The 236,356-nt window shown below is 35.7% G+C and overlaps 29 protein-coding genes across 48 annotated transcripts; 13 read left to right on the top strand and 16 right to left on the bottom strand.

Moving 5' to 3' along the window:
• The first annotated feature begins 252 nt into the window (after nt 1-252).
• LOC106636818 (nose resistant to fluoxetine protein 6) lies at nt 253-18,702 on the top strand. The gene is made up of 11 exons (XM_014349345.2): nt 253-687; nt 10,767-10,978; nt 11,361-11,578; nt 11,854-11,945; nt 12,204-12,397; nt 15,624-15,790; nt 15,959-16,127; nt 16,237-16,436; nt 16,545-16,677; nt 16,777-16,966; nt 17,801-18,702. The coding sequence occupies exons 1-11, from the start codon at nt 459-461 to the stop codon at nt 18,268-18,270; spliced, it is 2,274 nt and encodes a 757-aa protein (XP_014204831.2). The 5' UTR covers nt 253-458; the 3' UTR covers nt 18,271-18,702.
• Nucleotides 18,703-41,329: 22,627 nt separating this feature from the next.
• Hand (heart- and neural crest derivatives-expressed protein) lies at nt 41,330-44,518 on the top strand. The gene is made up of 3 exons (XM_014349367.2): nt 41,330-41,462; nt 41,760-42,433; nt 43,718-44,518. The coding sequence occupies exons 1-3, from the start codon at nt 41,378-41,380 to the stop codon at nt 43,850-43,852; spliced, it is 894 nt and encodes a 297-aa protein (XP_014204853.2). The 5' UTR covers nt 41,330-41,377; the 3' UTR covers nt 43,853-44,518.
• An 8,322-nt stretch (nt 44,519-52,840) lies between these two features.
• Pban (pheromone biosynthesis-activating neuropeptide) lies at nt 52,841-53,736 on the top strand. Its single transcript, XM_014349276.2, has 2 exons — nt 52,841-53,024; nt 53,405-53,736. The coding sequence occupies exons 1-2, from the start codon at nt 52,841-52,843 to the stop codon at nt 53,707-53,709; spliced, it is 489 nt and encodes a 162-aa protein (XP_014204762.1). The 3' UTR covers nt 53,710-53,736.
• A 1,975-nt stretch (nt 53,737-55,711) lies between these two features.
• Nucleotides 55,712-83,044, bottom strand: larp (La related protein). 5 transcript variants are annotated; one of them, XR_001338902.3, is made up of 18 exons: nt 81,376-83,044; nt 80,012-80,821; nt 67,001-67,074; nt 66,281-66,334; nt 65,571-65,754; nt 64,997-65,110; nt 64,706-64,917; nt 64,451-64,575; nt 64,176-64,365; nt 63,411-63,932; nt 63,121-63,278; nt 62,710-62,920; nt 62,093-62,505; nt 61,683-61,843; nt 61,353-61,607; nt 61,098-61,231; nt 60,170-61,016; nt 55,712-60,065 (listed from the first exon to the last, which is right to left on the bottom strand). XR_001338902.3 is itself a non-coding variant. In XM_014349398.3 (17 exons), exons 1-17 carry the CDS (start codon nt 81,662-81,664, stop codon nt 60,711-60,713), a joined length of 4,197 nt encoding a protein of 1,398 aa, XP_014204884.2. In that variant the 5' UTR covers nt 81,665-83,044; the 3' UTR covers nt 55,712-60,710. The 5 variants fall into 5 exon arrangements, 4 of the variants coding, with proteins under 4 accessions (XP_014204884.2, XP_023247863.2, XP_014204882.2 ...); XM_014349398.3 differs by having other exon boundaries at nt 55,712-61,016; nt 64,721-64,917; XM_023392095.2 differs by having other exon boundaries at nt 55,712-61,016; nt 61,683-61,840.
• A 1,432-nt stretch (nt 83,045-84,476) lies between these two features.
• Nucleotides 84,477-89,352, bottom strand: LOC106636802 (cardiolipin-specific deacylase, mitochondrial). Of its 3 annotated transcripts, none has more exons than XM_014349316.3 (9): nt 88,568-89,352; nt 88,013-88,097; nt 87,743-87,925; nt 87,518-87,630; nt 87,310-87,448; nt 86,432-86,629; nt 86,096-86,360; nt 85,294-85,537; nt 84,477-85,186 (listed from the first exon to the last, which is right to left on the bottom strand). In XM_014349316.3, the coding sequence occupies exons 1-9, from the start codon at nt 88,657-88,659 to the stop codon at nt 85,126-85,128; spliced, it is 1,380 nt and encodes a 459-aa protein (XP_014204802.1). In that variant the 5' UTR covers nt 88,660-89,352; the 3' UTR covers nt 84,477-85,125. The 3 variants fall into 3 exon arrangements, with proteins under 3 accessions (XP_014204802.1, XP_014204801.1, XP_014204800.1); XM_014349315.2 differs by having other exon boundaries at nt 85,294-85,579; XM_014349314.2 differs by having other exon boundaries at nt 85,294-85,603.
• Nucleotides 89,353-89,731: 379 nt separating this feature from the next.
• Nucleotides 89,732-124,945, top strand: LOC149373473 (uncharacterized). Of its 2 annotated transcripts, none has more exons than XM_089596591.1 (6): nt 89,732-89,863; nt 123,820-124,006; nt 124,102-124,329; nt 124,410-124,466; nt 124,632-124,809; nt 124,892-124,945. In XM_089596591.1, the coding sequence occupies exons 2-6, from the start codon at nt 123,877-123,879 to the stop codon at nt 124,935-124,937; spliced, it is 639 nt and encodes a 212-aa protein (XP_089452717.1). In that variant the 5' UTR covers nt 89,732-89,863; nt 123,820-123,876; the 3' UTR covers nt 124,938-124,945. The 2 variants fall into 2 exon arrangements, with proteins under 2 accessions (XP_089452717.1, XP_089452718.1); XM_089596592.1 differs by lacking the exon at nt 89,732-89,863 and adding an exon at nt 122,230-122,495.
• On the bottom strand, nt 91,293-93,179 carry LOC106636870 (uncharacterized). The gene has a single exon (XM_014349415.2). It carries the CDS (start codon nt 93,064-93,066, stop codon nt 91,591-91,593), a length of 1,476 nt encoding a protein of 491 aa, XP_014204901.2. The 5' UTR covers nt 93,067-93,179; the 3' UTR covers nt 91,293-91,590.
• On the bottom strand, nt 93,232-97,780 carry LOC106636869 (uncharacterized). Its single transcript, XM_014349414.2, has 5 exons — nt 97,448-97,780; nt 95,785-96,453; nt 94,333-94,785; nt 93,973-94,236; nt 93,232-93,860 (listed from the first exon to the last, which is right to left on the bottom strand). Exons 2-5 carry the CDS (start codon nt 96,423-96,425, stop codon nt 93,641-93,643), a joined length of 1,578 nt encoding a protein of 525 aa, XP_014204900.2. The 5' UTR covers nt 96,426-96,453; nt 97,448-97,780; the 3' UTR covers nt 93,232-93,640.
• On the bottom strand, nt 100,027-109,064 carry LOC106636827 (uncharacterized). Its single transcript, XM_014349357.2, has 5 exons — nt 108,961-109,064; nt 101,896-102,538; nt 101,363-101,812; nt 101,016-101,279; nt 100,027-100,911 (listed from the first exon to the last, which is right to left on the bottom strand). The coding sequence occupies exons 2-5, from the start codon at nt 102,474-102,476 to the stop codon at nt 100,743-100,745; spliced, it is 1,464 nt and encodes a 487-aa protein (XP_014204843.2). The 5' UTR covers nt 102,477-102,538; nt 108,961-109,064; the 3' UTR covers nt 100,027-100,742.
• LOC149373474 (lymphocyte cytosolic protein 2-like) lies at nt 118,721-121,528 on the bottom strand. Its single transcript, XM_089596594.1, has 4 exons — nt 121,275-121,528; nt 120,826-121,209; nt 120,165-120,438; nt 118,721-119,688 (listed from the first exon to the last, which is right to left on the bottom strand). The coding sequence occupies exons 2-4, from the start codon at nt 120,827-120,829 to the stop codon at nt 119,478-119,480; spliced, it is 489 nt and encodes a 162-aa protein (XP_089452720.1). The 5' UTR covers nt 120,830-121,209; nt 121,275-121,528; the 3' UTR covers nt 118,721-119,477.
• Nucleotides 124,946-127,174: 2,229 nt separating the features above from the next.
• Nucleotides 127,175-142,664, top strand: LOC106636775 (uncharacterized). The gene is made up of 3 exons (XM_089596458.1): nt 127,175-127,212; nt 127,270-127,456; nt 142,185-142,664. Exons 1-3 carry the CDS (start codon nt 127,175-127,177, stop codon nt 142,662-142,664), a joined length of 705 nt encoding a protein of 234 aa, XP_089452584.1.
• A 5,260-nt stretch (nt 142,665-147,924) lies between these two features.
• Nucleotides 147,925-156,998, bottom strand: AP-2alpha (adaptor protein complex 2, subunit alpha). 2 transcript variants are annotated; one of them, XM_014349296.2, is made up of 14 exons: nt 156,263-156,998; nt 154,498-154,586; nt 153,518-153,729; nt 153,247-153,440; nt 152,918-153,149; nt 152,723-152,831; nt 152,008-152,651; nt 151,790-151,921; nt 151,523-151,720; nt 151,123-151,454; nt 150,780-151,048; nt 150,557-150,701; nt 150,266-150,473; nt 147,926-150,196 (listed from the first exon to the last, which is right to left on the bottom strand). In XM_014349296.2, the coding sequence occupies exons 2-14, from the start codon at nt 154,559-154,561 to the stop codon at nt 150,119-150,121; spliced, it is 2,817 nt and encodes a 938-aa protein (XP_014204782.1). In that variant the 5' UTR covers nt 154,562-154,586; nt 156,263-156,998; the 3' UTR covers nt 147,926-150,118. The 2 variants fall into 2 exon arrangements, with proteins under 2 accessions (XP_089452270.1, XP_014204782.1); XM_089596144.1 differs by lacking the exon at nt 156,263-156,998 and having other exon boundaries at nt 147,925-150,196; nt 154,498-154,569.
• Nucleotides 156,999-157,217: 219 nt separating this feature from the next.
• Nucleotides 157,218-158,452, bottom strand: LOC106636845 (uncharacterized). The gene is made up of 3 exons (XM_014349378.2): nt 158,219-158,452; nt 157,967-158,078; nt 157,218-157,897 (listed from the first exon to the last, which is right to left on the bottom strand). Exons 1-3 carry the CDS (start codon nt 158,340-158,342, stop codon nt 157,642-157,644), a joined length of 492 nt encoding a protein of 163 aa, XP_014204864.1. The 5' UTR covers nt 158,343-158,452; the 3' UTR covers nt 157,218-157,641.
• Nucleotides 158,453-161,474: 3,022 nt separating this feature from the next.
• On the top strand, nt 161,475-165,073 carry LOC106636789 (heparan-alpha-glucosaminide N-acetyltransferase). 4 transcript variants are annotated; one of them, XM_089597175.1, is made up of 12 exons: nt 161,475-161,794; nt 161,857-162,026; nt 162,107-162,367; nt 162,643-162,767; nt 162,839-162,945; nt 163,025-163,137; nt 163,210-163,304; nt 163,378-163,485; nt 163,569-164,119; nt 164,193-164,317; nt 164,401-164,584; nt 164,658-165,073. In XM_089597175.1, exons 3-12 carry the CDS (start codon nt 162,221-162,223, stop codon nt 164,837-164,839), a joined length of 1,737 nt encoding a protein of 578 aa, XP_089453301.1. In that variant the 5' UTR covers nt 161,475-161,794; nt 161,857-162,026; nt 162,107-162,220; the 3' UTR covers nt 164,840-165,073. The 4 variants fall into 4 exon arrangements, with proteins under 4 accessions (XP_089453301.1, XP_014204779.2, XP_014204776.2 ...); XM_014349293.3 differs by having other exon boundaries at nt 162,129-162,367; XM_014349290.2 differs by having other exon boundaries at nt 162,132-162,367.
• On the bottom strand, nt 164,993-171,885 carry LOC106636790 (DNA polymerase beta). Its single transcript, XM_014349294.3, has 6 exons — nt 171,634-171,885; nt 166,176-166,375; nt 165,951-166,111; nt 165,578-165,872; nt 165,299-165,488; nt 164,993-165,230 (listed from the first exon to the last, which is right to left on the bottom strand). Exons 1-6 carry the CDS (start codon nt 171,815-171,817, stop codon nt 165,136-165,138), a joined length of 1,125 nt encoding a protein of 374 aa, XP_014204780.2. The 5' UTR covers nt 171,818-171,885; the 3' UTR covers nt 164,993-165,135.
• On the top strand, nt 169,076-171,286 carry pasha (microprocessor complex subunit partner of drosha). The gene is made up of 2 exons (XM_014349289.2): nt 169,076-169,624; nt 169,710-171,286. Exons 1-2 carry the CDS (start codon nt 169,157-169,159, stop codon nt 171,075-171,077), a joined length of 1,836 nt encoding a protein of 611 aa, XP_014204775.2. The 5' UTR covers nt 169,076-169,156; the 3' UTR covers nt 171,078-171,286.
• Nucleotides 171,886-172,423: 538 nt separating the features above from the next.
• On the bottom strand, nt 172,424-175,383 carry Mppe (Metallophosphoesterase). The gene is made up of 6 exons (XM_014349362.2): nt 175,083-175,383; nt 174,520-174,729; nt 174,262-174,424; nt 173,874-174,140; nt 173,547-173,778; nt 172,424-173,452 (listed from the first exon to the last, which is right to left on the bottom strand). The coding sequence occupies exons 1-6, from the start codon at nt 175,097-175,099 to the stop codon at nt 173,271-173,273; spliced, it is 1,071 nt and encodes a 356-aa protein (XP_014204848.2). The 5' UTR covers nt 175,100-175,383; the 3' UTR covers nt 172,424-173,270.
• Nucleotides 175,384-176,116: 733 nt separating this feature from the next.
• On the top strand, nt 176,117-181,268 carry Rnft2 (ring finger protein, transmembrane 2). 3 transcript variants are annotated; one of them, XM_014349335.2, is made up of 8 exons: nt 176,117-176,447; nt 176,503-176,737; nt 176,879-177,249; nt 178,409-178,663; nt 178,739-179,093; nt 179,182-179,516; nt 179,600-179,815; nt 180,095-181,268. In XM_014349335.2, the coding sequence occupies exons 4-8, from the start codon at nt 178,418-178,420 to the stop codon at nt 180,326-180,328; spliced, it is 1,386 nt and encodes a 461-aa protein (XP_014204821.2). In that variant the 5' UTR covers nt 176,117-176,447; nt 176,503-176,737; nt 176,879-177,249; nt 178,409-178,417; the 3' UTR covers nt 180,329-181,268. The 3 variants fall into 3 exon arrangements, with proteins under 3 accessions (XP_014204821.2, XP_014204820.2, XP_014204825.2); XM_014349334.2 differs by having other exon boundaries at nt 176,117-176,737; XM_014349339.2 differs by lacking the exons at nt 176,117-176,447; nt 176,503-176,737; nt 176,879-177,249 and adding an exon at nt 177,790-177,901.
• LOC106636826 (uncharacterized) lies at nt 181,036-184,204 on the bottom strand. 3 transcript variants are annotated; one of them, XM_023392087.2, is made up of 4 exons: nt 183,965-184,204; nt 183,224-183,410; nt 181,962-183,143; nt 181,036-181,518 (listed from the first exon to the last, which is right to left on the bottom strand). In XM_023392087.2, the coding sequence occupies exons 2-4, from the start codon at nt 183,376-183,378 to the stop codon at nt 181,395-181,397; spliced, it is 1,461 nt and encodes a 486-aa protein (XP_023247855.2). In that variant the 5' UTR covers nt 183,379-183,410; nt 183,965-184,204; the 3' UTR covers nt 181,036-181,394. The 3 variants fall into 3 exon arrangements, with proteins under 3 accessions (XP_023247855.2, XP_014204841.2, XP_014204842.2); XM_014349355.3 differs by having other exon boundaries at nt 183,224-183,413; XM_014349356.3 differs by lacking the exon at nt 183,965-184,204 and adding an exon at nt 183,607-183,648 and having other exon boundaries at nt 183,224-183,413.
• Nucleotides 184,205-187,047: 2,843 nt separating this feature from the next.
• Ald1 (fructose-bisphosphate aldolase) lies at nt 187,048-193,695 on the top strand. Of its 2 annotated transcripts, XR_001338904.3 has the most exons (6): nt 187,048-187,152; nt 190,863-191,072; nt 191,164-191,607; nt 191,709-192,062; nt 192,665-192,820; nt 193,171-193,259. XR_001338904.3 is itself a non-coding variant. In XM_014349401.3 (5 exons), exons 2-5 carry the CDS (start codon nt 190,866-190,868, stop codon nt 193,261-193,263), a joined length of 1,098 nt encoding a protein of 365 aa, XP_014204887.2. In that variant the 5' UTR covers nt 187,048-187,152; nt 190,863-190,865; the 3' UTR covers nt 193,264-193,695. The 2 variants fall into 2 exon arrangements, 1 of the variants encoding a protein (XP_014204887.2); XM_014349401.3 differs by lacking the exon at nt 192,665-192,820 and having other exon boundaries at nt 193,171-193,695.
• Nucleotides 193,696-194,466: 771 nt separating this feature from the next.
• On the top strand, nt 194,467-196,180 carry slx1 (structure-specific endonuclease subunit SLX1). Its single transcript, XM_014349377.2, has 3 exons — nt 194,467-194,682; nt 195,266-195,317; nt 195,405-196,180. The coding sequence occupies exons 1-3, from the start codon at nt 194,501-194,503 to the stop codon at nt 196,005-196,007; spliced, it is 837 nt and encodes a 278-aa protein (XP_014204863.2). The 5' UTR covers nt 194,467-194,500; the 3' UTR covers nt 196,008-196,180.
• Nucleotides 196,181-198,923: 2,743 nt separating this feature from the next.
• On the bottom strand, nt 198,924-200,294 carry LOC149373475 (uncharacterized). The gene is made up of 2 exons (XM_089597085.1): nt 200,268-200,294; nt 198,924-199,157 (listed from the first exon to the last, which is right to left on the bottom strand). Exon 2 carries the CDS (start codon nt 199,155-199,157, stop codon nt 198,924-198,926), a length of 234 nt encoding a protein of 77 aa, XP_089453211.1. The 5' UTR covers nt 200,268-200,294.
• Nucleotides 200,295-209,393: 9,099 nt separating this feature from the next.
• Nucleotides 209,394-216,626, top strand: LOC106636830 (solute carrier family 22 member 3). Its single transcript, XM_014349360.2, has 8 exons — nt 209,394-209,954; nt 214,098-214,466; nt 214,601-214,848; nt 214,912-215,186; nt 215,258-215,477; nt 215,569-215,819; nt 215,917-216,107; nt 216,187-216,626. Exons 1-8 carry the CDS (start codon nt 209,820-209,822, stop codon nt 216,403-216,405), a joined length of 1,908 nt encoding a protein of 635 aa, XP_014204846.2. The 5' UTR covers nt 209,394-209,819; the 3' UTR covers nt 216,406-216,626.
• A 408-nt stretch (nt 216,627-217,034) lies between these two features.
• MED31 (mediator complex subunit 31) lies at nt 217,035-218,507 on the bottom strand. The gene is made up of 3 exons (XM_014349363.3): nt 218,215-218,507; nt 217,901-217,990; nt 217,035-217,667 (listed from the first exon to the last, which is right to left on the bottom strand). The coding sequence occupies exons 1-3, from the start codon at nt 218,273-218,275 to the stop codon at nt 217,363-217,365; spliced, it is 456 nt and encodes a 151-aa protein (XP_014204849.2). The 5' UTR covers nt 218,276-218,507; the 3' UTR covers nt 217,035-217,362.
• Nucleotides 218,508-218,975: 468 nt separating this feature from the next.
• LOC106636829 (transcription factor E2F7-like) lies at nt 218,976-222,193 on the top strand. The gene is made up of 5 exons (XM_014349359.3): nt 218,976-219,750; nt 219,967-220,405; nt 220,477-220,717; nt 220,792-220,944; nt 221,019-222,193. The coding sequence occupies exons 1-5, from the start codon at nt 219,455-219,457 to the stop codon at nt 221,729-221,731; spliced, it is 1,842 nt and encodes a 613-aa protein (XP_014204845.2). The 5' UTR covers nt 218,976-219,454; the 3' UTR covers nt 221,732-222,193.
• Nucleotides 222,194-222,394: 201 nt separating this feature from the next.
• On the bottom strand, nt 222,395-223,747 carry mRpL21 (mitochondrial ribosomal protein L21). The gene is made up of 4 exons (XM_014349375.2): nt 223,590-223,747; nt 223,323-223,463; nt 222,934-223,254; nt 222,395-222,803 (listed from the first exon to the last, which is right to left on the bottom strand). The coding sequence occupies exons 1-4, from the start codon at nt 223,687-223,689 to the stop codon at nt 222,703-222,705; spliced, it is 663 nt and encodes a 220-aa protein (XP_014204861.2). The 5' UTR covers nt 223,690-223,747; the 3' UTR covers nt 222,395-222,702.
• A 67-nt stretch (nt 223,748-223,814) lies between these two features.
• mRpL22 (mitochondrial ribosomal protein L22) lies at nt 223,815-225,069 on the top strand. Of its 4 annotated transcripts, none has more exons than XM_089596252.1 (5): nt 223,815-223,949; nt 224,021-224,148; nt 224,232-224,451; nt 224,517-224,730; nt 224,849-225,069. In XM_089596252.1, exons 3-5 carry the CDS (start codon nt 224,239-224,241, stop codon nt 225,067-225,069), a joined length of 648 nt encoding a protein of 215 aa, XP_089452378.1. In that variant the 5' UTR covers nt 223,815-223,949; nt 224,021-224,148; nt 224,232-224,238. The 4 variants fall into 4 exon arrangements, with proteins under 4 accessions (XP_089452378.1, XP_089452375.1, XP_089452377.1 ...); XM_089596249.1 differs by having other exon boundaries at nt 223,815-223,930; XM_089596251.1 differs by having other exon boundaries at nt 223,815-223,926.
• A 28-nt stretch (nt 225,070-225,097) lies between these two features.
• RpL39 (ribosomal protein L39) lies at nt 225,098-226,160 on the bottom strand. The gene is made up of 3 exons (XM_023392090.2): nt 226,070-226,160; nt 225,842-225,945; nt 225,098-225,258 (listed from the first exon to the last, which is right to left on the bottom strand). The coding sequence occupies exons 1-3, from the start codon at nt 226,130-226,132 to the stop codon at nt 225,210-225,212; spliced, it is 216 nt and encodes a 71-aa protein (XP_023247858.2). The 5' UTR covers nt 226,133-226,160; the 3' UTR covers nt 225,098-225,209.
• Nucleotides 226,161-229,942: 3,782 nt separating this feature from the next.
• Nucleotides 229,943-235,475, bottom strand: mtRNApol (mitochondrial RNA polymerase). Its single transcript, XM_089596781.1, has 15 exons — nt 235,139-235,475; nt 234,708-234,824; nt 234,434-234,627; nt 234,162-234,361; nt 233,716-234,098; nt 233,280-233,635; nt 232,932-233,204; nt 232,527-232,856; nt 232,271-232,441; nt 231,846-232,172; nt 231,500-231,775; nt 231,186-231,431; nt 230,676-231,118; nt 230,346-230,609; nt 229,943-230,268 (listed from the first exon to the last, which is right to left on the bottom strand). Exons 1-15 carry the CDS (start codon nt 235,236-235,238, stop codon nt 230,118-230,120), a joined length of 3,831 nt encoding a protein of 1,276 aa, XP_089452907.1. The 5' UTR covers nt 235,239-235,475; the 3' UTR covers nt 229,943-230,117.
• Between the last annotated feature and the right edge of the window lie 881 nt (nt 235,476-236,356).

The raw sequence follows: 236,356 nt of genomic DNA on the forward strand, positions 1-236,356 counted from the left end.
GCGGAGCGAATAAAAAAAAAAAAGACGGGCACCCCATGGTATCCACGGGATCGAGTCCAGAGAGGGGCGCGTCGAGAGAGCGACATGCGCGCGCGTCGATCATCGTTCGCTCCCTATAGCGATCGCGATATTATCTTAGCGGCGTCAACGTCAGTGTGTAGTAGCCGGTTGCCCCCATCGGCCACGCTCTTTTCTACTTATCCATGTATATAAAGGAACGAGATCTCGTTATCCGGCAGTTTAACCCGAGACACGCGCTCACACTTCTCTCTCTCTCTCGATTTGTCACAGCTGTGATTGCTGTTTAATTTAATATTTGGCAAAATCGAGAGGGGCTGTATAGCACTTTGTTGTTCGATTGACCCGAAATCGTCGAGGCTTCACCTCGGCGGGATCATGTGTTTTTGTTGAATACAAAAGTTGAAAAGGTTTCAGTAAAATCGGTATAGTTAGAAACTATGACGTGCCAAAGGACAGCAGTGCCGGGAATCGTTACAACCATCCTGGGGGTGGTCGTGTGCGGTATCGCGCTGATAACTGGTGTCGATGGTACGAGCCCGGAAACTACCCTCCTTCGATTGCTGGAGCGGCCCTTCGCGCCTGTCGAAGGAGCGTCGGCCGAATGCTCGAGGGACAGCAAAATTTATTTTGCCGAGCTGCGCAAGTACAAGCCTTGGGCCCTGCAAAGTGCGTTGATTCTCATTTTTTTTTTTTTTTTTTTTTCATTTTCATTTACTTTTCATAGGGTTTTATTTGTTTGTTTTCTTAATACTTTCAATACAAAGGTCCGCTGACTTGGACGTGGATACTTTTTTCAATGCGTTGTGTTGTACTTTTTTTTTTTTTTTTTCTAAAACAATTATACATTACCCTGAGAGTTATTTTTTTATCGCTTCTTACTTACAAAAGTGTATTAGCGTAATATTTACATCAGCGTAGTTTATCAGCACTTGGCGTAACATATCAGCAAGTGTCATTTGTTTTGTGAATTTATTAAACAATACAGCACATTAAAAATAGAGTTTTTCTATTGTCACACTATCTTTGTTATTTATATAATATAAAATAAACAATGAAGTTTTATGAAAATGATGAAAAATCCAAGAAGCAAAGATATTGTTTATTGTCACGAATATATTAATTCACGAGTACATTAATCTGAATCCAAAATCATTCGAATGAACAAAGAAGTACATAAACCAACAAATGATGTATTAAAAAAAAGAGAGAGAGAATACCGTTCAACAGAGAAGTTCAACTAAATAATTAGACACTTTCGACCCTTTTCTATAAAAATACCATTCGTTCGTTTTGAGCTGATATTCAAGTACAATAGCGTTGTTGAAAAACAAAGTCATTTAATGTTTACATTGATATATATATATATTTAGTTTTTATTTAAAAAAAAATAATAATAATAATAAGAAACCCATTTGTTGATCAATTTCTTCAACTTAAAACAATACTTACACAAGTAACGCAAATTATAATCCAACTGAACTTCAACTTTGAAGAGTAAAATTTTGCATGTGTCATAACAAACATTTTAAAAAATGCTTAAACTGGTTCAGCAAGAATGTTACATGTAAGCACATGATCATATGATTATATATACGTATATGGCAACCAAATAAAAAATGCAAGCAAGCAGAAAACGCGCTATAAATGAAAAATATTTATCTCTCGAAGATTAATAAGCAAAATATTATCAAGACTAAGTACAGAAACTTATGCTCTGGAAAATTATTACAAAGCAGCAATATTCATGAAGATTGTTTTTAAATTTGTCCTGACGATTTTTTTTTTTTTTTTTTTTTTTGTGGAACTAAAAACTTCAATATAGCTTAAGTAATTTTGTTTGTGTACATAAAATTGAATTCGGGTAACTGTAAATGATCTACTTATTACTGAGACATACGAATCGAAAATTAATTCTGAAAAACTTAACACGTACATTTAAGAGTATAAAAATGAACAATTTATAACGTATGGGTGAAGATCACTATTTTTTTTATAGATAGATGTCACAAAAGTTTTAGTAAATTTTTGAAAAATGAAGAAATTAGTGTTCCGTGTATTTAATTGTATAATATTAGCTCAAACAATCAGACACTAACTATCAAATGACCTATTGTAAGTACCATATTTACCACGGACAGTCATAGAGAATAGTCGTATATCATCTTAGTACCTTGCGAACTTAAAAAAGAAAGATGATACCTTTTTGAATTAGAAAAACATGAGTCTTTTTTCAAATACAAAAATTGCGATGACTCAGTTGGAAAGTTTAGATTTATATTAGATTTATTTTTTATAAGTTCTAAAACAATTCCTTGAAAGCTTAGATAACGAAATTGATACCCAGAAAACTGGCTCGTGCATCCTTGACTTTCAAATTATTCATAATATCGTTTTAACCTAATCTTGAAATTTTTATTTTCCTTGTCTTATCAGTAATGACCCACGGCTTTGTCTTTTCTAATAGTAGTTATTAATGTGTATAAATTGTTAATTCACAAGTATTTTTTACGCAATTGTGCTTTATTTACCTTGTAAATTATAAACACTTTATCACTAGATGAGTGTGTTTTTAAAGTAATCAGAATTTTAAGACACCTACAATTTTTAAATTCTGTGTATTTGCATCTAAAATTAATTTAAAAGACTGTTCTTTGTAAGACAAAAGTTTCCTAGTTATCAAGTTATAACTTTATTACCTATGCCAAACATTACAAAGACCGGAAAGTACTCGATGCAGGCTGACGCGTAACCTGTTACCACTAATACCACTGTTCAAAAACAATTTGACACTCTATTACTAGGTGACACAGTTTCGTGAAAAATTACTAAAACAACGTTAATTAATGACTAGTTCTTATCAGTGATCGATGAATCTGTCATAAATAGTTTTTTAATTTTATTTTAAAAATGCAGTCCAAAACCTTGATAATTGTGGATTTTGAAACCCATGATAGCAAAAAGTTCAAAAAATTACAACATTTGTATGAATTTAAAAAAAAAAACTTGTAACAAAATATAGTTACCAGCAAATCAGAAAGTGACAATGATTATTTAAATTGTAAGTATAAATGTATTATATCAATAGTACACGCGCTTTTCATTGGTACGTATTGTATTTCATACGAAAAATTTCAAATATGAAATAATTAAAGCAGATTGGCTTGTCAATCAAAACCTTTTTCATATCAGAACAGAAATCTGAAAATACAACTGCTAGATAACTTATTTCTTAAAGTGTTTGGAGAAGGCTTCTATCAAAATATGAGTTTTTAAAATTTAACGACGAGACTACTAGCGTCAAGTTACAAAATCAGTGCCCCTAATTTTTTATAAAAACCATTCATAAAATATGAAATCGAAAATTTTTAAATTCACATATTTCCAAACGAATTTTATTCTTTCAATAAAATATTTCATAAAGTTTTCTTAACAGTTTTGTCTAATTTTTGCGTTGACCATCAATTTTTTATTAAAAAATGCATACATTACATGAAATGATTTTTGAGAAGATCTCGTCATTTTGGTGAGTAAAGTGTTATCCCAGAAAATTAAGGATATACAGAAAGGAATTTCGTTTTATTTTTGTTGAGTCAAACTAACCGTGTTGTGACTCATTTAATGGAGTATCTTGTTTATCGGAAACGGAAGTCGAAGTATTCAAAGTCCAGTTATGGAAAAGGCCTTGAATGTGAGTTTGAAATATTACTTTTAATTCAATGGTTTTCTTGAAAAATTTGACATAAAAATCGTTTAATTAAACAAACTACACTTTTCAACAGCTTTCAAATCGTAATTTGTGAAATATTCCCACTGATAAAATATGATTTTCATTAATAAACTGTACTAGAGAAACCAAAAAATTGTACCAATGAATTATATTTCATAATTTTGATATACAGGAATATCGTTTGGAGGCTAATTTTATAACAATTGGACATTTTATTTAACGACACACACTAACTACGTGTAGGGTCATCTAAAAATCCGATTGACATTGATCAATTATTATTCGCGGCTTGCATAAATGAATTGGAAAGGTATAATTTTAATTCATGATTTTTTTTCATGTACGATAAAAATACAAAAATGAATACTTGTATAAGCTTATCATCAATTTTAAAATGAAATTTATTAATTCTGTAACTAAATATTGATATAACTAAAATCTTAATCTTAATAATTCTTATAATTCTTCTCATGTATTCGAGGATCGAATTTTATCGTACTTCCATATCCACTATGTACTGTGATTTTTTAGATTTACATCCAAAAGTCTTTTTTTAAATGTGACTTATTTTACAAAAAAAAGTTCTTTTGGAACAATTTTATAAAATTCTTTTTTGACAAGCTGTCGATATACATAGTAGGTAATAAATATTAAAAGTAAAAGCTTTAAATATATATTGTTTTTTTAATTAGCATTTCATAAAAAATATTACTAGTAACCTTTTTTGTTTACAACAAAGCAAACAATAAATTGAATAGTTTTTGACGAAAAAAACGAGCCTTTTGTATCAGCTTGTAAAAATTATTTGTAGCAATTACTTGTTCTTAAAATTGGATTCAAGTGACCAAAATACATAAGAAAAATGGTATAGTCATGGATCCATCGATTAAGAGAACCCTCTTGGCCCCGGGACTAGAATATGTTAACCCTCATACCGCCGTAATATTAAAAAGTACTATTTTCTCAAAAATGAGTTATTTAGTTGTATCGATTTGTGAGACAATTTTGATGACATTTTTAGAAATGAAATCTCCTATGTTTTTTTCAGTAATAAATTAAATAGAGGTGTAAGAGCACTTGATTCTTTTTTTAACTCGTAAAGTCAGTGAAAAAGTTCGCCGCTCCTAAATAAAAAAAAAACCCGCGACTAGTTCATTGGCACTTATCTTTCACATATCTATTGTTTCACTATCTTTATTTTTAAATTGCTGTATCTGTCAACGATACCACTTGTTCTTTTAATCAAAGAATAAACTCTTTGATGTTAGCTTTTTATATGCAAAAAAACTGAGTTAACCACAGGCTAGGCTATACTCATTATAATTTGTATAACTAAAAAATTTTAATAACGTTACAATTAATATGTAATTATCCACCAATTTTATGATTTTTATAACTTTATACCACGAAATAAAATATCCATATCCAACTATAAAAAAACAATTTTTAAAATCTAAAAAATTGGAATGAAAAAAAAAAAAAAAAAAAAAAAAGCAAGACGGTGACATCTTAATTTTTTTTCGTGGTTATAAGTTGAGGAAAAAAAATACAAACCTTGTTGGATCAAAATCGGTCAAGGAAATACCGAGATATGACTGATTACACGCATATCCACATACACACACATGGACGGATATTTTTGTTACAATATTGTACTTTGATACAAATGTTTAGAAAACATATTTACTACATGTTATCTCCATATAAGATTTTTCATTCTGTAAGGAATCAAAAGCCTTTGGGACATACACTGTTTTTTGTGGAAGTAGCGTGAGTCAGAAATAATATTCCACGGAAAAAACGGGTAAAGTGACATTCTGATCGAAATTAAGTTATTCATACCGATTGATTCATCAGAAAATTCTGGGGTAAATGGCGTTTTTCAAAATTTAATATATATTTCATTTTTCAATAAATATTTAATTTTTTAAGTATGAAATAGAAATGTATTAATAAATGATTTTTGGTGGAGAGAACAGTAACATCAACTTATGAGAAATGCAAATTTCATCAACGATATTTTAAATTAAATTCTACCATTCTACAGAAAAAAACCGGTCAAATGCATTCATTAGATGGCTATGAATGACTTATTTTTGACTAAAATGACAATTAACCCCTTTTTCCGTTGAACAGCAGATCGGACCATGAGCTATTTACAAGCAAAAAAGCCGTAAGAGCTTTTACGGTGTTTTTCTTTAGGAAAGTACCTGAAATTAAAATTCGTAAGTTTTCAAATTTTCCGTCAAAAAATTAAAAATTATAAGCTGTAAGAGCTCTTATTAAGTACCCGACGTTAAAATCCGTGAGTGTAATTTCCAAATTTTCTGTCAAGAATTTAAATTTGTTTGCAAAAATAAATAAATAAATTACGCATTGTTTACCGTATCAATTTTTTTTTTCTATGATTGATAATATTCACAATACAAATAATTTTTGTCAATTTATCAGACACTTAAACTCATTTTTTTTCCGTAGGACGTCTGAATAGCTGAATATCTAATATTGTGACAATCAAACTTTTTTTTTCGTTTGACGTGATAAAAACATGAATATCTAGAGCAAAATCAACAGTAACCGAATTTAATACCCAAAAAAAATTTTTCGTCATTTAAAAATAATTTTTGTTTGGTATATGCTATTAAAGTACCCGCGAGATAAAAGTATTTGAGAGTAGCAAGTTCAATGCACTGAGATAAATACACTCAAGGTCACTATATATCTTAGTTAAGCGAGAGGTGTGACATTGATATTATTGTGTAAGATTTTTTAACCGTTGAATGATTATCTAACAGTTGTTCAATTATGTTATGATTTTTTTTTTAATAATAAAACATTTCTTTTTCTGCGAAGGTGTGAACTCTGATATTAAGAGATCTGAAAATTTTAATACAGTAGAGCAATTTAAGTTTTGACATTATGATTAACAACCCAAAAAATAAATAGTCCAAGGTCTATTATTTTAGTGTTGTATTAAATTTGTTAAAGCTTTTTGTAACTGATAATTAATTAGCTGTGACCAGTAATGTGTTAGTAGAATGACATGTTACTGCACTACGATGTCTACAACTTTAATAAGTAGTTACAAAGATTGTATGCAGCTTTGCAATTTTTTTTTTTTTTTTTTTTTTTTATCGAATCAGAAACTTACGTGATCCAAATTAAAAATTTTATGCAGACACGAATGATTTCGATCAGCATCCGGTTGATAGGCTACATACCAGTGTAGCTATTATGAGTATTCATAGTTCAATAGCGCACATACATCGCTGGTGAAAGTTTGAGTCTAAAAAAAATTAGTAATTCAAAGTGAATTCTGATTGAAAGAATATAAAATTATGTCACTGCGAATTGCAAAAAAATGTATTAATATGCAATATAGTACATGACTAATAATGTGAACAGTAAATTTACAACAATACTATTAAAACTTTTATTAAATCTTAATTTTAATCTGTAAGTTCAATTGATTACTTTTCCATTATAAAATGAAATTAGTTATGTTTTTACGACATTTTTATGCCATCACTCTTTTTAACACGACATAAAGTTTCGTAATTATATAATTTTTTTTATTAAAGACATGCAGTTGTGACTATAAAAAAAGGTACCAAAAACGACTGCAACAGGAGTCGCAAAGAAATTCTTGATACCCTCGATCTTGGCAAACGTTTATCAAAGTCCCAGTATTTTTTGACAATTCATCATAAAAATGGCAATTGATGATTTGACTTCGTAGATACGTCTGCTCAAAAACCTTATAAAAAAAATAAAAATTTTTTGTAAGTATCATAAGTTGTCTTCACTACAACAATTGCAGATCCAAACAAAATTGGTGAAAATAAGAAGAAAACAAAAACTTAAACTTTTATCCATTTATAGATGTAATGGCATTAATTTCTAGTAAGCGAGTCTCGTGCACTTCCGTACAAAAAGACAATAACGCAACACAACATACAACAACTACGCACAAGCCATAAATCATCGATTTATTTAGTTGAGGAAAAAGAATATGATAAGCAGCGGCAGCTGTCACGTGATCTACTCTATTATAGAGTACACACTTACTTAGAAGCATTTCACTGATTGCCGATAATATGTATTCTTGCCTATAAATCTCATAGGTGGTCTCTCGATGATCTCTCCTACTATAGCTCTTTTTCACTGATAGAACAAAAGACCGATGATGATTTCACATGTCGACACCGATTCGTCGTCAGCATCTCTCTATCTCCCTTTATCCATCTAATAATGCGCACTTCACGAGTCTCTTTAGTTCTAATATCGGGATATCTCGTGTACTATACGCGATACACTGGAATAAACGCACTTTAAGTGCGTAAGAGTTCATTACACCCGCCGTTGACTTACAATCACGCAAAAATATATCTCACCAAGTGAATTTTCCTTAAACTTATAAAGATATTCTTCTTCTTCTTCTTCTTCTTCTTCTTCTTCTTCTCTAAGTTTATATTATGTCGTTGTGGATTTCGTAGTGTGGCTAAACTCTCGTCCCAATTGTATGTGAGAGTTGTTCTCAATGCAAATCTAATGATGTTCTTCCATCACGTGTCAAATTTTCTGTCAACTGCACACGTGGTATCCTATTTTTATTTCTAAAATATCCCAAGTTCAGTGACTAATCGTATAGACACACGGTAAAGCTTGTTTTATTTTAACGTATTAGGTTTTATTGATGATGTACATTTCGTATTGTAGCGATTAACAAAGTAAGATGCATTTGTTTCGAAAATTTATTACTCTTAAATAAGTAAAAGGAGTTACATTATTTTTAATATTTTCCAAATGATGTAATGATTTATACAACATATTTTATTTATTTTTATATTTATGTAGAGTCATACAACATTTTATCACAGTCATTACAAAATATCACTCTGCATTGCTTCAAATAAATTTAATTGTTACATCACCTAATGCAGTAATTAAATTTTCTTAACAGTCTTTTAACATCATTTTACAATTTTTTTTTTTTTTTTTTTTTTTTACATTTTCTCAACTTAATGATATTTTTATGAATAAATTCTAATTTTCATTTTATTCTTTCTTGTATAAATTTACATAATCAAGCTATTTAAACATTTAGTAATTTAAATACAAATAAAATCTCTTTCTTGCAACATTCTTGGTTTGCCTTACTTTTAACTTTGTTTACTTTTTGTCATCCAAACTTTTTTCTTGACCGGTAGCACATGCAAATCCTTTACAATACAAAACGTTTTCTTTGTTTCCCCTTTTAGAAATTCTCTAGCCCATAGAGTAAAGTATTCCTTTTGTCCTTTAGTTCCTATCTATCAATTACTTCGACCCATCTTTTATTGTTATTTTTTCACACGTGACTTGTCCCTTCCACTTTGGTAAATCTACATATAAATTCTGTAAAATCTTTGTTTCTCCTTTTTCCTTCATTACCGCATTGAATTCTCGACAATCGTTATTTACCTTTTCATTTATTTTTTGTATTTTTATCCTTACCGTAATTTTCTCCTTCTACTCCTTCTCTATATATTTTCGGTTTTCATCCTACACTTGGATCTGTTAATTTTCTCCCAATCTAACTATAGTTTCGCTTCAATTCTGATTACTGTATTGAATTTTAATTTTTCTCTATTTTCCCTCTCTCCCCCCATTTTTTAACTCTCGCACAGTTTTCGTGTATTATCTGCGTCATCCACTTCTTCGGAAGCTTTAATTGACACACCTGTCCGTTTAGATTCAACCCTATTTTTTATAGCTCACAGTTCTTATTTTAAAGATTTGGTAACCCGCCTGTCTCTTCTTTCTTGCAATGCTCTTTGATTTCAGTTACATATTCTCCTGCTTTTATTTTTTATTTCATAACTATTCAAGGCACTCGTTATAATTCCAATACTGAATTTAAAAATAGTCAATATAACATTTTACAGTTATTTTACATATAATATTCTGTAAAATGGTAATACACGTAATATGGAGCATATAATATTCATTTCGTTAAGAAAAGTCCAAATGATTTCATGGACTAAATATCCTCTCGGTTCGTTTTACAGTTGTCGATTACTGTTTAATCATCGTAACAAAGTATGATGGTTGGATGATCGAAAAAAAGCAACTTATTTACTCTAAATATTTTATAAGTCTCACTAATTCGTAAAGAATTGACGATATTGGCAAACGATAAGGACTTAATATCTCAATCAAAAAAGACGACAGTTCACGTTAAGAGGAATGAGCGAGCTGATGTATAATTAGCAGCTCTATTTTTGTTCAATTATAGGCTTTATCATTCTCATTAGTCGTAACTAGATATTCCTTCGTTGTTTACATCAATTAAACAATTAAACAATCCGACAAGGATAACTTGTATAAAATCACTTGCTCTAACTCAGATTAGTGAGGCATTGAAATTCACCTTTTTTTACGATTAGGTATACCGAATACTGATTAATCATTCCAAAGGTATGACAATAAAAGTTTTTAACAAATATTTTAATGCATATATGCGATTTCTCCAGGTAGGGGTATATCCTTGTTTCTTTTTATCTTATTTTTCATATTATAAACCACCAACGCCCATACTACTAAACAATGAATGTTATTAATAATTAATAATATTTTATAATGATTTATTTAATTTAAAAAATTATTAAAATTGAAAAACGTACTACACTTATTGAGTCTACCACTTAAACATTAATTTAGGCCTTACTTGGGGGTAATTTTTCTTTTTTCGCTTATAACTTACATTGAATGATTTTTGTGTGTTTTTCAACCTCTAGTAATTTTTGCAAAACTAATTGTTATTTATTAATACTAAACATTTTTCATGGATATTCGTTATTCAAAAATACAGGCATTATCGTTTATCTATGTTAGAATATTTCCAAATCGTCCTCATAATAGTTGTTTATTTTATCTGAAATTCACTGTTTTTTCAATACATTGCATTGTTTAAAATTACGTAAATACTTTTTATGCGTTATAAAACAACTGATTTGAAAAACGTTTTTTTTTGCAGTGTACGACGCGTCGGCAAAAATTTCCCCAGGAATTATAACCGGCAATATACAGCAGCTGGGAAATTATGACGAATGCCTGCGAGTCCAAACGGATCAGACGTTCAATGCCCAAGTTTGCAGTGCTTCCGTAAGGTTTGAGATTTTAAAAGGACCAAGGGTTTCTCAGGAATTGGACATGAAGGACCTGCTGCTACGAGTCGCCGAGGCTTCGGTAATTTTACTCTCATCCCTTACTACTGCATCTGCTTTTGTATATGGTAGATTATTAGTTAATAATACACGTGTGCAAATTGAGAAAATACAAATGAATAGTACGTTGGATAGTGGAATGGAATGAATAGTCCTTTAGTCCTGAGGGCCCCCCTCTTCTTATTTTCGGTGTATACATTTTTTATAATTTTTTTTTACGAAAGTCGGATAAACGTTGAGAATCGATCTGTTGGCTTTTTTAAAGTTTTGTTTATGGTTACACAAACAGTTGCGTAACTGGATGTAGTATACCAAATAAATTGCAATAGCCAAAAGGTCATGTGTACACATAAAAAATATACTTTGTATAAAAATGGTAAAAAATTCATAATTTTTGTTGGAAGAATGCCAAGAATCCCGTGGAAAAGACGGTAGATTACGAGTGGATGTGGTGCGTACCGTCGACCTGCAACCACACGGAGATCGGCGAAGCTATAGAGCTCGCCCTCGATCCCCTCAAGGTGGAGGACCGGCTGGATTTCACGGTAAACGTCAACGCCAATTCCTGCCGCTCGTCTAGTTCCGACAGATATCCCTTCGACCTCGTGGATTGGTTATACACGTTAGTTTTCGGCCAAATTTTCCTTCACTTTTGTTCACCTATACACTACTTATATAAGCACCAATAACGAGATCAACGTATGTTTGCCGCATCAAACAACTTTGAAGCTCAATGCGCGTTTGAGTGACGAATATTTTAAGAAAAAAAAATGCTCATTTTTCGCAAACATCCAGTAAACAATGATTGAGAGATGCATTGAAAAAAAAGTCACTAATACCTCTATAAATCTTTGGTATAGCGCGTAAATATAAAAAATATCCAAAAATTGTTTGCAGTGGCGTAGTGTTGGTTTTTCTGGCGATAATCGTAGCCAGCACCTGGTACGATCTTCACACAAAGCACGAGATTGAGGAACGCAAGCGCAAAGGTACGCATACTCCATTGCGGGCTCCCAATTGTTTTACGATTCGGAATCATGGACTTTCATCGTCCAAGTGAGAGTATATTTTTTTTTTCTTCCTTGTGTTGTATTATATCGCACGATTCATTCATCAATCAATTAAAAAAAAAAAAAAAAAAAAAAGAAAAAAAGAAAAAAAAAAGAAAAACAACAGACCTGATTACCTTTTATATTTGGATCGAAACAAAAGGGTTGAATCGTTCGTTTGTTAAAATTGTCATGTAGGAACCCGACACAAGCTGTTGACGGCGTTTTCCGTGTACACGAATGGAAAAAAGCTGCTGAGCACCAAAAGAAGCTCGAATTGCATCGAATGTCTGGACGGAATCAGGTTCATCAGCATCTGCTGGGTAATTTTTGGTCACACCTTCTTTCTCGAGGCCGTTGGCGTTAAAATGGACCGCAGTCAAATGTTAAAGGTACGCATAACGAAATTTTTTTGACAAACTTGACAAACATACTCGAATCATTAGCAAAACAAAGATATACTGGGATAGGAGGATACCTCTAGGTACTTCCTTACAGCACACAATGTTTTAGTAACGTTGCAAAAAAATTTTTATTTTATTTTTTTTAATGTTGCAACGAAAACAAAGGTTGAAAAATATTGTACGAACGTTTTGAAAACGTTGGATTTGTCTATATTATATTATACCAGAGTCATAATAATACTGTGATTACAAAGTTATCAACACATTTTACATACGCCAAATTAAATGGATGAACAAACTATAACTGCAGCGTTAAAACGCAGATAATCACGTTATTGATTTTATGTACAACAAGCTTAATTAAATTTTTGTTTCTGATACTATCATCTCAAAACATCTGCACAAATTGAATTCTAAAAAGTAATTGGACAACTACATATCGACATCGAGACTGGCCAGTTAAAATACATTTGAAACAGCAGCAAATATTTAAAAAATTTTAAACATCTTAAAAAAACCAATATAAAATCTACAATTGTGAATGTAAAAAATTCAAATCGATGCAGTAAAAATGTTGTAAATAAAATATATAAAATATAATAGATGCGGACACATTCAACATTTTTAAAACGTTTCGTGCTTCTATCTAGGGAGCGTGTCTTTGAGCGACCAATTACTTAAAAGTATCAGAGCAATGGCAAGGAAGAAACACGAGACGACGTTTTATTAAAATTTTCAGCAAAACGACGATCGCCTTGCGGCACAATCGGGTCAATGCTGACGGGCATTCTCGCGCGCGTTTACAACAATGTTTAGCGACGCGATTCTGTACTTGAGCTTCTACGCGTAACACGACCAAGAGTTTTGTCAAACTTTTTTTTTTCCCCCCTTCCTTTGCACCAACTTCGCTCATGTAAATCAAATGTTATAATTATTATATCGTCTGTCTAATCGGTACACAAGGCAAAATCACCGCGCAGGCCACGTCAAGGCTACGATTATCACTATCACCATCATCATCACATCGTCATTGCTAGATACGTGTATATGTGCTGCTTTGTAAGCTTTTATTGGAAAGGTCGGCGCGTAAACGTATATACTGATACACACAAAATTCACTGATGCAGTTATCGGACATTTTTTTTTTTTTTAAATTGTTATTTTAGCCTTCTCGGCTAGTTAGCCTTGATTGAGTTTCTTTTTTTGCGCATCGTATGATCGTTAAGTGCAACGGTCAAGTACTCGTCTGATGTGTGTGTGTATGTGTAAAGCATACGATTGTTTACTATTGTTTCGAAGTTAGCGGGTGATTAGGCGTTAAAAATAAATTATCGCAGATTTCAATGACAAGTTGATGTAAGCTCCGTAAAGCTAACGCGTAAGCCCAGGGTTACAAACGAGAGAGACTAATCTGTGCTTTTAATCGTGCAGTGCATAAAATAAAATTGTATTCGTAATATTAGTGCATGAAAAACGAATCAGTAGGTACATGTCCATTACATGCATACTGTGTTATGACGACAAATTATGTAAACGGAATTGAATAATTTTTTGTTTTAACTTTCGCGTAGGTGCCCAAGTTAGGAAAACTAAACAATTTTTTTACAAAAAAAAAAAAAAAAAAAAAAAAAAAAGATTTGAATGAAGCTAGTCCTCCAATCCACTGCAACTGCAATCCACCAAATTTTTTAGATTAAATTTCAATTATCAGAACAAAATTACGATCGTTATTTCCATTATCAATGAGATAAATCGTCAAAGAACTACCTACTGATATCGGAAAGCTAATATGTTTATTTACCTCAATATTCCCTTATCAGAGACAAAGCCAATGTTATTGTATTATACGTCTCGATTTTTTTTCTTGTGCAATAGCTCGAATTATGTCACTGCAAAGGAGTAAAATCTACATTTAACTGATAAATTAATGAAATTTACTGAAAGATCAGATAATTCGCATAAAAATATCAGCTAATTTTATCAGTTAGATTGGTTTTGCGATCAAATTAGTAAATTAAATTTTCACTGAATCGTTTTGAATAAGTAAAAAAATAACAATAATCAAAGAGAAATAAACATCAAACCAGAATCGAGGATTAATAATAACAAAACTAAAAGTATATGGGGTGTACAGTTAACCAAGTCGCGACAGATAAAAATGACTCCGTAGAATACTTTATTTTAATAAAAAATAAATAAATAGATAAACAAATAAAATTTTAACAAAATAAGAGAGAATATAATGTGCTCTTTTTTGTAAAAAAAAAAAAAATAGAAAAAAAATAGAAAAAACAGATGGGATTTAGATTTAATTATCTACTCACAGGTTGCAGTATGGGTATTTATAAAATCCATGTAATTGGTTGAAGTTCAAAAGATGTAGTTTAAAAAAAGTCGACAGCCATCGTAAGAATAATGTTTTTTAAATACAAAGATAATGAAAGTAATAAAATCAACAATAATGATTTAATGATAAAGGAAATTCAACAAGTGAATTCGGTTGAAACAGAAATACGTAAATTGTATATTATTAAAAGTAAAAAAAAGGTAGTAACACTCATTGCACATAATTAGCTAAAATTTATAGTTTACTTAATGTATGAAAAAGCGCGTCACTTGATAAAAAAATAAACAATTAAATAAATAAATAAATAAAGAATTTCAAACCAAACAGTCGTCATGTACAATAGATTGTAAACCCATGCACACAAATCAGCGAATGTCATCGGTTCAATCACTCTAATACTTCTATATTAGGTTTTATATAAAGCCATGCTTCTCAGGCGCGAGCGATAGGTATACGTATACACATGCCAACATGTACAGCCACACACGCGCGCGCAATTTTCAACATAAAGCATCACAGCTTTCAATAAGCCTCGTATTTTCCTCCTTTATTGATAAAGAAATTTCCAACTGCGCAATTATCATCGATCGAAATACGCTATTTAACAGCGCCAACGATGACGTATATTGTATGTACGCACCCGCGTTCACGGAGATACTTTTGCGAATCATTCTGCGATAGCAAAAAGCGATACATCACGCAAAAAAAAAAAAATAAAATAAAATATAAAAAAAAAAAAAAAAAAAATATTAACAAAAAAAATCCTGTTACGCATATACAAGCCTCGGAGATATTGCGCAACAACTTCCTGCTCAGCACGGACTTTTCGTAAATTAATTCGGGCTTTTGTTTCGATTGCTCCAACAGATGCACGTGGAGTGGAGCTCGATGCTCGTGCTCAACAGTAACATCGTCACCGATGCCTTTTTCCTTCTCAGTGGCATTCTCCTGGCCTACACGTCCTTGGCCAAGACAGGCAAAGAGTCGAAATCTTCCTTCAACGTCTTCCATCTTTATCTGGGTCGCTACATCAGGTGACGAAACTTTTCTTCGTGCTTTTTTTACTTCCACTTTTTAAGGATTTATTTTACTTTACTAAACCGTTCACAATAATAATAATAATAATAATAATCATAGTATATGCTACATGTCTCGAATGTAATAAATCATAAAATCTTAAAATACGTTGTCCTTCGGTGCAGATTGACTCCGGCTTACGCGATCGTCGTGGGATTTTATGCAACGTTGTTCGAAAAATTGGGTTCGGGTCCTCGCTGGAGCGTTTGGATCGGCACCGATAAAAACAACTGTCGAGCCAATTGGTGGACGAATCTTTTGTACGTCAATAATTACGTAAATGTCGCCAACAGTGTGAGTACAGATCAAACAATCCCCTTGTGCAACCGAGATGGACAGGAATATAATTACATCGAGAATTTTTTTCCCTTTTTTTTTTTTTTTTTTTTTTTTTTCATTTCAGTGCATGTCTCAAAGTTGGTACTTATCGGTTGATATGCAATTATTGTGGCTATCGCCGATTTTTCTCTATCCGATGCTCAAGCTCAGCAGTGGATTATTTTTCAAAATCGCGACAAGCATTGGAATCACCGTCTCGGTTCTCTTGCCGTTTTTCATCACCTACTTCATGCGTCTAACCGGGACTATGCTGTACTACAAAGAGTAAGCGCGAAATTAAAAAAACAAACAAACAAATATTTAATTTCAAAGGCATTTGTATGATATTAAAAAAAAAAAAAAAAAAAAAAAAAAAAAAACGTTTGGTTACAGCTTGAAAGACCTACAAGACGTCTATCTGCAAATATATACAAGGGTGTACACGAGAGCTGGGCCTTACATCATCGGGCTGGCTTTTGGTTACATGTTGTACAAAAACAGGGGCTACAAGATGAAAATTCACCCGGTAAGTTGGCTATTGCGTCTAGTAAATAATTACCAAAGATTTTCAGTGCAATTGATGTTGAACAAAAACATTATTCTGAAAAATTTACCATTGAAACAGTTGATTGTCGTCGTCGGGTGGTTGACAGCGATCATCAGCGGCTCGTTGGCGATAGTAGGTCCCCGTTGCATGTACTTCGACGATCACCCCTATGACAGATTAGAGGCTAGTTTTTACGCAGGTTTTCACAGGCACGTGTTTGTCGTTGCCATTTGTTGGATAATTTTCGCATCCGTCAATGGATACGCCGGTAAGATTACAGATCAATACATAGGATGGAATGTTTTGCTTGCTTTCAAAATAATGTGTCTGCTTTGCTGGCAAAATTATGTAAAACCTTTTTTTGCTTAAACAATATGTAACGCATTAAATACTGCAATAGCCTTTGATAGAAGTCTTACTTGAATAGTACTCATTTTCTCTTGAATTCATTCTTTCATTTGCTCCCTTCTTATGCTCTTTTTTAACAGTAATAATGCACTTTCTCCTCAGTTCATGGAAACGATTTTCTTATCTGAATTTCCTGTTGAAAATTAAACATTGATATTTAAATGCTTCAACTATTCTATTTTATTTTCCTTTTATAATTTTATGCAGCAGATTGGATATTAATGGCCATGATGACTATTAATATTTTCAAACTTTTTTTGGAAATTTATGAATCTCATCTGACTGCAAAATTAATAAACTGAGTCTGAACACCAGATCTTTTCCCCTATCCTTATCTTTAATCTTTTTTTCTTCTTTCTGTATAAGTTGCCTGAACATATGCTTTCAATGCCACTTCTAATGCAATGTCATTTTCCTTAAAACTTTTTTCTTCTTTACTTCGTCCTGCCCTTACTTTATACCTCCCAATTAATTTATTCAATTATCGAAAACAAAACAGCAACCCTTACTTCCACGCACCCTCCTCTTTGATCCAATGACCGTAAAACCTAATGTATTTATTCAACAATGGTACGCAAAATAAATGTCACGCGATGAAAATATCGCGTGGACGGCGATTTTTCAGGAAAATAAAGTACTTTTTATAGTTGGTCTCGGCCCCGTTGGGTGTAAATAAACAATTGTTTGTTTTTAGGAGTGATAAACAGTTTACTGTCGTGGAGGTTCTGGGTGCCACTGGCCAAGCTCACCTACAGCGCCTACCTGACCCATTACATTGTCCTCCTCTACAACATCGCAATAGTGCGCACATCGAGCGATTTCACGACCTTCGGTACAGTGCACAGCTTCTGCGGGAATCTTTTCCTCACGATGATCATGTCACTCATCCTGAGCAGCTGCTTCGAAATCCCCTTCACGACCCTCGGGGTGATACTGCTCGGCTCGTTGCGCGGGACAACGCGGGACTCGGGGAAATTCAACGGCTCCAAAAAGTCGATCGGCACGTCCAGCGAGGACATCATCAACTCTAACTCGACCAGCGTGGAGAGCGTCCTCTCCATCAGCAACTCGGGCCACTGTTGCGTCAGCGTGGAGCCGTACTCGAAAAATCACGTCAACTCCATTTTCGACCCCAAGTACGTTGTCAATCCGAGCACGTATTGAGACGCGAGTAGGCGTTTCGCGCTTTGCTCCCCCGGGTCAAAGGTGCCGAGATTTTTCGTTCGAGTTGCCGATATTCGCAACGATGGATTCAAGCGCTGCGGGGAATTTCAATAGACGATGCTTGCCTGTGCGCCTTTTACGTAAGCAACGATAGTTTGCGTTTGTGTTTTCAACAATGTCTGTTGATTAGGTCGAATCGAGCTGTGGCTTTTAGAGGTACCAACCGGCTAGTAGTCGAATTTCATGAGCATTCATTCATGTTCCGTACCATTTTTCCATTTCTTATTAAATCTTATGTTTAAAAAATCCATGTTACAATCCCAAAGTTCAATAAGATTTTTATCGGGTTCTAGCTTGATTACCTTCTATAAAATTTTGAAGTATGATATATTGTAACTCGATAAACAATCCCTCAAAATTTTATTTATTTTTTTTTTTTGTTCAGAATTGTTTCGCGCATTAACCATCTTAATGCGACGTCAAACATTTTTACGAGTCTATTCTCTCTCTCTTTTTTTTTTTTTTTGCTATTTTTGTACTGCAATGTAAGCAACTTTTAGATGTTGTTTTTTGCTCTTACGAAACGCTTTACTTTCACGAAAACATTTTTTACTTTACACTGTTTGTGATTTCTGAATAGTTGTTGGTTGTATGAAGAGAATTATGTGTTTAAGAGTTATAATATTTTGTTAAAAAAAAAAAAAAAAAAAAATATTCAGAGGTTTATTTGCATGACATATTTATAAAACTAAATGATATGTATGTTAATTTTCTTTCTACAGTAATATTTGGGTGCGTAATTTGTATATAATAGTTGTGTTATGTAAAAAAAATTATTTATTGTAAAAAAGTTATATAAATGTAATGTACACACAACAATGTGCAGTAGCAGCATTGAAAAGTATTTTTAAAAAACGTAAATATTTTTTTTTTTTCGGTTGTAGAAGACGAAGTATTAAAGTTTTAATGAGCTGTTGATTCAGATAGTACCCAACGCAGGTAACTATTATGAAAAAAGAGTAACAAATAAAAGAGATTCAAGTAGTTAGCGTGTGTACAATTGTGTAAACAATACCTTGGTACACAATCCACTTTTTCTTTAATATGGTACTTTGCATGTAAATATTTATACTTTCAATTAATATACATCAATTAAATCGACCAAATATTATTTACACAACATTCCTAAACTTATGATATTTATTGCATTATAATAGCAATCGGTACCTACTGTAATAATGTCGTTTGATTATTATACATTAGATACTCTAATACTACTTTGAAAGTTAAGGTGATAAACTATGTATAGATATTGCATATTTGTAGACTTTGGCACAATTATTTTGTTCATTTTGTAACACTTAAAAAATTTTTTTTTGAGTAAATACATTCTTTTTTGCTAACAAAATTTTTTATTCACTGCTATTCAAAACAAAAGTGGGAATACAATTTTTTCTATCAGATAAATTAAATGTTTTTGGATACAATAATTTATAATTTTTGATGTAATATAATTTATTGTAAAATATTCAAATACTCGGATGATTTTTTTCTGAATTAATTTTTTTTTTCAAATCTTAATGCATTGATTTAGCTGAAAAAAAAATTTTTTTAGCACTGGGTTATCATTAGTAACTAAAAAAAACAATACTTTACACTGTTATCAAATAATTATATTTCAAAAAAATTTTCCAACTATCTGTGCCCAAGTCTGTATATATTATGTAATCGACTCAATGTGATATTTAACAAAAATTGTTTTTTTACTTTTACGAAATAGTACTTCTAAGAAAAGTAACATAAACACGGTGAAACGGATTTTGATAATGTGACTGTTGTATAGGTTGAGATAACACACGATTCCATCTACTTTCAATGAATACGGTTTGGAACACCATAACTTTAAATTTTTGCCATCTCGCAAGATTTTACATGGGCATTTGGCAGTTGGCACTGGCGTTGTTGTTTGGAATTCAATATGCATGCAAAATGATATTGCTTATGCTTACAACTCAGTCGCAGGGAATAATAGAGTTGGGATTAGAATTTAGTTTATTTATTACAAAATATTATAAACCATCTTCTTGAGTTTTACCAAAATCCGTTAATCGACAAGCTCATAATAACCTTGTTAGTTTAAAATAAATTTTAGTAGTAAAATATTCAATTAGTATCATTAAGAAATTCAAAGATAATTAATAGAAATAAATCTAATGTACATACAATTATAGGTTGGAGTTAGAAACTGGATGTAAAAAGTAAACGAGAATGGTAAATATTTGTTTTCAATAAACGTCTTATTTTTGTTGAAAAGTTGTGTGTTTAGTACCATATTACCCGACCAATCAATGTGATGACCATTTACTCTTAAAACTATCGCACCGTTAATATCTCACAGAAAATTAAACAACATGCATCCTTTGACGTTCATTTGTACAGAAAAAAATATTCAACTCTCCCCGTGTCAAAAGCTCACCAGTAAACTCTGAAGGATTCCAAGTGACGTTTATTTCAACGTAAATCAAGCTAGCAGCATACTCGCGAAAATGGCCCTTTCTCGAGTCCCCAAAAGATCAGCGGCAAATTGGTAAATGGCACATGGTTTGAGCACCACTCGCTTGCAGATTTAGAAATAGGTATTGTCACTTGGTGGTGCTATAGCTTGATGTACGTTTCATTCATGAAAAAAAAGGCTTAAAGCTTCTTTTCATCGGTAAAGAAAAAAAAAAAACTTGGACCACAAAAGCCCCATAGAGGAGGGAGCTTCGATAAATAATAGCGTCGAGCTACTGTAATTCGACGCTTCTGACTTGGGAGCAAATTCAAATACCACAAAACGATATCCAGCGCGCGATACATTATGTAAAATAGAGCCCTGTGTAAAGAAAAGCAAAAGCGGGATATCCATCAGCACGTGTTGGGTATTTCGCTCCTCGGAAGTAATCGATATGGCCGGCACGTGTGTGTATACAGTATGACGAGCCTGTCACAAGTGACGTACCCTCGTATTATGTGGCATCGAACCCATCGTCGGCTTTTAGGCGAAGACGGGAAAAAAAAAAAAAAAAAAAAAAAACCCAAGCAGAGGTTGAAATGCGGGTTACGAACAACGGGTCGCGTGTATTTGTCTGACAGGTTCTTCTGTGTATAAATGTCAAGCTGGTACGATGTGTCTCGAGAGAGTGCAGGGCATAACATTATACGCAAGAGGTGGTGCAATCGTTTATGGGGCGTAAAGCGTAAGGGGGGGTTGCGCGAGAAGTTGGCGATGTGCAGATACAAAGGTCACGTGTCCTATTATGGGGAATTATTTCTGTCTTGGGAAGGCGCGATCATCATATGAAGAGGATAAGTAATTATCTTAACCCACTTTGATAATTACGATTATTCTGGATGGCAGTAATATTGATGCCCTACCTATGACCATTTTTTTTTTTTCTTTTTTTTTTTTTTATGACGCAAGGACACTTTTGGTTAATTCCATATTATTTCTCATTATTTGCGTTTTAGATTTTATTATTGCATGATTTTGTTCATAGTTTATCCATATACTAATATTTGAAACATACGAAAATTTGACTATAGGTGATTGTATGAGGACCTACGAAGGGCATACGATGGGACAAACAAAATTTACACTCTCTACCTTCCTTGCCCGTATGTAGAACATTTTTGGCTATACATGATTTTAGTTTGATTGTTCTGATATTAATTATTTCGTACATATTTGTATGTATACTACATTATATTATTGTTTTACGAAATAATACGAAAAAAAATTTGAAAATCGATGAAAAGTTGATAACAGCATGGTTAAAACAACGATAGCGTTGATAAAAATCAAATGATTAAAAACGAGTTAGCTTAACGCGTTTTACCCTTTATCGTACTGTGAAATCAGTTGTACTATTATTTATGGACCCAACGATAAAAGGGCCTTCACATGCATTGCCCATTAAATCGTCATTGCGCATCTCTGACGCGAGGGAGGCGCCCTTGAATAGAAAATAAAGATATTACGTTGCAAATAGAATTATTATTTCAGAGTCCCGGGAAAGGGGGAGGCTAACCACTCGAAAGGTTATTATCGACTACTATATGTACGTGCTAGTCTCACAGCAGTAACAGCCAGCACCGCCCATCTAGATTACGCAAACAGTGGGAATACAAAAGGGGAGAGATATGATTGTGCGTATAATGGCCGATGATCCCTCGCTTTTTGGCTTCAAGGATAATCAGCTAATGGCACGCGTATTCAGATTCGTCACGGGTTGTGCACTCGTGTACCTAAATACGAGAAAATCCGCAAAAATTGCGGGAAAAAGTCAAAAAATCATTAAAAAAACTTTCTTACTTCTCGTATGAATTTTTTTTTTTTTCATCGAAAATTTTGACGTCACGTGAATAGAGCCCAACAAAATAATTTAACATAACCGATACATAATTAAATTAACTCTGCCTCGAAGTTGTACTTTGTTTAGATTTTTCGTGGAATTGCCCGTTTACATACACCACCACGTATCCTCGGTGTCGAGTGAATTCTCCAGCCGTGGCTGTACATGGGCGTGCGGAGACAATAAAAGAGGGCCAATAAAAATGACTTTCGGCGTGTCTCTCCCCATCCATAAAACGCATCTCATTAACCACTGCTACCGTGATCTATTGGATTATGGGTTTTCCATCGTGTCCACGGAGTCTGCAGAGCTGCATTCTGTGGCCGTCTGTCGAGCGTATGTGGTTTCGGTTTTCACAGTTTACGATTCCGTACGACCAGTGCACACACGACGCTCATGCCTATTTCCACACTCTGTTGATTCGTCATCCATAAACATTATCTCCGCTTTGATTGCTCTTTTTTCTCTTGAGGTTATAGGTACTTACTCGGCACTCGATCGTTATTTTTCATTTCGATCGGAGAATGTATATTTGAATGCAATATCACATGTAATTTTATTTATTAATACTATTTTAAGTGGAAAAAAAGTGTAGTCTGAGTTGGCCCTGTGATATACGTTACATGATATTATATGCATGACAACATGTATTGAAATGTAATGTAATTTATTTATTTATTAAAAAAACAAAATCGACATTGTTAAATATTCATTGGGTTTTGATGTATTTTTTTTTTTTGTCAATCATATTTCTCTTTTAAAAATAATTATTCAAAACAAAAAGTACTGTTGGCATGGTAAAAAAAAAAAAAGTTTTAATAAAGCAAAAAATATTCATTTAAATTTAATTCCTGATCTAGTTTGGGTCAAGAATTATTTATTAGTAATGACGATAATTAAGTGCGTTTAAATCAAAATCATTTTAAATACACGAACTAATAGCAAAAAAATAAATAAATTGTTAAATCGTAAGAAAAAAAATAATAAAAATTTTTTTTTTAAAAAGAAAATTTGAAGAAAAATCCGATAAAATAGTTATAATAAAATACTGGGAGTCAATAATATACTTTGGGTAATTTAAACGCTTTTTATACTTCAAGTATTATATTTTTTATTTCTATTAATTTAAAAGTACAATCTTATCATGAAATTAAGTGATTTATAATAAGTAGAAGTTACTGTATACTACGTGCGTAAACATTTACCTTTAATATTTTAAAAACATACTGAAATATTGTGCTATTCAAATTAAAACAAAATATTTTATCTTCAGTTTAATGGTTTCATAAGTAATTACGTCACTAGTAAAGACTTGATAATCATTAGTCACATATTACTATGAGTCCGGATGGAATTGGTAATATATTACGAAATATGATATAACTGTACTTATCATCTGAAAAATGTAATAAATTGAAATTTATAACTTTTCTTACACGAATAAATTTATCTTTACACTTTATAAGTAATTTTCAGGCACGATTATCATACGAAACATCGTATTTTCTTACAATTCGACAAAAAGGGTTTCCCGAGGTATATTACTAATCAAGTTAAAAAAAATTGTATTAAAAACTCGTCTCATAGTGCCAAAATAATATATAAGATTTAGAAGGCCAACTATATATACATGGATACACCATTATTGCTAATATTCGGTTGAGTAACTATGAAATGCATGTTAAGGTTAATGACAGAATTATATTATTTTCATAAATTTTAACAAAAATAAAGCAACTTTTTAAGCCCTCCAGAAGTTATCATCATTATTTTAATAATCATTAATTTTTCAAACATAAATGTAACATTTTTTATTTTTTTTATTTTTCTCGTATCGCAACGATCGTACCTTATATGCAAACGTATACGATAGCCCTTTGCATCGATAATATTTCTGGTTAATGTACTGGATAGATCGCTAAAAAATTTCAATAAAAATTACTCACCTTTACGAGTAGTGACTCCTTCAGCACAAAAGCATTTATAGCTGCAAATCTTAGATCCGTGCTCATACATTGATTCGCAAACAATACAAGCTAAAAACAGATGTCATTCTCATTAAATCATTTATCAATTAAAATTACTTGTTACCCATACTTGCCTGATACAATGCATGCTTATCTTTCACGTTGTCGTTATACATCAAGCAGTCAATCAGTGTCAAGTCAACCTTCTTGCTCTGCACAATTTACATGATTTTGGTGAAATTTCAATATTTTAGATAAAAATTAAGCTTTTCCAGCATATTACCTCTGTGATTGTTGATCTAGCTGACTTTGTCAATAATATCAACATAAAGACAATGTCGAAGAAGAATATCAAAGGCACGACTAAATCTACGATGGCATTCTTTTTTTCCCTTACATTATCGTCTATGAAAACTTGACATTGTTTTAGAAATGATATAGTGTACACGGCGATGGATAAAAATATTGGCAACGAGTACAAATCACACAACTCTTGCGACACTTCAATCAAAAATGTATGTGCTTCTCGTAACTTTAAAAAGATCGACGGTTTTTCTGGTATGTCCGGATTGAGAAGCTCAATGACTTCGATGTTGGATAAATTTGTGTACATTTTTCTCGAATGGTAACATATCATTTTGAACGATAATTTTACAAATACAGTTATCATAACATAATGGGTTATTATGGCGTCTACTATAATATTGTAAACAATTTGTATTAACAAAAATATCAGTTTATCGAAATTTTTGGGATCGAAGCAGTTATAGAATTGTGATGTTATTGAAAGCACGTGAAAAATATAAGTAAAGAAAAGAAACGTACAGCTTTTTATTTCTTGTGATATGTATTCATCGTCGTTACTACTGTTCCTCAATCCCCTTATAATGTCTTTTACGGAATTTATTTTGCTGAAAATTGAAATGGCAGCTTTTTGTTGGAAAATATTTTGAATCAAAAAAACACTGGCAGCCGCAAAAACTAGTGTTTCGTTAATGAATTCGTAAATGTAGAAGTACGTGTTTTTAAACGTTGCAAAAACATGAAGTAGATGGTAGTACTTTACAATGGTAAATATTGTAAGTAAAAGAATATTGTATGCAACCCCGGTATATGAGGAACTGAACGACCAAGTTTTTAAAGAACTATTTTCAACATTCAATTCGTTTAATTTCAATGTAAAGCATCCAAGTATTCGATTCAAAAAGTAAAATATCTTAATGAATGGAAAGTTGGAGGATTTCGATTTTTTTCTTCGTGTCAATCCAGCTACATCTATGCGAATGTCGAGCTGAAAAAAAAATTCAAGTAATTTATCGAAAGAAAAATTATTGGTGTTTTTGTGTACTTACATCTGCTGCCATTCTTAGTAAAAACAGTTGATGAAATCCAATACCACAAAATTAAATAAATCGTACGATTATAACTTCAACTATTCAACTATATAATTTTTTTCGACAACCATCTGATCTTCTTCGAGTGTTGAGGCTCACTAAACGTAGAATGATATTCCGAGAGAAGGGCGAAAAATCATGAATTTTTTATTAACTTTTTTCAATCAGCAAATTAAATTTATTTTTTGATATTTCGAGGCAATACTTTAACAAGGCCTTCATATGCTGCAGTGACAAGTTATATTTACAGTGCGCTCGAATTCAGTAAGTCGTAACCAAAACATGTGAGTGACACGTTGGAAATGACAGTCTTACAATGAATAGTCACTCTAATCAATTTGTATTTTGACCTGAAAAATTTTATTTCATGTTATCATGGGATATTGAAAGTCTAAAATTGTAAAAATATACCTTTTTTTCAATTCAAATGTACCTACTGTTGTGTTAAGCGCTTTATGCGTTGCTCATATTATTCGTTGCTATTTCAAGCAATAATCGTAATTATCATTACTATTTTCATTACTATTGTTATTATTTGTTATTATTAATTTATCATTTTTCTTAATAATATCATCCTTATTATTTAGATATATTAACTTATTATTATTGTTAGTATTATTACTATTATTATTATTATTATTACTATTACTATTATTCAAAATTATTATATTCATTTCGTTGCATAAATACCATTCCAGTCATTTAATTTTTTTAGAATATATTTTATTTTGTTTTACAACAGTCAATGTAAAGCCCTAGAAACGAAAAGAAAAAATAATTACCGAAAGTCCTTCGTATCAATTAAAGAGGATTCAAATGAACATGTCGAATAAATGCACATATTAATTTTTATAATAATTATTGTTTCAATGAAAATCAAAGTAGTTTTATGAGCAAAATTTGAAATTCCTCGCCAAAGTTTAGCCGATTTTTGTTTATCACCTCAATCAATTACCTGCTTCTCTCGGACTTTATCAACAAAGCAAGAAAATATGCTCACACGCGCCCTCTTCTCTTTTGAAAAAAAAAAAAAAAAAAAAAAAGTTTTACGACGTGTCCCCCTTATACATATACATGGGGCTGAAAAATGTAATCAAATTAACCGCAATTTCAATAAATTACGTCCCACTTGGAGCAAAGTCGCCCCTTCGTTCACTGGGACATTATACACCTATACATCACACCATGACCCGCGTACCCCACTCGTCCCATATAATATATATTATATACATACCGTCCCCTTGCCCACCGTACTATAAATATACAACTTCATATACGTAATCGGCTAAATGAGCGGGAGCAGCAAAACCTTTGGAGTATATATATATATGTATGTTTTCACCCCCTAGAGCGCGATCGCCGACTAGTAGGTATCCTTACCAGCGCTCGTATCTCTCTATGGCCTATATGAGTTTCCCTTTTCCGCAACAATGCACGCCTTTGTAACTACATGTCGTATAGGTATACATCAGAATATACGCAGCCTCCGTGTGTGCAGCAGCGCACATGTAGTGCAGCGATGTCCCTTTTCCGAAAAGCCAATGTGCTTGCCATTGCACAGGGTGTATATGGTATAACAGTTGCGCAACCGCTGACTGAATGGTTCAGTTGTTTTTGTTATTGGCGTTCAGGTTGTACCAATTCTAAAGGTTTGTAGGGCAAGTACGGTTAGTTATTTGGGATTTCAAGTTTTTTTTTTTTTTTTTTTTTTTTTTTCAATCGATTGACAGTTCATTGATAGAATTCTACTGATTCTAACGAAAATAAAATTATGGGCCGCACGAAAGACAGCAAGATCTCGTAGAGATGTTGAATAAACTTTTGGGGCATCTTATGAAAAAGTAATTTTTTTTTTTTCTGATCTCTTGATGAGAGATTTTTCACCCACGCTTATTGTTCTGCTCACAAAGAGACACTCGTATTCGTAGTGCAGTGACAAGAAAGCTGTGCAAGTATTAAAAAAGGAGAAAAAAAACGCAGCAAAGAAAAATAAAAAAAAAGGCAAAATCGGCGTATTTTACGAGCGCCGACGGACTAGACAGCCGCTTCGTATTTCCAAACAACGCGCCCGAGAAGCGAGTAGGTGTCGTCTTGCGTCTGGTGCGCCCCGTTTGCTCCCATGCCCGTGTACCGAGCAAAGGAAAGGATCGATCAGCCCCGTCGTTTTTAAAAATTTTAATGCATTTCCTGTAAAAAAAAAAAAAAAAAATCGGTAGGGCGCGCTTTGGCGCCGTGGCCGGCGATTTATTGCGACATCGTCTAGTCGCCGGTTTGTCGATCTAGGGGCGGATCGTGTTGGGCAAGCACGTGTAACGCGGCAGTCCGAGGGATGACCACTGCTGCCTTGGGTGCCCGTGTAGGTACACGCGCGTGTATGATGTGTGGGACCAACTTACCGACCACGTGTTTCGCATTTTTTTTTTTTTTTTTTTTTTTTTTTTCGTGTGCACTCGAAACAATGGTAATGGACGCGGCTTTCGCTATATATGTAAGGTTCGTGCTAGGGAAAAGGAGGCGAGAGGGAGGATTTCCTTCGACTTGAGGCTATTACGTGTTAAGGAATAACAAGTACATTTGTATATAAGTAAGTTTGTGTTCTAAATCTAAAATCACTTTAGGTGGATTCTACGTGAAATTGCGATGGAAAAATATGTTTACGAACGAGTATAGGTATACTTCAGTAAGCTAATAATCGGAAAATATCCAAAAATACTGAATTACCATTATTATTGTTTTTTTTTATCTGAACAGATTATAATTTCTGAAATTCATAAGTTCATAAAAATAGTATTGAAACGTGAAAAAACTTTGTATCGAAAATCAAGTAAGTAGAAGTATTTTGAGTAAGCCTGCAGGTGGAGCATTTAAGAGCGCATTATTTTTTACCCGATGGTACTACAGAGTTGTTTTTGGATAAAGGCAAAAAGGCATACACCTATCGTTAATAATAAATAGCTCTTTTCTTGCAAACTCATCGGTAGAACGATACATTTTTTCTGTTTCCTCGGGTGGATGACTCTTCAGTAAAATTTCGAGGTCGAATATTAATGCAATCGATTTTTCTCAAATCAATTACTGGATCGATGAAAGTTTTGATCTTTGTTTCTTTTCTTGCTCCAAACTTGTTCAATTTTTCATGCTTGATACATGTAGGTCAATGTAAAATTTATCATATTTTAACATTTTGCAACATTTTTTTAAAATAAATAAAACGTACCCATACCTAACACTAAACTCGGCCAAACAAGAGTCAATTGCAATTTTACCGTGAAATTCCTTTTTTATTTTGATACTAAGTTGTATCCATACGTATAAGGTCTGAACCACATCTGTCAATAGTACGGAAGAGCTCTTGAATGCAATCACTTTAAATATCAGTTTCAAAGCCTCGTGGAGCTTATACCCTCGTACGTAAGTGGTTTAAATAATTTTTAATTTTTCAAACTTTTTTACGATTTCCGAATGATTTTAAAATGATTTCTCTGACCACCTCGTGAAAATGTATTTCCTTAGCAAGTGTATTTTTTTGTTTTCATCCGTTAATAATTCTGTATTGCTTTCGAAATAATCTGGAATAAAAAATTGAGATACAATACCTTCCAACGGTGTATTTTAAATATTAATTGATTTAATTACAAGATTCTCGTTGACATTTCAAATGCTAAATAGCCAACTTATGTGCATTTATTCCAATTAACTTCGTTAGAAGGAGTCTTAATGATAATATCTCATGTACCGTTTGTGCAAAAAAAAGAAAAAAAAAAAAAAAATTGGGATCGTAACAATATGCTACAAGTGTTGACAATAAAAATATGTGAGGTATCGATGTACAGGGGATGCGCGCCCAGCTCGGTCCGACGCTCAAGTGCTTGCACATGAGAGGAGGAGGAGGAGAGTCCCCTCGAAGAAGAGAATGAGTATCCCCGAGCTACCTAAACGTCATACACGTCGTGTGGTATTGCTGAGAGTGTGTATGTATGTATAAACCTACTCTTCATTCATCCACATATATACATATGCGCGAGCTGCGCGTGAGAAAACGAGCTAATAAGTAGTCGTCACAGCTACAGGGGACAGCGTCTCGTAAATCGTTGCGTCGAAGGTACTCGGGACTGGCGCCATCGGGATGGGGCAGCCCTTCTCTCTTTGTAATATTCATATGCACGTTAAGCCGGTGCATCGCAACTACACTCAAATGGCACACTTGACTTTTCGTGCCGATGATGGACAAAATGATCGTCGTTTGATTAGAGAGAAATTTTGTGTGTCTGATCGAAAAAGTGGGTAAGAAGAAAGAAATTGTTATTATTATTATTTTTTTAAATCTTCTTGATGCGCTTGCGGGATGTGAAATCATTGGATGATCTTGCGTGGGACTGTATGGGTTACTCAGCACAGGAGGAGTGTCTTTTTTTTCCATTGCAATCATAAATGTCGTAAAAGGGGGCTTGGAAAAATTTTAATTTTTTTTTTTTTGTATCCCAATCATAAATGTCAAAAGAGAAAGTGTTTTGATTTACACACGATTTTCAGGAGGACACCCTGTTCTGCTTTCACTGTGAGAGAGGTTTTTTTGGTTTTTTTTTACGTGTACCTATATTTACAGAGAGTAAATAATAATGTAAATCTTGTAATTTTTTAATCATTCGACTAACGTACCTAAACAATATTCACGCAAGTTAAAAATAATAACAATGTCAATAGACGTCAAATAAATACTAGATGTTTTTTTAATTTTGCCTGAGTCGTATTTTTTAAAACTCTTGCTTAAGATACTTGAACATTAGGATGCGTCGCTTAAAATTCGTGTACTTTTAGGACACAATTTTTTTTGTAAAATATTATTCAGACGATACATGTTACGAGTAGTTTGAAGTGTAACATTCAAGTTACAAGTAGAACTGATTTCCAGCAGTGACGTACGAAAATGGCCAAAAGTTGTTGATCACCCTCACTCGCACGTACAAAACGTAAGGCAACTCAAGCAGTGCGCAAATGCGGTAAAAAAATAAATACGCGAAATCCTTTAGCGTAAAAGATCGACGGATGTTGATACATCGATATTTAATGACGCCTCCCTGTAGGCGCTTTCTGTCGCTGGTACACTATGCGTGTCTCGGCCCGTGCGCGTGTGTAACTGCAAAAGGAAACTAGTTTGGATTTCTACGAGGCGAAAAAAAAAAATGTACGTTTATTATGGCAGCAGTAAAATCTGTCGGGAGCTCAAGTCCGCTGTACCTAACGGCAGAACGAGAAAGTCCATAAAAATTCATCCTTTCAAGCTAAATTTGCCTCCCGCGCGTGTACGGAGACCTTTTGAAACGAGTCGCGCTGCTTGCTCGTCGCTCTCGAAATTCCGAGGGATGTGGAAAACTTGATTCGCACTTTGGGAAAGAAAATTAACAAAAGTTGACCATCATGGACCACTTGAAAGTTTAAGTGGGGAGGGAGGCTTACAATGCCACGGTCAAATTTACTGCACCATGTGACGCCAAGCGAATGTCAAATGTGCTCTGTCTCTGTTATTTTTTGTTTATTAAAAAAATAAGTGTCCACTGTTTTCTGATAATCCATACCTGTTTGACCCAATAGGTTTTTTCATACCAAATCTCAATTGCATAATCATTGGTTGGTTTTGAGGTGTAGATATGGTATCACATGATTAAAGGGTTACCAAAAAAAAAAAACGACATCGCTTTGTCACGTGAAACTAAATTATTATAGGCCAATTATGAGGTATATCTGTAGGTTGTAGATTTATTAAAATGGTTTTTAGTTTTTCGTCCAACCAAGTAGCTACAAGTTCACCTGTTTGGTTTATCGACATATCAATAATAATAAAAAGTATAAAATGTATGCTTCTCTCTTAATGTATTAATTTAAACGGACGCGAGGATAAATAACAAGTACACGAAGATAAGTACGAGTAGAAGGAGGACCGTAAACTCGAATAGAGCCATATAGGGGGGAAGGGAAAAAGATAAAAAACGGCACATATACGAAGCACAAAGCACCTGACGCCCACCATAATACTAACTACTTCCTTCCGCTACTCGTGCACTCAGTAGCTACATCATCATCCCTCGAGGATGTAAGCCCTTGATTAATCACGCGTACTATATTTGACTCGGCCATAACTTCATCTACGGGACTTACATGCGTTATAATGTCAAGAGCACCACTGCTTGAAAAATCATCCCTTTGGGTACTTCCCTGCTCATTTGTTTTTTTCTAATTTCACTGTTTGGGTTTAAAAGTGGCTTCTGCTTCCTCGAGCGATTAGGTGGATTGATTGTTCGTAATGATCTCGTTGGTTGGTTATTCATTTTCTTACACTTTTTTCCCACTGAATTTAAAGTCATAAGAAATTTCAAAGATAAAAATAAAAATTGGTTAAAGTGATCGATTTCATTCGAAAAATGCTGTTTTGTTACATTGATTTTTTTAGTCGTGACTATCTAAACAAGAAGCAACACACGCTTCGTACATTTTTGTATTTTTTATTTCCATCCTTGTCACAAAATTGTCACTTTAACGTAATAACAAGTATTTTATAATTATTTTTATTATCAAAAGTAATCCTCATCACGGTTTAATTTTTTTTTAATTTTGTAAATTCGCATACATTGAAATTTACTTGATACAATAATTCTTGTGAACCCAATTTTTTCCTTCCTTTACAGTACTCATGATAAAACAATTTGTGACATTTATATTTCTTACTGTTTAAATTATCTTTCATTTAAACTAAATACCTGAGAAACAAGCTTCACTTGTATTTGATCTTGTTAATTTTTTTTATTATAAATTCAGTGAATAAATACAGACAAAAAATTTTGCCTCTATTAAAAAATATTGGTTGGTGCTATATATATTTCCGCGTACTCAAAAATTAGTTTGAGAGTTTGCCTAGTGTGAGTGAATGAAAAGAAAATAAAAATAATAATAATAATTAATCAACTCACTAACCGAATGGAAAAAAATTTTTCAATAAATAGTTTTTGTATTTACTAATTAAAATACAGTATCCTGATAAACCAGCAAATTAAAAACGTGTAGCAAAATATTATTGAAATGGAATCATCGTTGGACTAAAGAAAAACAGTACTTAAAATTGTTTCACAATGCTATTTTGTTTCGGTAAGTACATGCGATGTACGATCCAGCAGAGGATGAAAATTCCCGATTATCTATACGCAATAAAGTCACAAGCTGCGTGAAGCGCGAATAATATCGGCAAGGCGTTGGTAAGGGGCGAGAGGGGCTTGACTTACGAATTTTCTAGCCGAGTTTGACGCTTCCACCCTGCGGAGCCCCATTAATACTCGGTAACGCAATAAACTATATTTAGGTGGCGGCAACGGCGGCGCGCTACGTACGATTTGATATCTCGTAAAAGCCACATGGCCCTTTCCGACCGGTGTGGTATAGGTACGCGCGTTGGATCGCGCGCGCACTAGCTATCTTCTTCCTTTTCTTTTTTTTTCTTTTCTTTCTCCCTCCTTTTTTTATTCTCTTTACGGAATCAAAGTGAAAAAAAAAATTTTATTCCTTGCTCTATTTGGGTATCATCGCTTTTTATATATATGCGTGGGACATGTGGGTGTGAAATTTATTACACTATAGCGTTTAAGTTCGATAAAGGACAAAACAAAGAGTGTCATTTATTAATTTACATGATATTACCTTCAGGGGGAGATAATAGTCGTAAAACTGTTTTTCCCCCTTTTTTGATAACTTATGACTTTTTCCCATACATGTTGCCCTGATGTTAATCAATAATCAGATGCCAAATATTACACACGAGCAACTTTTTCTACATTTTATGAGATGATCTATTGATTGCTACTCTTTCGTTGATTATTTGGTATCGTATTATTTAAAAACCAATGACTGAAATTAGTTTAACCAAATTTACGTTACCGTTACATTAATATAAGTTACACGATTACCAATACTGTTGTGTAGTAGTCAACTCAACCAACGGAATCGCTAAAAGTATTCCTACGACAGTATATTGTTGAATTAACCAGTTTATCAGCGAAGCTAAGAAAACGAGATAACTTCTTTGAACTACTGTTGGCTTATGCATTTTTCAAACTACTCACTTGAAGCAACTCTTCGAGGTTGGCTGAAAAATGACCAATCTTTTTTCATCATCTATAGTTGATTTGGTGCAAAAGCGACTTTGTAGAAGGTACTGTGATACTGAAACAGCTGTAACGCGAAAGGTAATCAAATAAATAACTGAAGGTCTTACCAAAATAAGGGTTTGGGCTTCGGTGCATAGTTGTCGTTTTTTCGGCTACAAAACCAATCGAGTGAAGAAGAAATATCAAGAAACAAACAGTGCAAAAATATATAATTGTTATTTCCACGTGTGTACGTACACGCCTCCGGTGACAGCTCGGGAGTAATAGGTCCAAGGAACTAGTCGTTTTTCCTCGTCCAAGCGGAGCGCGTAAACAGAGAGGGTCGCCGAAACGAATTCCAAAACGAAGAAACGAGTCTGCGGCACGTCGTCGAACAGCTACCGGGTTTTTTGTTTGTTTGGAAATGCAAAGCGCGTATGCTCGTCCGTATACTTACTACACGATGTCGTACGAGTATGTAAGTTGCGACATGTGCTCGGATGGATGGGAGAAAAGTTTTTATTTCCGGTCGATTTTCGATGAGGAAGAGACATATATTTGTTGAAACTTTTTTCGTTTTCACTCGTAAAAGGGAAGATAATTTTGGGAAAAAGCTATGATTGAAATTGGAAGGGGACGAGGGAGACGTTGATCGTTTGCTTGCTTCCTGATTGAGGATGTGGGCACATGATACGTGGGTTTTGAGTTAATGTTACACACTATCCTGTAAGATTTTATAGAAAAGTTGATTGTACTTAAGAATTATAACAAATGGTGTAAAACAAAAATTTACTGCCGTAAACTTAGTTTTTAATTTAAATTAGTACATTATATTTAATGAACGCATGGAAATAATACTTACAAAGTTTTTTTTTTTTAATTTCGTAACTTAAATTAGAATAATACATATAAATTTCTTACATAATATTAAACTTCATTAAATATATTTAAATTCTCAAAAATCAGTATATTAAATTTATTTATTTATGTGTGATGATACATTCATAAATAAAATACAACGAGAAATTTTTGAAATTAAAATAATAAGTAAACAATATGATAAAACAAAAATTATTTTGAAGTTTATAAAACTCACTAAAAATGTAGATAAAATTTTACAAGTCGGTACAAAGAATTTGCAAATAGAAGTATAACGAACTCTTATGTAGTTGTTTTTAAATTTTTAACTTAATACTCAATTTAGGACTCGAGCTTATTAATGTTACTAAAAAAGTATATTGTATCTGTGCAACTTAAAAAAAAGCAAAAAATTGTTTTTGAAAATGTTTTAAGATTGAAAAAAATAAAGAATTTTGTACATTAACATTTTTTTTACTAAGTTAAGATATTTATCTAATAAAAACATTTAAATTGTTTGTTTTTTTCCTACTGCAAGAATAGTGATTAAAAATTATATTAAAAATACACGATTTTCAAGCGCGTAAAATTGCATAGATGTATGTATTAAATGATATCATCACTCTATGGTATGTTATAATTTATGTAATTCAGTGATTAAGTATTCGACATTTTTTCAGCATTGAGTAGAACTGCCTGACTTAAGTCTGCTAAGGTTCCCGTACCTTACCTCACAAAATATGGATAATTGCTATTTTCAAATAATTTTTTTCAAGATGTTTTTTTTCTTCATTATACTTGTGTTGAAAAAATCTTCCTTTGACGTTTGTTTGATTACAAGATTTGTCATCTGTCAACTCTGAATTAATACATTAAACCATTCAGATAACTAATAAAAAAAAACAAAAAAAACGATCAACGTCCATTCATAAACGAATCAAAAAAATTTTATCAGTCTTTCTACATCACCCCACCGTCATACCCTATTTTTCCGCCCCTCCTCACGCATATCGTGTTATATTTTTAATCAACAACAATTTCAATTCAATAAGCACGTATATACACAATCTACAACGAACACACAGCCGCGACCTTCGAAAAAACCGTAACACGAACTTTATCAATCGCAAACGAAAATATTTCACAGATAGACGAGCTATCATCTATTTATGCTTCTCCCTCGCGAGCGTATACTTTGGCGCGCGATAACGTGCAATTCGTCGATAAAGAGCGGCTTAATAAAATCGGGAGAGAAAAACCAGACGCTACGTATACCATTACGCCGAGGGACTTGAATACGTTATGTGCCTGTGTATATTCATACGTACCACATACGCGTAAAACGGTAGTGTGTGATCTTCGATAAAAAGAGGAGCTTCGTGTAATGGAAAAAAAAAAAAAAAAAAAAAGAAAAGAAAAAAAATAAGTTGACTTTTTTCCCTTCTCCCAAGCGCAGGAGATCAAGACACGAATGTTTTTTTCAAAGATTCGTCATCAAGAGGTCCACTCGAGTGCACACGGTACAAAGTAAAAGTACATCACTACTGCACATGATGTACCAGCGGTATACGCATTTCCCAAAAGAGGAAAGCTCGACTGCCTATATGGCAGAGCTCGTACGTACATATAGATACGACACAGAGACAGTGAAAGGGGAAAAGGTAGTCTGTTGTGTGTCTAATAATGTGAATAAGGATGCAGAAGCGCGTCGTGCCCTTTGACACGCGCATATCTTGGCGGGCGCCTTTGATAAAGTGGCGCCTCTTTTCGGAGGGCGGGCCGAGACACGGACTCGAATCGAGGGTGTACTAATATACGGACATGTTGCTCTGTGACGTGTATATATTGTATATAATACGAAAATAATAATGGTAACGGAGTAAGTTATCTTTGCATTGGGAAAATCGGCGAGAAATCGGTAAAAGATCGTTATGCCTCTCCGACCTAGATCGCTTGTGTTTTTCGTGCAAAATTCTGCTGGTCCAAGCCTTATATGACGAAATCAGAAACCTTCCAATAAGGACGAGATGTCAAGTCGAGAGCTTTCTCCGAAAGGGGCGGAAGGGGGTCCAAGCTAGCTTCGCGATCGCAAGGGCCCTCGAGTGGCCACAGGAGAGAGAAAGCAGCCGTCACACACGGCAGGGGTTGCCAGGGGGATGGAGAGTGGAAACAGTTTATCTCGCGGTAATCGTGCTAATAATGCTGAGAAACGTCTGTGACACGGGGCGGACCTGCGGCGCCTGTACGCGGTTCGGCTCAAAGAAGCGGATGGGTTTTTTTTTTTTTTTTTTTTTTTTTTCAAGGGCAGAAAGAGAGGCCTTTGGTGTCTCTTTTTCGGTCTTTTTCCATCCGATCGGTGCGATGATGACGGAGGGGTTTTCAAGGGCGCCCTACACTCGGGATGATTATTTGGGAAAAAATCGGAAAAGCCGCAGCGTGCGTGGGCTCTTGAGCTTGAATTTCGTTGGTTGTGGTTTCTCGAGTGTAGCCAAGTCGTATAAGTGTTGTCGAAGCTTTTGGGTACTTAATATTTTTTTTTTTTTTTTTTTTTTTTCAATATTATGATCACACAACGTGGATTTAATCATAATCACGACTAATGGTCTCGATAGCCGATTGCAATGAATCGGGGCTTGATATTTTTATCGTTTAATGTTCATCATTAGGATCTACAACACAAACCATCGTATAGAATTATTAATAAAAATTTTGAAACAAAGGAAGAGAAATTTATTTTTAAGATATAAGTTAATAATAACTGTTGATAAAAAGTTAATTCACGCAGTTAGAATAACTTTATCAATAGCTCCTTCTTTAGTATGACAGTCTATTTTTTAGATATCAAAAATAATTTCTTAATTTGTACGATGGCATTTTTTATGTAGATATATAAGAGATGAAGTATTAAAACGTTGATCACGTTATATTTTCCTAGCTTCAATCGATTTTTGTTGTTTACTTTACCTAAGCAGCAACTAAATGAAAATATATAACAAAAAATTGAGCAATTGAATAAATCCGATCCCTATATGCAGTTTTTAATAAAACAGTGCTTGGCGGTTTTTCGTTGACAATTATGTGAGTATGAGAATTCATTAGAATTTATAAGGTTGTATAGCTTTTATTCACTAATAAAAATAAAATTTACTTTATATTCCTTACACTTTCACAAAAATGTCGAAGACTTCAGTTACATTCGGGCTATAGTATAGCCTACTTTTCAATTGCTATCAACGATAAACGCCAAAGTCTACCCACACTAAAACTTTTTTTTTGTACTTTAAAAAAAAAATTATTTTCAATTAACTAAATGATTTTCAGCTTCTTTATCGTTTGATGTCTTGTTTGTAAATATTCCTAGGTCATGAGAATTTTTATAAAAAGTATCTGAGTTGAAAGTACTTACTCGTGGAAGGCTGACCAATAAATTTATCAAATTTTTTTTTTTTAAATAATAATTTTAGTTTGACGATTCATTCAGTCCTACACAATACAATTTCTACTTAAACTCAAAATTCGCAATTAAAGCAGAGTTTGGTGTTTGTTGTTAAGACCTTATATATTACAAAAAATTGCGTATTCGTATAAAATAGAGAATCATTGACCTCTCAGCGATTGTGATTATTCCTCATTTTAAAAATAACTACAGTTTCATACTGACAAATAGTTGGAGAAATAGTCATCATTGGCATAGCTCAGAACTATTTTTAACGCAAAATCATTAAATAACTAGAGTATATTGTTATCAGGATTCGGTTTTACTTGGCTATATAAATTCAATGCTCGCAGTATACTCAAGTCGCACGGGCATTACAATACCGTATTAGTTAACTTTTGATTGTTCGAGATTTTTTTTTCTTTTCCAATGAATTCGCTCTTCATAATCTTAATCTTGTGGATTACGTTTACTTTTTCAGTAAGTAAATTTATTATAAATGACTTAACGAATATTTCAGACAAATTTAGTATTTACCGATCAATGGGTAAAAAGGTTGGTAAAACTTTCCTTCCCAGGAGATAAAACTCAGCTCTCCGAGGAAATATATATATTAAATAGACATTTTTTTCACTAAGTACGTGTACTTTACAAGTGCATAAATCGAAGCTGTTACCTTATTTTGTAAAGAGTTAAATTTATGCTGTATCATGTGTGCGTTGTGCTAAAATTGGGAAAAAAAATTTTCGTAGAAGAAAGGTGTGTAGTATTTTTTTCAAGTACATAGTTTTATGAAGTCTGCAAGTAAGTAGATACAAGTAAAAATGCAAAGTCTTTAATCACATACGTTGAAGGTACGTACGTGCAAACGCAAATGCACTATTTTAAATTCATACACATTTTGAACTTTTGTGCAATAAAAACACATTTTTTTTTTTTCATGAGTTTCAAAAAAACTTTTTTTCCTATACAAACATTTTTTTCATGACAAGGAGCAAAAACATCTTATATAAAAATATATCTTAGTAAGAAGGCAAAATATTGCAATTGACGTTACTAGATTACTTATTAATTATAAACACAACCCAACAATTGCCAAAAATATCCTTATCTAAAAATGATATATTATGTTGACTTTCATAGCAGTAATACACATGTGCTGTGCAAAAAATAAAAAATAAATAAATAACTACAGCCTTAGGGATCACTCACCAATCAATTTTTTATTTGCAGGAACCAATCGTATTTCTAAGCGTTTTAGGATCCAACACAAGAGAGGAAATAAATAATCGACAATCCATGTGCTTTGATTTCGGTAGGAACTTTTCAAACTTTTCTACCATGAAAATAAATGTGGATAATAATTCAAAAAACTTTACATGAAATATTTAATTCGTAGTACATATTGTATTTATTTTTCAGCTATGAAGGAAAATACAAATAATTTGTATACCTTCACCGAGTGTTATGCGGGATGCATGTATACACAGGAAAAATTTGTAGGTGGAACTATTGTTTTTTTGTTTTATAAAAAAAAAAAATAAAAAAATAAAATAATGAATATAATCATTTTTATAATGCAGCCAAATAATCCTGGTGACAGAATTTTGAACGAATATTTTCTAAACATCCATGCTATTGCATCTAATTACCCTTCGAATGTTCCAAAGGCCATCGCTACTTGCAAAAATAAAGGTCATAACTGCTTCAATTGTTATTTTAATCGTAATAGAGCTTGTGACGAAAACATTATTGTAATTTTTTTTTTTTTTTTTCCTAATTGTTTGGTATAACTTTTCAGTTTCAAACAATGTATGCAAAAGTGGAAAGGAAATCATATCTTGTTTCAGTCAGATTTGATTCAGTTCTCCAACTACCATAAAACTTTGATCTTCAACTATTTCTTGGCATTCATTCAAAACATGGCATTTAAATGACATATTATGTAAACATTGAAATAATAAACGATGATTATTAAAAAAAAATACTCTTCTACAATTATTATGTAAACTTTATACTAGACTGGTTGATCTTATTGTACAAAGAATTTTGCTTCCTCAAAAAAAAAAAAATAATAATAATAATAATAATCCTCACACTGTGTAAGCTACGTATCATGTCTTCTCAAATGTTCGTTGTTTCTCCATCGATAACAATTAAAAAAATAACACTCTCACCCTACAATTAACTCGATTAATCGAAGTTCCCCTCGTAAAACCGTAACCCCGATTTTTCTCGTATAAAATTCAGTGGCATTATATCTAGCACGGGTCAGCGCTACATGCGCTCCGCGCACTCCACTCTCTTCCTCTCACCACCGTTTATTAAACAAAGGAAGAAAGTATCAGCTCCACGTGAGTGTATACATATATATGTGTATGTGTTAAATAGCAATGGAGAAAACGAGGGCATGTATTTATATATAGATACGTACCCACAAAATATGATACATGCCCACCCCCTCCGGCCCCGTCCAATTTGCTAATCGAATAGTCGGCGGTCGGTACGTGATGCGATAAAAGTAAGGCGTGCGACTCGTCGAGAGCCAACTCGAGGGCAAGCCACGCCCAGCGTGTGGTGGCCAACCGTGTTACCAGAGGGGAGGGTAGAGCCAGGTCGCTCCACCCACGCCGAGGGAGCACACTGCAGCGGGGCCCGTGTATATGTGTACCAACTTTGCTTTCCTACGTACCCCCGATCGACGGGACTGACATTCGGGTTTCGACGCTTCTGGCGAGTGCACCGAGTGCCAAGGGTGTGTTTTTTTTTTCACTTGTCCGTGGGTGCCGATCAGTACGTGATTGCCGATTTTTTTTTTTTTTTTCTTTTTTTTTTTTGTGGACATTTGGTGGCTCCCGTTGGGCATTTGTACCACAAGTAGACGATAGATTTTCGTCCGAACGGGGTATCACGGGAATTCGTCAGGATGCTCGGTGGAAGCTACGAGACCCAGGCCGAGTACTATCCCCAATGGCACCAGCCGTACAACTACGTCACCCAGCTGCCTTACGGTTCGTCTGAACTTTTTTCCATTTTTTTTTCACCATTGGATGGTTTTTTCTCTTTCTGGGAAAAGAATTGCGAGTTATTGGGTTTTTTTTTTTTTATATATAATGGTGGGACTATTGAATAAATAAAAAAAATGATTTGCCGATCTTGAGTACGAAATATGCAAGCGTCGAATTGGGAATTGGTTCGAAAGAGTGAAAAAAAAAAAAACATAATATTCTGGCAATCGACACAAAATCTGCACGATCGGCACTTGAGAAAAGAAAAGAAGAATTAAATCGATCGGCCGTTCATTGCAGGCCAGTACCCGGACGCGGAGAGCCACTCGGGGCCCTACTGGAGCACCGACTCGGGCATGTCGAGCAGCAGCACGGGCTCGGGCAGTCCGCCCGCCTCGTCGCCACCGCTGATCGAGGAAATCGGCATCCAGGAGCCCAGCTACCCGTCCCCCCAGTCCTGCGACTACTCGCCTCCCCAACAACAGTACTCCCAGCACCAACAACAGCTCAGCCCCAGCAACAACCAACAGCAGCACTACTTTGCCGATCAGCCCTCGGTTTACCAACAGCAACAACTTATGCCAACGCTCGTCCACCAGCAACCCGATCCCCAACCGCACCCGTTCGCCGTCCAACAAACGAGTGCAGTGTCGATGTTGTTGCAACAACAGCAGTGCTGTGCGAGCGACGGCCTGGGAATGGCGCCGGTCAAGCCGAAACGGCGCAACACGGCCAACAAAAAGGAGAGGCGTCGCACCCAGAGCATCAACAACGCGTTCGCCGATCTCAGGGACTGCATACCCAACGTGCCCGCTGACACCAAACTGTCCAAGATCAAGACCCTGAGGCTGGCCGCGAGTTACATCGGCTACCTCATGACGGTGCTGGACAGCGACGAGGGCGAGGAGCCGCAGACCTTCCGGGCCGAGATACTCGCCAGCGGCAGGAGGAGCAAGCCACAGCCGGGCCTGCTGGTGAGTTTTTGCTTCTTTTTCTTCAAGGGGGATCACAATCGCCGATGGTTCGACCTTTGGGGCCTTTTTTTTTTTTTTTTTTTTTTTTTTCTTCGCGACTCCAGCGTGAAACACGTGAAAACATCTCGAGTCTTTTTGTAAGGGAGGACAATTGTTAACATACCATGGAAACAATTGTTCGGAAACCGCAATCATTTGAATGCTTAAAATGTCAAAACTTTTTATTCGTGTTATTTTTATATCAAGAAAATACATACTTCCAGCTGAATGTATTATTATTCTGGTAATTCTCTTGTACAACCCTCGCCACCTCAAATCAAATTTAAAAATGAGATTTATTGAATTTTCGACGACGCCGAATAAATAAACAAATATATAAATTAGTGTGTATAAATACGTTTAAAACAATTTTTTTTCTCGAGCAATTTTCATGGGAACTGTAAGCTCTTACAATTATATAAAATAATTATCTATTAATAGTTTCTTTAAAAACTTTATGAGTATTTGCTGTGACTGAAAAAAAAAAAAAAAAAAAAATTCGTTTATTATTACAGCGACAACCACTTGACATTCGAGTTTAACGTTTGACACTAGGGTACAATTATTTTATAGATTTTTCAACACTGAATACCGAAATTGTTCTAAATACCTAACACACCGTTTTTTCTGGAGAGATTTTTTTCCCATTTGTAACAATGGACTTGACAAAAAAACTTTTTTTCCCCTTAAAATTTAATGCACCATTTTTACCGAGTAAGTACTGAACTATATAATTTTAGCTGTAAAAATAAAATGATCTATAGAACAAGTGACGCGTTGTATTTCGATAATTAGACAAATTTGGATGCGAAGTATTTAAAAAAGCACGCCCAAATATAACTTCCGGTTTTACTAGTGATAAACCTATACGCCGTATATTTTACTCAGTGAAATCGATGAGGACTAAGGCCCCATATAAATTTAAACTATATTGGTATCCTAAGGGATGTCAAAACTCGTGTATAGATACAGAGATATATTTTATCTCTCGATGATATACGAGGCTGTTCGAAAGATCGTTACGGGACGGTTCGTCGCTCGTGTTTACACCACAGCCTGACAAACAACTCTTTCCAACTTAATGAATCGCTCCCCCTCACCATAATGTATATATATATTTAGTTTTCAACTCATCGTGTCATAATATTATTATGTTTCGATCACGCGCAACATCTTGTATAAAAAAAAAAAAAAAAAAAAAAAAAAAAAAAAAAAAAAAAAATTCGTTTTGCCTATATGTTGCAGAACGACGTGGCCATGCACATGATGGGGATGCAAGAGGAGACGATAAAAGCCAAGGGCCGAACCGGATGGCCGCAACACATGTGGGCCCTCGAGCTGAAACAGGAGCAACAAGCTAACAACAATCCTTTGCATTAGGCGTCGTTGCAGCACCACACACTTGCATAATCATTTGTAGAAATCACGACTTGGATCGTCGTCGTTTGTCATTTATCGCGAAAAGGTGTGCGCCCTATATACCAATGGGGATACACACTTAACTCCAATAGCACGCGAAGTTTTTTCTTCTTCGGACTTTAAAACGTTTCGCATAATGGCCGCGTGGCAACCGTTTTGTCAACATCGGAAATGTTCTCTGATTTTTTTTTTCCTTCTTTTCTTTGTCACTAAGAATCACTTCAAGAATGACACTTTTAAACTATGAAAACGTGGTTTCTCACTATTATAGCGTCATTGTGAGCTCGATACCATTGGTAGCATTGAGAGCAAGTGACGTTTTTCAAATGTTGTTTCTGCGCTATCAGGGCCATTTTTGTTCGTGAGATAATTGTAAATAATTTGATTAATCGTCCCGCTGATACGTGGAGCCCGAATTTGAAAATGGGGGCCATCTCTCCGTTGTACATACATGATACCAAACGCCGGAATGATTTTCGTTTTTATTCTTTACGCGCAATGCAACATTAACGAATTCATCCAATGACGCGTGAAACCAAAGAGGAAGGTGGAAAAGAGCCGTACTTAATGATTTTGTCGATGTTCGTTATGTCTTTTTTTCTCCCAACATCCCGCATGACAGAACAATCGTCGAACATTACATATCTGTAAAAAATATTGTACAAAGTGTATAGTCGTAACTTATATAGTTGGTAAAAAAAGTAACGAGTTGATGGCGATAAAGATTCATCCAATAAACCAACACTTGATATTAAATCGTACCTTCTTTCTTTCTTCTCTCAGACCTTCAAAACGATTCCTTGGGGGGAAAAAATAAGACATAAAGGCCCTCTGTTGGATTTTCATTCGTTGCCACGGCTGCAGCTTAGCGTATCAATTTCAATCCAGGCACGTGCGTGATGTGTAAAAAGAAATACCATCCCTGGGATATCAAGGGAAAAAAATAGGAAATCCTTAAGCTCAAAATCATTGAGGTAACTTCCATAACGATCAAGAGTTGAAGAAGAAAAAAATAAAATAAAAATAAAAAGACAAGTTGCACGACAAAACAAAGGAACCAATAAAAAAAAAGGGGGTAGGAGGGAACATCTCAGCACTCAATTCCATCGCCACGAGTGAGCCCGAGATTGTTTAAAGGGGTGTCGCTGCCCGGCGAAATTATTTTCCTAGCAGCTCATTCGGCGGCCCCCCAGGCCCTCTCGCTCTCCGCTCGTATTAAAATCCAAATATTTATCGTACCGCGTGGCTCGTTCGTTGATCTCCGGGCGCGTCTTTTTTTCCCTCCTCGCTCAGCCGATGATGACGCCTGTGTTACACACACACTCGGAGGAGAAGCTACTTTCACGAGGGTTTACAGGAGTAAACACGCCCCCCTGTTTACGATGCGCAATCGATTTACAGCGGAAAGGGCGTACATATATATATATATTGAAGATCGCAGCGGGATAAAAAAAAAACAAGAAAATAAATAAACAAACCAGAGAAAACTGCATCCGAGTGGTGGGTGGAAAGTTACAATATAGGCGTGGATGCCGGCGGAGTAAGTAATTGCCGAGCCGGCGCCAGAGTCCTCTCGGATTTCCGAGGGGTCCCCGTTTGGAGGAGAGGGCGGAAAACGCGACGCCCTTTTTTTTGCTCTCCATGGATCCTCGAGGCTCGTCGTCGTGGGTGTATCTTTGTATATACTCGATACGTGCTTCAAAAAATCGCGAGTTGGAGTGTATCTTCGTTGTCTTCGAGGGGATTACTGGTACCGAAGACGCCAAATTTTGCTGCGGTAAGTAATTAGTTCAAGTTTCAAGCCAATAGAATAATGAACCGCTCATCCGTCCTTCAAAAAATAAAAAAATGAAAATAAACTCCTAGTAAATTGTGGAATGAAGCTTCATGTAGTTATGTTTAGAAATATATATATACATCAAGTATTTGAGAAAATTGAATAATTTACAACATTCTTCGTTACGATTACATTTCAGCCCTATTTTTTTATTTTACGCAAAGCATCGAAATAATTGAAAAAAATATTTTTTACAACTTATTAATCGTACCCTTAAAATATTATTCAATGAAAATTATATTTAATTTCTTTTTGAATAGAAAATGTGACTATATCAAAGTCTTTTAACGCTCATGTCGAAGAGACACGTGAACATATACTGCAATTTAATATAGAACATTGAATAAAAATAACTAAATAATGGATGACGTATCAAGCAAAGCATGAAAAAATTTTCAACAAAGCCAACGCCTTCTAAACAATTTTCCATAGGAAACATAAATATGGAGGTGCTCGAGAAAAGGGTGGGCCAAAGTAAACTATCTCCAAAGTAAGATACAATACATTATATAATTATACTGTGTAAAGTGAAGAAGTGGTGCAATGGCCGCCGGAAGCCCTGACGAATCGCGTGGCGAGCGTAAGCGCGAAGAAGAGGCGGAGGTGAAAAGAGGGAGGGAAAGAGTAGGGGGCTAAAAGGGGAGCGGTTTTAGCGATGTGTAAATATAGCGATGAAAATTGAATAAAAATCGGTGGGCGGAGTTAATTAAGTATATGATAATAATGTTACCATTTTTTCTGTACGCACAAGGGGAGCGGTTTTAGCGATGTGTAAATATAGCGATGAAAATTGAATAAAAATCGGTGGGCGGAGTTAATTAAGTATATGATAATAATGTTACCATTTTTTCTGTACGCACAAGGGGAGCGGTTTTAGCGATGTGTAAATATAGCGATGAAAATTGAATAAAAATCGGTGGGCGGAGTTTATTAAGTATATGATAATAATGTTACCATTTTTTCTGTACGCACACGCAACGTGTCGCTTTATCTCTATCTCGTTAATAATTTCTCACGATTTTTTTCTGCAAGTCCGTACTATACAAGGCGAGGAATAAACATGTGTCAGCTTTTGAGTTAAAAGTATGTATAATATTTTTATTTTAGAATTTTAGAATTTTATAAATAATTTTAATGCATGAATGGTGAATTATTAACATGTTTTTTTTTTTCAACTGCTGTATTGCTTCCTATTCTATTGTAAAATCTTTGAAATGGAGATGTTGATTAATTTTTTTTTTTTTTTTTTTTATTAGTATATACAGCACTGGTAATTAAAAGTATACTTAATAGCCTAAATACGTAGAGTAAAAGAGGCGAAAGAGGTGCAGTGATAAAGAGCTCGTAAAAAATAAACATAACGTATAAGTTCCTCACAGTAAATTGACTTGTCTTGAAAGTGTGTAAATAATGCAATGACGAGTAATTGAACAAATCACAATATTGATGTACTTTTACAAGGAAACGGTGTGAAAATGATCAATAATTATTAGGTATGGAGTGCGAGTCAAGTATACGAAAAGATTGAACATGTTTGACACCCTAAATCAGTAATCAATAAGTAATGCTTCACACAACTATGTCTAATTTTCTCTTTGCAGTATCGACACAAGAAAATACATACAAGTGCACGCAATCATAAAAACAAACAAGGGGCAACACGTATGTATATATATATTTATGTATGTATTATGGTACATGAGTGTGGGATTCCATCGCGCAAAGTGCACGTACAGCCGAGAAAATGACATAAAGTCGAGAGTATAGGTATCGTCGCACCGTGCGTTGATCTCTGCCACCGTAAACTCTCCCGTCGCTCGATACTAACCAGACGCGCCTCCCTTTGCAATACTCACCCACGCATCCATGTAACTTTGTTTCCCTTGTTGCACTCGACTTTTGGCCGCAAACGCATATGCACACATACGGTCGGTGATCACGTTCTCAGACCCGCGGTTTGTTTTCGGTGGGGAACCGCACTTTCTTTCGGTCTTGGAGATTTTTTTTTTTTTTTTTTTTTTCTTAAAGTGATGAATCAAAACAAAAAAGCACAAACTTTACAAGTATCCGACGAGAGTGGTTTTTCACAATCAAAGTGAGTTGTTATGAAAAAAAAATACGGATAAGCCGAGGAGGAAAAAAAAACTTTGCGAGCGAGACGAATCTTTATTTGCGTAGGTCGAGGGTTATCGGTATTTCGCAGGGATCTTAATCGTATGTGGTCTTCGCTGTGGACGATAAAAAAAAGGCACTTGTGCACGTGCATCGCAGACTGTTTGGCATGTACGGTTTTTATGTGTGATTCTCACGCGATCGGGAACACTTTGTTTGACGTTTTTTTTTTTTTTTTTTTTTTTTTTTTTCAAGTGATCCTTTCAACCGATTAAGACGTTGATCGGTATAAGTGATTGAGGGTTTTTACATATACGAATGATTTGTTAATTTCGGTATCTTTGGTACAATCTGTTTGAGAGTGAGAGATGTAAATTCTATTTGATTTTTTACATTTTAAAATCTAATCTGTATTGATAAACATTTGATGAACCACCATACCGATTTATTTGACTGGCTTCCACAAGTCGAACAAATTGGAATGAAAATAATTATGGCACAGAGACTACTAAAGGGTGTGAAACGCTTGCAAGTGTCGATTTTTAGATAACAAAAAAAAAAAAAAAAAAATTGATAGCGAAATTCATAAATTATTGATTTGAATTTTTATAACATATGTGTTACCTTGACACCCTTGGATTTTCAATTCGCTTTTAGCCGATAAACTGACTAACGAACCCTTAGTTATTGTTTTTACTCGCTGTGAGAACTGTTGACGAAGTAAAGACAATTCAGATAAACAAGAAATATACTTCCAAAACTACAAGAGTACGATTTTAATGGCCAGAAAATTTTTACAGCAATTTCCACGTTACCATTTTTTAAATATCTTCAATACACAAAAAATTGCCAGGTCGAAAAAAAAACTCCCTGGTCGCTGACGCAACGTTTGCTATAGCTTATAATTAAAGAAGGACGAATTTCCTTTGTTTGACTGAATCGACACACGTGACGCAATTAGTAATCACGATGCTCGTTTTTACATGCATGTATATAATCTTGTACGAAAGTAAGTAGTAGTTGATCAATATAGTTACGTCTCCAAAGCGGCACGTCCAACGTACATGAGCTTACCAAGCAAGCATATTATGTTGTACAACCCACTACCGTGATTATATCCAACCCACCCATCATCAGAAGCTCGGATGTACTTACATTGTGTAAGCCACGAGATCTTACGAATATACGTACAGCATATAATGGGTACTGAGGCTCTAGCCAATGCAGCCCCTCACGAGGTACCATAGATCGCCAACAAGTCGTTCATTCGCCCTGGTCTCCGCTCCGATATAGAGGTGGTAAAACGGACCGACCACCAGCGTGCTCCTGCTCGCCTGGTACGAAAGCCGACGAGAAGCACAAGTGTGCCGAGACTGACGTCTGAAAAGTTACCGTATGGCACACGTTGCATATGCCCAGAGGCGCGTGAGTAAAACCGCGCGACACCTCATGAGCCGAGGGTTGCGAGGTAAAAAGCTGAGCTTGCACTAGTGGGTTGTTTTTCCCGATGTAGGTATCGGGCTGTATGCACAAGCTTGCACGGCTAGAGGGGCTGCTCGGCTACAGGATAATTGTGGGGTGTGGTACCTGCACGTAGTTTCAGATACGCATGCGCTGCTGCGGTGACTGGATATACGGGGTTGTTCGGGGGGCAGTGGTTTATCATCAAGCATGGACGGCTACCGCGTAGGCGGAGTACGACGCGCCGTGGTACTCGGGTAGCAGGCAAACGAGGAGTTGGCATTCTATGGGTGGAATATTTTTTCCTTCTTTTCGGGCATGCTCTAGGTGGTGAGCTACAAGGATACAATCGTCGAATTTTTTTTTTTTTTTTTGAAGTTATTTTATTTATGGACATTTAAAAATCCCTGGATTATTTTTGTCGCTAGTTTTTTTTCCCTGTTGCTCGATCCTTGCGTTGGGAGGCAAACTTGGGCGTTTTCAAGAAGACGCTCTGCATTTTACTCTAGGGTTTAATGCAGATGCTTTTAAGTAAAAAAAAAAAAAATAAAATAAAACATATTTATTTCCGTACAATTTTATACTCGTGCTTTAAAAACAAGTATTCTTTTAATGTGTTGGAAAACTACATTACTTAATGCTAACACCTGATGTGTTTGCTTTATCAAAGTGTTTAGCATAACAATTATGGATCTGATGAGAATGTGACTTTTATGCTCTACCTTTTTAAAGATAAATTAAGGTCAATGTACCAAAAAATTACCATTAACATAATTTGTTTTTATTTATACTAATGTCCGCGTGTTTACAGAAAATTTTGAAAAAAAATTTCAACTAGAGGCAAATAGATCATTTTACAAAAACGGTGATATTTTTAGGGGTAAAAAATTTAGGGAAACACAAGTTCATTTAAAATCATACATTTTTCAGCGTTTTATCGTAATTTTTTTATATTTTATCATAAAAAAAATCAAAGACATTTTCTTTCAAAATACGTAATAAGATAATATTGAAAAAAATTCGATATGTGGGTGTGTATGGGCGTAAGTAAATTTATGTTTACAATCAGTCATATTTATGGATATCGTCGATAGACTTTGAAAATTTGGTTTTTTTTTCTTTAGATACTCTTGAAAAATAAATTTAGTCATTGTTTATTTTTTTTGCGCGTGAAAATCATATTATTATTTAATAAAATTAAGATCCCCAACCATTACCTAATATTCCAAGATTGTGAGCACAAATTTTTGTACAAAACAATGGTAAAATTGAACTTAAAAGAAAAACAAAAAAAAAAGAAAATTCCTTTCTCCACCCCATGACGAACTTTCCTGGCCAAAAGTATCTTGGCCGTTCTCGATTCACAATAAAATTTAAGATGACCTCGTAATTTACTCGTGTACACGAGCAAAATGAGGATCTAAAAATATCTCCATCCCTCTCTCTCACTTACACACTCGCACACGTATCGGCAAGCATTTGCGTCTTTCTTTCTATTATTAGCCGGATTTCCAAATCGACTTCCAATGTGATTGAAGGCGGGATCGTCGCACTCCACGGGGCGCTTTGAGATTTCTCTCTCTTTATCTCCGAATGCTCCATCCCTCATTTGTCACGCTTTTGTCGCTGTCTGCTTCCGCTGTTTCAGCGTTTTTCCCTAATTTTATGTTCAGGTATGTAGTAAAATATAAAACCAAATCTTTGATAAACATAATGAGCAATACAACAAACAAATGTACTTGAAAATACGATGTAGTGCAATACACCGCTTGAGATAAAATAATACTTTACGATGAATCGAGAAAATCATCCTCACCGCTGGTACTTCATCTGGCACATGGGATTTAACAACATTGTTTTATTTTTAAATGTTGCTGGCTATATTTTCATGCTCTTTTATGAAATTGAATAAAAGTTATGAAATCAAATGTTAGAATTATAATACTATTTTGTGTGCACGTAAATTATCTGATTGACAATACTGATATATACTTTTTAGTATTCGAAGATAAAACTTTTTATTCTATTTGTACAAACTTCCAAACATTTATTCACACATATTATTATTATTATTTAAATTAAATTTCTAAAAGATTTCATGATTTCACAATATTTTTTTGATGCCAATTTATTTTTGTTTATAAATGTAGTTACAAAATGATTCCAGTTTATTTTGTGATCAAACACATAGTGGAATATTTATTAATCAACAAATTATCTTTTTTCATAGTTTAAACTTAAACATTTTAAACAATTGATACAAAGAGGTTGTTAAACATCAAACATTTTCCGTCACGTAATGTGTAACATACTTGTAAGCTGCTCCAGGGGTGTGTTTCCTATTTTTCTTATAGTTTCATAGTGTTTATTTTTCTTGTTTTCGTGAATGTAAAATTGGTCAGATCTCGCAATAATTAAATCTTCGTTTGAAAGCCTTGGAAAGTAACCAAAAATTTATAGCTGTTCCCCTGTGCACGCATACGTTACCTCGGCCTCAACAGCTGGTAAATTGGTATAATTTTTCCATCATTTACTAAGCCGTGTACTTCGTCGAAAAAAGTTCCATAAAAGGTTAAAAAAAAAAAAAAAAAAAAAAAAAAGAAAAAAACCTTGAGGCGCGAATAACCAACATAATCGTGTAATCGTATACTCCGATATCCACGCACGACACGGTCTAGCGCCCAAACCGATGCACAATTTTGTCTTTGGACACCAGGTAGATCGTACAAACGCAAAATCTCGTATGTACCAGGCAAATTTTTTCCCTTCCCATCGCCAGGGAGCGTCGAACAAGAGTATCCCAGAAAAACCTACAGAGTTACACGCCGAACGACCCACGCGCCGGTCAATCGATCCTCATCACGCATGCACCACGACTCGCGTAGCACCGGCAGCGTCGTCCTAATTGATAAAAATCGTGGCTACATCCGCAGGAGGCTGGGAGTATGTACGTACAGTCGCCTGGGGGAGAATAAAGAAAAAAAGGGACACGCAAAAAGACGCACCACCCCGGGGTCCAGGGTATAAAAGCCTCGGGAACCACCGATCGTGGCACAGTCCTTTGCCGGAGACGCAGTCGAGAGGTAGGTACCAGGGCCAAGACCTACGACACACACATAAATATACATAAATATACGCTCTGGTTGCTGTGCAAGTGCGCGGATTGAATATTTTGTTGCAAGATCACAATTATATTTATACGTGCATATATATACTTACCTTGGCCGAAAGGAAGATGAGATCGGCTTGCAGACCGGAGACGATCGTCTGTGCACTCGCTGTTCTGCTGGTTCACCAAGTTGTCGGTCAGTACAATTATACACATTCTCATTATTAAACGCGAGCCCTTCAAAGTTTACCCAGCACGTGCATCTATATGATTTTGATATGTCACCTGCACTCGCGAGTCAAATACATAGTCTTTCGCGTAAAAAGTATAAGAAGGGGAAAGGGTCCTCCGTATATCCGGATGGTTTTCAGGCGACAGGCACAGCTCGCAGGTGGTCGAGAGCCCGCGGGTCGAGAGGAGCGGCCTGGAAATGGCGCAGGACTGCGAGGGCAGCTGGTGCAAGTCCCAGCACGAGAGTCCCCTGAGGACGAAGCTGTGGTTCGGCCCGAGGCTGGGCCGCAAGCGCCGGTCCTTCGGCCCACTGTTCCCGGCGACGAGGGCAAGCGCCGAGGCTTACGACGCGCTCCTCGCCGATCTCTACAGTGTGCCCGGTGGTGAGACTTCAATTTCACGGGGAATAATAATAATTTTAAAAGACACGTGTCACCGAAGCTCACTCCAACGATCGGTGAATTTTTTTTTGATTCAACGAAAAACAATAATTGCTAGTCGAAATAAGACAATAACAAGTAGAGTTGATATTACAGTTATTATGAAAATTATACAAAGTAATGATTGCATTGCTTGAATACTTTGTTTTTTTTTTTAATTTCATTTATAAAATTAACGGCACCATTTTCAACAGAAAATAAGTTTATTTAAGAGGTACTTGGTTATAAAAACAAGTTTCTGTAATAAATAAAAAAAAAAAATAATAATAATAATAAATAAAAATCTGTAAAATAATCTAAATGTGTATATTGTTACCCAACAGCGTTGAAACTCCAGAAACTGACCGCTTCGCCGCAGGGTGTGATCGGCGCCAAGGAGAAGCGGCAGGAGACGACCTTCACCCCGAGACTGGGGCGCGACCTCGGCAACGTGTACCCGATCTACGACCTCGCGCGTCTCCTCTACGAGCAAGTCCGCGAGTTGGAGGACAGCGAGCAGGAGCAACAGACGCCACCACCGAACTTTCCCCCCAGGCTGGGTCGCAATCTCCTGCTCACCGAGTCGTCGACTACGGGGCTCGCTCGCGAGCAGATGCTCCGCTATATTTTGCAGCAGCTCGACTTGTAAGAGTATATAGCAAGGCACTCGCGGTGTTGTTCGTCTCTTTTGATTTTTTTTTTTTTTTATTTTAATTTTTTTTTTTTTAATTGTACAAATGGCGATCATCACGAGACCGGCAACAGAATAATTATGTATTTTTACGAGTGGTTCTTCGAGAGATCAGGGAAAATCCCAAGCAGTGGCTTTTTTAAGATTATTATGGTTCCTTTATCGGAGTGCAAGACGGCCGTTTATGTCTTGGATGCTTGAGATATTACGTATCAGTATTTGTTTCTTTCGTTACAAATCAATTGTTTTTATTATTAATATTATTACTATTATTATTATTATTATTATTATTATTATTATTATCATCATCATTATCATAAAGAAAATAAGTTTTTTCAAAAGAAAAAAAAGTGTAATTTTTTTTTTTATCAATAAAGTGCGGAAAAGTTAAATCACAAAAAAAAAAAAAAAAAAAAAAAACTATGACAAATATTTCATTGATCAGTCGCCATCGATACTGTATACATCTATACCATTTGTAATACGTTGAATGAATTTATGATATGATTTAAAAAAAAAAGTGTACTACGTACTTAATGACGTTACCAAGAATCTGATGATTGACTCAAACACACACCGATGTATTACACATAATATATAACTGTTACGAATATTTATATATAGGAAATAAAATGTTATTTACGATAAAGAAGAATTTAATTTTATTTGTTGTACCTCGAAATATATGGTAAATTTTTTAAAGGTTCTTTTTAGTCTCTAAAAATTTATTTATTCACAATGGATATCGAGTTTACAAAAAATGCAAATCGTACAACTGCAAAAAAGTAAACAGCTACTGTTACAATTAATTAAAAATCAAGTTTAAAACGAACAAAAAAGTTAAATTTTTTTTTTTTTAATTCATATATTTGCGTTAAAAATTGTGTTAACCAATAAAATTAGTGTACCTTGAATTTGATCAGTTTAAGAGTTCTTTTAATTATTGTATCATTAGAGTAACGTAATATTTTCAGTATAAAGATATTATATTGAAAAAAAATTCATTTCCAACTTGTTTTATATCAATTCAAGAACATATATCTAGATAATAACCCACTTTATTTATGGCTATGGAAGATAATACATAATTTGTATCGTCCAAAAGTCATTTGTAAAATCTCGAATGAAATAAAACATTTGTACTAAAATTCAATCTATAAATTTCACCCACGCGTCCAAAGCGCTTCCGATGAAAAAAAAGTCCTTCGAGAGCTACGATTTTTCTTCGTTTGGCGGTTGAATTGACGCAGTTTTAACATACTCGCGTCTATTAACTCAGCACTGCTGTCGAACGCGTCACGCGGAGACAACAGGATCAACGGCTTTCCCGTGATGTATCTCCCGCAGCTCCGTTCCTTTGAATTTGCACCGCTGTTTCTGCTGAGCTTTCACATCCCGTTCAGTCAGATTAAGTAATTGGTACAAAGTGTTTTCCACCTCCGACAGTAAGAACAATTCATTTGGTTGATATTTTTTTTCCTTTTTTTTCTCAAACCGACTTTTTTTCATGTCTGCTTTTCGTAACCATCCATTATTTAAATTACGTATAGAAGCAAAGTGTAACTTCTCCTGAAAAAGGAAAATTTCCAAAGGTGATGTGGGAAAGTTAATTGGAGACATACATTGAAGTCTTTCTCTGAAAGTCTATTAAAGTTTAAGTCTTTCAAAGACTTTGTAAATTTTTCGGAGCTAAGTACAAGTGTCACACTTGACGCAAATTACAAGAACAAACCCGAGTGGAAATGAAGGGAAAAAAATAATGAGCACCAACAGACAGGGAGGATTTCGGTTTTTTTGTTCTTTTTTATTATTTTATTTTCACAAACGTTACAATTCTCAAGTACACATACACCAGATTCATAATCATCATAATCATCAAACACATGGTAAAATTATTTTCATCCTTCTCACAATTATTGTGTAAATTATAGCGTCTGTTTCAATTATCATCATCATCATCATCATCATCATCATCATCACCGTTATTTTCGTCATACTACCATATTCTTCTTCATCCACTTTACCATCATAATCAATCGGCTAATGAACTTCATAAATTTATATAGCATTATCACAACTGCACTGTTATTCGCTAGGTGCATCGCCACGAAACTTAAATCGACATATTTTTTGGATTTTATTCATTTATACGCGCTTGCTACTATTTTAATCCTTACAATCTATTTTACTTACTTAGTTTCAATCAAACTATCGATAATATTTACAAGGCTCTGTTAATTGCGAAGTGCCGCGGCTGGTTCGGCGTTCCAATTTTTTTTTTTTTTTTTTTTGCTTTAACTTTTTTCGTTTCGTACCCGGACAAAGTTTTCGATATTGTCGATGGAAAATAACCTTTCGGCCGAACACAATCATTTTCTCTTGATACTTTTTTTCTCTTCTTCTTTTCATACACTTTTCGGGGGAATAACATCATTTTATGATACAGATTTAAAAAGGTTTCAGGTACTAAATGATAATAATAATATTTTTTCTTCAGGCAAAAAGGAGCACAAGAATCTTTTGGTTTACCAACACATGACTGGATTTTTTTTCCGTCGCTTGATTATCATCAGGATGGACAGCATAGAAAAAAAATGTTGCCCTTAATGTATGAACTTTTTGGAAAAACAATCGTCAAGTATATCGCCTGCCTTTTCGCGCAAATCCCAAAAAATTTCCAATCCCAATTTTGCTGATACGGTCGTCCGAGAAAGAAGAAGAAAAAAAAACCGATATGTTTGACCGCTTATTTTTTTTAAATATCGTTGACATTTTTGTTTGTACAAAGAGGAGGAAATAAGTGTAAAAATCGTAAAAAAGACAATTCACGTAATCGATCGGCAATAAGTATATTTTTATCGTTTTCCTCATTGAAGGCACTATATAGCGAAAGAAAGCAAGGATTCTTATTTAACGGAGGGGCTCGCTCATGTGATCAAATTATCTTGAGCTTTATTGTTAGTCTACAGGGGGTTAAATTTTTTTCTTTTTTTTTTTTCTTTGCAACTTTAATCATTGAACTGATTTGGGTTTGCTTTCGAAATTTCGCGGATTTTCTAAAATCTTTACTAGATACAAAATTACTACTCGCAATCGTTATTCTTTTATAAAAAGTCTTTAAAGAAAAGAGTCTGCGTTTTTTTACAGTAGTTCTCTTCGATACTTAGTTATTTTTCTGCTAAATGACACACATCATTTTCATTGAAAAATCATCAAAGGGCCGTGTACACAATTTTTAAATTTTATTTATTTTTGTTGTTAGCATTGTTTACGTTTTTTAAAATTTTTTAATTTTTTTTTTCCGTTATTTAGTACATTTTCAATAGTACGATACGCGGATTCAGTTGACTCACATCTTGCTACATCTATTTCTATATTAATAAATATGTATATTTATTTAATATATATGTAACATTTTTATACATTTTTCGTGTTTTTCAAATTAATAACCCCACCCGACTAAATTGTATAGCATAAGCCTTAAAAATAAGATTATTCATCTATCAATCGTTAAATTACGAATATAGTTTTTTAATCATGTATATAAGTAACAATACATTGTTATGCATCTTTAATCTTAAGGATATATTTATGTATATTTACATTACAGGGCTAAGATCTCTGATCTCGCTGTGTACTTTTAATTTCAATGTTTTTTCTTGTGTCATCAATTTTCTCTTCGTCGTGTCATTAAGTATACACGGCTTGAAAAAAAGAAAAGAAAAATTTTTGAAAAAAAAATGAAAAAAAAATTTTTCTCACCAACCGACTACTTACGTAGGTAAGACAATAAACATATACCTCGCGTTCTATTTGGATAAATTTGAAAAAAAAGAAAAAAACACGCATCAGCAGTTAAAACTGCACGTAAAAAATAGTCAAAGAAAAAACACGTACATCTTTATTTTTAAGTTTTTTCGTTTTTACGAACTTTAGCGATAATAGATGTCCTACTATGTATTTTTTTCCACTTTTTTTTATTATTATTTTTTTTTTTTTCATTAATGCTCTCTCACAATTAATGTAACCACTAAAGTTAACTCGCCCATTACGATTCAACGCGTGTTTAACTGTTTGATTTTAACCAAAGATCAGATCAATTTTTTCTGTGAATTACTATCAATTAGCATGAATATTTGATCATAATGTATTTTTACGAATATAATATAATTCACTTTTTTATTTCTTCAATCTACAGATTACAAAAGTTATTATTCAAGAAAAAGTAGATGAGATCTTCAGCATTCAAAGGGAGATCACGCTTATCTCTTCTAAGTAACCGATGCCCGTTTAAAATTTACATCCTTCTCCGATCAAACTTTCGTTTACTGTCACACTAAACGTATACATTTTATTAATGTATAAGAAAAAAAAAAAAAAAAATTCACTCCATTAAAGTATAACAAAAAACTTTAATAGTAGTAGGATCACTTTTTTACTTGATTTATTTTTTTGTTCCACAACACACTTTTAGGAAAAAAAAAACAAAACAAAGTACAAAAAAAAGTATCTGGCAAATAACGAGAGGCAAAATTTTACATTTATGTCTAATCACGGGTGATGCTGTTACATGCACGCGTACGCGTCTTTCTACGTATAAATCTATCCATTTTATCATTCGCGCGTTGAGATCTTGTGCGAGCATATATTAGCTATAATATATGTATGTGTGTGTGAGTATCGGTATATGTGTGCGCTGCTCTATTTTAATTTTACTTTTCGCTCGTTGACTTAGGGCGAGGCGTAGCGCGTGTTTTCTTTTTGTCACTGGGAACCTTCGGCTTATTCGCACGAATAATATAGGCATGCGCGTGAATATTTATTCAAAAGATAATTAATGCAAATATTTTTCATCCGCTATCAATGTTATCATTGTTAGTGTTGTAAAACACATATACTTGCTCGAAAAAAAGTACAGTTCAAAAACATAATTAGATTTTTTTCAAATGTACAAGAAAAACATTTTATACAAATGCATATGTAAATAAGACAATATAAATTTGTGTTTTTGTGGAATATTATTGAAATAAATATTCACCTACATTGATTTTTTTTCCGTATTAATAATACGCTTTAAAAACCATTTTTACGATTTTGCTATGATACAATTGCACTATGATTAATAATGTACGATTCGTAATCCAAGTGTAAATGTTCCAACACTGCGAGTCTATGTGATATCTAATGTACAAAACGTGTGACTCAATTGATCATTAAAAGAGTACGAATTGTCTAGAAATATATTTTTTTTCTCGACACTTATCGTCAATAAATTCAAAAATATTTTCTCTATTAGTTTTTACTATGCTGAATATTAAAGAAAAAAAATTTTTTTTTGCTACACACATATTTAAATTATTATACTGTACACTATATATTATGCTACAGTTTTAAACGAAAACTATCATTTTACAATTTTTTTTACAAACAGAAAAGTACCTTTTTTCTATGCATTATTCACTTTAAGTTGATTATGCTTAAAAAATATAGTAATCAGTGTACATATTTACAGAACTTTACAGTGATTAAAGATAGATATACGGGAATACCTAATTTTTCTGTGGTTTAAGCAGCAATTTTGTTCGCAATCTAATTCAAGTATCAACAGCAAGATGCAACAACTTGGTTAATCAATTGATTTTACGCCGTGAATGAGTTTTTTTTATTAATGTATATATTATATGTACACTTTGTCAAATTTTGTCGAATCTTGTTTTCTTACAACAAACAAGCGATTTTCGCGTCTTTGTAAAACTTTGTCTATGATTCAAGATGGTGAAGAAATACGCAAAGGCGATTCTCAAAGCACAATCCGTGCCTTAAGTAAATCGAGTTAAGGGATCAAACGTTTCAGACTTAGCAATCTTCTCTCTCTTATAAAAGATGAAAAACAGGGAAAGTGTACTTTTTTTCTTATAATTACATACACTATTTACGCATATGGCAGTGCAACACAAGATTTGTGAGGGATTTTAAATTTCTTTCAAGTAATGTATAACGTGCTACGTCTTTTTTTTCACCCAAACAAAGCAAATATATGTGTGCTATCACTGTATGACAATAAGTGTAAGTATGTACGTATTTGAACGTCAATAGAATCAAACAGTTAAAAAAAAAAAGGAAACAAAAAACGTAACACTATAAATTTGTCTGATACTACAAGTGTTAACTTATATAAAAATGTTGAAGCTAGCTCTAAAGCAAAGTCAAAGAGCAATTATCAAAAATTAGGCTCATACGGATCCAGTTGCATTGGGTAGCATGTTACGCGCAATTCTTTATTGCTTAAACATGTGTATCTTGTCAATCTAAATCTAAGATTAGAATAATATCGTAATTAGAGGTATTAGAAACTTTTTCTGCAATAGTATTACAGTAGCCATTAGTAGAGTATAGATTTAAACACTAGGTCGCTTACCAAATGTAGGCATAAATTGGTAATATTAATTTTCAATCGTTCACATCTAATTAATAATAGTGCTCGATCCGAACGTCAAGTCCAAAATTTTCATCGTTCATCTTCCAACAATGTACAATTTTCTCATCCGATAAATTATGCTCGGAATTCCATTTCTCATTCATCTGTCAGACAAAAAATCGATAAAATGACAGACAGTGCAATAAAAGGTAATTGATATCATTCAGATATGGTTCAGAAGACTATAATTTTTGTTTTTGTTGAAAACAATCAAGTAAGATTTCTTTACCCCTGAATATGAATAGTCTTCAATCAATTACATTGCTTGAGCTGTCGAGATTTACTGTGTCATGAAGCAGACACTTTATCTCAAGCATTATTATTCCAAAAGATTTTTCAACGTCTTCCAGTATCAATGAAGAAAACGAGTATAGCCTCAGCTCGTAGCATCGTGGTACTCGCACACGCGGTTGTTAATGAATGCTCAGAATTTTTTAAAAGCAATTTTCTGAGTCTAAATTAGTCTTACCACCAGCCACTTTCACTTTTGTTCACCATTTCTAATAGCACCTTCCTCCGGAGTAGTCCCAACAAAATCGGTGGTGCGTCTTCGATAATTGCCTAGTCTACCCGATCCAAAGGAATCAGTTCTATAGCGTCCATACTGAGAAAGATTGACGCTCTGCTTTTGTTGTGTCTGCGATTGTGGGAGTGTCACTTGGCTAGAGCCACCAGATAATCGCCGAATGCGGTTACCAGCGGAGAAATCGACTCCGCTCGCACTTTCCGACACGCTTCTGATGCGACGATTGGCAAACTGTGATCTCTTAAGCTCACTGATTTTTGGCTGAAATTCGAAATCGGATTTACATCAGTTGAAGCTTTTTTAGTGAAATCATAAACATACGTGTGATGTTCAAACAATTACCTCCAATACTCTGAAATCGTCGATGGTCTTGAACTTTTCGAGGAATCCCTGTAATTTGGGATCGACGGGGAGGTCACTAGCATGTTTATAATACTTAAGGAAGGCCCAAAATTTCTCTAATCCGTAGAGTTGACCTGAAATATTGTGTAAAATTTATTGGTAAACCTTCACATAAAAGTCGACAAATAGTTTCATATTTTTTTTACATTTTTTAAAACAAAAATAAACAAAAATAAGCAGTCATACAATCCTCACCATTTTCATAATCATTCATTGTTTCAACTTGGAAGTCCTTGTAAACTTGAGGTCTGAATTTCTTTTCCAAGCCGTAGCTGTAGAAGCGGAACAAGCATTCGAGCCCATAACGATAACCCTCACTAGCGTCCTCGAGAGCGACTCTTCTGAATTCCTCATACATGGTACGATTGAAATTTTCTCTTAAGAAGAATGACCAAAAGCGGAAAATGGTGTTCATTTCTTGTGACTGACCAATGCCCAATCTTTTGCGTTCTTAAAGAAAAATTTTAAAAATTGAGTATCATTACAGCAATAGTTTGTAAAGCAAGTGTATCTCATAAAATGTACCTTTCAGACAACGCGAATGATACTTGTGGTATACTTGTTGAGTAAAACCGTTTTCTTTCAACAAAGCATGACTAGGATGTTGGAAAGTGGGCAATGATTGAGGAGCACTTCCGTAGCTGCTTGACAAAAAGCCTTCATTCGGACTCGAACCTGTACTGCTACTAGAAACGAGAGAAATTATATATTAGTACAAAAATAAACTAATGACGATTCACATGTATGACTTATAAATGTCAACTGTAGCAAGTTTTCATTTAGTGCTTAAGCAATGCAGTAAAGCGCTAAATTAAAAACGTGCATTTTATTTCGCACACTTGAATCCTTTCCGAGTAAAGTTTATTAATTAAACGGAATCACTTATATGTGCCTTTTAAATTCAAGCCCTTTGCTACGAATTCTGACTTACGTACCCTGTAGAGTATGTTCTAGGTCTGTGCTCCTTAACATCCATAATCCAACCGACGTGATGCTCGACTGGTGGATTATTGCTGTGACGGGTTTTGCGTTTACGCGGAGTAATACAATCGACAGCCGGCTCATCTTTGACTACGCCAAAGAATCTCGGAACGGCTCTGTGATTTTTGAGGGTGCGGTCGTTACGACGCCTCTTCTCCGGCCTCTCGGATGCCACGTCGATTGTAACGTGAGCCGAAGAGCTCTTTGGCTCGGTTGGTAGTTTGTCTTCACCATCCAGTTGAGCTGGGGGAGGAGGAGGTACTTCGGGATTTGCCTTGCGTGGTGCTTTTGGAGCCAACTTGTCAAAATCCTCTTTGCTGATAACGCTGATGGTTTTGTACTTTGTGCCGGATGACGATAAACTATACTGCAATGTTAAAATTAACAAGAGGCATTTATAAAAAATAATTTTTTTTACCGGTAAGGTTATTACTGTACTATAGATTCATTTCAGATAGGGTATTAATCAACATGGCTTACTCTGCCGGGAAAAGAAGACAAAATGTAATAATTTTCATCACGTGAGAAATGTTCTAAGCAAAACTTTAGAAAAAATCATCGTGGAACTCACTCGTTGATCATCTCCCCACAGATCTTCTTCGTAATAATACAAGCCGTCGTTGATAGCTTGCACAAGATCCTGCGTCATTTTTGTTCGACTGGTCCAGTCACCAGTACGGTCATGTCCATCGTGCTTTGGAATTCTCGTCGACGTTGTTTGCGTAACAATCAATAGCTTGTTAATGTCCTTATCGGCAAATTCGTTATCGTCATCTTCATCCCTAAAAATTTGAGTATTTTTAGAAAAAAATTATAGCCTAACGTGAGTGATACATTAATTTTCCTTTTTCTTATAGTTCAGAAGTAATTTTATCAGCATTTTTCATCAGACGGGAAAAGAAGACAAAATAAATATTTTCATCATTGAATAAAGTCCAAGTTAAGTGTACAAACTTCCTTGTTTATTGAAAAAGTATCTTACCACTCGGAAAATGTGTTATGGCGTCCAGTAGGTGGAGCATCCAATTCCTCATCAAATTGGAAGTCTAACTCTTCTTTTTCGTGACCAACATGATTTGATATTTTATTGCCATTCATGATTTTTTCTTTCTCTTTTGAAGCTGACTTCTTCTTCTTAACCTAGTTTGAATGGACATTTATTTTTAATTATAACACTTAAAAAAAAATAAAAAGAAGAAGATTAAACAAACAAGTTATTAATTTTCTGACTCAGAAACACTACTTGAATTGGATTCTCTGTGAATTATTTACCTCGTGCCATTCGTTCACTACTTTAGCATCCTCGTGTTTTTTTTTGTTCTCCATCTCAATGTCACCCGATGCTTTATTTTCAATGCTGTTTAACTTTTTCTCTTCTACATCCTTATCACTAATTTCCGCTTTTTCATTTATAGTTTCTTCGTATTTCTTTTCGGTATTTTGGATACTGTTAACTGTCGTATCTTGTACTTGTTTATTGGCAGTGAGTACGACTGGAATGAACTCTGGCACTTCTGGATTGAGAGTGTCGGCGATCGATGACGTGATGCTCTCGGATTCGCTGAGACGCAGCTCGTCGCCGTTTACAGGGGGAACGGGGTGTAGCAGAGTCGGCACGGGCGGTGCAGGAATAGCCGTCAGAGGCTTGGCAGCTGGCTGGAACTCGGGCGGTTGCGTGAAATGGGGATACGATATTTCGTTGGGCGAGGTGGACGAGACATCGGAGGAGCCGGAGTTGATTGGGTTACCATTATCGAGGATGGGCCATATTAACGGGTCGAATCTTGTGCGCACCTACGAATGGAAATTAACATAATTAGAAAGGTAAAAATACATTCACAAGTATGAATTACAAGTAAACATGTGGTTTAACTGTCGCAAGGTAATAATTAAACTCCAATCATCGGACGTATCCTATTGGCGTTTGCGAAAGCCCTACATTAATCTAGCACGTATAGGTATAGTTTTGGCAAATTGGAAGTATTACCAAATAAATAATCCATTGTGCTTGCATGACAAAACACACGTAAAAATTACCTTAAAACCATCAACTATTTCTAGTTTATCTGACTCGGTAATAGCCTCTATGACTAGAGAAACATTCGTGCTCAAAGCTTGCACGCGATGGAAGGAAGCAATCAGAGTTATCGGCAGGAAACCATCTGCGTCCATTTTTCGTCTCAGGAAAAAGTCTCGCATCAAATTTTCTTCACTAAAGTAATATTCACTGAAAAAATACAATAATCATTGTTGAAAATGTAAGTCTATTCTGTTTCAATTTTTCATGACGTTGAAGAATCGTAGTAACTTACATTTGCTTCCTTATATACTCCTTAACTGTCGTATTATCTAAATTCAAGAAATTCGAATTGTTATAGTAAAACGTCCCCATGAAAGGCATCATGTACGAAGGATCTGCTGGACTAAACTTGTTCGACTGAAAAACGTACAGAAAAGCAACAACGTAAGTTACGGGTCGTAAAAGGATCGATTAAAAATTTTTAAAAATGTCAAACCCATAAGAAAAAAATAAAATAAAATAAGATACAATGCATGGGGATCTTCACCTGAGTTATAATCACCTGAGTCGGAAAGTCAGTAGAATATGCCGGGTAATCGTGATTTCTCTGACGAATATAGTTGCTGGTGCGCGACACGCTTCCGCGACCTCCACGGCCTCTGCTCCGGTAACTTGCACCACCTCTGCTACCGCGACTGCTGCGATAGTTACTGTTGTAATTCGATCTATCGTACTCGCGATCTCTCCAATTTTCATCCTCTGTTGAAGAGCAAACGGCTACATGTAATCAACTCGTTGGATTGCGGTTTTGAATAAAATTGTTTTATATTCTGCTTACCATTGCGCCGGCTGTCATTTTTGTCCCTTTGAGAACTATGTTTAGGAGAGCGGTCCCTTTTTCCGCGATTTTTGGTCATATCGATTTCGAGAGGAACCCACTTTTGCTTGTTAGCTATGGAGAAAAGTTAAATTGTCAATTCCAGATAAATGCATTGCTTTTACTAAAAATTAATGACATTGGATGACAAGTTGACGTAAAAGAAAACAAAATGTTTACCACCGCAGATAAAGATATTTTTAAAATACACCGTTTCAACATGATAGTGTCAAAGTGATATAATCTAAAAACCACAGAACTTCCCTCACGATTGTTTGTACTGTTAATAAAACGAGGTAGAAAAAAAAATTCACACAACTCGTCACAGTCGAGTTCAACGTTAACCCAATTTATAAAAAAAAGTACCAACTGTCAACTACTTTACGAGATCACTGGACATTTTTTATTAAATTACTCATTTTCTATGTAATGAAACAACAAAATCATTTCAATTTATGCAAGATTTTCAAATTTTTAAAATCATTAACGAGTAGCAGAAATCTAAGGTAAAAATGAGAAAAGAGAGGCAACTAACTTTGACTTTTTCTCCTCTTATCGGCGTTTTCGTCACTCTCCTCGTGACAGTGGTTGTTTTGCTCCTTGTTCTCTTTGCCTTTAACTTCAGGAGCGACTGGAACGAGGCTCTCTTTAGCTTCACTCGGATTCTCAACGACGCCATTCTGCTTTGGGGCGGAATTCGCTATCGCCTTCTTTGGTTGCTGAAAAAACCAAGAGACACGCGGCGTCAGTGATAAGAAGCACTCGATTTTTAGGAATTTAGCGATAAAAAGCGAATGGCGAACTTTTTGTGAGATATGCAGGTTGGACTCATAATACAGTATGGCCTGTAATGAATTACTGGGACTTTAGCTGTTTACAAAAGATTGAAACATAATCAAGTGTTTGAACGAAAGTAATTTATGCAATTTTTATCAACCACTTGTTAAAAACACTGAAAACATTCAAGTCAAGTATCGCGAAGCATAAATAGCGAGAAGAAAAAAAACGGATTTCAAGTTTGTCATCAGCTAGTCAATGGGTACAATCAAACGACTAACTATTCAATAGAACAGTAAAGCAGTGTTGAACGTTCGAATGATGCAGTTGGTCGAGAGCTTATTTGCATTGTATATTTAAACCGTACTGATGGATGTTTGGTGTGTAGGTCTGTAGCGCGAGAAAAGCATCTAGACGCGAATCACAGGAAGAGGAAGAATATTTAGTATCATGAGAGGAGACCCTTACCTCGCCTTGAGCACCCAAAGTCGGCCAGTCGCCGATGTCCGAGAAGTCGCTCGCCTGGAATGCGAAAAATAACAAAAATTTAATTAAGGATTATTTGTATCAACCTCCCTTCCCTTCTACAACTCGCAGCTTCGGCTCATGTACATCTCCAGAGCTGCGAATGATGAGTCGATTTTACCACAATGCGTGCCTTATTTTACAAGTAACGTATTTTTTTTTTTTTTTTTTTTTTTTTTTTTTTCACCATGGCTTAAATTTTAATGTCAAACGATGGAATCGCGTGTGCTGAACAACGGTACGGCATATTGTTAAGTATCATTTTTCAAAACAGCTTGCAGCAAGGTAGAGAAAAACATTGTTTCACGACAGTGTGCGTGATAAAAAAAAAAAAAAAAAACATAAAATGGTAAAAATGTCAGAGGGTTTGCGAGTCAACCCCAATCACTGGACAGTATCCTAATGGTGTTAGCGATCCCTCTCTTTTGGTCTAGCACTGGTGCTAAAGCCGGTCGAACCAGGAGTCATTCGCCAGCAGAGAAATCGCACAGTGCTGTTGTTTGTAGTACCGTACGCGGTAGAGGAAGCGCGAAAATAGACGAAATAAGTAAAATTGTGTTACTGAACGCATTTCCTCCTCCGCTTGAGGGTTTACTGGAGGTCTTTTACTCGTTTCGGTTTTTTTGAGACAAAACGATTTGTGGGTTTTGTCTGTGTGCTTACCTTTTGGTTGTACTTTCGTCGGTCTTTGGGAGCTCTCACGATCGTCGGCTGCGCGTTGTTGCTTATTCCATTTTCTGAAAAAAAAGAAAAAAAAAAAATTGATTACATTATGCATTTTTGAAAATGATTTTACACACTTCATCCACAAATTTTGTCTGCAAGTTGTGAATGAATCTCAGATATCAGATAAGCACACAGCATTAGTGAAATTTTATTATTGGTACAACAATGGATACAATTTTTGTAATTATTTATGAACATACACATGAAACTTTATTGCGCTCTATCTGATTTATTATTACCAACAAAGCTGTTGGATAAGGAAAATGCTAAAATGTCGATATAGAAACAGAAATTAAAAATACTATCAATCATAGGAAAAAAAATTCACAGATTTTATAAGCACCCTCATTAGAGATCGTGAAATAAAAATTAGAATGTAAATAAATAAATCAACAAACGAGTATTTCACAAGATACGTTCAATTCATAATAAATGTTATTGTAACTTAATAATAAAATAATTATTTTTAGTAAAAATTATTAGCATCATGATGTCAATATAATGAATTTGAAACATATAAAAAAAGGTAAGCTTGTTTGTCCTGTGAAAGACTATGTTATTCTTACATCACCTTTTTCTGCAAAACATATGGTGATTCATAAATGTTTCAGAGCGTTTTTTCCATACTATTAATGATGTTATCATTTATTAAATATCATTTATTATACAATTTGAAAAAAATAATCTAAGTCTTTGTTGACTAAATGAGTTCTACTATTTTTTAATTAAATAGATCTTTGTTGTTTTAAATAGATATCAATTTTTTTTCAATTGAAAAGATAAAGTAAGTAATTAATCAAGTTATTCTGATAGATCAGTCTACCAGTTAAGGGTTATTAGACTTAAATAAAAATATAGTCATATTATTTACAGCAAAAGAAATAAAAAAAGAATTAATATTGAAAAAATATAATTACAGTATGTTATTTTGATAAGATATGCCAGCTAAAGGTAACAATAATTGTGTTTAGAGAAAAAACAATAATAAGTAATTTATTTATATTAAGAAAAAATAGTATGATAAATAAACACAACATATGATTTATTCCTTCAAGTATTTCATTAGTAAAAAAATCATTATTTGTATGTTTTTTTTTTACATATAAAAACCGAAAACATTCACGTAAAATGCAATATAGCCATAAATACAAATTCTATTTTATGACGATTACAAGAAATATCACGACTCGGAATTAAATTATTTTCCTCAATAAAATGAGTATCAAATCAAAATTTTATTCGTCAATAAATTCAATGTTGACGATATGTTATACGACACGATGGGATAAAAATAATGCGGCTCACGTGTGCACTTGTTCATTTTAATTTACAACTGTATCGGTACATGAATTTTACACAAAATTGCGTGTACAAGTTAGTACGAGACGCGTTTATATCTCGAAAATTCCGTGTGTGCGTCAAACGCTCATACTTTTCCTGGACGGCTTATCTTATGAATACGCGCACGTGCACTTTATACACACACTTACATGTGCCAACCTAGCAAGTGCATTCAAACGTGAGGCAACTAATACCCACAGGAATGCAGTACTTTAGTTTAGCATTGCTCTTGTTTTGGCAATTGTCTAACACATCGTCTATTACCAATCATTGCGGAGGCTGTGCACAACAGAAGCTAGTCGTAAATAAGCGGCATTTGTCTTGTAGGGATTATTGATTGTCGGAGGCGTTGTTGTTTTGTTGGCCGTTGTATTTAAATAGTGTAATGGCGTGACAATTGTTTTTTAGATTGGTTTATTGTCACCTATGTTTATAAAAGCACAAGTGAGCTATTTCATAAAGTCATATAGAAATTGATGGTTGACACTCAAGTAAGAAATTTGGTTGTATCAGTTTTATACACGGCCGTAATTTTGAGACAGCTATTTTCATTATACATGTATTAAAACCTATTGTAATCAAAATTAATAATTGAATCAATTTTCAGAATGTTAAGCGACGTTTTAGAGGATGGAAGCTTAAAATAAAATTTAATTAAAGAAATGAAAAATACTATATTTGAGAGTGTATTACTTGATAAAATGTTACTTGAAATTTGAATTTATAATTGTAAAACCAATAAAAATATTCGTAATTTAACGTAATTTTACCCAATTTATCTAATGGGTATGAGAGTGTTTTTTATATTTTGTGGAAAAATATAATTCAATTACAACACAGAAGTAACAGGTATTTTAGAAACTATAGTTGTAACGTTATTTAAATAAATACCAACAAAAATTTTTTTTAACTAGACTATAGATATTAATTTATAAAATGAATGGACTGTCAATTATTTAATGAATTTTAATATACGGTCGAGTGAATTCAAATGTTTTAAATTAAACTTTTAATAGTTAGCGAATGTGCGAAGTAAAAGAGTAAAATGAAACGGTGACAACAAAATTACTTATACAATTACTTTTAAACGCGCAAAACTTAAGAGAAGAATCTAGTAAACAATTAATTGTGTTTTTTTACGTATTTCTAATACAACACATGATTAATCTTGAACTCACACCAATTGAGGCGTGTTTCAAAGATAGTTATCAAATAAGAATTTATAAAAAATGGATTATAAACAACATAGTATACAAATATACTGGGAAGTAATATTATACTAAAAATTTTTTGGCAACACGTCAATCCAAAAGGTCGATGCTTCTACTTCTCGACTGCACAACAACCAACTAACTGTAACTTCTTGCCGAGTTTTTTGTTTAAGCGTTAAGTGTTTCAAGTAAAATAATTTTGCGATTTCCAGCTCTGTTATGGTTTTACGTATTATTTGCATCCTTACACTGCATTTACAGGTTGGTTTAAAATTTTTTGTATCATGTTTTGTATTTGTTATAGTAATTTTCTTCCTGTCCATTTTGGGTGTTCAAAATAACCGACAAAAGTAGGTGAAGCAAAAGCCAGTAAAAAAACGCACGTGGCCAGGATTTGGAGTCAAGATAATTGTACTGTAACTGTGCAGCAGAGAACGGATAGTAAAAAAAAAAAAGGCATTTCAAATCCATTGATTGCGTCAAAATATCTTGCTTTTGTTCTAATACTTTCTGTCATTCTGTATTTTTAAGAATTTTTCATGGAATGGTGACAATTATGCAATATGGAAGTGGTATCGAGTCTAAAAAATATTTTTAGGCTCACTGTTGCAACGACTTTTTTTTTAATTATTATTTTTTTTTTTTATTAAAAATTGGACCCCAACAGGATTACCTAATTTTCGTGTATTTTAGTTGAATAAAATAAAGATAAAATCATCGTTTCCAATGAATAAAAAATAAAAAATTGTACATAAACTCCTCGAGGCCAAAAATACTCCGATTCCTATTTCATAAGAGACACGTACTTCGTAGCATGCCGTATTATTTAACACATAAAATAAAATTAACAAGGCACGTCTAAAAATAGTTCGAATCGCACGTTCGAATGGCACCGTCGATGTAAGGAATCGCTCTCGTTCTTTACGCAAATTCTGAATAATTAACAAGTTTCGAGTGACAATGACGATTTTGGCCGATGTGCATCATTGGCTGATGATATCATCATACTATTATGTAAGTCATGCGCTTGTATGGGTATAATTCGCGAGACATGCATTGTTGCATTCAACGACAACAAAAACACGTGAATTCTTCTCGCGTACGTACTCGGATGTTATGCGTATGCCAGCTGTAGAATTAAAAAAAAAAAAAAAAGTTCACAAGAGCACACACGAGATAATCTAAAGCATTTTTTTGCGTTGACTACTGTTTGTTTATTTACATGCCTAAGGCAAAAAATCGAGCAAAAAATTATTGAAATAACGATGATTACACGTTAATTTTTTTTCATGTAAATATCAGTTGTGTATTTTTTTCCCAGCGTGAATTTCCGAACATTCATTAAAAAGTTGAGTACTTCCTTAACATCGCAGAATTAATAGCCATTTTATTTTCTCTATATTATGTCCCAGCAAAACCGAAAAGTCAGCTGTTTATTTGGTTTAAAATTTTGTCACCCATCAAAAATATGCTCACTTTTAATGCAGCTTTCCTCGATCCCATCTAGCTTCATGATGACGATGCGGGCGCACACACCGAACGACCGGGTTTTTAAACCGATTTTTTCCCCCTCAGTTATGAATTGTACGGTTAATCAACAATACGTCAATCAAAGGAAAGAACAAAAAATTTTAAAAAATTATCAACTAGCAATACATTTTTTTGTCTATGTTTCAACACTGGGTGTTTCACTGCAAAAACCGCCACTTTGCGAAAAATGGAGCTAGCAAAAATAAACCCTGCCAAGAAGAAAACTCTCTCTGGGAGATGGAGGCATCAAACAAGAGAAGTTTGTCTGGCACTTTTTTTTTTTTTTTTTTTTTTGGTCAACAACAACACATCAGTATAAAGTTCTAGAGCACAAAACGAGCGCAAAAACAATATGCGCACGCGCTCGCACGAAAATAGACGACGACGGCACCCACGAGCTCTGCCAAACGACTTGGAAGAGAGAAGATGTCGCGAAGAAGAGAAGAAGAAATCGAGAGTCGTCGTCTCAAGAGAGCGAGAACCGCGTAGCCAGTAGCCACGGCGTACTAAAGAGTCGAAAAGAACGAGCGAGCGGGTCAGGTATGTGCACGGCGAGAAAAAGCTCGAACGAGAGGGAGAGCGTTATTAGGTATGTCGACTACTCGGCGAGGGCCGACTCGCTCTCTCTGGGTTTTTGCATGCCACCGGTGTGGTGGGAGCGCGCGCGATTGCTGCAGCGAGACTATGTACTACTTATTCGTTCCTTCTCGCCGTTTCTCATTCTTTATTTACGCCTCTCTATTATCGGCAACCTCCGCTCTACCGAAATATTTTTTTTCTCTGGCCTGTACTATTTTACTATTTTTACGATTCTTGGGGATAAAAAATGCGATTCTGATTTTTTCAAGCTGGATTCCTTTGAGTAAATCAAAACAGTTTTTTAAAGATTTTTAGTGAGTTTAACAGCCTATTTTCGACAGTGCAAATTAATTTGTACGTATTTTTAGCAATTTTTGAAATAATTCATTTTTCGACAATTTTCAATCGGTAGCATTATGATTTTTTTAGGGGCGACGCTTCATGGCTACAAAAATTGTTTAATGAGCGATTTTTGGAAAAATATTACGTGGAATTTCCCAAAATTAGAAAGAAAAAAAATACTTATGTAGGTATTCCTACGGATGAAGATTTTTATTTCGTACCGGTAATAAAGTAGATGTGACGTACTCTTTACTTACACCTTTTTTGTTTCTCTACTTTTTATTTAATTTTTTGGCGATACTAGTTTTTGAAGAAAAACAAAAATTTGACATTAAAAAAATAATTTGCTAAAATCTGTGTAAAGAAAAGTAAAAAAAAAAAAAAAAAAAAAAAAAAAATATAAAGACATGAAAAAATTTTTGTCGGAATTGCGTGAGATGGCTTGACACGAAAATTTTTTCAATTTTAAAAACTTTAAAATGGAAATTTTTTGTTAATTTAGCTTGTACGCACATGCACAAGTTTGTAAAGACACAAAAGCGCACGTGTCTAGTAGTCAACACGTGCCAGAGTTTTACGGTTATAAAAATTATTATAGGCACATAATAGATACGTTAAGTTTCAATATTTGCGCGAGCTTGCGTCAAACTTGGGGAAGAAAAAAAAAATTGTACCTTACATTGTTCTCCGCAAATATTTTAACACTTGGAATCATTGTTATTATATTGTTCAGCTTAAACTCATGGATCGAATTTCCATTGCGTACAGCAAATTAGGTGAAAGGAAAAAAAAACTTTCCAGTGATCACGTAACATGAAGCATCTTTTGAAAATATATAGATAAGCGAAGTTGCTTTCTCGAAGATGAGCTTACCCTCTTAGTCTCCGATATTTTATTTTCCCTCTCTCCCTTTTTTCTCTTTCTTTCCCTTGAGGTCACACTGCTTCCTGACGGCATGCTCCCTTTTTTTGTTGACTGTGTTTTTCGACAGGATAAAAACAAATTATGTATAAGTAAGGGCAGAGTTATAGAATAGAGGACGAGTCAAACAACAGAAGAGCTGGTGATTATTCAATTATTGATCTGATTTGGCATCTATTGTATATGTATGTAAGAGACACAGACCTAATTTTTTTTTTTTTTTTTTTTCCAAAACATCAGTAGGAAGTAAAATCAAATTTTTTGATACTAGTTTTCATTGCAAAAAAGAATAATCGTTTTGACATGACATGGTAACGTGGCAATGTGAGTTTGATTACATCAAAAGTTATTGTTTCATTTTATGATACCGTGGTAAATCATCACAACGAAAACACGTAAGTGTGTAATGGTTTTAACAATAAAATATTAATAATATTCTAAAAGTTCCAAAACTAAGTGTGTGTGTTGTTATACTACTTGTAACAACAAATACCCGGAAATAAGTATCTTTAGGCAAAAAAGAAATATAATACAATACAATGTGAAAATTTGAATCAATTTTTCCTTCAATTCAGGGGATAATATAGCAAGTAACAACATATTATGTTCAATGGTGTATTTGAATTCCCCATGAATTCAGTAAAAAACGCGTACATGATTAAGTGAAAGCTGTCGTAACAAAGAAAAATCGAGCGAGAATGGAAAATTTCGAGGAAAATTATAAGTAATACCGGTAGGTATATTCAAAAAAGATTTAGAAACATTAATATCATTTATTTCCAACATTTATTGAAAAAAAGTAAAGACTTGATTATGATAGATGTATATGTTTTTGTTAGTTCATAAACTTGTTTAAAAAAATAAACAATGTCATACATATGTTACTCATTCATACAAAAAAACATTCAAGAGTTTGAATTGATGAAAAATTACAAGTACTTTATACAGTTTAATGCTTTTATTTTGTAATTATTGATTTGAAATAAAGTATTGAACTTACACATGTAATAAAATATAAACTTTCAATATGGTACATCGTATCCAATTAAATTATACAGATAATACTCGTATCAAAATTTCTTCAATTTTCAGTATATTGCATCGGAAACATTTAATATTTATTCAATGACTTGGCGTTTAGGATACAATAAGCAATTTTCAAATTAAATCTGAATGTGCAAGAGGTATTCAGAACGTAAGAAGGAAAAAAAAAAAATTAATTATAAGGTACATAAAAGAGAGCCTATTTGCATACCAATGCTGAAGATTAGCATGAATTAATAAGGCCAACGATGAAGTAAGACACGTGTACAGAAGTCAAGGAAGAAAAAAAAATCCCATCTTATCATTTCGTCGTCGTAATAGTGTAGCAGCTTATTTTTTTCCTTAACAAGACAGTGGCTAATAATCATCGACACAATCAAATCAAAATGATTTGGAGTGACGAAGAGGCAAAAAATAGAGATCAGAATGATGACCGATTACGGGTATAATCTGCGAAACTCTCTTTACGTCTATATTTTTTACGTAACTTTGCCTATTTTTGCCAGTTAAATAAGTTTCATGTACTATAACTTTCTTTTTTTTATTTGCTTGTTTTTAGATTACCCATGAGTGAGTTGTCAACATACAAAGATTATCAATCTGAATTTATTTACTGATACTCAAAGTCATAAAATTTGAGAAGTGATGTTGATTTCATTTTAATTCATGAAAAAATTATAATGTTACAGTGCAAGCTCAATTATTCACTTTAATTTAATATATCCGTCTAAAATACAGTTGGATCTTTAAAATGTTTATAATACAAATTTATTGCATCAGCCACGTAAATAAATATTTACTATATCGTTAATAATTATTATAGACTTTCGGTCATCAATATTTGTATCAAACCCAAGATCGGTATGATATCGGGTACAGGAATTTTGCCAAGTATTATAAATAAGCTGCCATCGTAAACAATTGTTGTTTATTCAGTTAAAAATAATCACAACACAAATATTTGTGGTTAAATCGAGTTACCAGTACATATTGTTTACGTAGTGCATGTCTCCCGTCATAATTGATTTGTTTTCTTTGCTGTATTCGTTGTTATTATCCAAAATTTAATTAAAACGTATTTCTTGGGGCTATATTTTTATTTATCGCTGTATGCATGTTAGATATAAAAAATTTAATTAAAAATTAATCATTACATGTTTTTGTGTGAAGCCAAGTAAAAATTTTAGAAGAACAAATATAAGATCAGTTTACAATCACATTAATTTTAAATTAATTTACAAAAAAGGCAACTTTGAAAATGTGCAAACTCCTTCAACGCTTTTAAATGGTATTACATCAGTTTATAGGTATTACGGCTATAAAAATTTGGAAAACATTAATTATCTTGTTTTGCTGTTACACTTTTGATGAAAGGAAAGTTTTTAATTCCAACTGTCGTTATCTACAGACGTATTTTTATAGCTCGATAATTACGTTTACAGTCTGTTAAAGGAAACATCTTAAAAACCGACTACTCCCGGGAATTTCAATACTTTAATGGTTCAATACCTACAATGGTTCACGCAAACAACAAAACGCCCATGTTTGAGATAAAATTTTGCCCAATCATGTTGCTTCTTGTACATAAATAATTTAACATTATCGAACAACAATTAAAAAACAATTATACTATCTACAAAGCACGATTGAGCCTTGTTTGTTAACGAAAGAAAAGTCATAATTTGGATCGAAAAGACATCAATAAATTTTTCAGTACAGCACCTTTTTGACTCGACACGTATAGTACGAAAAACTGAATCCTATAGGAGTATATACTAGTATATAGGAGTATATACTAGTAAGCACTTCGATCACTGCGCTAACAACGATAACACCAACGGCAACAAGGAAAAAAACGCAAATTCCATAGTATACGTTCATATCTACACCTCGTGTGTATCCAACACGTAATTGTAGCCTATAGGAATTCGTTCAACAGGTGAAAAGAGAGAGAGAGAGAGAGAGAGAGCACGAGAGAATGGATTTATGGCTTTCATTATACGTCCATTTATGCCTGAATATTTTTCTCTCGCGAACGCCACCCAGTGTCGCAATACAAATATAATATGCATGCAACATATACATGCAGTAGGTATATAGCGGTGTTACGAGGTTTTCTGGTATAGCGCGGCATATTTGTTTAGCCTTTTGCGTACTTCCAAAGCTGTACAATCGTCGCTCTTATCGAGGGGCTTTCGAGTAATTGACGATACACAAGTGACCAAAAATTTTATCTCTGTAAATTCGTGTGTATATATTAGCGTCGGCCACGAGGCCTCCAGCGATGATAAAAATAAATACGAAAACGCGTTTGGAACATCACGTTTTGGTTTATGTTGAAGTGATAGGGGGGGGGAAATCAGTGATAAATTTTACATTAGTGCGCTACAACTCTCGAATGGTTTACGAGAGCTCGTACACACATACACACGCATTTTCTGATAGTGTGTACGTCACGCGAGGAATTTTCCGAAGCACTGTATCTTTCCATCGGTTATACTTACTGGGTTGTACGTATACTTCGAGTTACCAACGTGATGATTACATTTTTCATTGATCTCCAAAAGAAAACGTACCCGTTGGATGCTACTACCCCAAGTATATTGATATGTTACAAAGCTTTCACTGTGTGTATAGGCTTATGTGGTGCACGTGTACACATATGTATATTACGTGCGCTTTGAATCGTCGGCGCTGCCTCTCACTCTCGTTCAGTTCAAGGAAAACATGCGATCATTGAAAACTGCTGTTATTTATACAGTCGCCACGAGCATGTATAACATATTGTAGTGTGCGTGTGATGATTGTACTAATTAAGCAGGTGAGAAAGCGTCGGCTCGTTTTAAACGTGGAATCTTGAAAATATACTTAGTATTGCAGTTGGCGCCACTTTGATTGCTGCAGGAATGCTCCATCTATATTTAGTACGGGAGCAATCAAGTAGCGTATTTTAAGTGTTCAGATATAACGGTGTTGAGGCGTCAAGTGGGGTTATTAATTGCTTAATTAACAATTGATTTTTAATTACTTCATTAATTTTTTTTTTTTTTTTTTTTTTTTTTTTTTTTTTTTTTTAATGTAATTTTGTAATGACTAAGACATAAATTATCACCCCAATTTCAGGTATGTGTCATTTAACACGGCAATCGAGTACAATATCCCAAAAGGTAACGATAATATAAAGCGATACTTGTATGCAGCTTACAAGAGCTTAGCGTAAATTGTGCCATTGTAATGTATCTTACAATCGAAAATTTATTTAATCACACGTAACTTTGGGTAAGTATTTTTACTCTCCTTAAAAACATAATGTATAATTTATAAATTTTACAGTACAATTCAGTTACTGCAATTTCATATTAATATTTTTAGCTACAATATTTATAAAAATAACAAGTGATTTGTAACTTTCTATTAGTTTATTAGTAATAATCTACTAGCCTTTCCTGCGTGGACATTACTACGCGAGGTAAAGGACTGTTGGGGAACATTTTAAATATAACGACAACTGTTTAACTGCAAGAGTGTGCAAAAAGTACATATGACGTTACAGGTGAAAAGCAGTAATCATCTAAAGTTTGTGTGAATGTTCAAAGCCTGTACCAAGCTTAAAATATTATTTCTTTCTTGTCACACTACAAGCTACGTTATTAACATTGTTTTTGACATTTCATTTGTAATTCTATAGAATGTGGAGACGAAGTTTTTTATACTGATGTAAAAATATTATGTTTTTGTTAAACAGCTGCAATATTTGTACATATCAAATATCGACATGATTATATGTTCATTTTTTTCTTTTGAGTAAAATAAGGATTTATTTGTTCTTTTTTTCGCAAAAATTAGCGTGCTGCGAGAAATGTGTTACGTAAGAAGACGGGGACACCACTGGCTTTTTCATACATTTTTCTTATCTACTCAGCAACCAATCGACAACCATGTTAATAAATACAACTTGAGATTTATACAAAAATCTGCTAAGATTATAAAATTAATGCTTGTTGATGTATATTTTAAGATAATTTCAAGTTTCTCGATGTAAAATGAAGTTATTTTATATTTTTACGTAGATTGCAATTTATTTATTTTTGGGTCGAAAATTGTGCCCCATTTAAAAACGTAACAACATAGTGAACTGAATAAATTACTAATAAAAAACCTTGTATTTGAAAAATTTTATCAATTTCTGTTGACGAAGTACTCACAGTTTTTTTATCTCTACAATTAAAAACTAATATTTACTAATATGCCTAATTAATACAAAAAAAAATATTTCTGTGATTAACTAATATTATTGGGTATCTGTACTAGGAAATAATTATAATATTTATTTCATTTTGTACGATAGTAATTTATCACACTGTACGAAAACTAATTGATATAAACAATTTGCTACTGCAAGATATTATCTCGGTACCAACTATTTTTGGATCGATTTTATACGGCATGGCCAACACGTGCTTTCCAAACATAACCTCACACTCTCGTTACATTTTTGTGATAGTCATTACACAAACATATTTCTTACATCCATTATACGTCATTGGTTTTTTTTTATTAGTATTTTCGTCGTCTCCGTAAATGAAGTCATGTACAAACGTGCATACAGAAATAATGATGAGTTGAAGTAGTACTATTTACTTAAGTTTGTAGATAAGAGCAAATAACATTTTAATTTCAAATTTTCATATTGTTTCAAAATAGTCTACCCATCATTATTTTTCTCATTACAGACAACTTTTATCAAGATCGTCATTTTGAAATTTATCTATCGATTTTTTTTCTCTATATAATATTAAACGAATATGATAAAATTTAATTTAATCATATTTTTGGCTGTAAGATATTTCAGAAAAAAAAAAAAAAACATGAATAGGATAGAGAAAAAATTACGGAATTTCACGTGGATCACGAATTACTCTTGCCACAGACACATGGTACCTATTCTAATCGAACGTTTATGCTGGGAAAGAAAAAAAAGTGAAGTTGCAGAGCAGCTATATTTGATGGAACGAGACTCGTTTTTTCTCTTCTTCTTTACCTAATCGAATAAACCGCAGATAAATTTCGACGCGTGGCTTTTTTTTTATAAGTAACAAGCGCAACTGGATTACGAAACACATGTGCGAGTTTTTTTTTCTTCTTTAATTATCAACGTAATTTACTCAGTACAAGTAAAAAAAAATTTGTTTGTGGGTCAATCAAATTCGAGAGTTACAAAATATGTAAATGCTTTGTTTGATGGAAAAATGGATGGTTCAGATGCATATGGGACAAATTTCATCATTTCTAGCAACTACGTCAATGATAAAAAAATTCAGATACATTACTTTGTTAATCGTACAGCCGTCGAATATGAATTGGCAAGAAAAAACATTTTGGATACAAAATACTTTTAAATAAATTGGTAATGTAGGATTTTGAACCAAATATTAATTATAATTCGAGTAAAATGATCGATTTTTTTTATGGGCGTCCGTTAATGTTCATACTAAAATGTTTGCACGCACGTAATATTATTGGTATTTTAAGGATTTTAAATGTTATAAGCCGATTCGTATCTCAGCAATTATTTACTTTTATTTTGCTACATTAATCTGTATACCAACAACATCTACTACATAAAAATTAAAAAAAATTTTCAACGTGTATTGTTTGTAAGATTAGCATTTTTCATGCATCATTAATTTAAATTAATGTTTTTATCAACAGTATGAAATAAATTTTTAATGTAAATTAAGACTAAAAAACCAATGACGGGTATACTTATTTCATAAATTTAGACTGTCAAATAACACAACAATTCGTTGATTAATAATTGTCACTTATCACTTTAATTATTTTTTATGAAATTGAGAAACTTTTCGTTTATTTTCTTTGACATGATGTGTGCTTATCAGACAAGGTAACATTGATGTTTGATTTAAAACTGATAGATCAAATATTTAATTATTTATACTTGCAAAAATAAAGTACTTACCAATTTTATTCTTTTGCTGTTGCTGTTGAGGCTGTAACACTCTTTTTTCTTTTTCGACCGATTTTTCTGAAACTACCGGGGCTACTTTCGGTGTCAACAGAACTGGAGCTGCTACTGGCACAGAAGGAGTTGGAGGGATAACTCGAGATTGAGGTGCACTAACTTTGCTCTTGTTCCAAGGATTAACAGCAGGCAGAGGAGCTTCAATATATTTTATTGGTTGAGCTTCAACTTCCTCGTTGTTGGCTTCGGAAACCTTATCCTTATCCCTGTCTTTGTCCTTTTCTTTTTCTTTAGGACCATCTTTGATGTGTTCCTTTTCTTTAAGCAATCGTTCATTGCTTTCGACTCGTTTGCCATGTACTCTCTCGTTACTTTCTATTCTCCTACCTCGTGGTCTTTCGTTACTTTCTACTCTGCGGAGATGCAGTTTTTGTCTGTCCCTGAAACGAAAGTGTTGAGACTCAGCATGCTCTCGGAGTTCCTTCAACTTTTCCTTTCTTCTGGCACTTTTGGGAGCAACAGTTTGAAATTCGTCATCAGTACCGTTTAAGTTCCCGTTTTGGACAATCTCTTCAGTTGCCTCTTTCGCAGTTTCAACGGAATGATCTGTATGTACAACTTTAGCTTCCACAGGAGCTGAGTGATTGTGTCTTACGTAATTACCGTACAGTCTTCGCTCTGTAGGTATATATCTGTGAGTTTCGAATCTGTGACTTGATTTTTTGAAGGGCTTGCCTCTAAGTTCTGAAGCGTTATGTGCAGAAACTTGTCCACCAATATTTTCTTTATTATTTTCCTTTGCACAACCTGCAACAAATTTAAAAATGGTAATTTAAATATTTTGAGCATGTATACTTGATCAAACATAATGTAATAAAATTTTTTTAGTTTTATTTTGTTGAACCAATACTGTTAAGAGTAAGAAAACGAGTTTCTATTTATTGATAATTTATCCAAAAGTCGATGGTTACTCTAAAACAGCTGAATGATACTATGTAGAATCAACTGATCAGTTACTATAAAATTGTATTTTCAAAGCTATTTCAGAGAAAGAGTTTTGTAAATTCATCTTATACATTTAATTAAACTAGACACAATACAATTAGACGTCTTCATTAAAGCTGAATTCATTAATAAGTCATAGAAAGGTACCTTTAAACAAAAGTGTTAATATTAATTTACAAAGCATTTTTAATTGACATGACAACTACAATTCAAATACAAATGTAACTGAGAAATTGTTCAACGAGATAAACTCCAATTGAAAACTTTTCCAGTTACTGTTGATTTATAATTTAGCATAGCCCACCACTATGTGAATAATTAGTCGTCCAAAAAGCAACGTATAAGCAACAACTCACCGGAATTTTGCGAGGTTGATGACGAAGGTATTGTTGTAGACGTAGACAACGTCGTCGTCGTCGTGTTGCCGTTGTTGCTTGTCATCGGTGCAGCAGCAACGGACGCCTCGCTGGCAGCCTTAGGATTGAGTACACGGGCATACGACAAGCCGGCTACCGTTGTAACTGTTAATGATGCCGGCTTTTCCTCCTTCGCAACAACGACACTCGGATGTTGCTGCTGCTTTGTGGATGCCGGCTGTTGCTGCACGCTATTGGCAGCAGCACTGCTCGCCACCTTGGCCGCCATCTTCGCCGAGGAGAAAAATGTTACGCGATAACGCGCACTGGGATGTGAGGAGGAGAGGAGAACGAGGAGTTGATGATAGAGAGCACTAGCACACTGGCCCTCGATCTCTGGCCCACCCTCCTGTGCTCTACGTGCTCAGCACCTGAGGAATGACATGAATGCGGCCTTGCACTGCACTCTGGTGCTTTCTTCCTATGTGGCACTATGCACTTTGTTCCAGTCGACGAGTTTTCTTTTCTCTCTCTCTTTTTCTTCTGTGTACGCCTTTTCTGCAGACCTCGTGAGGGGAAGGGGGGTGAAAGCGAGACAAGCGTATGTCCGAGAGTGAGGTTATGTCAGCTCAGCGCGTGCGACCTCGTGGTGCATACACATGCGAGCCCGCATTTGTACGTAATTATGCGATCAAAGACACTTCCTGCACTTTAAATCTTTCACGAGCCTCGATATCTTGTTACGGATAATTTTTTTCCCTAACCTACTTAATTTTATGGTAGTTGTCTTTACAAAAAATCACCGCTACCTCGAGAATTTCCTCAGTACGCGGCCGTGCAGCACCGCACTACGGTTACATCCAGTTTCTTCCTACTCACTCTTCCCTTCTTTTCCTCGTCTTCCTCTCCTCCTCTTGGATGTTCCTCCACTACTTCTCTCACGCTCCGCTTGTCTGCTTGGATTGCTTGTGTGCGACTGTGATGTGATTGTGATATAAACGAAAAAGTATATGTATACTTATGTGTAGCTGTCTTTTTTTTTTGGAGCAGATTGTCCGACTGTCGCCGTCTCTTTTCTTATCACACGAAATATCGACTAATTTTTAAATAACAATTATCATAGCTTAGGGCTCAAGAACGCACATGCACTTGGTTTCATTACCAGTTCATTACTAATTAGTATGACACGTAATTAAAGATACAAGAATCGAGAGCAGAAAAGAATATATGATATTTGAAATGCGGGGGTGCACGGGGAACGTTTGATTTAATTTACTTAACTTGTCACTAGTTACAAAACGAGCAATTCTCAACTGTAGGTTAATTTGAAGGGAAATCACTCACCACATGAACTAAAAATTTACACACGCGAAAGTCGAAGGGGGTTAGGTCATCCTAGTGCATCAGGTAAAGTACGTGCTAATTTCCGTCCCCCGGTGGTATGACAACTGGGATCACTCGGAAATTTAATTCACGACGATAACATTGATGACTGTGTGCTCGTGCAGACCTGGATGTGCGTATTATATTTAATGTTTGTTTGACGATGCAGAGTAATTGTCATGCCCGTACTATACGAAAGTACGGAACTGCCTGAACTGAACGCCTAAAGACTTAATTAAGTACTATACCTTGTCGTCAGTGTCGGACTCGACGACATGAGTGCCGGCCCACAATGCCGAAACTTGAACTATGAAAATGAACTAAACAAATGTATACTTATATAGATATACACACCCTGTTTTCACAGCTTAAAATTTTACCCACCAGAGTATAGACGTACGGGGATGCGGGTGCGGGCAAATAACGCCGGGAAGTCTCTCTCTTTTATACACACACAACGTGCTTTCCGAAAGGCGGAGATTTACCATTACAACTTGAATGCAAACGCTGTTGTCACTAGTATGTTAGCTAAGTAATATATTTGCTTTATTTTTTATTACTTAGGTATATAGAGAGAAATGAGATTTTATGTATTTTTAAATGTGATATTTTCATGTTTTTTAGTTTTTAGTTCAAAAATCCAACACTATCTAGCGGGTGATTATTGTCTCGACTGGAAATTCTCGACTTTCGACTCTCGACGCCCCTCCCCTCGATTTCCCCTTATTTAGACATTTATTTCTTCTTCGGGCGTGATCGGGCTTCTTCGGCGGCCCTCGTTCTTGTGTGTGTTTCAAACAGCGCCATCTAGCGTGTGATTTTTCTCGTCGCTCATAGACCCTCTGACGTTTTTTTGCTTCGGGCGTGATCGGGCTTCGTCGGTGGTCTTCGTTCTTGTGTGTGTTTCAAACAGCGCCATCTAGCGTGTGATTTTTCTCGTCGCTCATTGACCCTACTGACGTTTTTTTTTTGGCCGCCGAAGAAAAGCACAACTCAGATTTCGCCGTTCAAAATTACATGTAGAAATCTGAGTTGTGCTTTTTTTGTCCCGGTCAAACTGGCTATATTCGACGGCCCGGATACCCTACGGACGTTTTTTGGCTTCGGGTGTGATCTTCAAGAGCAAAGGCCGCCCCCACCGACGAAGCCCGATCACCGGATCACGTCCGAAGCAAAAAAATGTCAGTAGAGTATCCGGGCCGTCGAATATAGCCAGTTTGTCGGCGAACAAAAAAAGCACAACTCAGATTTCTCCATGTCATTTTCAACAGCAAAATCTGAGTTGTGCTTTTCTTCGGCGGCCAAAATAAAAACGTCAGTAGGGTCTATGAGCGACGAGAAAAATCACACGCTAGATGGCGCTGATTAAAATACCTGAAACTGACACTGACTGAAAACTTACTGTGAAAGTAATAAAAACAACTTAGTTGACACGAGTGACGAGACTACCCTCACTTCGAATTTGTCATTTCATCAGTGACGTAAATACATACTTTTTTATGAAACAAAGATATCTGATTTTGTTTTATTTTAGTGTATTTACCTCAAAGAGGTATGTAGAATATGCAATCCCGCGGGCCCTATTTCTTACAGAGGGCCCATTGTAATTAATGCCAATAATACCAACACAGTACTGTAGTAGTGAGACTCTTGTTGATGCATAGAAATTTTCACACTGTTATCTAGGACTTTTTATATAATTAAATAAAACCATCTAATCATTAATATAATTTTCTTTTATTTTCTGTACAATTCATTTTTACAAAATTTCGCACATTGCAATCTAATGTTCAACTGAAAACAGCTGATTAACAATAAAAATTTATAAGTGGATTGGGTATAACTTTAAAATTCCATCAGAATGAATCGATCGTCCTTGTAAAAATGTATTAAAAAATATACGATTTTGATTTTCAAAATAAAATATTTATTTGTAAACGTCTTGTGTAAATACGTGAATTTCTCTATCTGGACTATATTACAACAAAAAACAAGTGCTTAAAAAACTTGACCCTGTATAATCATAGAGCATTTATAACAATAATCTTTGTACAGACAGGAGAGATCTGTCCCGAGTACTATTTAGGAACGTTATACTGTTGTATGTACTGCTCTCAAATATAATCTAAAACAGAACTCAGTTCTACTGACAGTCCATACAACAATAGACATTCAATCACAATATTATATTGTCGTTTGTAGTTGGTCTCTTTCAACCGCGACCAGCTAATTACTTTTTTCTCTTTTAATTCACTCATCACCCACAAATTATTCATTACAGGTTGAATAAAAAATCTTTGTCATCATTGGTTCAAATAAATACTCAACAGTATATCACTTTCAAGAGAATAAATTTTCACTTTTGCGTCAACTATTGTCCATTGGATATTTTTTTAAATACCTCTCAAAAGCTTCAGCAATCGTTGATCTGCAAAACATGGTACAGAAAATATTCATACATGAAAAATTAGTTTTTTCAAGAAGCAAATTAATTATTATTTAATTCAAAATGAATTTGCTGAAATTTAAGCTCACCTGAACATCTTTTGATAAAGTAGGTAGGCGCTGACATGCCCCGCATCAACGAAGCGTATTTCAGCACCAGGCCAAATTTTGTCTAGACTCACGCAGTCGTCCCTGGGCACGTAGGCGTCGTCGCGGGCGCATACTGCAATGATGAGTTCAGTGTCGACTGGCACCTCAAAGTTTTGAAGATGGGTACACTCATCCATCACACCACGCATGAACTGAAGGGCTTCGCGTTCTCGCCACTTTTTATCTGAAAATAGTGGGTGCTTCGACACAGGCAATAGGCAGATCCCTAGGAGATCCCCAAAAGAAAAAACTAATCACACAAGCATTGGATTTTCGTTTCATCGTTTTTGGTTGTATTACTTTGAAGGTAATAAAGGGTCTTTTTTTTTTTGGTTGTACTGCTGAGGCAATTATGTTGAACTAATTTTAAAAAGTATGCAGTTACTCTCATAATTTTTATCAATCCTTTATAAAGTATTTATCATTAAAAATTTCAAGGCAAATCTGAAAGTAGTAACCCTTGTTTACTCAAGTTTAAAAAATGTACACTTTAATAACTTTCAAGTTTTTATATAAAAAATTTTCAAATACTAGTTAAAGTGGCAAAAATTGGCAATGCAAATGCAGTTGTTCATTCCATACAAGTATGTTAGATTTATCGCAAATAAAACTGGTGTTTCGGTTAAAGGGTTTTTAATCAAATATGCAAGATAAAAAAAGCAAAGGAGAACAAATAATCATTTTATGCACAACACAAAATTATCCTCCAAGCCCTCTTTTGTTAAACAATTAAATTTCTTACCCTTCAATGCATCTTCTTGAGAATTTTTAAACCTATCTGAAATAAGATGTAAAGGAAATAAAGTTGCTGCGGCCTTTTCTTCTGCAAATTGTGCCTTTTGAACAGTTCCATTTCCATTATTACCATTCAATGGAGTCTGAACATCTTTTTCATACTTTAAGCTTAAATTATTTACATCATCACGCGACTCATCTTTTATTTTATTAAACCTTTTCATGCTAGCCGGAAAATGTTTTGCAAAGTGCTGTCCAGCAAGAAATGCATCCTAATAAAGAAAATTAAAATTATTTAGATTTCCAGCACAGCTAATAAAAATTTAATAATAACTATACTAACATCTTGATCAATAATTTTGACCATTTTTGCCAAATCGTTTTGGTAAACTTCATTTTCAAAATACTGCGACTCTAGTAATGCCCAATTAATGGACGCGCTCATCACTCCTTGAGTGAATACCGGGGCCGCAGTTGACCAAGAAAGACACGGAACTAACGGTATAGGTTTTGGCCAATTGGTGGCTGCTAAAGATGCCATCTGTAAGTGCAAAAATTCACTTTATTTTTCTTGCTTAGGTTTTTTAGACAATAAAATTAATTGAAAATTAATTAAGGTGGTTCTTCACGATGGTGCCGTAGCAAAGCGACACGAGACCCTGTGGTTTTCTAATTTTCGATTAGCGTATTATTTGCAACATAAAATATGTTGTACGGGCACTTGACTATAATATCATTGCATTTACATACAAATAAACAAGCTAATAAAGTCAGAGTAGGAGTTATAAAAAAATTTTTTTTTGACGCAAGGTTCTGAAAATGGCATGTACGCTCCTACTCAAGCAGACGTTGCCGCAGTTTACACGGCAGACATTTCGTTTACGATTAAATATCGTATACTATTTCCCTGATTAGCCCAAACTTTTGTTATATTATTAGAAAGCTGAAAAGTTCTTCTTTCACTACAAACTTTTTCTATTACGATCTTAAGTCTACTTTACGAGATATTACATGATATCGTAGTATGGAAAAGTAACCTACATAAGAATAAATGTTAAAAGTGCATTTTTTGACTGACTTGTTTTCAAAAATTTGCCTGATAAAGGGACTTGAAGTTTTAAAAGAAGATGCCTTATAACTTTAAAAACAATCCCTCCAAATTTCCCTGTGAGTTTAAGTAAATGGGTTAGGTGAAGAACCACTTAAATGAAAAATACATACATGTCCACCCATAGACAGTCCAGTAAGACCAAGAGGCCCAAAACCTTGCTGTTCACACCAATTGAGTATCACGATTGATTCCATAATTAGACATCCACCCATGATAAAAATGTCAGAAACATTATGTAAACAAGAACGTCTAAAAAAGGAGAACAGTTTTAGGTTATTTGTTTGAAAAACAAGTAAGTAGGTACAAAAATATGCTTACATTTGATCTTTTGGTTTTCTAAGACCATAAAATGGATTTTCTATCAAAACGGATGCTATCCCTGTTTCCTTCAATAGAGGTTTTGCAAACAGATTCCTTCTTCGCCAAAAATACTAGAATACACAAGTCATATTATGAATATAAACCTACATGGCTATTAAGTGTCAAGTTAGAAAAATATAAATAACTTAAACATGAAAAACAAAAAATATAAATAACTCTTACATGATCTCCTGTGCCAGCAAGATTCAAGCACACTGGCTTGAGTTTCTGTGACTTCCAGTTTTTAGGTAAAATCATCTGGAAATAAGCTGTCTTGGTCTCTTCAGGTATTAAACCAGGTAGATTTTTCTCCAGTGGCGTTTCGAACTGGCCCTCCAGCACGTGACAGTCTGACCATTCTTCGTCCTAAAAGAAAAAAAAGAAAAACAATATAAGTATCCACACTAATATCATTACACATCCATATGATAGATAAGTAATGTGCAAACAAACTTTTGTTATCAATATTGGATAATCCCTGGGTATGAGATTGTAACAAGCGTCTCTGTTGGATATGACTCTTCTAAATTTGAATATCCTGCAAAAAAAAGAGGTAAACATGAGGTATCTACAAACAAAACAGAAAGTTTCTAAAAAGCGTTTATATTTGTACTTGTGTACATTCATAGAGATGCAACAGCTGTACGCTGTACACCTGATGTCGTATGGCATATATACAAATATATTTTTCATTAACGCAGCAATATTAGTGCGAATCGCTTAAGAATTCTAAGCCTGGATAAGGTTGTGATTAAAATCATTGTTGCAATTGAAATTTTCCGCAAAAATATTTGCTGAACCACCGATGATTAATGTAGGACGCAATGTAAATCTTTTAGCAAGTCGTGCGCGACACATCGTTCTCTTTTGTAATCGCAACTATATATTAGAATTATGTGTATGCGTATATATATATATGTGTATATATTTACGATAGCAGACAGCCCCGCAGTTTTTCGGAGCAGAAGACGTCTTCACCAATATAAAATACTTATATATTATTTATACCTTCTCAGGTTCTCGGGACTGCCCCAGCCCTTGGTGAAGAACTTGGTGAGAAGGATGCTCCGGTAAACCGCGTCCAGTCGACTTGGCGGCATAATTACAGTACCAGCATTAGCGGAGCCCCAAAAACATTGGTTTCGCTGTGTCAAAGATTTTTTACAATAGAGGTACAGCCCTTCTATCTGACCAGATTTTTGTTACTCCTACAGCGCGTTATATTATGACCTTCATTCCTACCGTTCTTATCTTATGTCTCTACACAACACTTGTGTCTTCACTTTTAACGTTGCGCTGATAGTAGAGGACAATCACTGTTTTATCACAATGTCCCCAAAGTCGGCTTTTCGTGGTATAAGGTTAAAATTAAGGCTCAAGCTCGTTGATTTGTCAACTGTACGTAGAGATACGAGAGATACGTACGTGCAATTTAGATTTTATATATTTCTGTGGAGAAAAATCTTCACAGCGTCTTGACTAACCGTTTTTTTTATTTTTTCGGTAGCTCCAAAAAAAAAAAAAAAAGGGAGAAAAAAAACACGACACAACATAATCTATAGACACGCGAACAATAAGCTAATATCAGCTATTTGTGGGACGATTCGAGCATCCGGCCGCCATCCGCTGATCGGCTCGCTCGATCGAATTAAATATATATATGAATGATAATAGACACCCACCGCGCACACGAAACACACGCGCTGCACTGCACGAAACGAGACCAACGGTCGGCGATTGAATGACGATTTCGCACTTATTTGCACACTCTTTCGTTTAAGTAGAGCCGCGCCACCCACTCCCGCGTCCTCGAGCCTTCTATATTCAAGCGTAGATTTGTTGATTGTGTGCATACACGACGACCGACTCGTCTGCTCGATAATAATATCAATAAATCAATTTATTATAGGTATATCATCTGAAACGGCGACAACAGCAACAACAACAACAACACATGCACATGACGTTTTATTTTCGGTACATGCGCGCGTGTGCCCCTCCCTCTTCCCCTTTCTGCCCCTCTCGTGACGGACGATCGATTCAGCCAATCAGGCGCGAGCTCGGCCTCGGATGTTAAAGAGCGCGCGAAATGCGACGATGCGTCAGCTCCACTGCTTCTGCTGCATGAACTGTTGACAAACTTATATTTGTTTACGTGCACACGTTTATATATATATATAATATGTGACCGGTTGTTTTTCTAATTCGTGTGTAATTACATAGAACTGCGTACAACCACGAGTAATTAACTAATGAACCACAACGACGCACGTTTAAGTACACAAGGAAACTTCTAAAATTCAGGTAATTGCCGATCCTAACCTATCGTTTTTTTTTTCTTTTTTAATAATAAAATCTTTTTAAAGATAAGTACCTTTATCGTGCCATCCCGTTGGTAGGGATGCACGATATTGCAATAGAATCGCACGTAAAAGCACAGGTAGCGCTCGTATATTTTTTTAATGAATCCAAATAGAGGTTGGAAGGTAAAAAAACTACAATCAAAGTACTTATTTGTTTCCCACGAGTGTTTCGTAAAATTGTGACAGCGTTTTGTTTTATATAATTAATCGAGTCGGTGCCATGCGTTCAGTATACGGTTTATTTTAGAAGTTAACCTCCCCCCCCCCTACATCGCGTAATTTAGCACGTGGTGGCCGTTTGTACCCTGCACCTTTTTTATAAACAAACAACAAAAGTACCCTCTGTTGATTTCTTGATGTTTATATTTCTAAATTTATTCGTCATAACAATACTATACACCTAGGCGACAACAACATTCATTAGCATCATTTGACTTTGTATTTTGTAAAAAAGCAAATTTTCAATACTTGGGGCATGATGCGATAAACATAATATGTCATAATAGAGCATATAAATACTAAAATACAAAAATTATTAGAAATAAAAAAACAAATAAATTTCGTTGTCTGCTGGAATATTGTATCATTTTACGGACTACGGTTGTGACTAAGAACTCTTTTTTTCTAGTAATCAAACATTTGTACAAGTGTCAATAATTTCCACCTTTTTTTTTTCCTCGAATCAATCATGAGGATTATGAAAAACCAATAACCACATTTCATATAACAAAGATAAAGTTGCATGAAACGATAAGAAAATATTTTTACTGTCTATATTCTATTATAAAATATACATTAAGCATGCACATTCAAGCGTCATCGTCGATTAGTGTTGTGATACTTGATTATTTTTACTGTGTTTTAAAAGTAACTCGCTTAAGTAACGATATTATCTCGTATGCCTCAAGCATGAGTTACAGATACGAATATTACGCATTGAGTAATTCTTCGAAACCAATTTTTTTTTTTTTTTTTTCAATTTAAAAACAATTATGTGATATAAGTGTGATTATACATTTTAATGGACTTTTAATTCGACATGAGTAAGTTACTCAAGTATTTATTGATTTTTAATTGCTTTTACGTTTATTTACTTAACCTTTTTACATTTGCTTGTCTACACACAAGTATTTAATAATAGGAAATCAATTAATAGTATTAACTGATAATTTCAATTGATCGTTCAATGCCATGTTTATTTGTATTTTTACTCCGTTACACAGCACACATACAATTTTATAATAAACAAAACAAATATATCGTATACTGTTAAAACAGAGACTCATAAAAGCTACTCCACACTGTATATAATTGCGAAAAATCACAAGTTTCGGTTACGTATTAATGTTTATGTTTTGTATAAGTACATATACAGAATTGAAACTTGTTTATGGGTTATTTTTAGTTTTTCAGTATACTGAGGCCCCTATGATAAAAAGTAAAAACCAAATTGGAATTTTAATAACAGTTTTGACATTTTTATCGTCACGTATGATCGATTCGGTTGAAAGTAACGAAACAATTTATTGATTAATTTTCGTATCAACAAAGCTTGGGTGAGAATAAAATTTTTCAACGCACCATGATCGTAGTGTACCCGTACGTAAAATCTGTTGAAAAATCACTCATCCCTGAACACATGCATCTCTCGTTGTAAAAATATCCAAATCAACTCTTCAAGCAACCCTCCGCGGACTCCACCAAATCTCGGACGACCTCTTCGATCCTGCGACGATAATGCCGATCCCGTTGCATAGCCGATCTCACCAGCTCGACCCGACTCGTGTACATGTGGTACGCCCCCGTGTCCGGACTCGCGTATTTCTCAGCCATCTCCTTGCCCCACAGGGCGATCGGCAAAAACTGCACCGCCGCCACGGATCCGCAAATCCTCTTGTCCTCGAAGTCCCGCGCCACTTCGTCCAGAGAAATCGGCTCGCCGGCATACCCGTGCTCGCTGAGGGTCTCCACCAACACCCTGTGGTACAATCCGACCAACTGAGCCTCGGTTCTCCGCCTGGCCTCCACCCCCGTGTTCAAGTACACAATCTGCGCCAAATCGACGGCATACGACGCGTACGTCGTCATTTGAAAATCCACGAGCCTACACCGCGAGCCCGACTCGCTGAACATCAGGTTGTTGTACCAGAGGTCGCAATGGGCCAGGACGTTTCTACCTCGGTTTTTCTCGGGCAACACCTTCTCGATCGTCCACTCGTAGGCTGCCGGTACGCTGGACGCGTCGAGGCCAAGTTCCCGGGCCACGTCCTCGGCCACCTCCATACCGGTGACCAGCCACTTCCAGGACCAGCCACCGTCGTTGACGAACACCTTCTCCCCGAAGAATCCAGGATACGCCTGGTCCAATGGTTTGCCCAGCCTCGCCTCGAGGAGGATCGAGGTCGCGTGGAACCTCGCCAGACTGGCTATCGCGGACCTTAGCTCGATCGTACGTAGCGGCCGATTCGTCGCCTCGTACCCGCCGGCCCTCAAGTCCTCCAGGACCAGCAGCCCCCCGCCCTCCTTGACCAGGTGACACCTGGCCGCCCAGAGCTCCGATCGGTAAGCCTCGAGGAGCTTAGGTACCACGTCCTCATAGAACTTGGACTCGTCGCGGAATATCGCGTCGTCAAACTCGTTGGCACCGGCTACCTTGGACTTAACGAAGAAGGTCAGGCTCCTCGTGCTCGGCGCGTCCTTGTCTTTGTCGTGGAGCTCGCGTGCCTCTACGCGCAGCATCTCGTGGCGGCCCAGGTAGCCGAAGGTCTCGCTGGAGAACGGCTTGAGCTCGAACCCGATCACCTTTGCCTCCTCGAAGCAAGACAACTCGTTCACGACGGCAGTCGCGTCATCCATGGTGAACCGGGTGGTTTTTTCTGGCTCGCTCGACATCCTTCTGTACATATACGTGTACGGTACAACACGTGCGCGCCGATGAGACGAGAATCGAAAGATATGTGATGTTCGGCGCGCGGTGGCAGCGACCGGCACGGTTACTTGTACACTGCACGGAAAGAAGCCAACAGGCTGTCGGTCGGGAGAGAGTGGATGTGACGATATCGGACCGTTCCACGCTGGTAGGGGCACCGTGTACACGATGCATGACGTAATACGCACATTTGCACATTTATCAACTACATGCATGTAGGTATACGTGGGTTTGAATCTTGTGCTCAAACAGCTACTTTATTTTATTCTATTTTTATTATTTCGATGTGTGACATTATTGTAATGCGTCTTGCAATCGTACAACAGCGTGAAACGGATCACCGGTAATTGCACAACACATTATATACATGTATTATGGATGATTCATCGATCGCGGTATAGTACGTCAAGACGGCGTGTTTTTTTACTAATCGTGCAGAATTCGCGATATTAACGTGAGATAATACGTGAGCGCGGAGATGAGAAGAGTAGATTCAGGGACGGCTCTAGCGAGTGTTCCAGGGTGGCACGTGAGGTCTCGTCGTTTTCTCGATGCGTCGAATGGTCATCAGCAACAATTGTTTTGAAGCTGCATATACGAAAGGATCACCTGCTATACCCACAGTAAATGATGATCATTTGACTTATCATGAATCGAATGACAATCGTACCCACACACTTCTCATGTTTAGCCAAGTTTGATCTATTCCGTTCATTCTTTCACTTTTGTAAGTTTTAAGTCCTGTCCAGTTTTTCCTTCCTTTGCCATCAAATAGTCATCAAAATATACTTATATTTGCGTGATCATGTGGTCCAATTGTGGACATTTTTCCACCCCATTGTTCTGTTTCAGCTTGAGCCTGTACGCCTCCAAAGTCCTGGCGGATCTTTGCTCTAGCTCGTTGCGCTTGGCTTCGCCGTACGTCTTGGCTTTTTCGGTACTTTGCTTCAAACGGTAATTCAAGACACCCCGAAAAGCTGCAACTTTACAGCACTGCTCGAAATAAAATCTGAAACCATGTTAAATAATTCACATGAAAAAAAAAAAAAAAAAAAAAAAAAAAAAAAAAAAAAAAAAAACCACATGTAAACAAAGATCTTTTATTATTATTATTATTATACCTGGTCGCGCTGCACCTCATTCGTTCAACGTATGGCATGGCGCCCCAGTAGCGGGGCAAGTGTAGGTTCAAAAGCCGAGCGAGATCCGTGATGTAGAGCTCGTAGGTCGAGCCGGGAAAATAATATTGCAAACCCTCGACAGCGCACCTCATCATGTGCTCCCACTCGGCGTTGACGTCCCGTAAGTTCGGCTTGACCCAGTGCTCCAGCAAATTGGTCGTTCGCAGCCTTACGTCTCCCAAAGTTCCCCGGCAATAGTTGTACCTTGACAACAGAACACCATAGTCCCCTGTGACGTTATAACGGTCGAGGTACACATTTTTTCACGGTATAGGAACGATTGATAATGAATGTACCCACTCGTCATCGATTCCAAGGAGGTAACCGATTCCCCTCCAGGCGTGGCAGAAGGCCTCGATGTCGTCGTCGGTGGCGCCGTGGACCCCGAAAAACTTTGGATAAGTGACGACGAGGCCGACAAAGGCGAACTGCGTGGCAGCCATCTCGCCTTGGTTCAGGTGATTGTTGAACTTGAGCTCGGGATACTCGGTCAGTGCCTCGTAAGGACATTGGCCCGGTGCCGGTGCCGGGCACGTCGATTGGAAATCCTCTTTGAGCAGGTCGAGCGACGGGCACCAGGGATGCCGGATCCTCGACCTTTCCGCCAACTCCTCGGCTGACATGCTTTGGAGCCGCTTGCGGACGCAGGCGTGCATCTTGCGCACCGCTCTGACGTCGTTGTACGCCGCTGTGCCTGGAGTCCAGGGATCGCTGAGGTACCAGTTTCGGACGCGCTCCGCTGTCGAATAGTACCTGGTGCATACACATACACATTCCTCAACTCACTTTTGCGCGTATATTTTGCTTATCTAACCAGTTTACGATGATGAAATATGTCTCCTCAGCTCGAAATTCGATAGGTTTGAGGTTTTCTTCGTTATCCTGTTGCTCACAGCCACATATTCACCCATGTTTATCATTCGTAAACACGTTCCTGTACTTAACATTGGATTTATGTATATTTTTTTCGCTCACCCCTGACTAATATTTATCCGCCTACTAACTGGTATTCATTACCCCGCATATCTCGTCATTATAACCCACCCAGTAGAAATAATCTCATTTACTCGATTATTCATAAGAATGTCAGGTAAAACAATCAATATTAACAAAATCATAAAGTGCAAATTTGTGATTATAACAATACTTGTTAATAGTAGTTATTATCACCATTTTTTTTTTTCTTTGAGAAATTTAAATTGAAATGTGGTGTTTCATTGTGCCAAAAATCATTATCAGTTATAAGAAAATTATAGTTAATTATAATTTGTCACGGTTAAGTTATCATCAGTTTGGATTTTGTGTTTTTTGTTTTCCGAAATATGATGAAAAAAAAACAAAAAAAAAAAAAAAAAAAAACTAATGATAAAAAATGTTAAGCTTTATTGTCAGATTTTATTAACTTTTATGATCGGTTATCATCACATATCGTTGGTTATTCACTAAAAATGAATCATACGACTCGCCATTTTTCCCTCTCGAAATTTTAGGCCCTAGTTCCCGTTAAACAATGTATCACGGTGTAAAAAAAGTCCAATTTCGGATGAATTTTAAAAACAACGCAACCCCGTTCTCTCTCCAGTCGTTATAATACACCTTCCTTGTCTTCCACGTTAGTTAATTCCCTCGGATTAAGTTAACAACGAGTTTCTTCACCGAGTGTTTGATCATTGCAACTGTGACGTACTGAGACCCAGGAAAATTGTCGATTCCGTATGAAAAATCGGAAAAAAATGGCCTGTCAAGTCATACCTATTGAACGCCGCGTAAGGCGTGCTGGAGGCGCCGGTTACGACGAGCGGCTTGAGGGCATCCTGGAAGGAAAACACGACGACGAGGGATAAAAAATCGGCGTAGCATATAGAGGACAGGTACTTGACGGCGAATTTCTGGCCCCTGCGGAACTTGTCCAAGTCCAGCCAGTCTGGCCTCGCGTCCACGTCGACACCGCTATCGCCGGGAAAGAACTGACCGACCAGCAGGTCTATCAGGGACTCGGGTAGTATGTCCCTGTAAAGTGCCGTGACGACGTTCCTGGCCCATTGTCTTCGCTCCCCCTCCGGCAGCTTGTCCAGCCTGTCCTTCACGTACAGCGTGACCTTCTTCACGTTCTCGTTTGACCTTTCGACTTTCAATTGTGATCGGATCTCCAACCAGTCGTCCAACGACTCGGCCTTGTCGATTTTCTTCGTGATCGCTTCGTCCAGATCTTCGAGAGAACTTATGGGAACCGTATCCATCGGGTCCTTGGTATCGCCCTCTGGAGCATTTTCACCGAAGATTTTCTCATCGGGATCGACGACAACCACCTCGGGATTCATCTGCCCGTGCACGGTTGGACCTTCAGCGGCTGATGGTTTCACCGATTCCAAAGATATTGCTTGGTGCTTCATGATTTTTCTTCGTTACTTTTTTGTTGCTCTACAAATTAGCAAATATTTATTTTATCCGTTGCGTGTAAATAATGTACTAGTAAATTACAGACATGAAAGACCGTTGTGAAAAATATTCCGCGGTCACCAAAGAATCGGAAAAACAAGTTGGTGTGGTACTAGATTAGTCATTACCGCGAGAAAATTTACATTTTTAAGGATCGCTTGAACGGATTCAAAGAATTTATCGTGTATTTTATCAAATTTTTTATTTGATTTTGCTTGAAAAATTCGTTTACCATCCACGTGTGAAAAATATTATTTCAGTGAAATAAAAACTTTTTCTTTTTCGCGAGAATTTTAAGTATCTAACACTTACACGATGAAATAAATTTTTGCAGCTCAATGTTTGTACATTTTTCAAAGAAACGGAATTTTATTTGTACCAGTGAATTTCGATAATGTCGAAGCATACATGAGCTCCATTGATTAGCACGACAATCGAATAAAATTACCGCTGACCAGTTGTTGAGAAGGTCAATCCTTGACAATGTTCATTAGATGTAAAAATAAAGTAGTTTTCCCGGTTTTTTCTTTCTAACACGGCAATTTTATACCGAATTCAAATGCAACGAGGAAAATGCATGGATAGCAATCAGTGTCGTATAAATTATCTTTGATTGTAATAAAAAATTTTAAAGGTGATCGTATATAAATGAAGGAAAAATGTACTGCGATTGTCATTGTTTTTATTTTTTCCAACCATGAAATCGGTCAAATAACATTGTACCAGTAGTTGAATCATAAAAAGTATTTATAACTTACGTTGGACCGCAAAATAAATGACTCAGAAAGAATACGTAATGTACTGCTTTGCTATCATGATTTTACTCTCAGTACTTAGTTTTCTTGTTCTGCAGACGGAAATAATTTAGAAAAATACTTTTGACATTAAGCGTAAAAGTTTTATTCTTCTACGACTTTGAGAAGTTGAACTTTACGGGAGGCAACCTTTTTTTTTATTTAAAAAATTTTTAACTTACCTTAAAAATTTCCACTATAAAAAATCCAGATCTACTACAAAAAATGATCGTCCTTGCGCGAGGGCACGACTAGTAACTGAAATTTTTCATAAACTTGGCTTACAGTTTTGCGTGTCGATAATTGTGTAAAAAAATTCTAAAACTCTAATAGCAATGCTAAAAAAAAATCAATAGCATTTTAAAAAACTAGCAAATTTTCAACCGCCAGTACAAAAAACGATGAAAAATAAAAATCGGTATACGTTTGAGCTAAATTAATCGACCGGCAATACAAAACAAATAGCTGATGTCACCCAAAAGCGAATAAAAAAACTGATCACACGACGATGCTGCACTTTTCGAAAGCACTTGATACATTACCTCAACTTGCCACCACAGAAGCGCGCCCGCGTTTGATCTCCGCGCAACGCGAAGTCTAGTGCCACTCGGTTGGACGGTGCAGCGCAAGTTGATGGCATTGCATCTTCGAGACCATATAATATTATACACGTGCGAAAGAGCGAGGGAAATAATACAACACGCCCCTCTCTCTTTTCCCCGTACGCGCGCGTAGCTTTATGGGCACAAGTGCAATCTTAATATATTGTAAGATTGCCGTGTACAAACTCGGCCGTATATTAGTACATATATATATATACCTGCGACCTGCAACAAATAAGATTTACTACTTCTTCTGCCGTTTTGGTCGTTGGTTTTTTAAGATGAGCTACCATATAGTCGCTTATTAACCTTGAATAAAATGTAACTTATTAGACGCTTCACTAGTGTCTTTTTTTTTTGTTTTTTTTTGTTTTTTCATTAGTAATTTCTCGCGCTTTTTTGTGCTTTTCAAGTCGACGATGACATTGGTGTATCGTTGGATACGCGTGAAACTTCGATTAGAAAATACTTGCCCGCAAGTTTAATATTAATGCGGTGTAAACAAAAGATCGTGAACTGTTTTTTACAGTCAAACAATGGTTAATTGGTATTTTATAATTTTTATGAGTTGTTGTATTTTATATCTAGCGTGTCTACGCGTAAATAACAAGAGAAAAAATTTTAATTCCATAGGAAATGTCACCAGTATTATGTATTATGATTAAAAAATAAATTTCAACAGAAACCACAAAACTACCGTGAGTCTGTCTCACAAGCGAGATCTGTAATTTTTCAAGATGACTCGATGTTACGCAAAAACTCGCGTACCAGCTTTGAGGCGTTGTTAATGAGGGGTATTCGTAACCACTCGCATTTTCATTCCGTTGAAAGATTTTCGTGCTCCACGTACAGTCGGAAAATGAAATTGCATATTTAATAAAGATACACTTTTTACCCTCGTTTTGTCGAACAATGTCTTTACTTTTATTTATCATTATTATTATTATTATTATTATTATTTTATTTTATTTTTTTTTTTATAACCAGGTTTAGCATTCAATAAAAAATTTTTATTTTTATTTTATTTTAAATTTTTTTGCAGGAATGGTTTCCATGCCAGATATTAACATAGTTTTTAAAATAGAAGCAACTTTACAAAAATAATAATTGTTGAACTTTTATAAAACGCAAACTATACGTCATCACGCGCAAAGTATTTTCGGTAACTAAAAATATAACTGTTGAATAAATAATTTTTCTCCTTTTTTTCATACTCTAATGGTGTAGCACTTTATTATACTTGTTGAATTACACCTTATGCAGTAGACATAGTATTTTGTAAGAAAACTTAACTCTAAAATAAGCACACACACAAAAAATGTAAACTATTATTAAAATAAGTTAACATGTGACCCATGTAGTGACAAAGTTTTGAAAAATTTCTTAGATGAATTTTTTTTTTCAGCCGTTGTAATGCTAATTTCCTTATGTACAAAATATACGTACAAAAAATATTTTGCAACCGTACTACATAGCTATTTATCTCTACGATATTTTACAGTGTACGACCTTTACGACTACATAGTACGTTGTCAACATAAACATTTTACTGCTGTATAGTACAATTTAGAATACTATTTGGAACACCAGCAATTTTCCTATTACAAAATTAAATTCCCACCAGAGGCCATTTCTGTTATACAGCCACCCATCAAATCAGAGAATGATTTTAGCACTCAAAATGAGGTTTGTCGTAAGACGATGGCATTTCTACCATACTCCTTTGCATTTACTCCTTTTAATTTTCGTCTCCCAGAGTTAGTTAAAATTTAAACACAATCTATTGCACCTTTAAAGCGTATAGCAGATATAAATAAAGTCTAAAAATTTTTTTTTCAATTTCTTAACACATTAACCCGCAAATAGTGTAGTCGTTGGTCAATTAAATCAAATTTTTTCAGCCAAATAGTTTAGGTAATAAATACGCCTATGTATTAAAAAATTGGCGATTGTTGTAGTTGTATATAGTACAGCAAAGTATTTCGGATGTTATCATAATCAAATTGTACAAAAAAAATATTACCAATAATCTGATTTATTATTATTTTTTTTGGGGGTACAAATCAAGAATAGTAATAAGTAACTTTTTTTTTACATAATCGTAGTCATTTCGATGCTAGATAATAAAATAGTTTTTAACATCGTATATCACGCAAATTTAAAATGTAGCGTTTTTAAAACAAAAAAAGTACATTACTAGTGGTGCCACAAAAAAATTTTACATAGTTAGAAAAGTTTTTGATATTATTTTTTGTTAATTAATACAATATACATATATTAGCAGTGAGTTATATTTGAAGTAAAGATAAGTGTCAGATTGTATAAATTCGAACTTTGTAGACATAAAATGATTAAAAAAAACAAACAATAGTCAAATTAATGTAATGAGTAACATTTGTTTACTCAAAAATAATTTATCTTAATCTACATTTTTGTCATGAGTCGCCTTATGTAGGAATATTGTGTATTGTACTAAAAGGTACTAAAATTAGTCAATTTACATGCAATAGCAATGAAAAATATTGTAAGTGACAACAAAGTCACACGTAATTTGTGTAACATTTGAACTTTCGATATAGTATAATATAAATAATTTTGTTCTTTTATAAATATTATTTTAGCGCTAATGTCCTGGGTATGCACATACATAAGAGCAAACATTTGTCAACCTTACCGTATGAGTATACGAGTCTTAGATTTTTATGACTATAATAATATAGAAGTTTCACGCTCCTCTAATACAATTTTCGATACTGTTTTACAAGGCAGGAAATTTTCCGATTAAATTACTGCAAGATCATTTTTCCAACCACCTCTATCGATTCGTGGTATGTCATTTTGTGGCTCCAAATAGGCTTGATTTGTTTGTCGATGATTACTCTCGTTTGTTCGTCGCGCAAGACATTAGCGTCTCTGCCGATCTCCTTTGCAGTTCCTCGTGCTTTTTTTCGTCGAATCTCATGGCCCTTTCGATCCTCATCTCCAAGAAATTGTTAAAACGCACGCGGAATATGTCGTACCTCAGCCCGTAACTCAAGTAGAGCCTAAAATGATTTTTCAATTTCAATTTCCGCACGTGACATGGAGTAAAAACAAATATATTTATATATATTGTTCCGGACACCGGAACAGGTAATGAATCTCTCACCTCATCACGCATCGCGTGATCCACAAGGAATACGAGATACTTTGGTACAGCCCAGGCATTTTGATACCGATTATTTCGGCAAAATCCAACAAAGCAATCTCGTAAGAAGCTCCCGGGTAGTAGTACTTGACGCCTTGAAACACGCACCTCATCATGTGCTCCCACTCGGGGGTGACTGACCTTAAATTCGGCTTAACCCAGAACTCGAGGAATTCCCTGCTGCGAGTCCTCACGTCTTCCAAACTCCCTCGACAAAAGTTGTAACTGCAAAACAATTTTTGTTGTAATTTTTGTGGGAAAAAACGAAAAAAAAACGTGTAATTGTGTCGAGTAATGGTGGCACTCACTTGTCGTCCAGACCGAGTTGGTAACCTATGCTCCTCCACAGGTGCAAAAAGCCCTCGAGATCGTCGTCCGTGGCGTAATGTATGCCAAAAACCTCGGGCCTCAGTACGATCAAACCGACGAAACCAAACTGTGTGCCCACCATTTCACCTTGGCTCAAAAACCGGCCGGTCAACGTCTTGTACTTGTTGACAAAGGCAAAAGGGCACTTTCCCACTTTTGGAGCCGGACACGACGACTGTAGATCTCGCCTGGAGGTGGCCAACGCCAGACACCAGGGCTCCTTTATGCTCGACCTCTCCTCGAATTCTTTGGCCGACATGGACGCCATTCTCTTTCTCACCAATTTGTGCAGGTTGCGCACTGCCTTTATGTCCTTGTAGGCCGGGGTGCCCGGGGTCCAAGGGTCGGACTTGTACCAGTTGTGAACCCGAGCGCTCGTCGACAGAAACCTTAAAAATGTTCATTAACCATCGTTTTGACCTTCCAAAATTTTCAAGCTTGATAAAGCAACGTTCGTTTTTTCACAACATACCTTTTGAAGGACGTGTATGGGGTGCTGGACTGCCCGGTGGCAATGATGGGTTTCAGATCCTCGTAAAAGGAGTACAGGGCAAACAGCGACACCACGTCCGCGTAAGCCAGGGACGACAGGTGGTCGAGGGCGAACTTTTGTCCTCTGCGCAATTTGTCCATGTCGAGCCATTGTGGCCTCGCGTTGACGTCTATTCCCGTGTCCCCTTCGAAGAACCTCGCCGCAGTGATATCCAAGAGCGACTCTGGCAAAGTCTCGTCGAAAACCTCCTTGGTTTTTTCCAGCACCCAAGCTTTTCTTTGCTCCTTGGGCACCTCCTCCAAATTATCGGCTATAAATCTGGCCAGTCTCTCCATGTCCTTCTCCCTGCGCTGACTTAGGACTTCCTCGCTGTCGGACTCCGTATGGTCAGAGAAATCGCTCCAGTCGCTTTCGTCATCGTTGGAAAACCCGCTGTCCGCGTCACTGTCGTGTGGCTCGTCATAGTGGTCGGGGTGTTTTTTTCCCCGAAAAATTTGGTCTTGGCGATCCTTGAACTGCTTGGATGCCGTTGCTGTCACGGAGTTCGTTTTGTCCACCATTTTTTGTTTTCTTTTTTGGATTTCGGATGTGCGAAACGTTCGGTTACAGACTCATCGGGAAACTACGGGTGAAACAACCAAAACAAAATAAATCATTACATATTGTTGAAATTTATCGCAAGTCCAATATACACAATTACGATAAAACGAATGTGCACGTGATGGAAATTAATTGAAAAACGTTATGGCAATTGAAAATTTGATTTACCAATTGCTGTGGTGCTTCTCGCGGCGCTAATCACATGTGAATTGGCTCAAACGATGATGTTTGTGATTTTACGTCAGATTGTAAACTGGAAGCCCGAAAAGAGGCCAAGTAAATTTATCAACACAGCACCTTTCGAACGTGCCGACACTCCCACTCTCGGGACTTGAATGAATTATTGTGTAACGCGTATCGATTATTATACCAAAATAGGTGCCGTTCTTTTCGATTAGCTCATATCACCGTGTATCAGTCTAAAGAACAGCATTTGCGGAAATTACGAAAGTTGACGGTATTTAGCTCAGATTAGTTTTTCCGTGACACTCGAACGTCGTTTAGTACCTTTCAAATACTCTTATTAGTTAAACCAACTGAAAGAAAATCTAATTTTTTTTGTTTATCTAGCGTTAAGTGTTTTGAACTATGAGGTGTTTTTTTTTCTAGCCACTGTACTTTTCCACAATTATCAACTTAATACATGTCATATATGGCTTCGTCCTAGTCCTAAAAATCCTTTATACAAAGATTCAAACATACGTAGAGATGTCCGTAAAAACCAAGTGTTTTGTACACGAACAAAAAATCATACAGTGCAATAAAAACAAATTACGTCTTATCTTGTTGTTGCCTTCACGCACATGTGCTAGTTTGCCTTGGAAAGAATTTCAATGTTTTATTCCGTATTGATGTATGGACTTTGACTCACGGAGGCTTTAAAATGCGTACTCAAATGATTTGTAAAAACGAATAAACCAATAATGACACTGACTATTAGTTCATGATTAATCTGGGGAATTTCATTATTTTGACTCACATCGAATAACACACATAAACATATGCTTTATCTCTTACCACATAAAGATGTACGAAAACATTAAAAAAAAAAAAAAAAACATTAATTTTGATCGTACCACTTAATACATTTTTTTTTCATATCTCGTTATGTAATTGCAAAAAAGAAAATATCACTCCAGTCATTGACTGATAATAGCTTGTTCGTACAATTGTTTTTATAGGGCCCTGCGGCGTACTAGTTGTATACCTAAAAATATGTGCTTTAAATGATTTTTTAATTCCAAAAGTTTTGATTTCACACCGTCAAATTACCAATTGCGGTATATTTGATTCGGTAAGTAATATCTGCGGTTTAAAAAATGCAAATCAGCTACACGTACGTACATTTATTACGCGGCACCAAAAATTAACATCATATTATAAGGTCAATAATCTGATTGTAATAAATTTGATATGAATCATTTAATTAGAACGAAACTCACCTGATGTTTTTCGTCTTATCTGTTTAGCAAAAATCCATTCAAGTGAGAAATCGAGTGACGTTCGCAGCTTACTTTTTTTTTTTCAAACAAAACAACATGTCATAACTTCCTTAACTCGGATGTTCACGTCATTAAAAAAAAGTTTTTTATCACAAAAAGCTAGACATAATAATAAAAAATGCACGTGCTTTATTGATATTAATTTTCAAATCGTTATATAACATCCAAATCTCGTGATATCAATAAAATTTGTTCAGTATAAAGAGAATTGAATCTTTTATTATGTTCTACACAATGTTTTATTCATAATAAAAAAGCCATACAACTATAAGAACTATTTTATTGATTTACACTAGCAATATCTATCGTAAGTGTTGCTCTAAGATGTACAGGTTAAATTTAAAAAATATATAGATATATAATTATACGTTTCTTTAACACGGAATTATAATACCTATGTGTTACAGGTACGCATGTTAATAATAGCTTAAATACCGTTCATTATGTTATTGACTTACAACTTTTTTATATTTGATTGTAAGTTTGTTTGCAATGTACATATATGCTTGATTTTTTTAGAAAATTAAAAAAAATTAAAGTACTAACTGTGACACGATAATTAATCACCAAGATTTTATTCATGCATTAACAAAGATTTCTAAAATTAATATGGTGTACAATATGCATTGCCTTCATGAATACTTTTATTTTCAAAATCAATGGCAATGCTGTGTTGTACGAAAAACACTTTATTCAAAAAACAATTAAATGTATATCAACACCCATTTGTCCAGAAACCAAATATTTTCAGGGGTTATTGCGCGAGTCCACATCCTTATACAAAATAAAAATCAAAAACGAAAAAAAATCTCTTTTTTTTTAAGTACGATGACATTTAAGATCCATAATAACGTTGATTACTCTGAGGAAACGATACTTAAAAGTTTAAAAGAATTTTTTATCTCAAGTACTTGTATGTTTCTTTCGTTTTATATTTGTATCGGGGGATGGCTAATGTTTCGTAACACTTTTAAACAACCTTAAAACCAAAAAGAATTAAAAAGTCTATACATTCAGTTCGGCAAAGCTGGTAAATTAGATGGATAAACTACGTGTTTGATTGTGGGGTGAGAATTTGCAAAAATTCCAACATACCGATTTCCCCTTTTTATGATACATATCCCTTGTACCTATCGCTCAGTCGTCCACTCAATTCTTGCTCAAATCGATTCCCCAAGCCCTTACCGATCCCGACGCCAGTTATGTAAACTCCGCTACTTTCCTACAGTTCCCCGGAGCGATTTTCTCCTGCTACAGCCCGTGCAGGGCTTGTAACAAAGTCAGGACGACCCGTGGAATTGCGCAGATCGGGGTGCTCGAGACGGGGGGGTACATTCGAAAATCGGAATATTTTTTTTCCGCCCAAGTGGCAAAAAAACAGGTTTAAAGTGGTTGATGGCTTTGCGTGTATCATTCAAGGCAATGAAACTTGTCGCTCTGTTTACTTCCTTGAAATATTTTTTTTTTCTCCGATAACACACAGCACACGGTTTCGCTCTCCGTCACATGTCTTGTGTACAGATTGTATTTTTGTTTTTTGTTTTTTGTTTTTTTTTTTTTTTTTTTTTTTTTTTTTTTTTTTTTTTTTTTTCTCGTAATTGTGTTATTCAGTGCTGTCATCGAGAGAAAGTCGGTGTTATACTCTTAATAATTGATAATACGTATAGAAAGAGACGGCTTCCGTGAGTTTGTCGACAAAGCCTCGTTTATTCAAAAGATACACCGATTATTATGTATACATACGTATATCATAAACGAGTGGAAATCGAAATAAACTCTCACGAGAATGAAACGTTGACGTTTGAAGAGAATTGAAATGTTCTAATGACTCACTGGAAACGACAGCTGCCTGAGATAAAAAAAAAAAAAAAAAAAAAAAAAAAAAAATGCAACCCACAACTGTGGATTTACACCAGGATATTACACCCGCTGACGCAACTTTTTGAGCCACAGTAAAACACTACCGGTATATATACTCACGGGAACATTGCAGTATAAGAGTTAGCCCGGCATGTCATGCAACCACTATGCATGTACACCTAGCAAATGAGTATAAATCATTTTTTATTTTTTATTACATTATAGTGAGATACGTCTTTACCTTTGCGGCACTCGACACCTGGAAATGGAACAGGAAGGGATGAGGTAGGGGAAAATCGGTGTATTGCCTGAATCCTGGTCAGGTGTGTATCTGCGTGGAAACTCCGTCAGAGCCAACTCCCGTTCATTTAAGTGCAGTTGCAGTACTTGGAGAGCGAATGATTTTAGCTTGCAGTGTGCACGCGATGCACCAACAGTATAGTACAGCTTGCGTAATACCGTAATTCCAACACGAAAGTCTTCCGCCTATCTGTCTCTTTAGCGCGTGTCTTTCTACATCCTTTGCACCTGGTGTTGTGTTTATCATACCTATATAGAGTACAGTTTGTGGGTTATACAAGGACAATCATGTCTAATTTGCGGCTTGCGAAGAAAAAGGGAGCTCGATGTTTTCGGCTGATTAGATTTCAGGCAAAGCGATCTTTGTTGCATCTTTAATTCATTACTTAAGAATAAATCTAATCATATCAATATTTGAATAAAAGTTTCATGTAGTATCGATATTATCTTTTAAATGACGGTGCTTTTCTTGTACATCTCTCACACTATGATGAATTTTTTGTAGTAATTGATAAAAGATACATTTGTCGCTGTTTCGATATTTTATTTTATTATAACCCTTCTACGATATATAATTTTACTATTTTTTTATACGGTACACAAAAAGTGGAATTTCTCAAAATAAAATTCACTAATTTTCTTCCGGGACATACTTGTGTTATATCGTAATGTTCATAGTAGCGTTGAAAAAAATAATTTTTTTTATTTGGAGCTCAGTATTAAAAGTATAATAATTTATTTTTCCTTCAACTAATTTTTTTGGATCGTTAACCAGATTTGAGTTATTTAAATAATGATGGGACAAAAATCTTTATTACGACGAACATTTTTTTTTTTTTTTTTTTTTTTTTAATTAATCATTGATACATTGTTAATCGACCATGTACATACATGTATGCATGAATTACAAAAACAAATATTACGCAGTTTTTTTTCTTTAATTTTTTTAGTTTGGGAACAAAAATAACATGCCTTTATTAATTTATATTTAAATAAACTACGGAATGTAATTGCTAATTCATCGCTGTGCTTATTAATTAAATTAATTTGCTTATTGAAAGTTACTTTAATTAACGGTGAAGTTTTATTTTAAACTTAAAGAATTTTTCATCGAAAAACAATTCAAATTGTGTTATAAAATGTCAACAAATTGTTGATACCACTGATAAAAGTTGTTAAATAAAATTCTCTAACACTAAGTTTTACGTAAACTTTTTGAATCAGTGGTGAAATCTAAAATGGTTCATTATTAAATATCAAAACTATGCAACAAAAACATAAAGTCTTATTCACATATACAAAACAAATTGTGTGTTTGCAGTGTTGTTGTCAGATTACTTGCTGTTTCGGACTGCTGATTTAGTATTTTTTACTTTTTGAAATGATGACAACTGATCTTTTCTAAACTAGACTTTAAACACTACTACATAATTTTTAATGAAAAATTCTTCGAAAAGTAACTTCTTGTAAATAAAGTAACTATTTGCTTAATGAGGTAAAACAAACAAAAAATGAATACAATTACCGGAATTAGTTTCAAAGAGTATCTCTCGTTCACATAGAGATAGCATTAATACTGTTACCAAAGTAGGTGTAATGACTCACGTTCTGAGTTTGTAAATCTGATAAGTCACGAAAGGCCTCTCAAGATGTAGTGTGGGGAAGTTATTATACTTTTTGGCAATGTATCGAAATATCACATATTTTAAATTATTAAAATCGTTTGATCTTACAGGAAATAGTTTATATGCTTCACAAAACGATTTGTTGTAAAAATATTTTTACTTTGTTTTGGTTGTGTTACTAGAAAAAAAAAAAAACAAACAATGATGTACCATATTATTCAAAACATTTCTTCATAAAAATTTATTGGAAAAAAAAAGTTAAGTCAAGTTTACGACAAAGCATGTTACCAGCTGTTTTCAAACGCGCAAAAAAAAAAAAAAAAAAAAAAAAAAATTTAAATCATTTTATCCCCCAACACTTGGATTTCAAAGAAAAATTTGCATAAAGATGCAATACTCCTTTATTCGATAGTAATTTCCAAATTCGTAATTAAAAATTGCCATAAATCATGCCCCGCGTATACAATAAGTCAAGAAAAAGTACGCTCATTTATTTTGTGATCGAAAGCAAAGACGCTTTGCGACAATCAATCAACCGGGAGCCTGCGCACACGCACGATCTACATAAATTATAAGGTGACGATATTTCGCGTACATTAGTCGTCTGTAAAATCATACATGCGAACAAATTTTAAAATTCACGTGAAGCAACCTTATCGAAAATTTTACCAAGTTTTACCCAATTCGTCTGATGACGTTTGACAATTTGCAGGGGACTAGCACAAGGGATACACAGACCGGTGACGGTCTGAAACTCCCGAAGGCGGTGCAGTTGCGCGCTACGTTGAAACTTCCAAAATTAAACTTCATCCCCCCAAATTACCTTGAAACGTATCTCGTTACGTAAGACTCGTAGCGAGTACACTATACGCACTTTAATCCAATTTCGGGTCGACTGTGACGTTAACGCATGAAAAAAAAAAAACTTGCGCAAACCTCAAAACTTTGTCCATGGAGTTCAATCAGCCGGCTATCGCGATGTACCTTTCATTGAAAGTGCACAATTTTCCCGCTGATGATGAGATACCAGCGCAGATGTGTAAGCAAAGTTCAAAAAGCCCTAGTAGTTCGGAGTGGATGTATTATCACGCTTCTGGCCAACCTCAAAGCTCGCGCGCAAGCTTTCCGGGCCAAATAGCGGGACGTGTTGGACTCACCTGCGAAACCGCGACTGGAAAGTTACAAAACCCACGAAAAAATCCACCATCAATTGAACTACGTGTATGTGCATTGACTCTTCTGCGTCGCAAAAAGAGATAGGTCGTGTACATGCAGTGGTGGTGATACTGATACTGGCGCTCGGTAGTCGGTATGCGTTTAGGCTTACCTACGTGCATATTATGTATACGTCGAGTGCATTCACAGAGTGTGTGAGTAACCACCGCTATCCATGACACGTATACATAGATAATATATCCAAGTCGAGCTATAAAGTGTGCTCTATACGAGTCTTTCTCTCTTTAGTGTGCACCCGTTGCCTTTGCACATCAGCTCGGAAAGGCCTGCATCGATCGGCGCATTCACTGTACACCACACGTATAGAGCTGCAGCAGCGAGCGCGCCGCCGACTCTTGCCTTATTTATAGCGCGCTTTCCAATTGTTCCGACTTCCTGGGCCGTCCACCTGCCTTTTTGTCCTTCCTCCTTTTCCTCGCCAGGGGAAAATTTCCTCCCTTTGCTCGGCGAGCTCGGCTTTGTTACATAGTTTTGAGCTTGCAAGCTCGGCTCCTCTTCTGCCGTGGCCTTTTTCTGGACAAATATATTGCGGTAATGCTGTTTGTCGTTGGTTCTTCCTTTTTTTAATTTGATACAAGTCAGCACCTACCTGCCGTTTTTTTTTTTTTTTTTTTTTTTTTCACATACATTTGGTGTGAAGTGTACAAAAAAGTGTCCCTCTTGTAGGTTATCGAAATGTAAGTATTATTTTAGCGAAAAACTTGGTAAGCAAAAATATAATCAAAATCGGGGGCAATTGAGGATCTGAAAAACAGAAAACGGCCAAAATAAGCGTCGTGTCGAATTCGTCGCAAAATAAAGCCTGTATTCCACTTTTGGACCCCTCATGCCACCATCGTCAGTCCTCATCGTGTCAAATTTATCAACGTCAGTTATCTCAACTGCCGGATAACAAAAAACACGGAAATACACCGCAAATTCAATCGCTGACCCAGTGACACCCACAAACATTGATCCGAAAAAAAAAAAAAAAAAAAAACATGATTCCACCAGTCGAGCCTCCAAATTAAATCACTTGCATAAAAAAGTATCCATCATTGGTTCCACCTTACATTTCACGATCTCCGTTTTTACGCCCAACTAAAAATATAAACCCCCCCGACCGTTCCTCCAGCGATCGCAATAACTCTCGACTCGGGAACTGCACAGTGGTTTACAGTGCCCCGGTTGATTGCGCTTTTCTCTCGATTCCAGGACTCGTCTTCCTTCCTGTGGCACCTGTACATGTATACACATTGTAGGTGGACGACGCAGTAGCCGTTGCAGCATCAGCCGATCGAGCGCGACGGCAACAGCGGCGCATCAGTTTGTTCGTCAAACATATAGTTGCAGGAGCCGCTCGGGCGTTACACCACTGCCAGCACCGCAGACAGGGAGAGCAACTACCCCATACGTATACCTTGGAATTGCGTGCCTATCCAATCGCCCGAAATTTCTTTTTCTCTTCTTTTTTCACAATGTAAATCGCGGTATCATAGTTTAGAGATGCCTTGTTTGGGTGTATTAGCTGCACATTGGTATGGATTTGGGTGCTCCCTTGGGTGGCATATAAATCTATCTGTACGGATTTTTTTTTTTTTTTTTTTTTTTTCTCCACCCAAGTTTCTTTGGTGCTATAGATGTTAGTTGCAAAATTATTAGGTGAACCTTATTATTTTTTATGAATTTCCAATGGGCAAAAATAATAAGGAGAGCAGGCTTTTGTCCTCGGGGTCGCAAAGGGCAATTCATTTGTAAAAAACGAAAAAATCTTTTGTTAAATTCGTATATTAACTAGCGGTGGGAGAGTAAAGTTCGAGCGATCAAAAGAGTAAAACGAAAGTGGTAAGTTTTAAAGGTACCTATACTGTCGAGAGTTTCAAAGAAAGTGAGGGGAGGAACTTGTCCGACAAGTTTAAAAATTAAATTCTCTTTTTTTTTCTTTTTTTTTTCCGATGAATTGAGTTTTATCGAAACGATGCAAACCAAAATTTTCACAAAATGTTGATTGTTGTCGACAACTTTTTCATCAACAATTCCAATAAACTCTTTTCTGTACAACTTGCCGCCGTAATATTCCTTTTTAACCCAGCTGCAAAGCCACCATGAAAAGTATACGTACACTGGTGTAATTTCTTCATTCAAAAGGGTAGACGGCAGAAAGAAGAAGAAGAAAAAAAACGAACCTACGAGCGCTGCGATTCACGTAATTTGCTCTCTCTCTTCCTTGAGGAAATGGATTTTCCATTTATTCTTCCCGGGATTATTACAGCATCACACAAAAAAAAAAAAAAAAAAAAAAAAAAAACACTCAGCTTGATGCATAATACCTCCTACTTACGTAAGGAGAATCAGGAAGAAAGAAAAAAGGAAAAATACATGTTTACTCCCCTCGTTTAATTGCAGGCGTGCAACACGAGCCGTTCTCGTTTCGCGGCAAGTTCCATTCAACGTATCAACAAGGACGTATGTCAGCCAACGTTGCGACTCTTGGGCGTGCATGACCGTATACTCGAGCCTCCCATCAACGTAACCCATTTTGTTTTTTCCTTTTCACTCTGCAGAATCGTTGTACTTCTCTATTATGTTCACCCACACCGTTAATTGAATGCTCGTATACTTGTTCTGTGGCGCGCGCGAATGCGAGCTGTTGTCGCGAATTCAAATCCTTTTTAATTTACATGCCCTTTTTTCTCGTTGGGTGTCTTTTCCGCTCGCGACCTTTTTTTTCCGTGACGAGAGAACGAGGTTGCTTTCATTCGCGGAGTCAGCCGTTTTGATGTATCGCTCACTTCGAGGAGATTGGATGCTCCATCGTTGCGAAAGAACGTATGTATAGTGCGAAACGAATAAATTAATAAATAAATGGAAATGGCGTTTTGTTTTTTTTCGTGCCGGAAACCGCGTTATCTGAAATTTGTTCGTCAAGCCTCTCGGTTGGCTGATTGGCTTCTGTTTTTCTGAAGAACCATCTCGAAGGGTGCATTGTTTTATTGACGTTGCCAAGATAAGACCGTGACATCAGCGCTATTCATTTAGGTCAATGGCTGCGTTTTTTAGCGCGAAATTTTTCGCCTGAAAATAAATTAAAAGATACCTTATGTATAATACAAGGAACGAGTTGAGACGTGATAGGAGTTTCGTTGTTTTTTTATGGCGTGAGTAGCTGCTACATGCTTGAAATATATTGTTATTTAATAATATTTCTGAGGATGTAAAAATATTCTAAAATTGTTCTATTACTTTAAGCAATTGCGTACTTATCAACGTTAATATGTTCGTACATTAAATCTCAATTATTTAATCAAAAGAAAGCAAACGCGTGATTAAAATACTCACTGAACGTGATTACAAAAGAAATTTGGGTTAAGTTCAATTGTTCATCAACTGAAAAATAAAATCATGCATGCATAAAAGATTCAAAGTTTGTCTTAAATTCATAAGACTCGCTAAAAACAAAAACAAAAATGTAGTTGTAAACAGTAATATTAAAAAAGATGTTTACATTAAGTAATCAGTGCTATAAAATCATTAAAATTAATTTTTTTTTATTTATTTTTTTTTTTTTAACAGTTAGTACACTAGGGATTAAACAAATTTTTTTTTAAATATACGTGAAACAAAATTTCTTGAATTTTAAACATAAGTATATTCGGTCCAATTATAGCGTCTTTGATAACACATTGATAATGAGAAATATTAAAATTAGGATAATTAATTCTAAAACTTATTTAATTAACACATGTACATTTCAAAGTACGGATTTAATAATATTAATGTAAAAAGGAATATTTTGTGAAACGTCAAACTTGCGAAGTTAAAAAAAAACATCATGAGCAAACAAGGAACTTTTATAATTTTTAACGATCTGTTTCTTCATACCTGCAAAGACTTTTATAACAGCTCGATTGGACATGGGGTGAGCGGAAAGATAAATGCTTATGTGAAACCAACGAATTATTGCGCAAAAAGTTCACACTTTCATCAACATCTGATCAAAAGTGAAATAAAATCCCAGCACCCAAAGCTTTATAAGCTTGGAATTAAATGGTAAAACATCTGTCGAAAAGCGCAAGGGTGCACGATCAGTTTGCGTAGTTACTTGGAACTTTAATGATGTTTGATTTGTATTAATGACGACAATTGTCTGTCGGATTCGGTGTGCAGTCGACAATGATGAGACCCAGCCATTAAATGTACACGGACTCCCGTGACCTACTTTCTCTGGAATGGGTTGATGTCGTTGAGCTGGACTATAGCACTTTGTGAATTAATGAAATCGAGTTTAAGCAGTGCCATTTTGTGGTGATAAAATATATGTAAAAATTTCATATCAAACAAGACAAACAGGTACAAACTTTCACTCTGGTCTGGGGGTTGATAAAAAATAAAAGGGAAAAAGGCAAGGGGCAAAATCAAGAGACCCGTATTCACATCCTGGGGGAGTCAGAGTTTGCGAACGTAATTGGGCCGTTAATCTGTAATGCGCTGGTTGTATGCAAGGCTCCATCGACAGTGTTATACGTGCACAGATCGAGAGTTGAGACAATATGTGTATGAGAAATTCTACAAAAAATCCTCTTTACCCGTTCAATTGTGTTTATGCTATTACTTTAATCAAAAAAGTAGTGCTCAGCAGTTTTCTAGTTTTTTTTTAGTTTTTCAGTAAATTTTCTAGTTTTTAAATTATTTAATTTTCATCATGACTAACAGTTCGAGTCATGAGTCGAAATTTTAATCATTAACATGGATTTTTAGTTTACACGTGTCATTTGACAGGAACTGTGAATTCAATACTTGGACACTTTATTAGATTATGATAAATTTAGTCAAAACTCTTATGATTGTTATAAGCTCAAAACACTAGTATAACTTTTGATCTGTATTATCATTATTATTATTCAGTTCTTTCTGCATTTTTTAACTAGTGTGTTTTTAATTTCTGACCAGCCACTATCGGAAAAATCTAAAATGTAACAATGTAAATTTTTATAAATGAAATAAAAAAAGTTAATAATTTCAAAAACATCAAAAAAAAGTGTCACATCGGGTACGTAAGCATAAAAAATCTGAATTTTAATTTTTGTTTTAGAACCGTTTAACAGATCCTTTTTTACGGAATCTCTCACGTATCCTCTTTAGGCCCCTGGTAAACGTGCGGCTAAGTCGATCCCGAAAGTTTGGTTGCCTGAGGCGAGGCGCACAATTAAGTGCACTTTCTGCAGCAGGACGTGCAAAACTTTGCGGTAAACCAGCTGCGGGCTCTGCCATTTTTCATATTTTCCCCGGAAAAATAAAATAAACTCTAATTTTTTTTTTCGTGCTGGCTAACAGCTTCTGCGACAAATTTCGTGTCTTTGTTCTTTTCCCTGCACCACGAAGCGAAATAATACTTTTTCTGTGCGTTTAGGAGAAAAATTTGATAGGATACGGCAATAGTCTTACTCTCTGAAACTTTGCTCTCTTTGATGAAGGCGAATTTGCGATTATCGACGGAATAATTATTTTTTTTTTTACTTTGAATAAAAATGGTTTTTTTTTTTTTTTTATTAAACTTTGGTAACTGAGGATTTAATGATTTTGAGATTTCACTAATAAAACTACTCGTATTTTTTAAAATATTTTTTATGTCGGATAACCACTCCGATTTTAAAAGCAAACATTCTCGTTTATTTTCTTTTCCTACGTAAACTCATATAAATTTTTTTTACCATCTTGTTTTTTTTCTTTATTTGTCATTTTTTACCCAAAATAAAATATGTATTATATTCTATGTACTAAAATCTTATCGTATCAAATGACTTATAGTTCAAGGGAGAAAAAAAAAACAGTTTCTGGTTTCCGTATTCTACTGTATGTAATATTTTTACCAACTTACAACATCAATAATGGTATACATATCCATGTAATTTACGTATATTATACATGGAGACATACAAATACACGTAATTCCAATGGCATCCTACGATAATCGATACACCAAATAATAATCACCAATTAATGAAAACAACCCTCCATCCTGAATGAAATCTAGGTCGGACCCTCGATACCCTTGACAACATTGACAACAAACGACGTAGTTCCCCCATCCCCCAAGGCAGCGATACAGCTGTACCCATCCGTCGAATTAATTGATCCCCACTCGCGACAATTAAAACGCCGTCGCTCGCGCGCTTCGTTGCTTATTCAAATGCACCGAATCTCGGCGACGACCCGACGATTCTCGGGAATTAAGTATACCATCGCACCGCTGCTGCGAGTTCCGCTCGGAAGGTATGTGTAGCGATGATTGCGCTCGGATCAATTAAGGGGGTCGAAAAAAAAAAATTCAGATTTTCCCTCCCAGTGATCACAAAGGCAGCCCAAACTGCTTCGTATGCGCTGGAGAAGTTTGTCCCCGAACGATGTGGACTTTTTAGGCGGCGTATATTGTATACATAAAAGTTTCTTTCTCCAATTTGCATCTAAAAGGCTCGACTTTGGCACCATATCCTAGGAAAAGTGGAAACTGAGACACGGAAACGTACAAAATTCCCCTGCTATCATACCATGCTTCATTTAATTTTTTGAAAGATACCACGTGCATCGGAAAGAAGTTCGCGGGCGCGCTATAAAAATACATTTGCGTGAAATGCCTGATGGTGAAAAAGAAAAAAAAAAAAAAAAAGTCAATTACATCCTCAACATTGGTACTTGACATTGAGATCAACGCACGCACCAACTCGAAACAAGTATCATAAACTAAGAGGTGCGTGGCAGTGATTTTTTAGTTTTTACAAAACAAGCTTATTTTTAAAAAATAATACAGTAACAAAAAATTAGGTAGTTATAAAATAAAAGCACGCTTTATTAACATTACCTAGAGCGCAGGCCGGAAATTCGGTGTACACTACCTCGCACTCGTCCTCGAATATGTGCTGTATACTTACATACAACACGGTATAAAAATGTTGTGTGCGAAACAAAGATAAAAAATAAGTAGGTATAGCCCGCCGATTCTTCATTATTCGGCGAGGGCTGGAGGAGTTTACGGTATTTTGGCTTCTAGGGGGATCGTATCGCGCACCAACTCTTTCGCTGGGGAGGCCTGCCTTTTTTCCCGTGACGAGGCTCGTGTGAACTTTTTTGCACGGGAACGCAAAGTTTTGCTCGTTGCGAAGTAATTAACGACGCTCGCGATCCCGAGATATTTCAGGCTCTGAAAAGTGCTGTTTTGAGTTTTTTTTAACGGGGAGTGCGAGAAAGAGAACTCTACAGGAGCTCCCGTCCTTCGGTATTGCTTGCATATTATTTTGAGAAAATTACTTCGACATTGTTTCAAGCTCTGCACTCGGATTCCCTTTTTCGTATGCCCCAAATCTTCTATTATAATTATTTATACTTTCCAGGGATGTACAGTAAAGTTGAAAATGGTTTAACAATTTAAATTATAAATGTATGCCATCCTCCTGAAAAAAAATAATAATAATGATTTCAATCAAGATGGAATAAAAAATGTTTAAACAAGTATTACAATTAATTTCAATAAATACTCAAAGTATCCAAAGAGAATACTTAGTTCTACATATGTAAATTTACGAAAAAAATTTTTGTTTGATTCTGAATGAAAAAATTGCATTAAAAAATTGGGAATATATTTGTAATTGATAATTTGCTTCAAGCACATTTAAATTTGAAATTATTTAAAACAAGTATTTCTCTTGATTTAATGAATTCTCATGTACTTATTTTTGAATTATGTTGTTCTGCATTACACATATTTTTTACAAACTGATAAAGAATACACAAAATAGTGGCATCGCATTCCATATCAATATCGGAGGTAGTTTATGAGTTTTACTTACGCTTTATGAATATTATAATACATCAACCCCGAGAAAAACAAGAGTTTTCCGCGATTTCAATCTCGTTTGCTGCATTTCTGCAGCTAGAAGTTAAAAAAAAAAAAAAAATCCTCCAATACATTGTACAAAATCTGAAAATCAGAGTTCATTAAATAATCTTATATTTTTACTAGGAATTATAGTTAAATCTAAATGTACTTAGTGTTTGAGAATCAGAAGTAATTTATTGATTAATTATACTATTAGTTATATCAATTCACTTATAAGTGAAAAAATTTTAACCGTTACTTGAGACAATTTTCAGTTAAAAACCAAGCTATATTTTTTTGTATAAATAGTACCTCATATGTGTATGGTCAACGCACTATAATACAGAAAAAACATATTTTCAAAATAATCAGGATTTAAATTTAATGATTCGTAAAACTATGAAAGCTCATACAAAATTCTAATGTAATTTTATAATCATGTACATTTTTTTTCTTGTTTGTTTTTTTACATTTTCAATATCAATCGGTACATGACTTTCACCATTCAATATATTTATTATTATACTAGTGAAAAATATTTGCTAGATAAGTGTCTTTTTCTAAAATTTCTACAATTTCAGATTAAACACAATTTAGAACTCGTTAGTTAACGACTTGATAAAAAACATAATTACTATTTTCCAAGTATAATGCGTCATCAATGACTAATTCACAAAATGTCAAATTTCATAAATATCTACGTAGATATACCTAAAATATTACTGATAAATGTTTATGAAATTTGTATCATCGATGACGCATTACACTTGGAAACAAATAACTTTGTTTCTTTTATAAACTCGTTAATAGAAGAATTCTAAGTCGTGTTCAGTTCAAAGTTTAAAATTTTCGTAAAATAAAAATCCATCCACATTTTTAGCGCGTAATACGTTTAACGTTGTATACATACTATTTTGTAATTCAAATTTGTTTGCTCATTATCTACTGGTATAAATACATTTGGCTTGATATTTAACGTTGCAATAAACATGACTGTACCAACATTTGAGTAAACATTTCCTCATAATCGGCTTTTCTTTATACCCAATATAAATGTGAAAGTTACGTTTGCAATGTGCAAGTCGTCACTTCTTTGAAAATCCATCAATTAGATTTGCAAGCGGCAATTAATTTAATTAATCAAGACTTTTTGTACAACAGCCACGAAGGCACGTCTGACAATTATTAAATCACCAGTTAAAGTAAAAAATGGCCATTTTGGAGGTGAATATAGCCACACCTGGTCACCATGATGCCGCGATCGCCGGCTGTCGCGTGGCAAAAGCACGTGGACATTCATATACTTGTATAGGTTTAGGTGTGTGTGTATGTAATGGACCCCATTGTATGCACAATACACACCTCTGTATGTAGAGTACGCGCGTATGTTCAATGTTTCATTACTGTATAAAACGCATACACCTGTTCCTTCTAACTATATGCTTTACCTGTGTGAAGTATACTGTCGCTTCCAAAAGGTGTGATGGACACTGCACGCGTGCCAAGCCCTGTATGCGTTTTTTGGCAAGGGGCTCACCTCTTTTTTTTTCTTTCTTTCTTTCTTTTGGCTATTATGTGTGTATATACTTACAGCGAACGGCAGCTGTCGATGTGCCGCAGCTGATGGGTAAAATAAGAGGAGAAAGAGAGAGGATGAATAGGTCGGACGAGGGTACACGCTTCGGGTGTGCCTGCACATCGGTGATGAAGAGAACGAAAGAGATGTTTCACATTTATTGGGTATAAAGGAAATTCTTTTAAATATAGCTTTTTAAAATTAATTAATTTTCTGCACACAATGTATTACAAATTATCTTCTTTTATTCTCGACAAAGTTGTACATTCTCTTTGAAATCATATAAATAACTTTATTACCTCCACCACTAAGATTTAACAAGTATGATTTAAAAAAAAGAATAACTTTTTAAGCATATATAGAGCTTTTTAATGAAATATTAAACAAGCCAAAAGGCACTTAATTAGGTGCATGGTTGGACAGATCAAATATATACATCAAAACCTGGCAGGTTTATTCGAGCAGTGATGTTGTTCGTACTCGCCTTATAAACATTTATTTATTGTATTTATTTTTTTCAAGTGAGTAAAATGTTTGTTATTGACAACTGTTTATTCTGACAATAATAATTAAAAAAAATGTTTTAATAAAAACGCATGTGAGGTAATAAAATTTTGAAGTTAAAAATGCATTACATATAGCGTTATCTAATACTAACATTAAAAAATACAATTTTTTATCTACTGATTTTTTTCAAAAGGACAGTGAGTTGAAAACTCGTTTGATTTAAATTATTTCTAAAATTTAATGCAATTGACTTTATAAACCAAAAAATTACGTAATCATCAAATGCACATACATTAGTTACAGTAGCTCAGATAACATGTGTCATACCTATCGACACCCCAACTATAAAACAATACTTAAACTTGAAGGCCAGATAGGTAATTAATTTTAAAGGCTAATTAAAAATGTAACTACTTTTGACAAAAAAAAATTTATAAATTATGGAATATACAAAAAAATATTGGAATTGTGAATATAGCATGTATTTTATGAAACTAAATATTTTAACTAGATATTTTTAAAGTCTTATCCTTATCTACAAAGTAATGTACATTTTTTGATGGTGTTCCTGTCAATACTGTGCCATCCTCGGCAAATTCCGAGTAATTGTCATTGCTGCACAAGCCCAAAGTGTGTGATTTGTAATAAGCCACAATATTTTCGATGCTGTCGAATGTATCCTCGTTATCCTTTGGTATGCCCAGTGCGTACCTCCTATAGATAGTAAAGTATAAGTATACTGCTGTTTGTTATTATTATTATTATTAATTTTTTTTTGTCATTGTCATGGTAACTAATAGTGCACTAAAATAGACATGTTTTACAAAAACATTTATTTATCTGTTGACAAGACCGCGATGAAAATTAATATTTGTCTATCTTCAAGTAACTCAATAAAACGTCACCGTAATCAGACGGTTCTTTTTTTTTTGTATATTTCAAATCGTAGCATGAGTACTATTAAGTACTAGCATATTGGACTCTAAGTATACAAAATATTAAAAAACTAGAGTTAAATATATCAGTTAAACGTCCTATTCAAATACACAACAATACATTTTTTTCATAAATATTCGTTTAAAAAAAAAAATTGATCTGAATATTCTAGAAAATAAACGCGCACTTGTGTGTTAATGCACAGCAACAAAACGATCAAGATAACTATAAGGCGTACTAAATAAAAATCGTACTCATCGGATTTCTTGCGAATTGGAATATTGTAGACCTTGTCTTTGAACCACAGGGAGAGGATCATCGAACAAATTTGATTCTTATTGGTGGACGGTCTTATGATGAAGTAACCATCAATCTTGCGCTGCTCCAAGACAAAGGTCGCCTGCTCTCTGCTGAGGTTGTGATACCAGGGTTTTTCTAAAAAAGCGAAAATTGGATCCGTGGGCAGTGGAAAGGGCAGCCTCGTGTTTATGGGAAACGTTATGGCCTTATTTCTCGATTGGGAAACTCCTGCGAACAAACGCAATTGACGATATCCTTTTTTTTAATAACGTTTAAATTTATGATAATGCATTTGGATTAGTCAACAAAAAAAATGTTTGTATCCTTTTTTTTTTCATGTAAACGAAATTTATGAAACACGCAGCAGGTTAAACTTCTGGAGTGAAAAGTTGAATACTTGTAGGACCTATACGTCCAGGTTGTCTCTTCATTAATACCTATTTACCGAAATTGTGACGCTGCATACGCCTCACCTATTGACTTTTGACGTGTTCTCGTTTCATAAAACTTTGTTCACATGATTAATAAAAAGTTTACGTCTCTAATATTGTTCAGTAACAACTGGATAGGTTTTTTCATGCAAAATCCGAAGTAATAGGTGAGTTATAAACAAACCCATTGTGTGCACGTATCCTGTGTTAACTCCACTTGTCTGTACGTTATTTTCACCATCTATCGATCACTGTCCACTACTTCAGCTTTCTGTTAATCTGCCGCGAATCTCACGTTGGCAGACTTGAAGTACTATACGGCACACTGGTTGCATCAGCCCAACTCTGATAACTATTGAAAACTTGATAACACTGGCGTAAATCCAAACTTGATTTCGCAAGTACTTAAAATCCTTTGCTCTTAAACCATCCTGCGTCTGTTGTTCATTTTGGACAAAGTGTATTATAGGATAAACTTTGTTACCAATGTTCCCTTCCATACACCCCCTAAGACTACCAACTCAGAAGTGTAGAAGCTCAATAACGCCAAAGTCGCTTGTAAATAGAGCTACGAATAACAAAACTATTAAATGGCTATCTGTTAAATGATTTTGTGAATGAATCATCACTTACCAAACGGCGTTTACAGTTAACTTTTGAAAGTACTTATGAATTAATAACTAAAGTTCCCAGGTATTATCTGGAAGGACAGTCATTTTTAAGGATATTTCCTTACAGCTCCATTTTTTTACAGATGAGTTTTCTACTCGCTTGTGTTGATAAGTAGTCTTACATTCGAAAGTATACTTGTGACCCTCTAAATTTCCTACTCTCTCGACTTAATTGTTATCAAATGACCAGATTTCCCTCAATAGAAAGTGTAAAATGGAAAACTTGTAAACAGCGCAGCTCTACAATGCTTTTGGCTTCTGTATATGTTTACCAAGTTGGAGCTGAAGTGGTAATTAGTCTTTAAAGTACGACATTTTTAATTCAATGAGTCAATTTGAACAATTTCTTTCTTTTCTATCACATTCGATGCGTACATCAACGAATTTACGTACCGTCTCTCGTGCGTTACCTGAAGTATTATTCTCTACAGTACAGCTTCAGGGCAATTACTACTCATAAAAAATTAAACAAAAAGCGATGAAAATTCCTTAAATCGGCTTAACACGACGACGAATCTGTTTGATGCTAAAATACTTGATCCACGGTAAAAAATATATAAGTGCCAGCGAAACTCTTATCAACTTGTGCGTATTTTGATACGCACAGACGTGCACCTCTTCCGATGGGTTTTCTCGTCAGCTCACATATCACACTCGAGCGAACACGCGATGGGAAACGACTTTTCCCAGCTCACTCCAATATCCCCTCGTATCGTCCTAAAAAAAAAAAGAAAAAAAAAGTCACTCACCGGTGTATTGGATATCTTTATAGGGTGCACAGCCGTAACATGTCAACTGCAGAAACCCATCTTTTTTTTTCCGCGATAATTAGTATACGCACAATATCAGCAGCACGTGCCCGAGACCAAGTAACGTACAATGTTATCTTCATTTCGTCACACACGAACCCATTGGTGGACAACGAGCAAAGCAATTACGCGCAGTAACGTGAACCGCTTCAAGGCCGGATCACACGCATATTATCGTGTCGCGGTTCGTAGGCCAAAGTAGGTATAATCGCATCACAGTCCAGCGGCAAGTCGTAACTTTGTGGATGATCTTGTATAGCCGCGCCAAATCGGCGTGTAGCGCGAGTTAGGGGGTATGTTGGCCTTATCTAGTGCTCACGGCTCATTGGACTCGATGGTGGCAACGGCGGACTCTTAGAAAGCGCATGGGTGTAGTAAGTAACTATAAGTATATGAGGTGTGGGCTGTGCCGATAACTTTATACTGGAATTATCATGACTCACGGATTTTTTCTGGCAAATCAATGCTTCTGATCGATATTCGTTTTTAAATATATATAGGTACGTAAACTAATTAATTACCCCATCACGTACCGTGTACGTGTTTCTTTTGGGGCAAAGGGAAACCAATGGAGTACCTTTGCTTCGTGATCAGTGCATTCGTGCTCATCCGAACGGAATAACCAAATCGTTCCAACGCAAGCGTGCACGTATATATGTCAGTTCAGTTTCATCATTAAATCGATACATACTACATTAATTTGTTTACTCAAAAAAAAAAAAAAAAAAAAAAAGAAAAAGATCAATACGCAATAGGGCATTCATCTCGAAATGCTGCGTATTTGATTTCCCCCGATTATCCACTACCAGAGACGTGTGGGTGAAGCAATTTAGTTAACTCTGAAGGTACATACCTGCGCTCACCTACTGATGCCTACACACGTCCTGCTTTTCCCCTTCTAAGTAGCCCTCTCTTGAAAATAGAGTGGGTAAGAATGTAATGAAATCCGCATTTTTTTGTTTTTCTTTTTTCAATTAAAAAAAAAAAAAAAAAAAAAAAAAGGGCAGAGAAACAACAAATAAGAGAAATGGGTGAAAAGAGTGCAGGAAACAAGGATTATAAAATACATACAAGTTGTGGAGGCGCGTGCATGTGTATGATGAATTTTGCAAAAATATATTACGGAGTTGGGAATTTCAAAAAAAATCTGACAAACTTTTTTTAATGTGTGCCTTTGGGAGAACAAGTGCGTCAGTTTATGAGATACTTATACAATTATTCAACCATGACTGTGTGCAAATAAATTTGTTCTAAAATTTCGATAATTCTTCTTCTTCAATTCTTTACTATCAAAGAATTATTTCAGTTTTTTCAAACTATCAATATACCTTGTATAAAAAAAAAACTTGTATTCTTTCGAGTTCCAGAACTCTGGCATTAACGTTTGGTCTTGTAATGTTAAAAATTATATAAAAAACAGTAAAAAAAATTATAACATAAAACATTTACTTTCAAAGATTCGTAGCTACTGTTTTTGTAGTGGCCATTTTTGGTCATTTTCGTGGAACGTTGACTCTCCACAAATAAATACAGACGAAAGACATAGCAAAAAACGTATCAAGTTTTGTGTAATTTTCAGTAATATTTACGATTTAAAATGTTGCGTTAAAAGGGTAGAAAAAAAGCCCTGGAAAATTTTATTTTATTATCTTTACGATCCAAGCTAACCTCTGATTCAAGTAAATTATCTTTGCGTAGCAAACTTAGTGAAATAAGTTGTACCTACCAGTAGTAGCTGCAGTAGGAGATCTGTCAATGGAGCTAGATGCTCATGAAATGGATGCAGATGAAGTAGTGGATGATGTTCTTCGACAAATTCACAATGAAGAAATATCATTAGAAGTAGCAGAAGAATTAGAAGGCCAAAGAAGACGTTTGTCTCTGGGTTTGTAAATTTATTTTTCTTTTTTTATGTCAACCGATCGCATCCAAAACAAAATAATGTTCAAATATTTTGTTATTGTTAATGTAAAACGACAGGTCAAAGTACGGAAAATAGAGATGAAAATTCTGAAACTGTTGGTATAGAAGAAACGCTTTTTCTAAATCCAGCTGAAGCTAATGCTCCACAACTCAATGAAGTAAATATTCATCCTGCATTGCCTGAAGAAGAAATAGGAATTGTAGTTCAACTTCCTGAGGCAGCTAATAATCAACGAGATCCAGAAGTGCTTCATGATGTTGGAAATGTGGCACCAGCTGTAAATGGTTTGTACAAATAAATTTGTAATAAGTGTAAACAAGTATTCAATTTCTGAGCATATTTTCACTTCATTTTTGTTCCGCAGTCAATGATCAGCAGAATAAAAAAAAAAAAAAAATTCGTCGAGCCGGTAATAAGGCCAGTAAGTAATTGTTTTTAAAATTGATAGTTGTGAGCACTGCCACTAACAATAAATCACTTATAACAAATATTATTACAACATAACATCTACAAGCAGTCTGTAAATAATAATGATTACGAATGTTGTCTAATTCATTGGTCTAATTTATTTTTATTAAATTTATAGAATGTGTGTCTTGCTTGAGGCGCAAGAATGTGCAACTCCTGAGACCCTGCAGACATAGACTGTGCATTTTTTGCGCAAACGAGTGGTTCAAAATGAGAAGACCCACTGGTATGACATGTCCCTACTGTAGGGGACTTGTAGAGTCATGGCTACCAAGAGCAATGATGCCGGATCTCAAGTAATAAAATATTAGCAATGATTGAGAAAAAAATATCAAAAATTTATGATCGATTATTTTTAATACTAATTTTTTGTTTCAGTGCACCATTGGCTATGGAAAACGATGAAATCATTGTGATCAACTAATAAACGATAAAACTACAATTTTAGACCTTAGTGATCCATGTAGATTGTAAGATTTCGTGTTCTACACACCATGCGCAAAAGAAAATTTACACAAATTTTTTTATCACTGATATTTTTCAATAAAATATTTTAACACGTGTCTCATTCTAAATAAGTTGTAAATAAAGAGATCCCAAAATTATTAAACGAGTACATATTTTTTTCATAGTTAAAAAGTAAATAAAATGGCATTGCATTAAGTATTTGTGACGTTAATTTTTAGGAAAAGACCTGTTTCGTGCGACTCTTATGAAAAATAATTTTTGAAACGTAAACGCAATAGAAAAATAAGCTTTAATCAAATCTCATATTAACAATTTTTTTTATGTAAATCGCAGTATAAGTTTTTATAACTTGTTCTTAACTACTTATTTTTGACGCCCAAGGGTTGTTATGTAGTATTTACATAAGCAACGTTCCTTATATTTAGATAGACAGTCAACCATCAAAATTTTAAGAAAATTCAAGTATACAAGCCATGATTTCTTTTCAATTTCTGGTGACGACATTAATCAAGCAAAATAGTGGTTATAATTGAAAATTGAATGGCACAAAATAAGTGTTTCATACACATCTCCTTATTTGTTCTTCTTGACTAGCATGTGTTCTAAATATTATATGAACTGAGATTCAAGGAACATTTGTTTTTTAACTTTTAGATAGTTTTTCAACGATTAAAGTAACGAACCACATTTTTTGATATTTAAATTAAAATGTAAATTGCTAAGTGTAATAAATTACTCTTGGCATGACCATTGAGGCCTATATACAATACCCAACAGAATATCTATTTCAAATCTCACATTCACGAGTTTTTGATCATAATTTTCAAGAAGACTTTCAGATTGAGAAATTATTTTCCATTATTGCCTAAGATGTATCGACGTGCGAAAACTCTCAAAAAGTAAAGACACGGAGTTTCTGGAAGCCAAATAAACAAACTAATTAATTAAGAATATTTTGTAATAGAGGCTTATTTCCCAAGAATCACTGTATATATGTTGATATAGTGACAATTCAGAATATCAATATACTTGTATACTGTTGTCAATCGACTATTTAACATCATTACCCTTTTTAAGGAAAAAAAAAATGGAAACAATAGATGAAAATCACCGTTAGTCATTTTGTTTATAAAAGTATACAATTATTATTTATACCAAAAAGTGATGTATAAAATAAATGATAAGTGTAAGTGTCATTAGGACGTATGAAAAATAATCGATGTTTGAATAACAAAATTTATACTTTATATGAATGATAAAACGTTAATACTTTCACCTACCTGATTATGTCCCCCAAAAATTTCATTCAAGTAATTTCATTACCTTGAATGCAACAAAGTCAAGTATTGGATCCACACAATCACCTGTTATGCACATGAAAACTTAAACGCAAAGTTAGTATACGACCTTGGGAAATTGTACATGTATGTATATTTTATTTTTTGCACATATAACGATAATATGCGTCTGAAGTAACTTGTGTACAAAACGCTTTTGCATCCTGATAAAACTCTGTGTACTAAAAATGTTTTTATTACTTACCGTGTACAACATTTATCACTGAAGCGAAAAACTTATTTAATCGTGTACTAAATTTATGTATACAATTAAATCTGTGTACAAAAAAAATGTGTTCAATAAACGTGATAGCTATTATTGAATGTGTACAATATTTTGTGTACGCCTTAAGATTTATTTATTTCTCGTGTAGAAAAAAAGTTGTGTTCAATATGAACGTGTTCAAATTGGACTTTATAAATTATTATGTAAACAATTGAAATACATTGTGTATAAAAGTTTTTGCGTTAATCATTGCGTATAGCTTTTACGTGTACAATTCTAACGTGTCTAATCAATACCCTGTCTTCACGTTCCACAGACTAAATTGCCATTTCATGGACAAATAAACTCTGACGAAAAAAAAGAAAAGAAAAAAAAAAGAGATTTTGGGCACTTCTATGCACCAGTCGTGTATAAGAATTCTCCTCTTCCAAAAAACCTTAAGGAAATCGATACATGGAAAACATTTTGTTTTTTTCTTCCAATGGTGGGGTCGTGACCTCGCATTTTTAAAGACAAAAAACTATGACATGAATTATCAAAAGCTCTCGAGTATACACGAATGGTTTTTCCATGGAATCGCTCAAGCGTATGTATGTATATATACTTGTAATATTAAGGACGCATCGGATGATGGCACACGACAGGAGACAAGTGTCGCGGGTGGCCACGTGACGGCTGGAGCCGCTCCACATAAATGTACAACGACACACGGTATATAAATACAGCGGTGGCGGTGACGGTGCAGGTGGTGGTGGTGGTGGTGGCGGTATAGAGCGGAGGGCCGTTGCAGCTGCCAGCCCGCGACTTTGGCGCTCATTCGAGGCGAAACCTCCGGCGCCAGTGGTTGAACTCTCCTTCGCTCCTCCTGACTGGCACAACGCGTTATTATACAGGGACGTGGACAGATGGACGGTATTTCACGTGCGGTGTACGTGCAGGGATAGCCCGAGGAAATAATCCACACGCGGATATAATATAAAGTGCTGCGCGAGGAACGAAAGTGGCGTGCATCGGGACGTTAAAGCAATACTTAATATCGGAAGAGTGAAGTGCCGGGCACATCAGATCGAAGTGCCGTATACGAACAAGTGTTGAGTAGATAAAAATATAGTATCCATCACGTTATAAATATACTGGGCAAAGCGCGAAATAAACCGAGCTTTGAGCGCTTACGGACGTGCATCGGGGGAGGGGTGTATCGATCAAGGATCAAGGGATATGCCAGCCGATAGGATGAACGCTACTTGCGTTCTGGTGATCCTCTTGGCTGTTGCGTGCTTCGTGCAGGTATTTATAAATCTTCTCAACGAAATTTTTTTTTTTCCCCCAATTTATGCTCGCACAGGACATAACATATATATATATATTTATACGGTCATCGTAGGTTTTCTTGTCTGAAAACCTTTTGGAAATTGATGTTCTTTTGGAGAGCAAGAAAACAATAACCACATCATCCGATTTCTATGTTGCTAAGACGCGTCTTTCTCGTTGTACGTGAAATTGTCCGTCGAACACGATGTATAATTCCTCGATACATCTTGAATGATGCATCGGTTCGCCGCTTCGTCCTGCGAACCGCTATAAATACCTGACATACATCTTTTCTCGCGCATCGGAAAATAATAGCGTATTAAACTCGGGAGGGATCGGGGATTCCCCTTTATTACCCATAGATTCCGTTTTCGCGGCTATACATACCTGCAGTCGTCAAGAGACTTCGGTGTTTTAATTAAAAACGCCGAGATACGAGTACTATCGAAAGTTTTTCATTCGTCTGATGCTCGAAAGGTACTCATCTTTAATTACTCGGTATACTTTGGGAACAAAACAAAAAAAAACAAAAAAAAAAAAAAAAAAAAAAAAAAACAAAAACAAAGGTGCACTTAGTTCCCAATCAAGCGTTGATGGTATGTATAGGCAAGAAGCAAACAAACGGCAAATCGAAAAAAAAGGGGGTTTTGTTTGTCCGATTGTCGAGAAAAAAAGGCACATTTCCGCAGTCGCGCAGCGTTTTCCCAAGCGGAAAAAAGCTTGATTCTTCTTTCCCTTTTTTTTTTTTTTTTCGCCGCTCGTCACGTGCGTTTTTGCCCCAAACACACGCGTACATAGGTATACGGATACGGGCACACGTTGACGCAAGTGGTTTAACGAGGGGAAAAAAAAAAAAAAAAAAAAAAAATAGCAAACGAGGCCTAGTCAAATTTGCTTTCAATTGCAGCAACGGCTGTATGAACGGGGGCGATGATTTTCTACTTTCGGGCGGGTCGCCCGGAATTTACTGTATTTGTGCGCGTTGCACCGCGATCCGCTTACGTAGGGGGGGGGGGTCGTAATTCACGGATTGGCTTGTATGCGGTTATTGAATTTTCGTTAGAGCGATCGTCTCTCCGTATCCGCGACTACGACGATAATCTCGTGGGTGGCTTTGATTTCTGCCACTCGAAATTCCGTTTGAGACCATCGTTATTTTTGACCGATGTTCCGAAGTTGACGACCGACTGAGCCTTACTTTTAGGGAATCGGTATACATTTTATAAATAGTCGCTCCGAAATCGTTGAAAGAAGGGAAAAATCAATTCAGGACAAAGTAACGAATCACAACAAAGTGTCGCTTTTGAGTAACTGTTTCATCGACAATGTCATCGCAACGTTTTCAACGATGGGATTGACATGAATTCTATTGCGCGTTTCGTTTATTTTATTCACATTAACCTTTTCATCGAGTGCACAAGTCGATTCCCTTTCACCAAAGACTCATTCGTATTTTCCAACCATCAAAAAAGTCATACCATAAAAAGACAACCGTATCACCAAACTCATAAAAGCTACACAAAAAGAGGGCACTCGATTCTCTTCCTCATCAATGGAAAAAAAAAAAAAAAAAAAAAAAAAGATCCAACGCTGTATTCCTGCTTATTAGAGCACCAACGAAAGAGCGTACCCGCTTGAAAAATTCTCTCATCGCGATTTCCGTTTCCCCCTTCTCCCTCCCCCCTTTTGTCGTTTTGATAAAACGGAAGCGGATGAGAGAAAGGGAGTGCGTCGAAGAGCGTTGCGAAACGCAAGAGCGCGACCTTCAACGGCGAGCAGCTAGAGGGAGAAAGTCGGCAAAGTAAAGAAAGCGAGGGTAGTCCGTAACGTACCTACTTAAAAGGGTCTCTTTCGCTATCGCGTACATACACGACACACACACACACATATATATGTATGTATGAACGAGTGAGAAACGCGCGTTTGAACGACGACCCTCCTCCAACGATAATCACGGCAGTTGGCGCTTCCCATCGTCTACTTACTTGTATGCCCGCATTTATCGCCCAAGTGCTACCATTGCGTTGGAACTGACGCGCTGACTATATATAACGTACGGGCTTTTTGCTCGATTCGACGTGCCTTTGATACGCCCACTAGCCAGTCGGAGATTTTTCTCGTTAGGTAAATCATTATACTATGCGCTGGAACGGGAATAAGGGTCGCACCTGTGCGCGTGTATGCACAGCTCTTTTTTTTCCCCTTTAGGTATCCGTGTCGGGGATTGAAGTTCGTTGTATTTATAGACGGACGCTTTGCGTGACTTTGTTACGGTTGTGACGTCGTCGCTGGAACTTTTATCCGAGCTTGCGGGCTGGCGTTTACATGTGCGACAGATGCTTGACGTTATAGGTTTGCGATATGTCACTTTGATGCTTTGAAATTTTCGTGGGAGCTTTAATCAAGAAAGTAAAACTTTTTCATTTTTAGGAGCAATAATGGCAAAGGGCAAAGGCTCCCATGGTTTTATTGCGAGACTTTTTTTTTTTTTTTCTTCATTTGTTCCTACGGTATTTATCAAACAAAAAACGAGGCTCACGAATTTCATTACATTCGCAATATTTGCCCCAAATATCGTTCAAAGGCAAATAAAACTCGTGAAATGGCAAAAAGCTCAATACATATCTAGAGGTTCTTGGAATAAAAAAATCAACAAGCCGACCGTTTCAATGCTTTTTTCCCCTATGTATTCGTGAAAAATCGGCATTTGGAAGAAGAAAATGCAAAAAAACAAATAAAATAAAATAAAATAAAATAAAATTGTTTACTTTCATCGATACAAATTCGAATAACGCACGAGGCTGACCAAAAAAAAATCCCCACTACGTATATAACGCACCCAAACTTTCGAGGGGGAAAAAAAAGAATTTGAGCACTCCAAACTCACCGCTCATATACACAATGTACAGTGCAGCAGGCAACACGTATATGTATAAATAAAAAAAAAAAAAAAAAAAAAACACGACTCGGGTGCAAAGTAACGCCCGTGTATAGCGGGTCGTCCTCTCGAGGGATTTCCCTATACCAGAGACCTCACGAGGGACAGAGCTTTAGAAAAAAGGAAAATAGGCCAGGGGGTGAGGGAAGGCACGATATTATCATTAGAAGCGGCAAACTCTTCCGCGCATACATACAAGCGTGCGCTTTGCGCGCCGATGTGTATAAGCTTACATGCAAATGGGGAGGATCGGCGCTTTGAGCGCGAAAAATACCGACACGAGCTTGCGCCTTTCGCGGAAAACATGCTGAAAGAAGAGCCGGCACCTTGGGTTATATTTTTTTTTTTTTTTTTTTTAATTTCATCTCTCCTTTGCGCTGGTTAGCAAAACCGCTTGGAACTTGGGCGTGTGCATATTTTCTTTATTTTTTTTTTTCTAGGGGAAATTACGTCTAGCTCGAGGCGAGCGAAAAAATGTGTATACGCGAGACATTCAATTACCGAGGAAAACTCAACTTGAGTGCACTCAATTTTTCGAAATTTTTACCAGGTTTGTCTCGAGTATACGCGTACTTGCTGTGTTTTAAAAAAAACCTCACTATATCATGTATGCTGCAAAAGCATAGTCTCACACCGTTTTCTCGCTTGTATCGGCTTAATTTTTTATCATACCAAGCATACATCTTTATTTGACTTTACTTTTTCATTGGCCCAGTTTTACGCGTAGTAGTTTTTTTTTTTTTTTTTTCGTGAACCAAGTGACGTGAACAGGGAAAAAGACGAATTCATGAATCATTCGGTAGCTGTACCATTCGCGCGAGATCCCTCGGTAACCTTTACGGCTCTCCTAAAATTTACGTATGTATATAGACCCAACGCGTATAGGTGTGTCGATGCACGCCGGCGAGCTTTCCGTTACCTTCGCATCCTTTTCGCGTTTAAATAACTCACGGGCGTGTGTACGTATACGACGGTCGGGGCCGAAAGTTCAATTCCGGCGCCATCAAATATCCAAACGTTTACACGTGCGTTAAACCCAATCTTGGTACTCGGCCATACATCGATTCGCAAAAAAAAACTTCCCTGAGCAGCTTCTCCAAAAAAAAAAAAAAAAAAAAAAAAAAAAAAAAAAAAAAAAAAAAAAAAAAAAAAAAAAAAAAAAAAATTGCCGACAAAACGCTATACAAGTGAATACCTACTAAATAAATACCACTATGTATACCGCATCGATATGTAGACGTTTCTTCGTGTACGTATGGATAAATGGAGAAAGAACTGTAGGGACGGAAAAAAAGTCCCCCAACGGTACATTACCCGTAATATATGAATAGGTACCCCGAAACAAAAGGACCCACTGCACCGGTATGTATATATAGATATGTACGAAGCTCCCATGTACAAAAGATACCACACGTATACCTATACAGTACATTACACCCTTGCTCAGCGAAAAAGAACGACTCGGCTATTCCCTCTGCTGCGGCGCATCGCGTATTAATGGATCCGCTCCTCGTCGTCGTCGCACACACCTTTCGTCGCGCTCTCGGTCCTCCCCCTATGTACACACACCCACACCCGCACACAATACCTATATGGATGCATTATTCGACGCGTTAACGACATCCTTGCTTTGTATACCTATATACACCGTGTACCCACACCCCCTGCCCGTTCTCTTTCTTGGGTGGATATATATATATATATATACGGAGCACGCGGGTTTTTAAAGTTAATGAGAGAGACTGAACCCGATACCTACGCGGCATGTACACACTGCACAGGTCGGCTTTCGGGGAGGGTCGTTAGCGAACTCCTGTTTCCGCCAACCCCCCATCTCTTAAGTCCTGAAAGCGCAAGGGAGAGAGAGAGTAATTTCCCATCCATTTGTACTTCTTCCTCCTCCTTTTCTTTCCGCTTCTTCTCTCGGTGCTGAATCTTGGGCTTCCAGAGCGGAGCTTTAAGACACCGGCGACTGCGCCTTTCGATCGGCCGTGGGGCCAAATTCCGTTTCTGTATATTATGTATATACATGCCGGAGCGCGGCTCTCCCCGCTCTGCTCGTTAATGTTTAATGGCTGCTGGTGCTGAGCTCGTTAGGGGAGATTTATACTTTGGACGTGATTGAAACTCGCGTGTCGTTTCGGCCGGATCGGCTCGCGCTTGTGACTTGTACGTGGGTACGGGTACATGCACTCACTCGTGGGGAAGAAATCATCGATGGAGAAGGACACGGGCTTTTATGATGAAAGTGACCATTCTTTGATGACAACGCCATACACGTTAAAGCTCCATTTGGTGAGCTTTTGCCTTCGCTTGCCAATTGGCACGTTGATTTATATAAGTGATCGGGTCAAGGGCGCGATGATATCGAGTGATGGACATTTTCATTCTCTGATCGAAGGCTCCCTCACCACGACCAACGGGTTGTCCGAAAAACGAGTGTTGGAAAGGACTCCCTTTGAAGAAAAAAGCTCGACCATACACCGAGATGTCAATGGCTCGTAAGCTTTTTCGTGCACCCTTCGATAAGCTGTACAAGCTCATTGCTTTTCAATGCAAGGAAGGGAGGTATCGGCTTTTTTCCACCCCTAAATCCCCGAGATGAACCTCCTCGCGACCGTAATACAATTTAGGACAATAGTTCTTGGCCCCACCAAAAAAAAAAAAAAAAAAAACAAAGCAAAACGTGTCACCCTGCACAGCCGGGGCGAGAGTCAAAACAACGCAGGCATATCCTCCCCGTAAATCAACAGCTGCAGTTTCGGAAACTCGCACTATCCCATGTACACATGTGAATACCCTCGCCGAACATTTATTATATTTTCCACATCTCCCAGCGGCGAAAAGTAGCGAACGTAGAAAAAAAACAAAAAAAAAAAATCTAAACATTCCGCGCGCAGTACGGAAACTTTTCTGCTTATCCTATACGTATATATGTGTGGAGGAGGCGCGGTGCTAGCTTAAACCGCGCGAAAGGGCACAACGACCCCAGCCTCGGCTGCAATGACCTGTCTTGTGGAAAAAACGCGGCTTTTTGAGGATGAAAAATGAAAAAAAAAAAAAAAAAAAAAGTAGCTGCGCCCAGATAGAGATACTTTGACTCGTGCTCGTGTATATTTACAGTGTGTAGACATCTAAGTTTGGGGTAGAAGGGGGAAAAAAAAAAGAAAGAAATAAATAGAGATCTCTATCGGGTTTGGCTCTCACGTATACCTTTACACTTGTACATACACATGAGTACATATAAATATACATAGTAAAAGGGAGAAAGGGGATACACACACACATAAGCAAAGAGATATAGGGGAGGGCAAATTACGTATGCGGCCAGCTGGCGTTCTTCTGCAGGTCCGACCTGTACAATATGTATAAGCTACTGCACTCGTTTTTGACTTCCGCTTTTTCGCGTTTAACAGGTATACGTTGTATAAAAAGGAGCAGTAGGCATATACGTATAGGCGGAGAGTAAAAAAGGGAGAAACAAGAACTTAAATCGAGAGAGCAAGGGAAAAAAAAAAATAAAATAAAATAAAATAGCACGAGTGTGCACGCCGGACCTTTCGTCCCGTCAAGTATTGTCGGGTAAATGCACCCTACCCTCCTTCCGCCTCGATCCTGTACTTTTTTTTTTTTTTTTTTTTTTTTTTTTACCAGACCCAAGAGCTTCCAAGGACGACGCACGCGTAAACAGATTTGCGCACGGGGAAAAAAAAGTACTTCCTAACTCGAATGGAAGTACATATATATACATATAGATACGCACACACTCAGGGAAATTGATTCTCATTCGGCGGCGCCGGGAACGCGGGGATGTGATTTGGTGGTACATGTATACGGGCGATGCGGTGCGGTACAGTGGATCTTTCGAAGTAATGCGATTTCCCCTTACAGATACGTATTGGCGAACTGTTCGAGATGTGCTTTTATCGCGGTAGAGTTTGCTTTGCGCCGAGAAAGAGAGAGAGAGAGAGAAAAGTTTTTGGTGGGTACAGAAAAGCTCTTATTATCGTTCCATTAGCTTTTCCTCCCTCGCTCTCTTTCTTTCGGCTCGTCCATGCTTTCCAAAGTTACCGCTGGTGTAAATGTGTATATACAATATATATATATACATCCCGTCCGCGATTCTCGTCGTGCGTAAGCTCTTCTCAAAGCATTGAGCTTTCGAGTGGTTTTTTTGCGCGAGATAAGTTTTTCCTTTTCTTCTCGCGTGGCAAATGAACATGTCTTCTTGAAATATAGCAGGAAAAAATGATACTACCGCACTGGAAAATGGACAGGTGCTAGGGGGCCCTTTATACATTCGTAATATGTATAACAGCCACGAAACACGTTCACCTGAATAATGAATTCGCACCCAAGAAAAAAAAATAATACCAGCTCACCCTTTCTCCCCCCCCCCAGCGCGTACAGCTCGGCGTCTCCTGGATAATTCATCACCAGCTCGTATGTGCGCATAAACTCATACGTGTACGTACATGTAGTCGCGCGTGGAAACGTGATAATAATAATAATAATAACGATAATGATAAAATAACTACGTCAGAGTTTGCGCGCTTTTTCATCCCTCCGGTGCTTCTCTTTTCCTCGTCTGCACTTCGGAATGTGCTTGCGCGCGAAGAGCGTATAACCTTGCCCTCTCGAACTCACCTTGCCCCATACGGTATACGCGCTTTCTCTCCTCAAAAAACTCCCATCCTCCCCCACCCCCCACCCGCAACGAGGTGATGCTATTTGAGATGCTTTGCTCGAGCTTTCGTATACATACTTATACACTGAAAGGCAAGTGATGATGACTTCGTTGTTACGATGGGTTTACATACCGAAGATGAAGAAAAAAACAGAAAAGTTGTTCCACGGGGGAAATTGTATGCGATTTTGATCGAGTGCTTTTCGATGCGAACTTCCGGAACACCCTTAATCCTCGTGCAATTGGCTCGAGAGTGATTTTATTTTTCGGCGCATGACTCCTTTATTTTTATGAAAAAAGAAAAACAAAAAAAATCTTATTGCCGGCTGCTTTTTCTGCTCTCCGCTTCCTTTGATCCCAAATCACCCCCCTAATCGTCCTGATGTGCAAAAGCAGCAACACCTCGAGTGCAAAAATAATAAAAGCGTCGAGACGAGAAGAGACACCCGAGAGCTATAGCTTGCATGGTACGTGCGTACACCCTATAGCTCTTGTTACTTTGCTCGGAGGTGCTCCGATGGATTGATCCAGCGAGGAGATTTCGCGGGAATGTACGTAGACTCGAGGTTGCGAAATTTTCGAGTGGAAAATTTAACTGCTTTTGAAGTTGCTTCCCTTCACGTTTGCCTGTGGGTATCAAACATATATATAGGGTGTACGAGCTTGCGATGCTTGAAAGCGGTGTAATCGAGTGGCTGGCTGAATTGAAAAATATTATACATTATCCGGATGAAATGCTGCATTTTTTGCGAATTACATGCCTATTTCTCTCGGCTCTATGCACGAGTCGACGTGCTTTCGGGGGAATTTTATCTTTTCCCTTGCCAATTACGGTCTTCCTTGAACAAAACTACAAAATGTCAAGTTGACACTTTGCTTCAAGATTCGAGAAAAATGTCTCTTCTTCCTGTATTGCACGGCTGCTTTTTCAGATAAATTTCACACGATGAATAGGAGCCTTTCGCGTGAGATTTGTTGATGCGACAGTATAGGCGATGGACACAATATCAAATGCATTCACATTAAACCAGCAAGAGTGTAAAAATCCTTTTAGTCTGCATATTTTTCTTTTTTTCTTGTTAAAGCTGGAAAAAAGCTGTTAAAAATAATTTCTCTGTAATTTTTTTTTTTTTTTTTTTTTTCTCCAGAGTACCATACAATATACGTGCAAAAAAGATTACACCCGTTCTTTTTATTCGCGCACGTGCTGGGCAAAAAGTTTTCGAGAGGATTATTATTTTAAATCGCGGGAAAAAACGCGAGTTTTGCTGACTTTACGTCGACTCGCGGCTCTCGAAAGAGAACGAGAGCCCGAAAGCGCGAGAAAGGCGAAAAAATCCATTTAGCGGATTCGTTTGTTCATTTTCGCCTGTTCTCCGTTGGAAAAATCTAAATTTCGAAATTTGCCCGCGAGCACGTGCTTGAAATGCGTAAGTATACCGCGGCCGCGCCTCTTCAGTATAATATATCGGTAATTTTTGGGCGCCCGATCGAAGCTTTTGACAAATACACTCCTTCCACGCGATTGGATTGCAAACCGCAAACGGAAATCCATTGGAAGGCAAGATTCAGCAAATGTGAACTTTGATCCGTCCTATCTCTTACTCTCGACGTACAAAAAAAAAAAATTATACCACCCGGAAAACCCCATCAAAGTATCCATTATTACACGTCACACTCCGCTCGATTGACCGTATGTTACAATATACATGGTGGGTGTTGCAGTATCTCCGAAGAAAGGGCTAGTTTTACCTCTTGCTTACGATCATCAGGGAGTCTCGAGTTTCGCGGGGCTGATTAAAACACGACACGCGCCGTCCCTCGTAGCTCCCGCTCGCGACGCTGCAGCTGGACACCCTTTTTCGGCCCTCGAGGAAAATTAGCCCTCGCACTGGTTATTGGCAGTAATTTGTAATACCCACACATATATAAACACCCGTCTCGTCTCATCGAGTTTATCCCGCATAATTAGGGCATAATTACGCGCGAACATTGTTTTTTTTTTTTTTTTTTTTTTCCTCGTCATCAATCGAGTGTACTCTTGTACCGTATGGAGTATACAACTCTGATGAATAGGCTGTTCTCGTTGTCCATGTAAGTATTATGGTACACAGAGAGAAAAATGAAATAAAAATTACTGTGCTAGAATGGTAATCTGGTAGTGTTCGGTCGTCTAGAGACTTTTTACTATTGGAACAATAATTTTTAGTGGTCAGAAGAGTAATTTTTGTTGTAAGAATAGTGATTTTTACTGTTTGTACAATAGAAATCATAATATTATTGTCCAGAATAATGGTAAAAATTAGGCTGGCCAAAGTAAAAGACACCAGATTACCATTCCAGCACAGTAATTTTTATTATATTTTTCTTTCAGTGTATCATTCCTACTCTCATGGAAATTTCGTGAAACCCAAAGAACCATCCAAGAAAACATAAATTATCCGTTTTCTGAAAGAAAAAAAACTCGGCTGTGTACCCCGTGGTGGTATACCTACTCGCATTATTTTCGTGTCCCCGATACACTTGTGCGACCAACGACTCTCCCGAGTGGAGAGAAAAAAAAAAAAAAAAAAGAGAAAAACCTTAAAAATTGCACACCTGGGAGAGCGAAACGAGACGAGAGAGATCTACTTTCGCAGAGGCGAGACCTCCAACACCCGAGAACCGAATACGTATACACATTAGCCATCGAGCGTTCTCGCCTCTCGCGTGAAAGTTATATGAATAATTGCACAAGTGCAGGTAGCTCCCCGAGTTTTCTTCCCTGTCCAAAGTATCGCGCCGTAACGGCGGATGATTAATGCTTGCGTTACCCTTTCCTTTCATTTTTTTCCTTTTTTTTTTTCCCCCGTCCAAAAACTTATTCGATGCATCCTGAAAACCTGTACCGAGAACCGAGAGAACAAACACACTTGCTGCTGCAGTCTACAGTGCACTGTACAAAGTATCGAATAGTCTTAAAGTCCGGTATGCCGTAAATTGCGAGTGATATTGGGAGAGGGGGGGGGGGGGGTGGGCTAAAAAATAACAATATCGATGAAATCGAGTCACGCGTAAACTTAGCGGGAGAGAAGCCTCGCGCATCGAACGGAAGAAGCGAAGCGTGAGACGAGCAATAAGCCATATCACCTCGCCCTGCAGTTAAAGGTACCTATACAGGTGTTGCCTGCAATACATGCCGGCACGCGATGCCCGCACTTTGATACATAATACACTGTCGTCGTCGACGAGCATAATGTAGCCCCCCCCCCAAAAAAAAAAAAAATTTTTTTGTTTAATTGCACGCATGCATACGCGAGCCAATCAGGCAGTCACGCGTGTTGGGTATTTTAGATGACGGAGGTAAGGGATGGAAGGGTCGTTTGGGTGGCCGAGACGCGTGCCAGCTGCCTACATTTTACGTATACATTGGGTATGATTAAAAAAACACGTGTTCTATAGGGCCTATATTAACTATTGATCGATTACAATATACGCTGCCCTTGTGGTATATACTTACCTTGTTTTTTTTTTTTTTTTTTTCATCCCTTATCATTTGAATTTACTATTGAATTTCCTGATGGTTGAGAGCGTGACTGTATACCATGGAAATCCATTATACTGATTGTGCGAGTGGCGAGTAATAAAACGCGCGTACGCGAGCACGGAACTTATGTACTTTGTATCGATGCCAATAGCGAGCTCGTATATACACATCTGTATTTGGGCCACACCTTTGGGATGATCATTTTATTTTTATCTTGCACATATATACCTCTAGAAATATATATTCAATCAACATAGATAGGGTACGGATTTTCTTCTGTATACAGAAGTTGTATAAATATTTTTATCATGATTAATTTTTTTTTTTTAAAGTAGCACAAAACTCTAGAAAAACCTCAAAAATATCAATCCACGTTTACAAATTTTCCCATGAATATCTCTGGAAAAAAAAAAAAGTATAAAATTCTTTTCTCGACTCGGGGGGACTCGTATTATTGGAAATTGTTTTTTTCTTGTGCGCGTAAAGCGGCCCTTTGAAGTAAACACTTGGCTCCAAGTCCGCGCGGGTATGTACGCACTTTGTTATTTCGGACGACCGGCTAATGAGGTTACCGACCCGTACGTAAACTTAAAAATGGTTTTTTCAATTCACGTCGAGGATATTGCACCGACGATTGCAGTTGTGCTGTGCTTTTTTCGATAATTAGCTTGCACGTTTGTTCGAGGCTTTAAATTGTGATGGGTGACAAGTAAATAAGCGAAATTAAATTTCATAAACGTCAGAGAGTAGTTTGAAAAATCATTTGTAACATGTCGATATACTTGTTATCCATGGGTATACCGATTGAAACAAAAAAAAATTAATAATAATTGAATAAAGACACTTTTGCCTTGACGAAATATATGAACTCTTAATTATAATTAATAATATTGAAGGCGCATAACGGGTGCCAGTCCTTTATTTCTCCATTATAATTACCTTGTGGGTGATGGTTAAATTATTTTCTTTCAAACCCAAATGCACAATAACGTTGTCAGTAATATCACGGTTGAAATTATCGATTATCGGGTCGTGCAAAATTATGTACGAGGATTTGTATGAGCTATAAAAGCATTAGAGCAAACGTAGTGCATGCAATTCATGTGGAAACGCTTGGTAATTTGATTGGGGTGCAATGGTTACTCTATCGTGCTTAACCTGTTGTTCACAAGTATATAACTGAATGCTTGTCTCCTAGTGTACCTATGTTATATTTATATAGTCATACCGAAAAATTTGCTATTGCTAAAAAAAAGGGGAAAAAAAAACTACCCACAGTTTGGTATTTTTATCAAGAACGAACTTTAGTTTTGTAAAATTTTTAATTCGGTCGCTCCATTTCAAAACGCAGCATATTGATATCGTAGACAATAGCCGAACGGATGCCAGATGTTATTTCCACATCTGCGTAACGTACAGGGGACCGAATCGGACGTTGGATGGGTATAGGTATAAACACACATTTATACGCATACATACCAAATATTTTCGACAGCTGTTGGTATAAAAAATTTCATAACCCAAAGACTTGTAGTCATCGATTTTTTGTTCGGTATTGCGCTCAATATTGTGACTGCGCGTACAGCTCATTCGAATGGCGTTGCATATTAAAAAAAAAAAATTTCACTCTAACATAGTCTTGGTTTTTAATTTAGCAACAGAAAAAAAAACACTTACAATAGTCCCAAAAATTGCTCGCATGGCACATAAAACGTAGAAAAAAAAAAAAAACCTTAAACAAGCCAAATTTACTGAAACGTATAGCTCGCGAGCCGCAAACGTGTGTACGCAACATCGTTGCACCGGTCGACAAGCAATCACCTAATTATCAACAACCACATGATAATATGTATATTACTCTCGTGTATAATAGTATATATCTAAAGAGCCGAAAAGATATATAAAATAAGTATCCATACAAGTAGCTGGTGGGCAATATCAGAGGAACACGTGCAGCAGGAGGCACACGGGGACGGTGCAGTGCAGTACGTAGTGTGTATTTGTATACTTGTATTATGCGCACAGGAAAAAATAAAAAGAACATCTCGAGCGCAAGGTGTGTGCCTGCATAATATTATATATACCCAGTAGGGAATCGGTCAGCTGGCCCCGCGTCTCCGAGAGCACCTGTTTTTGCGTGGTATTAGCCGCTTCGCTTGACAAAGACAGCCTGTACACTCTAGTCTGTGTGCATATTGGTCGTGGGCTCATTTTTTGTGTCGTGTATGCTTGCACGTTTGAGTGCCCGCGCTAATATACGTTTGCACCCTAAATTATGGATACCTACCTGAAATCGGAATAACTGTAAGACAATTGTCCTTTTTCATTTCAGGTTTGTGATTCCCATAAGATGCTTGACGATCCGATCGATCGATTACGTTGTTTGCCACAGTAGAAACCATTTTATTTGCTCGAACGAAGCGGCAATGAAAAAAAAATAATCGGATTTTTGTTTCTTTTAATGAATATTTTTATGAGCCAATCGAATCATAGCGATTATCGAGTTGCTGCGAGCCGTTGAAAACACATCGATTTTTCAAACCGATGACTAAAAAGATTCATACCATACCACGATATAGATAGTAATTTGATTGATTTTGCCGGCCATTGCTCAATTATTTATACAAGCGAACATCATATGATATATTTCGGTTTGTGACAAATCTCGTACAGTCATAGAAGAGCTTCGTACAAATTTCACATTTATAGACACGTATAACATAAATACATTGCACCAAATTAAGGATAGCACGAATCTCTCGATCGTCCGATATACCGAAAATCAGCAGGAGTACAACAAATTGATTTGATCATTGGTACCTTTGCCATTAAATTAATTGCAACCCGAAAACGTGTCGAATTCGCAATTTAGTTGATTTGACGATATTCGTCATCGTTAACAACAATCAGGTAAATAAAATTCTGTGCGATCACAACAATTACAACGTTATCCTTTTGCGTATACAATGGGAGTAGTTGATTATATATACATTTGATGTAATAAAAAAATAATGCACACCCAAACCAGTGATCCACGTGTACCTATCCCTCTTTTCCCACGTCCCTGCTCTGCATCGATAAATCAACCCCTCCCTCGCCCCATCGCCAAAAAATATAAAAAGCAGCATCATTAACTCGTGTATCGTTTTTTTTTTTTTTTTTTGTTTCTCGTGTCCAGAGTACGGAGGGCCGAGCACACCTGCGCCACCATCGGGGCGAGTGCAGCCGTTGCGCGCCCGGCTGGGGCGTCCTCGAGCCGTGCACCCGTGGCCGGGACACCCTGTGCTCCGAGTGCCAGCCTGGAGTGAGCTACTCGCCCCACCACGGCAGCCAGCCCTGTTGGATCTGCTCGCGGTGCGGGCCGGGGCTCTACGAGGCGCGCAAGTGCTCCCCGACCCAGGACACCCTGTGCGACTCCTGCGCCAGGCGTGCCCCCGACAACGAGGACTACAGGCGCAAGTGCCCCGGCAAAGAGCCGAGGGTGTTCCTCGCGCCCGAGGACGCGGAGAGCACCGGCGAGCAGAGCGAACTCGTCAACGAGGACGAGGAGGAGGAGGAGGACGCGCAGATGGAGCGCGAGCGCGAGAGGCTGCTCTGGGAGGACGCCCAGGCGCAGATCAGGGAGGACGAGCAGGCCAACGTGGTCAGGCCCGAGTAGGCTGGCTTCGGGAGAGAAAATTGCCGAGGCGCACCTGCAGCCTTCTCCCCTTTTCTTTGGGCGCCGGGACATCTGCTCGCACCTCAGCAGCGAGTCGCTGTGTACTACCCATGTATACTTGCTTTCGGGAGAGAAATTTTGATATTTTCTTTTTTTTTTTTTTTTTTTTTCGTCGCTCCCTTCGTTTACCGGATGAACTTCTTTTTTTTTTTCCTCTCGTTTTTCGCTTGCAGGACTGATTTTTTGGCACTTTGTCGTTTTTACATGCCATACGTAAACACTATTGTTAAGAGGTGTCGTGTATTGTAGATAATATTAGACAGCTGTGTACTGTATTATGATATTGCGACGACATTATAATTGATGGTCTCGGAGCGAAACGAAGCCAAAACTACATCATCGCTCTGTATGGTAGTTTCATCGGAAAGAAAAACAATTGTTCAGTAAAAGAGATTTTAATTACATTGAAAAAACTTTGATTGCTTACAAATTTTTAATGGTCATTTTTGTGAAACAAATTTAAAAACAAAAGAAAAAATTAATCATTATTACCTAGTCAACAGAGCATAGGATATAAACACTGGTATACCAAATATACAAAATGATGTGCAGAAGCGAGGAATAATCATCATCAACAACAATGGGGCTCGTAGAAAAGGCGAATTATCAAAAAGCCGATTGGCCAATGTATATATTATCATAATGGTCCTTTTTATTGAAACGATCAATCATGAATGTACTTACACGTACGAACGAGAATGTCCATTGCACCAGCTATGAGGGGATTAAAAAAAAAATTACCTCTGTTGTGTACGCATTATTATCGCTTTGAGAGGATTATCATCAAAGCTGCGTAACTGTGGATATTGCCATTACACTGTTTTTGTTCATATTGTTATTTTACTATTTTGAATTTCTCAATTTTTTTTTTTTTTTATCAAGTGTTTACGTCCATATACGCTGGTTAATCCAAACATTGAACCCTTGTACAGATCTTCTAAGTATCTAAGTATAGATATAATAATTAAAATAATGTATGTTTCATTGGTATGTTGATCTTTATGTCTCTTGTCGATGTGATTTGTATATGTTCGTGTCGAGCCGGATTTGTGTACATATTTATAAGTATTGATTGTTTTAAAACTCTCATACACGTGTATCTATATTATTTTAATGCTAAAATATACATACACCCTTGTAATCCAAAGATCGTCATTTTTTTTCTACATGCACTATGTATACGTGTATCCGAGAAAACCGGGAATTTATAGAGATTTTTTTTTCTTTACGATATATATGTAGAAATCGGGGAAACTCCGGGGATTAATTTTTAGATCCTTGAACACTTTTGGGTGCACTCAAATACGAATAAACGAGAAGCAAGCACAGGTATAAAAGGCATAGCTTTGTTGTATATTTATAATAGGGTTTATGTATTCGTCTAAAAAAAATAGTTTTACTTTTTTTTTTTATTATTATTTATAAGTTAAAATAAAATTATTTGAACAAAATATCTGGGAAATCTTTACATTACATCTCCAAAAATCCGAGAAAAGTCCGGAAACGCTAAATTGCCAGATTTGTAGAAAGCCTAGATGTAAAAAACGTAGTAGGTGTACTACAAGAGCTTGCTGTCACCTAAATCGTTACATTTCGAGCACGGGTGGGCGCACGATCGAACGAACTGCGTATCGTCTCAAATCTGAAAAAGTTAGGATGCGTAACACGAGATTGAAAATTATACACCCGATGTACGTGAGCAAGTCTAAAAAAATCTACAAAGATTTGGAAAAAAAAATTGGCTTGACTGGAGTTACCCAATTCTTTGAGGGTAAAAAAATTAACTTCTTTACCCTCATTATGTTGAGTGTTTTCTTTTAATAAAAAAAAAGTGCCGTCTATCTAAAATAATTTTTTGATAAAATTATATGAGAAATGTGCAATTGAAAAAGAAATTATTCAATTAAATGAAATATTATTTCCAATCAAACTTATAAATTTTGTTATTTAAAAGAAAATATTTAATAAAATAAGGTAGAAAGAATTTTCGGTACATTTTGGTATATTTTTCTCACTCATCGTACAATTTTCAAAACAATAAATGATCAGTTCTAAAGGCAAACAACAAAATTGTTGATAGATCTGTTCGTGTACACGATGCGTACATAAATAATAATATATAAATGTAGCACTGTTCGTTGCGTCACAGCCTCTTCGATGAGATAATTTGGTTTAAAACCAAAAGTTTGATACACATTTCCAAATATCTCGACAAAATTAGTGGCAAAGTTGCAATTCGTTCACCCAAACACTTGTTTCAAATAAATTTTGTACATTTGTCCGATGTATAGTACGAAATTATAAACGAGCTCTGAGTTATGCTATACATACCGTCATTATTATCATCACTTCAACAGAAAAAGTACTGGTATACTTGAATATGAAATGTACTTTATGTAACGTCAAAGGCGGTCACTGCATTCACCGTCAGATTGAAACTGCGCTGCGACCCACCAAATATTCATTTGAAATTCGACGTTGCAGCTTTTGATAGTATAATGTACTACATAATATATACTTAGTCAGCGTCTCTGTACGGTGGCATCATATACTATATATAAATGATGGACGTTTGTGCGGGACTACCAAGTTTCATTTAGCTAAATGCGCGCATGTTTACGATGTTTGCGAGAGATTATCTGTGCACGAGTTGAATAGTTTTTTTTTTTTTTTTTTTTCTCATTATTCTACCAAAAAATATTAAAACTTCATCACCCATTTAAAAAGATCCCGTATGCTATGAGGATTTTTTAGATTGAAATAATATATGAAAAAGCTAGCTCAAATTTGAATCATACGATCACGTAGTGCTTATTGTAAAATGCTCTTTGTTCATTAAAACAAAGAGCTTTTTTTATTTTATAACAATTTACACAGTAATGAAGAAATTTGTTTAAAAAATGTCTCTCTTTGCTGCTTTTAATTTTATTTAACTTTTTCAAAGGTAGTTACGTTCTTTAGTAAATTTTATATTTATGAAAGAAATTCCAAATGATACGCTGAACACCCGATTGTTTTATGAAAAAAAAAAAAAATTTCTTAAACAGTAATCTTTTTTTTTTTTTTTTTTTTTTTTAATATTGACTATACTAATATAATAAACACTGACTATACTAATATAACAACAAAAATATTTTTTTTTTTTAAATTGAAACTAAATAAGTAGAAGTTAACTAATAAATACTGCAGCAGTTTGATAAACAATTTTTTTTAAATAAAAAGTCCTTGTGATACGTGTCGTTGTTAATGTAAAACATTAGCTAGCTTTTTTATCAATTTAAGAATGTTTTAAGTACGTATTAAGAGTGCTACGTTGTCATTTTTTTATGTTAGGTCACTACAGCATTTTTTTTTTGTTTATAAAATAAGTAAGAAATTTAATGATGTATATAAATTTATTCAGCATCCATACAATAGTTTTGAATGTGAATAACTTCAAATAAATTAAAAACCTATTACGTTTACACACTGGTAGTAAATCCCATTGTCATTCAAAATCCACATTTGTTTAATTGTTACGTAATTATTACGGTCCGTTAATATAATATATGGTTTCGATAAAAAGTGTAAACGTTCAATTTCCATGAAGAACTGTAGGATATTTGATAACTACACGTTTAAATTCACAATTACAAAAAAAAGCTTTTTTAAAAATAAGTGTGAAGTATCACATGGAATTAAATTTAAAACAAAATGATAAGGTCAGAACATATTATCGTGTTGTTGTTTTGATAATTAAGATTAAAGTTTAACGTTACCTATACTACTATTACAGTCAACCGATCATTTCGAAGTAATGTATCATTCCGATTCGTATGGCTATAAATAAATAAATAAATAAATATAGACTCAATACCTGTACACTATTTCCGTAACATTATAAACTTGATAAAATATTTACCGTATTGTACATTAGAGGAATAGAGAGAGAAGGAATAAAGAACGTATATGAATATTGTATAGCGGCGAGTCATGTATTTATAGTCGAACATAACTTTTTATTTTACTTACTACTCTCTGCGCCAAGTGTATTGTTATTATCGATGTTTATGTCGATGTCATTGTTTAATCAACCGAGTGAATAAGTTTAAAATACTGTGTAACGTGACATGATAATATATGTATATAAAAAAACCCGAGCGGATGTGTGGATTTCCATTTTCAGCGTTATTTATTTATTTTACCCTACTTGCAACAATAGTTTTTTTTTTTCAATACTAACATTTTTTTTTTATGTAACGTATAGGATTAAAACTAACAGTACGGATATTTACTTTTTTAAAACGTAAGGAAAGAAATAATTCACAATTTGTTTGAAATATAATTTAAATGAGCTGTTGAATGATGTTGGAAATCAATGGTGTCAAATAGTGTAAATAGTTAATATTAAAATCATTAATACAAATTTCAGCAGTGTAATAATTAATGAAATGAAAAAATACTTAATTTTACAAGTACATAAATATGAGCTCTAAAATAAAATACATATTTTTACCTTATACGCTACACTTTTAACTCATTTTATTTAAGGATTAAGAAAATTGATGAATCAAAGGTAAGTTGATATTCTTGGAGAAGAAAATAAACATTGGCGGATGCCAATTGGACGAAAAAAAAACAACGATTTTTCATGATATGATTATATTGTTTTTCTTTTTTTAATAACATAAATCAATAGCGATCTTACAAACGGATACATGCATACTTATCAATAAATCATACAAAAAACAGCAATCGATGGTAAAAAAAAAAAAAAAAAAAATACAGGAAGAAGGAGGGGCCATCGCTAGTCAGACGTGAGATGATTTTCGTTACTTAAAAATATATACTTTATGTCTACCCCCACCAACGCTACTTCTTCTTAACATGATTGACAATTTTTGTCATATTCCTCTTTTCTTTGAAAAAAAAAAAAAAACGGGAATGAAATTAATTTTTTTTTTTTTAATAAAATAATTGTTTGACTAAAAATGGACTTTGTAAAATTAAATACTATATATATATATATATATATATATATATATCTCTCTCTTTGAATGCACTATAAATACGTTAAAAATTTTTTTGTTTTGTTTAATAATAATAATAATAATTTACAAGTAGTTAAAAAAAAATGGTGAAAATTTAATTACATTTAAAATTTAGTATAGACATTGTATTTATTATTTAACAATTATATACAATATAAGCTTAATATACGATTTTATTCATAATTTTATTTCTTGTATCATACTAATGTATAATATATTAATAATGTTATTATTAATATTTAATGATAAATATCCCAATCACAAAAATATGTAACGAATAAAAATATCGGATGACGCACAACAACGACAGAAGTTATTCGCGCGAAAAACTATATACTTTTTGTAAAAATAATTCTAAACTGATATGTTGCTACACTTATAATCTATAATTTTAAAAAAACATAATAAAAATTACGTAAAATATCGATGATTAATTTTGATGTCAAATAAAGCATGTATTTGAAATCAACAAAAAGCGCTTACGTCTGACTCGAACGACGTAAAACGAGTCTTACGTTTTTTAAAAATTATTATTGTTCGTTGCTTTGCTTCAGATCGTCGTCACTGAAACAAGTCTAGCGGCGAAAAAATTTGTTTCAAATTGCTGTTTAAACTAAAATTTCATTCAATGGCATGTAAAGTGACGAAAACGACACCATAGATAGTAAACATATAATCGAAGAAAATTTTATGTTCATGTTTCTACATGAGGAAGCTGTATCAACGTTATCTACTTTAATTCAGAATAAATTCTGCAACGCATGAGTTTTCATTAATTTTTTTTTGTTCAACAATATTCATTTTCATGTATATATACTTTTTATACATATATTTTCTTATATATCTAATATTTATATGTTAGCATACATCGTTCATGTATACGCGTTTGTTTATATATTTATATGTCGGTTATACATACCTTAATTACAGCGCTCCATCCGCGCGTTTCAACCTCTTAATTCATTTATTTATTGTTTTACTTTGTACAGGCATTCTGTCTTTTTCGCACATTAACTTTCATTTATTGGTTTTTTTTTTTTTTTTTTTTTTGCAAAGATTCTTTTTTTTTGTTATTTGTCGAATAATTTATAACTTCATTTTTTCTCTCGCTATTATCGATTCTGTGCCCCGAAAAATCATACATATGTTTTTTGTTTTTCGGTGTACTCTATACCGTATACATTGAGTCCTTCAATATTTACCAAGCAACATTCGCACTTGTCTTTTTATCTTTGACTACGTTTGTATACTTATTATTGAGATTCATTTGACAAGATCAAAGTTGTTGTGAGATTGAGAAAAAAAAAAAAAAAAAATCTAGGGAATCGAAAATCGTGAGTGTCATATTGTTGTTACGCAATATCTCTGTGTTGAATAAAATTAGAGGGAAAAAACTAACGGGAGTCACCGATGGAGAAAACAATAATTGAGGAAATAGAGTATTGGCTAGACAGCAACTTACTAGGGGTATAAGACTGTAACGTTAAGGATTTAAGAAAAATATACATCTCAAAATCGACGTCACGAGACCAGCATTAATCGACCACGTTATCATCGTGTATTCAAACATACAGAGGGGATATTAAATAGCCATCGAAAAAGAAATTAAAAAAAAATATCATAAAATTAACAACGAACAAGCGCATATTTACATCTCAAACAAAACATAATTCTACAGTTTTTTGCATACTATTTTGCACATCGCTCACTCGGTTTCCTACACCTTAGTGTTTCGTATCTCATTTCTCTCGTAGTTTTTAAATATGGAAGTAAAAAAAATCGCACTTGCCAATTTGATTTCAATGACGTAACAATCCAATACAGCGTATACCTTTCATAATTTACGGCTTTTAATTAATAAAGTCTTACTATAATTTGTTCCTTAGTGATGAATCGCAAATAAAGTAGGTAAAAAAAATGAGGTAAGGCGTATTAAATAAATTAACTACTAACTGACCTCATTGGCGCTACGTCTTGCGTGCTTATAATCGGACCTAATACTGTCCACTGTCTGAGGAAGGTCGACCATACTTGCTCGTCATATTGCAAGCTAATCTCATCTTCGACACGAAGCGCTGTCTTCTTAAACTTTTTCCTACGCGGTAACAAATTTTTTTTTTTCCTTTAAAATATAATTAAATAACCTACGTACATGAGAAGGCTCTCCCTTTTTTTACGTAGTGCAACGTGGGCTGAAAGCTTGAGGGACAATATGTAATATCTTCGATTAATAAGAACCTCTCTCAGATATATACTTATAAACGCTCTGCTTTAGCTAATTAAACTTCGGCAAAGTATGCGAAGGTTGTTTTGCATTATGTAAAAAATAAGTTTGAGCTGACAGATGGCGTCTTGCTTGGTTGATTAAAATTGGTCCACCAGTAGGTCACAGACCTCTACCGAGATAGATTCCTTACTTGATCTAACTGTAAGCCGGTACATCTAAATGAAGAAAAAACGTTTAATTTCTGTTTATATTATTGACGATGTATTTGAATTACATTTATCTACCTGAGCTTGCTTGTTGGGTTCCAGGCGTAACAGACAACCGATTTGTTGTGCCCTCATGTGTACAATGCCAGCGCAAACAAAGTTATCTGGGTTAGGATCGATGCCGTCTAACAATTGCATGCCAAAGCCTTGTAATTTTGTGCGAACCTGCGCCAAGTCCATGGGTGTCGTCGCTTTAAATATTTTCTGTGATCGTTGCTGGTTGATTCTAAAATAAAGAAGTAATAATAAACATTCTTGTAACGTTTGAATGATTTTCAGCTTAACGTTTTGAATTTTTATGATACTCACCCTCCTAGATTTTTCCACCTAGCGAAGAATGACTCACCATTCATTTCCGTAGGTTCAAAGAACTTATTTATCGTTAAAGGTAACTTCATCGTTATTTTTTGTGGTAAATTATTATAGAGGAAAGAAATTATCACACTAGGAGCATCTGAAAAAGAAAATTTACCAAGATTTTAACAAAAACGTTTACTTGCAAGGGATGAAAAAAAAATCATGCAATAATTACCAGTGAAGTCATCAATACATTCCGCATTGATCAATTGTTGAATTTGAGCACCAGCCTCTAACACCGAATCCACAGGCTTGACTTGTACGGCTAATTTTATTTGATTTTCGTCCGACCACGACAACTGCGGTTGGAAATTGTGAAGGGCTTGTTGCGTCTTGTTTCCATAGAACAGCCCAATACGGCCGAGATTTTGCCTGAATTCCGACTTCACTCCGATTTGGATAAGATCATTTTCGAAGAGTACTCCATTGTTTTTGCAAACGAACCTGTAAATAAAAAAATCATTGTAGGAAATAAAATTTATGATGAGCTGTAAAAATCAAGCATCAAATTAACCGACTTTTTAGCATTGTAGGTAGCCTGAGTCCCGTTGGTTGCCGCCTTGTTCGGTTGGTTGTAATAATCTCCCAAAACGTCAAACAGCACACCCGAGTTGCTCGATGGTTGAGATGATGGTGGGGTCGAGAGACCCAGTAAGTCTGCAGACGTATTGTTGACAGAAATAGATGCAACAGACACTGTCGTCTCGCCGTGATGATTGGTGTTGGGTGCTGGACTCTTGCTTTCTCGAATTTCGTTCTCGGGCACGCGACCTGGTTTCTTTTTTTTCAATACCGCCAGAATCGAAGACTCTCGTTCCGGGAAAGCTGGCATTTCTTCAAGGACAGTTGCCTGCAATGCAAAAAGTCGTATATAACAAACTGCGTCAAGGATTGAAACCTATTTGAGAAGAAACCCACGAGAACGTCAGAGGATGCAATGATGCTCAGTTGTAGATACTCGGAGGCTCGCTGTTGAAGTTCGGCGTCGGCACTGCGTAAATTGCTGTCTTGCTTAAACACATCCTGAATTTGACCTTTGATCTCGGGGAATAGGTTGACGAATTTAATATAAGTCGACAAGAGTAATGCTCGAGTCATGGGAGAACACAAGTGATACTGCAAAAAGAATCGTGATGGAAAAAAAATTAATAAAGTTATTACAATTGATATCCTTTTCTATCTTACTTTGGAATGTAATAGTTGGAACTGCACCGAAGGCGATGAACGTTGATCACCGGCAATCAAGTTACCGAATTCTCCGAGAATATAGCCGCCAACTTTTACCATATTTTCGTGACAAGCCGGAGCTTGTAATGCCTAATGAACGGAAATATTATTTCAAGTTTTTGGTTAAAAAAAAAAAAAAATCACAAGTCGATTAGATTATAGAACAATTTAGATACCTCAAAGACCGTCTTTGCCGCGTAACCTTGTACGTCATCTCTATTAATAACGATCTGAATGACACGATACCAGACCTCCTCGGACACATAATCACCAGCTATCCTGATGAGATTCAGAATAACGTCGACGTACCAAGTGTAATCCGTGGCATATTTCTCAGCTAATATAGCGACTTTGAGCACCATCTCTTCCCTGATCGAGTAATCTGCAGTCTCGAGGTAATTCAGCATCTCCTGAACAATCTCTTCGGCGTTGCTCTTGTCACACATGGCGTACAGAAGATCGACTGCTTGCTGCCTCACTGATACATCCTTCTCCATTTTCATCGATAGAATAACGACCTCTTGGTGCTTTTTGACAGCCTCGTGGGAGAACTCGGATGTGGCTAGATGGCACATTGACTCGAGTGCTAAATAACGTAAGTTCGTTTCGCGATTCGAGAGGAATTGGCCAAGTTGGTTGCAAGCACGTACAAGCAAGTTTGGCTCGCTGTCGTTGTGGATGATCAAGCTGATAGCTTCGAAAAGAACGGCATTTTTAGCGTTGGAATGCTGGACTTTCTTTGACTTTGGTGGCTCCTGAGTTTTGTTCAGTATCGTCTCGAGACATTCATTTAGTCTTCCTCGTACGCCGGGATCTTCGGCTACATGAAAAATGACATTCAAATTATTCTGAAGTTACAATGGTATTTTTTAACAAAAGTATTTAAAGTACCTGGAGGAGTATAGTTTTGCAAGAGTCTTAACAATTTAACAGACAGCCAGGGTGCAGGGACAAAGTAATATGTGTAATCTTGAAGATCTGTATAACTTGATGTAACGATCTAAATGATAAAATAATATGCCAAGCTATTAATGCATGTTAAGATAAAAAGTATCTAAAAAAAAAAAAAAATCAGATAATTCTTACCCTACTCAGACGGGAAACAGCAAGACTCACGCACCCCTTGTATTCATCGGGATTTCTTTTTACAAGAGCATCAATTAGAGATGCTGCCGCGGTAACAACTCCCAAGTGCTGATCATTTAGTAAATGAATAATACGGGAAGTCCATTCGCCGTCTGTTATTACTTCTGGTGCGGTTCGCAAAAGTCGTAAAAGGCACAGGGCGGCACTTTGTTTTACGACGTCCATGGTATCTCTATAATAGAATAATTTTAATCAATGCATAAATTAAAGATAATTTAAAGAAAATGTTGAGTTCTTTATTTAATTCTAAATAAAAATGTATTTTTTACCCTGATACAAGAAGTTTTGGGATCTCCTTTCCAAAGGCCTCGGCCATATCTTTGCTTCCAATATTTGCAATGCATTGTAAAGCTAAATTAACATGAATTGGATTACGAGAACTAAGGTCATTTTTTATACTCTGGATGATTAACTTAATTAAATCACTATTTGTATTAACTAAGACTGATATGAAAAGATATCCCTGAAATAGAAAAATGTTTGTCTTGAAAATATTCTAGCTCTGTATTAAAGGATAAATCTAATCAAAAAAATATGTACAATCTGTTTCTCTGAATACTTGTTGGATGAAAGCAGATTCACCGCCTCCATATGTCCGAAATCAATGTCATGGCCAAGCAAAAAGATAAATAGCAGCTTGCATACGTATTTTTTCTTTTGATAGCCATCAAGGGTTTTATCTCCTTTGAATTTACTCCTGATGTTTGCTAGCTCTTTATTTATCCTTTTTATCTCTGCCTCTTTGCTTTTACCTGAAATGTAAGTAAATTTAAAAATGATATCCAGTGTAATCAAAATTCAAATAATCGTTGGTAATTAAATAAACATTAAAAATACGTTAAATACATTTGCTATGATTAAAATAGGTGGTGATATAAATCAAAACCCCCGAATGCTGAGAGATACATCAACACTTCAATGTGTATTTAGTTAATGATTTCAACACCGTGTGGCAATATGCCACTTGGCCTATCGTCCAATCAATTACATATGTTACCATAATCATAAAAAAAATTATTATTATTATATGAAATTGCAGATTACAAAGATCTTAAATATTTAAAGCAAAATAATAAAAAGGTTTCACTAATTTGGTGTTACATTACATTATGTTGGAGTTGAAAAACGTCCGTTTTATCAGAAAGATAGGCTTATATCAAAACTCCGCCCCCAATCCCTATGCTTTGCAAATGGAGACTCATCTCATAACATTTTGCCTTGAATGGCAAGTCTCAGCAATACATTTTTATTATTTTCACGCTTGCTCGGCCAACAAGAATATAACATATAGAATACAAAAATGTAGTAAATTTATCAACTAATAATTATTTAGTAATAATTTTATTACAAAATATCTATAATCTAATTTAAAATCTATGTATTTGTGTCTTTTATTTACAGTAAATTTAGTTGTTTTAAATAATTGCATAGCATGTATTTACCGTGAAAATAAAAGTCCATCAACATGATAAGCATTTGCTGTGGAAAAACTTATATTATAAACAAAACTATGTACTTACAATTCCTTATGTCTGAAATGAACACAGCAAGACCACGCATGCCATCTCCTCTAACAGCAGGCATCTTTATTTCTTTTCAACTTGACTACCTAAGAAAAGATTTTTTCTTAAGTCACAATGCTGACAATGTAATAAACCATTTTTTTGTACCAATTTAAAATAATAATAATAATATAGCAACATAATACAAAGAATAAGTGGCAAGGGATTAGAATTTAATTGATGAAATAGGAGTTAATAATAGAATACAGGCATAGACATCGTATGTCCATAAATACAATAAAAATATTCATTCAATTCAGCAAAACACGAAATCTTGTTCTCTTTCCTTCATTTCATTCTCAACACTGATTTTTTTCTCATCCTTAATTAGTTTTAACATCTAGTACTCCAACAACAGTTATTGCCTCAAATAACTTGTATGTGCATTAGTTTGGATAAAACTTTTTTCTTTCAAGAGAATAGAAAAAAAAATTTAATCACATCAGTTGCGATCACCCAGTATATTCACACTACAAAAAAAAAAAAAAAAAAAAAAATAACATAAACAAAATTAAGTATTAAAACGCATCAGAGTATCACTTGGCAATAAATCAATACACTAACAGCCAGAGAGGAGGTGAATGTGATAAAAAAAATCTCTGCTTACACGCAGAAACCTCTCTGGCTCTCTTTGCATGGAATGAATGATAAAAATCAATTAGTAAACTCGAGTACAATACAAAGTGTCTTTAAATTCCTCGTTCTCTTTAACAGACGCCTTATCACCATTTCTCCACATCACCACTCAATTCTCTGAAAGTCTGCACAGCCTGATATTCATTTGCTGAGCATTTGCTTCATTTTTTTTCAACCAGCCCCGAAAAAAAAACACATAAGTACGCGTCACCAATAAAAAAAAAAAAAAGAAAAGAAAAGAAAAAAAAACCAAAGCAAGTGTCGTATCCGAGCACGTTACTATACCTACTGTCAGAATCGCACGCAGAGTAAAATAAATTAAGTGATGCGAGACTGTGAGTTTCAATTAAAGCCAACTCCAACAAGCCTCTGGCTGACGTCTTTTTGACAGATAGCAGCAGAAGTAGGTACGAAGTAAAGCCCAGGATGAGGCACAGCAAAGAGTAGTCCCGTGTCAAGCGGGTCATCGACTGCGGTGAGGGGGTGCTGGGGGGGGCCACGAAAGAGTATAGCTAGAGCGGCCGCTCGTCGATACCGAGGAAAGAAAGAGACAGCCTGACACTAGTGTGCCACTGCTAGGGTTCAGGCAGAACACACAGGCTGTCTACTTAGTACCTTAGTACCTTAGTAGTAGGTATATGAGTGCAAGCAAGGAGAGCTTGAGAGGGTGAGAGAGGACGTGCTTGTAAGAAAAGCTGAGCAAGGGTGATGCTACTGATGCTCCGCACCCCGCACACGCTTACTGACGTGTATATGATGCACATATATGTAAAATGTACCGGTTGACTTATCTCTTTCTCTCTCGTTTTATAAGTCCCCAAGTCCCCATACTCTACTTCCCATCTCGCTTGTGCTAATGTGCTCCTGCTCCATAGGGCGTCCAAAGGCACACACACACACACACACACACACATGGGTGCACATATTGCAATAATCGACCGACTGAACTCCTCGAGAAAGACGTGAAAAGCGAACACGTAGGAACAAACGTTATCCTTAATATTTAACCCAAACAGAACAAGTCGTCATCTGTTAAACGATGTGAGGGCGGAAAAAAAGGGGTGGTTATTCCAGGCTATGTACTTACACACTACGAATAACTAGTGACGAGAAGACGTCTTCAAGGAGATTCCAACTCCTAGTACAGCTACAGGACCAGACCACGACCAGGAAGTTTATCTGGGAGTGCACACTAACACATACACACTGATCCTCTTTGACAGGGCCTAGCTGCAGGATTGGTTCGGGCGCACACGCCCACACTTTCGGAGTCCTCGACTTGTTCGGGTATAGCCCGCAATGCAGCGAAACCCTTTTATGCGAACGAAAGCCAATATGGTTTTTTTGCTGATCTACTGTTTGGATGGCGATTCACTGTGCTTATGTGTAACTACATTAACTACAAGAATTCCGCGCACTTATCGCCATTTGCACAACCGCCGACCGGACGGGGACCACGCACGCACTAACTATCTTGTCTGCTCTCTATATAATATCTATACAACAGGCTAGTGTACTATATATAGTATACACTTGCTTCAACGGTGATGCCTGATTTACTATCTCTGCTGTTAATTAAAAATCTCTATTCACGACGTAAGTGTAAGTCAGTAAATATCGCTAGCTCTGTCTAGTGATAACGACGACGACGACGACGACGACTTGACTGAACTGGACGGCCAACACATCCAAGTTACAGTTGACTTGAAGTTCAGACCCTGATAAATATAGTACCACTAGCACGTTCTTCTCTTTTGACTCCGATTATTATGCACTATATAATGTAGGTATTATATACTTTTGCGTTAAGATGGTGAATTTTGGAGTCTGCGGTATGCGATATAAGGAGAAGAAACGACAGAAGAGGAATCATTCTCCGACATCAGCGCTAGCTCCACTTGTATATTTTTATGTATCGTGGTGAAAATTTGAAGTTGTGAGAGGTGCCCTTACACCCTGTATGGTATGGGTCCTGTCCTGCGTACGCAATAATGTAAGAGTAATGCATTACCAAAATAAAACAATTTATTTTATTATGTATTAGGTACACCTTTATAATAAAAGCAAGTTTTATACAAATGGAGAAAATTATTTTTTAGCAATACAAAAATCAAAAAGCATGACGTATCGACAACGCTGAAAACTAGTGCGATATTTGCACAGTGTGATCGCGAAACGTTCAAACGATGTTGTAATTTTATGTTGAAAGTTGTTTTTTGTTTACTAGTTAAATAATTATAATTCAAATTTAAATAAGTATTAATCGCTCTAGTTTATTCTGCAAAGCTTAAAAAGTGACCTACAACTATTGAATCAAAGATCCATTGTAGCAACTCAATACCTGCCTAATTTTTGATAATTACTATCAACATTTTTTACAAACAACATCAGATGATCAATGATTAAATGTAAATTTATACATAAACACAAGAACCTTAAAAATTACAAAAACCTATCTATACCCATTTACAGTTCATTTCTCTTTAACTTTTCCACTAATCTCTCGTGCAGTACTTCCATCCTAGTGTGTAAAGCAGGTTGCCCCCATTTGGTTTTTTTAGTCATCTTTTTATTGATCTCTATCCTTTTCTTCTGATATTTCTTTATAGCTTCTTCTCGTTCTTTCATAGCTTTGATTTTATCTTCTTTTTCTAGTCGCCTCTGCTCTGCTTTATATTTCCACTGTTCATTCCAAGAGTAACCTTGCTTTTGATTCGATAAACTGTAAATTGACATACATTCAATTGCCTATTCTCAATGTACTATCACTTAAATATTAGACAATCATTACCCTTTTTTTGACTCTTGATCAGGATTAGATTGTGCACATCCTTTTTCACTTTTAGTTGATTTATAAAAACTTCGTTTGATGGCAGTGTTCCGTTTTTCTTCATATTGTTTTACTGGGGTGGAATAAATAATTGATTAATAAGTGTGAATGACATTGCACCGTATATATATACCATAGTAAAAAGTTTGAAATTGTAGAGAAAATTATTTTAATGTTTAGAACCTTAAGTAAATAACCTTCAACATTGTCTACCTTTGTATTTGAGGCTGTATTTTTGCTCCCGATATTTTTTCTTGTTAAATGGTTTTTTAACTTTGTCACCGCTCTTGTCTCCAACTTTCTTCACTCTCATGTCGTTTAAAGGATTAGTTTTCATCTTGTTTTTATGTTTAAATACACTGACACATGTGCGTTACTGGAGAAAAAAAAATATCAACAAGCAGAAGCAGACAACCGCTGGGTATGTTCGAACCCCGAACTTCGGGGTTAAGCTATAAGTATATAGTGCACAAAAGCACGCACGAGTGTGAGGGTGCCTGTACATGGGAAGTTCCCATTGGGAACCTGCAGTCTGGCATGTCAACAAACTGAACAAACTCCGAAATATCGGGTGGCAAGTGGCATGGGAGTGAATTAGTAAAAACAGCAAAAAATTTATCGAAGCTTGTTGACATGCGAAACCCACCGACTATTGTAAACTTGCCGCAAATAACACAAAAAATTTTAACTTTTTATTTTTTATCTAGGAAATTAGTTGCGGCTGGTTTATATTGTTTATAATTGATAAAGTGGTTCTACTGTTAACAGCATTAATTATTTGGATCAGCGCCATCTAGCGGTCTTTATTTTTTAGCCAAAAGTGGCCCCTAAAATTCTGAATCCGAGCAATCAGGATTAGAGCCATTTAGTCAATTATAAACCAGCCGCAACTCATGATGAAGCTATAAAATGAAAAAATAACGATACGTGTGTTTTTGGCGGCAAGTTAACAATCTATTTTCTACCAAAAAATCGACCTCCTATGTATTTATACTTTTGAAGATATATTTTCGAGCAAAAGATAATTGTTAACTTGCCGCCAAAAACACATATATCGTTATTTTTTTATTTTATAGCTTCATCATGAGTTGCGGCTGGTTTATAAGTAATTAAATGGCTCTAGGGCTAAGCTGCCTAAAGCTCTCCTTCAGAATTTCAGAAGCAATTTTTGGCCAAAAAAATCACTACCGCTAGATGGCGCTGATCCAAAATAATTATTACTTCTTATATTAGAGCCGTTTAATCAATTATAAACCAGCCGCAAATAATCTTATAAATAGACGATAAATAGTTGACATTTTTTATGCTACTTGCGGCAAGTTTACAATTTATCTTTTACCTGTAAATCGACCCTGAAAAGTATAAATATTCCACTTATCTTTTACGGCTTATAAAATCTACCATATTTACAAAATTACAATACTTTAGACCTTTTACCATTAACTCACGGAAGCACAGCCCTTTAACTTTCTAGTTTAAATAAACAGTTAACTTATATAATATGTACATACCAAGAGTTGTGTTACAGAAATCTTGAACAACGTTTAAATAGATACGTAAAATAATAAGTCCAAAAGAGACAACTAAATAAAAAAGGCTTAAAAAAGAAGTTCAGTCACACAGGAAGAGTCTCCTAAAAATAGAGCATTGGATCTCACTTAATCAGAGAAGGTTGGGTTCTTTGTTTATTTATAATACTTCAAATTTACTTCTCTGTAATAAATGTATTTTTTATTTAGTGAGATCCAATGCTCCATTTTTAGGAGACTCTTTGTGTGACTGTGCTTCTTTTTCAGTCCTTTTTTCTTCAGTTGTCTCTTTTAGACTGATTAATTCACGTATATATTCTACTGTTTTTGATGCTAGTTGAGACTTTTAACTTGTGCGTTATCAAAATTTGTTATTGTAATATTAAAACCTCACAACATGAATGTGTGATATATTGCAGAGGAACATATATCATATGTACATAAGAAAAAAAATATTACAGATTTCAGCGACTCAAAGTTTTCCAATCCAACATGGACTATTACAACATTTTTAAGGATTAATTCAAACGAATTTATTGTATAAAACAACTTGTTAACTTTTAATATTTGAAATCATTTAACAGTGTACATACAAGGTCATTTAAATTAAAAAATTAATCAAGGTAGGATGGGAAAAATCGGCTTCTGCAGACTTACAATATGATTTAAGAGCTGCTTGTATAATCATCATCAATTAATTGTTGAATGTAAAACAAATAAAGCTCTATGTTTGATTAACAAATTTTCTTTATTATCCAAACAAACACAAATCCTTAGCATAAAATTATGAATTTTCACATTCTTTATATCCGAAACAACTCTCAATAAGTGAGATCCAATGCTCCATTTTTAGGAGACTCTTCCTGTGTGACTGAACTTCTTTTTTAAGTCTTTTTTATTTAGTTGTCTCTTTTGGACTTATTACTTCACGTATCTATTTAATCATTGTTCAAGATTTCTGTAACACAAATCTTGGTTTTTACATATTGTATAAGTTAACTGTTTATTTAAACTATAAAGTTAAAGGGCTGTGCTTCCGTGAGTTAATGGTAAAAGGTCTAACGTATTGTAATTTTGTAAATATGGTAGATTTTATAAGCCGTATAAGATAAATAGAATATTTATTTACTTGTAGTGATCGATTTTTGGATAAAAGATAGAGTGTAAACTTGCCGCAAGTAGCATAAATAATGTCAACTATTTATCGTCTATCTATAAGATTATTTGCGGCTGGTTTATAGTTAATAAAGCTACTTTCCTGTAAATAGCATTAATTATTTGGATCAGCGCCATCTAGCGGCCTTTATTTTTTAGCCAAAAGTGGCCCCTAAAATTCTGAATCAGAGCAATCAGGATTAGAGCCATTTTATCAATTATAAACCAGCCGCAACTCATGATGAAGCTATAAAATAAAAAAATAACGATACGTGTGTTTTTGGCGGCAAGTTAACAATCTATTTTTTACCAAAAAATCGACCCCCTATGTATTTATACTTTTGAAGATAAATTTTTGAGTATAAGATAGACTTTTATCTTGCCGCCAAAAACACATGTATCGTTATTTTTTTGTTTTATAGCTTTATTATTACTTGCGGCTGGTTTATAATTGATTAAATGGCTCTAATCCTGATTGCTCGGATTCAGAATTTTAGGAGCCACTTTTGGCTAAAAAATAAAGACCGCTAGATGGCGCTGATCCAAATAAATAATGCTGTTTACAGTAGAACCATGTATTTAAACATAAACCAGCCGCAACTTATTTTATAAGTATAAAATAATAAGTTGCCATGTTGTAAGCTGTTTGCGGCAAGTTTATAATTTATCTTTTATCTAAAAATTGATCTCCTACATATTTATACTTTTTGCTGAATGCTGATTATCCTCTTATGCTTATATATATATTTTTCTGGTCTCGTAGCTGAAATGGTTAGCTTCTGCTATTCGCTATGTGTTGGAGAGAGGAAATAACAATAATCAGCATATCAGTAAGCTTCTAATTCTTCTAAATTCTGAATCGAGTGCAGATAATTCTCAATCTTATAAGTACTTTAGTATATTAATTAAAGTTGATGAATTCTGAAATGTTCAGAACTGACAGATCGACGCGTTTTTTTACTCTCACTCATAACGTTAGAAAGTGTGACGGAGTTTAGTTTGTACAAAAACGAGAGAAAGTCGACTAAATTTAATGCAGTGTGCAAGTATCGCATGTGTGCGTAATAAAAACAGAAAAATTATTTTGCCGTAAGTTAACATGTAGGTATGTACATATTTCGTCGTTAGTTTTGTTGTAAATTTATAAAGTTTCCGTTATCCTTATAGCATTTCGGCATCAAAGTTTTGGTAGGTATTTGCGTTGTTGCTTTACGTGATACTGCAATATGCAGGGAGGACAGCGTGGATAACAAAGAGAAGCTTCTTCATTTAATGAAAAATCCTACATAATAGTATTAGTATCGTGAACGACGTCATCAACGAATTTTTAATAAAAGGTATAGTGACGAATCGAGTTTGTAGTCAATTTAACATGACGTATGTACTTACTAATGTTGAACTGTTTTTAATGATCTAGCGTTTTGATGTTTAATTTTAAGCAGTGGTAAAAAAATAGGGTGCGAGCAGGAAGAGAAACTTAGCTGACAGCTGAGGCAACCTTTTACCTTTAAAAAAAAATACAACAGGAAGAATGCTGGAAACCATGGGTCCGGAAAATGTCAGCGGAGTTTGTCTCCAGCAAAATGCATCACTTCCCATAGATACAGCTTGCCTCAGTGTTGTTAATAAGTTGGAGCATTCTATAACTTTTTTCAGTGTCTTTGATGACTGTTTTACGGTATGTATATACATATATTTATAACTGATTCATTATTTCCTCGTACCTTTATTGTTATTTTTTTTTATCATTATGTCTGTTTCAAGTATTGTTGACTATTACTTGGTATTTTTTTTTGTCCCAAATGCAACCTATTTGAGTGTATATATAATTGACACTACTGCATCATTAATTTTAATAGTTGGAATTCTCTATCACTAGAAAAAAGGTTCATTTTTAAAAATTTACAAACAAGTCTAGAACTAAGATTTTCCAGCAGTTTATTTATTTTCTAGTGTGATGGTCAACCTGTAGTAGATATACCAGCACATGCCAATACCACTATTCAAGTATCCACCAAATATCCTTTACGTTTGTTTTACAATGATTCTGGAGCAGAGAAACCATTTATTTGGTGTGGGTAAGTAACCAAAGAGATTTTTCGTCCATTAAAATTAAACATCCCTATAATTTGTTATACTGGTTTTATAGAGAATCTTACTCGCTACAAGAACATGGCAGATATGGTTGGAATGTTACGGGAAACAATAGTTGTTCCAGTGTTGACACATTTTATGAACCATGGAGCCCATACTTACGTAAGTTTAATGTATCAATTATGATTGAATTTTGTTTATATTATAAATTTGTTTAATACTTATTAAATTTTTACAATAGCACTCCTGGCTGCCCTTATGGTATATGTACTTGTACTTGTGGTATTGTACTCTTCCAAATTCATCATCAACGTCGTAAAAATGTATTTAAGGTCCCCTACGGAGGGTCAAGGAGTCTGTATTAGTTTTTATATACGAATTTTTTATGATATGAAACTTTTTGTATATACTCTTTAAATTTTACAGGTCTTAGATGGGATTCAAGAATTAGAGTCTACTTCCCAAATACTAACAGTATCAAAGACTGGTACCAGGATGCAAGCATTAGATGCTTTTAGAGGGTAAAGTAACTTATTTATATAAGTTATGATTTTTGAATGATAAATAATAGCACCAAAATCTAATGTCTTGCAGAATCGCTGTGTTGCTGATGATATTTGTAAATAATAGTGCAGGAGAGTACGTGTTCCTGAAACATTCTGCATGGAATGGTCTTACAGTTGCAGATTTAGTCTTACCCTGGTAACTTACTTTCATATTTAACTATAATATTAATAGCTTAGAATACATATCAGATTGTAAACATAAATTTGATATTCATGCAGGTTTGCGTGGGCCATGGGATTTGCAATCGTTAATTCAATTCGTGTACAACTTCGAGTGTCAGTAACTCGCAAGAGACTCGTTGTCAAGCAACTGTCACGAGCAGCCAAATTGATTCTTCTTGGTCTGTTGATTAATTCTCAGCAACCTCGGCATACTAATTTTTATATCACTGAATTACGATTTCCGGGTGTTCTTCAACTTTTGGCCGTCTCATACTTTATTGCTGCTTCGATTGAAACTTGCTTTGCAAGCGCTCAAAGAACTTTTCAGGCTGGACGTTTCATATTTCTACAAGATATTATAGAACGTTGGGCTCAGTGGATCATTGTGTTTGCTATCGTGATGATTCACACCTGTATAACGTTTTTGCTCAAAGTTCCTGGCTGTCCGCGTGGATATATTGGACCTGGAGGCTATCACTCCCATGGTCAGTATGCAAACTGCACTGCTGGGGCAGCTGGTTACATCGACAGACTTGTTTTCGGTGACCATATGTACATGAAGAAATTGAATGCTGTTTATGGACCCACACTTCCCCACGATCCAGAAGGTAATGACAAGCAAAGTCTGTTTGACAAATAAAATTACATTCAAACGTATTTTAACCAAAATTGCTGTTATAGGTTTGATGAATACGTTATCGGCAGTAATTATTGTATTTTTGGGAGTTCAAGGAGCGCGGATTTTCGTAACCTACTACCAAGCTGAATCAAGAATAATGAGATGGGTGGCTTGGTCTGCACTAACGGTATAAATTCATTTCGTTAATTTTCATTAGGTACTACAAGCACATCTTGCATCAGAACACATGAAAACTATTATTTTTTACAGGGTCTGATTGCTGGTATTCTGTGCGGTTTTAGCAAGGAAAAAGGAATGATTCCAGTTAACAAAAACATGATGTCATTGTCTTTCGTTTTGTGTACTTCCAGTTTAGCATTCTTGCTGTTTGCAGTTCTATACTATTTGATTGATCACAAGAAACTTTGGAGTGGCAAACCTTTTATTTATGCAGGTAAATAATTTACTTTAATATTTAAAAGTTTACTCATTATTTAACCAATTATTTATATAAATTTTTATTGTAGGAGCTAATTCTATTTTGCTGTATGTGGGACATTACTTGACCATGGGTCTATTTCCATTTATGTGGAATTATCCAGTTACACCAACACACGCAAGTGTATTAGCAATGAACCTATGGACAACAATGCTATGGGCTGTAATAGCCAAGATTTTGTACAAAAAAGAAGTTTTAGTTACTGTCTAAAAAAATTGCAAACCATGAAGTAATAAGTACTAAGACAGTTCCACGGAAAAAGAGAAATTTGTGATTACACATAAAAAGAGATATGAAAACTGAATTGGTTGTGATGCGTGCCCAAAAAAATTATTCATATTAATGATTAGCACAGTATTTTCTAACATTTGTTTATTCGATTGTTTTTACAAAAATAAAAAAATAAAATATTTTTTAAATAAGTTGTATCATTAAAGTAATAAATACTTTTTACATTAGTATCAAAAATCAAACGAGTCTTACATTTTCTTTAAAAAAATATTATTTTATACATTTCGTTCCTCCGGTTTCTTGTATGGCATTCCAATAATTTTGAATATGTCCTCTTCACAACTAATATTTTCAGCATCTCCCGGTGTACCTAAATTTCGCAACATAAACAATATTACTTTTTACAATTAAAAGAATTATTTTGTTTCATTTAATTACCTTCAGGGGTCAATTTTTTAAGAGTATATTCATTCAACGTGTACTTTTTTTCCAATGCATGCATTCTCATATTCTGGTTGAACAAATCGCTTCCTGTGAAGTACAGTACAGCACAGTAATACTGGTCATGGGGAGCTAATCGAATATCTATTCTTCTAAATGGTTTATCTTCATCCAACCTACAGACACCCTAAAAAATACCTCGTTTTAAAGGAAAAACCAAAATCGGTATCATTTATTTTACTATTAATTCGATAAATCATAAAATTTTTCAAATACCATAAATTTTGAATCTCCGTGCGAGATAGTATCAGTTATCAACTTTTTATCCTCGAGTTTTTTAACAACGGATTTCAAGAGTGTGGAGTGTTTTTTTGCTTCTTTAGTTTCCGACGTGTAACTTGGATGCGTCAAAAGAACATCGATATCACCGCTCTGCTGTTTTCCACGCCTGTAACTTCCGCAAATAGTGACGATGTAATCCTTATCAATATCAGTGATGGATTTCTTTACCACGCTTTCGAGAGCTTCAATCTCTTCTCTGGGAATCTTGGTCTCGAAGTCTTCAAAATACCTATATATATATATTAACAATAATAGTATATGTACTGCATCATTCGGCGCTTTAACGCTATAAGAACTTTTTCATTACTTTAGGCCAATTTTTTGGTGGTGCGTCAGCTTATCCTGATTTTTCTTCAAATCCTCGATCGTCTTAATTCCAGCATTGACCAGCTCCTTAGCTTTGGCAGGACCGATTCCGGTGATTCTCGTCAGCAAATTGATCGCCACATTGCTCTCATCTTTCCTTATCTTAACATTGAAATTCCCACTATTTGTTTGCATGAAATTATGAATAAAAATTGATATAACTTACATCCTCTAGTTTCCTCAGTTTTCCGGTATCGAGAAATTCGTCGATCTTCTTAGCGATTTTATCGCCGATTCCCGGGAGCTTTTTCGCTTCTTTGCCGGATTTGACTCTCTCGGGTAAACCAGCCAGAGTGTTTGACGCTTTTCGGTAGGCGTTGTATTTAAAGACATTTTTGTTCACGTTGCGCTCGTAATTTGCCAGCTCTAGATTATTCAGTAATGTACAAAAAACGTTTATTTAGATTATGAGTCTACTTTCTACGGAAGCCCGGTCATATCACGACATTTGCATAAAAACGCGTTAGCTATAAGCACGCACACAAGAACAAGTTTGAGTGCACAAAATCACGTATAACTGTAAGTTGTAAGTATACTTATTGTATATATAATTATAGTTATTTGGATCAGCGCCATCTAGCGTTGCGGATTTCTGAACTAAAAAGTGGCCCTAAACTTTTGAACCAGAGCTTTAGCGCTTAGAGCCATTTAGCCAAGTATAAACCAGCCGCAACTTATTTAATAGTTATAAAATAAAAAAATAACGATACTTGTGTTTTTGGCGGCAAGTTAACAATCTATCTTTTGCCCGAAAATTTATCTTCAAAAGTATAAATACATATGGGGTCGATTTTTTGGTAGAAAATAGATTGTTAACTTGCCGCCAAAAACACACGTGTCGTTATTTTTTCATTTTATAGCTTCATCATGAGTTGCGGCTGGTTTATAATTAATGAAATAGCTCTAATCCTGATTGCTCGGATTCAGAATTTTAGGGGCCACTTTTGGCCAAAAAATAAAGGCCGCTAGATGGCGCTGATCCAAATAATTAATGCTATTTACAGTAAAGTCACTTTATTATTCATAAACCAGCCGCAAATAATTCAATAAACAGACGATAAATAGTTGACATTTTTTATGCTACTTGCGGCAAGTTTACAATCTATCTTTTATCCAAAAATCGATCACTACAAGTAAATAAATATTCTATTTATCTTATACGGCTTATAAAATCTACCATATTTACAAAATTACAATACGTTAGACCTTTTACCATTAACTCACGAAAGCACAGCCCTTTAACTTTATAGTTTAAATAAACAGTTAACTTATATAATATGTACATACCAAGACTTGTGTTACAAAAATCTTGAACAACGTTTAAATAGATACGTAAAATAATAAGTCCAAAAGAGACAACTAAATAAAAAAGGCTTAAAATAGAAGTTCAGTCACACGAAGAGTCTCTTAAAAATGGAGCATTGGATCTCACTTAATAAAAACTACATTTATTACAGAGAAGTAAATTTGAAGTATTATAAATAAACAAAGAACCCAACCTTCTCTGATTAAGTGAGATCCAATGCTCCATTTTTAGGAGACTCTTCGTGTGACTGAACTTCTTTTTTAAGTCTTTTTTATTTAGTTGTCTCTTTTGGACTTATTACTTTATGTATCTATTTAAACATTGTTCAAGATTTCTGTAACACAAATTTTGCTGTGTACATGTTACGTAAGTTAACTGTTTATTGAAACTATTAAGTTAAAGGGCTGTGCTTCCGTGAGTTAATGGTAAAAGGTCTAACGTATTGTAATTTTGTAAATATGGTAGATTTTATAAGCCGTATAAGATAAATAGAATATTTATTTACTTGTAGTGATCGATTTTTGGATAAAAGATAGATTGTAAACTTGCCGCAAGTAGCATAAAAAATGTCAACTATTTATTGTCTATTTATTGAATTATTTGCGGCTGGTTTATGAATAATAAAGTGACTTTACTGTAAATAGCATTAATTATTTGGATCAGCGCCATCTAGCGGTCTTTCTTTTTTGGCCAAAAGTGGCTCCTAAAATTCTGAATCAAAGCAATCAGGATAAGAGCCATTTAATCAATTATAAACCAGCCGCAACTCATGATGAAGCTATAAAATGAAAAAATAACAATACATGTGTTTTTGGCGGCAAGTTAACAATCTATTTTCTACCAAAATTAGACCCCCTATGTATTTATACTTTTAAAGATAAATTTTTCAGTAAAAAATAGATTTTTAACTTGCCGCCAAAAATACATATATCGTTATTTTTTTATTTTATAGCTTCATCATGAGTTGCGGCTGGTTTATAAGTAATTAAATGGCTCTTAGGGCTAAGCTGCCTAAAGCTCTCCTTCAGAATTTCAGAAGCAATTTTTGGCCAAAAAAATCACTACCGCTAGATGGCGCTGATCCAAAATAATTATTACTTCTTATATTAGAGCCGTTTAATCAATTATAAACCAGCCGCAACTAATTTTGTAGATGTAAAATAAAAATATAATGTTGTCTACACTGTTAGCGGCAAGTTTACAATTTGTTTTTTACCCGACAATCTACCTTCAAAAATACCTGTAGATATTCTTTTTATATGGTTTAATAAAATCGACCATATCATATGGTCTATATATATATATTTTACAAATCTCTTTCCCACGTAACGATGTAACAATTATAAGCTGTACTTAAATAAATGAAATAAAAAACGGTCTGTTTTCTCGTACGTCCGTACGTGTTTTTGTGAAGATGTCGTGACCGCGGTCTTCCGCGGGCTTCGGCCGGCTTCCGTAATTTTTGTATCAGCGCTAATTAAAAAAAATTGTAAAAAAAATAATACAACCAGCATTTAGCGGAACCAACTACTTGTTTCGAAAAAAAATGCAAAATCAAATTTTATTTATTGTGCATTTGTATAAGTATATAAGTATGGGATATATATTATATGGTTAGCTTTTTTTTAATACACACATTACAGAGGTATTTGTGTATGTGTACACACACACAAAAAGTTCAAAAACCCCCCCCACACATACCTAACCTAACCGACACATGGCTCTAGGTAAGGTAGATAGTAGAAAATCGCAAATGTAAACACGCGCACAGTGGCACGTATCGTTTTCAACATTTTAGCATTTATTATCATCATAAATTGTAAAGTTGAATAATAAAAACTATGGAAGAAAAAAAACAAAGTGAAAAAGAAGCAACGGAAGCGGAAGAGGAGTCAAATCGGAATGTCACTGCGACGACCGAAGCGGTCGTCGACTCCAGTAACACAAGCAATGTTATGGACACGGATGAGGTACCGGCGATCGCTGAGGATACTCCGGAACACGACCCGCCCAAAAACAGCAAAGTCCCCGAGGCGTCCGCAGACGCGATAGGCGACGAACTGAGGCATTTTGACGTACTGGACGACCTCGAGCGACATACCAACCAGGATGCCTCGGAATCGGAGAGCTGCTCCAACGACAGCTCATGCTCGGAAGTGCCTCCAGACGAAGTTGACAACATGCTCGACGAAGCTCTACCGGATGAATTTAAGGGGCCAAAAAAGAAGGTGTACGAACAAAAGGTCAAGCTCGTCCTTGAGGAATTGGGTCACAACCACTTTGACGTACTGCCTGAGGGCTGGTTACAGGTAGGAAACTGTTGTGATCATTTGACTTTGAAAGATTTGGAATTTTAATGAGGCATTCATTTTTAATCGAAACTTTGTGTTACAGGTGACTCACAACAGTGGCATGCCCCTGTATTTACACAAGCAATCTAGGGTGTGCACATTATCCAAGCCATATTTTCTAGGGCCAGGTAGCGTGAGGAAGCACGAAGTGCCTATAAGCGCCATTCCCTGTTTGCAATACAGAAGAGCCATGCAGGAGCAGGAAGAGGAGAAGCAGAAGGAAAAGGATGCAACGCAGACAGAGTCATGTACCTTTCCTAATGCTAAAATTGAGACAATACAGGAGAACAGAGCGACGCAGTCGATTGATGGCGAGGGTCTCAGGGAGTATTGTCAGAGCCTGTTTAGATTCAAATCCATCAAGGTAATGAGATTCAAGTCGTGGTCACAGAGAAGAAAATTTACGAAAAGTAAAAAACAGCGCAAGCAGTTGGAACGCCCTACGTTGCCAGATGGCACCAAACTGATTACGTTTCCTGTTACCAACAACTCGGCCAACGCTTCGACACTAGAAGAAGAGCAGTCTGCCAACAGACCGTTAAAGCACTGGATCATGAATCCATCGGGTAAGAGTTACGTATGTATTTTGCATGAGTATGTGCAGCATGCTTTAAAAAAGCAGCCCACATACAAATTTAAGGAATTGGAAAACGCTGCCACTCCGTATTCCGCTGTAGTTTATATCAATAATATGGAGTATGGCAGTGGATTTGGTAGTAGTAAGAAACAAGCCAAAGCCGATGCAGCAAAGAACACTCTGGAAATTTTAATACCACAGATGAAGGATAAAATATCTGGAGTTGTAAATGATGACGCTTCTAATTCTAGTCAAGTAGCAAAAAATTCGGAATTGAATTCAGATGGCGATCTGTCGTTCTTTGATGAGATTTCAATTTCTGATCCTAGAGTAGCTGACTTTTGTGCTAAAACAACTGAACCTTTACCTCACACTATTTTAATAACATGTTTACAAAGAAACTTTGGTCTTGGAGATATGCACATTAATTACTCAGTTAATACATTAAAGCATCAACGCAACGAGTTTACCATGAGAGTGGGTAAGCACGAGGCAACTGTCACGTGCAGAAATAAAAAGGATGGCAAGCAACGAGCTTCTCAAGCTATATTGCAGCTTTTGCACCCTCACATCCATTCTTGGGGTTCATTGCTAAGGCTTTATGGCACCAGAAGTGTTAAAACATTTAAAGAAAAGAAACAGCTAGAACAAGAGATAACTTTACTCCAGGGAAAGGCAGCGGTCAATCAACCTAATCATGCTATACTAGATAAATTACGTCAAGAGATGACAAAGTTGTCAGAGCAAAGGCTAGCAATAAGGCCAATTGGGAAATTCATTCCCCCAGATTTACCAACTAGATCATCCTCTAACTTGGACAATGTTGACTTGTAATGTGATAAAAAAAATACCTGAAGTAATTTGTTTTTTAAATAGATGAATTGCCAATGAATTTTATACAAAGTTTAAAAGCGAAAAATTTTTAATGGTTAAATTTACAATTATTTAATGGGAATCGTTCCTCTTTGCAATACAAAAGACATTATGATGTTTGGATACCATCTTAAGTATTAGGAGACTGAATCATTTTAGCTTGTACTTAAGCTATAATCACCTAATTTTTATGTAGTATTAAATACTTTTGTATTAATTATGAAATGAATCATCAATTTTACAACTGACAATTCTTGGTAAATTTTAATTGCAAGTACAAATACGAAATACATATTTGCAGGAATGTAGGAATAAAACTTTTAATAAAAATGTACCGACTTTTTGTCAAACTGCATAGTAATAAATTTTCACGTAAAACAATTAAAGTGAAAAGACTGAAAACAAAAAGTAAGTACTGTTCAAATAACAGTAATTACGGAACATATCGACGGAGTGAATAGGTTATGCTACCACGATCGTACATGCAACGTATTTTGCAAGAAAATAAATTATCTACCTGTTAAAAAATCGCACAAATCGTGGTTTAGATTGTTAGAAGTATCGGGAGCCTTTCTTTTACTCATGACGATCCCGCGGACAGTTGAAAATCGCTGTGAACCGAATGTTGTTTTGGGAGAAGATACAAATATTTCATGCAGACAACGTTGATTTAAACAGAAACGCAAAAACGAAGGAAACATCGTTGGAATGGCTGGATTGGTTGGCTTCTTTGGTCCATGTCCAATACAAAAAGTGTGTGCGTTCGCTTCGTTAGTTTTTTCTCGGCGACAAATTGTCGCATCAGTCGCATGCATTTGCACACACAGAACTATTGCTAGTAAGTAACTATAAAAATGTATCCAATCCAACGGTTTACTTATACCTAGGAATCAACCCATATTTTTAATTAAAATTTACAAAATTAGGTTGGGTGCACTGTTAATTACTAGGGTGAGCTTTTGAGCTTTTGTTAAAGTTTGTTGAATGACGTTGCTTGTAAAAATTTCAGACCCCAATACAATTATATATTTCATACATCTTTAATAATGTTAAGACAATTGCAATATATTGAATGAAGCACTCAGAAATGAGTCACATTCATTTTTTCCGCCAATAATCGGTCAAAATTGTGCTGAATAAAAAAAAGAGAGAATTATCATAATTAATTGACATGTTGACTTTTTTTCGTGTGTGGCATATAGTATGAACTGGCTTCACACTTACGTACCGACTTAGTCGCACAGGGTGAAACAAAATAAAATACGATCTTCATAATGATAAACGTTTTTACTAATCAGTATTTCAATCACATAAGTATCCAATTAAAGGTATTTCTTTTTCAACAACATTACAAAATTATGATTACATTCATTGTAAATTGAACATTTCGATAGACTTTATATCGCAACATGGTTAAACTATAAGTATACAAAAATTTTCGTAGGCCTAGACTTTTTATTGTTATTTTTATGTTGGAAGTGATTTTGATTTTGTTCATTGCTAGTATATCAAACATTTTCTCAAAAATGAAAAATCAGATATGCTGTGTGCGCGCACACGAGTATGTGCACTTATAATGCGCTCTTTACATCAGTAAAATACGTTGTCAGTATAAGTACATGGTGTTGTACAAGAGTTGCAAATAATCAAGCTTCTTACACGTTTCATTCATTGTATGTGGAAGATATGATGGATATATTATTAAAAAATGAATATCACTGTTTAAGTAAAAATTGTTTCGGTTGTAAATATTAAGTAACAAACTTTTCAAGTCTTTGATATATAAATATTAAAAAACGTTTCTTTGAATAACGATTTTTTAAATATTTAACTTTGTATTGAGGATTCATAAAGCTGGTAAATTGTAAAAGTTAACATAATCTCTAATAAATAAATAGTATCCAAGATGGACGGAGATCTACGTAAATGAATAAATAAAATAAATAAATCGAAGTAAAACAACATGGTAACTGGCTAAAAGTACTAAAACTATAAGTACCTACAAAACGCGTCCAAGTATACATATACATATTCCTTTGTTTAACAGTAAGTTGGCAAGTTTTTACACATCTACATGAGATTTTTTAAGGGGGTAGGCAGGGGGAGGGGTCAAGTCTAAACTCTCTCGAATTATTAATTGTACAACAAAAATAATCAAATGGGTACGCGACTGTATGCCACATGATGGTTGCTCGTGCACGTACTGCAGAGACAACAAATAAGAAAGAGAGTCGTGATAAGCACCACGACGCCTATAACGTAAATGTAAATCCAGAGTTGATAGAACCTATCTGGTGACCAGAGTACCGTGAAATCGAGGGTTTTCTCTTGCGTATCTGGAAATAAAACACGAATCATGCACAAACAACATATTTATACAATTAACGTAAAGAACGAAAGTATATGTATCATAATGTAATATGTAAGCACCTATGTACGCTAATCCGAAGCCCATGTTGGGAGTTCCCATTCTGTAAGAGCACGTCGGTATTTGTAATTCGTGTATATCACCCATGTCGAGCCTCAACTGGTACATTTGGGTCTTGTGGGGAGAAAGCACCCATACTTCGCTCAGCTGGTCGGTCGCCGTGTCCAAGCTTATGTGCATGGCCTTATGGTCGTGGGCAGTGAAAATAATCTGCGGAGACAGTTCCTTGAGCACCTGGGAAAACGCATTTATACACGCATTACATACGAATATATATACATATATGTGCTCGATCAAAAGACACAGTGTCACGTAAACATGTAATATACGTTTTGCACGAATGTTCCCGGAGTGAAGAGCAACGGCATGTGGCTGAGCACGACGTTCGTGGTGTTCCTTTCGGTGTAGTCGTTGAGAAACGCGTCTTTCGGTGCACTGGGAATAGTCTGCGTCAACCTATTGACCTTGAAAAACGTTGCCGAATTGTAAACCAGCGTATCCGACTGGGTGTAGGCAAAGTTGAATCTTCCGTGGATGTAGTTTGACACCAGGTCCTCTTCTCCTCCGATATCATTGTCTCCGGGTAGATAGATTTTCTAAAAAAAAAAAAAAAAAAAAAAAAAAAAAAAAAAAAAAAAAAAAAAAAACAAAGATTTGGCAACCATTGTAGCGCCGTCGATCGTAATCTCTGATTCCATCCGATAAAATATGGCTCACCATAATGTGGTCCGGTGTGTCGAAGATCCTGGCAAACCTTCTCTTGTACTTTTCAAAGTCCTCGGCAGAGGCGATGTGCCCTTCGTCCATCAGGTCCCCGAGAAACGCAATGACATCTGGTTGGGTACGAGCTACGGCTCTCGAAAAAGTCTTTTGGAGATACCTACATAGATGGAGACCAAGAAAAATTGAGCCATTATATGGTTTATCAAAATCGATAATTTTTTATTAACATATTATATCATCCTACAGATGTACCTGTCACTGTCCCACAGAGCCCAGGAGGAGCCCCTGTAGTTCTCGTTCTGATAGCCAAGAATCTGCGGATCGGCCACGAGGAGGACCGTGACGCACTGGTGGCACTTTTTCGTGGTCCATTTGAAAGCTTGAATCTCGTAGGCGAGAAACTCATTGTACACAACAGTGATGGCCAACATGAGACCGATGAACGTAGCTTTATGCCTCGTTCTGCAAGCATTTAAAACTTTTTCTTCAACTGTTAACGCATCGGATTTTTCATTCACCTGTGCAATTTTGTTTTGGATGAAACTCAATAAAAATGCATTCCAGTGATCTTTTCCCATCAATGGTAGTATTGATTTGATTTCGATCATCTATTTGCGTACACATACTTAATACGTATTAAATCGAGAGAAACTCATTGAATCACACAAAAATGTAGCGCTAATCGAGGCTGATTGCATAATGAGCCTCCTCGTCTTGAAAGGCGCACATTTTCATGCTCAACAAGTTATAGATAAAGATGATGCTGATCGCAGCTCTCTTACAAGTAGTAATACCGAGGTAATATTAACACACACCTGTTTCGCCTGATCATCTCTGCCCGCGAAGTGATTATTCCCTTGGTCCCTGCAGGAACTCGTCTTCTTTCTTCTTCTTTTCGTCGCGGCGGTCCTTTGCATAATCTCCGCGTCTTCTTCTCTATATTCTTTCACTCAACTTACGTATATGAGTATCACATTCTTTCACACCCAGATATACCTACATGTAGCTGCACACGCGAACATAAGAGGGATAATTATATTATAATTAAGTACAAGAGCGAGCAGCCACGATGGAGCTCTTGTTTCATCTCTTGGCCATCACATACACCCACGCTAAAGGATTTCGTTTGTGTGAGCTTTCGCACATAACTATATTGCTGTTTACGTCGAGAGAACAGCTGATCTAGCGGTTCTTTTTTTTTTTTTCTTCTTTTTTTTCCTTTGATTGTGTACATTTTGTTGCATCATGTACTGTATACGATTACATAATGCTGAGATTATATTCATTTGTTTTAAAAAACCTTTATTATATTATACGTTTTATCGATATTTACATTCGTGTGTCGCGGAGTTATTAATACAACATATTTTTTTGTATCTGGTAAATACACATACTTTTAGATTTGAATTTTCAAATAATTATATTTTTTGTTACTTGCTCCGATTTACGACTTAAAAAAAAAAAAAAAAAAAAAAAAAAAAAACAGAGTTCGATTTGGGGAGGGGGGCGTTGGAAGCGCTTATTTGAAATCAAAGTTTTTTTTTCTATTTCTTTTTTTTTACAAAGTAACTGCACAGCTGTATTTTTCAATCAAAAGTACCTATAATAACATTTTAGTTACAATTTTAAAAAAATGCATATTGTATTACGAAAATAAGGTTATTCAAAACGAATTAGCCAAAGGAATAATTGTTTTTGTTTGCCTCAGCTCCAAGATGACTGTTAATGCCATTAATTTTTAATAAAAGTATATTATATGGCCGCTCGATCATTTGGACGATGCTGCGGATAAGAATATATATGTATAATGTCCGAGAAGTGTATATATATATACGAAACGCGAAATATATACACTTAAAGAGCGCGCAAAAGTCGATAGTAGTTTGACGTGCGCGCTGCCCGACTCCTCTCCTGTGTATACTTTATTCCTTCGACCTCCTGATTCGCGAATTAACAGTGCCGTGTGTGTTTCGTCATCAGTCATCATCAGTGAGTCGATCAGTGTCACATAAGTCGATATGAAAGTGCGGTTGTACCACTCGTATACTGTACTGGCTGTCACATTATTTACCTCATTCTATGATTGTATCGAATTGTTACCGATTCCTCGATGATCATATCTATAATCTTGCTTAAATCTCAGACGATGATTTATAATTACATCCAAGCAATCTCCAAAGGTACGTCGTAAGCCGTAAGAGCGAGAATTCATTATTTAAATACTTATACCTACAGTGTGCAGATCTGCAGTGCATCAGCGCTAATCGTTCGTTCTGAATCAGAAATTATTTTACCGCTCCATTTTATACTTATAACAGTTAGGTACCTATCATTCAGTGGCGTCTTTTCATTTGTCATCCGTATTGTATCATCGTGATATACGTGACATTGCTGCAGCAGCACATGAGAGAGAGAGAGAGAGTATATAGGTAGACACAATAACAGGAGCAAGTCAGCAGAGAGAGAACACGTAAGTGTGTATATATTTTATTTTATGGTACGTATACTTAAGTATTTACTTATTATGATGATCATCATCATCATCGAGCTATAAGTAAAAGTGTAAAAATACGAAGAATCGAACGAATCAATAACATTGTAAATTTTACAGAGTGAATGACAGTGAGGGTATATGAACTCATGTCGCCATCACCAAGTTGTCCAGGCGCCAGTACTCGTACGTTTACTTCGTCGTCATTATCAACAACATATTATTTGCATCGATTAGCGGAATCGTCGTCGTCGTCGTTATCGAGTACAGTCTATTGTAATGCCACGACGACGTTATTAATTGTTAAATAGAAGTCCGTCGAACGTGTACGTGTTCGTCGACTTTATACAGACCGACCTAAAGAACAAGAAAATGATGACGGGAGGGTCACAAACAGTGTAAGAAAAAGACGAGGAGTACCGAATCAAACCAAGAGTTCCTTCTCATCATTGATGCATCGTCATCCGCATCAATCTTAGGATATAATCCAAGTAAGCGAGTGCGAAAATCGAACGCACACTATTGTTCTCATATATACCTACATCTTCTCTCAAGAGTAGTGTAAGAGTGTTACAGAGTATGATATATGATTGTGTGCATGGATAAACCTTTATTTTCACATTTCTGTTTCGGAGTATCAATATCAACATCTTATTCGCACATGTATGCATATATATATATATATATATATATACAATACGCATGCATACATGCTCAGCTCAGCGTCTGCTACTAGTGCTATACTCTTCTCTTTTATATGTATGTTAGCGGCTGCAGCAGCAGCCAGTTGGTAATATTTTTTTTACTTGCCATTGCAAATTGCATATACTTCTTCTCTCTTGCTTGCGCAATTATAAAGTATTGTTTTTTTCCTTTACAAAGTAGCAAATAATGGTATAGTAAAAGTACATGGACACGAGTATATGTAATGTATGTGTGTTTTTCTGTGTTGTGTTATACTTATACACATACTCAATTACTCAATACTCATTGTCGTGTTTGTCGTGTGAGTCGTGTCTGTTCTGTTTCTGTTGTCACGTTGTCAGTCGTGTATTAAGTGTGAGATTAAGGTTCGAGGAGTGTCACGGTTCCGGTTGTGGTACTCAGACTCAACATCAACGCCTGCTGCTCCGAAATGGAAAGGTGTTGCTGTGGTTTTAATTATGAAGCTTTAGGTTTTTTACAATCGTGGGGAAGAAATGAAAAAATTTGCGATCCACATAAGGATTTAACCTAAACGTTGTTGGTTTTGTTGGTAGTGATTTGTTAATCTTTCAATACGCGTGACTCATCTTACAGAATAACATACACGTCTTTCAATCCTCGTCTTAGCAGTTTTTAAATGTGGATGATACTAAAGGGAGTGTATTGTGCCTTTCTCTCGATAAAGTGTTTTAATAGTAGTGCATGATCTAATAGTAGACAAGACTTAACTATACATAAATTCAGTGCTGGATTTTATTATTATTATTTTTTTTTATTCAAATAATACATATGCGTTCTTACATGAGCTTTCTCTAAAGTTACTGAAAATGTGAAAATGTTCTCATAAGCATAAAATTTTATGTGAATTGTTAGATTTTTATGTGTGATGTACATAACAAATACTTTATGATTTATTTTATTAAAAGTGGTGTTACGTTTTTGTAGAAATCTGTTATGGCAGATACAGCTATAACTGTGGAAGAGGCAGAGCCTGAGTCGGAGCCTAGAAGGGCTAGCACAACAGAAAGTGCCCAGTCAACTGGGATACTTATGACACATTCCCATCCTCCGCCAAATTCTAATACAGCACTCGCAACATTAGGCTTTCATTTTAATCCAATGGAAGATTCAAGAAGAATTATAGCAAACAATCTTTCCAGCATAGGAGAAATCAGTCCTCTAATAAGTTTGTCTAGATCTGTAAGTTTGTTTTACAAACATCGTTAATAACGTAAATCATGTTAATTGATTAAAATAATATATAATATATTTTAGAGACCAGCCTTATCAATACAAGAATGGCTTAATCCAAATCACCAAAGACAATTGCAACCACTGAGTCCAGTAAATGAGCGAGATAGCGTAGGGATAAATATTGACAATCTCTCAAGCGCATCCAGCGAAACACATCAGTCTCCGAGTAGTGGTCATGAGCCTCGCTCGTTTGGAGAAAATTTTGTAAATAATTCCAGAGGGTCTGCAAGTAATGGAAATGCCAATGCAAACAGTAACAATAATGATGATCCCGAAGCAAATCCTTCGCAATCTCTTGCTTTGAATGCAGAAGCAAGGGCAACACAGAAAAGTTTAGAACATTACCTTCCATTTTTAACAATAATACTTACCAAATGTAAGTTTCACATTTTTATTCAAATTACATAACTTTTACCCGTTATTTCAATTTCCATCCAAATTACATTACAAATTTATTGTTGCAGTTGTATACGATAATGTATCTGAAATATTGAATTTCGTTCTATTAGTGGTCACATTTATTCAAGCTAATAACGATCTTAAAAGAGAAATTGTGAAACAACAAAATCGCAACTTCATGAGTTTATTTGGCATAATTTGCTACAGTCTTGGCTGTCTTGTTTTTATTAATTTTGTTTTCAAAGAGCCAATATTTATCTCGTATACCACTTTACCTATGACTTTATCCGAATTATTATGGATCATAGTAGTCTCAGATTACGTGCTAAAACTGACTACTGTTGCCGTAAAAGTTGTTTTAACATCCCTGCCAGCGGGGCTTCTTGCTTTGCAGAAAAGAGTACGTTTAAATATATTTTTGCCTTTACTTGCGAAAGTAAATTGTATAATTAAAAGAAAATTTCTTCATAACTGTTGTTGCAGGGAAAATTTTATTTACTGATAGAAGCTACTTCACAGCTTTATCGATGTTTTGTACCTGTAAAACCTTGGTTGCACTATCTCTACACAATCTATGATGGTCCTGACAAAGTCCTAGGAGTCATCCTATTCATAATGTATGGTATGCACAAGGGAGGTGACATTTTGTCACACATAAAATTGTTGCTGCAGGCTTTGTGGAAAGCCTTTCAAAATGTGGTATGTAATCATTTGATTGTTAATTAACCTTCGATTAGTAATTTTTTGCAATAAGCGGAAGAAAGTTAGGTGAATGTTTTTTCAGAATTTTTATTATATTTATAATTTTTTTTATTACAGTTGAAAATTCTATTGATAATTTTATTCTGTATACTATAATATAACAAGATCTAAGTAATTTTATGCAATCATTGTCTTTACAATTTCTATTATTTCTATATAACTTATTTGATAATAACAAAAGGAGTCTTGGACAAACTATGCATTTTTTAATTTCAGAGTTTAGGGGTATGCCCATCAAAGGAGCAAATCGTCGCTTCGGGCGGTGTATGTGCCATTTGTCACGAAGAGTACTCAGCCCCAGTTAAGCTTCTTTGTAAGCACATCTTCTGTGAAAGCTGTGTCACTACCTGGCTCGATCGAGAACGATCCTGTCCATTGTGTCGCGCGTCTATAACCGACGATCCTATCTACAGGGATGGTCACACAACGCATTTTATTCAATTGTATTAGATTTTCGACGATTACACATGTTTCTACTTTCAGAGTATCAAATATTTTTGTTTGGTTAAATGTAAGTAAGACCTTGATTACATTAGAAAATTGAGATTGACAATAGCATTTACATATTCTGAAAGTAGAAAAATTTAAACTCCAATGGTTTTTGTAAATAAGGCACGGGATGAAAGACTAGATAAAAATAAGGATCCAACTTTTGGTTGGATATTTTATATTACTTAATGATCATTAATCTTCCACTAATAAAGATCGTGTTTCACGAAACGTACATATATATATATATTACGGTAAGACATCAAGCTTCACCAACAAAAATATATTTGAAATGTAAGTTACAACGAGATTTGAAAACTCTGAAAACGTAGTCTTTATTTACAAAAATTATTGAAATAGTTTTGACTAAAAACTAATCATAAAGAGCATAATTTGTACAAAGTTGTCCAAGCAAAATAAAACTTTCCAAGTTTGTGAAATATACATATAAAAAAAAAAATAAATAAATAAATAAGAAAAATCTATAATATTTAAATCGATATACAATTAGATTAACTAATATGAAGAAAGTACTTATTACTTCAGCAAATAGGTTGTAAATTTTTTTGTCATCTACTTTAATTTTAAACCTCAAAAGACAAGTCGTGTATAATATTTGTACATAGTTAACATAAAACAAGAAATTTGTAAAGAGTTCTTCTTGCCGTCGTTATACACTTACATGCTAATCATTAAGTTTATTTTTGTTATCAGATTTATAATTTTTCTTATTTAAATTTTGCAAATTTTACTTTTGTTTACAATAATGTTTTGCATAATAAACGTAGTTGTTAATAAAGTGTACAAAAAGGATAGTTTTTAGACGATAAAAAATAAACGTTTATTAAAATTTTTATAAAGTATGGTATGTTTTTGAAATAAATTCATGCCTGTACAATAATATTGCTTTTTCACTATATTCCAATCATCAAAGATTCAAATTGTACCAATAAATGACAATAAAATCCTAAAAATTGAGTAAATAGTGATAGAAACTGATTCTTAAATGTATAATAGACTGACAGATTCACTTTCTTCTTAACTGTGACTGAAAATACTCCCCATCACTTCTTGTTGCTTGATTATTGATTTGTTGATGGCGTTCTCGACTCACAATTTCTTCGATAATCTCACCGTCACCTCTTATCAATCTAAAAAGAGTAAAATTTCTTCATCATACAAGTTTTTAGTTGGAAATTTCTTACTTAAAGTTATAATACAAGTTCTTCAATGTCTAAGGAGTATGAAAATAGTGAAAAAACTCTTTCAACCCAGTACAGGAAATGGAATTTTTACGATAAATTGAAAAGTATTAGGTATGAGTTATGCCTATTTTTAAAAATCAAGCCATTCGTTTGTTAGCCATTTCTGAATAAAACCGAACCCCTCATCTCTTTGTTCTCTTTCTTTTCAAAATCAATACTTATCAGGGAAAAAAATATTTTTCCGATTATAATAAACATGAACAAAAGCTACTTTACTGTAGGTTTATACAGTTTTCTTATAGTTACAAAAAAATGTTGGAATGTTCTATGTGAAATTTTTATCTAGCGTTTTAATTTGATGAATTAAATTTTATACATGATACTCTTACCTATGGCGACCAGAAGCTTCGTCGTAAATTTTTCTAATAATAGTTTGACGTTTTTCCCACTCCTTTTTAGATATAGGAGCCATTGCTTTTGCCCTCATTGACTTTTCCAACTTGATATCTTTGAGCAATCTATCCTCATCTGCTTCAATTTTAATAGAAATTTTTTTTTCTTCTGGAACAGTAGAATTTTTAAGTTTTTTTCCAAGCTTCTTTTTTAGCTTCTTTTTCTTTTTCTTCCTTTTTTTCTTTTCTTTCTTCTTTAATTTCTTAGCCAATTTCTTCTTTCTTTTCTTTTTCTTTTCTTCTTCAGAGCTTGTACTTGTGCTGGATTCATCGCTAGAATCATTGGAATCACTACTATCACTAGTTGAGCTTGAAGACGAAGAAGATGAGGAGGATGATGATGATGATTGGGATCTCTTCTTTGACTTTTTCTTTACAGTAACAGATTTTTCAACTTTACTTCCAGGTAGTTCAATTCTTTCTTGTTTGACTGGCTTTAGCACCGGTTTTGGCATCAACTTTGGTACCAGCTTTGGCGCTGGCTTTGGTACCGGCTTTGATACCAGCTTTACTGCCAACTTTGGTGCCTGCTTAGGTGCCGGCTCTGGCGATGATTCAGTAGACGATCTGTCACGCCTGGTTTTTTCGTCATAGTATCTGTCTTCTTTCGAATGTTTTACTTCTCTTGATCTTCCGGAATCTGAACTTCTTGTTTGACTACGATTTTGAGTGTAGCTTTCGCTCGAAGTACTCTGCTTCCAATACCTTTCGCCAGTGTTATATCTATTTCCAGTGTTAGCAGATCTCTCCTGAGGTTGTCTATTGTAATTTCCTTGGTTATTTCTATTGTTCCAATTTCCTTGAGACTTTTGGTTTTGAAATCTTCTGTTTTCATTGTTTTGATTCCAATTTCTGTTATTGTTGTTAGACATTCTATTTCTGTCAACAAATCCTCTTTGATTATACTGATTGTCTCTGTACTGAGGATTATTTCTGTCATTCCTATTGTCAAACCTATTATTATTCATCCTCTGATTATTAAAGTTCCTGTTTTGTTGAAATCTGTTATTCTGATTCCTTTGCTGCATCTGTCTGTTGTCATTTCCACGGTAATTGTTATCTTCATTTTGAAAAGTTCGCCTTCTGTCATAACTAGTATTTAGGCTACTTCTTCCAGCTCTAAAAATATTTAAACATCAAGATGCAACGCACTGCACAGTTTAACATGGTAACAGTCTAGTTTAACATTTGGTTACTACCTTTTATCACCCGAATGATTCCTACGCTTGGGTGACACTGAATCTTTGCTTCTACTAGACAGAGAATTTGATTCTAAGGAGGTCGCCTTTCTCTTGCGATATTTTTTTTCCGTTGAGCTGTCTGCCCTTGAAATGTGACTTCCTTTCCCACTCATTTTACAAAGTACTTTTATTCATAAAAATCTTTCTGCTGTTGGAAAAACAATGAAAAAAAAAATTTGTTGAGAAAATACATGATGGGCAGCATGAAAGATATTCATTCTCTTCAAACCATTCAAGCTCTCACAACGTTCGTTTAATTCAATTTGCAAAATACATTACACTTTATTGAAGTGGCTTAAAACTTTTCGAAATTTGATGATCAATTGATATACTGTACTTACACTTGACGAAGTACAACAACAAATAGTAACGGTGATTTCATCTTGTTAAAAGAATTTTCATTGGTACAATAAACAAGATGAAGCACAAGCTAAACAATCATAGAATAATACAACAATAATATGTTTAACACTTCTTATACCCATGAAACAAAAAATTGAAGATGTTGCGGATCAACAATAATAATAATGCGTGCTCGTACTTACAAACAAACACCGCAAAGTTACAATAAGTTTTCTTTAACGTACTAAAAAACATTGTCAGCATAATCGGAACTTATAAATGAAAATAGCGATGGACTCTCCGTATATAAGTTTGAAAGTGAAACGCAAATGTGCTTTTATTGAAAAATACACTCACCTTGCAATCAACATAACCCCAAAGTCGCGAGCTTATGTATAGGAATTTAGACCACGGGACAAGACTCTCATCTTCGGTACATAAGTATATTTACACAAATTCATCCAAATACCAAGCTTAATGGGTCGTATTACGAATTTTTTTTTTACTCAACTTTAGTTTCTTTCCCACTAACTTATACTGGGGTACTGGGACCACATATAAGTGTTTCTATGTTCTCTTTCTACTTTCTATGCAGTATGCTATGCGTATATGCGTATGCAACATATATTATACCTATACGTGCGCAGTTCTCAGTTCTCACTGAATTTCATGGTAAACTTCTGCTTTTGCCCAAGTGGTATAGATCGCGGGGAGAACGCACCAGGGAAGGAAAGATACTTAAATTATTTCTACATTGTTTATTGCTCAAAGTAAAAAAATAGTATACATTTTTGGTTACTAAGTATACATATTACGTACAGCACTAGAGCAAACGATTGAAGTATATATTTGTAATGACAGCTTTTCTTTTATGAATGAAGGTGTGTAAGTAGAGGAGAAACTGAAAAACTACCCCCTATAAAATTTTCTGATAAGACAACTTCTTTGTGTTATTATATGTCAGGTGCTAGAACTAATGCACACTTAGATGTTGGAAAATCATCACACCAGTATATTTTTCTCCTCCATCGATCCTAATCTCGTCAGCTTTTCTTTTGTTGTCAATTAAGTTGGTGTAAAGTTATACAAAGCATTATATTTATGTTATCATTGTATGTATATTTAATGATGGAATGTGTGAGTTCCAACAAGTGGGCATTAATTATAACGACTTTAAAGTCTTCCGACTTACAAAAAAAAAAAAAAAAAAATTATTTTAAAACCAATTATTCAATGCTTCTTATTTTTAAACTTTAGTTCAGTACTTGGGATTTCGTCACTTTCTTGGACCGTATATTACGAGATTTATTTTTTAACGTTATGTAATTCAAATAAATAAATATTTATAAATGAAAAAAAAAAAACATTCAATCTCTCATGCAAACTTTTAATTTAATTAATTTGAACTTTTGTACATATTTTTTTAATACTCGTACGCATAAATTTGTCATTTTCCCAGAATTTTTACGTAAACAGGCGATTTATCATACATTTTTTTTCACCGATAACGCGCTACTACACTCTTTCGGACAAGTTATCTCAAATGTCATAGCTATCACGAAAATAAAGGCAGTTGCACTCTCGTTACACCATCATATTATTTACGTCGAAGTCTTGCCGCACTCGACGAAAAATATATATTCCTGTTGGCCGAAAACTAACAAACATATTTTTGTTCTTTCTTCTGTAAGTGTGTATCATCTGTCGACTCTGACTTTAAGTATACATTTGTACACGTTGAAGCTTGGCCTACACATATCGCCGTCTACTTATCACTTAGGTTGATTTATTTTTGTACTTAAAAATGTTTTTTTCTTTTTTTTTTTTTTTAGTACAACCATACATTATTTAAAATTACGTGATCGTAACGATAAGTGTACTTTCAGGAACATTTTGTGACATTGTAATTGAATACAAAATATGATGCATACGTGCAATTAAATGTTTAATGTCTTTAAAACTTGAATAAATTATCGATGTACCACAATGGGGATTAATCATTACGTATGTGTTACGTTCATCTATTATTTTGTAAAAAAAAAAAAAAAAAAGGTTAAATAAACAAAAGGTGAGAGTTTGAAAATCCATTAATGAAATGTAATCAAGTTGCAAGTTCAAAAGCTTGGTAAAATGAAGATAATTGATACAAGATTATCACAAATATTGATTCACGCACAGTTAACATTGAGGCACTAAAATTTGGTCCAAAAAAAAAAAAAAAAAAAAATGATCTCATGGACCTAATCGATTGTTTTGGCGAAAACCCCTAGTAGAGTGTACTAGTTGTATGTTGACACTTTTATTGCACCTTGGTATATTTGTACATTAAGATGTATAACATGATCATCTAAATCTGTGTTATTAAAAAGCCATTTGTAATTGTCTGCTTTACCTTTTGAACAAGACCCAAGAGTAAAATATAAGACTTGATTATTCAATCTATTTGAAAAACGATATCAATAAATAATGTTTGGTTCAACTGACCGTTCAAACTTTTTTAAACACATTTTTAAAATACTTGTATTGGAGTGAAAGGTGAGGAAGTAATCGAAAAAGCAAAAAAATCATTGCACCGAAATTTCACACATTTTAAACTAAAATTTATGACCCAAAACAACTCGATTTCCGAAATAACGAATGCTTTAACATAAAAACCACACATCATTAGGCAGTTTTATCCCCAAGCTCTTAACAATATATATAAAACTAAAAATACCATAACATTACACGAAAAAATCGTCACCTATGGAAGAGGATAAAAATAGCGAGGGAAAACAAGCTATAGTCTACAGAGAGTAAGAATAAAAAAAGGGAAGAGGAGGAGAACGGTATATGCGATGAAAAAAAAAAGAGAGAGAGGAAGAGGTCGATAGCGCTAGATCGATGGGTGAAACGGCAGTCAAGTCTATAATTACGAGACCCTCGACTTTGACCCTGCGCCGATTGCACGCCCGCATATTCAGCGAACCGATCGCATTCATCTCTTATTCCATGAACGCCGCGGCAAGTATCCTCTAGTGAACCAAATAAACCGAGAAGAAAAAAAAAAGGTATGATCGACAACAATAATGTGGGTGATGAAAATTCAGGGGAGCGACGCACGATAGAGGAAAAGAGGAGGAAAAAGGCGGGCGCTGAAGGTGCCCTCGGCTGACCTTCAAGCTTCATACAGCCGGCACCTCAAGGCCCGTCGAGCCTCTCCATCTCCTGGACCGACTCGCCGATCGACGGGGCTCCTCTTTTCCAATCGTTTCGATTATTTTCCAGAAAATCGGCATTATCGGCAACCGATTTCAAAAATCGGCCGCAAAAAAAGCGTGTGCGCGCAAGCTCCGAAAGCTCGCGCCATTGGCGCAGTGACTCCTCCTTCTCTTCGCCCCTCTCTGCTCGCCCGGCGTGCAATCATCGGGGAGAGAGAGGCAGCTTGTATAGCAGACGGCGCTCAGTCGCTCGCTCGCCTGTCACACGACTGGATCCCACGCCGCACCTCGTTCTCTCGTACTCATCTTACCCCGTTGACGGACACCAGATAATCCAACCAACACGTAAGTCGAGCAACCGTTGCTTTATCACTCGTTGTCTCTTATCCATAGCCCCCTTCCCCTTCCCACCCCATTGTTTATTGCCGAAGGGAGCTTTTAACGATTGTCAAACTGTTTGTTACGTGCACGTTCGATTATAGGTGTATGTCACACCTCTCGGCTGGCTGACCTTGACTGACATTCGGAGCAGTATACGTGCGCGCGCTTGGCTGTACTTGGATATTGTACTCCACTTTAGAGACGCAATGCGTGATGCTTTCTTTTTTTTTTTTTATTTTTTTTTTTTTTTGAAGAAAGATAGGCACGCTCGCGTTGGATGATGTAATACTGGAGAAAAATCGACGTGGAAAGCGTACTTTCCTTTCACGATTATATTATAATACGTATAGGTACGTGATGGTGTTACGTAATAGTCTGAAAATTGTAATATGACTTTGGGCACCAATGACAATTGAGATTTTTACGTTACGGTTCGAACAAATCGTTTGTTCGTGTGCTAATATTGCGCGTGGGGATAAGGCACGTGTGAATCGTGATTACTTTTGTATTGTGGGTAAAACGTGTACAGGTGTGTGCCACCAGTGCGCAAAAGCTGGAGTTTATATCGTTTTTATTTTGCTTTTTGTTTGGGGGAGGAAACAAAAATTTGGCCGAGCCAGTTTGCAATCAAAAGTTAAAGCAATATATTAACCACACAGAAAGGTAATTTTGATCAAAAAATGATTCAACAAACTTGTTTTTACACTTACACTTTACACTTCAAAACTTGCACGGTCCATTGTATTCATCGGCCCATCGCGTTCAAAAACACACAACATTTCGATACACATCTCGTGGGAGGGGAAGGCTAATTCGCTGTGTATTATTTATTTTTGTTCGCACCTACAGAGCTTTTTACAACCAAATCGTGCGTGAAAAACAGCCCAAAACACATAAAATATGAAAAAAAAAAAAAAAAAAAAAAAAAAAATCTGTCAGTGGAAAAGAGATCGAGTCACGCCAAAAATCGCCCCTGTCTCTCTTGGGAGAACTATAGAGCTTTCTAAATTATGTACATCCTCATTTTCTGCGCGTTCGCACCCAAGTCCATCTTGTTATCTTTCTTCGCGTACACACAAAGCCTCTTGCGTCATCGATACTCTCTTTGCGCGTATGCTCTTTTTGCCTTCGATTTTCGTCTTTTTTTCTCTCTCTCTTTAGCATACCGTGGTTATATAGTTTTACAATCATCCATTTTTTATGCTAAAGTCAACTGTTTCATCTGCACATTTTACGATCTTACATCGTTATTATCTCATTACTATTTTGTCTGGCTGATATCGATTTTTTTTATACACAATAAATTTTAAACGCGTGAAATGTAAGTAACGTACATTTTTTTTTGTTTACAACTACGTTTAATGCATTGTTAAAAAACGCTTCGTATATATTATCATGTTATTTTTTGATGCATGATCTTATCATTAACTTAAATATTGACATGAATAACGTTTAATTAAGCAATATACCAATCAAACACATCCTCGAAAGACTTTGGCCCTATAGCCAAAAGAGAAAAAAAAATACCATCATGCCGTGAAATGAAAATTTGGTAAAACGCTGCAATGCGCTTCTTCTCTTTCTTGTACAAGTATATCAATATTCATGTCCCTTTTGACTCTATTCCGAGCTTTTTGACCATCGAAATAATTAACAATTTGGTAAGAGATTGTCACGTTACACGTACATATACACATATCTAAGTACACAGTAATAATAAAATTTCACTATCGGTGTATAAAAATAGGCACGTTCGCGCGGTAGGATGAGCAAATGTCATCCACGAGAGCATGGCACGAAGGATGATTTCGTCAAGTAGCGATTGATTGGCAGCTGCGGTTGTTTTTTCTTCGTGGCACACTGCAGATCATTGCTTACATGACACGTGTTAAAACTGTTCATATATATTATACTCCCTCCCTAAATTTCATGCGTTCTTTTCAATGTTCATAGGTATACCTTGTTTACCATTTTCACGGGCCATATTTCGAGTTGATTATGAATATTATTATTGTTATTGTATAATTATATCGGGGATGATGAAATTTAGATTATTTTTGCATCAAGCTGATGTTCATTCATTGAAGTTGCACTTTTAATTCATAATGATTATATCACCCAAATAGTAGGTGATGTTATATATATTATATTATTCCTTGTAAATGTCACGAGGCATCAAAGAAAAAAAATATCAAGTTTTTCTCTCTTTATAATATGAAGTCGTAAGTACTCCTGTTTGTTTTCGACGTCACAAAAAAGATTACGTAAATGAAAAGAGGTCGATAACCTGTACCTACGACCATGTAAAATAAAAAAAATAAAAAAATAAGGATGTATGTATTTCTAAGCACGATGATAAGTACTTAACAACGCGAGACGAGAGAGAAACGTAGCGCGCAAGCGTCCCATCTAATCGATCCATTTTCCGTATAGTATACTCGTATGAGTATAAGGTATAACAGCTGGGCAAGTGACGAGGGGCGAAAGTGAAATTGTTTGTGCTGGGTGACCTTGGGCGTGTACGTGGAGGACAATTCTGACTTGAAACGTGTGTGAAGATGCTGTAGCTTTGGGAATATGTATTGAACTTTCATTTCAAATGCTTATTCATTATTTTATGCGTCACAATACGGAAAAAAAAATTATCAGTATTTTCATTGTAGCGTAACAATTCAAAAAAACATAGTATTTTAGCTGTAATTTATAACATGTATATTATGCTACACTTTTTCGTTTAAATTGATACAAAGTTGATTTCGTTTCGATACATTATTTTTTATGATGTTTTTCACTCTATTCTTAAAGACAAACTAATACTTACATAAATCAATAGAGAGGGTTTTTGCCTTTCTTCGATTGAGTTTTTCATATTTTTTTTATAGTTTTTTTTTTTTTTTTTTTTTTTGTCCTAAAAACTTCATTCACATGTATTGAAACACATCTACAGCTAACATAACGAGTTTTTGAGAATCGGTTTTATACGAAAAGAAATTAAAACAATACTCATCTGCGTGTATAATGATCAGAAGATGTTATTTAGTGGAATGAAAGCATATACACAACGTAAAAAACATTCTGAGTATATTCAGTTTGTTATCTGTAACTCTTATATCGTTATTGCGTAATACGGAACGAAAAATGGGATGCCGCAAAAGCAACGAGATGAAATTTAAAAAGCCCTTTAGAAATTTTATTTTTTAAGTAAAAATCTACTAATAAATTGAAACTTTAAGCAAATTTAATTTTACCACGTGAAAGGTCATCGACTGTTGTTCATACTTTATAAATATCAAAACATCGAATACTTCAGTTAAAATATTTACCAAAAATTAAAAACACAAGTTAATAGAATAGAAAAATTTTGAAATAATTAATTTATTATTAAAAAAAAGGTCTTTTATTATACTTTTTTTTTTGCAACACTTACGTATTACTTTTAAGTTACAAATGATAAATGTTTGATTTCATAAAGATTATTCACTCGAAAACTAAAGAACAAGATTTGTATAAGCTTACATTTAGGGTGACATCCAGAGCTACCATATCTTAGTACTGCAATACCACTATAGACATTGGTGTACAAACGCAAAAAAAAAAGAAATTCAATTAAATTGTATAAACTACACTTAATAACTTATACCTAATGACCTAAACAATATACCCACTATTTCCAGAAAATGCCCTCCGAAACCTACCTGAAGGCCGACCCCGAGCTGAAGCAGGAGCTCGCCGACATCGCTCGGCGGATCGTAGCTGCCGGTAAGGGTATCCTCGCCGCCGACGAGTCAACCGCGACGATCGGCAAGCGCCTCCAGCAGATCAACACCGAGAACAACGAGGACAACCGCAAAGCATACAGGCAGCTCCTCTTCACAACGAACAAGGTACAAAAGATATAAATACATTTTCGCACCGCACAATTTTGGCTTGTACCATTGAAAAAAAAAATATATATATATATTCTTCTACTCCAAGGACGTGATAAGCCAGCACATATCCGGCGTGATCCTCTTCCACGAGACTCTCTACCAGAAGGCAGACGATGGCACGCCCTTCGTCGACCTGCTCAAGGAGCGCAACATCATCCCCGGGATCAAGGTGGACAAGGGTGTCGTCCCGCTGTTCGGCACCGACGACGAGTGCACGACCCAAGGCCTCGATGATCTCCAGGCCCGCTGCGTCCAGTACAAGAAGGACGGCTGCCACTTTGCCAAGTGGCGCTGCGTCCTCAAGATCAAAAAGGACTGTCCCTCGAAGCTCGCCATCCTCGAGAACGCCAACGTGCTCGCCCGCTACGCCTCGATCTGCCAGAGCGCGAGGATAGTGCCGATCGTCGAGCCCGAGATCCTGCCCGACGGCGACCACGACCTCGCCAGGTGCCAGCAGGTCACCGAGGAGGTGCTCGCCGCCGTTTACAAGGTATAGGCCACCCCCACCTAGCTATGATTCAAATAAGGACATCATATACATATAATATAGCTTGTATGATAAACATCCGTCCTTTTGCGGGTGTAATATAGGCACTGGCCGATCACCACGTCTACCTCGAGGGCACCCTCCTCAAGCCGAACATGGTGACCCCGGGCCAGAGCTGCCCGAACAAGGCCAAGCCCGAGGAGATCGCCTTCGCGACGGTGACCGCGCTGTCGCGCACCGTGCCCCCGGCGGTGCCCGGCATCACCTTCCTCAGCGGTGGCCAGTCCGAGGAGGAGGCTTCCATCAATCTCGATGCCATCAACAAGTGCCCGCTCAAGAAGCCCTGGGCCCTTACCTTCAGCTACGGCCGCGCCCTTCAGGCGTCCGTGTTGCAAGCTTGGGGCGGCAAGAAGGACCAGGTGGCCAAGGGGCAAGATGAGCTCATCAAGCGAGCCAAGGTATTACGGGGCGCACTCGCCCTTGTCAGTATATATAGACCTGCCGTGTTTAACTTTTATGGTTGACCTGTAACTTGAACCATTTGTAGATTCGGTTTGCTTTGTCATGATTCAGCGGGGTGCCCGTTGTTTTATGTGTATATCATCAGGAAATAACGAGCACCCCAGTAACAAGCGGTATATAGATGTTTCACGTCAATAGTTGCTAACTTTGTTTATTAACGCACGCACCTACGTTGCAAGTGCCGATTGTAGTGTTTAATATTTATTGAGCATTTTTTTTTTTTTTTATTCGTACCTTTTGGAGTTGAATATTATTAGTACGCTTCGATTCAATAGCTTTTATTGTTCCTGTACCGCTGTTTGGAGGTAAAAAAAAGCTCGTAGTAAATTATAGTTATTTTCAGTAGTTTTCAGTCTTATTTCCCAAGTTTATTACTCCCTGTCGCTTAGCACTTGAAAATTATTAACCACTCGTGTCTTTGAATCGTCAAAAAAATTTTTTAATCTCAAGTACTATGCCTCCCTGTAATATTTTTAGTAGTTTAGTTGCATGCGATTGTTTTTTTTTTTTTTTTTTTGTTTTGCTCGTCTTCACACAGGCCAACGGCGCAGCCTGCCAAGGCAAGTACGTGGCCGGCAGCATATCCAGCTTGGCGGGCAAAACCTCGCTCCACGTTAAATCACACGCATACTAAAAACACACCCAAAAATCAAATACACCTCTTGTCACAAGTCATTTTGTTTTTCTTCACAAGGTAAGCACGAGATACCTGGAAAGCAGAGATTTTGCGTTACACGAGATAATTTCATGCAGTGCGATGATAAAGCTTTTTAATAGAGCTTTTTGTATGAACTTAAAAAACATAAGATTTGGCCTAAATTTCACGAGTACATGATACGATGAAAAAATGAAAAATCTCTGCTTGACGATCCAACATCTTTTTGTATTTATATAAATATACATCTTACTTGTATTGTGCTTGATTGTAATACATTATCTGTATAACCTACTTGAGTTACTGCAATGTTTTCTTTAATTCTTCAAACACGTCTCGGTAACCATCGCGAGACTTTATTTGTAAATTGAAATTCTTGAATTTTACAGGCAAACAGCGAAGCAGCTCTTGGAAAGTACGCCGGTGGTGTTGCCGGAGCGGCCGGCGATGCTGCCCTCTTCGTCGCAAATCATGCTTATTAAATTGTTAAAAAAAATATGAAAACAAAAAGCACGCAGAATATAAGACAAATATCTACCTGAGAAAAAATAAAATAAAATATTACTATCGTTACCAAACAAGTCAAGAATAAAAAAACACGATGACAATGTCGGACATGAACTGAAATCACGCGCGCGCGACATTTATGTTTTGGGTGGCATGCGTGGAAAAGTGAAGATATTTTTTCCGTATATACACGTTCAAGCGAATGACACAGAAAACAAGGAATGTTGGTACATCAGGCCAATGCAGCATGTATAAAAATTGTTTCATGGATTTTATTGTGTTGTTCGTATCATCGAAAGTTAATTTTACCAGTGAAAACTGTTAAGTTTTCCGATTGTTGTAATTATTTATATTACTATTATATTTTTGTTTTTCTGTTACAATAAAGAAAAATCTCCCTGTAAGAATGATTATTGTTTGATTTCTTATGCTTCGATTCTGTTTTTTTTTTTTTTTTTTTTTTTTTTTTTTTTTTTTTTTTCCAAGCTCAATCATGTAAATTTGCAAACTCAAGAAATCATCGATGCCGAAAAGTGGTGCCGCCTGATGCAACATCATCGTTCCATTGTTGCATAAATCGTTTTTTAAGTTTTTTAAGTCTTACCAATGATCTATATATTTTCAATCATATGTGTAATATATCAAACGTCGATATGTGAGTCATTAATACTGTTCATATGTAATGTGTATCGAGAAATTATTTATGCTGTAAAAGTGTCTTGTTGGAGGGTCATATAAAAATGTTGTTGATTAAAAATATAACAGTAGTCAAATAATTAAATATATTAGATGATTATGTAAAATACAAAATTATATGTGACAGGTAGTTTTAAAAATAATCCGTTATTTACGAGGATACTCTGAAAATATAAAAATTGTTGCTGAATTGTATCTCTCATGTTTTATTCATTTGTAAGTACGATTATTCAATATATTGTGGAGGATGTATATTATATTCTAGTGCGTTGTAAAATCTTTTTATCTCCTACCTAAGTTCAAACTAATTAATGTTAAATTCACGTGTTACGATCAAGTCAAATAAATATTTGCATCTTAAGAAATATATACATACCTACACTTGTAAAAACTTCGCGGGTGATATTGAAAATATTTGATCAATCTGTCAAACGTCAGTTGAATCCAAGGAACCCGATGGAATCTGGAATTTGGCCGTTTTGAAAGGTTTTTGTTTTGTTTACAGTTTCCCAAGTTATGTCGTGTGAGCCGCAAGTGGTAGAACATTTCTACGGAGTTTATTTACTTTATTGTAAAAACCCAAAGTACAGAGGTAGAACGTACATCGGGTACACGGTTAATCCTAGTAGAAGAATAAAACAACACAATGCAGGAAAGGAATTTGGCGGAGCTTGGAGAACCAGCAATCGCGGACCATGGTGAACATAACCTTGTTTTTTTTTTTTTCTTTTTTTTTAATAAAAGGTTTTTTTTTTTTACTGTTTGTAAAAATATTATGAAAAATTTTCTTGATTTAAAAAAATTGTTTAAACTCAGAGTTTGTGTTATATCTTACGATTATTTATTATCTGTGTACGAGCATATTTACACGATTTTTGCTATTTTTCAACGGTGATTTGCTACTTTATTTATAATCGATTCACTACCGAAGTCTTATTTATCGTCAATACGCCCGAATTCCCTTTTCACAGTGCAAGTGTTACACGATAGTTATTTAAGTATACTTGATGATTACTTGTTTTTAAATCCACTTGTCAAATTAAGATAAAAAGAGCGTAGGTCACGTGATATCTGACACCAAAACACACTTGAAAAAAATCTCCACAACGGAACGCAGAACGGTCCAAATGAATCGAGCTTGACAGGCGCGAAATTTTAAATGACACCTGCAGATTTAATTGGAAAAAAAAAACTTATATCCACGGATACTAGAACGTAATTAAAATATTTGAAAAGGGTAGGAAAAAACGTCATTCGTAAACTTTGTCTAATGAATTTCAGGGTGATGGTACTAACAGTTCACGGGTTTCCCAACTCAACTGCAGCCTTGCGGGTAAGTCGCGAAAAGAACGCAGCCTGTAGAAAGTGAAATGTACCTTGTTGGGAAAAAAAGCCGAAAAACGTGCAACAACAATTTCAGTTCGAGTGGGCCTGGCAGCACCCGGAGCTGAGCCGTCGTTTGAAGCACGTGCCGAAGAAAAAGACTCGACAGAAAACCATCGACTACAATCTCTTCGTGCTCTCGGAGATGCTCAAAGTTGGCCCGTGGTCTCGACTACCGCTCACCTTGCGTTGGGTGGACGACGACTTTGGCCAGTCCCACTCGACCCAGGTCAGTCCGCCCTTGCACATGCCCATCGTTTACGGGAAGGTCGTGTCGAAAAAGCCCGAAGGCGCCTCAAATAAGACAGACAAGTCGGAGACAGCGAAAAACCGTGGAAAAGAAAATGAAATCGATAACGATGCGGAGGAGTCGGTCTGTTCGATTTGCTCGACGTGGGTTGATAAGGGCGATCGAATCACTTGTATAAAGTTGAGTTGCCGGCTAGTTTCGCATCTCGTTTGCTTGGCCGAGTCTTTCACAGGTGGGACCGGTATGATTTTGCCGGTCGAGGGGTCGTGTCCACTTTGCCACAGCGAGGTGCTATGGGGGGATCTGATTAGAAAAAAAATCGGATGCAATATGCACTACAACGGAGAGGAGGACGACGATGAGTCCGACTATGGTGACGATTCCGATTGAGTTGAAAACTTGTGTGTTTACTTAAAATTCATACTTTTTTACGTCTCCAAGACGGTATTTATTTATTTTTTATCAAATTGTTTTTTTGGTGCAATTTTAATGTTTATTAATAGATTTACAATTTATTTAAAAACTTATTTATGACAATGTGAGTGTATATTTTTTGTCTAAGTATCTGACATTAAAGAATTTCGTATTTTATTAGTAAATTATATTTCAACCGATTTTTATTCCACGTCAATCAATCGAATGCCTGTCTGTTCCAAATAACGCTCGTCGTTAATTTTATTCATTGGGCCAGTGTGGCTGACCTACTTATCAACGGAAAACATGAATTTAATGAAGTATTCATCTATTCATTTCATATACGTGCGTAAATAGATTGAAAAACTTGGTATACGTGATATAGAAATCAAAAAAATTACTAACAGTTTAGTGTGTGGAAGACTTCTTAAACTCTTCCAACTGATTTTTATGTATATATTTTTTTTTTTTTTTTTTTGTACTGTATCTATCATACGTACGCTTGTAGAATAAACTAATTCATGACAGTGCACTCGTTCTTTACGTTCCGAATTCATAATAAGCATTGCAAACTGCAGATTTATTCTTTGAATAATTCATAACTTAAAAATATACATAATATTATACGGTTTCAGTCAACATTTTTTTTAGAAATCAAATTGCTCTGGATAAAATAACATAACGTTAAATATATTGTAACAAACTAATAATGTTTATTTTCGTAATATCCGACAGAAATGTTTTCTAGATTGTCTTTTTAAATTCTATGAGTTGGGCACAATACAAAAATTAAAAAAAAATTGTCTTAAACAATTACGGAAATCATTTATTAAGGAAACAAAATAAACTCCCGTTTATCGAAAATTTTTTTGAAGGAGTCCTGAGATTCAACTGATTACGCACTACACACTACATTAACCACAGCAAAAGTACTACTTTCAGTCAAAAAACAAAAAAAAATGACCTATTGTACGTCATCCTAAATTGTAAAACCATATAAATGTCACTAGAATAGCAATTGATTTATTATTATTTTTTCTTTTTCATTCATCAATGAGAAATTACAAGGCTTAAATTTTTTTTTTTTTTTTTTAGTTACCAATCACTACAGTCACGTAAACACACACGGTACTTATAAATGGCGTTGAAAAAAGAGAAAAAGAAAAAAAAAATTACCAAACATTAAAAAGAAAACTCGGCTCGCCCGTGAAAAGCGCAATAACAGTTGGCATGAAAAAAAAAAAAAAAAAAATATCCTTCAGCGCACCGAGAGAGCGTCAAAGGCACTCTAATTAGCCTCGTAACGCGCGCAAGCCTCGCAAAAAGAAAAAAAGAAAGAAAAAAATAATAACAAGTCACGCGTGAAAGTGTCGTCAAACGTATTTCGCTATGCAGTAAACCTCTAAGTATATATATATCTAGTAATATGCCACAGCCTCATTGGGCGCATTGTTGTACGGCGTGTGCATATGCAATTAGCGCAAGCACGTGTGTCGCACTTTGTACCGTTACGATACACGCGCGCGCTGCTCTTTCAAAAAAGATTCCCATCCATTCATATACATATATATATATATGTAGGCACTGATGTGTACCTACATATTTTATACCTATATTCCCTTTAACCTCGGAAACGTCAATTTCACCAGCCAGGCGCATACGAATTACTTGACGCGCAAATTTATTCGACCAAAGAAACGACGCAGGGCCAATGTCAAAGTTGTAAGTGAGACTATGTCTGGCCATCGAAAAAGAATGTAACGGCACAATACTGTGTAGTGGGCCGGCCGGACTCCTTTTTTTTTCTTTTTTTTTTTTCTTCTTCGATGCCCACCGATTTAATTTTCCATCCCGCGATGAGCTTACGGGTATCGTGTGTGCACATACAGGTAGGCGTTTTTGGTGACAGACTATAATTATAATGAGCCTCCGCTGCTTCCCGCTGAGACGGTTAGGAATGTTATTCGGCAGGTCAACTGTAAATGTTGCGTGTGTGCGGGTATCAATGAGTTTGACACATATTTTTTTATTTATAACTGCTTTTATTATTACCACTAAAGTGTTATGGTATATGGTATACAAAACTAATATTTACAGGTTCTTCTTTTCTCTCTTTTCGTAGGCTTTATTTTATTATTATTATTATTTTTTTTTTCAACGACGAATGGATTACGAAATAACCACTGATTTTATTTACAAACCGATTTTCAACAAATATTTGTCACCTAAAACATTTTTTTTTTTTTTTCGTGGGGGTATTTACGAATTACATAAATTGCACGAGTGCTATTTTAGTAAATACATAAATAAATTATTAAGTGAGTAAAATTATTTAAACAGGCCATTTTTCTTTAATTTTTAATAAAATTATTCGTTAATAAATAAATAAGCTAACAAATCGATACACATTAAATTGTAAAACGTAAAAAAAACTAGGATAAATTTGTTTTAACTAAAAGTAATTGTAAAAAAAAGCTTAGTTAATGAATTATCATACCAGAACCAATACCATTGATTTTGTTGATACTCTTTTAACTTACACCTTTAAATCATCGGTTACTTTGCCAAAAGAGCGACTACTAATATTATCCTGTAGATAAACATACATTTATTTATTTTCTGCCAATCGATACAGGTTCAGTTTGAAGTACCACTAAATCATTTTTAAAATTAAAAACGTAGCCGGAACGACTATTTACATGTATTTTCCATGTACAGGCCATTAATCGCAAGTCGTGTACATCAAAGTTGGAATACGACATGGTAATATATGGTGACACACGGACATGAATCATAATGGCGGAAAAATTCCGATAAATCTCCGAGTTGCCTACAGCGAATGTATAATATTTGGTAACGATAGTTTACTCTATATGTTTTTTTCCAATCTGATTAGTAAAAGTCCGGAAGGAGGTCGTAGTCGTCCTCGTAATCCACGCCCGGCGGGACGAAAATGCCGCCCAAAAAGTTGGACAAGTTCTCCCCTAAGCCCATCGCCGAGGCTAAGCCGAATATCAGCCTCATCACGAACAGTCGGACGAAATTGATGGTCGACGTTTCGGACTGGGCCTGCAGTTGCCTCCTCGAGTCGTCCAGATTCGTTTGACCGCTCGTTAGGCACAGCATCTAATAATTCGAAAAACAAATGTGATTCTTTTTTAAGATTATGGTTTTTTCCAAAAAAAAAAAAATCATGGAATTCATAATTTATAACCGGTTAAGTATATGTTGGGAATACCATAAATAGATGGTGATTTTGTCACGAGAATTTTCTTAAAGGTTTAAATGTTAAAAATATGATAACGATAATTGGAGTGCATTGTATATTTTGGTAATATTAACAAAACTGAGTAGTCAAGTGAGGTATTTTATATATAAAATGGAAATAGAGTTAGTACAGAGGTACAGCTTTTTAAAATAGATATACTAATATTTCAGCCCTTTTGTTTTGGCGTTTTTATAGTATAATTTACACATGCGTTTGAAGTGGTGATAAACGATCATTGGAAAACTTTTATTTGACTACAGATTTACTGTGCGCGATGACCTGGTTTAAAAAAATGTTCTCATCGGAATATTAAATTCTTCTGAAAACGTATTGATGTAGATCAACGTGAGAAATTTCCAATCCATTATGTTATTAACGCTTGTAAGTACATCATAAGAAAAAGCACCGAGCACCATCATTAGTGCAATTTAGTCATTACGAAAATGTAAGACGAAGGTTTTCCTGCGATGAAGTAAACCTCTTTCCCTGTATTTTATGATAATAATTTTACGTTAAATGCATTTACCACCGCAACTATAAATTCATCTTAGCACCACAGTTTAAAATCCATACATGTATTTATATTTTTTTAACTTTCTCAAAAATTGGTGAAAAAACTTTATTTATATAATGTTAATACTTGTATTAATATTAATGGATAGTAAATTTTTTTATATTAATTTACATACAGATTAAAAAATAATTTTTTATACCTCGTGTTTCAAAATTTCCATAAAATAACAATAGATTTAAGGCAATTCTTGCATCGAAAGGATAAGAAGTGAAATACGTTTCATCAAAGTAATATGTCGAAAAATGTATGTATTAAATATCAATGGGTTAATTTTGTTTTATCAACTAATCGGTTTCATTTATAGTTTCACGCCTACTTCTTACTTTTATCGCAAAATACCTACGGCTAAAATGTGCTTGATATAAAAATGATTATGTTGAAAAAAAAAACTTACGCTCAAACAAATTGAAAGCACAAACAGCGCAACTCTTTTGCACTCCATTTTTCTTGTAATTGTCGATAATTTAATTTTTCTTTCTCAATAAAAAACTCAAAAACAACCCTGTACAACTATGCAGTCAGTATCGGCAGTCAAATCGAATTTTCAAGACTTCAAACAAAAAAAATCGGTAACAATATCACGAGAATTGCTGCACTAGATATAATACACACTCGATAGTGCGAGCTCCACGCGCCAACTGATCCGATCGACCATCATCGGCAGCAACAACAGGAGGATAAGCATACAGCATTGCACGCTCTCCGCTACAACAGGAGTATATGGTACACACTGCCTCTTCTCCTTCTCCAATTTTTTTTTTTTTTTTTTTTTTTTTTTCCCCTTTTCTTTTCTCTCGAGCGCTTGTATATTTGTACACAGCTTTTTATTCGACGAAGGGAGAAGCGAGACTACCGACAACAACAACAGGTGGAGCAGAGAAGGAGCTGATGGAGAGGAGAAATAGTTGCTTATGGATATTTCACGATTAACGGTATAGTGGCTGTTACATTGCGGCCTGTAGCCGCGGGGTGTACCCAAATGCTCGACGGCGGGTGAGTATAAAGAAAAAAAAGAGAAAAAGAATTTAAGTACGTGTACATATGTATAACTACTTGTTATCGACCGCGATCGAGAATTGATTGTTCTTACTTACCTGCTTGATTGATGTACGGTATAAATATAGGTGTTGCTACCGAATTTGTGATCGGTCCATTTAACGAAGGGGAAATTTGCTAAGAACGGGTTATTTGTTCATTGCTGTTGTTTTTTTTTTTTTTTTTTTTTTTTTCAATTTTATAGAAATAGAAAGTACTTTGGGATTAAAGTACGTATTGTAGTTGTATTATTATTCACATAGTTTTTAATAATTTTAAGAAAATTTTATTTTTATTTTCCGATGGGTAGTATCGGTATGGATTGACACTTATTTATTTAGGTACAACGATATCTCAAACTGTTTTGCTTGAAAGTGTACAAAATTGAACATAACATAAATAATGTAAATAATTTACATTCAGACTGTAATTTAGCACGTAATGTGATTTTGTTGGAGATAATAAATAAAAATTCAGCGTGAGGTGTGATTTAAACTTAAAAAAACCTTAAAGTTCTCAGCTGAGCCATGAGATGGCAGTTGCGTTTTCTTTTCGTGCCGATATTGAAAGAAAAAAAGAGTATTTAGATTAAAAGCTATGAAATCCATATAAATAACACGAATGAAGGAAAATAATCTGTTGAAGTTATAAATCACGTTACAATAATTTTACTAAATCATAGTGAACTTTATTATTGGAAAAAATTTAAATTATTTTTAAAATCATCTCTGATAAAAAAAAAGTGTTATCATTTGAAGTTTAAATTGTCCATTATAATAAATTTAATTAATAGATGGAGCAAAAAAACTTAAAGAAGTTTTTACTAAATACCAATATCAGGTTCCTAAATAATTTCAAAAATAATAATAATAAATTAGACATGCCAATTCGAGTAAATCTAATGGAAAAATAATAAAATTCGACACGATTACGAATATTGAATAAGTATAAATTTTTTAATTTTGATGAAAAATACATTATTTCCTAAGAGTAACGCAAACAATAATTACAAGACAGTCGTATAAAAAACACATTTATTTCCCGAGGAAATTTCACTGACAAAAAAAAAAAAAAAAAAAAAAAGTACCACACAAGTGAAGCAAAATCAAACGTTCGTACAACCGTCGTGATTAACCCCTTAACGTCAGCTTTTCAGACCGATATTACTCTCGTAACGGGGTTAAAAAAATTTCTCCAGGCTCGCATCCTAGATTATTTATCATTTCCTATTCTCCGTCTCCCTTACATCGTTCGATCATTCTGCTTCTCACTCACGTGTATACCGATTCTTGCATCGTCACTGGATCATCAAAAGTTCGTTCATACGTGCGACTTGATAAAAATCGATTGCCACCATTCACATCAATTACTTGGAAAGGGTACCGTGCCGGACCACATTTGTTTTTTGCAACTTTTTAAAAGCCGAAATATGTTTTCAATGGGTGGGTTATTTTAACGAGCTGCACTTGCGATCGGATAAGGGCGTGATTACTTTACGTACTTAATGATATAATTTAAAAAAATTAATAAATAAAATTAAAAAATAAGTATTTGTAGGAGATTTTTTTTTTCTTTACTATGAATGCAGTTGTTAGGAAAAAAATTTTTTTTTAGCGACAGTAAGACAAAAAAAGTTTGTGTTAAATATTATGTTTCAAACATTATTCTTGAAAAGCACATACATCGTACTATTAATATCTAGAAAATCTTTTGTTGATCAATGAGTCGTGAAAAAAAAAAAAAAAAAAAAAAAAAAAAAAATTGTTTCAAGAGTCTAAGAACGGTGGCGCAATACCTCATTGAAATCCCGTTCCGCCCCAATCTTCAGTCGTGGGCCAAAGCATGTTGGCGTTATTTTTAATGAGAAATCGATACCATATTCACAATAATCGAGTGCCACAGAGCTGTGAGTCTCTCGTTTTTCCATCGGGTAATCTGCAGCGGTTGTATATATATACACCAGCGTTGTATCAGCGTCAGGAAGTGTCGGGCGCGTGGCCCCCTTTTGCAAATGTCAAGAATGAGAGAAACTCAAGCTTCCAGAAAGAGCTCGCGCGCCTATCACCTGCTGTTTCATTTATGTACTCTTGCACACTTTTCTCGACCATAGTACACCTTCATGGTTCAGCGAGCATGTCATTAGGAACAATTAAGATACGCCGAGTCACGCTATTCGCGATGCTTTTAATTTGAATGTATAACATACATGGGTACTTTAGTGCGAGATTCAAACCTATAATTCGAGCTTTTCTCTTTTCTCACCAAGTGATATTTGATGAAGGTCCGGAAGTGTGGAAAGTTGGACGATTTTTTTTTTTTTTTTTTTACGTTTATGTAGAGCTTAAAATTGATGATGTATGAAGATAAATCGGACGATTAGTAGGTATTTTCAATACCTCACTTGGAAGTTGTGGAGCAAAATAACTATACCGTCCATTACCACAAAATTTAAGTGGGCTGGTAAAGCAAAAATGTTGATTGGCTACATTGTTTGTTGCACATTGATAAAACTTTTGTTGTATAATTCGTACGTAACTGGAATACGTAACGCGTAATAAAGCGACAAAGACGAGTGTTTGCCGAGACAAAATTAATGAATATTCAATAACGGAAAAAAATGTACGAGAATGGCACAACACGTAAAAGGTGTATTTTTTGGAACGTCGAACAAGATGTACATGACTTTACAAAAAAAAAGTACCAATCACTCGTTGGGCTTTTTTTGTGTATTTTTCTTTTTCCTTTTCTATTTTTCTTTAGTCTCGCGTAACCTTTGTCCTACATAATATGTACATTAACAAATCGAGAAAATTTCGTGCTACAAGTCCCACTATAACCGCAAAGACGTGAGCATAAAAGCAAACTATGAAATTAAAAAATCCCGAGAGAAGCAAGAACCATAAAATGCAAAAGTGTCGCGTGTCAAGTGTCACGTGGAAAATTCCTCAACGGCCGACGTTTCAATCCACGAATAACCGTTAACACGAAGAGACTCTCTGGAAATATTTTCTATTTTTAAAATTGCACATGATTTTCAAGTACGCACATGTTGGCGCAGTAAGTATTGTTAAATGCACAAACTGCCATTCGCATATACTTATGCACAAGTTCAACGAGTGGTAAAGGAATAATAGTACCATTTTTCTGGCCGTGTAAATTGTACAACTTGCATTATGCTACACGCGTACAAAATGTTTGTACTCCACTTGAAAATGCGTGACAAAATATAAAAAATGATGAACAAAAACCACTAGAGCTAAGACGTACGTGGTATATATCCATCAGATTATTCATAAACATTGTACAGGACGAACTCATGGAAAAATGGCAAAAAGTAACATTGACTCTGAATTAAAAAATCAAATGTTGCCGATTCTTTTTTTTTTTTCTCAACAAAAATTACAATATAAAATTTCGTTTCTTACTCCTTTTAAACGCATCCTTACACTTTTTACTTGAAAAAGTTTAATAAGCAATAACCGGCAGTTCCATATACCTATAGTTCTTGTTGCTCCTGGTACGTGATGAAAACCACGGATTTTTGGGGAGTGGTAATTGTAAAGCGTTGCACGTAAGCAAGTTTGTAACTAATTTACGATGAAATTGTGGGACTGTAATTGAAACAAATAATATATTTTTCACAGTTGACACGAGTTTTGGATCGTTGAATACCTATATATGCTGTCGAGCAATAACAGTTTCTCACTGAATCCAGAATTGTCGAGCACAGGTACAAATCGAAAATAACCACTCCATCCATGTTGTGGGTGCACATTGTAAGGCCCCGCAAGAGCAGAATCTTGATAACAGGAGGAGAATCCTTCTCACATCAATCAAGTTTTATCAAGCGCGCCAAGTAAATATGTATATGTATACGTGCACGCAAGACGCGCGTGTTTTCATTCAAGATTCAAGGAAGTAGCAAAAAGGCGCGCGTAACGAGCTTTCTCGCTCGTTTTGACCTGGGCGATGGGCATCATTATCCTCGTCGTCATTCGCACTTGGTGAGCAATTTTCTCTCTCGCGCCACACGATGCGTCGAAAAGAGGCACAGTAGCGCAAGTCGGCCGAGAGAGGAAATTGTTGCAGCCGCCGCGTGTGTGTGAGTTGAGACGCCAACGCGGCGAGAGAGCATTTTTTGATGATAATTATTTCTAATTGCCAGTGTGTGGCATATACCTATACTCGCGGCGCTCAGACTTTTGGCGTTTTTGCTTCGTCGAAATGCCGTGTGAAACAATTGGCGATTGTAATATTACTTTTTTTCTCCATCATCTATAATTTCCTGCACATGTAGGTGCCATTTGTTGGACATAGTCATTTGTTATATGGTTGTCAATAGTTATGTGGTTGAAATAATGATTATGGTTATAATTTATTATTATCCTTTAGGTCCTTTCGTAAAGATTAAATTGCATGGGGAGAAAAAAGCGCGTCGATTTTCCATGCTTAAATTAAAATTAAGGACATTTTTAAAAAGGAATATTAAAAATTAAAAAATAAATAAATAAAATGTTAAAGTTAAAGTAAAATGTATTTGTGATTGTGGAAAGGGATGACTATAATTTAATGATGTTCTAATCGTACAAACAAAAGTTATAAAATCAAATTCTTTATACACGCGATTCATGACCTGATTAGATGAATACATTGTATCACATACATCACATATTATATATTACCTATTACAAAAGCAAATTTTTATAAATAATGTAACTAAATAATAAAATACTGTTTGGTATAAATTTGTAAAGGTAATAATGGTAACTAAGCCTGTCAACGATTGTATACGGTATATTCTACTGTTTTACTGCGTTGGCAAAATTTATCGTCCCCCTCGTGAACAAATACACTTATTGTTGATGGAAATAGCAAACGTGCCAAAAGCGCGCGGAAAAAAAAATCCCTGATGAGAAATTAAACTCGATACGTGGTCGTAGGAACCAATTGACGTCACCATATAATAAAAGTATGTGTGCATTGGCGCATTTAAAACCCGTGCTGTACATATATACCTACCCATGAATACGAAGAAGGTCCCAGCACGCGGAGCCCGTAATTATTTTTAGGCCAACGATCGATCGATCTATACCGTGGCGAACAATCATTGATTTCCCCTCGTTGAAAATTATGTTTGCAAACCCCAACGATCACCGGACCATTGTACGATCAATAAATCGGTAAAAACAAATCAACATACAAGCGTTACAAGGACGACCCGCAAACACAGATATTAGTCGCAAGTGCCGACGGTATGTATCCTTATGTATACACGAAGCTCATTGAAGCAAAATCGGCGCGTGAAATATATGTATAGGTATGTAAGCATGGGCGCGCGCTTACGAAACGCCGATTCGCGATCCACAGACGTCAATCGGCACCTTGATTAATGTCATACGTGGCACGTGTTGCGCGAGTGCCGCGAAAAACTTGTCGAGTATACATATAGAGAGGAGGACTCGAAATGCGCGTCGCGCACCTTGGATGCGTGGTGGTGGATTTCAATGGTTGTGTACGTGTATAATATGTATACACACAGAGGGGGATGCCGTAAAAGTAATGCGCGCATAGCGCGGTGGCGGAGGGGAGGACAGGAAGGACAAAACCGGACGCAACGTCCACCGCATAGCCAAACAGTTCCAGAAACGAAGGAAATACATACCTCGCAGTCGGCTTACGCACTTCACTTATCTCTCTATACATGGCCTATCCTATATCCCCGCGCACATCTTCTCATTGACCGTCCGTATAATATATACTTACTATATACGAGCGAGAGCTATGTAGAATAAGTGTTATATACTTCGTATGGTGGCTCGGTTTTCGTTTTCGCATCGCCAACGCCCCTTGTTTCTCGTGTACCTAACATCCCTCTCTCGCCGGTGCGTCCGCGAGCGGCAATATCAATGAAGCCCCGCGCGACCGCTCTCATCTTCCGGTCTTTCCGCTCCTCTCTTCCTCCTTTTTTTTTTTTTTTTTTTTTTTTCTCTCTTCCCCCGCATCTGCGCCTACCATTTCATCCATCCAACTATAACTCCACCTCCTCCTAGTTCCTTTTCCTCTTTCTCAAACTCACGAAGAGGCACGCGGTGTTTGTGTGGGAGATGCAAAAAAACGCGCTTCAATTGGCTGTGGCTATAATGACGCAATTGGATTCGTCGCTCGCTGTTTTGTGTTTTGAGTGCGTGCGGGGGTGTAGCAAGTGAGCTATTTATTTATTTATTTTTTTTTTTTACAAATATTTTACTTACGTGGCAAAAGATTTCAGGTAAAAAAAACAATATTTCCTAAAAAGCATTGTTCATTTAGGATGAAAAAATTAATTACTAGTGTCAATATCATCACGGCATATAATGGCTTTCAAAAAATCATAAATAACATTAAGTAATGTATAACGACCCTCGTACATTCAGTGAACAATTTTTTTTTTTTTTTTTTCCATTACTGGTGGGTATTAAAATATCTCTTTACAAATTTTGCCGCGTGAAAAAAATCTCTTGTCACTCTTGTGGAATAGTCGTGCCTCAAGAGAAATAAATAACAATATATGATGATTGTGTTGGTCAATGTTGACGCTGTTTATTGGTGACTTTAACGCGTGTACAGAAGAAGCTATAAAAAGGTATGTTTGACCGCGTAAAAATACGCTACAAAAGAATGCGAATGACAGGACTAATGTATAAGTATTTATGTTTCTTATGAAAAAAAAAAAAAAATTAAAAAATAAAATTCTTGGATTGTGTCTGGCAGAATTTTCGTCATTTAGTTTTCATTTATAATAAGCTCAAATTTACTGCCGTTAAATATATTTATGTTGAATTGTAACTTTAAAAAATTCAATTTGAGAACAAAAGCCCATGTTAGTGTGCCAATCATCGATTTTATTGTTTTAGAAAAATTTTTTAATGTACAGTTTGACTTTCATTTCCTAACTAGTACTAATTTAACAATACTGCATGGATTCAATTTTTTAATTTGCATTTGCACTTGTATTTTAATGTTATTCACATTACTGCAATTAGTGGTGTAAAAATGTCAAACAAGTAAAAAGAGATAAATTGCATGTAAAATTCAATTTTTGGAAAGATGACACAACAAGTCAACAAATATATTGTTTTTGCCGAACTTAATGAAATAAAGGAGCATTAAAAAGCAAATATACATATAACAACAACCGCACAAATTTGTCGATAAAATTTAATAAAAAATTAATCCCACGGAAACCTCAAAAAAAAACAAAAAAAAAAAAACATGGTGATTCACTTTTACCGACTCGCCTAACTCTCTCCATAAAACCAAAATTAATGCATCCGCACCCACGCATCATTACCGAGCATCAGGAGAAACAACACTCGGCCGGAGAGCGGCGCAAGCTCGTCATTTCCAAAAATACACCCGAATTTTTTCGAAAAAACTACTAACGCGGTATAACATTTGGTTTTGCAGTTCATAGACCTTCGAGATGACAAATGTACGCAATTGTTGATTTATCCCTGACAAGGCTTATCCCACGTGCCATTGCTTTTTTTTGTTTTGTTTTTCGCTGATGGTTCGAGAGATCAGTCAAGAAAATATATACATGTACGGGGAAAAGAGCTTTTTCTCTCAATTTGCAACGTGTGTGTGGGTACCTAAGCCTATATAGCATTGAGAAAATGGATGGACGCGCGCGTCATTTGTTTTCTGCGAAACTTTGGATTTACGACTTCTCGCGGCTAGTTGTTATTTTTTGTATATGACGGAAGAGCTTGCGGATGGAATGAGTGTATGGTCACACGGTCTTTGGCGGAAATAGGAGTGTGACGCCGATGGCGCTCTTATATGGTCGATTTCTGGTGATTTGGATTACTTAATGTTACAGCTTCCGTTTGAGTGCGATGAGCGAGTGATCGTGTAGTCGGGGTATATTTGGACAGTGGAATCCGATGGAATTAGCAGTTGTAAAGGATGAATCGGTTAATTAACATACATCTCAATAATTGAACAAATAGATTTCTTAATTTTTTTCTTTCACGTGCAGAGACGTGAAGAACAAAAAAAAAATTCCATGAACATTTTTCTTACATGGTCAAGCCGACGCGTCGCTCGAATGAAAACCAAGCCATCCGGTGACGAAAGTCGAACAATGCCGTTTTGTTTGCCACCGCTGTAATGGCCCATTACAAAGTGTTACAACCGAGGAGGGAGGAAAAAAAAAAGGGTAACAACAACATTCATCTCCACCACGAGACGATACCCCAATGGCTGTAACGATCGGTTGTGGAGCCAGCAGGTGAGCCCACACAGTGGGGTCGTTCTTGTGCGCGTACAATAATTTATGATGATAGGCACAGTAGAGGGAAAGTGTGGGTGGAGGAGGCAAAGATATAAGAGAAAAAAAAGGGGAAGACACGCTCGCGTACATCATCACACGCCGGCGCTTCCCGACGTGTCTCCTCTCTCTCTCTCTCTTTTTTTCTTACAGGCTCGCCTGCAGCTTGCCGGACTCTGAATGCGCGCGTGGTAGCTTCTGTCCTCTCGGTTCTCAGTGCGTAGTCCAACGTCGCCGGGGTAGTACCTACACGTGAACTCTCCTCGCTCCTCTCCTGGTGTACCGAGTTTTCTCGTGCATACCGATCTTTGTTTTTTTTTTTTGTTTTTTTTTGCCTATACGAAAAAAATCGTTTATTTGCTCAAAATGTGCCGGTAAGCCGAGGATCGAAGCTGTTGTCGCTCGCACTCGTTACCGATCCGCAACAGACAGGCTGCCGATCCCCCATGCGCGGCAGTCGTATTGTTCTCCCCGCGGAGGTGGCGATTTAAAAACGCGACAGACACGTAAATACATTACAGTTTTGGACTCCTTACATACATACAACTTTACTCATACTTTGTTTGGTCATCGCGTAATTTAACGAAGATTGTATACAAGATGAAGGCCGAGGAGGTCAGAGTAGGCGGCTACCAGATCCTTACGGCGTTACTGCTGTCGGTCAACCTCATCACGGTGGCGATGAGCCACGCGTTATCGATATTTTACAAATACACACCGAAATTTTACTGCCAGGTGAGTGAAAGTTTTTTTTTTTCTCACACCATACAAACCTACTTTTGTTTTATTGCCAATAGTTTGTTTGATTAACGATTATTTTTGTTCAATGGCCACACGTGTGCACATAAGATAGCGACTGAAATGAATTGAGAAGGTTCTTCCTCACGTCTCTTTCTCTCCCTCTCTCTCTTTTTTTTTTTAATTCGCATTTGTGAATCCCATCGGTGATAATGTAACGAAAACAAGAGAACTTTATCAGTCATATATATATGCAACACGCACATTTTCCTCGCGTTTTCAACGAAAGCGTGATCAATGCGCGCAAACTCGCGCTTGTAAGCTGTAATTTTTTTTTTTTCTCCACGCGCTCACGTGCGGCGTATCTCGTGTTTATCCAAGATGTATGGATGCCGGCTGGCAAGCGTTTCCTCATCGATTATATATTGGCGCTTATCCCAAGTACGTATACTTATACACCGCAGACATGTTTGACGATAACATCAGCGTTTGTTTCAATCGGTAATTTTCAAATTCATCCAATTTCACGTAACGCGCGTCAACAAGATTGTCGCTTCATTTTTTTAGTTCTACTGTAATATAATTGAAATAACATTTTAAATTACGCGCAGCGAATGCCCGAGTAACCGCCGAGTAAATGACGAAAGAAATCCCGATCGAACGGTAATCATCTCGTTTATTCATCCGAACAATATTCACTCGCTACATTGCGCAATTTTCCAAGAAAATCGAAGAAAAAAAAAAAAAATTTCTCACGCTCATTCCGCATACGATTGTCTTCAGAGATACACACGGTAGTGTAAAATAAGGCAATCTTCATCGACTGCTGCGGTAGCGCAAAAAAAAAAAAAAAAAAATAGCTTACATGCATCTGCATTGCACGCACGTCGTGCCGATAGCACACCCATTCGCAAAATCAACCCGAGAAGGATCGGCAATTTAACTCTGATCTCACGATTAGAAATGTAAGCTCGCCAAAACGTATTCAAAAGGCATATAACAGTACATTATCAATAAAAGACAGAGGCGCGTTTATATGTCGTACAGCGCGACGATGGGCTCTGGGTGGTCCCGCGATTTTTCGATCCTCCTCCTACTCCTCCCTCGACGCATTGATCCATTTAGTGTCGACAGCGAGAAAGTGCCAATGAAAATGCCACTGTTCGTAGGCTTCGGTATTCAACATCAGTTACGATGATACATAACGATTGTATACGTAGGGGTTACCGATCGATCTGCACCGCACCTCCACCGTTCGGCGAGTCCATCGATCCCGTTACCGATCGCTGTACCTGTACACCAGCGCAAAAAGGTATACACGAGTAAAAGCTCTTCCCAAGTCCCCAAAGACCAATACGAAAGTAACCGTATAGCCAAGAAAAATCGGTAAACATACCCGACGCGATAGAAGAGCGAATGTGTCGATCGGCATTAGAAAGCGCGCGTGTATATACGCACATGCATGGACGTGAATTCCATTGTATATCACGTAAGATGTGACAGGACTGCAGATGCGAGCGTTGTGCTTCTCGCTGAAATTCCAGTGCGACGGCGATACATGTATACGTATATACTCACTCGAAGGTCTTGGATGAGCTACTGCCGATTCCTGGGTTATACACTGTCGGTGCGCGGCTCCTTTGTGTTCGGCGCGTTATTGGGTTTGGTTCTCACGTATCGTTACACCGACGTGCGTGGAGAGTCCTGATTCCGGGCTCGTTGGGATTTGTCCGATCTAACTTGTGTCTGATGTAAAAACGCGACTAGAGCCATCGAAGGAAACGGTTTGACAAAAGACGCTATGAGCTTACAAGTTTTCGGCCAATGGAACTTACGGCCGTGAAATTTTCGTGGCTCACGATCAGGTACATACATACATACACATATCGTGTTATATATGACCAAACGAGCGATCGGCTCGTTAATAATCTCGACCTTTTTCTTGTTGTATGCACGTATACATGTTACAAATAATTGTTTATTTTTTTTTCTCCCCCGTGACAAAATACGTGGAAACGAGACGCGTATGCCAAAGCTTGTCAATTGACCGCATTGAATTCGGGCTCTTTGTTTCGTTTGAATCAAGTCCAATATATACGTATATAGATCCTCATTAATCTTGCGCTCGATACCCGAGGGTGGCGAGATTAGCCGATTCACTTCGTTAGAATCAATTTTTGTTAGAGATTTTTCATGAAAATAAAAAAAAAAAAAGAAAAAAAGATGTAGAAATATCTGCATACCTTCGCAATTGGGATTATCAATGAAGAAAAACTTGCGCGCTTCTTTTGCAATTGAAATGCTTGATTTTTATTCCCACAATGGATCATTCATTTTTTTTCTTTCTTCGATTCTTCCAGAAAAGCAATAATCATTATCGCTACCACGCATAGAGCAAAAAACAACAAACGCAATGAGACCGGCATGGCCATTCCTTGGTTACAACTGAGCACACAGTTCCACTGCGTTCGGCTATCGCGGAATCAATTGTGAAATATCTCGACGATTGAAAAAAAAAAACGGAAAGCGTGTCGCTGTTTCTATATATACATTTGCCGTATCTTTTAATTACAGTTACGCATGCAAATGGTCCTATTTAGCATTAGGAATTTCAATACCACGACTAATGCGTATTCAATGCAGTGCCTGAGTCACGTTGTGCCGTGGCTTTTACCGAGATAAATACTGTACCGGTATTCCGTGCAAAAAGATTTCTTTTATATTTGACATTATATCGGACGAATAAAAGTGTCGATTCAAAGGAAAACTCGTGACTGTACAATGAACGCGATAAAATAAACTGCCTCTCTTCACTGTGAAACTTCGCGCCTGCGAGAGCAAGACGAATAAAGTCGTCAAAATCGTCGATAGTAAACGCGATGATAAAAAAAAAAAAAAAAAAAAAAAATCGTAGGGTATACACCTTTTACATTTGTGTCACAGTCCCGTCAACCCGGAGTGGCGTACGCGTAAATCTTGAATTTTTTTTTTCCGTGATAACATACTTGTTATGCGGAACGTGTTTTAAGCCCGGACTCGATGACAAATGGTCCCCCCTACCTCTTTTCACTGTATTTATTTTTGTAAGTGAACAATGGGAACTGGTACTAAATCTACCTACATTTGTTCGTCACATAATATAATAACCCATGTAATAACTACGTATGTCAGTTTTGTATCGACGAACCTCATTAAATAATCTTTACGTTTTGTAAAAAAATCACCAAATAATCGAACACTACGAGTGCTTTTAGAACAACGCCAATCAATTTTCAAGGTATCGTAAATCACATGAATTCGAAAATCCACAAGCATATAATTATATACCTATTTGCATTGATTAAAGGAAAATAACAATAATAATAATAATAATAATAAGGTAAGGCTCTCTCGCGTACAGTTTGTTGTAATTGTGATTTAGATATCTTTTTTTTCCAACCTATGGTTTTCTAGACATATAACCCCAAGAAAATCAACTGCAACGAGAATATCCAAATTTAGGCGCCTCATCTGTTTAGTAATCGAGATTCTCTTTTGTTTTTTTTTTTTTTTTTCAAAGAAAAAAGAAAAAGAATAAATCGATACTTACTCTCCGGTCTTGATTACATGCCAGAACAAACGAGCTCCCAAAATAAATTATCTTTCTCCTCGAGGACTGGTACTCGTAGGAGAGCTTCAAAAAAAGCCAAGCCTCGCGATATTACCGAGCCATAAATACATCCTCTTATCAATCGTCTATAGCTACACTGGCCAATAAATAACTCCCAATACAATCTAATGGTATATAAGTATTACACCCGCACCATATGTGTATACATATACATTTGTACAGTGTACCCCCATCGAGAACATATAACGGATCGCATGTGTATATAGGCATGAGCGGGGAAGTGTGTGTGTGTACGATGTGCATGCATGTGTCCTACCACTCCTACCGTGGAGCTTATGTATAGTATGTACCGATTAAAGGCCAATAATCTAACAGAGACGCGCGTGGACGTTGCGTTTTTCACGTAGGCCCTCCTAAGTATACATATGTATATACACCTCAGCTTGTCCGTCCTTCCGCGTTACCATAAGAAACGCACACCCCACCCACGCTACAGTACCATGTATTTTACCATGTGTAAACGATTGCAGGAGGAGAGCGGTGGCGCGAGCACGGATGTGTCGAACGTGAGCAACCGCACGTACGGGTGTTTGCCGGCCGGCGTCAGTTGTGCCGGCGGCTACCTGTTCGAGTCGCAGCAGCACTTTCTCCTGCACGGGTCGAGCTCGATGATGATGATGATGAGCCCGTCCCCGGAGCGCAGCAGCGTCGTCACCGAGTGGCAACTCGTGTGCGAACGGGCCCATCTGCTCCGGGCACTTAGCGAGCTCTACTTCGCTGGGTTGCTGCTAGGGGGCCTGGTCGCCGGTTTTTTAGCCGACAGGCTCGGTAGGCTGCCTGTACTTGCTGTGTGTCTCTACGCCCAGGGTGCTCTAGCCGTGGCCCTCAATATCGTCGAGGTGAGATTTATTGTATATGTATATGATATAATTTGTTTTACTATTATATTGAAGAGGGTGATGGATGTATACTTTTTACCTTTTGTCACAACTTAAAAGTCCATTTAAATAAAATAATGAACACGTGTAAACAGAAGTACCAGCTGTTCCTGGTGTTCCGGGGTCTGCAAGGCTTCTTCATGCAGGGCCTCGAGAGCTGCACGTTCATCCTGTGCATGGAGCTCTTCCCTGCCAAGTACAGGACCCTCGTCGCCCTGGTCGTCCTCTCGATACGATCCCTCGGTCTGATGCTCATCTCGGGCTTCAGCTACTTCATTCCCGACTGGCGGATCCTCCAGCTCATATCGTGCGTGCCCACCGCCATAACCGTCCTCTACATATGGTTCGTGGGTAACAAAGAAAAAACAATCAAGGTCAATAAACCATAACGTAGCGCCAATTGCAGGCTGATCCCGGAATCTCCACGCTGGCTGATAGCCAAGGGCAAGACGATAGACGCGCAACTGCTCCTCGAGAGGATGAGCAAGTACAACAGCTTGTTGGGCTTGAGCGACAGGAAGACTCGTAGCGATGGCAAAGAGACACCGCTCAAGCCCAAGAGGAAAGCAAAGACCACGAGGACGACGACGCGGGTGACGAGCGACGACGCCAAGTGCGCCGATCTCGAGAAATCGCTACACGAGTCCTTGAACCTACTGTCGACGGCCGAACAGGAGCGAGGTAACATTTTGTGCACATTGCGCGTACAGTTTTGTGGTCCAGGGAATAAATGGATCGACATGCTGTTTCAGCCGACGAAGAAGCGAGCAGGGCACCGACGATCGTAGTCACCGATGACAAGAGCCGTCCTCGAGGGGGTGACAAGAGCGACGAGCCAATACCACCCCTTGGGGGATACTCGCCCGTGACGAGCAGAGAGACGACTCCACAACAGGGCAGCCGGAGCGGAATGGCCGGGTTTCTCAGGAGGAGGTTCATCGGCCGTACCTGCGTGCTTCTTATGTTTGCGTGGTGGGTACTGTTGACATTTTATTCTGTGCCTCTCCTGCAAACACAGACAAGAAAAAGAAAAAAAAAGAAATGAGTGAAACAATGCTTGCAGGTTCGCGTCCTCGATAGCGTTCCACAGTCTGGTAAGCATGCCCCAGAAGTTGAGCTCCGAGCGCCACGTGTCCCTGAGCTTGGCCGCGGCAATGGAGATCGGTACTTTCGTGCTGAGCTACCTGTTGGCCACGTCGCGCTGCGGCAGGCGCTGGGGCCTCAGCATCGGGCAGATCCTCGCTGGTGCGGTCTGCGTGGCCATCGCGGTCATCTCTTTCAACGCCGACGACAGGTCGCCCCTCATGTGGCTCGGTAAGTCTTGCCGATTTTTTTTACTTTTCTTCGCATTCTGATGGGTTAAATTGATCATAAAATTAAAAATAATACTTTATATACTTATTCTCCACAGCCACGGCGAAACTAGCGGCAGTTGTGATCGGTCGAATCGTCAACATCGTCTCCTTCTTCATCCTTCGATTGGTAATGATCGAACTGTTGCCGACGACCTCGCGAGCTACCGGGGTCGGGTTGTGCATAGGCGCTGAAATGATGGGAGGCCTCCTCATGCCCTTTATCCTCAAGCTCAATAGATTCGTGCCTGTGAGTAAAACCTTTTTTTCTTTTTTTCCTTTGTTGAAAGTGTATTTTAAATTTAAAAAAATAAAATGTTCACATGTAGGAGCTTGGGCGAGTCGTGATTGGCGTCACGTGCATCTGCTCGGGTCTGTTGGTTCTGTCTCTTCCGGAGACTTTGCGCGCCGTTTTGCCGGACACCGCGGAAGAAGCCAGGGAACTCGTCGGGAGCATCGGTGATGGCAAAGACGATGACGAAAAAGCCAAACGACACACGAATAATTTTCAAGAGCATTCCACGGACCTCGACACCGAAGCTCCATAGACATAGAACGCAAGGGGGGAATGCGTCCATTTGCGTTGGGTGGGACGTTGGTCTCTTGTTTCGAAGCTCGATGACTCCTCGCGATTGTAAATATTTACATATGTACATACATTGTATGGAACATAAACGTTGTTATGTGGCTGAGTAACCAAAGTGCGTGCAACAGCAGCGTATGTGTAAAAATGTAATATACTATACTTTTTTCCAACAAGTCATTCCTATAACTGTAGTAGCTTTTAAATGTGCTGCTATAATCTTTTTTTTTTTTTTTTTTTTAGATATTTGTTGCTATTTATTTCTTTTTTTTTTACATGTAACGATTGTAACAAATGAATGTAGATGTTAGATTTAATTTTATGTACTAACACTTTTTACTTGAACTGTGAAGAAAAAATGTAACCAGTTGCGTTGATTTGATCCAACCTTGGAACAAAAGTGGATGGCACAGATTAATCACCAAGTATTATGATTACAGACTAATAGTTGACTTTTAACTCATATTCTGTTTCAATTCATTGTACAAGGATACTTAATAATTAACATATTTCTAAGGGAATGATGGAATTGAAAGAGGATGTTGAAGATAAGGTACGTGTTAATGGCTGATAAGGAATAAAAATCAACCTGAATGAATTTTAAACTTATACAAAATTTTTTTTTTTTATTACTCTAGAAGTAAGAACATTCATGATTTTATAAATTATTAGCGAATTTTTTTTTTTTTTTTTTTTTAAATTAAGTGTCCTCGGCTATTTTTTAATAAATATATAAAAACAGCTTTATTAGTGAAATATCACAGAAGAACTCAATGACCTTGTCAAGCCACACAATTCTTAAGAACAAAGTTAAAAACATAGTGCTCATGAGTTATTAAGGCTTTTCATTGTCATTTTATCCACCATACCAGAAAATAAACAATATAGCCACACTTATTAAGTCTATAATAATTTGGAGCACCTATGGTTTGGCAACTCCATTATTTTGTTGAATGTTTGGTGGTACTTGTTCGGCGGCTGTCTGCAAGAGCCTTGTGCGCTTTCTCGTGTAGTGTTGCCAGAGCAGAATTTGCTGATCATCAATGAACTTGGTACACTGTGAACTAACCACTTCTCGTCTAAAATGCTCGTATTGCAGAAGATCAAGAAAGTACAGACACATTGGGTACTTCAAGTATTTTGCATACTCTGGCTCTTTCCAGTACAATAAGTACTTTAAATAATTGATAAATGTTGAATCCTTGAAATAGCCACGCTGAGCTAAGACTGTAAGAGATACAATATTGCTCAAAACTTGTGTTATGTTTTGACTTTTCTTTTTGTACAAATAATCCTTTCAAAATAGATTTGAATTACGAGAAATGCCAAGAAATGACTACTATCAGAAAAACAAACGAAACGAAAGCAGAAGAGAATAAATTGAGTGAAATTGAATTCACTAGAATGAAAATTCATTTGAACACAGCGGTTACTTGGAAAATAAATTATTTAGTGCTTACAATTCAAGTAATTTGGATTTGCTAGACACTGAACAAACTCCAACTCAACTTGAAAACGCATCCGCTGCTGGTCATCCGTTTCTGGTACTCCTGCAAATGCAAACGTTAATATAAAAGACGTTTATAAAGAAATTTAAAAAAAAATCACTATATTTATTGGTGACACTTAGATGAGTAAGAATGTTTGTTTACACAACAAACGCAATAAGTTAAGGTTAAGGTTAGCTCAATCACAGATACGAGCAAAAAACACTGAAGGACCCGAGAAAAAGCTAAGTACAAGGAGAGATCTCTTGATATTCAAAAACACTCACCGTTCATTGCGACAAAAGGCTTTCTTCCTCTCAAAATATTTGGATCATCAAACCGGTTCATATTATGTCCAAACTAACGCGTAAACAGCCTAATTGTAGCCTAACGAGACACTAGACGCGCACACGCGACTGGCCAAATTAAATCAATTGAGTGGGGCAAAAAAAACAACGAAAAATAAAGTATTAAAATGATTACAACAAATTAATCACGCAACTCTTGTCATCGTCAGGAACACACCAACATCTCTGACTATACCTACGCAAAAAACCAAGTATATCAACCTGTATCAATAACAAAATCACTCAAAATGAAAATAGACACAAAATGTACAATATTTAGAGATGGCGCTTCAGTAAAACTTTTTTTTTTTTTTTGCTTTTTGCTCCGTCTGCTTACAAGCGCGCGCATTTTAAATCACACACCTGATGATGGGGATTCGAGATTTCGTAATGAGAAATAATTTTCTTATGATTTTAATACTTTTTAACAAAATTTTAAGTATAATCAACAACTTTATCTGCTTAAAAAAAAAATTTTTTTTTTCCTTATTCCAAACAGTTTTAGAAATAACTGCTTTCTCTGCGGCCTCTCTGTGCACTTTGAAGGTAATGTACAGTAATATAAAACTTTACTTCAGAAGAAAAATGGTGACAATGAGAAGTACTTCTTACTAGAGTGTTGGTGGTGTATATATATATATCGTGAGTACGAAATGTGGTCGATGCGAATGATGCGATGCGTGCTTTGCTATACCTATACTGCCCGACTCCGAAATAGACTTGTGATGTGCATTTGTGTGAGGATAAGACGTGGATATCAAATACTTGAGCTTGAGAGCCATCAGGTAGAAAAAGCGCGAGGGAAAAAAGAGGCGGAGGAATTAATGTTAATGTTACAAAAGCCGCGGGAATGCGCGAATTATTTGTCGTCAGCTGCTGTTATCTTTTTGGCACAAGTGTATAGCCTATATACCGGCGTCCCTGCAGTCTATTGAGACACGAGAGTCCATCGTCATCATCATCATCATCAGGCAGTAGTGGCACTAGGTATTATACATACCAGTAGTCCAGACTCCAGTGTACTGGTCCAGTTCAGGGTACCTAATACCTAAACAAAACACACATACCTGTAGACCTATACACACATTAAGCCACTTATAGAAAGTGCCCACACACACCTCTCCCGCGGGAGAGAGATCATCCTCCTTCGCAGTGCTTATGCACATCGTCCACATCAGCAATGTCGGAGGAACAACAGAGGACGCCAACGAAGACCCCCGAGCGCAGGATCCTCGGCGAGTTGGGCAACTCGAATCCCGACTCTCCCACCGCGAATCTCCGGCTCCTTACCGCGCTGGCGACCAGCCTGAACAGCCCGTACAAGGAATCATCCTCTAGCAGTGGTATCGGTCGTGCAGACGAGGAGAGCACGGTACAACAGGTGCTGGATGATCCTCCGCCTGCCCAGCAACAGGATTCCGGCTGCACCAAGCTACTGCCGAGGAAGGAAAAGTCACTGACCCTATTGTGCAATAAGTAAGCATGCTGATCTCTGATAGGTCGTTTTATGAATTAAAACTTACTTGTATTCGCCTAAATCCGTGGGTAAACAATACATTTCGGAGTTGAGTGCTATATTTGTACGAGATTTTTTTAGTTTTCATTAATGAGGCTCGCGTTGTTTATTGAGGTTGCCAAACAGTTCATAGTTTGTTCACTGAACTTATGCATGCAAATAATTTTGGTTTCCAGGTTTTTAAATTTGTTTCCTCTGGTAGTCCAAGAAAATGTAAAGAAGGAAATTTCTTTGAACACAACCGTTAAAGCTTTAGGAACGGAGAAAAGAAGGATATACGATATCATAAACGTCTTGGAAAGCTTAGAGATGGCTTCGAAGGCTGGGAAAAATCTGTACCACTGGCATGGACAGTCGCGTTTGCCTCTTACTTTGGCAAAATTAAAGATGTCAGCCATCGAGCTTGGACTGGAGAAGCAAATTCAAGAGATACAAAAAGTCCGTAGAGCATACATTGAAGCTTCTTGTCATTCCTGCAACAGTTCACCTGCAAAATCAATGGTTCCTCAGAGTCCAGTTGTTAATAACACTTCGCCCGATAACTCGGTCAAAGAAGACAAAAGCTTAGGACTAATGTGCAAAAAATTTGTGATGCTCTTTTTGGTTTCCTTAAAGGTAAACATTGTTTTGGCCATGATTTTAATTTTTGTTTCATTTTTCTTACAATTGAATATTCATTTTTACAGAACGGTGTTATAAATTTGGACATAGCAGCTCAAGTTTTATTTAATGAAGCAGATTCTGTAGATGCAACGAAAACTCCGTGTCCACCAAAGTGTAAGACTAAAGTTAGAAGACTTTATGACATTGCCAATGTTTTGTTAGCCATTGGACTTATAGAGAAAGTTGACATGTATAATTGCTTTCTTCGAAAACCTATTTTCAAATATACTGGACCTACTGTTGATTGCATTAATTATGACATTGGTAAGCAACGAATAATTGAATTAAATTTATTTCACTTGAAAAGATTTTAATTCAATTTCTTACCTAATTTATAGAAACTCAGCCATTGGTTGGAATGAGTACACCAAGTAAAAGAAATCCTAGGTCCTCTGGAACTCGTCATTCAAGTAGAATTGCTGGTAGACTGTTCTCGAGTACCCCATCTGGGAACAAACGAGAGCCAAAAAAAAAAAAACTCTTTGGTTCAGGTATTGCATGATCAAAATATTTTGTCATTTTCAAAATTTTATTTAATTATTGAACGAAAAATCCATTACATCAGACAGCAAATTGGAGCGAACTTATAGTTCACCGTGTTTTAACTCAACTCGCGGCAATGGTCCAAGTATCAAGTACCAAGACGATCCATTATTCCGAGTCGTTGAAATGGAGTACAAACGGATGAAATTTAGCGAAAATAAGCCAAAGGTTTGCACTACTCTTTTTCCGAGACACAGTTCTGACTCGTGCATTTCTCCAACGAAAATTGAAGACAGTCCTCCAAAAGCCAAGGATTCAAACGTAGTAGAAACCACTCCAGCGGTATCCAACGAATCAAGCAACTTAATCACTATTCTTCCAATAGTCAGAAATGATAATCTAGTCAGTGAACCGCAAAGCAGTAACATTAGTAACATTAACGTGACGCCGATCGGTACAGTACGGATAAATGTACCACTGGAATTAAAGATTACGCCAATTGCGCTTCAACAAAAAACTCCAAAGTTCGTTAAACTTTCAAAGCTGGATTTGAAAAAGCTCGTGCCTGTTTCGCACGAGGATATAAAAATTAAACTGGCATCCATGAAACCAGTAGCAGTAACAGCTACGTCGACAAGCACGACGACAAGACCAAACGTGCCGATATTGACGCGAATCCCAACCAAGGATATTTCGCCAGGTGAAATATATGCATGTCAGGCTATCAAAGTAGGTGACACCGTGCAATTCGTCCCTATTAAGAACAATAGTAGTAACAGTGATCAACATAAGTAAGCAGCTATATCTACAATAATCGTGATTCATAAATGAAAGGTTGTGCCTTCCTATAACTCGAGACGTAATCAAGTGCTACAATCTAAGAGAATTATGTATTTATAGATTTTTTATAGATTACACATGAGAGATTATTTATATTGTGTATGTAAGTCTGGTGATTTACAACTTACATGTATTTTTGACGAAAATTTTCATAATCATCAGTCCTGTTATAAATGGAGTCAAACTATACATTATATATAACTGCAGGCTGAATTCAAGAAGATATCGAGTCGCTTTTGTTTTACCAAAGCATATTTTGTTAGATCTCTCGGCTTAGACTGTTGAAGATTTATGAAATCAAGAAAATTTATATCACATATATTTTGTAGCCGTTAGAGATGCTTTATGAAAGAGTAAATATTTGTTTTTTTGTGATTATATTTTATGCATTGATGCGTGACAGTAGTTTTTCTTTTTTTTTTTCTAAAAAATTATCAAATCTAAAATTGTTATTACAATTATTGTATAGAGGGGAAAAACGTAGTATTTAAGAATACATATACACATGGATATATAAAATATATATATGGAGTATATGTAAGGTGTCCTTCCAAAAACAAATGTATCAATAAGTTTTTTAATTTTTAAAAATAATCATACATTATCTAACACGATTAATTTACATAAAAAAATTTCTTTATTTACAAGTTGTTCATTAAATGTTTTTTTCACAATAAATCGTTCTTATTATTACAATACATGTAATGTACATATAAAAATTCGTTAGTTATCCTGAGGGTGAAAAAATTGATTTCTTGTCTGCACAAGCAACTGTACAAACACCACTGTCATTCTGTATCAACTATGACAGCATAATTACGTGATATAGAGCATATTTTTTACTTTTATCTCCTTGAAGTATAATATACTATTACTTAGCAGTGAAAAATTCATTTCCAATACAAATTCTAGAAAATAATTTGATTCTAATAAATTCTATCAAGACCTTCAAATTCTAACTTTTGATCGACTTTTCCATTAATCTTTATTGTATTTATCCTCAGCATTGTTTGTTGGAATCTGTCAACTGCAAAATTATACTTTCATGAATATTAAAACAGAATCACGTTTTTTGAGGTTCAATTTACATTACTAGAAAGTAATATGTTAATTTACATTTTAATAAAATTAATTTTGAGCTCTCAGAAAGTACTTACAGTGTATTCTACGATACTGTTTCCGTTTTCTAAATCTGAAGTGGGTAACAGTGTGTGAAAACGTCTTATCAATAACGGTGGCGTCAATGGAAACCAGTTCTCTGTTGAGTATTGGCCTCCCAAGTAGTGTGAAATCCTTACTGCCTAGCAACAAAACCTTTTCCAAAGTAACTTTGTCACCAGGATTCGGAGGCCAGTAGCCTCTGACAACAATAAGATCACTTTCTGTGACCTTGTACTGTTTACCAGCTACATGTATAACAGCAAACAATCGTCCAGTCTTGTCTTCTGTTATTTGTCTGTTTATTTCTGCACACACTTCTGCAATGCCAAATCATTGATTCAGCAAAAATAAAATAAGCGAACAATTGATTTTGCGTGGTACTTACCAACAGCTTGTTTCTCCTCTTCCTCAGTTGGATCTATAACTTCAGATTGGTACTCTGGATATTTGTTGGCCCATGGTAAGGATGTTGGCACATTCCTCAATTTCCTGTACTTCCTGATCTGCTGGTCCCAAAAAGTTGGCACTGATAACACAAAAATAATTTTAAAAAATAATCTCACACAACACTAAACAAATGGTAAATTAAACAGGTTATCCTCGCTTGTTTACATGATGTTTCAGCAACTCGGAAAGTATTGAAAAAACTCACCCAAGGATGCTTGTTTCGGTAGAAATTCCGAGCCCAGGTGTTTTGCAGAAGTAAGTACTCTGAATCCCAAAAGACGGGACAGGTTGACAAGCAATGCCATTGCTATATTAAACTAATTTGTTTCGAAGTGCAACATCCGCATAATTCATTCCGCTGACCGCGGCTGAACTGAAAACTTTTCTGCTAGGCGAACATAACATATATATACACAACCAACCCTATACTTTATTTTGGAGTATAGCATTTGTGACACTGGTTATTGTTGTTTCTTGTAATTATACGTTGTTAATTATTAGACTATTACGTTTGTTTTCTTCATTTTCCATACATAGAGCCAGTATGTAAGAGTCGGATTTGTGTGTCAGTTTAATATATAATCGGTATACTTACCGATTCAATGTCATTTTACTTGTTTATTTACATTTCCGTAGAGACGTGTACTGTACAATTTGGCCCGTGTTCTGGAATAAGTGGTGACTGTTGGGTTAAAAAAACGATTTATCCAGTTATGAAGCATCACTGAAATATTATATTTATAAATTTAAAAAACTTATCTCAGGTAATTATTATTTTATTCATATAACCCCACGTTTTACCATTTGCTCTTGACAGCGAATGAATATGGAGTTTTTTGCATTGCAGAAAAAAAATGATGCGAAATATCGTGGTTGGCTTGCAACGGTTGACGCTAAATAACAAATCTATCACTGGAGCTCTTGGGTCTTTGCAATGTCTTCAGAAAAAACAAAACGTTCAGGAAAGATACATTCACATACCTAAGATGAATACACCCCAGCATTTTCTTGATTATAATAAAAAAATGTATCCTATACAAGAACTAGATGAGGAAAGGAGACCTGCTGTGAGTTTAAATTTAAAACATTCAATTTAACCGTTGACACAATTTATTTAATAATTATTTTATAGTTTGTGTGCCATAGAAAATGCAATATAAGATATACCCCAAAGAAAATGTTATACATAGCTTGGTTTGTGAGAGGAATGACTATTGATGAAGCACTAAAACAACTGAGCTTTGTAGCAAAGAAAGGAGCAGCCATTGCAAAAGAAACTCTTTTGGAGGCTCAAAAGTTAGCAGTAGAAGAGCACAATGTCGAATTCAAAAGTAATTTGTGGGTTGGTAAGTGGTGGTTTTGTGCTTAATTTGATTGATTAACTTTTAAGGCAATATTTAACATAGATTTAAGCAAAGATTATCAAAGTATTAAGAGTTTACTCATAAAATACTCTTGTTTTAGCTGAATCCTTCTGTACCAAAGGTTTTGTAGTCAAGGGAAAAAGGCGACACTCTCGAGGTAAAGCTGGGGAAGTAAGGTACACTTTCTGCCATTACTTTGTACGACTAGAAGAAGGTAAACCACCTAAAGATTACTATAAACTTGGTTACAAGACTTCTGATGAAGCTTTGGAATCTTACAAAGAGCGTTTACGACAGCGCAGAATCCCTCAGTCTTTGTAAATTACAATAGAAATAAAAATCATTAAAATTATTTAAACATTAGTTTATTTATTTTTTCAATGTAGTGTAAGACAATGAAATCGTTTTCAGAACATTTAAGTAAAAAAAAGTCTCCCAGTTGATGACACCAGTGATATTGTTTACAACTTCAACTTAGTTCTCTTCCAGTGACGCCTCTTGGCATTGTACCTAGAAAAATATAAAATTGCATTTTATAACTTCTTTTGAATCCTACAATAACAACGCGCGTTAGGATGCATTCCAAATGATATACTTTATTTAAAATTACTCAGGAGAAAGACTATTTTGATCCACCATAAACAAAAAAAAACAAGCTTTTAAATCAATTATTTTACTGGAATTGTCTTCCAAAATTAATTAGATATACTACAAAGCAAAATGAAAAGTTTGAACGAATAGTACTTAGCACTACTTAATTACTATTACCATACATGTTGTCAAAATTAATCAACATAATGAAACTTCAGTGTAATGAATACTTAAAGCAATAATTTTACACTGACTTTAAATCTTAGAACAAGTTAGGGAGTCCAAACAAAAATGAAGCATAAAAATTTTCACGAAAGAAGTTTAAAAAAAAATTAGTTATGTTACTGTGTTGACTGGAAACATAACCTCTTTGAGAATGGATTCGTTTATGCAGGCAATTGCAGCCGCGGTATTACTACGCACGATTATCAATAAATAAGTTAAGAATAGATGAACACAACATGCATTTATTTGAAGCCTAGTATTAAAAGTAAATGTTTACCTAATGGTGTTGCCTGTGCGCATTCGAACCCATTGCGGGATAGGCCTGTTTTGCTTCAGCTTTTTGGCAAGCTTACGCTTAATAATAAACGTCTTGTGGGCCGACTGGAATAGAAAAACAAGTGAATAAACATTGGACGACTACTTTTTCTTTTTAATAATTATTGACAAGTTACGGATGATTCAGATCATTGAAGATTGCTATTTTTGTAAAATACGAGATGCTTACCATCTTGTTGAACGGCTGGTCTGTCAAAACGAACGATTTTTTAGAGTACTTGCATACTTGCATTCCCTAAATCCCTAGGCCAATCTAGCGCGCTAGGGTCCCTAGGGAGCTAGTGTATTTTAGGATCAGCGCCATCTAGCGTTGCGGATTTTGCGGACTGATGCAAACTATTTTCTAGGGGAACCGTCTTGAAAAAGTCCCTAGATTCCAGGGATTTTTAGCAGCAGTAAATCACTAGGCGTATATGTAGATGTACAGTATGTCAAAAATCGCCGACGTGAAGGGTTTATTTGCGTGCTTCGAAATACGCAATACTGTGCGGGATTGATGGTCACATGCATACTAAAATTTAATAATAATCTGCAGAAAAGGTAGCAAATATCCCCCACACGCACACATGCCACGCGTTGGTTGTATTGCGTTATTGGAGCTCGAAGCTCGAAGCACGCAATTAGAGTCATCGGTGGCGTCAGCTGTCGGTATAGCAGGGCCGATATTTTTGTTGATGTACCGACAGTTGGCAAACTTGCTTGAACTGCAGGTCTCTATCTTATCTCGAGTTGACCGTCAGTGGGTGTTTTCCGCAATCGTCTGCACCAGCAAGTAATTTAAGGTTGCGCTCTACGCTACCATCAGGTCGGTAAGTCAACTACCTTGAATTAACTGGCGCTCTGTTCCGTAATCTGGCCAGTTAAAATAGCAGACGACAGTCAACAGCGATAAAATCTTAATACGTAACTTTACAGCCTCTGATTTTATCATTCTGGTAAAGAGAGCACGGTGTAAGATGTACGTAAAGTTATGTGTAGTAATTAAAGTAATTACTACTAAGTAATGCCATATGGTCGATTTTATTAAACCATATGAATATCTCTATTTATAGAGGTCGACTTTTGAGTAAAAAATAGATTGTAAACTTGCCGCAAATAGCACAAACTACGTCAACTTTTTATTATCTATCTGCAAGATTAGTTGCGGCTGGTTTGTAATTATCAAAGTGACTTTGCTGTAAATAGCAGTAGTTATGTGGATCAGCGCCATCTAGCGGTTTTTATTTTTTGGCCAAAAGTGGCTCCTAAAATTCTCAATCAGAGCATTCAGGATAAGAGCCATTTAATCAATTATAAACCAGCCGCAACTCATAATGAAGCTATAAAATGAAAAAATAACAATACATGTGTTTTTGGCGGCAAGTTAACAATCTATTTTCTACCAAAATTAGAACTCCTATGTATTTATACTTTTAAAGATAAATTTTTCAGTAAAAAATAGATTTTTAACTTGCCGCCAAAAACACATATATCGTTATTTTTTTATTTTATAGCTTCATCATGAGTTGCGGCTGGTTTATAAGTAATTAAATGGCTCTAGGGCTAAGCTGCCTAAAGCTCTCCTTCAGAATTTCAGAAGCAATTTTTGGCCAAAAAAATCACTACCGCTAGATGGCGCTGATCCAAAATAATTATTACTTCTTATATTACAGCCGTTTAATCAATTATAAACCAGCCGCAACGAATCTTATAGATAGATAATAAAAAGTTGACATTTTTTGTGCTACTTGCGGCAAGTTTCTACATCAATATTCTACATATCTTATATGGCTCAGAAAATCGACAATATTTACAAAATTACAATACTCTAGACCTTTTACCATTAACTCATGTAAGCACAAATTAATCAGTCCATTAAAGAGACAACCGAAGAAAAAAGGCCTGAAAAGGAAGCACAGTCACACAAAAAGTCTCCTAAGAATGGAGCACTGGATCTCACTTAATTTAAATTGCTTTACAATTTATCTTTTACCTAAAAATCGACCTCCAAAACTATCAATATTCTACATATCTTAAATGGCTCATAAAATCGACAATATTTATAAAATTACAATACTCTTGGCCTTTTACCATTAACTCATGTAAGCACAAATTAATCAGTCCATTAAAGAGACAACCGAAGAAAAAAGGCCTGAAAAAAAAGCACAGTCACACGAAAAGTCTCATACAAGAATGGAGCATTGGATCTCACTTGATCACAGAAGGTTGGCTTCTTTGTTTACTTATAACACTTAAAATTTACATCTCTGTAATAAATGTATTTTTCAATTAGTGAGATCCGATGCTCCATTCCTAGGAGACTCTTCGTGTGGCTGCTTCTTTTTAAGACCTTTTTTCTTCAGTTGTCTCTTTTCGACTGATTAATTTACTTGTATATTTGATCGTGATTTACGATTTCTGTAACACAAATCTTGTTATGTACATATTATATAAGTTAACTGTTTATTGGAAATCTAAAGTTGAAGGGCTGTTCTTTCATTAGTTAATGGTAAAAGGTCAAGAGTATTGTAATTTTATAAATATTGTCGATTTTATGAGCCATATAAGATAAGTAGAATATTGATAGCTTTGGAGGTCGATTTTTAGGTAAAAGATAAATTGTAAAGCAATTTAAATTATGTGAGATCCAATGTTCCATTTTTAGGAGACTCTTCCTGTGCAACTGAACTTCTTTTTTAAACTTTTTTTCTTTAGTTGTCTCTTTTGGACTTATTACTTTACGTATCTATTTAATCATTGTTCAAGATTTCTGTAACACAAATCTTGGCATGTACATATTATATAAGTTAGCTGTTTATTTAAACTAGAAAGTTAAAGGGCTGTGCTTCCGCGAGTTAATGATTAAAGGTCTAAAGTATTTTAATTTTGTAAATATGGTAGATTTTATGAGCCGTATAAGATAAGTGGAATATTTATACTTTTCAGGGTCTATTTACAGGTAAAAGACATATTGTAAACTTGCCGCAAGTAGCACAAAAAATGTTAACTTTTTATTATCTATCTATAAGATTCGTTGCGGCTGGTTTATAATTGATTAAACGGCTCTAATATAAGAAGTAATAATTATTTTGGATCAGCGCCATCTAGCGGTAGTGATTTTTTTGGCCAAAAATTGCTTCTGAAATTCTGAAGGAGAGCTTTAGGCAGCTTAGCCCTAGAGCCATTTAATTACTTATAAACCAGCCGCAACTCATGATGAAGCTATAAAATAAAAAAATAACGATATATGTGTTTTTGGCGGCAAGTTAAAAATCTATTTTTTACTGAAAAATTTATCTTTAAAAGTATAAATACATAGGAGGTCTAATTTTGGTAGAAAATAGATTGTTAACTTGCCGCCAAAAACACATGTATTGTTATTTTTTCATTTTATAGCTTCATCATGAGTTGCGGCTGGTTTATAATTGACTAAATGGCTCTAATCCTGAATGCTCTGATTGAGAATTTTAGGAGCCACTTTTGGCCAAAAAATAAAGACCGCTAGATGGCGCTGATCCAAAATAATTATTGCTACTTACAGTAAAGTCACTTTGATAATTATAAACCAGCCGCAACTAATCTTACAGATAGATAATAAAAAGTTAACATTTTTTGTGCTACTTGCGGCAAGTTTCTACATCAATATTCTACATATCTTATATGGCTCATAAAATCGACAATATTTACAATATTACAATACTCTTGACCTTTTACCATTAACTCATGTAAGCACAAATTAATCAGTCCATTAAAGAGACAACCGAAGAAAAAAGGCCTGAAAAAGAAGCACAGTCACACGAAAAGTCTCATATAAGAATGGAGCATTGGATCTCACTTGATCAGAGATCATATTGAAATATTAAATGTGTTGTAAGTATTTGTGCATGTTTTAATCACAATTAACTTTTACACATAGTTACATAGGTTCTTTTGTGTGATTGATGTGGATAAATGTTTTCAAAAATGTTGAAGGAATAGGATGTTGAAACAAATAGTTTATTCAACGATAAAAATTCTTTATTAGTCTATCAAAATTCAACTATTTTGTACCTACAGTATTTACAAAAACCCAACTGTATAAAACAATTTTCATTTGGGCAATCTAATCGCAAATTCGTGATGTACAGTAAAAACCTAAAAACGAATAATCAAGCTTTGAGATGTGTAATAATCACAAGCTAAGTATTTGAAGAGTTTATCAATTGTTCACCATTTTACATTTTTTTTGTTGATCAAAATCAACTGAAAAAGTAAGTTGAAGATAAAACTCCATTAAGATCAAAAGCTCCTTGATTAGGTACTTTTTTCAAAGTAGTATTCATCTTTTTTCGCACAAATACAAGACTTTTATCTTTTGTCTCTTTGTCCCCGTCGTTTTCATGGAGTTCACTGAAAATGTGTAAAATTAAGTAAAGTTGCATTAACATTTTTGAATATATAAAACGATTAAACGTTTGTTCACTCACACTTCGGGATACCCAAACTTTTCAGTGAGGAACTTTGAAAGATCGTCGAGAATCGGCTCTGAATGTAACGCAACGAATTGTTCCCGACATATCTTATTCATAACTTCGACGGTACAGGGGTGGGTCCAATAACAGTCGTGAACAGACACAAACGTCAAACCAGCATGTTCAATGTGTATGCTGGTCAGCATCATGTGACTAGAGTCTAAAGAGTGGATATAGTTTGGCGCAAAGGCGTTTTTCTGCTTCAGTGCGTTTGGCCTCCTGTAAATACAAACTTGTTTATCCCTCAAACTGTCTTAAAATGCATTGAGATGTCATTTAATTTACCTGTAAATATCCGGAGTGAATATTGGATAGGTACTTTTACCCTTTTGCGACATAGAACTTATCTTGCTGTAAGGCTGCACTACCGGCAGCCCCAGTGGCGTTATCCACTCCATGTTTTCACCACGTACACTGCAAACGAGGCCGGCGCACTCTGTCAGCCAGTCCTGGATTTCTCGCGCACTTTTAAACATTGTCCTCAAAGTTTGGAATGTTTTGGTTACCAGATACATAGAAGCCTTCCACACGTGCTTATCCGGAAAATCATCCATGTCCTTCAACTGACGGGCTATTTGTAATCTTGCACCATACCTCGTGACCCCGTAAACAGTTGTCATAACTGTCTGCTTGATTACTTTTCTTTTAATGAAGCCTTCCAAGACATTGGCAGTCTCGTTGTACGGACAGGATGGATTCTTGGCATCCTCCTGTCGTCTTTCATCGACCTTAAACAAATTATTTGCAAGATTAAATCTAATTGGTCAACGAAAATTATGGAAAAAGTTGAATTACCATTGCAGCAACACTGCTGTATACATCTTGGGGAGTGTCGCAAGGGTGTAAGTTTACACTTTCGGCACCTATTTGATCTCTACCTAGAGCTGCATAATGCTGAAGACCGTTGCAGCTACCATCCTGGTGAATTGGAAATCCTGACATAAATTTTTCCGGGTTTGGTGATTTTAGTGCTGCTGCTATTTCCATGCATGCAGCCAGAGTTTGCCATGGCTCATCCGACGTGGCCCACCATTTTTGACCCTGTACAGTGGTAAATTTTTGGGTACTGATAGAATCATAATTTTATAATTAAATCAAGTTATACTCACTGTCAAAGGATTTTCAGCACTGTCAAGAATTTTGTCTATGTTTTCGTTGGCAAAAATTAGTCGTTCTCTAAGCGATTCTTTCTTTTTAAAACCGGTCAAATTGATGCAGTGTAGCTTCAACCAATCAAGGCCTCTAGGTCCCAGTGGCTTTTTCAAAGCAAATTCAAGCATTGATCTAGCCATATCTGAACCCAAGTGATTTAGGTGCGGTGGTATTGGGTATACGCGCCCGCGAAAATCCATATTGTGGGGTAACCAAAATATTTCATCTCTGTACTGTAGGTAAGAACAAAATTTTCTTGCGACATTAAGATTATTGTACAATATATAAGCTTAAAAAACTCACATGATTTGCTAAGGACAATCTGTACAGAGCATCACACCACAAAGAATACATTTCACGTTTTTTTCTATCCAGTTCCTTCCTTTCATTGAAAATTCGTTTCTTTTCTTCATTACTGGCATCTTTAGACGGGGGCGGAACAAAAGCCAGCACCCAAGGCGGTTGAGGTATGTTCAATTCAACGGAGCCGTTATCTTGAAAAACTTTGATAGCTACATCGAGAACCTCTGTATTGACAGCCCACGGTATGGATCCTAACTGATTCAAGCTATCAAGAGCTGGATACAATTTTCGAGGTGGTGCATTGACTAATCTGTCCCACTGTTGATTCTGTAAAAATAAAAGTGAATTACTGATCGTTCAATAAATTTGAGGCGTTCGTCACTTTTTTCTTTTATAGTCGAGCAATCAATCATAAAAATACTTACGCCCATGTAAGATACTCTAACAATATCGGTTCTTGTCACGAGGTATCCCCCATTATATATAGACCTCCATGGACGTGGAGGACATATTGATGGTGCAAGGGTAGTATCAAAAGTTAATGTCTCTGGGTTTGAGTTTTGGTAAATTTTTACAAGTTCGGGATGTGGCTTGATCTAAATAAAATTAATAGATTTTAATTATTGTTAATCCTGTTATACGGTGCAGCAGCGTAAGAAACACAAAAATCAAAATAATTACCGCAAAGACGCGTTTTACACCATACTGCCTGAGAGTTTTTGAAATTGCATTAATTTTTCGTCCTCTATCCATCTTATTGGGTCTTAAATCTATTGTTAGATCATTTGTTATGATATTATACAAAAATTTTCCAATGTTATAGTTTATGTTGTTTTGCCAAACAGGTATTTCGAAATTTAACGTTACTCCATGTTTATTCGCTTCGCGTTCCAGTAACGTCCATTTGGTACGGCTGTTGAGTTTATCATCTCGTTTCAAAAACCAATCACAATACTGTGAGTACACTTCAATCGTTTTATCAATCACTCCATTGGATTTTTTTATTTTAGCCTGATAATGATAATGGTGTTCTCGTAAATTCAATTTTTTTTTCCAAGTTGTTAAAACGAAAAATGTGTCACGTACCTCATACATTTTATGCACCTGAGCTCCCAGATTTTGACACAACGAGTTGTATGGGAGACTAAACGTTTCTGAACCCATTCCTATTTTTTTTACTTCTCTCATTAAAATACTGATATAGTCATCCGGTTTTGATAGAGATAAATACGGATGTAAAAGTATTTTTCTCGACCTACTAGTAAACTTTTCTTCGCACTTTAAGGACCGCAGATTTCTTTTAAATGCAAGCAGAGCTTGTTTTTCCCAGTTTTTTTCCAATTGCGCCAATCTTTTTTTCTAAAAAATCAAGCGGTGAAATTGACGATTCTGTTGTAAAAGCTGTATTAAAGGGAAAATTCTAAAATATCTTACCCAAAAAGCATCATTTTTTACTGATGAATTTTTTTTGGAAATATTTTTAACTGTAACATGGCCTTCCATTTCTGTTTTTATTTGTTTGTGTAATCGAGTTTCCAGATCACTTAGACTCAACAGTTTTCCAACAGTACTGGATGGTGTAGCAGATTCTTCTGACAATTTTTCTAATATTCTGCAATCATATGTTGTATCTAATCCGTCATCATAGACTGGTTGGAAATCCTTATTCAGTAGTTTTACCGTATTTTCGACATATTTTCTCTGATCCCGTAAAAATGTAGATTTCGTAACTATATCGTTCAAAGTGACATTGTCGTTGCGCATTTCCAATTCAATTTTTTTTAGTATTTCTGTAAAATGATTTTGTAAGTTAAGTATTTTTAAAAACATGTTTTTACTTGATGAGTATCAAAAAAATCATGAAGATCACCTAATTTTTTATCAACATTTCCTTTCATCCGTCCAACGCAATCAAAAACATATGTGTAGGTCTGTACATTAAGGTCAATACCTATGCTTCTTAATTCTTCTAAAATTTTTAGTATGTTTCTTAAATTTCCTTTCAAAGCGAGTTTTTCCATGTAAGCGTTAAAAACAGATACATCATTGAGATGAACCTTCTCAGGATACTTTATATTTTTCTTCCATTTAAATAAATCATCTTGAGAAAAAGGTACATCGCTATTCACACAAACATTAACATAACTTAACACGGCTTTATTGAACTGTTTCATTTTTTCTTGATAAATTAAAGCTTCTTTGGCTTTCTGTTCTTTGTCACTAGTGGTTTCTTCGGGGTGATTTGGTTCTATGCTGAATATTAAAAAAGAACAATTTTTTTAAATGCAACATATACGGTGGTGTTTCAATTATTACCTTATTTCTTCTTCCACGGTACTTTGTAAATTTGCATCTGCATCAGACTTTAAGGATTTATCTACTAAAGAAGCACTTTTAATTATCACAGATTCGTCCGTGATGCCAGATGCTTTTAAATCTTCAATAAAAAGTTCTGCATCGTCTTGGTGAGTTACATTGATATTAAAAACTTTAGAAAATTCAGAAAAACTTGTATCCTTAAATAGAAAAAATTTTAGTAAGACTTTTCTACTTTAAAACCTTAACGTCTGACGAAAAAAATTCCTCACAGAAATGTCAGGCCTTTGGTTCATAGCTGTAGTTTCTGAACTATGAGTTTTAGATAATGCTCTGACATTGCGTTTATTACTCATCGTATGCAACTTATCCAAAGTTATGTCAGGCTGATTAACAAATAGGGACAGTTGTTGTGAGTTGAGTTTTTGTACAGAAGCCTTTCTATTATTTGAAGTAGACTCTGTGACTAAAGAATCAGAAAAAAGACACACGGTAAACAAATAATCTACAGAGATGTAAAATTTAACTTAAAAACAATCTCAATACCTTCAAGGAGTTCGGCATACTTTTTGGTAATTTTTTTCAGCTTCCTTCTGCCCTTAGCACTCAATGTGTGATTGTTTATCATAGACGAGTTACATCTTCGTTGAAAGTTATTTAGAGCTGCAATCATCAAAAGCATCGTTATAACTTACCATTGTAAAACATAGTTGAAATGCGGCTCAAAACCCCCCTGCCGGGACAATAGGAAGAGTTGCACAACAAACGCTACATAACCTAAAGAAGCCTATAGCAAAGTTCAATGACGCTCAAACGGATAGAAAATAATCAAAATATTAACCGAACATCAGTAGAAGACACGGCGTTACGAGAGAGACAGCTAAGTCAAGTTTTTTATGAAAAACTTGTCCTGTTACGTCACTGTAAATTGTATTTTAATTGAATGCAAAGTAATGAGATGCCTTGCATGTACTCACGTAACAATGCGACTTGTCGTCGGAGATTACAAGTGACACAGGTTTGGAGATTCGTTGACGGCCAGTGCGGTGCACCCCGGATTCTAAAGAGCCGGTACATGTCGAGTACTTAGTGTGGGGCTACGAGAAGATGGTCTGACGATGCCGAATCTCGTGCTTCTCCCCGCAGTTGTCACTGCAACTCCTTCAAGTCTGCTTTAGTTTTCTTTGGTACAATGTTAATTGCTACACTGGTATAAATGTATAATAAATAAATATATATACTATTGTTTCCTCGTTACGAAGAAAAATGTATATAAAAAGCAAATGTCCGGGAACAATAAAGCCGCGGAGTTCGTGTTCGCGCGGATGATTGCATCGCGTATTCGCGTGTGCTTGTTTGTCTTCTGCTGCTCGAGCGACCATTTAATTTGTCGTCTGCAACAGAGGTTAGGTTAGGTTGTACAGGTTAGACTTTCAGCGGGTGATTCAATTTAAATCGAATTTGTCAAGATTGCTTTAATGACTTGGTTTAATCAAACTTGGGCATAATTATTTTATAGATTTTTAACCAATTTAAAGAAAATTTGGTTTCCCAAAGAAAATACACTCTCGTTTTGTCGAAAAAATTTTACATTCATCACTATGACAATGAAATACTGTAAGAAATTTTTATTCTGGTAAATAAGTATGTACAACACATTTTTTATATTAAAGTTTATTGTTAAGTAGTCGAAACAATATATTTAAAAACTTTTTAAAATATTTTGATTATTTTTTTTCAAAATTGTTTTTTTATTTTAAATTTTAATGCACTGTTTTTGCTGAGAAAAATATATTCTAGTAGTATATTGTAAGTAGTAAATAAAAATTTTTTTGTAAGCATAAACATAATGCATTATACATTTAGGAAAATTATTGTATTTTACGGATTAAAATAAAACTGTATTATAAAAAAAAAGAAATCAAAAGTTATTCTAAGTTACTACAATTAGTGGAGATTTTCGTCAATTTGCAAGTGTTTTTAAAACTTTATTAAAAACTTTGGTTTGTAAAATATTGTGAGACAATATGAAACTTTGAAACAAACGTTTTTAAAACGTTATGCTACGAGGCTGGCTCAAATGTTTTAAAAATAAATACTTGAGATTTTTATTAATGTCATAAGTTTAAAAAAAGGCTTAGACGTTTACGTTTAAAAACTTGGACCATTTTAAAGTAACAAAAAAAAATTGTACA

Source organism: Copidosoma floridanum, unplaced genomic scaffold, assembly GCF_036245765.1.
Source record: "Copidosoma floridanum isolate Cflo_tuat_1 unplaced genomic scaffold, Cflo_Japanese_pri ptg000030l, whole genome shotgun sequence".
NCBI classification, from domain to species: domain Eukaryota; kingdom Metazoa; phylum Arthropoda; class Insecta; order Hymenoptera; family Encyrtidae; genus Copidosoma; species Copidosoma floridanum.

Excerpts from the sequence above, each read along its gene's own strand:
- Pban (XM_014349276.2), top strand. The coding sequence starts at position 52,841 with ATGGCGCAGGACTGCGAGGGCAGCTGGTGCAAGTCCCAGCACGAGAGT. Across the intron at positions 53,025-53,404 it reads TCTCTACAGTGTGCCCGGTG|CGTTGAAACTCCAGAAACTG; the intron begins GTGAGACTTCAA and ends GTTACCCAACAG.
- pasha (XM_014349289.2), top strand. The coding sequence starts at position 169,157 with ATGGAAGAAAAAAAACAAAGTGAAAAAGAAGCAACGGAAGCGGAAGAG. Across the intron at positions 169,625-169,709 it reads TGCCTGAGGGCTGGTTACAG|GTGACTCACAACAGTGGCAT; the intron begins GTAGGAAACTGT and ends TTTGTGTTACAG.
- larp (XM_014349396.3), bottom strand. The coding sequence starts at position 81,664 with ATGGCGGCCAAGGTGGCGAGCAGTGCTGCTGCCAATAGCGTGCAGCAA. Across the intron at positions 64,576-64,705 it reads CTCAGGTGATTATAACTCAG|TCGAACAAGTTTAGTCCAGC; the intron begins GTGAAGATCCCC and ends TACGTTTTTCAG. Across the intron at positions 61,232-61,352 it reads AATGAATGATTATGAAAATG|GTCAACTCTACGGATTAGAG; the intron begins GTGAGGATTGTA and ends ACAATATTTCAG.
- Ald1 (XM_014349401.3), top strand. The coding sequence starts at position 190,866 with ATGCCCTCCGAAACCTACCTGAAGGCCGACCCCGAGCTGAAGCAGGAG. Across the intron at positions 191,073-191,163 it reads TCCTCTTCACAACGAACAAG|GACGTGATAAGCCAGCACAT; the intron begins GTACAAAAGATA and ends TTCTACTCCAAG. Across the intron at positions 191,608-191,708 it reads TGCTCGCCGCCGTTTACAAG|GCACTGGCCGATCACCACGT; the intron begins GTATAGGCCACC and ends GGTGTAATATAG.
- LOC106636830 (XM_014349360.2), top strand. The coding sequence starts at position 209,820 with ATGAAGGCCGAGGAGGTCAGAGTAGGCGGCTACCAGATCCTTACGGCG. Across the intron at positions 214,467-214,600 it reads TGGCCCTCAATATCGTCGAG|AAGTACCAGCTGTTCCTGGT; the intron begins GTGAGATTTATT and ends ACGTGTAAACAG. Across the intron at positions 216,108-216,186 it reads AGCTCAATAGATTCGTGCCT|GAGCTTGGGCGAGTCGTGAT; the intron begins GTGAGTAAAACC and ends GTTCACATGTAG.
- slx1 (XM_014349377.2), top strand. The coding sequence starts at position 194,501 with ATGTCGTGTGAGCCGCAAGTGGTAGAACATTTCTACGGAGTTTATTTA. Across the intron at positions 194,683-195,265 it reads ACCAGCAATCGCGGACCATG|GGTGATGGTACTAACAGTTC; the intron begins GTGAACATAACC and ends AATGAATTTCAG. Across the intron at positions 195,318-195,404 it reads ACTCAACTGCAGCCTTGCGG|TTCGAGTGGGCCTGGCAGCA; the intron begins GTAAGTCGCGAA and ends CAACAATTTCAG.
- MED31 (XM_014349363.3), bottom strand. The coding sequence starts at position 218,275 with ATGAACCGGTTTGATGATCCAAATATTTTGAGAGGAAGAAAGCCTTTT. Across the intron at positions 217,991-218,214 it reads GCCTTTTGTCGCAATGAACG|GAGTACCAGAAACGGATGAC; the intron begins GTGAGTGTTTTT and ends TTGCATTTGCAG. Across the intron at positions 217,668-217,900 it reads AAATCCAAATTACTTGAATT|TCTTAGCTCAGCGTGGCTAT; the intron begins GTAAGCACTAAA and ends TATCTCTTACAG.
- Mppe (XM_014349362.2), bottom strand. Across the intron at positions 174,425-174,519 it reads GCTCTGTGGGACAGTGACAG|GTATCTCCAAAAGACTTTTT; the intron begins GTACATCTGTAG and ends CCATCTATGTAG. Across the intron at positions 173,453-173,546 it reads CTTCGGATTAGCGTACATAG|ATACGCAAGAGAAAACCCTC; the intron begins GTGCTTACATAT and ends TTTTATTTCCAG.
- LOC149373474 (XM_089596594.1), bottom strand. Across the intron at positions 119,689-120,164 it reads ATTCGCAAGAAATCCGATGA|GAGGTACGCACTGGGCATAC; the intron begins GTACGATTTTTA and ends TACTATCTATAG.
- LOC106636818 (XM_014349345.2), top strand. The coding sequence starts at position 459 with ATGACGTGCCAAAGGACAGCAGTGCCGGGAATCGTTACAACCATCCTG. Across the intron at positions 16,678-16,776 it reads ACAAGATGAAAATTCACCCG|TTGATTGTCGTCGTCGGGTG; the intron begins GTAAGTTGGCTA and ends CCATTGAAACAG. Across the intron at positions 16,967-17,800 it reads ATCCGTCAATGGATACGCCG|GAGTGATAAACAGTTTACTG; the intron begins GTAAGATTACAG and ends GTTTGTTTTTAG.
- Hand (XM_014349367.2), top strand. The coding sequence starts at position 41,378 with ATGCTCGGTGGAAGCTACGAGACCCAGGCCGAGTACTATCCCCAATGG. Across the intron at positions 41,463-41,759 it reads CGTCACCCAGCTGCCTTACG|GCCAGTACCCGGACGCGGAG; the intron begins GTTCGTCTGAAC and ends CGTTCATTGCAG. Across the intron at positions 42,434-43,717 it reads AGCCACAGCCGGGCCTGCTG|AACGACGTGGCCATGCACAT; the intron begins GTGAGTTTTTGC and ends TATATGTTGCAG.
- LOC149373475 (XM_089597085.1), bottom strand. The coding sequence starts at position 199,157 with ATGCTGTGCCTAACGAGCGGTCAAACGAATCTGGACGACTCGAGGAGG.
- LOC106636775 (XM_089596458.1), top strand. The coding sequence starts at position 127,175 with ATGGCACACGACAGGAGACAAGTGTCGCGGGTGGCCAC. Across the intron at positions 127,213-127,269 it reads CAAGTGTCGCGGGTGGCCAC|CGGTGGCGGTGACGGTGCAG; the intron begins GTGACGGCTGGA and ends ATATAAATACAG. Across the intron at positions 127,457-142,184 it reads GGGACGTGGACAGATGGACG|AGTACGGAGGGCCGAGCACA; the intron begins GTATTTCACGTG and ends TCTCGTGTCCAG.
- Rnft2 (XM_014349334.2), top strand. The coding sequence starts at position 178,418 with ATGGCAGATACAGCTATAACTGTGGAAGAGGCAGAGCCTGAGTCGGAG. Across the intron at positions 179,094-179,181 it reads AACAATAATACTTACCAAAT|TTGTATACGATAATGTATCT; the intron begins GTAAGTTTCACA and ends TTATTGTTGCAG. Across the intron at positions 179,816-180,094 it reads GGAAAGCCTTTCAAAATGTG|AGTTTAGGGGTATGCCCATC; the intron begins GTATGTAATCAT and ends TTTTAATTTCAG.
- LOC106636870 (XM_014349415.2), bottom strand. The coding sequence starts at position 93,066 with ATGCATGTAGTTGATAAATGTGCAAATGTGCGTATTACGTCATGCATC.
- LOC106636869 (XM_014349414.2), bottom strand. The coding sequence starts at position 96,425 with ATGAAGCACCAAGCAATATCTTTGGAATCGGTGAAACCATCAGCCGCT. Across the intron at positions 94,786-95,784 it reads CCTTACGCGGCGTTCAATAG|GTACTATTCGACAGCGGAGC; the intron begins GTATGACTTGAC and ends TGTATGCACCAG. Across the intron at positions 93,861-93,972 it reads ATGAGGTGCAGCGCGACCAG|ATTTTATTTCGAGCAGTGCT; the intron begins GTATAATAATAA and ends ACATGGTTTCAG.
- mRpL22 (XM_014349274.2), top strand. The coding sequence starts at position 224,239 with ATGATGCGAAATATCGTGGTTGGCTTGCAACGGTTGACGCTAAATAAC. Across the intron at positions 224,452-224,516 it reads ATGAGGAAAGGAGACCTGCT|TTTGTGTGCCATAGAAAATG; the intron begins GTGAGTTTAAAT and ends ATTATTTTATAG. Across the intron at positions 224,731-224,848 it reads CAAAAGTAATTTGTGGGTTG|CTGAATCCTTCTGTACCAAA; the intron begins GTAAGTGGTGGT and ends CTCTTGTTTTAG.
- LOC149373473 (XM_089596591.1), top strand. The coding sequence starts at position 123,877 with ATGGAGCTAGATGCTCATGAAATGGATGCAGATGAAGTAGTGGATGAT. Across the intron at positions 124,467-124,631 it reads TCGAGCCGGTAATAAGGCCA|AATGTGTGTCTTGCTTGAGG; the intron begins GTAAGTAATTGT and ends TTAAATTTATAG. Across the intron at positions 124,810-124,891 it reads GCAATGATGCCGGATCTCAA|TGCACCATTGGCTATGGAAA; the intron begins GTAATAAAATAT and ends TTTTTGTTTCAG.
- AP-2alpha (XM_089596144.1), bottom strand. The coding sequence starts at position 154,561 with ATGCCTGCTGTTAGAGGAGATGGCATGCGTGGTCTTGCTGTGTTCATT. Across the intron at positions 151,721-151,789 it reads TCCAACTATTACATTCCAAA|TATCACTTGTGTTCTCCCAT; the intron begins GTAAGATAGAAA and ends TTCTTTTTGCAG. Across the intron at positions 151,455-151,522 it reads TTGCATCCTCTGACGTTCTC|GCAACTGTCCTTGAAGAAAT; the intron begins GTGGGTTTCTTC and ends TTTGCATTGCAG.
- LOC106636829 (XM_014349359.3), top strand. The coding sequence starts at position 219,455 with ATGTCGGAGGAACAACAGAGGACGCCAACGAAGACCCCCGAGCGCAGG. Across the intron at positions 220,406-220,476 it reads TCTTTTTGGTTTCCTTAAAG|AACGGTGTTATAAATTTGGA; the intron begins GTAAACATTGTT and ends TCATTTTTACAG. Across the intron at positions 220,945-221,018 it reads AAAAAAACTCTTTGGTTCAG|ACAGCAAATTGGAGCGAACT; the intron begins GTATTGCATGAT and ends CCATTACATCAG.
- LOC106636802 (XM_014349314.2), bottom strand. The coding sequence starts at position 88,659 with ATGCCGCCAAGTCGACTGGACGCGGTTTACCGGAGCATCCTTCTCACC. Across the intron at positions 87,631-87,742 it reads TTGCTGGCACAGGAGATCAT|TATTTTTGGCGAAGAAGGAA; the intron begins GTAAGAGTTATT and ends TGTGTATTCTAG. Across the intron at positions 86,361-86,431 it reads TCAAAATTATTGATCAAGAT|GATGCATTTCTTGCTGGACA; the intron begins GTTAGTATAGTT and ends TTTCTTTATTAG.
- LOC106636827 (XM_014349357.2), bottom strand. The coding sequence starts at position 102,476 with ATGGTGGACAAAACGAACTCCGTGACAGCAACGGCATCCAAGCAGTTC. Across the intron at positions 101,280-101,362 it reads CAACTCGGTCTGGACGACAA|TTACAACTTTTGTCGAGGGA; the intron begins GTGAGTGCCACC and ends ATTGTTTTGCAG. Across the intron at positions 100,912-101,015 it reads ATCACGCGATGCGTGATGAG|GCTCTACTTGAGTTACGGGC; the intron begins GTGAGAGATTCA and ends AAATCATTTTAG.
- LOC106636845 (XM_014349378.2), bottom strand. The coding sequence starts at position 158,342 with ATGAAAACTAATCCTTTAAACGACATGAGAGTGAAGAAAGTTGGAGAC. Across the intron at positions 158,079-158,218 it reads ATACAGCCTCAAATACAAAG|TAAAACAATATGAAGAAAAA; the intron begins GTAGACAATGTT and ends ATTCCACCCCAG. Across the intron at positions 157,898-157,966 it reads GATCAAGAGTCAAAAAAAGG|TTTATCGAATCAAAAGCAAG; the intron begins GTAATGATTGTC and ends GTCAATTTACAG.
- mRpL21 (XM_014349375.2), bottom strand. The coding sequence starts at position 223,689 with ATGGCATTGCTTGTCAACCTGTCCCGTCTTTTGGGATTCAGAGTACTT. Across the intron at positions 223,255-223,322 it reads AGAGGAGAAACAAGCTGTTG|AAGTGTGTGCAGAAATAAAC; the intron begins GTAAGTACCACG and ends TTGGCATTGCAG. Across the intron at positions 222,804-222,933 it reads ACAGTATCGTAGAATACACT|TTGACAGATTCCAACAAACA; the intron begins GTAAGTACTTTC and ends ATAATTTTGCAG.
- LOC106636790 (XM_014349294.3), bottom strand. The coding sequence starts at position 171,817 with ATGTTTCCTTCGTTTTTGCGTTTCTGTTTAAATCAACGTTGTCTGCAT. Across the intron at positions 166,376-171,633 it reads TTTGTGCGATTTTTTAACAG|AGCTGGCAAATTACGAGCGC; the intron begins GTAGATAATTTA and ends TGAATAATCTAG. Across the intron at positions 166,112-166,175 it reads AACTGAGGAAACTAGAGGAT|ATAAGGAAAGATGAGAGCAA; the intron begins GTAAGTTATATC and ends TTCAATGTTAAG.
- RpL39 (XM_023392090.2), bottom strand. The coding sequence starts at position 226,132 with ATGCAAGTATGCAAGTACTCTAAAAAATCGTTCGTTTTGACAGACCAG. Across the intron at positions 225,946-226,069 it reads ACCAGCCGTTCAACAAGATG|TCGGCCCACAAGACGTTTAT; the intron begins GTAAGCATCTCG and ends TTTCTATTCCAG. Across the intron at positions 225,259-225,841 it reads CGCACAGGCAACACCATTAG|GTACAATGCCAAGAGGCGTC; the intron begins GTAAACATTTAC and ends ATATTTTTCTAG.
- mtRNApol (XM_089596781.1), bottom strand. The coding sequence starts at position 235,238 with ATGTACCGGCTCTTTAGAATCCGGGGTGCACCGCACTGGCCGTCAACG. Across the intron at positions 233,205-233,279 it reads TAAAAAATGATGCTTTTTGG|AAAAAAAGATTGGCGCAATT; the intron begins GTAAGATATTTT and ends TTGATTTTTTAG. Across the intron at positions 230,269-230,345 it reads AAGTTTGGGTATCCCGAAGT|TGAACTCCATGAAAACGACG; the intron begins GTGAGTGAACAA and ends ACACATTTTCAG.
- LOC106636826 (XM_023392087.2), bottom strand. The coding sequence starts at position 183,378 with ATGAGTGGGAAAGGAAGTCACATTTCAAGGGCAGACAGCTCAACGGAA. Across the intron at positions 183,144-183,223 it reads AATCATTCGGGTGATAAAAG|AGCTGGAAGAAGTAGCCTAA; the intron begins GTAGTAACCAAA and ends AAATATTTTTAG. Across the intron at positions 181,519-181,961 it reads GAAGCTTCTGGTCGCCATAG|ATTGATAAGAGGTGACGGTG; the intron begins GTAAGAGTATCA and ends TACTCTTTTTAG.
- LOC106636789 (XM_089597175.1), top strand. The coding sequence starts at position 162,221 with ATGCTGGAAACCATGGGTCCGGAAAATGTCAGCGGAGTTTGTCTCCAG. Across the intron at positions 162,368-162,642 it reads TCTTTGATGACTGTTTTACG|TGTGATGGTCAACCTGTAGT; the intron begins GTATGTATATAC and ends TTTATTTTCTAG. Across the intron at positions 164,585-164,657 it reads CAAACCTTTTATTTATGCAG|GAGCTAATTCTATTTTGCTG; the intron begins GTAAATAATTTA and ends TTTTTATTGTAG.